Genomic DNA, 243,793 nt, shown 5'->3' on the forward strand with positions numbered 1-243,793 from the left:
GTTTTGACGTTGAAGACTTGAAGACCCCCCCAAAGAAGTTTTCTGAGATGACCAAGATTTTACAAACCACACTATGAGAAAGACTGAGACACATTATACTCCCATAAAGTTAAAAAGTGAACAGGCACAGTATATTTACAAAGATGCTGCAGAAGAAAAGAAAGAAAGTTTTATAGACTGAATGTGTGCTCCCTCTAATTCATATGTTGAGGCCCTGATCCCCAATGTGATGGTATTTGAAGATGGGGCCTTTGGGAGGTAATTAGGCTTAGAAGAGGTCATGATGGTAGAGTCCTCATGGTGGGATGAGTGCCCTTATAAGAAGAGATACCAGAGTGTGAGTGCTCTCTCTCTCTCTCTCTCTCACTCTCTCACTCTCTCTCTCCTCTCTCTCTCTCTCTCATTCTCTCTAATGTGAGGATACAGTGAAAAGATGGTTCTCTGTAAGCCATAAAGAGATCTCTCGCCAGAACCTCATCATGCCAGCACTTTGATCCCAGACTTCCAGACTCCAGAACTATGAGTAAATCAATTGTTTAAGCACTGCCCCTCAAGTCTATCAAATTTTGTTATGGCAGCTTGAGCCATCTAAAACAAAAAGGAACAGAAAAAAATGGCAGATGAATATAGACTCAAAAGAATTATGTTGCCAAGCAGCAGATCAAAACTATAACTAAACACATTGTCATAAACTTAAAAAAAGAAAAATGTAAGCTGTGGCCTCTATACAACCAGATCTCAGGGCTAGGATTAAAAAATTTAAGGAAAATGTAGGAAGACCAGAAAAAGATGATTAAAAAATCAAGAAAAAGAGGCAAGAGAGCAAGACTAATGCTAGAAAAAAAAAGTCCTTTCTAGAGTAACATTAAGAAAAATACAAGAAAACATGGGAAACCCAGAACTGAGAACAAACAAGCAAACAAAATTAAAATGGATACAAAGTTTAAAAAGTTTAATTGATGCCCCAAAGGAAAATCATTATGATAAAAGAGAAAAAAAATGTTAAGACATAGTTAAAGAAGATTTTCCCCAAATGAAAGAAAATACATCTCTAAAGATTGAAGGCATATACTTTGCCCAGGTAAACACTGAAATAGAAAGCCAACATTGAATCTAAGGGTATTGAGGACAAATTATTTATCTTTACAATAAAGGGACATTTAGGCAACCAAGAAAATATAAAATCACTATAAGAGAGGAAATCTGGCTGGCCATGTAGCATCTTATCATTCCACATGGAGTCTAGAAGATAATCAGCACAAGAAGGCAGTTGAGTACTCTACAAAATACCCCAGGCCAGAAAGCATTAAGCACAAGTTTCATAGACATTCTGCTCTTTGAGAATTAACAGAAGTTCTGCATGTGTAAGAACTCAGACAGTAAAATTCTCATTAGTTTTTTAACTTTGTTCTTGATTAAAAAAAAAAACAGGCAAAAAATGATTTTAAGAGAAATGGATTCAAGGTGAGCTTTAAATAGACTGAACAAGAGGACTTTGCCAAAGACAAATTATAGTTCTAGAACAATCTTTACGGATAAGAAGTCTCAACAATACAGAATGGCAATAATTATACCAAAGCCAAGAAAGGAACTTGGAGAGAAGAGGCTGGGGTTTATATAAATACATTGCTTTCCAATTGTTTTACAGCCTGTGGTCAAAAAAAGAGTATTTAAAACCAATAAATCAAGTAATAGAAATAAGAGTATAGATTTAAATATATGAAGGCAAACACAGGGAAAAATAATATATTCAATTAAAATTGGTGGTGAAGGGGAGGGGAGGGACAGGAGAAAGAATCAAGTATGGACAAATTTCATTATTATTCAAAATAAGGAATAAACAAATATAACAAAATAGAGGATTAGGCATACTAGATAATGTTACATTCAATAAGGCAGCCAGCAGAATGAAAAATCTCATCGCAAAAAACTTCATCACAAAAAAATATATACAAAAACAAAAGAAATCAAACAAGCTGATATACTGTCTATCTGATAGCATTTTTTTTTAATTTATTTATTTGAGAGTGAGAGAGCACAAGCCAGAGGAGGGGCAGAAGGGGAGAGAAATGCAGACTCTCCACTAAGCAGGGAGTCCCACTTGGGGGCTCCGTCCCAGGACCCTGGGATCATGACCTGACTGAAGGCAGATGCTTAACCTACTGAGCCACCCAGGCACCCCTATCTGATAGCATTTTAAATCAGCAGGAAAAAACTGGATTTAGAGTGCCAGGTCAAATAGTAGTCATACAGAATAAATTAAACTAAATCCCTACCTTGATCTCTACCTTGTAAATGACATCAATACAAGCAAGATTTATGTATTAAAAAATAGTATTAAAATACATAATAATACAAATAATGTATTTACAAATAATACATTTAATACATAATAATAGTATTATGTATTAAAAACAAAGAGCATGGGGAATTTTTTCTCATTTCAGCTCAGCATGACCTTGCAGGAAAGAAGCTGGGGGTATTAACACAATGACCTCTCCCTGTCCAGTCCCCCAAGCTCTGGCCAGTGTTGCCCATTAGCTGAAACCAGATGGTGCCAGAGGGCAGAGGAGCAGAAGGATGCAATACTTCAGTGGACGGAGAGTGGATCAAGAGAGGAAATAGACTTCAACAATGTGCCCAGAATGCACAATGAGGAAAGGGTAGTGTCTTCAACAAACAGTGTTGGTTAAACTCTATATCCACATACAAAAGGATGAAATTAAAGCCTTCTCTTACACCATACACAAAAATCAACTCCAAGCAGATTAAAGACTTAAATGGAAGAACCGAAAATGTAAAACTCCTAGAAGAAAACATAGAGGAAAAGCTTCATAATATTGGTCTTGGCAATGATTTCACGGATATGAAACTCAAAGCACAGGCAACAAAAAACAAAAATAAACAAGTGCGAGAACAGCAAACTAACATGCTTCCGTGCAGCAAACGAGCAATCAACAACAGTGTGAAAAGGCAACCTACAGGATGGGAAAAAAATGTGCAAACCATATATCTAAAAAGGGGTTAGTCTCCAAAATACATGAGAAACTCCTACAACTCAATAGAGGTTCTTAAAAATAGTTTCTCTAAATCCTATCTCAAATGGATAGAGGTTTCCAAGTGATTTTTTTTTTTTGGCATTTACCACTAGCACACTTGATCCAAATATTAAGCCCACATTGAGTCAAGTGTTCAAAAGATTTTTAATATTGACTTACCCATCCACTTTCCTCTCCCTTATTTATTCACATATTTCATATGTGGCATGACACCATAAGACACTGCAAAACTTTTTGGAAAAGGAGTAATATATAAACAAATGTGAAAAATGAATTTCATTTTGTACAGACAGTTGTCTCTACACCAAGTCAGCATGAACTCTGGAGCCTGACTACCCAGGTTCAGACCCCAGCCCTGCCAATTAGGATCTGTGATACCTTAAATCTGACATGTAACTTTCCTGGGTGTCATTTTCCTCATCCCAAAACAGAAGTAAATAAATAATAGTGTTTCCCATAAGGTCACAGTGAAAGGTAAATAAGTTACTCTGTGTAACAGAGAACTGAATCTAGCATATTCTAGTGCTATACAAATGCTACTTAGTATTAGTGATGAGCTTCTATGTCATACTCTTAAGTATATGGCTTAGGTTTAGAAATGATGCCCAAAGAGCCCCACAGTTTAGGAAAAGCAGAGGCTTGGTGTAGAATAACAAATGATCTGCAATTCAAGGTAATTTAGACATTCTGGAACACGTCCCGTTGTTTTACATGTGTGAAATTAAGGCCTGAGATCCCAAAGGATTAAATGGCTTGCACAGATCACTCTTCTAGGTGGCAGAGCACATCAGTGAGGGTCCCCAGGCACTAAGCAGCGGACTTGTCATTACAAGAAACAGGACTCTAGCTTATGGAAAGAATGCTGAGTTCCCAGACCTAATGCTTTCACTTGCCTGGGGGTCATCGGCAAGTCCCTGGACTTTTCTAGGTCTCCACCGGGGGATGGAGGGTGGGGGAGTGTCAAATCATCTTCCAAGGCCTCTTACAGTTCTCACTGTAGAACTTGTGATTCTACTCATTATGGTTCTCTTTGGGCTCATGCCTGTAACTTGAGTAAACTGGAAATATTTGCAACATGGTAGAAACAGAGCTTCAAAAGTCAGAACAGAAGATTTAACATTTCCTACATCCAGGCTTTGACCCCCCACCCCCCCTCTGTACTCCTGCCCAGTCCTTCCAATGAAGAAATCCCTCTGAAGTCATTCTGACTCTGTTGATTAAGGAATCAGTTATTCTAATCCACCAGACTTTGGTCCCCACACAACCTAGATAGTTTCAAACAGATGAAACCACGGCTCCACAATCATGGACCAGGCTCAAAAGCAGCCAGTAGAACATGTTGCCCCCACCCCCACCCCCAGCCAAGCCACTGCTGCCGAGCAAAATGAGTGGTGAACCTCAGGAAGGTGGTCCAAGGCCACAGTCCTCACTACTCTAAAGCCAAGTCATTGATTCATTCAGAAAGTATTTATAGGTCCCACTTAAATAGCAGACATTGTGGTAGGTACTTGGGGAACTTATGATACTAGATCATAAGTTCTATGCTCTACTAAGAGCATAGATAGCAATTACCCACAGAGTCACACCAAGGAAATCACAATTATGGCTAGGATTAGTGCTTGGAAGAAAATACACACATAGTGCTAGGTAAGTAGAGCACAGTCAGGACTTCCAATCACTCCTTTAAAGGTGAAGTATTATTTGTGTCACAAGGGATGGGTTTAGAACTGGAGAACCAAGGATGGGGAGTTGGCACTACCCTCAGCAGAGGGAACAGCATATGCAAAGGCCACTGGTGTGAATATATGAGGAACTAGAAGGTGACCGGCACACTGAGGCAGAGTGCAACAGGACTCTAAGTCAGCTCATCACAGGTTTATTTAAAGATGATTCTAGGTGGGCACCTGGGAGGCTCAGTCCATTAAGCATCTGCCTTTGGCTCAGGTCATGGTCCCAGGGTCCTGGGATCAAGCCCTGCATCAGGCTCCCTGCTCAGTGAAGAGCCTGTTCTCCTTCTCCCTCTGCCCCTCTTCCTGCACTTTATGCAGCACATAGAAATAGCCACAGTGGTCTTGGTTCAGTCTCTCTTACTCTGAAACGCATGAAGCAGTTACCTGAAAATGTCACCAAAGGCTACCCATGATGGCTCTTTCCAAATGCTCTTGCATTTCGTACTACAAAACTGCTTCGATGATGCCGTTTCCATCATCATTAACCTAGAATGACACAATCCTACTAACATGCATTTCCACAAATTGTGTTTTTTCCAGATGGCATATTTTCCCGTAGAAATGGCTTTGTGTATTACCTGCTGTTCATGAATATCTCAGACCATATTGTGTCTTCTGGGGAGAATTTTCACCAGGGAAACCAACATTGTGTTTATATTTGTCTTTCCAAAAATTAAAGAATTAAAGAGCAACAGAAGTGACTCTTAAGCAAATCATATATATTTATACATGGAAGACATTACGTGTTCATTAGCAAACATGAGGAACATCTTAGAAGGAACGATCACTCCCTCATCACATCAACATGAGAAAGTTGTTCTTGACATGATGATGTATCGAGATGACTACTTCCTTTCTTCTTTATTACAAACATGTTTTCTTAGGTTATGAATTTTAGTTACAAGGGGAATGCCACTAAATAAAGTCTGAGCTGTGATATCTCCCCTGGAAATAACAATCTGGTTGTGAATATCAACATCCTCTTTTAAAATTGGGAAATCAAAGATAAAGTCATGAAGAGATAATACTAAAGAACAGCAGTGCGTTCTCAGGCTTATTTGTACAAAAATGCTGATGGCAGATAGACATAATAGTTCTTGAAATTATAGGGTGTTAAAAACTGCACAATAATTATGATACAATGGCCTCCATTTTTAGTAAAGTCATGAAAATTAGTGTTATGGCATTCAAGGTTCATTGGAGTAAATGGTATGTTTGATTAAATGGGAGTACGTGGAATGACACATTTATAATCATAAAAGAGTCTGGGAAACAAAGATCCAATTGTTAAGATCCAACCACGCTCAGTACAATTTCAGTACTTTTTTTTTTTCTTTTTGTATGTTCTACTTATTTGGATAGTCACACGAGACCCTAGAGTCCTTGGTTCATAGTGGATCCTGCATTTCCACTATTGAACTTCCCAAATGAGGAATGAAACATTTTAAGGAAGAATAAGAAGGATTGTACATTAGATGCCTATAGGGTCAGTAATTTAGAGATCATCTCTACCATGTTATAGACGATACCCTTCATGCTAAGAATAAGAGGAGCATGTCGAATCTCAGTCTAGCTTTGTGGAAAGTAGGAGAAATTATTTAATCAAAGTCTCAATATTTTCATCTGAAAAAAAAAAAAAACTTCAATGTGGTATTTAAAAAGGCAAAAGATGCCCAAGACATTGGTCGATCTTTCTTCTCGATCTTCTCTCTCTGCAAAATAAAACTTTGAGGTGTACTCCAAGGTATAATTTCTTTTACCAAGAAGACAGGTGCTGGCTTGATAGGGTTGGTTTAAGAGAAAGGCAGGCTTCAGGGCCATCTCTGTGACTTATCTGGAGTGAGCATGCCCTATGCCAGGCACTGGGCCAAGTGCCTTTACTCACCTGAAAGGCTGGATAAGACACAAAGACCAGGTGTCAGTCTCTCCAGGATGGTGACATTTAGCAAATACCTCTCGGATCTTAACTTCCCTCAGTGTAAAATAAGCAGAATAATCGTCCCCTCTGCAAATGCATTTTGTGAAACATACAATTAGAAAATGACAGTAAAAATCTTAAATCCTGATACATGGTAAGCACTTAATAAATGTTCATTTCTTTTTTTATCTCATTTAAATCTCACATGATTCAGACTCAAGGTTTAGAGTCCTGGTGTGCATGGAAGGAAAGGAAGACTAAAATGAATTTTGGGTTGGACCAGGGAAATACATTCGGATGCCAGAGCAAGGATCAAAAAGAACCACCAAAATCATCCAGGGCAAGTTGAGCATTTTAGTTTCATGACAATCAGCCCCTCTGGGGACAAATCATCCCCAGGGTCACTGACAGCAGAAGGGTTGAAAGCAAGGCTCTGAAAAGTCACGAAAGCCTGGCCCATCCACAGCTCCCAGACAGAGACACTAGGTTCTCAAGACTGAGCTGGACCTGAGAATGAGGTAATCTTATCTGTTGGTAAATTGGGGGGTGGCCAACCTGGGAGTCCCAGAAGTCAGGTGTTTGGGCCATTGTAGGGACAGAGTGACCCAGGAATGTCCTTGGAGCATATAGGTAAATCACAGGCTTTGGGATTAGAGGATCCTGAGGTCAAGTCTAAACTTTGCTTCTTAAGCAATTATAGGATTCAGCCAACTTCCTTAAGCTTTTCCAAAATCAACTCTTCATCCATAATGAGGGGATAATAATTCTGACCACATACAGGTCTCTGAAGATTAAATAAGTTGATGCATTTAAAGTGTCTTGTACCTCATATATGCTCAAAAGTATTAGTTCCTATGATTTCAGTTCCTTCAAAGCTTTCTTTTCTCTTTACCACCCTTAGCCCATGTCTTTGATGGAGTCCATGAAGTAGCCAATGGACAGTGTTGAGCATGAATGAAATAACTTGTTAATCTTGCACTTAACCATCTCTCCAGAAATATATTCAGGAAGAGCCTGCAAACGTGCTTTCCTGAGTTCCTTTTCTAGAATACTCTGAACCTAAAAAAGGAAGACCAGAATATATTGCTTCAAATCCCATATCTTAATGCTTGATTAAGTATCTCCTCTCACAGCTACCAATAAAGACTATATTAGAGTGTCATTTGAATTTGCCTGAAAACGAAGAGAAACTTTTGCCATACCAAAACTATGAAGTTGAAAAGAATTGCAAGGTTCATTAGTCTTTCAGAGAAAAGGAGAAAAAAAAGTGTCCTGAGTTCTCTGATGGTAGCCCACTATGGGGAAAAAGCCAATTTATAAAAAGGCAACTTTGATCATAATAAAACAAAATCTGACCTTTAAAAAGACCTGAATAATCAGTCTGGAAAATAATTGTTAGTAATAAATTCTCCCAGCTGCAGAGCTCTTTGATTGCTGGCCAGTCAAATTCTGGTATGGGCTTATCTTGACAGAGCAACCCTGAAGCTGCTTTTTAAATGCCTGGGGAATGCTGTTCTTCCACAAGGAGGCAGGGGGATCTGATCCTTCAGTGTGGTACAGAGCACATGCTTACAAGACAAAGCTAGACACAACCACAGAACCTGGAACAGCAGATGCGGAAAAGCACCACAATCCTTGTGTTACTGGCAAATCCCAAATTCTGGCCTTCAAAGGCTTCTTCTTTTTGTGATGTGGGGATGTTGGTTGGATCATACTGGAAAACACCAATTCCCAGTGAAAAGCACAGGGGGGTCCATGGGGGAATTGTGGGCATTGGTTTAGACCAAGGTTGTTCCAGCCTGGAAAACTTGGCCTAAGAGTTGCCTAATGTTGTCACATACAGGAAGAGCCATTCCTGCCTGCTTCAAACTTCCTTATTTATTTATTTTTTTTAGTTCTCAAGCTGCCTTTCCCTCACAACCTCATTTCCCCCAGCAGACAACCGAAGCCAGCGATTACCGGACAGGATATAATAATGGCAGATGGGAAAGGGCTGAGTTCAGGGAATTTCATCTCCTTGAAATGCGTATGTATTTAAGAACCATGCTAACTTTATTTCACAAGGAAATTCAAAAATTTTAAATGAAAATATACTTCAAAGGACTGTCTGCTATGTCCTTGATAACTCAACCACAATCCTGGCTGGCCAAGAGAAACCAAACCCAGACAAAGAGGGCTACCCACGGTGGCAAGAGTAGAAAAAGTGCTGAATTTGGAGTGGAGCCATCAGCAGTGAAGCCTCCAAATCATGCACTCTAAAGTATGACTCAGTTTTACCACCTGCCTTATCCTTATGGATTGAATTGTGTCCTCCACCCAACTTCATATGTTGAAGGCTTAATCCCCAGTATTGCAGAACATGACCTTATTTGGAAATAGAATCACTGCAGGTATAATTATTTAAAAGTCCTAATCCAGTATGACTGGCATCCTTATGAAAAGGGGAAATTTGGAGACAAACATACACACACCCAGGAAAAGGCCTTCTGAATATAAAGACAGAGAGCTAGGTGATGGTGCAGAAGCCAAAGAATGCCAAAGATGGCCAGGAAATCCCCCAGAAGGCATGGAACAGATCTCTGCTCATAGTCTCAGGAGGAAGAAACTGTGACAACACCTTGATCTTGGCCTTCTAGCTTCCAAAGCTGTGAGGTCACAGTTGTTTAACCCACCCAGTTTGTCACAGCAGCCGTAAAAAAGTTATATTCTCACACGCCTGATGGAGTGGTAATAGATTCACCATTTTATTCATTAAATTGACATTTCTGAGTGTCTCAGCCACTAAGAGGGACTCTATGGGTGCAGAGAAGAACAGGCCACAGCGCCCATCCTCAATGACCTACAGCAGCACCACTCAGATGTAGCTATTGAGCACTCAACATGCCGTAGCCTATAAAATATATATCAGATGTCAGAGACTATCTGCAAGAATGTGAAATCTCTCATTCATACATTTTTTAGGTATGTATTGCAATACTAAGAGTTTAAGTATTTTGGTTTAAGTATATTATCGAAATTAATTTCTCCTCTTTCTTTTATTTTTTAAGATTTTATTTGTTTACTCATGAGAGAGGTAGAGATATAGGCAGAGGGAGAAGGAGGCTCCTCACAGGGAGCCTGATGTGGGACTCCATCCCAGGACCCCAGGATCATGACCTGAGCTAAAGGCAGATGCTCAACCAGCCAGATGCCCCTGTTCTTTCTTTTAATTTGTTTAATTTGACTGCTAAAAACATTTCAAATTACACATGTGGCCAGCAGTAGAGGTCTATGGGACAGCATTGTTCTAAAAGCTCTCAGATCAGGGCGAGGAAGACATAGAAGAAAATAATGGCCTTGTGTCAAGACCGTAGTGGTTTTTCACAAGTCTGTGGAAGCCTGGAAGAAGGAGCTTCATCCATAAAGAGGGGAGGATTTGACCCAAGAGCAAAGCACTCCAAAGCCTAAACTCCAGCCCTTTTGTGGAATTACAAAGACTACTATAGGCTATCCAACACATCCCTACGAAGGAGTGAGAAGCAAAAGTGAAAACCCCCAAAGAGCAGCATTGACTGAACACTTGTGAGATGCTGGATCTGGGCTAAGTACTTCATTTATATTCACTCATTTACATTTCATTGCAGCTCTCTAAGTTAGACACCTATTATTCTCATTTTACAGATGAGGAAACTGAGATGTTGAATTCTTTGCCTGAGATGGTAAGTTCTTTACCCAGGGCAACACACGGAAGGGTTCAAATCTGAGCCTGGAACAGCAGGTGAGGGCCAGCTTGAGAAGTTTGTTTATCACAGCAACATAGAAAGTTAAGGAAGATGGGGAGGGAGGGAAGGAAAGAGAGAGGGAGAACAGTAACTAGTGTCTCTTGCAGACAATGAAGATGCCTTGGAAAAACTGTAAGTAAAATTCTGGCATAATCAAACCAGTTTTAGAACAATAGGAGCTCTGGGCATCAAGAATGGTGGGGCTGGAGGTTCTCTGTTCAGGTAAGAAGCTATTTTCAGGGCACCTGGGTGGCTCAGTGGTTGAGTGTTTGCCTTTGGCTCCGGTCATGATCTCAGGGTCCTGGGATTCAGTCCTGCATAAAGCTCCCCACAGGGAGCCTGCTTCTCCCTCTGCCTGTGTCTCTGCCTCTCTCTATGTCTCTCATGAATAAATAAATAAAATCTTAAAAAAGAAGAAGCTATTCTCCTTCCTTGCCCAGAAATAGAAGAGTAATCCAGAGAAGTTCTGTTACTGTGGCCTTTGAGGGCTCTCAGGAACCCTTTGCAGACAAAAGATGAATGTCCCAAGTCCAGAAGTGATCTCAGGTTCACAGAGCTGGTCTGACTGAAACCAAATTGTGGGTGACACAGGGTTCCTTCCTCACTTCTTTGGAAGCCACTGTTCTTTGACCTCTGTTCTTTCTGCTGTGACACTTCCAGCCACGGGAAAGGTGTGGGTCAGTGACTGAATTGAGAGAGCAGAAGAAATAAATGAGACTTCTGCCTCAGAGATCTGTCCCAGGGAGTGAGAGAGGAGCCAAGTTGTACCTTCAGGTTCTGAGGCTCTCTGGCATCCCTGGAGTCGCCCAGAATGAATTTTTCTTCCACTTTCTGAGGTTGCCCAACGCGTGGGATGCCTCACTCTTTTCTTTCAAGAGTCACAGAGAAGAAATGTCTCTAAGAGAACAATGATTTTGATGCTTTACAACTTTTCCTACAATAGCACTTTGAATGTGATGACTTAAAGCTCACACCCGCTGTGATTCTGAGCCTAAAAGTTAGGCAACTTTAGATAAGATGGCTCCTCTCCAGAATGTGAACTCAAGAGCTATTGCTGATTTCTAGAAGGTCACTGGTGGGCCTCATGTGCCCTCCTTTTGTTTACGAAACATGTGGTATAGTGAAAAGTGTCCAGTGTTTGCTATTTCACGTATCTGAAAAGAATACATTGAGAACAAAGATATAGATATAACTCAGGACTGCTATTTTAAGATGCTATTCATTCACAAAAGAAATTTCTACCCTGATGGAAAAGTTATCTACCTTATAGGATGATTATTACACAAAGGTAAATTCCTCTTGGCTGATGGATTGCAAAAAGGTGCCTCTTCCTCTGGACTGACACCATGCTCTCCATGCCAAGGGCCAGGCTCTGCTAAAAGAACATGGGCTAGATCCAGTGCTGCCCACTTGGTCTCTCTATCACGTCCTCTTGGGCAGAGTGCAGAGACCCTCTGAACCTCATACCCCACCCATGCGGAGCTAACATGATGATCAAATTGGTAGTGGAACTCTGCAAATCCTAAATGCATTCCCGTATCTGAAAAGTAAAATGTTAAACTTTAAATACAAACCAGACCACTAACCATAATTGGTCATAACTGACTTATATGATCTTGATGAGGCACTGAGCTTCATAAGGTAATCCACAATAATTTAGTGTCTTAATAATGTAAGAAAAAAACGAGTCGCAAGGAGAAAATTATTAAAGCTTGATGATCAGAAAATAATTTCAATTATTTTAATAGAAATATTTCTATGAGAAACAGGAAGCGTTTCATTTCATTTTTGGAGGGAGTTATGCTGATAAGATCAAAGAGTTATACTAACTGAAAGTAAAGATGTATATAAATGATGAGTAGAAGAGGAATTTTTTTTACTTCCAAGGGCTCTGAGTCCTAGAATTGCATTAACCATCTGTTGCTTAGTGGAGAACCTGCTTTAATAAATAAAGAATAATGGCTTGAAACCAGCACATCAAAGCCTCAATTTCAGCTGTACCAGCTTCTACTTATGCTGAAATTACACCATGTCTAGTAAATTGTTATTGTAATATGTGGAAGCAGTTTTTCCCAAGCAGGCAAACACTTCCAATAACAATGCTATTCATCCTATTTATTTTGCTTATTAAAAATAAACATAAAACTTGAGCTTTTCAAGCCCCAAACCACCAACTCCTAATTAGTTTTACCTAAATTAATGATGTTTTACTGTACTAGTTTCTGAAAGTGCAGTACTAAATTCTAGGAAAAGCTGTTGCAATTAAAATGGAGAAAGGCAAGAAGATAATTTGGCAAAAGACTAAAATTAAAGGTCTAATTCCATCCTAGGCCCCCCATATTAAAATCTTCTTATACCATAAGAGCATCCGTGTGAAGATAATCCAATTATGGATGTAACATTTATCATTAGATTTTTTTTCTGTGCAAAATTGGGATCAGAAGCCCTAGTTCATGTCTGTGATCAATCTTGGTCTTGTTCCCAAATTTACATTAAAAAGTGACCCTGGAAAGGAGTCATTTCTTAGCTCTTTCTGACAAGTGGGTATTTCCTTAAATGTATCTCTTAGGCTTTGCCCCCAAAAGGACAAAGAATGTTCTGGAATGGCAACCAGCATCACATAATGAAAGGTCTGAAATCAAGTAGGTCCTACACAGGATCATGTTTTATTTTACAAATCTCATAGCATTTTAAATGGCCCATAATGGAATGAAACATCTTTTATTAAGAAAATAATTGTTAAATGACTCTATAGACGCAAAAGTATTGAGAATTGTTGGTAATTTATTATGAAGGGCTTAAAAATGTGTAATACTTCAGCAAATCCATTTTCAGATCACCTCAGTACTTTCTTAGAGTAGCCTCTAAGCTAAGCTATTGAAAATGTGGTAGGAACTTAAAAATGTTTTTAAATGATAGTCATAGGTTTCCTAGGCAAAAACTATTCAGATTACGGTTGAATAACCAATTTTGGGTGCTTAAGCAAAACCCAAAATAATCTTACTAGGACATTCCAAGAGAAACATTCTCCTCAAATCTCTCTGTGAATGTTGGTCTTTGCTCAAGTGTGCAAGATTATGTCTTAGATTCGTTTAAAAAAATATTATAGTTTATTTGTAAATGTCCAAAATAAGATGGTTTAGATTTTTCTTCCTTTAGTAATTTGCTTTTACCCATGCAGTTGTTTTTCTTTCTAAGCTTGGGGTTTATGCACCATACATAGTTCTCTTCTGGTAACTATTATCAGAGGGTACCTCTTCAAAAGAAGCAGCCAGAGTTCTTAAGTTGAACAACTGTGTCCCATAAAATTACTCTAAAAGCCAAATCTGGGTGTCTAAAAGGAGTTTCTTGAAGATCAATCAGAATTTGGCAATTAAGGGAACGTTCACCTTCACCACAGTCCAGTCTAGGGTGTACCTAGAAGATGAAGAGATATATCACACATTTTTGGAGTGCTTAAGAATAGTACGCTATGACGAATTAAATTGCCATCATGCCCCATCTGACTGAGAAGTAATAACAAGTAAGAGCAAATTAGGATAATCTGAAGTGTTTGACAATGTTGTCAAATTTTGCATCAATGGATCATGAACTAAAACATGATCTCAGCACATATGCTCTTCCTGCTAAAATCAGAGAAAGTCTGTTGTATAAATAATCAAAGTCGAAAAGGATGGAGGGGAAGAAGGGGAAAAAAAGTGGGAAAAGGAAAAAGAGAGAACAAAGAAAAAATGTTTTCTGAAGTACAAATTTGGAGAAAAATCAGCTGTCTTCATGCGCTTCCTATTGTTGGAAAAATAAAATCACTCTCCCCTAATACCCCTCTATGTTTTCAACAACAGAAATAAACAAAAACAAGTGTAAAACACAAATTCTGTAATCTATGACTAGAGACGAAATGTGAACAAAAGGGACAAAATCCCCATCTTAATGACACTTACACCCCAGAGGCTTAAACAAATACTTCGGTAATCATACAAATAAATACAGAATTTAAAATGCAGTGAATGAAGAGAAATTACAGGATGCTCTAGCAGAAAGGCGTGACTCAGTGTTCTAATATGTCCTGAGAAAAACAAAATACCATTCATCTTGGTTCCATAGGGATGGAAAGAGTATTTTGTCTATTGAGCACAGCCAATAAAATACTGAAGTAAAATCTCATATTATGTTATTTGTGCTCAAATAAAACTTCCTAGGCCTTTGTTTGCTTTTAAAATTTTTTCTATTGTTATTAAAAATCCTTGGAAACAAACAGCAAAGTATGTTTATTTATAGTAGTGTAGAATGCTAATTTAAAATAAGCTAGAGGAGGGGGACCTGGATGGCTCAGTCGGTTAGGCTAAGGGTCTGACTCCTGGTTTCAGCTCAGGTCATGAGCTCAGGGTGGTGAGATTGAGCCCTGTGTAGGGCCTCAGGTCAGTCTCCATGTTCATCAGGGAGTCTGTTTGAGATTCTCTCCCTCTCCCTCTGCCCCCTCTTCTGGCTCGTGCTCTCTTTCTCTAAAATAAATAAAGAAAATCTTAAAAAAAAAAAAAATTAGCTAGGAAATTTAAGGAGAATAGAAATAAAAAAAATCCCAAAGAGGTAGATCTTGCCTAAATACAACAACAGCCCTGGACCAGAAATCAAAGGGTTCCAAGTCTCCATCAAACACATCCTAGCAGTGAGTTTCTTCATCTCTAAAATAACTGCCAAATCCACCTACAGGATATTTCTGGGGGGCTTATGAGTTAACATAAGCTTTGTGACCACCAGTGTGGAATGTATAATACAGAAACGAAGAACACAAAGCATTAAAAAAAATGCAAGTTGTAACCCCCCACCCCCCGAGGGGAATTAATACTGGCTGTCCCCAAAGACTTCATTAGCTATTTGGAAGATGTCGTTGTGTATTTATCTTTAAATTGCTTACTAATCATCTCAAGCAAAAGCTCACAGCAATATTACGAGAGCCAATTACTTAGCATGTCACACTCAGTAGCCCCCCCTCAAAATACCAGCAAACGCTCTCTGAGATAAATAACCATACATGCACTTGGGATTTAATTTTTACTGTGAGAGGAAAATGGTGTTGCTTTGAAATATATGCTGGCTGGGTTTTTTCTTTTTTTTCTCTCCCACTCAGAGGCATATTCAAGGACGAGTTAGTGAAATTGAAATTGAGGAAAGGTCAATGAGGGAGAATGCCATTTGAATTTGAGGAGATGGGTGGTAATTCTTAATTGAGTGCTGCTCTTCAGTGGGCTCTCATATTTTCACTTCAGGAGGCTTTATGTTGGTTACGGAGTCCATGAAGGGCACTGCTCAAGACATGCGGGCTCCATGGCCACCTGCCTTGCTAGATTAATGGGGTCGCTCTGAGAAATCATGGCCTGCAGGAAACATTTTTAACCAGTGCTGTCAGAGGGAATCATTCTGTGTTTACCTTCCAGGATTTCAGCACAGGTTCTCTCCCAAGATGGAACACAAGATTTTATAAATGGTGATCGCTCGCAAAACGTTCTGGAAGACTCTCCTCTGAACTAAGTCCACCATACTGAATAACTATTTCAGTGGTTGGCATGATACCATCTCAGTGAAGGGGCAGTAATTAAATATAAGTTGAGCATTGGAAAATAAAACAAGATTTTTAAGCACAGTCAAGGAATGGGTTATTTATGACCAGGTATACAGGTTTTTTAGGTAGAGTTCCCTATTTACACAAGTTGGTCTATTTTGTCCTTCAGGTTTTCATTACTTAAAGAAGGAAAGACGTATAAAGTAGGAAAGTCCTCAGCTTTATTAATGCAAACATATTTTTTATTAAAGAATGAATGCATTTATGCTAAAGAATAGTTTACATGTGTTTGTAGAGCAGCAAGCAATATCTCCAAGAGGCGAGTTCTTCTCAATACGACTCCATGCTTATTCTACATGCCTTAAAACTGGACCCACACACGGGGGCACATGTACACACACACAAACACATACACGGACACGCAGATACACAGACCAAAACGCCGACACCAGTATTCTCTGGATTGGATGAGCTCTCATTTAAGGCTTCTGTAAGGTGCCCCGGTGCCCCTAACATTCCCGGGATTAGAAACAGACTTGAATCAAGGAGCAGCATGACCTGGAAAACTGGCCATCTGCTCCTGGCCTTAAATGTATGTATTTGAATCAAAACTTTCAATTTCATTCAGTGTTGACTCTGTGTTTCTCATATCTAAAGATCCATGACACTGAGAAATCTCAGGCTCTCTTTGTGAGAATATCTCAATAGAAACAGTGAACAACCGACAACTCTTGAGCCTAAGCGATCACCAATTTTAAGATGACGAGGTCAGGTTTCCCTTTAGATTAAGGTGGACACCGTTTCTCTAGACAAGCCGGGTGTATAGAACACATTCCCTATTCGAGTGCAGTGTTGAGTGATCGGGGCAAGGCTCCCTTGGTGATGCCCAATCAGATCTGAAGCTTGCCATGAAGGATTCATCAGACAGGACCATCAACTAAATAGGCTACCAGAAATCCGAATTGATCAAAGGACAGCCTACATGGAGTTTGCTCACTTACTGATCATCTATTCCCTTTTCCCAGGGTTTCTCTGGTTGTGGTGGTCGTTTTAAACTCCTACTTTTGATTGTTTATCTGCTTGGGTATTTTCTTCCCTTTTTGCGTCCTGCGGTGTATGCTGAGAATCCATCCCCTAGGGACGTTGGCTGGGTTGGAAGGGGGAAGACGGTGGATGAGGAGGGATGAGGAAAGCAGCTATTAGTAGTCGCAAGTATTCTAAGAAAATAGATGAAGTGAATACAATAAGGGGGTACTACTTGATATATTTATGTAAATAAAAGCATTATCTTTAACTGTGAATTAACTGCCGACTATCAGGTTGTTAGTTGTAAAGCTCAATAAAGGCTGTGCTGATTTGCTTACTGAGGAGAAAATCTGAGACATGCCAGGGAGAGGGGCTCTCAGGATGAGCCTGAGGTGTTTCTCTAGCTCTGCGGCCCCTGTGCCTGCACCCCCCAACCCCCCATCACGACTAGGGACCCTACAGGTGCATCTAACATTCTTGTTGGATTTCATAAGGCAAATTGGAACGGGCCATCAAACAACAGCCGCAGCGTATTTGCCTGAGAGTGGTGATAACTGGCATGGAGGTCTCCTACAGGGAGGCATTGGGAAATGAGGTGGGGGGAGAAAAAGAAGAGAGTCTAGAACTTTCCTCCCCATCTGCCCACCCACCCTCCTCACAGTCACAGCAGCAGCAGGTTTCAATGTAATGTAATTACTTTAATGATACATTTCTTTAGATTTAGAATTGCTCTTCTGAATTTAAAAAGCTTGGTGGGCCAATCGTTTGGCAGTCTTTTCTTCCCAAATTTGAATCATTGCTTATTCATCTATCATCTTGAATTCCTTGACCAATGCTGCCTTGCTGAAGTGTCCTTAGTTCCTTCAGCCATCATCGGATTCCAATTCCTGGGAAACTTCTTCCGATGAGCTGTTCCTATGGATCCGACCATCGCTCTTCATACTGTGGAAAGTCTTCTTGAAGGCCTCCATCATGGCGTGGGCCAGCTTCTTGGCCTCGAGCTTGCTCTCACACTCTACAGCGTGGCAGTCCATCTGGTAGGACAGGTCATCGTTTATCTCCCTGTAAACCCAGGCGAAGATGTTGGGGCTCACGTTGTGGTCGGCGGTGCAGTAGGCGATGCGCGCCACCTGGAAGGTATCCATGTGCACCGTGGCTTCACCTTTGTGGTCAAGGTGATGGAGCCACACTTGGAATGGTCGGATTTCCAGAAGGGCATTGGCTGGAAAGACATCTTCTCGGGCTAGCGTGTGCTTCTTCCAGAGCTCGATGACTGGCTTTTCTGTGCAGCCCGACAGAAACTGCATGCCTGTGGTGGGGACTTTACCCAGATAGGTAACCTGCAGAGGGAAGAGAGGAAGAAAAAGCCAAAGGTCAATATTAGGCTCTCCGTTCCTGTTGTTCACCCAGATGTTCTCAGACAGTCACACGTCACTCTGAGCGGGTGGAGAGACATCTTTCCAGCTCCCTTAAAAACAAATAAATAAATAAATAAAAATCTGTCATCAGAATTTCTACTTTACTTCCTTACAAGTCGGCCTCTTGGCAAAGGTGTTACAATGCCTTAAGTACAGTTGGATTTTTAAAAAATCTAATTTCTAGAGACCCACTCTCCCTCCTCCTACCCCCTTTTAAAATTTAAATTAGAGTAACAGTATGATCTTTTTACATAATTTGGCATTTCTTTAAAATCATAAAGCTGTTTTTGAAGTTTATTTTCAACCAAACACAAGCAGAATTTAATGGCAGGAAGAAGTCAGAAGGATGCCGCATCTGAGAAAGGAAATCTTTATTAAACTTGTCTCCTTATCTCTTTACAATTCTCTCAGTGTTTGATTTCACTTAAGCTACTTGCTTCTAGCAAATGCCAAGGACACAAAGACTGTTCTATATTCATTATGGCTTAAAACATGATTGTTTCCCCTGCCACCACCAGCAAGATAATTTTTTAAATAGAGCAATGTTCAGTTGTTTTTCAACCTAAACAAGTTTTGAACTGATGGGCATCTGGTTATAGAGATAATAATTGAAAGATTCACAGATGGGTTAAGACTGGAATGCTGGCTTATCAAATAGCTAGATTAGACGGGCAGTACGAAAACAAAGGCAAATAATTCCAAGTGATTCAAATAGTGACTTTTAATTTTTTTTTTAAGATTTTATTGATTTGAGAGAGGGAGAGCACACATGTGCATGAGAAGCAGCGAGAGGAAGAGGCAGAGGGAGAAGCAGACTCCCTACTAATCAGGGAGCCGCATGCAGGGCTGAATCCCAGTGGATCCCAGTGACCCAGGATCATGACCTGAGCCTAAGGCAGTTGCTTCACCCACTGAGCCACCCAGGTGCTCCTCAAGTAGTGTCTTTTAAAACACTTATTATCATCAAATCCATCCAAGGGATTTTTGTTCTTTCTCTTTCTCTTTTTTTTCATTCATCAAAATGCATGAGATGGCTACCTTTGGACCACCGGCACTCTGGAAACACATAAAACTGAAGAAATCATTTAAGAAATAACATGAAATAGCATATAATTAAGTTCAAAATTAATGACACAGATGTAAATTCTGTCAGTTTGAGGAACACAAGATCGGAAAATGGTCCATGGAAATGATGAGAAAGGAGATTTGGGTACAATGATTCCAATCAATGTCTGTGCTTAGTGGGGCTATAGAGGCCACATACAAAAAAAAAATGCAGAACATAGAAGCGGAGTACTAAGGACAATTGCATTTTTTCATGCTTTGTTTCTCTCTTAAGCAAGAGTTAATTGGACAGTCCCCTTAAAAATATAACTTCTTCATAAAGAGGCACAGGGCGGGATCCCTGGGTGGCGCAGCGGTTTAGCACCTGCTAAAGGCCTGGGGCGCGATCCTGGAGACCCAGGATCGAATCCCACATCGGGCTCCCGGTGCATGGAGCCTGCTTCTCCCTCTGCCTGTGTCTCTGCCTCTCTCTCTCTCTCTCTCTCTCTCTCTCTCTCTGTGTGACTATCATAAAAAAAAATTAAAAAATAGAAGTGTCACATAGTGACAAAAAAAAAAGAGGCACAGGGCTTGCTGCACAGGCCAGGAACAGTTGTCAGGAAGCTATTGTGCACACTGGCAAAGTGCGGGGGCGGGGGCGGGGGGATGGAGAGGTCCAAAGCCCATAGGAAGGAGATGATTGGTATTTGTTGGCAGCACAGTCTTTGAAGCAGGCAAAGTGGAGACGTATATCCTTGTTCCACAGTTCACAAGGTGGGTGATTCTGGGCAAACCACGAACCCTCTACTAGAACGTAAGGCAGACCATGAAACAGGCAGGCAAGGGACACAAGCAAAGTACCCCAAGGATTCAGAGGAGGGAGAGATGGAGCTAAGCCGATGGAAGAGAGCCACTGGATTCCAAGACATGGGGTCTCAAAAGCCAGGTAGGAGAAGCACGTGAAGGTAGTGAGAGAAGGCGGGAACCGAAGAGGAAGGGGCTGAGTGGGGAAAGCCCTACTCCCCGCAACTTGGGCAAACAGGCCACTGTGGCCTGACCAGACATTAGGCAGGGGCATGGGACAGCCTGGAAAGGAGACGAGAGGCACCTGCCACTGCATGAAAGCAGGCTGAACTTCAGAAGACGGCCCTGCATGCGGTCTAGAGAGGAGGCACATCCCTGCTCGGGAGGGAATGCCACTGCAGCTCTAGAGTCCCGCAGGTGCCTGGATGTGACCGAGGCCGTGAACCTGGAAGGCCTGCCTGATGCCAGGAAGAACAGACGGGAAGGGCTGGGCAGTGGTAGCAGAATCAGGGAGCGCAGCCAGGAGGCAAGAGGGCCCGGGTGGGAGTGGGGGTTGTGGAGATCAGGGGACAGGACAGACAGAGCCCGATGGGGACGCAGTCACAGAGCCAGGAGCGACAACACGTGGCAGGAGACTGAAGGGGGACACGACATGGACAGACAAGCAAGTGCCTGGCCTTCAGAGGAGGGCCACTGGCTGGATAGCTCCTGTCGCTCTGGGGTGGAGAAAATGTACAACCAAGAGTTCTTGATTTACATACTTGCTGCAAATGTGCTTTCTGTATGTGGCACTTTATGATACCTTTATTCTTTTCTTTAAACAGCTTTATTACTTTTTTATTGAGGTGAAATTCACATCACATCACATTTTAAAGCACGTGATTCAGTGGCATTTAGTAGTCAAAGGTCATGCAACTACCAGCTCTGTCTAGTTCCAAAATATTTTCAGCCCCCCCAAGGGTGACAGGGTACCCACGAAGTCATCACTCACCCTTGTCCCCTCCCCCCAGTCCCAGGTGAGCTCCAAATGGCTGTCTGCTCCTATGGATTTCCTATTCTGGATCTTCACAGAATATGTCACCCTTTGTCCCTGGCTTCTTTCACTGAGCATGATATTTTCCAGGTTTGGCCAAGTGGTACCATGTAGCATTCCCTTCTAGGACATCTTTACTTTGGGAAATTCAAAAGAAAATGGGGAAACTAGTTTCAGTGCTTGAAGTAAAAGTGCAATCGTTCTTACTGTCTGCTGCAACTAGAAATAACTACATTTATATTTGATAGCAAGAGCCTGCAGAGGAAGGAAATCTCAATTTGCTCTAAGCTCACACACACACACACACACACACACTCACTCACTATTTAAAAAAGTTATACAGCCAGTGTCTTCTATCATGACATAAAGGAATGAGCTTGAAGAGCTTTATTAGACATTGTAGGTAATTCACTCCCACCAATAATTTCATAGTAGTAAATATGTGTAACACAGAGGAATGTATCCTTCTCATAAATATTTATGACTTGAAAACTGAAGATTTTAAGGTAAATAAAATTTTATTTTGGAAGTGCGCTTGAGAGAAAGGTGGGGCAGAGATGAGGAGCCCAAAGAACTTAATAATAACAAGAGCTACTTTTAATATGCAGACATATATTAAAACAATTTTGGAGCTCTGAGGTGGAACACAGGATACAGATGTAACCTCTTGGTATTAAAATTATTTTGATGGTAATCGTCATTTAGTGGCCCAGTTTCACCAGGGTCACCTGGATAGCACACTGCACATCAAGCATGAGGTTCTAAGTCGCCACGTATACATAACATGGCCAAATGAAGCCACATAAAGTACTACATAATAAGTAGTACCTAATGTCTGTGTCACACTTTAGACAAAAGGCACTTGGTGTCTACTGGCTTCGTTGACAAACCTGTGGTCAGTGCATCAGGAAGGAATATGATTACTATTAGTCCATTTTCAAAGATAAGAACCCTAGGTCAGGTGGTGGCATCCAGACATAGACTCTATCCTGCAAGGTGCCGGGCTTTCAGGAACATTCTGATGATTTGTGAAGATGACTGGATGGAAAAGACACCTTAAAAAGATATCTGTTGAATTCCTGAGCCACTCTGCCACCATTAGATGAGAGCTGTTTCCCTTTGAGTTCACTTACTAGCCTCTTGTTCTTTTTCCCCATCTTTTGACTGTAAGAGAGCTTTTGGATTTCTGCGAGCACCTGAGATGCAGTGGCTCTTCCCAAAGAATGGACAGTGTTCTTTTAAGGGGTGCTTTTGTAATGACACTCTTTTCCATGCCATTAGGGGCCTAGGCATTTCTTTACAATTTTATTCTTGGTTTATAATTGCAGAAAGTAAGACTCAGAAACCTTCTAAAATTTCCAGGTAAAATGGAGCACAAATAACAAAATTCTTTATCTACATATATAAAAGTCATTTATATACATATATAATGTCTATAATATATATTTTCTGAAACTCGAGAAAATATAATCTACTTAAAATGAAATAAAAGAAAACTGTTTAATCTCAAGAACTACAGACTCCAAAAGATTTCTGTGGAAAGAGAACCATTAACGTGTTCTGCCAATACTAATCCTGAATATTCCATTCGATTCATCTTGCAAAGTATTATTCAGCCTGCAGAGGGAGGAGAGCTAAGAACAGATTAGGGGATGAGTACTCTCCACTGTGACATGGATGAGGGCCCAGAAGCACACCAAATGCTCACTGGGGCTTCCATAATTTATGTTTGCTCTTGATTAGGATCTACCATGGAGACTACAGAGGCTGCGGTGGACAGACAAGCCCTTTCTAGAAGCACAAAATTAGCAAACATGCACCTGACATGCCAGAAAATGGCGGCCTGTCTAGATAAGCAGCTCCAGTCCTACTACTCAATAGTACCAGGGTCTGCTCACCTAAGGCCTTGGTAAGGCTCTTGGCTGAGTCTCCTCTTCAATTAAATCAGCTAACCCTGTCCAAACCCTTCCAAACAGTCTCCTTAGTGAAATGCTCTCTGATTCATACAGAACATAGTCAACATAGCACATGACCTATAAGGTCTAACTGATGTCACTGGGTGAACCTTGGGAGGTCAATGAAAGCCTCTGTTTTGTCACCTTTGCAGAGTTGATGATGTCAGAAACCTAAGAGATTACATAAATACAAAGAAACAATGCTAAACTGGAAATACTTAAAGATACATGGAAAAAGAATTATGTAGATGAACTTCCCTAAAAATGGGGTGTAAAATGATGATATGATATACCAAAACAGCTTCCCCTCAGAGTGACCCATTTAAATCAGCCTTGTTACCAACCATAATGGCCCGTGTTCCGGAATCCTGATTTTGAGCACTTTCCCCTCATAAGTCAACTATTTATACCTGCCTGTGGATTTGCTAACCTTCCCGTAAGTTCTCCAGAGTCCATACTGTTGACTCTAAGTCACTAGAAAACAATAACAACAAAAACAACTATTCAGACTTTAATACCAAAATATTAATTTCTCTCTAAATTTTTATATATAATTTAATAGAAATATACCTATGGCTCTGTTTTCTCAAGGGAAAACTTAAAGTAAAAACTCAAAAAAAAAAAATCAATTGTCTCAGAATACCAAAGCTTCGTTATGCCCTGCACTCAGCACGTCCTCTATGGATGACATGAGGCCACAAGGTCCATGTGTGTCAATAAACAGAAACCTCCAAATACAGCGTGTTATCTCTGTATCCTTCTATGGCAGCGCTGTGGCAGGGATGTACTCTCTGTATAGAGAGAGATCGCTTCTTGCCACATCTTCCTTGTGTGGGAGACTTTCTTTCCCACCCCTCTGTGGGCACTTCTTCCCTAGGAGTAAAGACACAGGACTCAATGTGCAAGGCAGCTTCAGGAAGTTTTGCCTCCAACATCGCTGTACACTGATGTCAGGTTTTGGTCAAGGAGAATCTTGTTCTCCTGCCCGTCTATGAAAGAGGTGAATGTTTTCTAGATGAATAAGTCCCTTCTGAGCCTCATCCTTAAGAGCTGCAGCCTTTCAGAGCCACAGAGTAGAAGAGAAACATCGAGTCACTAAACTGGTCACTAAATGTCCAAAATGGTAGACAGATTTTTTTTAAAAGTTATCACCTCCCAGGGTGTAGGAACAAAGGGACTTGGGAGATGACAGGAAGAGTCTTCGGGGGTGGGGAGTAAGAACCAGTCAAAAATATGCAGTAAATACTAACATCTTTTCTATGGTTGCAGAAATAGGCACTGGGCAAGAAACTTATGAAGAATGAATCATTTAGAGAGAAATAAACAAGCAGAGCAAAAAAAAAAAAAATGAAAGTTTTTCCTCATGTGTCATTCAATGGCATAAACTGATGCCTCCGACACAGACGTTTGCAATGTGTGTGAATGGGCTTTGCCCAATCCCGACTGAAAAAATTATTTGAGAACATTCACAGCGTGTGAAAATACATAGAAGCCATGGAGTGGAGGGGCCTGCCAGAGCGTCTGTAGCATTACCAGTGTCAGTCAGGAGAGACTAGTGTCCTCAGAAGCTCTCCTTCCCACCCATGACTTTTCCAACAGCTCAGCCAGCTCTCCATTCATGAATCACCATTCTTTCTTCATCTGTGGCAAAACAAACCCTGGTTGCCTGACATGGATCCTTCTGGCCAAGCCAGCACCCTTCCTCCCTCCTGGTGGCCAGGCAACATTTCATTCTGGCCTTTCTGAAAACTCCTTGTTTAGGACCCTGACCCATCTCATCCTAGCCTGGACAGTGGGATGGAGTGGATGATCACAGAAGAATCCAAGTACCTGGCTTCCCGAGTATCTTGGACTCTCCAAGCTGGACAAACCCAGCTTCCCAACCACATGGGAAGGTTTACTGTGAGGTTTACTGTGAGGTTTCTACGGGATGGCATATCCAGATCAAAGCTTCTCCAGAAGCTTTTCTTGGGATATAAAAATCCTTGGTGTTCTTTCATTTTCTGTAGGAGACTTCCTGTTCTCTGCTGAACTAACATGACATGAACTCAAGAAGGAGAATATCTGACTGGGAATGTTAATAGCCTTTGGGTTACAAGGCAGATTAAAAAAAAAAAAAAAAAAGAAGAGCCAACCTTGAGCCAACAGCAGAGTCAAGCTCTTCTCTGAAATTAATTCTACTGCACTTTGTGGAAAAAGGGGACAGAACAGTGAGATTCACAATCCCAGCTTGAATTGTCTCCTTCCTTGCTGGCCACAGAGAAGCAAGCAACCACTAGATACTCTGAAGAGTGGGGATGGATCCACATGCCAAATACCTAACAATTCCCAATGCAAAGACAGACATAATGCTAATTACTGACCTTGAACTTGTATTACATGTTGTAAGCCATGAAGAAGGTATTGAAGCATAAATGATCTCACTACTCACAGTGAGATCTATGAAGTCATTATGGAAAAAAATAAAGTAATAAGCTTTGGGCTGGAAAATTGACATTTTTTTGAAAATTAAATTTCTTTCTTGCACATTCATTTAATAAGTATTTATTGAGAACCTTCTAGGAACTAGGCATATTAGTGAATAGAATCAGTACAATTCTCTGCCCTCTTGGGGATTACATTCCCAGTACACAGATGAAGGTTACAGAACTCAATAGACATGCGCAAGGCTAGCCTTAGTGAGAAGAACACACACATGCCTCTGTGAGCATTTTCAATGAATCTGGAAAACTTCTCTTGGGTTCAAAAAGGTCTTTCATGCAGCACAATGGGGACAAAAAAAAATCCCCATTTAGAGTCCATTCCTTGGATTAAGCTGTGTCCCATGAAGGCTCATTAGTCTTTATATTGACTGTGGTTAGGGTTCCTGAGATGTTGCTGTACTAGAAGATCAGGCAGGAGAGGGACTTTGGAAGAGCATCAAGGGAGAAGGGAAGGTGAGTAGGAGCTAGAAGATAGGCAGGTGGAAGACCCAGGGTAGACTCTGCCTCCCAAACAAAATGGCCTGGCAACTAGAACGCCATCGGTGACTTTATTTGCCCCCATGACTGGATAAAAGGGGTTCCTGGCCTCACTTAACATCTGTGTCTTCACTCTCAGGATGTTCTACACACAACAAACCAATTTCCCTTTATTGAATTATTGGAGTAAAATGATGAGCTGTTTTAGGCTTCCCAGCATCTATTCTACTTTTCTTTGATTTCTCCTTTCTTTATGTTGGAGATCCAAATAGCAAGTGTCCCCAGTGTTTAAACTCAAAGTATTGATAATTATATTGCAATAAATTCCTGCTGGTTCAAAGGTAAATCATCAACATTCTCAGTTTTCAGTGCTAAATGGGGCCATTCATACCTGCCTAATTCTACACCTTTGTTGCAGAGATGATGATTCTGATAATTGGTCCTAATTCATACAGCTGGTCCCTACAAGAGAAAAACGTGGGACACAGTTCTTCTACCCCAAGGACAAGGTTCTTCTCAGTACCCCAATCTTTGAAAAGGATTTCAAAGGCCTTTGAAAAGGCCCTTTCTCTCTCTCTCTTTCTTCTTTTCTTTCTCTTCTCTTCTCTTCTCTTCTCTTCTCTTCTCTTCTCTTCTCTTCTCTCTCTTCTCTTCTCTCTTCTCTTTTCTCTTTATCTTCTCTCTCTCTCTCTCTCTTTTTCTTTCTTTCATTCTTATGTCATCTACTTTCTCTCTGGCCACTTCTTCAAGTGTCTGCACTGAGACCCGGTCAGGAACATGGAAAGGTGACAGATAGATTTGTTTAACTCTGCCAGGGCTTGTTTAATATTCTAAAAGGAATTTGGAATCAGTTAAACTGTCTTTAACCTGAGACGTGTTTGCATAGCTCAGGGATTTAAATGATGATGCTAGTATCAATAATTGGAGCAAGGAGACAAAAATGCATACTTAATATTCAGATATCATATTCCTAAAGAATTTTAAAAGGGGGCTTTACAAAGCAAACAATCCTTATTTTAAAGAACAATTCCAAAGAGCAAATATTAAGCATGTGCTGTGTTGGCTCTAGCCTTGCCCTTGTGGGTGGTGTACCAACAAGCCAGACAACATGTGATGTGAATTGCTCTGGGAGCCACACGCAGGGTAATAAACAGGGCCTTACAAAGCCCTCAACAAAGACATGAGAGCCTTGAAAGGCCAGCCTGAGGAAGCCTGGGCTCAGCTCTGAGCAGACCTGGGAATCCCTTCTGGTTACCCTCCAGGCTCATCGTAAGGGTAACCAGAAGGGACTTCTGTGGGTCATCCCTAAGAAGCCCAGATCCTGCATCAAAACTAGGATGATTTTCTTCTCCAAAGTGAATCTTGGATACCACTCAGGGGCCTGCCTTTTGGCAGACCTCTTCAGGAGTAGACCCAACTGTCCTTTGGCTAGACAGGGATGAGGACCAATTGTTGCCATTTGCCTTAAAGCTGTGCTTTGAAGTCTTTGCCTTATATCTGTTTGGCCATGCATAGTTGGCTGACCCAGATGTAGAGGATGAGCCCAGTGGCCTAAGGTAAGCCTGTCTCAAACACTGCATTTTTATTATCCCCAAAGGCGATGGTGATGACCTGGAAAGGCTCACAGACCTACTCTTTTAATTTTTTTTCTTAACAGTAGCAACAATCCTGGCAGTAGAAAGCAGATATTCCAAAGTGCATATCTTCTGCTGTGCATTTAGGCATGTTCTTTGTTAGGGATATTTACTTATTTTGGTAACTTTCCTAAGGTCATAAATATTAAGAATATTTTTTCATTGTTTACTAATCATTTTCAAGTATTTTTATGTGTTATGTTGACAGAATCTATAAAAATATTAATAGAAATTTTATGTGGAGATATGTTTCCCTTTTATTATGTAAATGTACATCATGGGGCAGGGAAAGCGAATTTCCTAAAGCCCAATATCAAAAACATAATTAAGTACTATTTTTGCACTCTAATAAAGAGATGAACATTGCTTCAGCTGTTAAATACAGCTTCTGTCTCACGATTAGGTGTTTAAGTGATAGATTTGTTTCTCTTATTCATGTAACTTCATTCCAATGATATAGAGAGATTTGAGATGCTGTGCCCCATCTTGTGCTTATGAAGCAGTTCCAATGTGCAATTTGTCCTGTCAATTGGCTCTTGGATGTGTGAAGTTGGAAATATCGTCATTGTCACTGTCAAAGACAGAAGCGATTTATCTGGAAGGCACTGAAGTGTGCCCCTGAAGACAAAGTCACTTAATAAAAGTGACACCACATTGAAACCTACATCCTCTCAATGGGCCCCTTCTGGCGAGCTGGCTCAAGGATGGTCGAACCTGGCATTGTTTCACTGAGTGGCACAAGTGCAATTTATTTCATGACAAGTCTGATATCTCCCCTTCTGCTTTCTATTCAGTGGGGTATACTGGAGAGGGACAGACATTCAGCAGAGCTCTCTAGGCCCCAAAATGTTCACAATGAGAAAATTCTCTAAATGATAAATCAATACTGAGCACATTGCTTGAGAGTTATCCTGACAAATGGATTCAAGGGATAAGCACGGTGGCAGGTGAAAAATGTCACCAATTTTCGTCCTTGTAGCACTTTATCAATTCATTTTCCTTAGTGCACAATTCATTAGAAATGGACCAGAGAAGGCATTAAACATTTAGAAAGAATCATATCGAGACACTTGGTTGGAGGTCATAAAATCAACACACCAATCTATGGGCTGCAAGTCTAGAGCTCTTAATCAAAGGCCAGTGAAGGCTGGAAACAAGAGAGGTATACTGAAGCTAACTAAAGATGAAATTACTATGTATTCCAGAGAAATGACCACTTATGTTCAGACAAATACCTCTACGTGAATGTTCATGGAAGCTTTATTGGTGATAGCCCAAAAATGGAATCCATCCAGATGTCTCTCAATAGGCAAATGGTTTAGTCAAATGGTGACAGAGCTATCCCATGGAATGAACTGTTGACACCTGGAACAACCAGATGGATTTCCAGGGAATTCTGCTGGGTGAAAACAATCCCCAAAAGTGACACCCTGTATGATTCCATTTGTATAGCACTTCAGAGAAGGGAACAGATAGATTGGTGTTGCTGGAGTGAGGGGTGGAGTGTGGGTGGGAGACAGGAGGGTGCCGTTAAAGATGAGCAACATGAGGACTCACTGTTGTGAGGAACATGTTTAGAATCTTCCCTATGGGGCTGAAAATATGCCTATACTGGTGCAAAAGTTTCACAGAACTAAATACACACATGCATCATGAGTTCAAGTAAAACTTGGCAAATTAAGATGGGTGGCATAGATGATTGTGGCATTACACGACAGTTTTGCAAAGTGTTACCACTGGAGAAAAGTGGATAAAGTGTTGGGGAACTCTCTGGGTTATTTCTTAACAACTGCATGTGAATCAATGATCCCAATAGAAATATTAATTTAAAAAGTCAGCTCATCCATCTTATTAAGAGTTGTTTTTCTAATAAAGCTATCTCTTATTTATAATTATTTATCAAAATTTATAATACAATTATGCTGTTCTGATCAATGCATATGCATATTAATTGTACAGATAACTCAAAGAAGATATTTAAATTTAAAGACATATGGTCAAAGAAAATAATTTTTGAAAATGTCCATTGTTTACATATTTTCCTTGCAGATAAAATACGACAGGATGGGAAATAAATGATTAAACAACATTCTGAAATCCATTCTCTCCCTTTATGGGGGAAAGGTAGAGTGATCCTAGAAGAGAAAGAAATGCTCTGGTTTCATCTCCTTGTCAGCTTGTTAATGACAGACTTTGTGCCATTTGCTAGCAGGCAAGTCCTTATCTATAGAATGCTCTTTGCAGGGTATATCTATTTGCCAAGAATTGGTCGTAGTAAACAAACCTGAAATCTGTAGAGCTACAGCACGTGGCTTCCAGGAAAAGGACTCTTAAGCTACATAACTAAGTATAAAATGGAAATGCTTCAAGGTTTAAAAGGTTCTCCTCTGCATAACCATATACAATATTAGGTATCTCCTGTGTTCTCTGGGCTAGACCACTTATGGTACAGCAAGAAGGAACTGAAAGAGCCTCACTGATGGTCCTAGATCTCACCTTGTTTTGCTTGTGCCAACTGTTTCCTTGAAATTATTAGTAAAGTTTGGCACTGGATGAAATTTCTGATCTGAAAATCCAATTCTCTGTGTAATCTCATGGGTGGTCAATAGCCTTTCAAACAGACACTGATATTATTTTAGGATGACATATGGTGGGGTTTCAGGGGCTGCAGGAGAGGATAGAAGGACTGACTAGGAAGGGAAAGAAATACTGTAGAATTTATGATTGTTAGGAAGGAAAAGAAATGCTGTAGAATTTACGATCATTAAAGAATTACTTACTATTGTAAGTAATACTGTTGTGAACATGGGGGTATGGATATCTTTTCCAGTTAGTGTTTTTTTGTTTTGTTTTGTTTTGTTTTGGTGTTTTTCCAGGGGTGGAATTGCTGGATTATATGGTAGTTCTCTTCTTCTTCCTTCTTTCTTCTTTCTTCTTCTTCTTCTTCTTCTTTTTTTTTTATTTTTTTTATTTTAAGTAGGCTCCACACCCAGCATGGAGCCCAGTGTGGGGCTTGAACTCATGACCTTGAGATCAAGAGTCAGGCACTTAACTGACTGAGCCACCCAGGTGCCCCATGGTAGTACTATTTTTAATTTTGGGGGATCCCCCATTCTGTATTCCATACTGTGGCTTACCAATTTACAATTCCATCAACAGTGCATAAGGGTTTTCTTTTCTTCATATTCATGCCAGCACTTATTGTCTCTTATCTTCTTGATGATGGCCATTTTAATAGGCATGAGGCGGTATCTCATTGTGGTTTAATTTACATTTCCTTAATGATTAGTGATGTGGGCATCTTTCATATATTATCTCTTGGCTTTTTGTATATCTTCTTTGGGGAAATGCCTATTCAAGACCTTTGCCCATTTTTTAATTGTTGTTATTGTTTTTACTACTGAGATACATGAGTTCTTATATATTTTGGATATTAACGCCCTAGATGGTTATGCAAATGCTATGTGGTTTGACATTTTTCCCCATTTCATAGATTGCCTTTTGATGTTATTTTTATTTTATTTTTTTGCTGTGCAGAAACTTTTTAGTTTGGTAAAGTCCCACTTGCTTATTTTTTATTTCATTGCTTGCCTTTTAGGTGTCATATCCAAACATCATTGCCAAGACCCAATAGCCAGGACATGGAAACAACCTAAGTGTCCATTGGTTGATGATTGCCTAAAGAAGTTGTGATATATATTTATAATTATTCAGCCATAAAAAAACTGAGGAAGTCTTACCATTTACAACAACATGAATGGATCTGGAAGACATCATGCTAAGTGAAATAAGTCAAACAGAGAAAGACAGATACTGTATGCTCTCATTTATATGTGATATCTAAAACAAAACAAAACAAACGAAAAACTCCCAAACCCCCAAAAAACAAAAAACAAAACAAAACAACCCTCACAAACAAAAAGATCAGATTTGTGGTTACCAGAGGCAGGGGTGAGAGTGAGGGGAATGTGAAGGATGGTGGTCAGAAAGTACGAACTTCCAGTTATAATTAAGTGCTAGACATGTAACGTACAACAGGATGACTATAGCTAACATTCATTGCCCTATGGTATACAGGAGGGTTGTTAAGAGAGTAAATCCTGTAAGTTCTCATCACAAGGAGAAAATTCTCTTTTCCTTTTTCTTTTTATTGTATCTATGTGAGAAGCTGAGTGCCAGCTATACTTACTGTGGTACTCATTTCACAATATATGTAAATCAAACTATTAGGCTGAATGCCTTAAACTTATATAATGATGTACGCCAATTCTTTCTCAATAAAACTGGAAAAAAAACAATGTCTGGCATACAAGAACACTAGCATAAATTGAAAGAAAAAAAAAGAATGTATGTTCATGATATTTTTTTAAAGAGATGCTAGTTTGGTGCATAGGTTATCCTGACTACATTTAAAGAGCCATGTAGCAATTTTATTGAAAATTGCAGTATTTTAGGGGTGCCTGGGTGGCTCAGTCAGTTGAGATCTGCCTTAGGTTCAGGTCATAACCCCAGGGTCCTGGGATCCAGTCCCACATCGAGCTCCCTGCTCAGTCTGTTTGTCCCTTTCCCTCTGCCCTGCCCCCCTTTTTGTTCTCTCTCTCTCTCTCTCTAAAAAATAAAATCTTTTAAAAAATGAAAAAATAAAATTACAGTATTTTAAATATAATAGAAATTATATCCTTTGCAACTGTTTAAATGTACAATGGAAATATTCACTATATAACTTAAAAATATATAGTCAACAAGAATACCGATATTTTTGTAGAAAACTGAATGAAACCCCTAGAATATGTCTTACCTCACTGTTACTTAAAAGATCTACTCATCACTAGAGAAATGTTAATTAAAACTACACTGAGATGCCTTTCTCACTTACCAGACTGGTAAAAAATAAGTATGGCACACATTGCGTTCACAAGGCTATGGAGAAACAGACCCTCTTATGTACTGAAGACTGGGGTACCAACTGACACAAACTTTTTGGAAGGGAATTGATAATACAAAACAAAACTACACAAGATCAATGAATACCTGGCTCAGTGCTAATTTAAGTAGAAAAAGATATTTTTTATAGCATATAGTTGAGTAAACAATCTTGAAGGTTAAATTTAGTTTTTAGATACATTCAACCAAGGACCTGTTTTTGATCAGCATCACCTCTTCCTGCTTATTGGATCAATCTATTTTGGTGATAGGTGACAAATACTATTCTAATTGTCCTGGACCACATGTGTGTGTGTGTGTGTGTGTGTGTGTGTGTGTGAAATAACACCTTTGATAATCGATCTGTAAATCTGTAATCACTCAAGAGCTTTCCTTATTTACCTTCTATTTCCAAACAGAATCCAGTGCAAGATGTGAAAGTAATTTTTAATGACTTACCCCATCATGTTTTTATATTGTGAGTTAAAAGTCACCTTGGAACCTAACTTTCTAGCTATTAAACTATTCAACTCCGCTCAGGGAAATATTGTGACTGATAAAACTACTACTATTCACCTCCATAGTAGAGTTATCACATTGAAAAAAAGCCCTCAAGATTTCTCCTACTCGATTTCTTTGTGAGAAAGAAGAGTGATACCAAATATTTAGAAATAGAGGAACAAGTACTTACAGAGGCTTATGTTGTAGCTTTGAAGAGAGTCTGGTTAAAGTCATTGCTAATGAGTGTATTCTTATGAGAAGAAAAAAGAAAGAAGTTTCTCTTTCAGTGTTGGGAAAATAAGAATAAGGAACATAGCAGACTCACAGGAATCTTTTGAGATTAATGACCGTTTCAACAAGTACAATTATTTTTAGTAAGAGTGCACTTGCACTGAAGCAAAGGTTTCAAATCTTGATGGATTAAGGAAAAGCAACAAGCTCTTCTGTTATTTTTCAAGAAGTACCTGCTCGGCAGCCAGAAGAGTCTTATTTTCAGCCACAGTTGAGTAATACTAGCTAGCAGTGCAAAGTGTACGATCACTGCCCAGTAGACAGACTCCAAATTGCTTCTCTTTGGTTAGCTCAGCAGAGGCAAAGAACCATGGGGACCAACAGCCCAGGTAAGCAGAAAACTCAACAAGGAACTCGAGGAGGAGACCTGTGAATGTCACCAGAAGGAAAGTCTGTGTGGCCAGCAAGGGAAGAATAAGGAAAACATCTACTCTATATCCTTTGAATTGGGTCTGATTTTCTAGGATCCAGAAACCTCATACACGTACAGCAGAGATACAAATAGCATGATTTCCAGATCCAAGCCAGGAAAGTAGATCTTTTTTTTTAAGAAGAATTTTATTTACATTGTTTTAGGAGATGTCTCTTTATATAACATGCATAAGTTCCCCGTAAATGCACCAGATTTCCCATATGGGTCTTTGTATATTGACTTTTTTTTGAGCTCTCCCAACATTCTTCTAATGAGCTTCGATGTGTTTCCATGTTCTTACATACATACATCCTATTGGATCTGTTTTTCTGGAGAACTCTGAGTAATGTAAGTGGGATCCACCACCTCATCTCTACTATCTCCCCCTTTTCCAGCCTACACCCCATCAACTGTCTTCCTCACTATCCCCTCTCCTTTTGTTAGGTAGCCCAAATGTTCCTCAATTATAGCCACCTCTCAACCACTGTAATTGTGAGACTATACGAAATCAAAGTTGTAAAGTCTTTGAAGGGCAGTAGACTAAGAAAGCCAGACTTGATTTTTCTTCAACACTGAGTTGTCCTTGGGGAAACAGTGATGATGAGTATTTGTGTTCATCACTTCCAGAGGGGAAAGGTCATTTTAGCCTCACATAGAAAGTGAACTTGCTCAAACTGTGGGGAGTTTAGAGCAGAGAGGACCTGCCTTCAGGACACCCTGGCTTCTCACCTCTGTAGACTCCATCCACAGATGGCCTCACTTTGCCCAAGTGCTTTGGGTTTCTTGCAAGTTCCCTGCATTTTGTCTTGCATAAAAATATCTGGGAATTCACAGTAACAGCCTATGTTAGAGGCTAGATCCCCAGAATACAAGTACAGGTGCCATGTTAACAGCATATGGCACACTGCGTGAGCCCCAGAGTAAAAGAATAAAAATCAGTTAACCCTCCTTAACCTTCAACTTTTTAATGGCATGATAACATACTCATCATTGCCATTTTCCTAGTCTTAAAATTCAAGCTATTTTCATGTAAGGAGTTTATTTCCTTTTTGATGTTGGTCTATTTGTAATGGTGCATGAATGACAACAATGTAATAGTAATAGTCATAATATCAATTCATAAAACGAATGACTGGTATCCTGAGAAAATAAAGACATCAAGGAAACCTGAAATATAGCCAACCTGATGTTTAAAGTTATTTTATTATTATTATTTTTTTAAATATTTATTTTATTTATTTATGATAGTCACAGAGAGAGAGAGGCACAGAGACACAGGCAGAGGGAGAAGCAGGCTCCATGCACCGGGAGCCCAATGTGGGATTCGATCCCGGATCTCCAGGATCGTGCCCTGGGCCAAAGGCAGGCACCAAACCGCTGCGCCACCCAGGGATCCCTATTTTATTATTTTAAGAAGATTTTATTCATTTATTTGAGAAAGAGAAAGAGAGAATGAGCAGGGAGAGGGGCAGTGGGAGAGGGAGAAGCAGACTCTCTGCTGAGTAGGAAGCCCAGTGTGAGGCTCGATCCCAGGACCCTGGGATCATGACCTCAGCTGAAGGCAGACACTTAACCGACTGAGCCATCCAGGCGTCCCTCAAAGATGTCTTAAAATTAAAATTCCTCACTGATTGGCTAAAAGGAACAGGAATAGGCTGGTGGTAGTTTTAGTTTGTTTAGGGCTGTCCCACTTTGTTCAAGGCTTCTCTACCATCAGGCCTTTGTTACCTCAGTTGGCTTGAGGTCTTATTTTGTTTGGTCATTCTTTTTCACAAAACTGTGAATGTGCTCAGAAGGTAACCAGTGGGCATGTGTATTCCCAGAGATGCCATGCAAGAAACAAGCAGGTGGGGACCAGAGTTTGGAGTAGAAATGAGATGAAAAGAAAACCTTCCCTTTCGAGCTCCAGCTATGATGAGGAGTTTCCAGAATCTGGAAGGACATTTCCATTAATAGTAAGCATCTCCAGCCCAGGCCGAGATGCCTGCCCTGCTTGCCCTGCACTTTCCTTCTTGGATTGGCTCTTCTCGGCCATCTCCCATGGCCTTCTGTCAGTCACAGACTCTGTCTCAGGTTAAGGGCAGCAAATCTTTGCATTGTCACTGAACGTTCCTTGTTCCTTGAATTTGTGCAGTCACAGAATTGGCAGGTGAGCCTCCTTCTGTGACAGCAAGGCCTCTATTGCCTGCCTCAAGTGCCGATGGCCCAAATTAAACTTGACATTGCCTGTCTCTGTCCACAGTTGTTCTCCTCTGCCTGGTGACAATTCAATCCAGGGGTTAAAAGAGAAAATGGCCCTTGGAGCTTCTCACTGATTCCATCAAAGAACCCACTCACCCTACCAGTAGCCACACTGCGGCAGGGCAATATATTCCTTCCATTGAACAAATAGGTTCAGTTAAAAAGATCAACAGGCTGGGAAGGAGACCACAATTTTTCACCAGTCAAACCTTAGTCTTAATACACAGACACACACACTCCCCCAACTTCCTGAAATCCCTTCCTAGCAAAGTTTGTTGAGTGTCAATGCTAAGAGAAAGGTTAGCATCTCCAAATTAGAAATGTGTGATGTGTGTGTGTGCATGCATGTGTGCGTGTGCAAGTGAAAGAGGGAGAGAAATGAAAATGCACTTTGTGGCATGAGGAAACATGCCCCAGCTCTTCTTCTCATAGAGGTACATAGTGGGAAAATTAATAGGCCTGGTGAAATCTTATGAAAAACAAATCCTAATTTTTTCTCCTTAATTTTCTTTCAGGAAAAATATGAAATAAAAACATAATTTAGTCCAAGGTAATGAAAAACTATCTCTAACCTAATTAAACTCACCACGACACCCCCATAATCCTTCAAGAGCAAAAAACAAGTGAGGTTTTTATTCTTCTAACTAGAAGCTTAGAATTAAAGAATGACTCTAAACAGAATCACCTCCCCAAAATATTTGATCCCTTGTTAGATTTTGGTTTGAACAACAACAACAAAATTTTACCTTCATGATTCCATTTTGCTTTCAAAATGTATAGGATATTCACCAACTTAAACTTTCTGGCATACAGGCCATGTCTACTCACTATTTCCTTTACATGAGATTTAAAGCTCTCAGTAAAAAAACAAACAAACCAACACCCTTCACCTTCTACTGCCCAAATTAATGGGCAACATCTTCTATCATCTTGATTGCTGCAAAAGAACTCCCAATAAAAGAACAGTTATTTTAGAGTGTCCAGGAACACTCTCCTGTGACCCCCACAAAGCTGACAATCACCATTGGCTTCCAGAACCATGGAGAGTTTGAATCAACCTGGGAAAAGGGCTTTTGTTCCAGCTCTGGGCCACTCTTGCTCACTTGGCGCTACACAACTACATTTTTGTGCTCTGAGTGGTCCCATTTTTCTTGAGTCAATGCCTCACTCTTCTAGCAAAAGGAATTGAAATCCAGGCCAAAGGTCTGCACTGCAAGTAGACACCACATGAGCTGCCTCCACTTCCTCTCTGGTCAACATGCCCAAGGCAAACTTGTCCACCCAACTCCAGCTCTAAACTGGAAGCCCTCAGACACCAAGGGAGGGCAGGCAGAGAAGCAATTTTTGTACTAATCAAATCTGAACCCCAGTTCAGCCAGGTATGGATGACTTCTTAACCCCACAATAAGAAAAAATGCAAAACAAAGCACAATCCTCTTTATTTGAAGCCAATACAGCGCTAAGTGATGATCTGATTAGTATAAAAAGGAATAAAAACAAAATGAGATTTTTAAAAATGATAATATTCAAAAAAAAATAAAAATGATAATATTCAATTTTATGTCACTGGGAAATTAATTTTTAAAAAAATACTTAATATTTCTAATTATTTCATTTATATAAAGTAAAATTTGTATCCCAAATACAAAAATAATAATAATAGGGCCTTATATTATGCAGTGATAACTCTCTGGCACTGTTTTACATTTTTTTTTGTTTTTGTTTTTGTTTTTTTACTTTTTTAAAAAAACACTTTATTGGGATATAGATCACATATAATTCAACCACTTGAAGTGTACAAATCCATGGCTTTCAGTATGTTCCTAGAGTTGTGCAATCATTACCACATTCAATCATGTAATTCATTTGTGCAATTCATTACTACATATGCCCATTAATAGAGACCCTCCATTCCTCCCAGACCTAGGATATCATTAATCCACTTTGTGCTTCTATAAATTTGCCTGTCCTGGACATTTCATATAAATGGGATCATATAATAATTAATTTCTCTTGTGACTGATTTCACTTGGCATAATGTTTTCAAGGTCCATCCATGGTGTACCATGTGTCAGTACCTCCTTTTCGTTGGAGTGGACATGGATTTATTCCTCAGTTAATGGGATATCTAAGTTACCATCCTTTTACTTTAAAGTGGGCTACTTAGTTGGGGCTTGCTTTTTTGTCCAGTCTTACAGTTTCTGCCTTTTAATTGGTGTATTTAGATCACTTACATTTAATTGCTATTTGGTTGTTACATGAACTTACTAATTCATATGAACTTACTAATTCTCACATAGCCTTGAGAGATAAATACTGTTATCATTCTCAATTTATATAGGAAGAACTGAGGGACAGAGAGGTTAAGTCACTTGTCAAAGGTCACACAGAAGTTTGATTTCAGAGCCCAGTTCTTAAATGCCTTTCATATCACTTCTTTGAATCAAGCTGGTATCTGTATTCAGACACTCTCTTTTTGCTCAAGTGCCTTCATCCTAAGACTGGGGATGTAATGAAATCAAGATCTCCCCTTACGATATATACAGTTACTCAAAAATATTTTGCCTTTAGGGTGATCCCTAAAGTGGCAGATTACTGCCTGATACATTCTGTACATGGTAGTAGCAGTTATAATTTTATGACCCAAAGACAGGATCTTCCTGAGTGTGGATGAATGAGTTGAAGCCACATGCTATAGCATCTAGCAATTCTCTATCCAACAATCTCTCCTAATTGCGTCTTCCTACCTTGATAGAAGCACAAACTCTTCCTACTGTAGCATTCCAGTGGTTCTCTCTTTAAATCTCAGACTGAATTCGTAGGTTTTCAGGATGATTTGAAAGTTATCTAAGGGGATCCCTGGGTGGCGCAGCGGTTTGGCGCCTGCCTTTGGCCCAGGGCGCGATCCTGGAGACCCGGGATCGAATCCCACATCGGGCTCCCGGTGCATGGAGCCTGCTTCTCCCTCTGCCTGTGTCTCTGCCGCCTCTCTCTCTCTCTCTGTGACTATCATGAATAAATAAATAAAATCTTTAAAAAAAAAAAAAAAAAAAAAAAAGAAAGTTATCTAGGTAAGTTGGTGGGGACAGGTGACTTGGGGACCCTACTCTTCCGTCATCTTGCCCCGCCTCCAAACCCTCCTAATTGACATAGCTTATGGACACTCCCTTAACTTAAGAGCCCATTTTGGAGAAGCATCATCAACAAAACTCAGCCCTCTTTGTTACCAAGCTTTGTTCTACCCGCATCCTCTGGCTAATCCTCACTACAGAATTCTCTAAAGAAATATTTAATAAGGGCTGCTGCACACAGTCTGGTGGGAGGGTCCCATAATGGGGACAGTTCTCTCTGTTGCAAAGAAGAATTTAATCATTCCTGGGCTAGCACTGGTTTATTCTCTCAAAATATTTCTCTTCCATAGGAAAGAAGGAAAAGTAAATTCAAGGTGCTGGTCAGAGTAACAGGGCAGGTCCAAAGATTTGTCCTAAAAGCTTCACTCAGGGGTGCTAACCAGGGCAGGAAGGGGCAGAAGTCAAAGAGAAAATCAGAAGCAATGGCCATTGGTGTATATTAAAATGATAATGTATGCTACACTATTTTTTTTTAGAAATGCAACACTGTACTTTATGCTTTATTTCTAGAATTTTATATATGAAATAGATTAATTTCACAGATTTTCACAGATTTTATTTTATGAATTCATCACAATCTTTAAAGTAACAGTATCTGGGGTATTGTGCAAAATTTATATTGCAATATAGGATACTGTCATTTTGTTGGAGCTTGGCAATCACCACATGACCCAAGAAATTAAATGCAAACTTGATTGTACATTAGCATTTTTCCAAGAAAGGAGTCATCACATTAATCAGAAAAGTGATTAGTGATGCAAAGAAGAAAAGGCACATTGCCTACACTAAGTTCCTAGAAGTAGAACTATGGTAGTGATGAATATGAACATTTTTAAAATTTTTTGACGTATATTTTAAAAGTGACTTTCAGAAACCTTTTGCCAATTTTTATTCCCAATAGCTATGTATAAGACTCTTGTTCTATGCAGACACTTTTCAACAATAGTGATCATTATCTTTAGCAACTTTGTCAATTTAACAGATGAAAAAAGTTACCCCGTTATTTTTTTGATTGCTAGTAAGATTTTTTTCATATGTTTATTGGTGATATTCATTTCTCCCATGGTGAATGACCTATTCAATTTCTTTGCCCCTTTTTGCTTCTACAGAGGGCTGTTCTTCTTACCAGTACTTGTATCTTACTTTGTTTTAGATCTCATTCTTTTGGCCAATATGTTTAGAACAATAATAGATAATACTGGTGATAATGGCAATCCTCATTTGTAGCCTGAATTTATTTGAAATGCAGGACAATTCAAGAACACCAGAAATGTACCAATGAGCAAAAAGAAGTAGCCAAATGTATTTCAACAACTTCTCTGTTACTAGAGATTATCAGTAGCTCAGATAACTGATGACCAAAAGCTTATAAGTCAATACAAGAAGCATGTTCCAATTTCTTTCCCAAGTTTAGCAGCTCAGAATTCCTGACATTACTTTTCTAGCACTCAAAGATCATAAGAAATTTGCTGACTGTATTCATGCTGTTTAAAAATTCAATCAGAGGGGGGAAAATCTGAAAAACAGTCATCTACAAAGAACACACATAACTCTGAGAACAACTGGCTGCATTACCTAGACACATTGAACAGACTTTTCCCAAAAGCACCTAATTCTCTATCAACTTAGTTTACCATAATCTTAGGAAAAAAATCTACATACCAAGATATATCTATATACGTATTTATACATACACATCTACATCTACATGTACACATTTATGTGCAATTAACCTTACACAGTCAAAATTCTACAAATATTGATCACAGAAGAGGAAAACTGGAAGAGAATGCCAAAATAATAAATCATTTGGCTACAGAACTTTCCCAAATGACAGCCCCTATTTCCTGAGGTTATCTTCTCATGGATCTCAAAAGAAGTGCCTTCCCTGAAGCAAGAGGAGAGACTGTGAGAACCTATAGCCATACAAAAGGCACTGCAGCCATCTCAGTGAACTCCCCCATTCGGGCAAGCAAGCGGTAGTTTCACATCTCCCTCACGTATCACAATGCAGAGTGAGGGCCATGACTGATGAAAACCTTGGAGATTTCTCCAGCTCTCAAAATGTATGGCCTCTCCAGCAGAGTTCTAAAATTGCATCAATTCTAAGCTGGGAAATGAAGGGCCCAAGCAGCAAATCCAACATTCTGAGGTGAGCCAGACTCTACATCTGTAGAGGGCTTTTTTAGGATAGGTGAAAGAGGCTCATAGGTCCTTAATATTTCCTTTCTACAAAGTCCATCTTCGAAAATAAATAAATAACACATAAATAAATAAAATCCATCTTTCCAAATATTTACATAAGTTTACCCTCATTTCACAGCATGGTAACTGCCAAGTAATGGTAGATTTGGAAATGTCTCAGGAAACCATGGCCACTCCACATCACACTGTGTGGATATCGGTGTCACATACAGAACACTTGTATAGGACTCTTGCAGAGACATACTTGTCTTGCCACTCAGCTAGCCATTTGGTGTCCCATCTCAAACAAGCAGGGAAGCTGGGTATAAATCACCAATGGCTCTCTAATGAAAAAGCCATGACACCAATCCCAGGTTGGCAGTGGCCTCAGGGTTGTAACTGAAGGCCAAAAAATAAAAAATAAAAATCATATGCTTAATGTCAATCAGTGTTCTTCAGATGATTATTTTTTAAGCATCTCTTAACATTTTCTATGAAGAAAGTAACCATCTACTACCCACTGATTAGAAACCCATCAGGCCTTCAATGCATGGAACATAAGAGAAAGCTTGAACAGAAATTTGGTAGGAGGGCTAATCAACAAATTGGTCTGACTCTGGTGTCCCTGAGTATTTAATTTCCTTGTAGGGCTCTCTACACACTCCCAACTATGGCCATAAATCTTGGGCTCTACACAAACTCTACTTCCACTTAATAGCCATTTTATGGGCAAACTCTGTTCCCTTCCTTTCTCCTATTACATGGAGGGAACAAACTCAAACTGTCCATAGAGTTTCATAAAAAGGAATGGAACAAGAAACAAGAAGAAAATTTTAATCCATTTGAACAGATGAATATGCAAAAAAAAAAAAAAAAAAAAAACACACACACACAACAGCACTGAGATCCTAAAATAATCCAAATCCTTACATTAACTGAGTGGTGGATTTTATACCGAGGAGGTGGGCTAATTAGCTGATGCCCATTCTTGGACAAATTACTGAATCTTGGTTTTCTCATCCACAAGGTAAGGATTCATTCAACAAATATTTAGTGTCTCTGCTCTGTCAGATTCTGAGAACACAGCAGTGGCGGGGGGGGGAGAAAGACAAGTGAAGCTCACATATATTATGTAATACAAGTAAACAATATCTACAGTATCAATTGTTACAGGGAGGAAATTAAAGGAGGGGAGGTGAATAAATGTTCAGCTCACTGTAGAGTCCCCAGTACAACACAGCAGGGCCGGAGGTGTCGCCTTCATGATGGTTATGAACTGATGTGGCTCAGCTTGCTGGTCCAGCTTGGATTCTTCTCCTCCAGGTCCCAAATCCTTTCATCCCGCCTGCTAGGCCATTTGGTAGATAACACTTTCCTCCTGTGACATCGGACTAAATCCTTCCATTTTGGCTACAGACAAATTTGGACCAAATAGCTCTTTTCAGAAAAGCACTAGCCTGCTAGTGAGAGGTCAGGCACATGCTCTAGTTTCCAGCCCATCCGAAGGGGAGAGAAATATGAGAGCTCAGAGTCCCAAGGAGGCTGGAGTCTTTCCAGCTCAGGCTTTCCCTGCAGGTCACATCAGGAGGATGCTGGTTAATTCCCATCCCCACTTCCATGAGCAAAGAATAATTTTATCTAAAGCAGTTTAATAATATTATAATGCCCAAATATTCAGAAAGGATATTTGCCTGGGTGGCTTAGTGGTTGAGTGTCTGCCTTTGGCTCAGGTTGTGATCCCAGGAGTGATCTCAGGGTCCTGGGATCTACTCCCGCATCAAGCTCCCTGCATGGAGCCTGGCTTCTCCCTCTGCCTAGGTCTCTGCCTCCTTGTGTGTCTCTCATGAATAAATAAATAAAATCTAAAAAAAAAAAAAAAAGAAAAAAAGAAAAGAAATATATTTGCACCTGTGGGATCCAAAGGTTACAACTGCCCAAAAGAGCATACAAGCAGAAAGTCATTTTCTCAAGGTTACCGGAAAAAATCACATAGAAAGACGTGTCTGTGTGTAAGGGGGCTCACGTATGAGCACTCTTGTCAAAGAAGCCTTAGACTTCTTTATAATGCTGGCTATGGGGAGAAACTGTCCTGCTAGATTTTCTATTTTATTTTATTTATTTTATTTTATTTTATTATTTTATTTTATTTTATTTATTTTATTTTATTTTTTTAGATTTTCTCTTTTAAAGATAGTTCTCTTTTCACTAATATGTTTAGTAATAAGTTTCCATAGTAAGTTTCTGCCCTTTGCAAAGCTCATTGACCATTGCTACTTGTGACCAAGGGCTTTCTTACCTAACTACAGGGATTTGGCTCAGAGACCCTCTTTTTCAACAACTGGGGATCGATAAACTGCTTTGAAGACAGATTTATGTGTCGGGCCATTCTTTCCTCCAGAAGCCTTTACACATGAAATAAATTTCCTCGGTTATCCATTGTCTAATTTGGCCTGTGGGAAATATTCCTTTCAAACAACACACACACAAAAATTGAACTGGAAACTATCTGAAGGCTACCTGGCATCTCATTGAGAGGAGGGACAAAGCATTCAACAGTAATGCCATGTGAATATTGATGGTAGACCAAGACAAAAAAAAAAAAAAAAAAGCAGAATTTTACTTTACAGTATTTGTGAGTTTTCTTTATAAGCAGCAACTGAACTTAATAAAGGGCTCCAACATTAAAACACATTTTTGTCTCAAGCAATTTGTATTATTTAATGTGTGCCAAATGTAATTTTTGTGAAAACTATATTTCAATAAGTAAATGGTTTTAAGTGACATTTTAGTCAGCTGTGATTATGAGCAACAGAAGCCTGTGCCACAAAAGAACTAATAGAACATTAGTAAACATAAACGTAATACAACCACTTCTAGGTAGAAGACATATTTCTATCAATTAAAACATCTGTGAGGCATATAAATGTATATAAATATGCAAGACATATGGGCCATATTTTGATTCAAATTGTATTAAACTTCTTTTTCTTGACTGGACATTTCTCATAAAAGTAGGACTCTTGTCTGAGTTTTTAAACCTATTAGGGGAAACAGTTTAATTGAACACCAACAAAATAGGACTTTCGAAAACTGTAAACTCAGACACTTTAAGTACATTACACTGATTAGAGAATGAAAAACAAGCATTTGTTCATCCAAAACAAATATTTCCTGAGCATCTAAAATATGCCAGACACTGCTGCAGGCATATGGAGACAGAAATGTATAAAACAGACAAAAATCTCTTTACGAAGGAAGACAAAATCATTATCTTCTTATCTGTTGTAGTTCAAACTAGAAATGCTGGGCCCTGCCATTCTCAGGGCTACATCAGCCTGAAAGGCAGGTCTCCCACAGCAAACATGCACAACTAAAGCCTCAGGTACACCCTCTCATCGTGCACAGAGTTCAAATTCACTTCATTTTATACCAACCAAGGCTAACTTTCACCTTCCAAATTGCATGACTGCTTTTGGACATAATATAAAATGTAAATTTGTGGTTTAAAGTTACCTGGAGCAATTACTCTGAAGGGGCTTACCGATGAAATACCAAGCAACTGTCTGCTCCCAAGGAATACATTCTTTCTAAGGTTAAACTAGTAGCAGCCACCCAAGCCATCAGTCAAGACACACCCATGATCAAAGTTTTGGAATATCTTGGCGAAGGTTTTAGGACTGAGATTCAGAAAAAGTCTTGAATTTTGGAACAATTTCAAGAAATGAAAATTTTTTCCATGTCTCCCCATTCTTTCAATTCTTGTTTTAATCATACAAATGGATAGTCACCAAGGACAGGACAACTACAGGTCCCTAAGTAAAGGGCGGTTTTCTATGTTCATAGTGGGGTGCTGGGCACTTTTTTTTTTTTTAAAGAAGAGTTTGCAATCATGTTGGAATCAACAAACATGAGGTGATCCCCCGACAGTACAAAATAGCAGATAACTAAGTGATGGGTGGTTTGGTATAATCCATTTACCCAACAGGATGTCATAAAATGCAAGGTTTAAAAAGATTGAGATGAACTTGCCTTGAACAAGGGGATGAATAGGTTAAAAAGGAGAGATTGCTCATAAGGCTTGGCTGAGGAATTAATCATGTGCACATGTGCAGGGAAGAAGATCGCCTAACAAAAGAAGGGTTCCTGTTTGGAGAGAGGTAGCGTGTAATGCTGGAGATATAAGAGATTATGAAAGAACCGGATGACTTGTAAGGGTTCCGACTAGACAGCATCAATAACAGGAAGGATGATTTGGTGGGGGTGAATCAGACGACAAGAGCAGTGTTTTTTAAGTAATCCCTATTCCCAACATGGGGCTCGAATTCATGACCTTGAGATCAAGAGTCGACTCCAAAATTAAGAGTTGACCCCATGATCAGAAGTCATATACTATACTGACTGAGCTACCCAGGTGTCCAATAAAAGCAGTATTTATGGAGGTTTCATCTGGTGGGGGTAGCCAAAGTCCGTCACATTGTGACTTGTCACTCACAAAGGAAAATACACCTCAATGGGCAAATCATTCATTCATTGCCTAGACTCTAGGGAGCAGTCCTTGGAATTACTGGATTCTAACCCTATGGGGTACTGTTCAACTCTGTAAGATTTAAGTAAGTGATAGCAATGCAAAGTGATTCTTGTGCAAATTCTGTCCTGTCCAGAAGTGGTCTGAGTAACTTCTCATGCCCACCAAACCTCCTCCTCCCCCAAATGGGATAGCAATTTGCTTCCATGTGTACATGCATTTCAATATTCCTGATCTGATCAATGAGCCTATCCTTCAGATTCTCTTTTGAACTGGTTATAACATCTGCCTGCTTCCCTCATTGATTGACGAGTAAAAATAAAATCCAAACACATGTTCATTTTATGTCTACATGAAAGGCAGGATCTTGCCTTATGCAGAAATTTCCTCTGAAGGATAAAGTCATAGTGCAGGCCTAGATACCTTGACTGAGAGGTCGGTGCTGGTACAAATGAGGAGCAGGAAGAAACCAAAGTCTTTATAAAGAAAATGTTGGGCAAGACATGCCAGCTGAATGAGCCCCCTGAATAATTAGCAACTCATCATCATGGTCTTTCATGCTTATCCTTCATGATTGGTGCTCAAATTCACAAAATTTATAAATCTTCAATCAACTCTGAGAAAGGTGCCTGATTCGAGGAGAGAGGCAGAGCAGTTCAAGCAACTTAGCTTCCTGACATGTGTTCCTTTTGCAAGTCTTTCCTGCTCCTCATACAAAGCTGACCTCCTAAGAGCGATGCCAAACACCAGTCTCTACCTGTGACATCACTTCAAACCTCCCTAAGGAGGAAAAGGGTAAGAAAAACAAGTGTAATTTAACACGTTTAAAAGGCTTTCCTTGTGTACTACTAGCCACAACTTACGAGAGGGAATTTAAAAATAAGCAGAGGAGAGGGGCTCCTGGGTGGCTCAGTCAGCTGAACATCCAACTCTTGATTTTGGCTCAGGTCATGATCTCTGGGTCATGAGACTGAGCCCCATGTCCATGCTGAGCATGGAGCCTACTTAAGATTCTCTCTCTCCCTTTCCCTCTGCCCTTGCCTCTCTGCTTCCACTCTCTCTTAAAAACAAAAAACAAAAACAAAACAAAAACAGAGGAGAAAATCTCGTCAGGAAAAAGATAAAAAGGTAGAGTTGCCTCAGGTATATCCCTATTGGATTAATCTATGTCTAGATAATCAGAAATTGACAGTAACTGGGGTGCCTGGGTGGCTCTGACAATTAAACATCCAACTCTTGGTTTCAGTTCAGGTCATGATCTCAGGGTCATGAGATTGAGTACCCCCTCATTGGGCTCCATGCTCAGTGGGGAGCCAGCTTCCCCTCTCTCCTCCTTCCTCTGCTCCTTTCCTAACTTGTGCTCTCTCGCTCTCTCTCGCTCTCACTCTTTCTCTCTCTCTCTAAAGTAAATAAATATTTTTAAAAAATAAGAAAGAAATTGAGAGTAGCTATGGTTTCTCCTAATCACAAAATCAAACTAAAAGAAACCCAAATATTGGCATCTTTTAAATTATCTGTATACATAAGGGATTTCTGTCCAATACAAAAATATATCATGTGAAAAGCTGAAGACAACATTATGTTCATATCTAAACAAACTTAACAATATATCTACCAATTTTGTTCTAAAAAGCAGGATAGGGCCTGAGATCATAGCCACAGCTGCTGGATTTGAACCTTTATAGGCATGCAGCCTGTTTTCAATAATGATAAGTCATTCGTAGCACTTTAAATTTGCAAAGCATTTCCACATAGGGCATTGTACTCAACTCCAGTTGAGTACAATTCAAGGCTCCCATTTCACACACGAGCAAGTTGAGGCTGAGAGGTTGGACAGCTTGCCCAAGTGGACAGTAGTTGTTAAGAACTGGAAGTCAAATCCTAAAGAATTTTATATTCCAGTGAACTTCTAATTAGCCTGACAGGGTAGGCTACTTGTGTACCGTACACAGTCTGGTTATTTTGAGTAGAAAAGCTCATACTGTTTCTTATTCTCAAATGAAATCCCCGTGGCTGCTGTTAGAAATCCTTTGCAAAGCTCCTGGATCCTGATTAACTACAGAATGTTGTGGAGGTACAAAAGCCACAGAGAAAGGCTCCCTGTGTGAGGCTGACCGATTCATGGTCCCCACCAACGGTCAACCCCTCTGCCACATATGTCCATAGTATTACCACACAACCAGCCACTGGGTTTCAGGGTGATTTGTTACACAGCAATATGGTGACCACAGAAATCAGATACATGATCCCTTTTGTTAGGCAACTACCCTGAACTGGGAAGAAGGGGAACTCTGGATGATTACTTGGTCTCTCTTTAGGAAACTGGACTCGGATATGCTAAATGTAGCAGATTAATAAGGCCTCGGCACAATATAATATAAAGAAATCCCTTAAAAAAATAAAAACCTAACAGCCCAGAATATTAATTCTTTCACCTCATTTGCTTTTTCCCCCCTTCCCTATACAACCAACAGGCTGTCTGACAGTCAAAAGATGTTCACACACTTCTCGTTAAAATCCATTTCCAAAGTAATAAATTGCACTACCAGCATGATTAAAATAAATTCACATCAGTGTCCCTAGTGATCCGTCCTCAAATATACTCTAATATTAGAGATCCATATTTCCCGAATGTTCATGACCTGAAGTGAAGAAAAGATAGGTAGAATTTCTTGCTCCCTATGGCAGAAGAGGAGCTTTTTCTTCCTTTGTAGGAAGAAAATACGAAGTTGTCTATTTAGTCAAAGGACCGCTGGCTTCACTCACCACGGTATTTTTCCAAGATTTTTTTTCACATGGAAAGTAGTATACACACAACTTTAACATAACAGACAGAAATTACTATTTTTGCTGACCTCAAGATGTGCTGAATGCCACTGTGACAACGCAGAACAGACAAACAAAAACAAACCAGAAAAACACAAAAGTTAATAAAAACACTCATTTTTCATCTTTGGTTCTTCTTCCTGCAAAACAAGCCATTGGCTGTTTTTTTTTTTTTTTCTTTATATAAATAAAGGTAAATACTGGAAACAGAATAAAATCTGAGTAAGGAAATGCTCTACACCAAGATAGCTAAGATTATCTATGAAAAAAATCAGGATTTAGTAAGTAAAATACCTAAATATTATATTAGAAATATCACCAATGAATGAACTTGGTTAAAATGATATTGCAGATTCTGTTAGTTGGTAGAACTGGTCAGCCTTAGGAACTCTGTTTGGGCCTTTGCTTCAATTTTCCAGAGAGAGGTTGAGAATACATTTGGGAATTCACACATGGAGTAATGCTCTTCTCGTAATTATTATTACATAGAGAATGGGCACAGCCTTTTCTATCCACATTCATTAAGAGCTGGAGAGGAGTGGAAGACATTTAATGTCAGTATTTAATATGCATCAGAAATGGAACAATGAGGGGCAGCCCAGGAAGCTCCTGGTTTAGTTCCGCCTTCAGCTCAGGGTGTGATCCTGGAGACCTGGGATCAAGTCCCATGTCAGGTTCCCTGCACAGAGCCTGCTTCTCCCCCTGCCTGTGTCTCTGCCTCTCTCTGTGTCTCTCATGAATGAATAAATAAAATCTTAAAAAAAAAAAAATGGAACAATGATATTTTGCTGACCTAAATGTTTACAAAAGAATTAAAAGGCAATTAGATATGCAAAGCTTTTCTTCCTCTGAGGCAGGACACAATTAGCAAGGTCAATTACACCACGAACAGCTATGTGTCCCCTTGGTAAAGAGCAGCCACAGTAAATACAAGTCCCATGGGCTTGTAAGGGCCATTTCTCTGCACAAACACCTGAACCCTAGAAAACTATTTCCCAACCCTATTCATTACATCATCATGGGAGGAATGCACAATAGAATATTGTTAAAAGTCTCCTTAAGGAAATCAATAAAAACACATCCAGCATATTTATCCATCACCCTTAGAATGTTCTGTTTCTTTAATGGAAAATACCACTTTATGAAAAGGAGAAAAAGAGATGAATTCACAGCAGAAACTCAGTCTTTTTTAGTTTCTTTGTTTGTTTTGGTTTCTGGTGGTCGCTATTTGTGTTTGGAGCAGAGAAGGCACCTAGTTTTATCCTCAATGATAAGTCAGTGAGTCCTAGTGTGGAGAAAAGGAGTCTCTCTGGTTAAAAGAATGTTCAAATTCATGACCTGGTTATACTTGTGAAGATGCCTTTAGGACAGATGCTTCTTCTGACACATATTCTGGAACTCTCTGGGTGGTTCTCTCAAGTGCGTATTTTAGAACTAAACTCTGCCATCTTCATTCAACCTTAGTGTCACTGCACTTTTAAAAACTTGATAAGGATGTAAGTCAATAGATGTGCTTTTTTAAAAAAAGATTTTATTTATTTATTCATGAGAGACACAGAGAGAGAGAGGCAGAAATACAGGCAGAGGGAGAAGCAGGCTCCATGTAGGGAGCCCGACGTGGGACTCGATCCCGGGTCTCCAGGATCACGCCCTGGGCTGAAGGCGGCGCCAAACCCCTGAGCCACCGGGGCTGCCCAATAGATGTGCTTTTAATCACATTCATTAAATTAATTACATTGAGAGTGAATTAAAAAAAAAAAAACTAAAAGAGCTCCTAGAAGGCAGAGACTGAATCTGTTTTTTCTTACCATTGATTGTATCATGTCCTTAAGACACATTTGTCAACGACGAACAATGCTTACAGAGAAAAAAAGCTCCATTATTACTGCTTCAAAAATCTATGTAAAGCATTGTAGCTAAAAAAACAAGAAGTGTGATAATGCTTCAAAAGGAGACACGTGTGAAATTACCTGTAAGGGTAATAACACTAATGTCTTTCTTTAGTGTCAATATAATTTTTTCCAATATAAATTTGACATTATTTCAGGAATCTTTAGCTCAAAACCAACAAAACAAAGCTAGCTTAGAAACAGCATCATTCCTCTTCTTGAAGCTAAACTGTGCATTTTCTTTTTTTTTTTTTTTTTTTTTTTTTTTTTTTTTAAACTGTGCATTTTCTATAGGATAAGATACAAAGAGAGAAATGAGAAAACAAATCATAAACAAAAGAGAATTGATGAAAACTGTGTGTGTACATGTTTGGTTAGGTTGGTTAAAGCTATATTACTAGTTTTTAAAGTAAAACAAAGACACTATGACAGTATTGGTAAATTATGTCACACACAATGGCTTGAATTCACTTAACAAATACCAAAACATCTTGGCCAACATGAAATAACTATATCTCCTAGTTCTCACACATAGCCATACAAAAAACTAACATTTATTTAATACCTACTATGTTCCAGGCATCAGGTCAGATGTTGACATGTGTGATCACACTAGTAAATTTCAGGATCATTATTTAGCAGAGGAGGAAACTGAGTCTCAGAAAAATCAGTTGATGTGTCCAGCCCCACAGATTAAGGGATATTGCCAGGGCTTGACTCCAAGCATTTTCCGAATCCCATTGCAGTGTGCTTGCCAACTATGCTAAAGGACTTAAGAACCGAACAATGAATCAAATTAAATGGTCCCAGCTAACAAATTGACTACGTAAGTGCCATAATGCCTTTACTTTACATGGGGACTCTAGCAACTATAATTTGATAAACCAACTGCAAAATCTGTTGAATGACATTTTTGTCTCACCTTGTAACATTCCCCCAGAGTGAAATTCTCTCCATTCATTCAATAGACATTTACTGAGTGAGTACCATGTGCCAACCGTTTTTCAAGGGGCTAGGGAGAGAGCAGAGTCCCTGGTTTCATGGATCTTCCAGTCCAGAGGATGATACAGAGATACAAACATACCCTCACAATCAGTGTGTTAGGTGCTGTGTTGGGAGAAACACTGAGTACCATGGGGCTCAGATGAGAGCTTGAAACCCAAACGCAGGGAAACAGGGAGGCAACCCCAGGAAGAGATTTAAAGCAGAGAGGTGAGGAAATGAAAGGTGCATGGGGTCATGCTGAGGCTGGGAGAGAACTCAATGGTGCAGCCATTCATGAGTTTCAAGCAGGCAAACAGTATTCACTGATCTTTTTATTTGAGAAGGATCCCTCTGACTGCCATGGGGGTGAATGGGCTGGGGATTCGCAGCAGGCAGGCAAGGGAAGAAGCAACCACAGCAGTTTGAATAGAAGAGAGAAGTGGTGGGAATACCAGAGGAAGGGGATGAGAAGGTAGTGGGGAGGAAAATCAAGCTGATTCATGACTGACTGGATATTGGTGGCCATGGGCAGACACCAGATGAGGTATCCTCTAGGACATTTACTAGAGTTGGACAGGAGCTAGTGTCACTCACAGAAAAAAGAACAATTTGGAAAAGGAAATGATGAATTAAACTCTGGATAAGCTGACTTTGTGTATCCACCAGGCAGTCCAGAGGACAGGGGGATGCTCTGGGCTGCATGTCGATTATGCTTTTCAATGGCAGTAAGCACTGAACTTTCTTTCAACTTCCTCAAAACATGTGCATTTGTCCTGGGATTAATTCTTCAAATCTGTAAATTCTCCAATTTTTGACAAAGAAAAGTTGTGATGTCAGAGGGGGGAGAAAAGGCTTGCTTGTTTGTTGTTTTCGAAGAGCCACACTGTAACTGCCTACTACTAAAAAAGGCTTAAAATTATTTAAACTGCAGTCATTCTATGAAGAGATCTTTTGAAAAGTTATGGGACAACATGATCATGCGAAAATCTTCTACACTAACCTTTTACTTCTTGGAGTAAAAATATAATTAAAGAGAAACAAAACGTACTTTACTTGGATGCTAATTCCAAAGAGAACACATATAATAATGAAGACTTTATAAAGCCAGCATAATGGAAAATGTGCAGGAGTCGTGGAATGGTGTGGCAGTTCCATGCAGTGAACAGATGGTGGCCATGAAAACTGTGAAATGTAATGAGCCTAGAGTAGCCTTTTAAGTGATCCAGGCTCCACAGAGCATAACCAGATGCCAATCACTGGCCCCAAACTGGTAGTTTGCTTTTTACCGTAACAGCTTGCACAGATGAACAGCACATTCTCAAGGTACTTGGAAAGAAAGACCTTGGCTGAGCAATAAGTACCTGGACTTTCAAAAACTTTGCTTTCAATTCAAACTACTCATCTGAGTACCTTGAAGGGAACACTTCTTTTGACTGCTAGCAAGATTTCAGGATTCTAGAGTTCCCTTCCCCTTTGACAAAAAGTAAGTTCTAGTCTAGTCTTTAGGGGGGAAAAAAAATCCTTTCTTCAAAACACAGTCGATATAACATATATGATAAAGATTGTTGGTGACTGGTTTTCCCACTTTTGTAACCAATTAGATCTTGCAAAAAGGATTCTGGAGAAAGTAGAAATAGTTGGCTTTGTTGTGTTTTGGAAGTATCTGCTGTCAGAAGGAATACTAACGCCCTTTGTGTTACAATCTCTTCTAAAATCCCTCCCTACTTTACACCCCCATCCAAGTAAAGCACAAATACACACACATGCAATGCACACACAGACGCACACATGCACGGCAGTTTTTAAATGAAAAGAATTAAAACCATATGGAGTCTTTGCCAAGGTTTACTGAGGTCACAGTTTCCTCTTGAGAAAAGAATTGTTTTCATGATACGTCTTTTTATAAAGTTACAAATGGGTCTTTTGTGACTTTAAAAGAAGAAACAGCAAAAGTGAGAAAAATTAGAGAGCACTGTGTAAGGCATTTACCGGGCTGAAAAATTCAGCAGACTGTAGCTACCATGTCAACCACCTCATACCTTCTTCCAACACATTTCCAAGGGCTCTGCTCCAGTGGTCGCATGTATTCACCAGTGGCTGATGAAAGTCCTTTGTATGCTTGATAGTAAGCTATTAATGTAAGCACAGGCTCCAACTAAAATATTTTATGAATACACAAACAGTGTAATTTGTACTTTTTCATGTAACCTAAGGATTTACAAACAGCCTTACTAACTCCACTGTGGCTGAAGGGAAACAGGCATATAGAACTATGTTTTAAGCCACACACACAAGAAAAGGGATAAGGAAGGAAGGAAGGAAGGAAGGAAGGAAGAGAGGGAGGGAAGGAGGGAGGGAGGGAAAGAAAGAAAGAAAGAAAGAAAAGAAAGAAGAAAGAAAGAAAGAAAGAAAGAAAGAAAGAAAGAAAGAAAGAAGAAAGAGAGAGAGAGAGAGAAAGAAAGAAAGAAAGAAAGAAAGAAAGAAAGAAAGAGAATCAGTCAGTCAGAATTAGATTATCAAAATGAGCACAACAGGAGCTGGTATACAGTAGAATCCGAGATTCTACGCATTTATCCATTTTCCGAATGCCTAACCTACACCCAGGTACTATCTAGGTGTTGAAGACCCACAAATCAAAACAGTTCCAACCTTCAAAGACCTCATCAGGTCTTTGGTCTATCAGGAAGGCAGGCAAATTCCAATTCGATCTGCCAAGTATTATGTGACAGAGGGGAAGTGTCTCAGTGGGACCAGAGAGGTCAAATAAACCCACTCAGAGGGTAACACTGGGCTGAAACCTGAAAGGCACACAGGAACCACTCAGGGACTTAGAAGAGTCATGTCTTGAAAGCCATTCTTCTGTTTATATAGAAAAATAGAGATCTCAATTCCTGTCAAAATAACAGTGGCCTTAGCATCCTGGCTGGAAGGTGAGGCACTGTGGCTGCTTCATGAGGCCAAGTCCTTTCTACAAAGGGTGATGCCACTTGGGCTGAATTTGAACATGCTCAGAATGTCCCACCCCTGATTCTCTGGCCCTTTAAGAGACAGACATTCGGAAAAGAGTTTCTATTTTGGGGTTATATGACAGGCGCACTGAAGACTCCTTTTTGAATATTAAACTCTAATCCCTTCTCCATGAAGTCATCTGATGGCTCAAGTTTCATCATGGCAAGCCAGTGGGAAAATCACTGTCCTCATACTCGTGTGCTTTGCCTGACCCACCCACATTCAGCCCATGAACACCCACACCCCACCTGTCTACAAGTTGTCTTCTAACTCCATAGAAACTGATTATAACTGAATTTTTAAAGATATGCCATAATTACCTTTAAATAACTTTCCTTCTTTTCTTTCTTTAGCTTAAAGTCGTTATAGGAAGGATGGGCTTACACAAGACCTTCAAGAGCTTTACTCAGACATGTCAGGTCGCAGGTGAGGAAGGAACAAAAATCAACTTTAGACTTAGCTGTTCTTTATCTGTGAAGAACTTGATGCTACTGACTTAAGGTCTGGGCCTCATCAACTGTGAGGCCTCTCACTGTGATGGCCACCATGTCATGTGTGTTTGTAGAGCCAAGCCAAGGTTTGCTCTGGTCTTGAGAATTGGGGCAGCGCTGGGAAGGACTCCTAGGGAAGACGTGAGTGTGACCTAGGGAGGCACAGTGAGTCAGGAAACTGTCTCCACGGTGTTAGGAGCTCGATGGCTGTCGGGTGTCTTTATGATGCCTTTAATGCTTAGCGTGTGAGGTTTGTCTCCACCTCCCCTCTTTATTCATCAGAGTGGCATGTGGCAAAACCCAAAATGTTCCACAAAATTACAAAATTACCCTGTCTAGCTGTAACGAATGCAGCAACTTTGACTCAAGATGATTTCCTTTGGAAGGCAAGCTTCCTTTACAAAAATTGGTAAGTAATTAAATCAGGGTGTTGAGCTTCCTTTCTATTATGTTATTTTGTCAACCACAGGTAAACAAATTTATTTTTTCTCTTTTCTTTATGGAGAAACTGAGTAAGAGAGCTTTCTGACTTCACTGAGGTCAATAGTGTGTGTAGGTCCGACGGTGGGCTAGCCCCATGATACCTGGCACTGGAGAGGTGAGAGTAGCTCTGTTTCATGGATGACCTACTCTAATGGAAGCACTGTTGGCAGAGGGCCAGCTGTGACCATCAGGGCTTCAGAAGCACTGTCCATTTCTTCCACACAATGACCCTGCAGGTGGGAGTTAGTGTCCCCATTTTGTAGACGTAGAGAAAGAGACCTCCCTCCCCCCACCCCCCAACACACACAGGGGTTAAGGAACTTGTCCATAGAAGGGTCTGCTGTTTTCACTAAAGGCTGGGATTTCAACCAAGGACAGATCGTCTGGTTCCAAAGTCTAAGCAGCCCACACCAGCACCTCCCTCTCAGAATGCCTAGAAATTCTGCCTGGAACGCCTGCTCCTGCCTTCTGTCCTTTATCTCTTCAAGGCATAACATCTTTCTCACAATAACCATTCCCTGCTCCAGTCTTAAAATGTCTTTTAAATCCTAGTCCCTAACCAATCATAATCAAAGTGTTTTTCCTTTCTTTAATGAGAAGAGTTGAGATGAGATGAGGTGGGAAGTACGGTCAGGGAGGGAAACTACATAAATCTTCTCCCATATTCTATCTTTTTTAAAACAAAGGATTTTCAGGCAGTTTTGTTAAAAAAAAAATGCAACTGAATGCATTTCAAAGATCTTCCTGTCCAGGGTCAGTAAGCGTAGGGTCCCAAGATCTTAATTCTGGATAGAAAGGCAGATAGGCAGCAGGCATGGTTGATGTGGTGTTGATGGCAGTGAGTGAGTCACAGTTCTAGAATTTACTCTTTATGAAACTCCAGACAATGGAGAAATTAATACTGCCTTACTGTAAGGACCGGAGTTGATAAATATAAAGCAAATGGAACAGCATGGTACCTGGCAGCTATTTCTCCAAGGTACAATTTATGCATTTTAGACATAAATGCATAGACATACATTCATAGTTATTTAATAATTAACCAACATTCGATGAGAAATACCCATGTGTGAAGGTCTGTTAGTGCAGTAGGTGATGCAGAATTCAGTAAGAGTTTGGCTTTGTATTCTCAGGGCTCACCATCAAGATGGTAAATCATATATACATATAATTAGGTGTAATTCCAGCAGCCTATAATACAAATTACCATGGGAGTGCCAAGCACTAAAATATCATTACTGCTTTATCAGGCAAATGACATATTCCTTTAAGTATGTAATTTTCAAAAAAAAATTCTGCTCCATTATTCCAACTGATTTTTCTGAGAGCATTTCACCCACAGGCACAAATCAATAATTTGACATGAGAAGTCAAGAGGAAAAAAAAAACAGAAGACAGAAAGCACTCATATCTAAATATGTGCATGTTATTTCACTTCAAGAAACATTTGTCAGTTGCCTGCTAGGCACAGGACTAGTGTTTGCTTGGGAGGAAGAAGCCAGGTAAGCCTGGCCTTGCTCTCGGTGCACGAGGATTTCCTTAAGACCATAATATGTATATGGCTTCAGATATGTGCGATATCCTCTTTTTTTAATATATGAGGGCTGAAAAGAAGAAATGCAGGGGTGATTTCCTCAATGAGATGTTGTATAAAGATCGTATGCAAGGTTTATACAAAAGGGAAGGCAACATAGCAGAGAGGTACTAAACCCACACCGCCCGGATTCAAATCCTACCTTGACCACTTACTACTTATGTGACATTGAAACTGCAATTTAATCTTTCTGTGCCTCAGTTTTGTCCCTGAACATAGGATAATATGGATCAGATGGTGGTTGTGAGATTAAATGAAGTAATTAATCCACATAAAGGCTTAATGTGATACTTAGCAGAAAGTAAGGACTTTGTTGTTATCACTGTTATTTTTCTGACAATATTTAGAACATGCAAATAACAACTAAAATGCAGGTAGGAAGCACTGAAAGTAAACTCTATATCTAGTATCCTGTGGCCCCTCCACGGGAAGAGGAAGGACCTCCACCCAAAATATTGAGACTGCTGACACCTCCCCACCCCCAACATAAACCAAGAAGGTATAAGAAGGCTTTGTAGGGAGGGGAGAGCAGGCTTCAAAAAAAGGTCCAACAACAACTTGACAGAGCAAGGAAAGGAAATGGGCTTGAGGTTTTTGTAATGGTTAGGGGCTGGGACAGGGTGAGGCTCCTGAGTGTGGGCGCCCGCTGGCAGCAAAGGAGGGAGCATCTAGGCTTCCTTATCAGCTTCCCCAGATGCATGCAGATGACTCAAATGCTGTCAGCAGTCAAACATCAAAAACTGGAGTCAGACTCTTCATTACAAGTGTGTACAAACCTTCCCAAACAATTTATATATGGCTCAGGGAGAGGATTTTGGCAGGCTGGTACATGTTTCATATGTTGCAATGTTCGGCAATCTACGTCTACATTTAGACATCTATTCCACGAAGGGATGTAAACCGTGTATTCATGTTTAATTTCCTTTGGTTCTACCAAAACTAAAGAAGAGTAGGAAATTACGTTCTTTAATGTATTTCACTGTTATTTAAAAAAAAAACCAAAACAAAAACAAAAGCAAAAAATCCAACTTGGAGCAAGAGGCACCTCTGAGTTGAGTTTCATCCATGGGCTTCCAGATGGACTCTCTCTAAAGAGACCCCAGAAGAGAAGTTACAGTTTCCACCTCCAACAGTCCATTCTATCACCTTATGATCCTTGAAGTTAGATTAACATGTGAGTACATCACGCTGGGCCAAAAGTGAGGCTAGTTCTCATTGATGGTTTGTTGTGGTTGTTACCATTGCTTTTTTGTGGTTACAGTTGAATATTTTCTGAGTTCTAGATAAGCTCCTGACCCCTGGCCAAAGATTTCACATTCACTGTGTCATTTAATAACAACCCTATGAGGTAGATACTATTATTTTCCCATTTTATAGATGGGGAAAAACTGAGAACAGATGGAGCCCAGCTGCCCATTCCTTCACAGCTTCTATATATATAAACAGTGATTTTTTTGTCTTGTTTTTTTCAAACATCTTTCTGCCATACATGGAATCACAGACATACCAAATTCTATTTGATGTGATTAAACCCCCCAGGAGAAAATTATGATTCTGGCTTGGAAATAATTTAGCTAGGAAGACACTATTGAGGAAGAGCCACAGTATGAGAAAACTCTTCAGCATCTCTTAGTTTATAACCATAGACAATTTTCTGAAACTATTGCAATCTATGGGGTGAAAGTAGTTTATGATGAATAAATTATGGCCCCCTATAAGAAGTCCCTGTTTCAGAGGCACCTGGATGGCTCAGTGGTTGAGTGTCTGCCTTCAGCTCAGGTCATGATCCCGAAGTCCTTGGATCGAGTCCCTCTTTGGGCTCCCTGGGAGGAGGCTGCTTCTCCCTCTGCCCACGTCTCTGCCTCTCTGTGTGTGTTTCTAATGAATAAGTAAATAAAATCTTAATTGAGTCCCTGTTTCATTTCTAAACACCGATTTTTAGTAGATGAAAATATTTTCCACAGGTCCTGTAAAAAGTAATTGAATTTCTACAATAGCTATAATATTGACATTTTTCATTTGAAATTCTCAATCTTGGATCACTCTTTACAGTCTTCAACACCCATGGGATCATATACAAGTTGACACAAATAATGATTATGCTCTCCTGTCAGCTGAATTTGCATTTTCTAAGGCATACTACGACTGAGTGTATCGATCTAGCACAAGGCATGGCAAAAAAATCAAATACGGCAACGCACTATTTCATTATGAAATTTTTCTGTACTTTTTTTAAAAGTTCACAAACAGTAATAGGCTAAGAGAAAATAATTGGAAATGGAGTCTCTAAAAAATCTTACAAATTTAACTAGTACAATGTTAGTGTCCAGATGTCTACTAACTTTATATTAAACTATAAATGTTTGCTCAAATCTAGCAACAGACTTTCAAGTACATGGGCATTTTATCCGTGGCTTTCTTTTAAAGTTGCCACATTAAAAACGTTTATGGATTTGGCAGTTTTGTTTCTGCGATTTTCAAGCCAACATACTCCCCAGATGTGATGCTGGTTCTGCATCTACTGTGAACGCTGAGACAGGACTTTAATCGAGTGGAAAAGATCATAACTGGGTGCAAAATGATCTTTGGGGAAAATAAGGAACTTCTAAAGGGTACCAGAGTGCTTGCAGAATTGGAATCCGAGCTTCAAAGATCTCCCCATCACCCCAGTGCTGTAATATGGACAGCACTACTCAGCAAGGGACTTACACTGAATGACAGGGCCTAAAATGGGGTTATCTTCACAAATTGGGTAATTGCTGCCATCTTTAAGCTGGCATCTGACCAAATAACTATAGGCAGCTTAAAAGACAATTTATTGCAAAAACTAAGCTTTGTCCGAAAATGGAAGGATTAGGTTGTGGTTTCCTGCCTTGCCCTGCTTTGTATTGCTGGAGGCTGGAGTAAACATGTCTTCTGACAAGATCAATATTCTCCTGTCTTTAATGGAGCCAGTGCCATCCCCTTACGGTTGGCAGACAACTTGCCCTGTCCTATCTTATAAATATTCAGTAGGAAATCTAGACATCACGGAGTGCAAGAGAACTGAAATCACCTTTTAAAGGAATTAATAAACACTAGTGCAGATCCAAACAAACTTCTACTGGATTTCGGCAAAAACTGAAATTAACATAACTTGCCCCAAGTTGAATACGTTTTTATCATTTAAAGCAATTTTGGAGGAAGCCAGAACATTTGGATTCTTAAACACTTTGGCTATTAGAAATAAAGCTGAAAGAAAATAAGTTTATATCAAATAAACCTTATTTTCTCATTGTAGGGGCTGGAAAAAATGATGCAGGGAAATCACTGCATGTAAGTCCAAATAAACAGTATCATTTGCACATGATTAAGAAAGTACACATTCATACACATGGGGCTCTATTACCTCCCTGCAGCACCCAAATGAAATGTGCTGTTGTTAAGATGTCTCTGAAATAGAAATCATTAAAGCATAAATCAGTCGCTACTGACAGATAAACTAAGATTTACGGTTAGGTCTTAAAGGGATTGTAAATGGTAAATCTGATAGTAAAACCTGTTTATGGAAACAATACAAGAAGCTTCATAAATGCTACAGCCTGTTCAGTTAATGATGTTCAAGATACTTGATTTCTATCAACCACTCACTCTTCTAGGTTTCCTGGGACATGGACCATCCCTGAAAATACAGAGGAAAGTGCAGCTCAAAAGATAATTTGGAAGAAAAATAATACCAAAAGAAGGGTAGAAGGGCAGCAACAGAGTAATTTAAATTGCAGACAAGTGGAAAATGTGGAAAAAGAGGAAGGAGGGAAGATGGCGAGGATGAGAAGCAAGCAACACAAAGTGAACTCGCATGGGTTCTTTTTACAATATATTTTTAAATGCAGTATTGTTCAGTAGTAAAACTGGTGCACATTTGTACAAAGAGCTAGTGAATTTAGGAGACAATAATTGTCTGCATTAAATACAACCTCATGGGGTGCCTGGGTGGCTCGATTAGTTAAGCGTCTGATTCTTGATTTCAGCTCAGGTCATGAACTCAGGGTCCAGAAACTCTGTGTCAGTGGGGAGTCAGCTTAAGAGATCTCTCTCTCCCTCTCCCTCTTATCTGTTCTCTCTCTCTCTCTCTCTCAAATAAAATAATAATGAATTTTAAAATATTTTAAAATTAAAAAAAATAAAAATAAATACAGTCTCATGATTCTTCACAATTCTTCAATCAAGTGTGCCTAGACAGATCCCAAGGATCAGAAGGCATTTACCAATTTTTGATTGATTTTTAATTAATTTTAATTAGACTGATTAGCCCAGTCTAAAACATGTCCAGGATACGTCATGATGGACTATGTAAACATATGAGACAAAAAGCAATGAACAACTCTGTTTTCCATAAATGACCAATAGTCGGTAAGGAGACACAGACACAAAGATTTTGGAGTGATTTGAGCTTTCTGTTGAGGAAATCTAAGAAAAAAACAGGTACAAAACCTTGTTGAAGGACTGTTATTTTTTAATTTTTTATGTCCATGTATTAAAAATGCAGAGTTTGCAATTGAATAAATTACACACACTGGAAGATTTTATCTTTAGTATTCTAGTAAAATAGACTATCTAACGTGTAGTCTCCTTCCTGTTTTTCACAAAGGCCTGGCCTGTCTGTCACGCCTACCATGTGTCCATGAACACTGATGGACTGCTTTTAAGGAAAAAAAAAAAAAAGATACTCATAATTTTGAAATGAACTTTGAAGTAGAACCACAATGAAGCCCTAAAAAGTGACTTGACTCACATCTGTAATGAAGACAGCCACGTGTAATTGAGAAACGTACATACATGACTCTAGGGAAATACACTCATGAATTCCTCAAGGCAGTATTCGTGAATGCCTGCTCACACAGGCTACCATGCTGCGTGCCACCAGTCACCCAAAGAGCCTTAGACCTTACCCTTGAAGGAGGGCAAGGAGGAGGAGATTAGGATGCAGCATGGAGAGTGTGGTACTTACTCTAGGACCAGTATGGACACCGTGCTAGGAGTTGCAGAGGCAAAATAGACATGGACCCAGTGAAACAGTCCTTATTTATGTGAAATAATATTATATGTGCTAGTATGGGGTCCAAGATTTTCTAGGGAGGTAAAACTGAGGGAAAAAATCCATTTATTGGCTAATTATCAAGTTAAATGCACATTAGTATCATGTCATAATGATTTTTTCTTCTTCTCCAATTTTTTTTTTTTAATAAAGAGAAAAATATCCTTTCAGCTGAAAATAACGAGGGAAATTTGGGGAAATGCTGAGGTGAGTAAGGGTAGTTTAAATAAGGATGCTTTTATAGCATCAACTACATAAAACAAGTAATGTTAAGTTTCCAAGGCAGAACTGTTTACAGTATCAAGTGCTTGTGGGAGCAGCAGTTTAAAATATAACGGGATAAGATAAATAGAAAATCACAAAAAAGGAGTTTATGTAAAGGACCTACTTCTGTTTTTCTTTTTCCAAGTTGTTGTAAATCAGAAGTCAAAGCACATGTATAAGTCAAAGCCCAGGAGGAGCAGGAACCTAACTGAATTCCAGAGAGGATGTAGTGTTAGCTCCAGAGAAGTCTCTTTGGGACATTTCTTTTTTTTTTTTTTTTGTCATGATATAAGGTTTACTTTTCTCAAAATCATGGATTCATTATCTCTATTTTCCCTATTTAACAAGACTCTTCAAGGATGGGAGCGTGTTTTACTGTATGTGTTTCACTACATATGCGTAATGGTTCATCATCTTGCCAAGAATATATCCTCTGGGAGGCAAGATATGAGAGCTCTGTAAAGGTTTCATAAAAGGACTTCCTTTGTAGCCCTTTCTTCCTGCTGCTGTAGTACCAGTCATTTTATCCCCTCTGGCTTCCAGCTTCATTTTTATAATTTGTCCCTCAACTTCTCCGCGCAAGTCCAGGGACGCACTGAGTGCCTACGACACTTCAACGCATGGGAGAGAAAGTAGAGTACTAGAGGTTTCCTGTTCTTCCCTTAAGTTCAAGAGGGTTTTTTTTTTTTTTTTTTTTTTAGCAGCTCTGTTTGTTTCACTTAAGACATAAATAGTGCAGGGAAAGAAATAAGATAGGACAATATTTCTTCTCTGTGATATTTCAGGAATTAATAAATCAGAAGCTGAAAGAACAGAGCCCTCGACCAAGTGATTGAAATCTATCAAGTATTTATTGTTCCCCCAGTAGACTGTGGGGGAAGAAATGAGGATTTTTTAAAAAAAGATTTTATTTATTTATTCATGAGAGACACAGAGAGAGAGAGGCAGAGACACAGGCAGAGGGAGAAGCAGGCTCCATGCAGGGAGCCTGACATGGGACTCGATCCTGGGTCTCCAGGATCACATCCTGGGCTGAAGGCAGCGCTAAACTGCTGAGCTACCAGGGCTGCCCAGAAATGAAGATTTTTAAGCAGAAACTGTATCCCATATTCCAGAGCAGAGAGACGGGGCTGAAGCCACAGGAGGCAGAGAGGAAGCTGGTGGCTAAGGAGCCTTAGGCGTGGAAGCTGTGAAGTGAGAGAGTGAGAGAGCTGAGCTTAGGCAGCCGTACATCCAGAAACAAAGGAGGACAAGGCAGGACCAGTCTCCACAGGCCATGACCCTTCTTGCCTCCACCTCCTCCAGCCCATCCTCTGTGGACATGTTGCAGGGCCACCAAAGAGCAGAGATGCATACAGCAAGCTGCTTGAATGGGAGTAGCCTATCCAATAGCACATTCAACAAATTATCATCTTTCCATGGCTCATGTGAAAGAATCAAGAAAGAAAGATAAAATACTAATTCAATCACATTACTTCCCAAAAAGCCTTTTATAGCCACTCAGTGTCTGCTGGGCAAAACTCAAGGCACTGGAGGATTTTTGTAGTCTGGCTTTAGCGTACTCTTGCAGCCTTATTTTTACAACTGGCTCTCAGGTTTTACCAAGTCAAGCACATTATCTTGATGGCATCACACCCCCACACACTTCTATGCTTGCACACATCTGTGTTCTTGTCCCGGAATGGCTCTCCCATCCCTTACTCTGTCTCAATGACTCATTCTGCAAATACCCCCTCATCCTAAGACATGGTCCAAATATCGCTACCTCCAAGATACCTCCCCAGCCTTCCCCTAGCCCACCAGGTGGAATAGGGTGCTTTGACCTCTGTGCTCATACCTCGCACATACCTCACTTACAGCCCTCATCTCAGAATTATCTAAGCCGCATTCTTGTCTGGGAATCAGGATCTTCTCAAGGCCAGACGTCACATCCTGTACCCCTCTCATCTTTCAGTCAACAGCAGAGTACGGGAACATAGTGGGGACTTGACAAATATGTATTAAATAATCTCTTGAGAGGCACATTCAAGTCAGTTTAGCCAATGCTTTCTCTTTTTTTTTTTTAAGATGTTATTTATTTTTTCATGAGAGACACAGGGAGAGAGGCAGAGACACAGGCAGAGGAAGAAGCAGGCTCCTTGTAGGGAGCCCAATGTGGGACTCGATCCCTGGACCCCAGGATCACGCCCTGAGCCAAAGGCAGACACTCAACCACTGAGCCACCCAGGTGCTTTGCCAGTGCTGAGTACTTGCCACATGGCAGACCAAAACAAACCCCCAAATGATAAAACACAGTTACTGTGCTTCAGAAGCTTCGAGTGTCACAGGGAAGAGCAAACACATACAGTGCAACGTAAGATGTACACTGCGAAGATACAGAATAGATTCAGAAGTAGTACCTGAGAGAAAATACTAAGATAGAACCTGGCTGTAGTGGAGGTTTAATCTAGGAAACACTGAGAACCAAAGCTGGCCAGGAGTCTTCGAGATGATTCAGCAGCCAACGGAGAGCCACTGATGAGCTTGGGAGAGCAAGAGCATCTTGATGCAAATGGTATTTTAGGAAGGACCACTCGGCAGCGGCAGCAGCAGGATGAAATCGCTGGAGCAGGGTGGGTGGTGCAGCATGAGGTCCCCCTAAGCTTTCTGGCCCTGAATTACAAAATGAGACTTCTAGTTTACAAAGCCACTTTGGCTCCTGCCATTAAAGATGTTTACCCCATCAAGGGAAGGCCAAGAGCACACGCTGCATAGAGTTAAATGCTGGGCAGACAACAGGTGGTGGGTAGTGTATGCAGAAGAGGATGCCCGCCAGCACCGATGGGGCAGTGCAGCTAAAAGCAGAAGAGCCTGCAACTAGTTCAGGGAAAACACCATCGAATTCTCAAGGCCAGGAGAGTTCAGGAAGACCGCAGGACGTCCAGACACACTTCTGGCTCGTGCTCCTCTAGCGGCAATCTCAACAGTACTTAATCAAAAGAAGAAAACACACAATTGTTACACTAACATGAAAATGGCAGCAGGCAGCCTCAGTATTCTTTAAGGGGTCTCACAATTATATTTCCAAGTCTAGAGCTGCAGCAGAGTCAAGACCAGGGGGTCCCAAAATGTCACCACGACAAGGAGCAACTGCTGGTGTCGGCAAGTGACTCAGAGCCTCTTGTAGACTCTGAGAGCGAAGAGACTTTGGCTGAAATGGGAGCTGGGATGCTGAAAAGGAGGGATGACATGGTGCAGGGGAAAGTACAGTGTTAAACATTCAAAAGTTAATCTGGTATTAACTTCCCCTCACCTCCTGCGGTAAGCAGAATGCTAATTCTGAGACGGTCCCCTGACCTCACTCCCTGGTGCTGCTCCAGCGATTATGTTCCTTTGCAGGGCACAAGGGGGTTTTGCCATTGTCATTAAGGTCACTTACTAGTTGACCGGAAGAAAGGGAAATTTTGCTGGTGGGTTTAATCACATGAGCCCTTGACAGAGAAGGTCTTCCATGGGGGCAAAGGGGAAAGTCAGGGATATCTGCAGCATGAAGAGGATTCCAGCACGGCCACTGGTCTGAAGATGGACAAGGCTTATGAGAAGGCCTGTACGTGGCCTCTTGGGGCAGAGTGTGAACCCTGGCTGATACCAGAGAGAAACAAGGACCACAGTCCTATAACGGCAAGGGACGTTGGCCAACTTGGCCAACAACTTGAATGACTCTGAAGTGGATTCTTTTCCAAATCTTCTACACGAGAATGCAGCTCAGTCAATACTTTGAGTTCAAGTTTGGACAGCCTAAGCAGAGGGCCCAGCCACACCCACCAGAGCTTAGGGTGAGATAATTAACAGGTGGTGTTTTATTTTAGTTTTTTTAAAGATTTTATTCATTTATTCATGAGAGACACAGAGAGAGGCAGAGCCACAGGCAGAGGGAAAAGTAGATTTCTCGTGGGGAGCCTGATGTGGGACTCGATCCCAGGACTCCAGGGTCACAACCTGAGCCAAAGGCAGATGCTCAACCACTGAGCCACCCAGGTGCTCCAATGGCTGGTATTTTAAGCTGCAGAGTTTGCAGTAATGTATTAAAGCAGCAATAGAAAACAGGATGCCCTCCAAAAATTCTTGTGAAATTGATACCTATAAATTGATAGACAGGAAGGCCTTAAAACTGAATACTGAAAATGCAACTTCATAAAGCAGGTAAATGATGTGGACAATAAGAACCATGATGTAAGATAAGGAAAAGGCACTGAAGGTAGCAAATCTGGGACAGGCATGGCTGGAGGAACTGCAGCCCCATAGACACAACCTTGCCCTGCTGCTCAGAAAACTCATTCCTTCCCATGGTCCAACTTAATATCTTATTCTCTGATAACATGGGCCCCACTGAATTAATCATTCATCCATCCAATATGCATGTAAGTGGCTACTTCATACCAAGCAGTGGCGTCACCACCACACCCACACAGAGAGTTCAGTCAGGGAACACTACTCTGCTACACTATGATCCATCACTGACCGTGCTGGGGAAAGAAAAATGAGATCTGATGTTTCCAGCAAATAGTATGTTAAATTAGATAAGGGAAAGGAGTCTTGGAGTCTCTGCCCAAAGGCTGAATCAAGGTCGGCATAAGCACCAGCATGAAGGCAAATAATTTGATGTGATCAAAATTAAAATGAAAGACGAAAGGATTATTATTTAAAATATAAGGGAGGGGGCACCTGGGTGGCTCAGCAGGTTAAGCATCTGCCTTTGGCTCAGGTCATCATCCCAGGGTCCTGGCTTCGAGCCCTGCATCTGGCTCCCCATTCAGCAGGGAGTCTGCTTCTCCCTCTGTCTCTCCCCTTTCTCTCTCTCTCAAATAAATAAAATCTTTAAAAACAGAATAAAATAAAATAAAAGTGAGAGGCATGATACCAATACTTGACTCAGAACCATCTCTTTGGTGAAGCAGTCAAAATATGTGGGTGCTTTATTATCCCTTGGGGATTGTCAGAAATGATTCTGCTAGGAGAAGATCTCTGGGCCAATGAAAGTGAACCTGACCCAGGGAAGCTGCTGGGATCGAAAGGTTATCTGTCCAGAGCTAATGTGTTTATTTGGAGTGCCATCTCCGCCTGTAAAGCCAGGCAAGCAGTCTAAGGCAACTCAGGTTGCTACAACTCCCCCATCACGTGCGTGGACTCAAACGCCTGTACCACATGGGACCTGCCAGGGGCAGCCATGGTGACAAAAAGATGTGAAAGCTTGGCTGAATATTGAAAAAGTAGCCCAGGCATTCCTTGGCTGCCAGACTTTGACATTCTTCATGTTGCTTTAGCCAGGCAGTGAAGTTCAGTAACCTACCACATGCTGCCTATATAATAGGAAACATTTACTTCAGTGAATGATTATAAACAGAAGGCTCTTGAAACAGCTCACTGCCAATCAGACCCTTTAAATATTTACATTCTGCTGGCTGACACAGACCCAGTGTTTATTACTCTGGTTGCTCCATGCAGGCTCCAGACTCGATCTGCACACAACGAAGGTAGTCTGGCTTCCCTGGGCAGGCCACTGGCTATCTCAGGGGTAAGAGGGCACAAGGTCAGACCTGAATACTCGTCTTTCTGCTACTGACCACTTCCTGTGTTATTTGCTATCATTATTATTTACTCCCTCCCCACATGGCCATCATTGCAAAAGAGGTGAATATACTCGCTTGGCATATCCGTCTGGGGGCATTTTCCCTTGTTCATCATGCCAGTAAATGGGGGAAAATTTCTTTCCTTTCTAACTGGTAATGGTGTTGACAATTCTCCATTTTGCCTCCAGGTTAACCTAGGATGATTGAGCTGGCAATAATGATTTGATTCAGCTGGTAGGTTTACAGCCCTATGAATTGGGACTATCTCATCCCGGCCTGCCATGATAAATGATTTCTTTTCCTTGCTCCAAATATAATTATGTTCCTGATTAATAACAAATGTGGAGGAGACTCAGCCCCTGAAGCAAGGCTCAGGCAACCAGTCTCAACCACCAGCACATTTGTTTCATATCCGTTAAAAAAAAGAAAAAAAAAGGATTCACCGAACTCAGAGCAGAGATGGCAAGCCTTTTAAGAACAAAGAGCAAGATGGGGACCTGGTGGCAGACTCTGACATGACATTGCACGTTAGACGAAATGCAGAACATTAACTCTCGAGTTGCTTGAGACAAGCACACATTCACATTCTCTAGCGCATTAAAGCTGCATAATTCACAGCTAGCGAGCAGCTCATTTCTCTCTTCGGATATGGCCCAAGAAAAATATTGCTTTATTTTCCTTAGTAGTTCAAAGGAGGTGGCTCATGCCAGTAGGAAATCAAGTCACTTCTTTTTAAAAAGATGTTTTCTTCTTCCACTTGTTTCTGGGTTCTGAATCTCTCTTTAAACAACTTCAGACAAAGCTCCCTAACAAATAAAAGTAAATTTAAAAATGTGCCATGTGTTTTTCTGTAAATAAATAATGATAACTGCATATTTTAGTGATTATTTTCATGATACAGACAGCTTAAAAAAAAAAAAAAAAAACATGATAAGCCCATTGCACATAGCTCTCCCCCGCCCTCACCCTACACAGCTTTGTGAAAAACAAAGAGCAAGTATTGTCTCCATGCCAAAGGGGGAAACAATCATGATTTTAATGTGATTTCCTCAGTCTTTCAGGAAGTTCATGAAAAGATCTATGGATTGATTCTAGATTTCTCTGACCTCCGTGACAGCATGAGTCTTTAGAACCAGGAAAGCGACTGTATTCACTCTCGCATTCCATGCCTTGTACTTTTAAGAGGTGTTCACTAAGGTGCCTGAGATTGGATTGAACAGAGTGCTGGCTGGCCAACCAATCACAGGACTCAGATTCTGGAACATTTTAGAAGCTTAAGGGTCATTTGGCTATCATGGAAACGTGAGCCTAATGGTAGTTAGAAGAGGATACCCATGAAGAAACATTGCTTAAAGACACACATGTATTTGTAACACCTCGATAACACCCATAACCTGTGACATAAGTGGAAGAGCCAATTTCACCAGTCAAGAATGCTCTTTTGTCCTTCAGTTAGTCAATTAGATACATGGCTCGTCACACCACATAATTCATCTCAATTCCAGTGGCTCTGCATTACACAAAACCATATTAATCTTTATGATAGTGTAAATCAGGCAAACTTGAAATTAGCGAGAGCATGACGGGGCCTTCAAAAAAGACCTGATTATAGCTTCTGGAAAATCAATTTAGGGGAAAATTGTCTTTTATTTCAAAAACAGACAATTACATTCACATCAACAACATCAAAAATAAGAGCCAATATTTTATAGGCTCTATAATCCACATATTTTTTGAGCTGCTTATTTACATGTAAATTCAGAACCTATTCAAAAATACAGTGGACTAGGAAAAACCAATATGTTTTATTTTTAAAAGACAATTCGTTTTGGATGATTTCTTCTTTGCATTTTCTATAGGCTTACGTTTGTACTGTTTTTAAAGGCTTTGTAAAAGTACAACAGAGAATTTAAATGACAAAACTGCTAATGCAGCAGATACGTTGACTTCACCTCTGCAAAAAACTTAGCTGAGGCCTTACTGAGTAAGACAAAAGTGTAAGTAATAAGTAAAAATGATATACTACCTAAAGAGGCCAAGTAAAGCCTCCTGGTGTGGGTAGTGAGACAGAGATAGTGATTTATACATAACATTTGAAAGGATTCCTCCTCTAAACAGAAAATTATCATCTTTCAGGGTTGCATGCTTCATATCTGCAGAGCATCTGCATGCACATATTCTTTCCATCCCAGCACCATGACACATGCATGTATGAGTGAGCTCACACTCAGGAATGCGCCCAAACACAAGCACACGCGTGTGCACGTGTGCCCATGCACATCAAAGAGACAGCCAATGACCACCACTCAATTTCCAACCACAAACTGCTGTCAGAATGAATTCAACATTTTAGTTTTTCAAATAACCAGAAGGAATAACAGGTGAAGTCAAGAAGACAGCTGAGGTAGTTAAGGTTTCAAACTCTGATACACTCAATGTTGATCTAATTCGCTAGATGACTGCCTATCAGGTTACATTAGGCGTCTTCCCCCTGTGGGAAGAGTCAAAGATCTTGATATGATTATCACATCAGATATTTATTAGCAAAAACAAAACAAAAAAAAAACCTGTCATGATCTAGAGAATGGATGCATTTGTCAAATGAGGTGCAGAGGAACCCTGCATAATTTTAAGTCACCGTTAAGGACATGATGCTAAAGGAAAGACACCAGACATAAAAGAATATTTGCTGTGAGAGTCCATTTCTATGTAGTTTGAGACTGGTGTAACTGACCCACGCTCTTAAAAATCAAGATAGTGCCTACATTCAGGAAGGAGTGATTGATAGTGACAAGAAGAGGCACAGAAGAGCTCCTGCAAAGCTTATGAGGTTCTAGTTCGTGATCCCAGCCAGCGCTGGTTGCTTAAGTGTGTTCATTCTGTGGAAATCCATCAGGCTGGACAGTTGTAATTTCTATGCTTTCCAGTATGAATGTTATCCGTCTATAAAAATTTACTCAAAAATGCCCACCATTAAGTAACCAAGTCTGCTATCTCTAGAGTTTATCTTCTTAAAACACACACACACACACACACACACACACACACAAACCCCATCTGTATATTCTCACTGAGCAAAAACTAAAGAAAGTGAATACAAAGTGGTTTGTCCTTAACACCCTGATTCTCAATTTGTCACAACCTTAAATATTTACAACGGAGAAACATTCAAATGCCAAGTTTTCACTCCTGACTTAAAATTTTAAAGCATCATTAACAATAGTTGTGCAGCCATGGAAGACAGAGTCAGGAAAGCTAGAAAAATTGCCGTGGCCTCACAGCCAAGAAGATGATGAGGATTTGGATCTCAGATGTTTCTGACCTCCAAGCTGTCTGCTTTATAGCATTTTTCTTGACAGCCCACTGGCAGCACAGAGCGACAGTCAGTGCTCACACCAGTGTCCCGCCCTGGGCACAAATCCCAGAGAAGAAGCTGCAGAGCGGTCCCCTTTATCCATAAGGTCTATGACAATAGCCAAGTTTAAAAACTAACCCCCAAGAGCCACAGCTGAGCTCCTCTCACTAACAGCTCCTTGCAAACAAATCGGGGAGCTTCTAAACTTCATGTATTTTTTGCAGGTTACCTAGATTCTTAATGGAACAGGTGGGTGCCTCAGAGAGGAAAGGTAACTGGGGCAGGTTGGCAAGGATTTCTTTTTTTCTCTCATACATGTCTTCATTTTGAAAACATTTCTTGAGTGACTCTCATATACCATGCCCCCACAGCACTGTGATGAAGGAAGCAACACGCTAACCACCAGGTATTCTCCTAGCAATGGGGGGACAGGAAGGTAAAAAAATAAGACAATGGAGTCCTCATGATGAAATAAAGGTGTGGACAGAACACATCCTCCTCGTAGACACAGACAATAAGAAATAGTCTCTTGTTCTCAACTCCCCATTCCTAGAGAAAGGAAGTTGGTAGCACAGAAGTGAACCTAAATACATAGAATGTCAGTGCCTAAAAATACAAGGATTTTATTGTTGTTTTTCAAAATCATACCCAGCCCTTAACTCCAGGGGCATCCTATTGTCACAAACCACAAAAGGAAAAAATTAAGGGCAGTAAATATGCTGGAGCCCTGCACACCCACCCTCCTGAGTAATTAATGGCCAAAAGCCAGTTCGCTATTTCCCATGAACACTGCCTGAGATTGTTTCCTTGTCTTTGTAGGAATTCATCTTTGTCCAGGTCCTCTTCTAGAAGTTTATCTTTATAAGCTATGCCTAGCTTATAATACTAGGGGCACCAAAATACATCCTTTTGCCTTTATGCTCAAAGTATTATCGGCGATGGGGACTTTGATACTTTTCTCAGGAGATTCTTAATCTTGACTCAAAAATCTGTTTGCTAGCTCAATTCTAACTGCAAATTGGCATGAGTAAAAAGAGCTTTGATTTTCATACTATAAGATATTCAAAAGTAGGCGTGCCTGGGTGGCTCAGCGGTTGAGTGTCTGCCTTCTGCTCAGGGCATGATCCTGGGGTCCTAGGATCGAGCCCTGCATTAGGCTCCCTGTGAGGAGCCTGCTTCTCTCTCGGCCTATGTCTCTGCCTTTCTCTGTGTCTCTTTAGAATTAATAAATAAAATCTTTAATATATATATATATATATATATATATATATATATATTCAGCAATAAAACAAAGGAAGGAAGGGGAGTTAGAAGAGATTTCATGGCTGTTCATTCTTTTTTATTCCATCAGTAGTCACTGCTGACCATCAGTGACTTCTTGCTGCTTGCCTTCAGCTATAACTTGACTGATACCACCACAGCTTTACAAATTTAATAATGGCTGAAAGCACTGGCCTATTTATAAACTTTGAAAGGCCCTGGTTAAAATGCATTTTGGTATCTCCTGTTCCTCAGAGTTACATTTAGTCCTCAAGTATGCAAACCCTATGGGTTTAGTCTCTACTAAGATTTTAGTTGTATCAAACCTTGAATAGACTGGACTCCTTTAGAAAGAAAAGGTAATAATCAAGCCATTGGAATAACCTTCATCCTTAGACGCTGGCATTTCCCTCGAGTGAGCAATTCTTATTGTCATACTAATTAAGTAAAAACATAAAGGCTTTCCCAATGCTTTTCACAAGGGAACACTTCTTGCAGATTTTATTTTATGAAATCTGTAAAATGCTAGGAGGCATATTAATTAATAGCTAAACACATATGGAATACATAATTAATTATCAAATATGATACCCTTTAAAACCTGAAAATACTAAAGAGCCAATTTTCAGTAATTTGTCCTGGAAAAGAGCTTTTATTTCCAAAGAAAGGCAATAGAGATTTGGGACTGCAGGGGTGAGTTCGGTTTTGTCTGCTGGAAAATGTCAGTTATCAGTAACTAACAGGTATATTTCTCTGCGGATTATAGTAAAGCACTCTACGGTGGATCAATGGGGGCATCGAGTTGAAAAAAGAGAAATAAGTGAGAGAGAGGGAGACTGAAATTGAGATGGATTGTGGCTTGTGGTTCTCTAAGTAAAAGACCCATTTGACCAAAACAGTTCTGGGGCCCAAATACGGAACATATGTGAGCAGTTCCCACCGCTGTTTCCTGGTCAAAGGTTATTATTTAATTTATCCCAGTTAAATCTGATCTCAACTGTAATCACCGTGCAAAGCTCAAACTCAATCCAGACCTTTCAGTTCAAACCTCCCTACACTAAAGACAATGACCCCAAACAATCTTCTCACGTGCTCTTTAGTCAGAACACTTGAATGATACCCTACCAGTAATGTGTTCCTTGTTACTTTAGGCCTAATCAAGTAAGTTAATCAACTTAGAAAGGAAATAATGAGATCTGTCATGAACATTCAAGGAAGACAAACCTGGGATCTGTACAATATCAGACTAATTCATTTTCACCGACTTTGATTGAATATTTGCATGCAAATCAAGGCACTGAGTCAAGCACTGACGAGAATTAGGTCCTACCACTCGCACCCTCTCAAGGCACACAGAAGAAAGGTGGAGATTCTCATCCTGCTGCTTTGGCCAGATCCCCTTGCCAGGTCATAAGAGGCAGGTGGTCGTCAAGGGGGCAGGAGTTACAGTGCCAAGGGCTTGGAGCTTTCTGATTCCTGACTCCAGCTATGGGGGGTTCTTGAACACAATAGTACATGGGGCCTGCCGAGTCTTACTCCTCCAGCCCTTCCAGCAGTTTGTACATACCTAATCCCTGGTATTAAATCCCTGTCTGCTTGAGATACTTCGTGCTTTTTTTCTACAATTAATCCCAAATGATGCACAAGGGTCCTACTGCAGTAAACTAGGGTTCAGACGGAAGCCAGGCAAGAGACGAGAGAAGAGTTGGTGATGAGTTGTCATGATTCATTCACACATGCAGGCCTTCATTCCATGATTCATCCACACAGACACTTACTGAGTGTGTACTACGTGCCTGGCACTGTGTCACTGCTAAACAGCTTTGACCTTTTAAGGAACCAGGGTGATGAGGGTCAAAAAAGAGAATGGCGGGATCCCTGGGTGGTGCAGCGGTTTGGCGCCTGCCTTTGGCCCAGGGCGCGATCCTGGAGACCCGGGATCGAATCGCACATCGGGCTCCAAGTGCATGGAGCCTGCTTCTCCCTCTGCCTGTGTCTCTACCTCTCTCTCTCTGTGACTATCATAAATAAATAAAAATTAAAAAAACAAAAAAGAGAATGGGGAAGGAGCCTCCATAGTGCGGATAGTAAACCCTCCTGCTAAGGTTCCTCTGGTTGTGTGTGTGGTTTGAAAGCCCTGATAACCAGCTTGTGTGCCTTCATCTCTGCGTCTTCTATCATTCTTGCCGTTTCTCTTGGGTTCACTTAAAGCTCCCTTTAGGACTTTGCAAAGAGATATCGGTTTTCCACCATGAGTATCTATAAATAATTACTTCTACTACATATCTTAAAATACAAAAACAAGCATACCCCTATTTAGACACAATTAACGTGATATTATTTCCCACTAGGGATAAGATCTATTCTTTTATTCTAGAAAATGAGGGATAAATCATTCTCTGAAAACATATGCACTAAAATCCACATAAATGATTACGAGCATAAAGGGCATGCAATTCCCTTTAAAAACAGCAAGGTGTTTAGGCTGACATGAATAAGTAAAAGAGAATCCATTCAAATTAATAATCATAAAAACGCCCATGCTAAAAAAAAAAAAAGCTGATGAGTTATTGCATTTTCATTAAGTATCAACAAATTCTCCAAAACTTATCAGACAGTTAACATTAATTGGACTTGAACATGAGCCTTGATATTCACAGTAAGTGGCAATGGTAACACTTTGGCTGGAATCTATTTGGGTTTTCTATTGGAACCTGCGAGTAACAAGTGTCTGCTGCCCAGAAATGATCCTCATCCTGCTGACTTGTTCTGTCCTTCAAGAATCTGCTACTCCTGATACAAATACTGAAGATGCATAATGTCCCACTGCACATGCAGCTAAACAGTAGCTGGCCTTGGAAGCCCATGCCATCCAACCTCTTCTTAAAGCTAGTGCCAAGTGATCTCATCACCGTCAATGCCTACTGCATTCACAGATAGATCCAACGAGTTTACCAACAAATCATTTCCTCCCTGTATAACAGATGAGTTTACAATCCTCAAACCTATGTTTTAATATTTAACCTTTTATTTAGTGCCTACTTGTCTAAGGGTCTCCACTGGAAGCTGATGGTACAAGGATGGAAAGACACAGTACCATGACTTAAGAAGTGTACAGTCTAGTAAGGGAGTCAGATGGCCCAGCACAGACAGAATCTTCCTAAAACAAATGAAAAACAAGAATGAGGGAGGCTTAGGCGATTGGACAAAGTCCCCAACCCTCATGTGTTCATCCTGCACAAGAGAAACAAAGGGAAATCAGTGATGAGGTGAAACTAGTTAAAGGGAAAAGAGAGCACTAGTGGTTCCCATGACCTTCCTTGAAGCATCTCGCATGTCTTCTCTCTCTAGTTGCTGAGGAAGAGTGACACCCTCACCATGGGCCAAGCTGGGAGGCAGTGCATCATCCAATTTCTCATCAACTCAGCTATGAGGAGCCACCTGCCATGGGTAAGACCCAAACATGCTGTCAGCTACAAAACAGTTCAACCTCTGCTCTCTTCTCCCAGTGCTGACTGGGAGCTCCTGAGGTCCCATGCACCTTCAGCCCACATAGTTAGAGCTATCATGGGTCCCCCCACAGTGCTTTTTGGAGATGCCTCGAAAACCAAATCAGACAGGCTCATGCCCAAACATGTCCCTGGGTAAAGAAAAACCAAATACATTTCTCATGACACCATTTCATTTCTTAGTAACAACTCTTTGTCTATATATCTTTCTGAACCCGTTTCTCCCTTACCAAACTCTGGGTAAGAACAGCCTATAAATCCTGTTTAAATTGCCTCACCGTTGGTTCTCTCTCTTATAACCTGACTTTTGCTCCCATTTCAGTGCTCAGCTCCACTGAAATGTTTTCCGACAAGGTTAAAGCGATGCCCAAGTAACACCCTGCAGGTCCTTTCCCCATTATCACCTACCTCCTTCTCTTGATTTGTGATGAGAGAGAACTCTCCCCTGGTTCTCCTTTCTAAATACTGTTTCTTCCTCTCCTTTTCTAGTCTTTTTTCTCCCTCCCTCATGCATCAGCCCATTTGGCTGTGTAGGAAATCCATCAGAAGTTCCAATGAACTGCAACAGGAAATACTTATTTATCGTGCATCTGCTCATTGGGGCTCAGTGGATCCGTGGATCTCTGCTGAGCCTGCTCACGTATCTGTGCATTGGCTCGGGGCTGTGTTAGATCTGGGCTGGGCTTGACCTGGTCACCAAGTTGGGCAGACTTTGTCTCGTTTCTCTTCCTGCGCATGAGACCAGTGGGCTAGTTCTATCATATCCTTCCCTTGGAGATGAAAGCAGTGTTATGTGCGCAAGGGGAAACACGCACATCCTCACAGGCTGAGGAGCTGAAATGGAAAACTGTCAACCCCACCTTGTAGTGTTGGCCTACGCAAGTCACACAGAGGAGCCAGAGCAGAGGGCAGGACAGGAGACTCTTTCATGAGAGAAACTGTAAAGCTCCATGGTTAGAGGCCAGGGATATAGGAAGGGAAGAAGAATCAGAGATCAAGGCTATAAATCCAATCTACCATGTTCCTCCCCAATAATTTATATGTGTGTGTATTTATGTATATGTGTATGTACATGCCCACATACACACTCACAGATGTACATACACAGGCATATATACACACACACACACACATACACACACAGCAGTAGACCTCAACACAGGCCAATCCTGCCCTCCTCCACCAGGGGGTACTTCTGGATGTCAGGACCTGACATCACTGGTGATGGTAGGAGGTGCTACTAGAACTTAACATGTTTTGTTTTCCATTAGGAGACTATTTGGGATGCTGCTAAATAGCCTACAATCCACAGGACAGTCTTCCCCACAAAGAATGTTCTGGGCCAAAATGTCCCTTGTGCCTTGGCTGAGAAACCCTAAAATGTATATGCACACAAACTCACATACACAGAGAAAGACAGTGAGAGAGATTGTCCTCAGTCTGGCAGTGATTCTTGGCTACTGCTTCAGCCACTCGGATCACGGGACTGGGATCAGTGATCCCTAAATCCCCATCTCTCAGAACCGATCCAACTGCCAACTGTCTAATCCCCTACAATGGCTCCTCATCAGGAACACGGGCTTATTTTTTTTTTTTAAGATTTTATTTATCCATCCATGAGAGACACACAGAGAGAGGCAGAGACACAGGCAGAGGGAGAAGCAGGCTCCACGCAGGGAGCCCGATGTGGGACTCGATCCTGGGTCTCCAGGATCATGCCTCAGGCTGACGGCAGCGCTAAACCGCTGGGCCACCGGGGCTGCCCAGGAACACAGACTTTAACTGAATTTATCTCCAAACCCAAGTCTGGGGTCCTGGTTTGCCTGTTCCTATGAGTGGCACCACATTTGTCCCAGTCACCTCAGCATGACATCAGAAAAACACATGGGTTTGTGTCATTGGGTCCCAGATGCAGCTCAATGTCCATCAGTTACTAACCGTATGTCCATTAACCAGGTACGCAGTCTCCTGCAGCTTCAGCGACCTCATCTGTGACATTACCTTTAACGAGGTTGACATTAAATTACCTGATATGGGTGAGATTCAGTAAATATTAGTTCCTTCTCAGAGATGAAACCTTGGGCACATCTTTGGTCGAGTTAATTACCAAGCTGGAAAAAATCAGGAGCTATCATTCTTAAAGTCTTATCTTTACATGCCCCTACTCCCCGCCCCCCACCACCACCATTCTGGGCATTCACTACTGCTTGTAAAAACCACTTGTTTTGCTAATCATATGGGGTTATTTGTACCTGCTTCCTAAGATTGTTGTGAGTACAAAATAAAATGGTAGAAAAGCAAAGAGCCCCATTTAGAGCAAACACTGAATAAATATGAACTGCCATTATGTTTTATTTATACTATTCTTATTTTATTGGTCTTAGGGAAGAAAAGTCACCTATAAAGTTCTTTTTTGGTTTGTTTTGAGGCTCTATGCCCAATGTTGGGCTTAAACTCATGACCCCGAGATTAAGAGTCACATGCTCTACCAACTGAGCCAGCCAGATGCCCCTAAATTTACTTCTTGCTCAAACTTTTTCAAGTGATTGTAGTAAAATCACCATTTTCAACAGATCAGGTGCTGCTATGTTACACACATTATGTAACATGCATCATCTGATCAAATCCCCAGGACAATCCTATGAGAGCATCCTATAAATGAAGTCAATGAAGATTAAGTAGCAAAGCCAAAGCCACACAGTTAATGGGTCAGAGTTATGATTCCCTTCTCTTTCCTACTTCCAAGGACAGGGAAGCTATGTTTCCTGTGTCCTTCCCTAATCCCTAAACCCTACAAACATAGGGAGACCCTGGTTTCTTCTCTTAGAGACACAAAAATAGAAAATACAAAGATTAAGGCATTAAGATTTGGTATATTACCTCTACCTTAAGTTTTTGCATCCCAAGGTGAGGGGGAGAGAAAAATGTTTGATACCAAGAAGAAAAGCTTTCAATTCTTTAATGGTAGAATGTGAAGCATCACTAAGGTTTACATGTGGTAGATAGATAAGCCCCCCTCAATTTATAATATTTAGGGGAAACTGACCTTTTTTTGTATTTTGGGACAAAGGCTACATGTCTCCATTTTTTTATTCCATGAATTCAGAGTAATTTCTGATTAACAAATTACTTTTAAATTGCTTTCTCTGCATGTTCTTTCAGAAATCCAATTCCAATTCCATTATTGGGGGGGAGTGAATTAGAAAGTGAAGAGATGCTTGCATAAAATTAACATATCAATGGATTTCTTTGCATTGATAAGCAAATTTCTTTTCAGATCAGAAACTGTTCATACAAAGATGCTCATTATAGACATTAGAATCTGTCAGTACATCACATACTGCGTACCCATGCCACACCTGACATGTGGCCAACTCCAAATAGACTCATCAGGCCTTTACTGAATGAAGGCTATAGAATAAAAAATACTTCTGGATATAGGCAGACTCCTAAAAAGTTTTTGATTTATAGCCATAAAATTACCACTCACCTTATATGTGTGATTATTATAGGAATTTTTAAAAATCTATTTGGTTCTACTTTGACTTTCCAGGGTTTTTTTTTTTAAGATTTTATTTATTTATTCATGAGAGGCAGAGAGAGAGAGAGAGAGGCAGAGACACAGGCAGAGGGAGAAGCAGGCTCCATGCAGGGAGCCTAATGTGGGACTTGATCCCAGGACTCCAGGATCACACCCCGGGCCGAAGGCAGGTGCTAAACCACTGAGCCACCCAGGGATCCCAACTTTCCAGTTTTGAGGTTGAAAAGAATAAGACATCTTTGCATCAGTTCAGTGTAAGGGAAAGTAAATTGTAACAGCTTCATCTTGTATATGTGACTTTTAATACATTTATAAGCATGTCAAATGGTGTTGGAGAGAACTCATATAAGCAACATAAAAACATCTAAAAGCAACGTTTATCATTTCGTCAGTTAGCAAAACTGTCTATAACCCATGTTTGTATTAGAGTTACTCTTACAATTCTAAGACATTCATTTAGAGGCTGGATCTAGGGAAATATCATGCTTTTCTTTTACTTTAGAACAACTATGATGAATTTGAATTAGGAAAGGAAATCACAATGCCAGAATTTGCTAACATGTTCCTTTATTTTCTCATTTAATTGAGTAAGGAGCATGGCACTTTTTGGACAGTGTCAGCATTAGTCTAAATAATTTGTTTTGGAGGCAATATCCCTGCTAAATGGAGTGAAGATAATTTGTAATCTTCACTCAAAAGACTCTTTACTCAGCAATTTTCCCTTAACATATCATCAATAAAGACATCTCAGTTTCACCCACTTAAGGTCCCTGCCATGGGGTAATTTCACTAAAAGTTGACCACATGACATAAAGAAGACAGCCCTATGATAGCACATCTGACTCATGATAGCCTTATAGTGCTTAACTCCAGCTTTAGAATTCTTATCTTTCCCACCTAGCGGTTCAGCTGGAAGATAATGATGTGAGGCTGTCTAAAGAGGATCAGACGGGTAATATCAAAAGCACCAGAGTCCTAAGTGCTCAAAGCTTTCAGAAATTGAAGTCTGGGTTATATCTCCACGGGAGGAAAACACCATGCATGCGTTTGGTCAGAAAAGAAAATAATTTCAGAACCATGTCTCTTAACCCCTCACGCAGGATCCCTGTAATGTTCCTTTGGACTAATAACCTCACAATTGGATCTCAAGAAGAGGGTCTTGCTTCCAAGAAGGCATTCAGATGTGTCATGAAAAATAAACAAGTCAAGAGCGGAGAGCAAAGTAAGAACATATGAAACACACCATAAATCTCCAGCACTGGGCACTCAGCTGTGAAAATAGCTTGTTAAAATCACCCTATGTTTGATTAAAAAATAAAACATTTCTACAAAAACAGCCACGTTTGAAGTCCCACTGCTACAAGATAAAACGAAGCCTTTAAGGGACTTTTGAGATAGAAAGACATGTTGTGTCTATAAAAACAAAGTTCTTTGGGCCTTGTATATGAAATCTCACTTCACGCAAGGTATAACAAGTGCCTTCCTGAAAACCTCGACCTGGGCAAGTTTAATTTGGTGGGAGGACACCACGGAAGGAACAAATGCCCCATCTTATACTTTGCCCACTGTTCTCCGTCATAATGGGAATACTGAGCTTTGACTGCATTGAAGAAAGTCAAGACTAGACATACATCAGGTTCTAGAACATTTTCACTGAAAACCCAAACATATTAACTTGACATCATTGCTATTGTAGATGTCTCAGGTTGCCCTTGCAGTTATGAGGGAAAACAGATGTCTCTAATTCGAAGTCACTGAGTTTCTTCTTTCCCAATTACCTCCACCTAAAGCATGAGAATCTCATATTATTAGAGACCTACATCTATTCTGCCTAAAAGAATTCGTTTAGTTGACAATGTCAAATACCATTCTCTGGAAAAACAGAATGGCATCTTAAAGAGGGAAGCAGATAAGGAATGATTTCCAAGGAATCATTAGAGCTCTTTAGATAATATCAAGTCGTTCTATAGAAGCACATTCTAACCACCATTTTCCCCCATAAGTAGCATTATTATAAAATGCCTCTTTCTTTTCTTAACCTAACAAGCCTAAAGCTTTCCTCTTTATTCTTCCTGAAGAGTCAAGGCATGGGTCTTGCACTGAAACCATAATGGTCTGATACTACAGAAAAGAGAAGCAACACGACGTCCTCAGGAGAACTGCTTTCAATAAGCAAAAACACTGCGGCAAGTTACGTGGAACCTAAGATTTATCTGGATCATTCTGAAACAAGAGCCAGGAATTCTGTGAGGTCAAGCTCTTGTTCTACTGCCAGGATTTCTTGGGTTTCTTACCACAGGCATGAGCTTTGGGTCCAACAAGTCTTGCTCAGTGCACATGCATCCTTCAGGGCCCTGAAGCATAAGCCTATGTTGTATGACATCCAAAGAGGGCTCCTGGGGTGGGGGTGGGGGGCAGGACTCCTATCAGTCTCAGAGGCCAACAGTTAGCCATGGCTGTGTTCTGTGCAGAACATGAGAATTCTGGCCCTCTTCCTCATTTGTAAAACGAGAGACATAGACAAGTATTCCTTCTAAATTTGTTCACCAACCACTGCCTCCATAAAAGGCAAAAGATAAAAGGATATCATGGTTAAGTAAATTTGGAAAATGTTGTAAAGGGGGATCTTTTTTTTTTTTTTTTTTTTTTTTTTTTACAACCAGGCTTTCAGAGCCTTTTAACAAAGCTTATTTGCCCAATGTACTCGTATCTCAACCACATGAAAACATTAAGTAATTTCCACTGGTTAAAGTTATAAGTACCCACTTCATGGGGTTTTCGACGTCTCTCAGAAGAAACGTCTTCTTTTTGGTCAAAACAGACAGCAAATGCTCTTTCCAGAGGTTGGTGAAGAAATTAGGATAATTATATATCCCACACAAAATTTAATATGCAAGGATGAAGTTCCTACCTCCATTCACCGTCTGGTCCTACAGCCCACCTCCTTGATCTCAGAATTCTTCCCCTTTCTGAGATTAGGATCACTTGACCTTTCCAAAGCCCTCCCCCTCATTTGGTCTGAGACCAGGGCTCTCCAGCAATGTTCGCCACAGGTTTCCTATTCAAAGTGAGTTAGGAGTTAATAGACTATTTTCTTTGGCAGCCTGGGGCAATTTGCTCTCACCGTGTTCATGCTTTTTTTCCAGTTTTCTTTATTCCTTTTCCTGGCTGAGTCTCCACCATCATTTTTTGGCTTTCTGCTCTGCTGCATTTCTCTGATGCTAAAGCGATGCTGAGGACTTTCTTTCCCTCTGCCAGAGCAAACAGCCAGAGGACCAGGTCCTGCCCAGTCCACTATGGTCACACTGGGGAAGTTGGCCAATGCCTGGGAACTTTCAGGAACCAGAACTATCTCCCAACGATGTTTGCATCATTCAACCGTGGACATAGTTTAAAAGATCACCCTCCTTCCCACCCCACCCACTCCCCAAATCTTGCACTCTATCATCAGTAAGTTAGAAACCAGTTGAAAAATGCTTTGAATATGGGCCTACAATAGAAGAAAAAAATAATAATTTTAACTTAAAAAGAAGTCAAGGACTAGGTTGGGTGGGAGGGTAGAAACAGAGAACTGACTCCTACTTTGCTCTCTACTTTCCACATAAGAAGCAGCAGATGTGGTTTTTATTAGCCACTTTACATGGGTAGATTTGCACCCACTGGCCTTGACACAGACCATTTTGAGGCAGGAAATTTAATATCAGGAGGCAGGCATCAGTAGCTTAATTTATTGCAGGATTCCATGAATGTTGAACTGAACATGTATAAAAGAAGACACATAAGAAATTCAGAGAAGTGAAAGAGTTCACTTGGTTAGAAATTTGGAATAAGCACATTAATGTAAAATTTAAATCCCATTTTAGTATGGCATCCTGATTGCACATGACTGTCCAACTGTGAGTTAAAATTCATCCTAAGAGGGGAGCCTTGGTGGCTTGATGGGTTAACTGTCTGCCTTTGGCTCAGGTCATGATCCTGGGGTCCTGGGACTGAGCTCTGTGTCAGGCTCCCTGCTCAATGGAGTCTGCTTCTCCCTCTGCTGCTCCTCTTGCTTGTGCTCTCTCTCTCAAATAAATAAAATCTTTAAAAAAAAATTCATCCTGAGAGGAGATGACACTGGGCGGGGGGGTGGAGGGGGCCACACCATTCCACCAGAGCTTGAAATTTGGGGTTTCTTTCTAGAAGATCTATCTCTTAGTCAAGAAATCCTCTCACTGCCTAAAAAGATGAAATTGAAAGTATAAAATGATTGAGGGAAAGACTTCATTGATCTCCTTCACATTTGAAAGTGTATAATCACCCCTTCTGTTCTCCATAGAAGTTTTTCTTCCTATATTGTAAAACTAGAACATCACACCCTGATATTTATTTTAGTCTCCAAGCTCCATTTCAGCAGAATTGTAATAGTCTACAGTAAGGTCATATATGTTAACAGTTTCAGGAAATGCTTACACGTGCTAGTTTACAATTTGAAATAGGTCCTTTTAATCACATCAAACAATATTTTGAGTAAAAGGAATTAGAAGACCACAAAGGAAATGATGACTCCCTAATGGTGCAGTGCATTTTTTTAGAAGATAAAAATAAGGCTTCTTACATGCATACAATAGTGCCACTCAGGTAAAAAAAAAAAAAAAAAAAAAAAAAAAAAACTATATATATATATATATATATATATATATATATATATACACACACACACACACACACACACATACATACACATATACAGTGCCTCCTTCTTGCTTCTGGCACAGGCAACAGTTTTATAGTATTTAAAGACATACAGACACCACCAGATTTCTTCCTTTTCCACTGATGACAATAGAATTTAGAGAAATCGCTCTCTATGTATACTCATAAAGACGCAGATCAATGATCCTTTGACTCTACGAGATGGTTTAGTCCTCTAAAAGCCCTGGTGCTCAGATAAAGTGTACCCCAGGCCTGCTGTGGTGATGGATAACTACTAAAATCAGATGCAGAGTTGGGGCCCCTCTACAAGGGATGATCAGCAGCAAAAGGTTCTAAGTCCAAAACCCTTCCCTGCACTTACTGGCTCCTGGGCGAGCCAGATGCTCAGTGAAATCCAACGTTATAGAACAAGCTCTGGCAGCTATACAGACATCTGTTCCATCAAGCAGAACCACTGCACTATGCATACTTCTCAGAAAACACAGCTAATCTATTCCTACTGAATAAATCCTCAAGTGGACTGTTACCCAAGATATTGTCCATGTTCTGCATGACCCAAGCAGTTGGTAAAACCAACTAACGAGGGCTTCCTGCCCACACAGACATGGGGAGAAGATGGAGGGGGATCTCCACCCCCAGGTGAACACAGGACATTGGACACAGCCTGAAAAACACATCAATATCCAGTGTCAGGACAGGGTAGCTAGCAAATATAAATTAAGTTCCTACTTCTTTTTTTTAAGATTTTATTTATTTATTCATGACAGACACAGAGAGAGAGAGAGAGAGGCAGAGACACAGGCAGAGGGAGAAGCAGGCTCCATGCAGGGAGCCCGACATGGGATTTGATCCCGGGTCTCCAGGATCACGCCCTGGGCTCAAGGCGGTGCTAAACCACTGAGCCACCAGGGCTGCCCAAAGTTCCTACTTCTAAAAGGGCTTTTATTCTCCTCTGTAAGCAAACTTGAAAAACATCTTTGCCAGCTCAGGCGTGTACAGAAACTGAGTCACACAGGTCAGAGCCATGCCCTGGGTTGATCAACAACAATAATTTAGTAAGTACTAGCAGCTAGTACTTACAGATATTATCTTATTTAAAACTACCATGACTCTATGAGGGCAACCCTATAATCGTGGCCATTTTATAGATCAAGGAACAGAGGTACAGAAAAGCTAGAGTTTGCCCAAAGTCACAAAAATAGTAATTTATGAAGGCAAGAAATTCCAGGCCCTCTAATGTGGGAGACTGTGCTCTTCATCATCAGCTTCAAATGCCCCTCTTAGTCCCAAACTGGTGCTCTAAGACCGTGAGCAAGGGCATTGCAGAGCCTGTGGGAGGCAAGATAACCACGTCCTAAAGACGTCCAAACCTCACCCTCTGGAAACTTTACTTCCATTGGTTGACTCTTTTCTATCATGTAATGGAACGTATTCACGGGTTCTGGATTCAGAGGCCGCTAATCAATCAACCTCAAAATAGGAAAATTGCCCTGCCGTATTCATGTGGGCCTGGCGTGATCATCAGGGCCCTTGAAGGTGGAAGAAGAAGGCAGAAGAGGGAGTGTCAGAGTGACGCCCAGCAGAATACCGGGTCGGTCATCTCTGGCTCTGAAGTCAGAGGAAGGGAACACACACCGAGGGCCACCTCAAGAAGCTGGAAGAGGCAAGGGAAAGGGTTCTCCCCTGGAACCTCCAGAAGGAACACAGCCATGCTGATGCCTTGATTTTAGGTCAGCGACGGCCATTCCAGACCTCTGACCTACGGGACTGTGCTATAACAAATGTGTTACTTTAAGCCATCAAATTTGTGGCCATTTGTTAGAACAGCATTGGAAAACTAGAGCTGAGCCAAAGACTCGATAATTAGGGTCTTGAAGCAAGAAAATGATGGCAGAATGACATGGGCCTACAGGTAAGGAGGAGGGTAAGACAGAGGAGAGACGATTCCTCCCCAAACTAGTTCAAAGTTTGTTCCTGTTCCTCAGGGAAGAGAAACCAAAGATGGATGTGAGGAGCGACTCTGCATTGTTTCTGGTGCTGACTATAATTAGGCAGGGAGATGTCTGTGTTCCCTTCACGGACTGCAGGCTCAGTCATGCTCATCAAATATCTCTGCCATCTCAACAGAATCCACAGGAAAAGCACCCTCTAGGTACTGTTATATATAGCGTCTGTCCTGGGAGGCCTCCACCTGACAGAGTTAAAACTACCGCTCAGAGTGGGCAAAACCAGGTCTGGAGTGTTCTGGAAGGATTCAGGCCAACAAAACTGATTTTTCCTTGCCACGCAGGATGTAACACAGGACAGCTTCCACACTGCTTTCAATAAAGGACCGCAGAAAATGCCATCTCTCGGGGACAGGAGCCTCAGAGTTCATACAGTTTTAGTAGAGGTTTTATCCAGTCTCTCAGAACCAAGGACCGGGATGAAGAGGGGCTACCCCAGTGTTCACACTTCAGAGCTAACCGGCACGTAGAATAAATACACCCTGTTCATCAAATGTCAACAGATCGTAACCTCTTTAGGGCTAAGATTCCTCACTTTAACCATAGAATGATGGAGTGGCTCATGCTCCAGAGATAATAGATTTGTATTTTTAAAACAATGGTAGGTGTGGGAGAGACTTCGGTTGCCTACTAACATCAGGGTCCCCTCTTGGACCTATGCCCTCTGCTAAATGACAGTTGCCAGCCCCCTGCAGCAAGGTGGGGCGTGCGACTGGCACTTCCAATAGGACGAGGGCAGAGCTGAGGGAGATCGCCTGTAGGAAGAGGCACAGGGTCCATACTCTTTCTCTCTTTGTCAGCCAGATGCAGAGGATCCAGGTCCCTGGATCTGGAATGACCAGATGGCCCGAGCTGAGACCCTTGATCCTAGAGAAGAGTCCTTATTGACAGTCCAAATCAGACTTTGGTGGGCACAAGAAATAAAGGCTCTTGGGGTTATGCTACTGGGATGTCAAGGCTACCTACCAGTTATAGAAATGGGCTGTGCTAATACGCTGGATTTTACAAACCAAGAACTTCCCCAAGATCGAGGACTCAGCAAGTACCAAAACCACTGCCTGCCTTTGAGGTCATCAAAGAAGCAGGATGCTCTCCTGTATCAGACTGATATTTCTGATTAGGTTTTTAGCCTACAGAAACTCTACCTTAAGTGGTTTACTGAACTTTTGTAAACTCTTGAGCTCCCAGAGGCAGCTCTCCACTTTGTCCTGCACTTCCTCTTCTGAAGCAACACCAGCAAATGAGCTGGACTCAATGAATGATGAATGAATGAATGAATGAATGAATGAATGAATTTGCACCTCCTGCCAGCCACCTGCTTACCTGGTTCAGCCTTCTTGTAGACAAGGGTTCAACTGAACAGCCTCTGAATGGCCCTGCTCCAGCTGCTATGGGACAGCTACTAATTAGCCTGACAAAGCAACACTGTAAATGTAAATGTTTTCAAGAAATGTTTAATGTGAGCAGCATGTGCAACAATACAACTAAAAATAGCCTAAGAATTGACTTCCTAGCAGAAGATGTAAGGGGTTGTGAGGCTGTGATTAGCCAACTATATGTTTTATCTTATTTTTTAAAATGCATTAGACTCAAATTAGTCTGAATCCATACAGCAATTATTGACTGTGTCACTCATTAGGGATTAATTATACACTATCTTATGGCATCTCCCCTGTTGCTTTGAACCCATAGTAAATTGTTAATTATCACAGTGAGTCTCTGACTTACACAAACCCGATATGAGAGGCGCTCACTCGGAAATGCCCTGCCGAGATTCTCAGTTCTCATCTTGTCTCTATTGCTTCCTGGATGTGGAACCTGCGAGAAGGGACTTACTCTTTGAGTTGACCCGTCAAATGGGCATAATATTAGTGCTTTAGCTCACAGGGATGGGATCACCCACATAAAGCATTTCCCCACCTGGCTTGGGAGGTCATCCACAAATGCTGACTGTCTGTATTACAGGTGCAAGGTTTGGGCCAGATCCCCATCTCTCTGGGCCTGAACTGCTTCACCTGGGAAAACAGAGGCACGGACACAAATGCCTGACATCCCAGAACCAAGTGCAATGCTCTGACAAGGTACACAAACAGCAAACAGAATTCTGTGCCAAGCCAGTCAGGTGACCACCACACCCCATGAGATAGTTCTGTCCTGGGTGTGTTTGTAGAAGAATGTTTTTGGTTTGGGGGGGTTTGTTTGTTTGTTGGCCAGTGGACTTTGAAACATCTTCGTGTAAGAAAGCCCACAACGTTGTACTAAGGTGTTACTGCTTAATTTACCTCCGGTTGAGAATAATGGGAAATAATTTCCATAAGCCAGGGAGATGGGGGGACTTCCTTTAGCCTGGCCTCCTATCTGATCAGGCCCATTTCCCTCTAGAAGCACCAGGTGGAGAGGCAGCAGCCTGCCCTCCAGAGGGCAGATCCAATCAGCTAGAAAGGGTTTCCTTCCAGCTGCAGGCAGTTAAAAGCTGAATAACCAATTCAGCCACGCTAACCCCAATCTCTCCCCTCAGGACAGAGGAAATAGTCCATCTGAACGTGGATTAGGCCAAATCTCCTGGGATCTTTTATACAGAAAGGGAAAAAAGAGTTCCTGCGTCAATGCGAGGGAGAGATGGGCCAAGGTGTGTGGGCTCTGGGGACGTGCGCACTCACCAGCTAGGGTAATTGTTCAAGTGTCACTAGTGACTTAAACTGCCACACGTATGGCTGGTTCCCTGAGTCTCCAGTAGCCACACACGGGTACGGGGCCCAGCAGAATGCCCGGGTGAGGCAGGGAGAGACCAGACCCGAGCTACGTGCATGTGTCCATCATTTACATATTATCAATCAGTCCCCACAAAAGCCAGCCACGTACATGGCATCCAGGCACAGACAAGGAAGCGGAGCCCCGGAGAATGCTAATAAGCAGATGGGGCTTGCACTTGCTGCTAGTGAGTATTACTTCCCCAAAACACGCTCTGTCCTTTATCCATCCAGCCTGGCACAAAGCTAGTGCTCAGCAAACATCAGTTTCAGGGTGGGGGGAATGCACCTCCTTTCAAGAAAAAGACAAGAGTAGTTAGAATCAAAGACACGACTACACAGGTCCTCAGCATACCTTGAGAGGCGAGTGTCCTCTAAGGATTGCTTTCCTTCCATATTTTGACGTAATTATTGACAGCTGAAAGCTCTTCCCTCCCTGTAGCATTTTGTATTTTATAATACACTTCATTATCAGTATATTTTGTTCCTATCAGGAACACTGACAGTCGTTCCAGCCAACAGCATCATCCATTTCATGGTAAGGTGTGGTACAGTGATTTGCCTAAGGACACTGGTCTGATTCTTGGTGTGTCTCTGGGAACCAGCTGGGAGCTCTGCAAGCATGCCCAGACCGGGCTGGACCCCAGACCAAGCGAAACCAAATCACTCTAGGTGGCAGCCAGAGATCAATAAAGTAATATACCCCATTAATAATTTTGATCACATGCTGAAATGAAAATATTTGGAATATATTGGGTTCAATAAAATATATTACTAAAATTATTTGCATCTGTTTCTTTTCACTTTTTAACAAGGCTATTCAAGAATCTAAAATTGCCAATGTGGTTCCTATTATATTTCTATTAAATGGAACTGCCTTAGGGCAAGTCTGTGCTTATCATTTCACACACATCTTATTTAACCATCCCGTCCAGCCTATAAACATGGCTCCAATAGCCCCATCTGACAGATGAGATAACTGAGCACAGGGGGTGGAAGTACTTTGCCCAAAGCCACAGAGCTGGTGAGAAGCAGAGCCTGGATTTGCTCTCAGAAGGTAGAGCCCAGTCTCCTCTTAAACACCACTCTGGAAAAAAAAAAAACAAACACTCTGTACAATGCATTACCTCTTTTTCTGTGCAGCGCACTTTGTGTGGGTTGGATACATAGGGAAATACCTAAAGAAATAAATGGCTGTCTATTATTTTGTTCAAGGATCTACTACCTACACATAAATTCAGGTTCATAGGTTACAAGCAAATAATTTGAAAGCCCAAAGTAGCACATTTTCTTCGAGAATGCGGTATTTCCATAGCAGTAAGTCTGGCATAAGATATATATCCTCATCTTCAGAGGCAGACATTTAAAATCATTTTATTCTGGTTTAGCCCTCATTCTCTACCAATGAATAAACTGTATATTCCTTTCCATGGACACAATTAGAGTCTTGGAAACCTATCTATGCAGTGATATTGATTTCTGGAAAATTTGGTTTCAACTGATTCCAGACTCTGAAATGAAGCCTAAAATAAAACAGCTAAATCTTGTGGGATGGCCAGGGCCAATGAGGGCTCAATATATTAAGATACAGTGAACTATCCTAGAAAGCATGAAGCACTTTGGCCTCCATGAATCTTCCAGGAGCTGCTTGTCAACTCATTTGTTAACTAACCATCTCTTTGAAAGATAAGACGAAACTCCCTATCTAATGGCAAACAGCCAATTTCTTTACATCTTCTGGAAACTTTACAGAAATGATACAATTAAAGATTGACTTTATATCCACTATCCTGTCCCGCTGTAAAACTAGCTAACTAAGCAAGTAGGTGGCGAACAGTAAACTTATGCTATACCAGGGGATACATCATGCTGTGTGCAATGAGCTGGAAACTGAAAAGCTGTCCATATACTGAATTTTTGATCCACTGACTGATATTTCCTAACTGCCTTAGAAATACCTAACCTTCACAGTAATCGGCATTGGCTTCTTAATTCTTCTTACTGAGTAATTAATGAACTTCTGTCCAAGACTTACAGATAATAACAATCCATGTTCTTGAAAAAATGCCTTAGTATTTTCTGAAATGAGATGGAGTAGAAACAGCTAAACAGATCAGTAGACTTGATAGATGGGCAACCAGATGGGAGGACAACTAGATCGGCTTGTTCTCTTGAGCCTGTGGTCAGAAAGGGAGGCGAAAAAGGAATAAAGAGGCTGGTACAGAGCTAGAGAAATAGATAAAAAGAGAAAAAGAGAAAGAAATGAAGAAATGAAGGTTACCTCCAAGAAAACTTCCTGTAATTGAATCAATAATATCATTCAGTAAGAGACGTCATAGTCGCAAAGATAAAATGAAAAAATTTTAAGTCTTTATGCAGGCTCTGCCCCATATAAAAATCTAATACCTGTCCACTGTTGTTTCCCTAATTACCACTAAGGTTACTTGGAGGCTGAGAAAGATGGCACAGACACCTTCCTAACCCCCTCCTCCCACACAAAGTACAAAGTGTCTCCCATCTGCTCTGTACATAATACAGTGTTTGCATCAACCATGGGATGTGCTGGATTCACAGTGGAATCAGGGAACCAGAATGCACTGAATTGAGTAACACCCACCCCCAAATATGCACAAGTCCCAACCCCTATACCTGTGAATGTAATCTAACTTGGAAATAAGATCTTGGTAGATGCTATTAAGGATCCAGGAATAAGATCATCCTGGATTTAGTGTATGTCCTAAATCCAAGGACTGATGTCCTTAGACATGAGAGGAAAATCCAAAACCCAGAGCTACGTGGGGGCAGAGGAGAGCCATGGGACACGTGAGGACAGGGTGAAGGGGCCATGTGTCATGTGAGGAAGAAGACAGAGATCATGGCAATGCAGCCACAAGACAAGGATTTCCAGGAGCCACTAGAAGCTGTAAGAAGCAAAGGATTCTCTCTTGAAGCCTTCAGAGGGAGCATGGCCATATAGTCCTGGTCCTACTGACCTCTTAATCTCAATTCCGGGTTTCTGGAACTGTGAGAGAATAAGTCTACTGTTTAAAGCCCTCCAGTTTGCCAGAGTTGTTATACAGCCCTAGGGAACTAATGCACAAGGGTTTTCTGGAACCAGTGAGAAAAGTTACCTAATCTCTGGATACAAGGATATTCTACTCACTCAGTGGGAATGGGAGATAACGCATTGGGCTTTGAAGAATGCCACGAAATGACCAGCCACTCTTAGAGAAATTTCACTAAAGAGAATAGTCAAGTGTGCCTCCTTTCGCTCTAAATCTGACCATCAGGAACAAGAGCTGGAAGTAGTCAGGATGCCACACGTCTTGCTTATGGGACACGAGCTGGCCTTAACTCCGAAATGTCCTGCTTAGGACGGATAGCAACATGAGGTTCGCTCAAGTTTTTTATAATCAAGTTGTCTGCGATGCTTGTTCTCTTGAGCATTTTGAAACAGAAGGAAACAATTTTGCTTTAAAAGTCTCACCGGATAAAAATATAGACACACCATCTGAATGCTACTGCCTCTCTACTCTAGATGTGGTCTGTGGACCGGTAGCACATACATCCCCCGGAGCTTCATAGAAATGCACGATCACGGGCCTCTCTCCACATGTACTGAATCAGAATCTGCATTCCTAACTGAGAGCCCCAGGTGTTTGGCTGGTACATGAAAATCTGAGATGTTCTCCTCCAGAGTATTTACTCGACAACTTTTTCAATGGCTATGAAATCATGTCATCTTAAAACAAGAACGAATGACCCGAAACTCATGAAATGTGCACACGCACACACAACCCCTTTAAAACCCTTCTCAGCTCTTTTTGATTCTGGCAAATACCGTACACAGTCTTGAAATTAAAAAAAAGAAAGAAAGAAAGAAAGAAAGAAAGAAAGAAAGAAAGAGAGAGAGAGAGAGAGAGAGAGAGAGAGAGAGAGAGAAGAAAGAAAGAAGAAAGAAAGAAAGAAAGAAAGAAAGAAAGAAAGAAAGAAAGAAAGAAAGAAAGAAAAAATGAAAAGGAATATTTTATGTGTTTCACTGTATTTATTTAATGCAGTATTTTCTAACTGGGTTAACAGACTCCTAGGAAAGAGTTTGACCCAGAAATCCAAGGGATCAGAAGCAGAGTATTTTTAAATTTTTAAATCATAGCTGTGGCTTTGATCTGCTGTTAACTCAGTTTATTAGAAGAGCCTAATAATGCTCCCATAGCTTGGCTTTGGTGATCACCCTCTGCAGCACCATTGTGAGCAGATGGCACTGGGTGACGGGTGACACAGATGCACTGGCGAGTACACAGTGACTCTAACCTGCCCAACGAAAGGAGATGGGGACACCATCTATTTCCTCATGGGGAGGCAAGTGCCCTAATAGAGGGAGGCCTGCTATAATGGGGGGTGGTGGGAGCAGGGAACACTTCCTGACACCAGAATTTGTGTCTGGTAAACAAACATTTCCTGAAGGAAATGGTGTCCATGCAGAGTCTTGAAGAATAAGTTGAAGGAGTCTTGGAAAAGAAGGTAGAGAACGGCAGCCTAGCAGGAGGGAATGACATAAGCACAGGCACAGAGGCATGAAAAAAAACCGGGATTCTGGAAACTGGGGAGCACAAAGTAGGAGTCAGAGAGTGATGGAAATGAAGCCAGAGGGGCAAGTAGAGGCTGGCCCGTGGGGACAGCCAAGGAGCCCAGACATCATCGTCTGAGTGATGCGCACTTCGTCTTTCTGCTGCTGGTGATTGTAAATAAAAAGCCTAAAATCAAAATCTCCCTTTCCAGAGCCTCTCACAAATCAGGCTGAATAGCAGAGTAATGAAACTGTAAGAATTCTTAATATATATTAGCAACAACTGGGACACTTCCATCAATTCGATTTTATGATGTCAAAGCATAAAACACAGGAAACGTTTAGGTCACATCACATGGTTAATTCAGTGCAACAATAATAATTCAGTGTTATAAAATGTTACAAGACAAAGCTCACTTCTAGGGACTTTACAAGAATAAAAACAGACGATGGATTTCAATCTTTGAAAACATTTTCTGCAGAAAAGACTCATCAGGAAAATCATCGTGGAGTCACCTGTTTGAGAGTCTAAACCTGCTTAAAGATAAGGCGAGGGGAGCCCGGGTGGCTCAGCGGTTTAGCGGTGCCTTCAGCCCAGGGTGTGGTCCTGGAGACCCGGGATCGAGTCCTACTTCAGGATCCCTGCATGGAATGGAGCCTGCTTCTCCCTCTGCCTGTCTGTCTGTCTCTCTCTCTCTCTCTGTCTCTGTGTCTCTCATGAATAAATAAATTAAATCTTAAAAAAAAAAAAAGATAAGGCGATGGAGGTCTTTGGAGCCTGTAGGAACTCAGTTTCTTCTGGCTGTAGAAAACCCAGAGTCCTAACACAGTATCTATTTGTGTGTTCATGGCAAAGAGTCAGAAAAACAACATGGAACTTTCCAGGCAATTAGGGAAGTAGAAAAGCCTGTGTGTCAGCCACACACGAGTTGGCATGTTAATGTATGGAGGGCTGTGGCACTGAATCCCACGTGGGCCGGTCCACAGACACAAACCGCATCATTACCTCCCACCAGCTGCCTTGCAAATGCATGCCCCCCACCGCAGAAGGCATCGGGCAGGAGATGATGGATGATTTAGGACCTCTATCAATATCGCCCCCCAAAATCGCCACTGTGGGTAAGTTACTGAGGATGGGCCAGCAGAATAATCGTTAAGAACAAAAAACTGAAGAATGGTCTATTTCTGTTATAATTAGCTGACAATAATCATATTTTATATCTTTAATTAGCACACAGGCGTCCAAAGGGCCCAGATGCAATACCTGGAATCCACTACAGCATGGCACCGCTTGGTGTCCTTGGGTGGGTTAAGGGATGTGGGAAGCAAACCCGATGAATCTGTGTCTGGTGAGCAAACAGCAGGTGCACAGGCTGGCTAGCCAGGGCTGCAGTGCATCAGGGAAACGGATTCCATCACGGCGGCTACCCTATGTCATAAACCAACTTCTTTCCTTTTAATACCCAGGCTGTTTAAGGTGCTTAACCTCCTCGTGCAGGACGTATTAATGACGACTCCAATTAGTTGCCCTGTAACTAGAGGGGTTGCCCCACCTGCTTGTGCTTTCTGGAAAGATCTGTGGGAATGTCTACGTCATCCACTGGGCAGATGCCTAGATGCTTACCCTGCAAGACAACCTCAGATCTAAGTAGCTTTCATCCCGACACCTTCCTGGCCCTGGGGGTGGATCCGAACTCAGCTGGGCTGGAGATCCTGGAGTCAGAGCTGGGTGTGGGTACAAGCGCAGCCCACCCACTGCTGGGAAAGATGAGCTACTGGGAGCCAGACCCCAGGGAAGTTAGGACAAGGATGAGATCCCCATCTAACAGGAAAGGTCTGCACTGTGTGAAGGCAAGATTAAGTGAGAGAGGAGGCAGGAGAGGTTCCCTGACACAATGGAAGGCAGGCCAAGGAGCAGTTAGTTCCTAGGGTACAACAGCAGGGAAGGCAGGGTCACAGGGCAGAGCAGTTCTGCTCACTGGAAAAAGTCACTGAGACATGAAATCAATAAGGGGCAAAACCTTTTTGTTGTTGTTTTAATCAGAGATGACAACTGAGGGAGGAAAAAAAAAAACCTACATTAACTTCATGGGACAAATAAGGAAACCTAAATCTCTGAATGAAAATAACAGAGAGGCACCTGGGTGGCTCAGTGGTTGAGCATCTGCCTTCGGCTCAGGTCATGATCCTGGGGTCCTGGGATTGAGTCCCACATCAGGCTCCCTGCAAGGAGCTAATTCTCCCTCTGCCTATGTCTCTGCCTCTAACTCTCATGAATAAATAAATAAGATCTTTTTCAAAAATGATGATATAATTATTATAAACAATACATAATGACATAATACATAAATAAAACATTAAGCATAAGGTATAATATTGAGATTGATCATTTCTAAAAGGATTGAACTTTTCAAAAAAGTGTCATAACTATTATACCTTGCTTATTTTCACTGGGAATTGAGAAGAGAAGAGAAGAGAAAAAAGAAAAAAGAAAGAAAAGAAAAGAAAAGAAAAGAAAGAAAAGAAAAAAAGAAAAGAAAAGAGAAAAGAAAAGAAGAAAAGAAAAGAAAAGAAAAGAAAAGAAAAGAAAAGAAAAGAAAAGAAAAGAAAAGAAAAGAAAAGAAAAGAAAAGAAAAAAAGAAAGGCTCCTTAAATACACTCTAGCCTACCAGGCTTTAGGAATGGTCTAGTCCCTGCTGAGGTGAGAGAAGTACCATGGAAGGCAGGGAGGAGGGGTGGTCAATGCAGTGGCCTCCTGCCCCTCTCCGCATCCCCTCTGTCCTCTCCCTGCCCAGCTCCCTGGCAACTCACCTGGAGTCAAGACGGAGCCCAACACAGGAAGGAAAGGGGAGGGGGGCGGCCAGCAGATGCCACTGCAGTTTTATGGTCTCAAAAATTAAATCATAAGAGGATATAATAATAGAGGAGTACTTTCTGACCCCGATTCAGAGTTGTATATTTATTTGAAATCTGCCTTTTAAAAAAACAAAAAAGGATGGAAGAAAGATATGGGATTAAGGCAAAGGAACTCACACAGGACCACTTTTGACCTCCTCCACCCCCACTTAAGTAATGGCAAAATGAATTATTTTTCTTTTTTTTTTCTGCACAGACTGAATATTCCATGTGGACAAAACAACAGAAGCCGTATTCCAAAATGAGACAGAGGCTTAAACATTTTAATGTACTTTTTAAATCCTTTTAAGCCTTTTAATAAAGAATATATTGACTGACAAGTAAAGTAGATTTAAAACAGCCTGTCCACGGGCAGCAGTGGGCCTCAAGTCCTGATTATATGATACATTAAATGACATCAAAATAAGAATGAAAGTAACTTGAAATAACTTGGAAATGATCTTTCAAAAATTGTCTCGAAATGTCAGAGACAAAATTCTAGCAAGCTTAGCAAGGAAAGAGAAAAGCTGGCCAAAGCCTTCAAAGATGAAGATCATGTTCTAATTTGTGTGATTGAGCAAAGAGATTAGTGTCTAAAGGTCCTAAAATCTTTAGAGCTGTGCGACAGTAAATCGCACATAACTTCAACGATTGGAGGCCAGGTGAGAACTAATTTGAAAATGTTCAGAGCTCTTCATCTATGATTTCACTGCTAAGATGACTGCGTCCACACAAAGCTCTCAGCCTACATCGGTCCACGTACACTTTTGCCAAAGCGGAGCCAAACAAAATCTCACTGTAGACAGGTGGGAGAGAACCACAAAAAGGTTTGAGCCTATTAGAAATTCTCCCGGTTTCTCTGCTAACAAGAAAATGTTTCTGATGATTAGTTTTTCCATTAATGTCAGGATTCACAACTAAAACCGCTAAGCCTCCCTATCAATATAGGGAGCATCAATGCGCTTCCCCGAAATGGAAGAGATGAAGTGTTTCTAACATATTTTTCAAAAAAAAAAAAAATGAGACACTGTATCTATGAAAGTCTCATACCTGCAGGGGACCAATGGAATCCTAATATTAGCTCACAGATGTCACTGCTGTGCAAGAGACCCCCCTCCTCCCTGGAATCGGTTGATTCTATCTGGTAATATGAACCATATTTTGTTTTTTCTGTAGTCTTGGAAGACTCATCTCCTTAACAAGGATGTCTACCACACAAAAGTCCAATAGTGTATACTAATACCTGAATTCCCAACAGAACCGAAGTAAAAGGTCTTTTGAATGCGAAAGCTTCTAGCAAGTTTCAAACATGACTTAAGCTATAGAAATCTGATTTAGTGCACTTTGGCGGAAAAAAAATCTGCCACGGAGCATGGCATCCTAAAATGACAGCAACGGAGTCACTATTTATGTCAATTAAGCAGGTCAGCCTACCTCTTTATCCAAATATGAATGTGTTGGTGTAGATACCAAAGTACCTTGTGGATATAAAATTCTAGAATCTCAAAGGCAACACTCATTAGGCAACACCCATTCTTAACTCCATGGCAAAGAAAGAATAAACACTTTTTGCTCAAGGCTAGAATGGATCTTAGATGCATTCTAGTCCAGTGCCATAATTCTATACATGAGGAAGCTAGGAAAGGACCTAAAAACTGAAAGTAATTTGCCTAAGACCTTTAGTTACTGTGATGGTCAATTTTACCTGCCAACTTGGCTGGTGTTTCTTCAAATATTATTATTCAATCTATTCAAATATTATACAACCAGACAGATGCTTATTCAAATACTATTCCAGATGGTCTCTGTGAAGGTATTTTTAAGATGAGATCAACATTTAAATCAGTAGGCTTGGGGATCTCTGGGTGGCTCAGCAGTTTAGCGCCTGCCTTCGGCCCAGGGCATGATCCTGGAGTCCCGGGATCGAGTCCTACATCGGGTTCCCTTAGGGGCACCTGCTTCTCCCTCTGCCCGTGTCTCTGCCTCTCTCTCTCTCTCCCTCTTCCTGTCTCTCTCTCTCTCTCATAAATAAATAAAATCTTTAAAAATAATAAAAAAAAATCAGTAGGCTTTGAATAAACAAATTACCTTCCATATTGTGGGTGGGCTTTGAAGGTCTTAATAGGAAAGGGCTGACCTGTCCTGAGCAAGAAGGAATTTTGCTGGTAGATGGCCTTTGGCCTCAAACTGCAACATTACCTCTTCCCTGAGTCTCCAATCTACCAACCCACACTGTAGATTTTGGACTTGCCAGCATCCACAGTCATGACAGCCAATTCATTTAAATAAATTCTCTCTTCTCTAGAGAACACTAATACAGTTTTGAAATTGAAATTAGAACCCAGATCTTTTTTTCCTCACTCTTTAGGGGTGCTCCCAAGAGGTGCAGCCATCTTTTCACTGCTTGTTTTCTTGTATGTTGCCTCTGCACGGCACCTGGACTACCATATACTATCCTTTTCATCCCCACTCTCCAAACTGCTCCAACCTTGCCACAGATGATCTCCTATTATGCACAAATTACCTATCAAGCAACCGCCTAAAATTCTTCCAACACCCTTTAACTTGGTTTGCATATCCTTCATAATCTGGGCCCTCCTTACCTTAACACCCCTCTCCATTCCACTAAAGGCAACTTTGTGCTACCCATGCCAAATGACCCCTTCCTCCGGGGCCTTACTCTTTATCTTGACTACTCCATGTGACTCGGTTCACATAATTACATCCTCTGAATACTTCCCCTTTGCCATTTCGTTCCTCCTCTGACTTCCTAAAACACATATTGTAACAGAAACTTATAATTACTTGTACACATTCATCTTCCCCTACTAGACGATAAGCTCTCTCAAATCAGGACTTGTGTCTTAGTAATCTCTAGGAACTGGCACAATGGATTTTCTATAAATTTTTGTTGGATGTATAAAAACCAAGTCTCCTGACTCTTCGCCAATGGCAGACCTAATTAAACTTGAAAGGTAAAAATTTTTTATGCCTTTCTGTATTATTTTTCACCTACTGTTATTGAGACATAAAAAGAGATGGGTTTAGATTTGCAACCATCTAAATTGTTTGAAAGAAAAATAGAATATCTGGAATTTATATCCAACTGAGAACCCAGTTTCTTATTTTATGCTGCTCTTTTATGTGAAAAACTCAACCAATCAACCGAAACGAGCAGCTACATTCTTTATTCAGCTGTGTGCTACTTAAGAATTAAAGGAGGTTCCATAAACACAAGCAAAAATTTGAGCATGTTCAAAAAATTTACTGTAAACAACATATTTCAAAGTAGAATTTAAAGAGAGGAAATACATGAATCCTTCAAGTAGTATGGTTTCCTAATCTGTATTTTAAAAATCTTGCACCTAAATCTTGTTCATTAGACTCTTCCCTATTCAGAGTCAAGACTCAAATATCTATCAGGAAACCATGGGAACGTTGTTCACAATAATGACACAATGGACATGCCCTATATCCTCTTTAACTTTATTATTTTATTTTGTCAAAGTCTTCAACTTAACCATCCAGTGACAGCATTTATAGAAAGTTACTACATGGGTTTCCTTCTGGCCCCAAATCCAGAGGCAAGTCACCTGAGTGCAGTATCTCATTGCTTCATGGTTTCATTTTACCTTCCAACTGGTTTCTAAGTAAAAAAAAAAAAAACATCTTGGGATGTCTGGGTGGCTCAGCAGTCAAGTGTCTGCCTTTAGCTCAGGGTGTGATCCCAGAGTCCCAGGATCGAGTCCTGCATCGGGCTTCCTGCATGAAGCCTGCTTCTCCCTCTGCCTGTGTCTCTGCCTCTCTCTCTGTATCTCTCATGAATAAATAAATAAAATCTTAAAAAATAAATAAAAAGTAAATAAATCATCTTAATCATTAGAAATGTTCGGCAAGGGGAATTCTCTATATTTTAGTAATGAACCATTGAGGTACTAGAGAAAAATCAGTTTCTAACACTTTCTCTTTCAGGGTTTAACCCGGTGTGAGTTGGGTTATCCACTATCCTGATGGTACGACATCCTCACTGTGCCTCCATCAGCATCATGTACACCTTCCAGAGTCTTCCACGGCATCACATTCTTCTGGCTTTTCATCTACCACTCTGGTTACTTATTCTCAGTTTCCTCTATGGCTTTCTCCTCCTGATATACAAATATTGTCTTCAGCTGGCCACCCCTACCCTCTTACCAGAGATGATCTCCTATAATGTACATTTTAACAGACTGAACAGCTGTCCCTTGGGGGCATGTCCAAAGCCCTCTTTTCTCATTTGCTCTTTCTCTTTGATGACTTCATTGTCCCTCATGGTTTTATAAACCAACTGTGAGTGGACAGCTCTGCTCCATCTAATTACAGCCTACTTCTCTAACCTGAGCTTTAGGTCAAGACAGCCAAAAGTGACATCTCTGTTGTAATGGCCAAACTTAATAGATCCAAAAGATGACTCTTTATTACTGCCCCCTCAAAAAAAAATTGTTCTTCTTCTAGTCATCCATTCATTAGTAAATGGAGTCATGTCATACCACCAGTTCCCCAAACCCCAATCCAAGGAACCATCACTAAAATCTTCCTTCCCTTCCCTGGGGCCCACCTTCTTTCAAGTTTTCCTTCTCAAAAGGGCTCAGATCCATCATGCCTCCCTCCACTGCCACCTCCCTAGTCAAAACTAACAGTATTGCTCACTCGGATTACTGCAAACCTCTCTTAACAGATCTCCTTCACAGTCCTGCCATTCTCTGCCCTTCCTTTCCCGGCAGTCAGAGTGTTGATGCTCCAGTCTGCTCAGAGCTTTTTAATAATTTCCCATTGCTCTACACAGAGGTCAAAATTCACCAGTCCTCTTCCAAGACCAAGACCAAGACCAAAGATCATCTCTTTCCACTTGCTTTCTCACTTCAACCTCTGTGTCTCAGATATGCCAAGATTCTTGCTGCCCCAGGATCTTTGCTTGCACTCTTGTCTTGTCTTTGCCTGGACTCTTCCAGCCCTCCCTGCCACCGCTTGCCACGATGCTAGTCAGATTTCTAGACTAAGCTAATGGACACTTCTTCAGGAGACTTCCTGAACTTGTATGCTCAGTTCAGATGCCCTATTACAAGAGTTCATGGCACTATATTCTTTTCTTGAAGCATTTCCCCTCACTGCTATCACAGTTACTGAGCAGTTAATGAGGCACAGCCTGCCTGCCTCTCTCAATAGACTGGAAGTTCAATGAGACTACAACAGTTCTTATTTTCTTTGCCCTTGTATCTTCAGTGACTAAAACAGAGCCTGGCACTCAAAAATGCCTGATGAGTAAGTCAATAAACTGATGAATCCACTAGAAGAGAATGTGATTTGTTCAATTTCTTTTTCTACTTCCTTCTGCATTCAAACCATCCACCTCTTTTTGTCCACCCAATATAGACACAGAACAACAAAAGAGAAACAAAAGAGGTGGCTTCTCTGGAAGGTCTCCTCGCAACTCAGGACAAGTGGTAAAAACCGTATTATTTTAGGGGGCACTAGAATATTATTCTCCATTTCTCCAAGCTTCACAAAGGATGCTTTGTTTCTACTTATTCACATGCCTATGTGTCAGAAGAATGCAAAGAAGATCTTACTAGCCAGCTCTGAGATTAGGGGTAAATCATTCAATAGCTCTACACCCCAATTTTTCTCCTATGAAGAGGAAAGGCAATCCTACTGATCTCATGTTTTGAGATGCTATTATGGCAATGCTTGGTAATAGCAAAAGAAAGAAGAGAGAGAAACCACTATCCACCCCACAAAAACGAGGAAACAATCAGAAGCCACAGATGTGTTTGCTGGGCTATTCAAACAATGTTAAAATACATTTCTTTGGGGGGAAATATGAAAAGTAAAAAATAATAATAATAATTAAGTAAAATACATCCAGAAGGCAAAATTACATTAATCATATGGAGAAGGGCAGGATCTTTGCCCATGAAATGCCGCCTTTCTGAATCAGTAAAAAAATAATAATAATAAAAATAAAATAAAACAAGACCAGTGTAAATAAGACAAGAAATCTGGTACATCTCAGCAGCAAAAGAGTCTTGAACATAGGTATTTGGCTCATTTTATGAAACTACACTTACCTACTAACAAAATCCAACTGGGTACACTGTTTCTCAAGCTGTTTTCTAACTTACTACACATAATTGGTTTTCTTTACCCAAACCACCCTTTCCACCCCAGAGGGAATATCATTTGCAGAGTTTCAGCTAAAAGGTTCGACTTCGGACAGGAAGAATGGGGAACTCATGCAGTCACTTTCTAAAGAAATAAAACTACTCTAAAATGCATGCAGTGATAATGGTGACATTATTTGCATGCCGTCTTCTATAACAAAGCACTTTTACATATATGACCTCATTTAATTCTCAGTAGCCTACAAAGTAAGTATTATTTTCTCCATTTTACAATCAAAGAACTAGGGCTTAAGGAAACCAATTACTTTGTTTAAAATTAGACTGCTAGGACATGTACGGCCACAATGCCCACCAAAGTCAGTGTACTTTCTATTGTACCATTTGTCCCTACAAGAGTGACGTATTACTTTATCAGGACAATGCCTGAAGAGTTTAATGTCCTAATACAGCACCCAAAACAGTAGTGGTTAGTGTGTGAAAATATTTCAAATGCTTACTTTCATGTTTCGTATCCCTTATTTAAAGTAATCACTGGTGGAAGCCATTCTTTTTGTTTTTTATATCGCTTTATTTTATTGCCTTTTTTTTTTTAATGAAAGCCATTCTTGCCTCCAAAGAGTATGATACAACTCTTTTGGTTTAGCAAAATACCTATAGAGGCCACTTGGGAATAAAGCAAAGTGGAGAAGGGACAGCGTATAAAAGAAAAGGCAAGGGTCCTGGACTACTTTAAGTAGAAATATTGCACACCTACAAATCCCTGAAAAGAGTACCACATGGGAGATGGGGTCTCAGCTGGTTATTTTCAAACCTCCAAGGAGCAAGGCTCCCCTGCTGACGTTTGGGTAGTAACTGTAATACAGTATAACCTTCGTGGTTAATAAACGTGGAAGGGCTAAACATTCCAATGTAACTTGAGGGCTTTTCTCCATGTTCTAACTTCAAGAACCATGCACCCAGGAATGGCATCATCTGCAATAGAGTCTTTATTCTGTCACTTATTTCTGTGGTGACCAAGAGAAAGTGCCTGTGCACTCAGATCCTCAATTTCCTCATCAGGAAAAGGAACTGAATACGAAGACCCTCCCAAACTTCAACATTTTCTCTCCTTTTGTCTGTGTGATGCTAGGTGTCTAGAAGCTGGGTAATGAGTAGTTACAATAGAAAAATGGGATTACTCATTTGCTATATGCTCTGTGGGACCCTCTTCTCTCTTCTCTCAAACTATTTTGGAAGAAGAAGGAGAGGGAGGTGTATTTATTTACATATTCAGTAAATATTTATGGAGTACCTACAAGAATCCAGACACTGATCTAGGTGCTAGGGCAGAACATCAAACAAAATTCAGAGTCCTGCCTAGGGGATCCCCGGGTGGCTCAGCAGTTCAGCGCCTGCCTTTGGCCCAGGGCATGATCTTGGAGTCCCAGGATCGAGTCCCATGTCGGGCTCCTGGCATGGAGCCTGCTTCTCCCTCTGCCTGTGTCTCTGCCTCTCTCTCTCTCTCTATCATGAAAAATAAATAAATAAATAAATAAATAGTCCTGCCTAATGAGGATTACATCTTATGGTGGAGATGAACAATTAAGGAAGAGATATGACACAAAACAGGGGTGATTATGGCTGCAGAGAAAAACAGTGGAGGACACAGGGATAGAAAGTACTAAGGACCCTCTGGTTTGGGACAGGCTGATCAGGGCAGGCATCTAAGACAGGTCCCAACTGAGAAGATACCTGCATGAAGGTAGAGAATGAGCTGTACAACAGCTGGACTGTTATTTCTCATAAAATACTATTTTCATAAACATCTCTAGGAGAATCATATTTACTTACCTTAGAGTTTACAGTAAATCCTGAGATAATAGTTTCTGTAGCTGAAAAGTTAATGGAAAAACTTACATCATTTATAATTCAGTCTTCTTTTGCACAAAAGAGCAGAGAGATGGTTTCTACACAATTATTAATTAATGCAAAGAATTTACTATGTGCCTACAATATTTAAGTAAATGTCATCCAGACAATATTAGGCTGAATGGCTTTAACAGTCATAACCACATGTGGCTCTGCTCCCAGAAAGTCTAGTGGCACCGCATAGAGGGTACGATAGCACACAGCGATGACTGCATGGTTTTCCATTGGAATCCCAAGTAGAAAGTCCCTCTTCCTTCTAAAAGGATTTTGCTATTCCTTTCCCTAAGGCTACTATACCTGGGCATTCTGATTGATTACCAGAGTGTGTAGGGCCCTACAATAAACTAAGACTCAGATCAAGGGCACCGAGAATAGATAAAGCTCTAGATAGCTCCAGCATCACACAGCCGGTGTGTTCACTGGTCAAGCTGGCGGCCAGCATCTGTAGAGCAGACTGGAAGAAAGCAAGTCTACCAAAAAACCTAACGGATCGCCCTTCGGAAGTTCTCTTTGGACGCAGGAAATGAGGCATCGCAGTCTAGATGGTGCAGGATGGAATCTAGGAGAGGTGCTGAGGATGGGATCATTGGAAGAGTTAAGAGCTATTACTAATTCCTCAGTAGGTGACTTGGAACCAGAAATTGGAACCCATTGTGCAGCATTATAAATTACTAAGCCAGAAAACTTGCCAAGCAGGGTTGCATTTCAGTATTGGACCTGCATGAAACGCACCTTACTTAGAACAAGAAGGAGGAGGAGGGTGGAGGAGGAGAAGGAGGGTGGGGGACGTGGAGGGAGAGGAGGAGGAGGAAGGAGAGGGGAGGGAGAGGAGGAGGAGGAAGGAGAGGGGAGGGAGAGGAGGAGGAGGAAGGAGAAGGGAGGGGGAGGAGAAGACCTTTATTAAGATACAATTCATATAGCATACAATTCATTAATTTAAAGTATATAATTCAGTAGTTTTTAGTATATTCACAGAATTGCACAAGCACCATCACAATCTAATTTTAATCACTCCATAAAGAAAGGCTGTACCCATTCGCCATCACTGCCCATTCCCCACCCACCCTGCCCAGTCCCAGGCAAACACTAATCCACTATCTGTCTCTATAGATTTGTCCATTCAAGACATTCCATATAAATAGATTCATAGCAGACATGGTCTTCTGTAACTGGCTTCTTTCAATTAACATTATGTTTTCAAGGTTCATCCATGTTGTGGCTAGCATGTGTTATTGTGGGGTGGTTTTTTTTTTTTGTATTTTTAAAAAAATATTTTATTTATTTATATGAGAAAGAGAGAGAGAAAGAGAGAGGCAGAGACACAGGCAGAGGGAGAAGCAGGCTCCATGTAGGGAGCCCGACGTGGGACTCGATCCCGGGTCTCCAGGATCAGGCCTTGGGCTGAAGGCAGTGCTAAACTGCTGAGCCACCTGGGCTGCCCCCTTTTTTTTTTTTTTTTTTGTATTGACAAATAATTTTCCATTTTATGGATGCATGATATTTTGTTTATCCAGTCATCAGTTGGATATTAGGGCTGTTTGAACTTTTTGCTGTCATGAATAACGCTTCTCTGAATATATGTGTACAAGTTTTTGTGGGGACATATGTTTTCATTTATTTGGGGATATTTTCTCTTGGGTATACACTCCCAGGAGCAGAATTTCTGGATTATATGATTATTCTAGCTGAACTTTCTAAGGAACTGCCAGAGTGTTTTCCAAAGTCCCATTTGCCATTCCCACCAGCCATCTATGGGAGTCTCATCTTCCCCAGTCCTCACCAACACCTGTTATTATCTGTCTTTTTTATTCTAGCCATCCTAAAGGGTGCAAAGTGGTATCTCACAGTAGTTTACATTTGCATTTCCCTGGTGTTGAAAGACTTTGAGCATCTTTTCATGTACCTTTGACCAATTACCTATTTTCTTGGGAGCGATGTCTTCTTAAATCATTTGCCTCTTTTTAAAATTGGGTATTTGTCTTATTACTCAGTTGTTAAATTTCTTTATACATTCTGGATGTGAATCTTTTATCAGGTATATGATTTGCAAATATGTTCTTCAAGATAAGTGGACAAAGTAGACCAATGCCAGGTAATAAACTTCTCTTAGGGGAAGCTGCCATGGGAGGTCAGATTTCTGTCAGGCTCTGCTACATGTTAAATAAAACACAGCAAGATTTGATGATGGCATAAGAGATTCTCTCTGTATGTCGTTTGATAAATTAAAACCTCGGGCAAAGACAAAGTAAAATGAAATGTTTGCTCTCTAGTAACCATACTGAGTTAATTTTATTATTTTCTTCTTGAGCTAATGAGAAGATTCAAAATCTGGAGTTTTGGTTTTGTTGGTGGCTACCTTATATGGATATTGGCCTCATCATAATCAATCCATCTGTCCTGGCTTCCCCCAACCAGGGATGGCTCCATTTTATTGCTCTGGTCTTCCTTTCAATTTCTGCCAGGCAAATGGCATTTTATTTATTTTGAGTAAAGGAAATTTTTTAAAAAGAACCGTAACAAAAGAAGGAAAAGAAAAAAAATGATATGAGACTATCTTAATGCTATAAATAGTTACAAACAGGAAAGAACTGAGGTTATTTCCATGGCAGTAAGTTTTGATAGCATCACTTTTAATCTCTATAATTACATGTTTAAAGTATTTTTCTTGGGGTGCCTGACCGGCTCAGTCGGTGGAGCATGCAACTCTTGATCTCAGGGTCATGGGTTCAAATCACACTTTGAGTGTAGAGATTACTTAAAAGTGAAACCAAAAAAATCTTTAAAAAATAAAATTAAGTATTTTTCTCATGCTTCATATTTGCCTTTGGTCTATTCAACAGACCTTGAAAATGAGATTCAGTGAGCATGTCTCACATCTGTGGCCATAATTCTCACTGATATTTGACCTGCTGTTTAAAGAGAAAGGAAAATTAAAAGAAAAATCCAAATTTAGTCTGAGTTCTATTTATTTTTTTAGTGAGACGACAAAATTAAACACTCTCAATTCAGAGATTCCATTGAGCAAATTCTTAACTGAGCCCAGGGCAGAGGAATGGTTCCTAAAACAAAATTCCTTCCCACCACCTGTTGGCTAAAAATTCTTGCATCCAGGAGAAGATCTAACTCTTTGGTATCTTCTATTCTGAGCTACATTTCTAAAATTTCCAATAATGAGTCTTCATTTTCCCTTGGGGGCTAATTTTCTAATTGGACTTAGGGTTAAATGTCTATATCCGTGTGTGTAAGCGTATGTCTGTTGAGGTAAAGTGAAGTAAATATTACTACTATTTCTGGTATTCAGAGCAATCACACCTCCCTGTTTCTGAAGTTAGCTTTGGCTCTAAGACTTGCCCTGGCCAATTAAATTAAGCATCAGTGATGTGTGTCTCTTTTCTGGTGAAGCATTATAGAGCCCATGTGTGGTTCTCCAGGCTCTGTTCCTTGTTCCTATAACCTGTGAAATTCCATATGGAGGCACCTCCATCAGCCTGAGTCTCAGAGTAAAGATGAGATGAATCAGAGCCCCCCACCAGTGGGTATGCGATGTAAGTAAAAAATACACCTGTGCTGTTGACTCCTGACACTTAGGGAATGTTTGTTACCACAGCATAACATTCCACCCTGACTAATGAAGGGAGAAAACAAAAAAAATAGGTGCTTTCATTTTCGGTCCAATTCTTCCTCAACAGATGTGAAAATTCTCTATTAATTATTTAGGCAACTGACAACCCAAATCAAACTTGATCTGACCATGCTGCAGAAACTGCCTCTTGGAACATGAAGGAACACAAAAAACAAAAAAGCAAGAAAAAACGGCTCAGAATATAAGCTCTACTATACTGAAGTGTATAAGCAGCCCTCCCTTTTTTCCCATCCCAAGCTCTGCAAACACGCACTGGAGACTCTAATCCATGAAAATAAAATAATTTTTAATAAGGTAATTTTGCAGAAAATCACCCCATTCCTTAAATATTTAAATATGGGACATTCAGTGTTGACTATACTTAATATGTATACTCCATGCACATTTCCCCATGTGCATTTGTAGTCTATGGGAGACTGATCTTCACACATGTGATGCAGGAATGACCTAGGGGCAGACAGGGCTAGGCAGGGAAAGATAAGGGAAAGGCCCTCGGAGCCAGGCTCCTACCCATCTCAAGAAAACAGAACAAGACAGTAAAAACAGAAAAAATAAACCTGGCTCCCTAACTCCAAAATGTTAGGGAGTCTCTCCCTTTAATGACTACTAAGTCATCACAGAAACTCCCCAGACCACAAAGGAATATGTCATTAAGGTATTATCAATAGTCCCTACTCCAACTAAGATGGCCCAAGAATCTCAAGGCCATGGGCTACCTACATCCCGGATGTAGAAAATATTATGGAGGAGCTATTAACCAGAGGGAAGGGAACCCCTTGTCTGGGCTCATGATACGTCCAAAAGCGTATTGTTTGTTGTTATGATAGTTGTAAGTCCACCATGTTTGTTCTAAATATCCACCCTGATATGGACAAAAAATTGCCAAGTACACTGGTCAGTTTCCTATAAAAAATGGACCATAAAAGCCCTCAGTGGCAACCCTGTTGAGACCCCTCTCATTTTTTAGAGCTTTCTCTGTTTCTCTGCTTAATAAACTTCTATCACTTTGCTCACTCTCTGCGAGATTCATTCTTTTCTACTCAGTGAGACAAGAAGCAAGCTCTCCCATATCACAAGCAGCTGGTGTACCACTGAAGGCTTTCTCCACTTAAGTATATTGAGAATATGGAACAAGATGTGAACCTTCCATTTCTCAGCGACAAAGCCCCTGTGAGGTTATGAAATGGTTATGGACTGCACATTCTTTGGGTGCTATTAAGGGAGCAATAGAGTATAATCCACCTCTAATGTGTTTACCAGGTCAATTTTCTACATAGTTACAAAGCTTAATTTCTCCTTACAGCCATCCCACAAAGATCTTAAAATGTGACGACATCACAATGTGAAAGACTCTCAAAAGAGGCCACACCACCTGCCAGATGGAAGGGCTAATGTCTCTCCAAAAAAAAAAAAAAAAACACAGAAAAACAAAGTTTTCATAAAAAGATGTTCCTGCCCAAAGTTTCTATGAAATAATGATGATGCAGCCCCAAAGGAGGTAGGATTTTGGAGAGAGAAAAATAAAAGAGAAACACATTTGTAGCCAAAGCATTGAGTTTTTCCCATTGTGCTACATGAAAAAGATGGGTCTGGAGGCAATTTAACAAGTTTAAATTACAACTTGGATTTAGTAAGTTTTGGCTTCTGAGATGCGCAACCAACTGGGAATGGCCTGGCAAAAAAGCTTCATATTCCACATTTCTCAGCTAAATCCCAGACTCACATGCAACACTTAGCACTGAGGGAATAATATATGAATTTATGAATCTTCATGCAGGGTTTAAGAACCTGAAGTTACTAAAATGACTGCCTGAGACATAAATAAGCTTTTGCCTATCATGTAAGATACTGAAAAGGGGAGTTTAATGAACACTTGATTTTAAAACATGATTCAGAAGAGAACATGTGCAAATGTAAACACCTGCATATTCAGAAGCATCATTAATTTTGTACCTCTGTATATTTGGTGGAGGTGATTTTTTCCACGTAGTCCCAGATGGATGGCCACAGGTCATGTGCCCCCCTCATGTTTGCATTTGTCTGTTTCATTTTTTTTTATTAGTCTGAGTGGGCTAAAAACTTCTTTAATAACCAATATTTTAGTGGCTTAACAAAATAAAGGTTTATTTTTGCTTATGCAACACTCCAAGGCAAAGCTTCTTCGATGCAACTGATTAAGAACCAAGGCTTTCAGCTAGTAGCTCCACCCCCCTCTTGAAACTTGGAACCTTCTCCATCCATGTGAATGGTAGGAGGAGAAGAAAAATCAAAAATCATTTGCACATTTAATGGGTCAAGCTTAGACAAAGAATATGTCATGTCTGCCCACATTTTAGTGGTCAGAACTCAGTTATATGGGACACCTACCTGCCACGGGGACTGGGAGCTATAATATAGCCCTGGATCCAGAAGAGAAAGAGGAATGATTTGGTGATTTGTTTGCGTCCTTACTTGGTGAGACACAGCCTCTCCATTTTCTCTTTTATAAAATGGGCACAGAAACTGTACCTATTTATTATCATTTCTGCTCCACTTTTTTTCAGGGATTCAAACTGATCATACTCAGAATGAACTTGAATCCTAAGAGACTTATGAATGAGCAAGATTTCCAGTTTATTTCTGTTGGAAGCTAGAACTTACTATTCACCAACTAAGACAATCCTGTTATGTGTCTTCCAAAAGTCAAATGTTGAAATCCCCAATGTAATGGTATGTGGAGCTGAGGCTGTTGGGGAGTCATTAGATCATAAAGTTGGAGCCCTGATGAATGGGATTAGAGTCCTTATAAGGAAAGGTCAAAGAGCTAGTTTGCTCTTTCTCCCAAGTGAGGACACTGTGAGAAGACAGCCGTGTACAAGCAGGAAGAAAGCTCTTATCAGATACCAAGTTGGCCAGCACTTTGATCTTGGATTTCACAGCCTCCAGAATGATAAGAAATAAATTTCTGTTGAGGATAAGCCAGCAGTTTACGGTATTTTGTCATAGTGGTCCAATCTAACTAAGACAACCCCTTTCTGAAGTCAAGGAGTCTACAGTGTAAAATAAGCCATTAGAAGGTGACATTCCAAGCAGGAGGTACGAGAAAAGGACTTGCACCAGTCTGAGGGTGTGTCTTCTTCCAGACCAGGTGACCAGGGGTTCTCACCCTAGGCACTACTGACATTTTAGCCTACCCAGTTCTTTGCTGTAGAGCTATTCCACGAATTGGAGGATGTTTAGCAACATCATCTCTGGCTCCTTCCCACTAGATGCCATTAACACCTCCCCAGTCGTAAAGGCCAAAAACATGTCCAGACATTGCCACATGTCCCCAGGAGAACTAAATCATACCCCTCATCTTTGAGAACCACTGATCTTGATCATAAAAAATTACAACGAATTATCGCAATCCACTATGACTGCAAAACTCTTGTAGGCCATAGACAGTGCCTGTCTAACCACCTGCCTGTTTCTCTGTATCTCTCTCTGTCTCTGCAGCAGCCTGGGAAACTACTGCCATGTACCTCCTTTTGTGTAGTCTCTCCATGGGGCTCAACACCCTCTGAGGACACATACTTCCATCAGATGCACTGGTGCTGTTGATGAGGCTACACGTCCTTCCCATACATGAGAGCTGTCAGGGCAGGGGCTCTGCTTGTGTTGCCCATTCCCTAGGCATCAATGTCACACATTTTGTTAGAGGGTAAATTACTAAGCAAGTTTCCCGCAAAAGGTAAATGCATTGAAACATTACCACCGGAGTCCCTGCAACTTCACATATTCTCAACAACTAAAAGGTGCTTCAAGGAGGCCATAAAGACACTTAACATTTGTGAGCTCATCACAGGGCACTTATTCAAAGTATAATTCAGCTTAGGAAAATTCATTCCCTTTAAATTTCCTCTAAAAACTCAAAGAGAAAAATGTTTTAAAATATTGGTCCAAATAGCAGGGCTGCATTTTCTCCCATTAACTAGCACTTGTATTTCAGCAATTAGGGCAAGGCTCTCTGATGTTGATGTAACTGCACAAAGTTCCAAGTGTTTCAAATTGAAATGTGCAAAGAGACTTATTTATTACTTCTATTGCTGAAAGGAGAATACTTGATAAGGGGGAGGAAAAAAAAACGTTCAAAGCCAAAGAATCCTTTTATTTGAATATAGTGGACTTATTTCATGATGACAATACTTGGAAAACCCAAGCTATTTAGTGAATTGTACAACAACACTACATTCAGAACTGTGAGATTCTCTTCATTTCAATTTATTTCTAAACTGAAAACTAAACTAATAATAATAATAATAATAATAATAATAATAATTACCACCATGCTTTGAGTATCTACTATTTCCCAGGTCACTTACGTTCATTATCTCTAATGCTCACAAATACCCTAAAAACAGATATTTGTATCATATTTTTAAAAGATTAAAAAAATTGAGACTTAGAGAAATGCAAACTTGGTAAGTACAGAGATGGGACTTGAACCCAAATCTGCCGGACTCCAAAGCCCACCATATTTGGGTTATTTCCACCAAGTCACGACGGCTCCAAAGGAACTTAATTTATTGAAAATTCCATATTGGCAATATCAGGCACTTCTACGTACCAAAAATCTATAAAGGTCAGTATGGCAGGAGGTATTTTAATTTTCATTTCATTGCCTGGCAGTTCTCCTCAACTGGATAATGTATTTGGGTTCTGCTTAAGTATATAAAATCAAACCCAGCTATTTAGAAAGTATTTATCCATTCCTGTGTTGGAATAGTAGCTTATGCAAACAGTGCTATGAAGAAGCATATTTCTAACAACAACCTGATTTGTCTTTATCTCCCAAGTGAGTCATGGCCTCTGCCCCAAGAGTCTGAGCAGAAGGAACAGAAGAAAAGGCCATGCTTCTCTTTCTCATTTCACCCTACGTGGTGACTGCATGAGCTTTAATAGGGGAGGTGGCTCCTGTGAAGAGCAGCACCCAGGGCTGGCTGTGGTGTTCACACTAATTATAATGAAAATCTGTCCTCTGCCCAATGGGCTCAAGTAACCATGGCAACCTACCAGCTACATCGCTCACACAAATTACAGCAAAGAAGCTAGGAAGGGCTCCACCCGGAAACTGAAGCCATCACACAAAGGAGGGAGTATTTCTCAAGGACACCATGCTCTTAAGTAGCCATTGGCAACCTCGCATCTGTCCTGCTTTATCACCAAAATAAACGTCAGCTCACTTTTACCAACTAGTGTTAAAAGTTGTTAAACATAATACCCTTGACTTTTCATTAAAACTGAACTGTGAATCGAAATGTGTCATGAAAGGCAGGAGAGGAGTCCTGTCGGTGGTCTTACAGCCCTCAGCCCACCTGGAATCCTGCAGATGCACATGTGCCCTCATGGTTCCATGATGGGCAAAACGTCCGTCCTTCCACTGAGGGTGAGAGTCCCAGCAGTTGCCCCCTGGGGGATGGGGAGCATGGACCCACCTGGGAAGGGGGGAAAGTGACCCTGCCCTGTGTGAGGCTGACAGTAAGACAAGGAAACTGCCCTTTGGAAAGTTCCTGTTTTCTTTCTTGAAAGAAAAAAAACACAAAAGTCCTTAAAAATACCATCTTTAAGGAATATCCTATGAGCAGAAGTAGAAAGTCATTGGTTAGTTGGAAATGTGACTTTAATAGTAATTGTGGAATGAATTTGAGCAAGATAATTAGGGAGCTAAAGGGTTTCTTAGGGGACTTCATGGGTCTATCTGGAATTGGTGACTCTGAATGTGGAGGGACATTGAACTTCCCTAGTCCTTTCTGTCCACCTCTTCCCACAAGGCTGTGTTCCTGGGGGGCTTAATTCAGTTTGTCTCACTGGCATCTAGCTCAGCTTTTGGCATGAAGTAAGTGCTCATAAATGTTAGCGGAACTCAACTGGAAACAGCAACAACTGTAATGTCTGATATACTGGTTTCCTGGAGCTGCCGTAACCAAGTACCTAAGTGGCTTACACAACAGAAGTTCATTGTCCCACAGTTCAGGAGGCCAGAAGTCTGAGGTCAAGGTGTCTGCAGGGCCATGCTAGGGAAGGATCTGTCCCAGGTCTTTGTCCTAGCTTTCGGAATTTCCTTGGCTTGAGGCAGCATAACTTCCCCATAGTCCCAAGGCATTGTCACCCTGTCACGTCTATGCCCAATTGTCCTCTGTTAATGGGGACACCAGCTGTATTTAATTAAAGGCTCTTCCTACTTCAAAATAACCTCATCTTAAACTAATTACACTTACAACAACCCTGTATCCAAATAAGGTCTTATACAAGTACTGAGAGATAGGACTTCGACACTAATTTTGGTGAGGATACAATTCAATCCATAACACGTGAGCATAAGTAAATGTTAAGTAAATACTAGACTGTTCTACACACACACACACACACACACACACAAATCGTGAAGAGTAAAGAAACCCCATTCACACACACAAATTACCATGATAGCCATGCTTTAGGAGTGATTTATTTCCCACAAAAATAATAGCTCAAGCAAAATGTCCATTCTACCAAAAGGTACCACAAGATACTCATGTCAGACATGAATTTCACTAATTAATCCTATTTAGCAATTAAAAGCCAGCATGTCAAGAGTCAACAGAGTTCTGAATAAATCACACAGGTCAACTGAGCAAAATTCAGTTCTCAAAGAGGCTTGAAGTTTTCTGAAAGAGGCAACAAGACTTGGAAAAAGGAAGTCCTCTTTGGGTTCTGGCTCTGCTGTGTTCATGTGAGAAGCCGTCACCATTCCAGAGAAATGAAGTAAACAGTAAACGTCACAAAAGTGCTTTCAAACCCACAAGTCAGTATAAATAAATAAACACAAGAAATCCAGCTCTTACCATCATCAGCATTCTAAGTTTTCCTGGACTTGAAAATTGTCACAAATCCTCGTGTTTATTATTGGCATATATTGCTAAAATTTTGAACCCAATGGTAGAAGCTGTTAGTTTGCGATATGTACCATTTTGAATTTTGTATGAATGCAATTTTAGATTCAGGTTACAAATTAATCCAAGCTCACTATGTAATTAAATGTTTGATTAGGAGCAAGAATTAACGTATTACACAGAGGCATATAATTTTATGAGACAAACGATTTAATCCCAATAAAGAGATCCACCATGGTAATTATCTGACCCATCCAATTTAACATGTAATTCAAAATGGTTTTTCAAGTTATCTAAAAATGTAGTTATTCAACAGACAAATCAAAATGCATGCATTGCACCGTGGAGTTATTTAAGAAATACTTAGGCAAAAGATGAGGGCATTTTATTTTATTTTATTTTATTATTTTTTTAAACAGTATCACTTCTGTTTATTGACCATCTCCTATGTCCTACACACTTTAGATAAAATTATATATATGTATGTGTATATAATAGTATATATCACAACATAGTATTTATCACAATATAATATATATAATATACATAAGATACACAGGATGTCATTATATATAATATATATTTATAATATTTTTTATTTTTTATTGGTGTTCAATTTACCAACATATAGCATAACACCCAGTGCTCATCCCATCAAGTGCCCCCTCAGTACCCATCACCCAGTCACCCCCACCCCCCACCCACCTCCCTACCACCCCATGTTCATTTCCCAGACTTAGGAGTCTCTCATGTTCTGTCTCCCTTTCTGATATTTCCCACTCATTTTTTCCCTTTCCCCTTTATTCCCTTTCACTATTTTTTATATTCGATGAGGGCATTTTAAACGGGCATTTAAAAACACCCAGAAAGGGGCACCTGAATGGCTCAGTTGGTTGAGCATCCAGCTCAGCTCAGGTCTTGATCTCAGGGTGGTGAGTTTAAGCCCTGTGTTGCACTCTACACTGGGTGTGGAGCCTACTTTAAAAAAAAAAAAAAAGGAAAGGAAGGGAAGGGAAGGGAAGGGAAGGAAGGGAAGGAAGGGAAGGAAGGGAAGGGAAGGGAAGGGAAGGGAAGGGAAGGAAAGGAAAAGGAAAGAAAAGAAAAGAAAGAGAAAGAAAAAGAAAGAAAAAAATTATACAGAGAGAAAAGTTCAGGTATGGAATTCTGAGGAAAGGATAAAATATTGACAGTTTCGTCATGATAAACACTAGGTGCTTTAATTTCTTTAACTTGGTGACATTTGGAAGTGGTGTATTGAATGCATTTTTAATCTTTCTGGTTATCTTGGTAAAATGGGACTGGCTGGCAGCGCTCAAACTGGAGATGGATTTGTTTTAACTGCCAGATACAATCTCTGTTAATCAATCCTGAGGTCTTCAAGTACAATTTAGTTTGCTACTTCAGGAGCTGGATGGCATGCAATTGTTCACAGCTGTTTCTAATTACACCTTGATCCAATAATAACTAAATATTGTTTAACATTGTGGCAGTAACTACTTAAGAAAATGTGTGAGATCAATAATGGGAAGTAACACTTTCAGGCATAAACCTGCATGAATTAGAACCTGGGGAAAACCCAAACACAATTCAGTAGGTGGCACTCTTCCCTCAGCCAGAATTCTCTTCATCACACGAATGGAGTACTCTCGGTTTGGCAATTACTTCTATCCATTTATCCATGGAATTTTGTGTCCTAAATCAGTATCAACACATTAGCCTCCAACATATCGCTTGGTTTCTTCTCTTTGGGATACACGGCCCAGATTAAGAAACAAAACAAGCCAAAAAAAAAAAAAAAAACAATCTGCTGATTACAGGGGTAAGAGTAGAAAAACCGCTTGATTTTATCCAAAGTCCTTAGATAATTAAGTCAGTGCATTGCTATTTGAAAGTAAATTAATTCTTTTTACCCATTAAAAACAACCCAAGCGATTTGACCTCTTCCATGGATATTCTCCAATAAGCTGATTTTAAATATTTAATCTAGCCAATGAGCAGGTTTCTCATCTTCCCCCTATTGACTTGGAGGCTGGATAATGTGTTGGTGAAGGAATGGGTTGGGGGGAGGGCATCCTGTTAGCAGCATCCCCGGCCTCTACCCACTAGATGCCAGTAGCACATCCCAGTTGTGACAGTCAAAAATGTCTCCAGACATTGTCAAATGTTCCTGGGGCCAAAATCATCTCATTTGAGATACATCAGTCAGTCCTTTACATTGAAGACAGATCTCTGGCTTCATGGCCAAGGATTGAGCTATTCTACTAGCACACTTTCAAAAACAATGTTTATGAAAATGTTTATTATCCTTTTTATCCAATTCCAAAGGTTGATGCAGGTGCATTGTTGGAAATTTTGAAGCTATAATGAGCACAAACAGGAAAACTAAAAGCCACTGGGAATCATCCCATACTATGATACATAAAATTTTGAGTGCATCCCCTTATTTTTCTCTGCATCAAATTGCACACAGAGGATGTGTAATATTATTTGATTCATTAAAATCTGAGGACTCTATTACAATACAATTTTGTAAAAAAGGTCTTTTATCTCTAAAGATATACTCTGTGATTAAATATTCAATTAAGCATGATTTTTTTTTGTGGCTACAGAGTATTCTTTCCAAGAGATATATCATTTTTTAAAAAACCAAGTTCTCATATTTGGGCTTTTTCTATGATCCCAAAGGTTAATATCAATTACTTTGACTATGTTCGCTTGGGATAAATCCCCACACATCGAAATTTTGAGTCCTAACCTATTTTAGTTTTGCCTTTGCACAGAGAGAACAAAAGAGAGAAGGATGAAACAAAGAAGGAAAAAGTGCAAGAGAGAGGACTACAGGATGGAAGGAAGGGAGAAAGGAGGTAGCAAAGGAGAAGGGATGAGATGGAGGTGAGGCAGTGCACGAGAGGGAAGCACAGACGGAAGGACGGGAGGTCTAAGGAAAGGAAGCAGTTGCAGTTGAAGCTGATTTAGAAATGAACTTGGCTGGCATCCCTCCCACTTTTACTACCTCTCAGTCTTCAGCTGGTTGGTGTGGTTCATTGTCCTACAAAAATGATACCACCCTTGCCCTCCATGTGGAGAGCATACACTTTGAATGATTTTTCCTCATTCAATCTTTCCCACAACTGGCAGACATTGGTTAAATGACTACATGAAATAAAAGTGAGAAACTTACAAATATTACACTAAGCATAAGAAGCCAGACACGAAAGGTCACATGTTATAGGATTCCATTTAAATGAGATATCCATAAAAAAACAAATTCACTGAGACAGTAAGTAGATTAGTGGTTGCCAGGGGCCCAGGGGGTGGGTAGGAAATGGAGAGTGACTGCTTAATTGGCATGAGATTTCCTTTTGGAGTAATGAAAATGTTCTAGAAGCAGAGCACGGTGATGGTCGCAGGATATCATGAATGTGCTCAATGCCACTGGATGATACACTTTAAAATGGTTAAAACAGTCACTTTTATGATGTCTTTTTAAAGTCATGGATGAAACAAATTATAAAGGAATCTCTTTATAAAAAGCATTTGAGTTGAACGTAAGGGATTTAAAAAAAAATAAATAGAAATAAAAGTTAGAAAAGGAACAGCTATCCTGCTGAGCATCACCACCCATGACTGTCTCATCTGGTCTTTATGACAACCTTGACAAATGAGTATTATTCCCGTTTTACAGATGATGTAAAAAGAGACCAGAAGGTTAAGTTGCAAAAACTAAAAATAAAGAATAAAAAAAAAAAAAAAAAAAGGTTAAGTTGCTCAAGGGTAGGCAAGTACTGAAAGGCAGAATTAGAATTTGCTTCTGAATCCAAAACTTGTGCTCAAGGAATAAAACCAGGCCAACTAGGTGGATACAATCCTTCACTGTGGCTTTACAGGCACATTAGCCTCATGAGTTAACTAAACACAGATCATCCACACAGGCATTTAGAAAGAACTGAAGTCCCCACACCAGCTGCCTGATTGAGATTTTCCAGCTCAGAGGAGGCCCTATTGCTCAGCAGGAAAGGAAAAGGGATAAAAACACAGCACACAACTCTAAATCCTTCACAGCAACCATCTCATGAGCATAGTTAAAGCCTTAATCTCCTGCTTTTGCCATAGGAGACATAGTCAACCAAATTAACTAGCTAGGTCATTGGGGCTGGGAGCGAACTTCATGAGAAAAGGTAGAAAGTTTTAGGCATATATGACTGACTTCAGAAATCACCTTTTTCTCTTTTGTTCCCCCAGCTTTATGGATATAATGGACATGTAACATTGTGTAAGGTTAAGGTATACGGCGTGGTGATTTAATACATGTATAAACTGCACAATGTTTACCACAATTAGCTTAGTCAACACATCCTTCACCTCCCATAATCACCATTTGTGTTGTTTACGGTGAGAACATTCAAGTTCAACTATCATAACAACCTTCCAGAATACAATACAGAATTAACTATAGTCACCATGCTGTACAGCAGGTCCCTGAAACTTACCTTATAACTAAACTTTTGTACCCTCTGGTGAACGCCTCCCCATTTCTTCCATCCCCCGCACCCCAAGACCCAGGGAACAATCTGCTTTCTGTTTCCATGAGTTCGTTTTTGTTTTGAGATTCCACATATAAATGGGATCATATAGTATTTGTCTTTTTCTGCCTAACTTACTTTTACAATGCCCTCAAGGTCCGTCCGTGTCGTCACAATTTCCTTCCTCTTATGGCCAAATAATATTCCACTGAATATATATATATATATATATATATATATATATATATATATATATATATCACATTTTCCTTATCCACTCATCTGTCAATGGATGCGCTTAGGTTGTTTCTATGTCTTAGCTACTGTGAATAATGCTGCAACGAACATGGGGGTGCACATGTCACTTCACAAAAGTAAAGAAATAAAGTTTCAGGGATCCCTGGGTGGCTCAGTGGTTTGGCGCCTGCCTTCGGCCCAGGGTGTGATCCTGGAGACCTGGGATCGAGTCCCACATCGGGCTCCCTGCATGGAGCCTGATTCTCCCTCTGCCTGTGTCTCTGCCTCTCTTTCTCTCTGTGTCTCTCATGAATAAATAAATAAAATCTTAAAAAATAAAAAAAAAAGAAAGAAAGAAAGTTTCTCATGATGTTCAGAGCCAGAGGGCAAACAAACAGGAATGGCTGGTAACGTTAAAGCATGCCAAGTCCAGAAGGAAGCTCAGAGTGGCAAAGAAGTCCTGAAGCTGAGGACAGGCATGTTTTAAAGAGGAAGAAGTGGGCACCTGGGTGGCTCAGTGGTTGAGCATCTTTGGCACAGGTTATGATCCTGGGATCCTGGGATGGAGTCTCTCCCTCTGCCTATGTATCTGCCTCTCTGTGTGTCTCTCATGAATAATAAATAAAATAAATAAAATCTTTAACAAAAATAAAGAGGAAGAATAATCAATGTGAAATGTAAAATTCAGATGATTAGACCATGAACAACAAGTCCAATATGTGCTTGTTGATTTAATTAATAAAATGAGGTCTGAAAAAGCAGTCAGCAGACGTGGTAAGCAGCTTTGCAGATGGCCCCCAGAAAACCTCACCTCCTAGTCTTCAGGCCCTTGTATAATCTTCTCCCCCTGATTGTGTGCTGGACCCTGGGCCTGTCGTCTAAGATGCTGCTTCCAAGGTTAAGTTAAAAATGATTCCGTCTTATCCTATCTCGCTCTCTCACTTGCTTGTCATGATGGAGGTAAGCTGATCTATGAAGAGGCTCTTGTGGCAAAGAATCGAGATCTTTGGCAGCCACCCAGGGAGGAACTGCAACTCTCAGCCGAACCACCTGCAAAGAACTGAATCCTGCCCACTGCCACCTGAGTGAGTTTGCATGTGGAACCTCTCTCAGTTGAGCTTTTGGATGAGGCTGTGGCCCCAATCAACAGCCCGATGGCAACCATAGGAGGACCCTGATGCAGAGACAGCTAAGCTGCACTCAGACTACGAAAACACCAAAACTCTAAGGTAATGAATGTCTGTTGCCTTAAGCCACTAATTGTGGGGTATTTTTTACACAGCAATAGATAACTAGTATAGAAGAGTTTTCTGATATTTCACTGGTTAATAAAGAGAATCTTTTCAGAAATTTAGTATTCGTCTCTCTCTTAGACCTTGCCATTTATTAAATGCCTCCAAACAAATTTCCTATATGAAAATAGCTTCGTCTGTCTCTTTTTTGTGAATAAAAGCTAATGGGTTATTTACCTTCCATTAAAAAATCAATAAAGGATTGGCACTTTCTCCTGAACTTCAGGAGGATAAATTGACTAAAGAAACTATGAGCAATTTTGATCCCCTGAGAAAATTTGGACAAATACTCCGTCAAAACCCAGGCCTACCTTAACCCAAAACTAACCCCTGCAGTAATGGAGAACAGCAGTGAGGGAGAACATGGAGTAGCAGGCTCATACATCCTATTCCAGAACTTATCACGTATCTTTATGTTTCTCCTGTAGAAATGAGCCATGCTAAAGTCTATGCAGCAGAAAAAAATCAACTCCCTAAGGCAAGGTATTTCCAACTACTAAGCTTTACTTTCCTCATAACAGTGGGGGGAAAGTGCAAAAGGAAGATGAAGCATTTTTTTTTCCTTTTAGGAGCTTTAATAAATTAAGTTCATGATCTTTTTTTTTCTTTAATCACAAACTTTCGCGTATGTCACCAATTTCAAGTAAAATAAACTACACAAGGCAATGCCCTTTTCTGATTCCTCATAAGCAGCTGCTCTATTTAATGCATTTCCAGAAGTCCCAGAAACAAAAGAGCAGAGAGACTCCAAAGATTTCTGTCAAATACGGTGTGCATATACTCGTATGGGTAAGTAGATTGTGACATATGTGTTTTAATGAAAAGAAGTGGGGGCCCTGAGTGCAGGAAATAAAGCATCATCATTTATTCTTTTATCATTCTTTCCAATAAAATACATTTAAGCTAATTTCTAACAATGAAGATGGCATTTATCTCTTACCAAAGGACTAAATTAAATCAAGGACAGTGAATTCAGTCTGAGGTTTCCAATTAGATGTTAATGGTTTAAACACAATAGTTCCTGAATGAAGAAGGCAGAGGACTGAACAAAGGCTTGAACTCAATATGCTGTAAGTTCAATAAATCTTCAACTGCTGAAAGGCAAAAATAAACACAGTAACAATGAAGACAAGCAGACACTTCTCCGTAGGAATGAATGGAATAGGTGGACTTAATGTCAAATTCATCTGCTTCAATTATGCAGGTAATGGAAGCTCCATAAAGCAGCACTGAGTTACAACTTCTATAAAGGAAACACTTTGCTAAGCTAACTTATAAATATAGATGCATCCAGACATCACAAGCTGCCCTGGATGAGCTCCTCCTTTTTCCATTTGAGAGACTGGAATAAAGCAAGGGAGAGACTTTGCTGGGACACAAGTAAATGCATTGCTATTCACAATGTAAAGCAGACAAAGCTCTTCCTTTGTGCAGATGTCCAGGGGGCCAAATGCAAACAAAGGGGCGCAGCTCTCCCTTACATGATACTCGGCAGAAAGCGCAGGACCTCAGCTAGAATTGAGAAACCATGTGCCTGGAGCAAGGCAAACAAGTTCTCAGGACCCCAGAGCATAAGAGACAGCAAAAGGTCTGTTGCCTCTATTGTCAACTGGAAGCTGAAAGCAGCCTCTGCCCTTTTCCTGGACCCTCAGGAGGAGGGAGGAAATAGTGACATTCACATCAGCAAGTGTGCAAAGAGTAGCACAAAAGGTACACAAGCTCTCTTCTAAAAGACCATCGTGCTTATAAGTCATTTTTAGGTTTATTCAGGTATAATTGACAAAAAAAAAAATGGTATCTACTTAAGATGTAACATTCGATACCTTGGTGTCCGTATGCATTATAAAATGCTCACCTGCAGTGATGCTAATTCACAGAGGCATCACCTCCCGTGGGTTAACTTTTGTGTGTGTGTGGTGTGAACACTAAAATCTACCCTCTAAGCAAATTTCAAGTATACGATATTAACAACAGTCACTGTGCCATACATGAGATCCCCAGGACTTGCTCGCTCGCATAACTGAAACTTTGCACCCTTTGACCAACATCTCCCCATTTTGCACCCCCCCCCCCCCCACGAGCCCACCACCATTCTGCTCTCTCTTTCAGGGAGTTTGGCTATTTTAGATCCCACAGGTAAGTGAGCTCAGGCACTACTGGTCTTTTTGTGACTGGCTTGTTCCACTCAGCATAATGTTCTCCAGGTCGATCCGTGTTGTGAGGAGTCTCCCAGGATTTCTCATGCAGTCTTTCTCCTCTGTCTGCCCATCACCCGAACTCAGCTGAAGTCCCCACTCTTCAAAAACGGTTCTCAGAGCCTCCTACAGAGACCCCCTGCACATCCTCTCAGCACACGCTAAAATGCCCATTTGATGCATTAGGCTCCCCTTGGGGAGCCTGCTTCTCCCTCTGCCTGTGTCTCTGCCTCTCTCTGTGTGTCTCTCATGAATAAATAAATAAAATCCTTTAATGGGAGGAAAGAGTAACATTGAGAGAAAAGAGAAGGAGAAGGACCAGAAAAAGAAGGGGGAAGGGAAAATATAGCTTCCCTACACCAAACCCTGCCTTGGAATACATGCCTTCTTAATATTGCTTCAACATCCTTGTCAGGGCACTTAGCCTATCTTTAGTCACATGTGAAACAAAGAAGAAGAGGGAGCACCTGGGTGCCTCAGTCAGTTGAGCACGTGACTCTTAACTTTGGCTCAGGTCATGATCTCAGTCAGAGTCATGAGTTCAAGCCCCGTCTCAGGCCCTGTGCTCCACAGGGAGGCTGCTTGAGATTCTCTCTCTCTCTCCCTCTGCCCCTTCCCCCACACTTTCTCTCTCAAATAAATCTAGAAAGAAAGAAAAGAAAAGAAAAGAAAAGAAAAGAAAAGAAAAGAAAAGAAAAGAAAAGAAAAGAAAAGAAAAGAAAAAGAAAAGAGAATTCTGGAAGACAGAATTCCAAATGCCACCTTCTTCATGGCATTGGCATAATCATCAGTTAACAAGTCAAATTCTGAAGCCTGAAGACAAAAAAAAATACAGAGTAATGAGCTAGGTAAAGATCTATCTGTCCTGCAAATATAGTGAAATAAATTTTGCTCCTTTCATAGGATCTGGAACTTTCCACATTTTAAATAGTGCTGATTTTAGTATTTTTCTCCTCCAGGAACCTGTGCTATGACTTATTGAACAAGATATATATAAAAGAATAGAAAAAGAAGAACTCATAAGTCTAAATATCCTCAACATTGGGAAAATCTTTTCTAGTTGCTACAAAGAAATATTGATCTATAAAAGTGGAGTTCTCCCCAGCTAATGAACCATCTCAGCTATAATAGCCGGCTGCTGGTTGTCAATAAATCTCAAGAGTTTGGCCAAAGCTGGATGACCTGCACTTCATTTTGATGTCTTTAACATCTACACAAGTGATTATGAATTCTTTTCTTATCTCTGCCATGATGCAGGAAGGAGTACTGTCACCAAAGGATTGATCTACGCATGAAGAAAGCTAAATGGAATTCTGCTTTTCCATCTATTTGTTAACAACCTTACCCAGTCTGACTGGTCTAGGCTTTCATACCTACCAATGGGGTCCAAGAGAGGAATCTGCTCTGAATCTAAATATGTGACACCAGCCCAGAACTTTCTCTGCCCAGAATAATGGTAGACATCAATGAATGATCTTGACACTCTTCAACAAAGCCAGGAAGTAGCCTCAATGTCTGCAGCACAATAGACAAGGTCCTTTGTTTCCAAAGTAAGCTATCTACACCCCAGGAGGTATCCAATAGAATTCCCTAGGTTGGGGATGCAATATATTAGATTTCCACTTACAGTTATTTTTATCTTCAATAATATGAAATAAATTCAGCATTAATATACAGACCAACACCAGCATTAGCCAGTTCACATGTCAGATATGGAGCTAGAAGTCTCCTACAGGTGAGAATTCTTTGGTGAAAAGGAGGGGCACCTGGATTGCTCAGTTGGTTAAGAATCCTTTGGCTCAGATCACGATTCCAAGGCCCTGGGATGTAGCCCCACATCAGGCTCTCTCTTCATTGAAGAGTCTGCTTCTCCTTCTCCCTCTACCTCTCTCTCTCACACACACATGTTCTCTGTCTCTCTACCTCAAATAAATAAATAAAATCTTTCAAAAAGGGGGAAAAAAAGAAAGGAAGTTTGATGTGGGCACCTTATTCATGTGATCACTCGGGTCATTACAGCTCACATTTGCCCATCTCAGGATTTATGGGTCATATTATCTGGTTTTAACAAAACCTGGCTGAGATTCCTGCAAATAAATGGCAGATTTTAGATAATAAAAAGGATGTATGCATAAGAAGACAACAAGAGAATGACAGAGCTGATACACTCCCCCTTACTCTTGGCATGTCATCTTTTCCATTTCTTTCTGGGGTGAAACTGATGATCTCACTGGGTCTAACAAGATCAGCTGAAAATCTTGACATCATCAAAGCCATCTGAAATTTGGTTTTACACCCACTATTACTAAAGAAGAGCCTTGCCTAAATTAATGGCAATCATTGCACTTAAGATAGGCATACAATATCAAGTATTTCAGATTCAGCTCATTCTTCTAAGATCTCCATTCTGTATCTTTTAAAAATATACATAATGTGTGAGTAACAAGTACATAGATTTAACCTACAAATTCATAAACTTATAATGAATTATTAGTGAATGTTTATTTTGGTTAAAAGGACACATAATTTTAAGAGGAAAAAAAAGCACAAAGTCCCTAGAATGGACTTTAGTGACCACGAGTGAATAAACTAATTTTTCCTTTGTCATAATGGTCTCTAAATTCCCTTCCTTTGACTCTTTTTCTGAGTGACTCCAGCATACATATGGCAGAATGAGTTATCTTCCTCCCTGCGCTTTCTGGAGTCATGACTCTCACTAAGGAGAAAGGAAATCAAGATTTTGTTGGCAGAAGAACTATGAATGAAGCAGGGTCTTGCTATAGAAAAGAGTCCATTTTATCATAAGAATAAGGTTTGTTTTATGGGATGATTTATGTGCAGAGCCCTGAAGCTCTAGTGCTCCCTGCCCCCAAGCCAAATGCTCCTGAGGGGCCTGGACTCTTGGCGGACGGGGTTGCAAGGAAGGAACAAGGAATAAAAGGGTTTTCAGAAACTCCTGGAATGAGAATAAGGAGGAGAGGACCAGGAGAGAGGATTTTATACACAAGCAGGATGGGCTCCAAATAAGCTGGTTAAGTAAGTGAGCAGAAAAGCAAACACAGGGATGCCTGGGTAGCTCAGTGGTTTGGCGCCTGTCTTTTCCCAGGGCATGATCCTGGAGTCCCTGCATCAAGTCCCACATCAGGTTCCCTGCATGGAACCTGCTTCTCCCTCTGCCTATGTCTCTGCCTCTTTCTCTTTCTGTGTCTCTCATGAAAAAATAAATAACATCTTTTTAAAAAGAGAGAGAGAAAAGGAAAAGCAAACACATGTTTTGTACCATCCCATGAAGAGACCATCAGTAAAAATGTCTTTATGATAACGGACAATGTCTTTCCTGCCCTAACAAATATTACAGGATAGCCAGATGGTGACATGTGAGAATTCCAGCACTGCTCATAAGCGGGGAAAAAAAAAAAAAAAAAAACAAGTTTTAAAGAGAATGCATTAATCAGTCAACATGGGGGAAAACCTAATTCCAGTAGGATCTTCAGCTCACAAAGTAGCTTTCCCGTTTCCCAGGATGACGAACTTCATTTATCCCTATTACTTCCCGAGCAAATTATTTTCTAATTCCTGGATTTGGTTTATGAAGATGCCTGGTGACTCATAAACACCAATCTGACTAATGTCTCAGTTAGAGATCTCAGGATGCACAGAAGCCCTGACATCATTTCTCTTTCCAAGAAATGAAGGTATAATATTTTCAGTGAAAACAAAGAAATGAACAGCCAGCACACCAAGGATCATATCTGCACCTGTTGTCACAGTGGGTTTTATCATTTACTTGCTAGGTAGTCGGGAGTTGAAATACTCAGAGATATGATAAGAAATATCTGTACAAATTTATGAGCTTGGTTTATGACCTTTTTATGATCTGGGTTATTTATGATCGCTTTCTCCTACATTTATATCTCCTTCACTACCATGTTGTTGATCAACCTTCCCATTCAAACCATGGGGAGCTATATTTGAATAACAATGGTATTTTATTTATACAACACTACGCTTGTGAAAAGCTCAAAGTACTTTATAAATATTTCTTTAAACTTGAACGCAAGGTAAGGATTGCTGTTTCCATCTTAGATAAAGATTTAAACAAGAAGTTCAAACAGCTAAGATTGTCAATTTAGAGAGGGCTGAACAACAGAGAGGATAACCAGGGCAAGGTGACCTTGGGCATCCATGTCTTCTCCAAACCCCACTAAACTGATCATAATGGACATTATTAAATCATAAGCACAAAAGGACAAAATGAACAAAAGAGGAGATGGTAACTTATTAGAGCTTCCAACATAGATTTGGAAACTTTAGGAAACCCAGTGAATCTACACAGCCATGTCTTTCAAAGCAAGTTTTATAAAACTGCTACTTTTAGTTAATCTATCATGTATCATGTTTCTTATTTCTCAAATGATTCCACAACAGGGAGGAGAAGTAGAATTTTACTTAAGGATCCCCCAAATACCAAGAAATAAGAGTCTCCAAATTGAAAAGACACACAACCTCCCCCAACTGTATGAACGGGAAGGGGGGTGGAATTCACACCAAGGCACACAGCCATGAAATTTCAGAGCACAAAGAACATAAAGAAAATCCCAAAATCTTTCCAGAGAGTAGAGGGGGAAGAAAGTCACATCACTATCTGGATCAAATGGGATCAGATCCCTCAATAGTACAAGGGATAATAGAAGTCAATGGACACAGCCTTCACAGTTCAAAGTAGAAATTATTTCCAATCTTCATTTCTATACCCAAACTTTCAAAAAGGTGAGGTAGAATGAAGAGATGTTCAGACATGCAAGGCACATGGTGTTTACTTCTTGAACGTGTGCTCCAGCAAAACAAAGGAGGAAATCATCAGAGGAGTATCCACCCCAAGGGAGAGAAGTCCTAGAGTCACAGCAGGGAGGACGGCCTAGAGGCCAGTACTCTAGCCAAGTGCAGGAGGACATGAAAAAGAATACCCTACCTCCATCACTGAGTAGTTGGGTTACGTATGGATGGGTATATGCCAAAGCAGAAAGCACATTTGAGGAAAATTAAGTATATATAAAATGATGTCAAATCTGAAAATAATAGACAATTCAAAAAATATTGATCAAGAAAGGAAATAAAATCATGGTACCTTGACTCTTTAGTTATCACATAGATATTACCTAAAATTTCAGAAGTAACTATGTTAGGAAGATGGAAGAAGACAAGTGGGTAGAGTTAGAATAGATCTAAATCTTTATCTACCAAACTAGCCAAAAAATATTACCCCAAATGGTAAAAGTATAGTATTTGAAATATGAAGGTAAGCATAAGAAGAAAAAGCTAAAATAATTACAGCTGGAGAAGAACTGGGGTATGAGAAGGAAGAAGGAGACAGATAAACACTTTATGTTTTGTTTTTCATTACTATTTGATGGGTTGTTTTGGTAAATCTCTGCAGGTATCACTTTGATACCATTTTAAAACTTAAGGCAGAAAAAAATCACCTGCAAAGAAAGTCCAGGTTTATATGAGATTATATTCAGTCTATATCTTCTGATGCTTCCTTATTTAAAGCATATTTTTCATTTAACAAACAATAAATTAAACCAGCCCTTCTAGTAGCAGAGGCACTGGTGCTGTAACATGGGAGTTCCTCTAGGGTAAAAAGTAAGTAGAACACTGAAAAGAAATGACATGACCAAAATAAGTAGAAATACATACATACACTTGAAAACGTCTTTTAAACATTAACTTCTTACATTTAAGCACCCTATTTGCATAAACCAGATTTTAGCTTGAAGTTATCTTAACCTTGTAACCATCTCGAGCAATTTGTACAGTCTCTGCTGGAAACCATAAAGTGTATTATTAATGAGTTTTTACCAACTTAATTGGTTTTCTGCATGGTGTTTCTGTAGGTTGCCTCACAGATGAAGTCTACCACAGAGGAGCTATATTTTATCCAGAGAATTAATCCAGGAAAATTTGTAAAATAATTAACATATTTCCCAAATAAATGAACCCTAAATTCAGATAATGATTAAACTAAATTTCCAGAATTAAACCAACAAATTGTTTCAAAGACAAACGATCTAAACAGGAAGTCATGAGGGGAAAATAACTTCTTAATGAGATACTTCTCTCAGACACACACATTATACTCCTAATATTTTCCATATCATTTTCAAAATTATCCTTAAAGCTCTACTGAGAATGGGAGTGGGGGTGGAGCAAAACATTATTCCCTTTCCCTGGGGTAGAACTGTGGATTTTTTTTTTTTACAAACATATACATCCAATATGTAAACTACCAATAGGCAGGACTTAAATCCGTGAATTCCATTCAAAATTTTATGATATCTCTTCCTTTTCAGAAATTTGGATAAAGTAAGTAAAACGAAAAAAGAAAATGTGGCACAAAATAGGAGCAAGATACTTCCATAGATCAATGCTCCTCATTTTTTCTACATGTTAAAGTAGTTTTCTGAATTCCAATGAAAGCATTTTCTTAGGCTTAAGAAATAACATAACCTAAACAACTGCTTAACTGGGAGCATTGTATTTCTTTTTGCTTAGAAAGTTTTGCATTTCTAGAATTCCTCATTTCTAAAGAAACTATCTATAGCGGGCTGAGTAAGACCACCCAAAAGTATTAGGTCCTCTTCTGGAACCTGACATGTTACCTTTTAAGGAAAAAGGGTCCGTGCTGATTCGGTTAAGAATCTGGAGCTAGGGAGATTATCCTGGTTTATCAAGTGGGCACTAAATCCAACCATAAGTGTCTTACGAAAGGCAAAGGGAGGTTTGAAACATAGAAAAGAGGAGGAGGTAGTGTGGCTATATTGGCCGAAACCGGAGTGAAATGGCCATAAGCCAAGGAATGTCTGCAGCACCATAAACCCCAAGAGGCAAGGAGCCGACTTTCTTCTTCAGCTTCCAGAGGAAGCTCCTTGACACCTTGGCTTCTGCCCAGGGATACCCGTTTGGGACTTCTGGTCCCAAAATCTGTGAGAGAATAAATTTCTTTTTTAACCATTGACGTTGCCATTAAGCAGCCCTCAGGAAACCAGCACATACATCATCCCTGCAAATGCATCTGAGTAGGTTGACAATTATTATGCTGAACACACCAGACAAGCCTGACACCGGACAAGTCACAAGTTAGACGGGAAAATGTCACTTTCCCTGAAGCTACAGAAATTCCGATTTGGGCAAAGAAACAAATGTCTAAGTCAGGGTGACTTAGAAGATGCTGTTTCCAAAATGTTCCATTTTGAATAGAAATTCTGCCACATAGCTGTCCAAGCAAGCCTTCATCCAAAGAAACTTTCTTCTTTTAAATCTATATTTCAAAACTAAAGTGTAATATCTGTTCATTGTTGAAAACTTAGCCAATGCAAAAAAAAAAAAAGAAAAAAATAAGAAAATCACAAATTTTACCCATAATCCTGCTATCCAGGGATCACTTCTGTTCATATTTCAGTGTTTTTACAAAAATAAAATCCTATTCACATTTTGCAGCCAGATTTTTATTTCATTTCATATATTGTGAACATTTTCCACACCGGTATAATTTCTACAACAGAATGTGTCATGACTGCATGTTTTCCATGGTGTTGTGGAACAAAAATATTATAATCTCTCTTTCACGTGCTTTAGATTATCTTCCCAGTTTTCACTAATGAATCTTTGCTGATCTCCCGAGAGTTTTTATTTTATTTTTTTTTAATTTTTATTTATTTATGATAGTCACACAGAGAGAGAGAGAGGCAGAGACACAGGCAGAGGGAGAAGCAGGCTCCATGCAGGGAGCCCGACGTGGGACTCGATCCCGGTCTCCAGGATCGCGCCTTGGGCCAAAGGCAGGTGCCAAACCACTGCGCCACCCAGGGATCCCTTCCCGAGAGTTTTTAAAGATAAGAAGTAGGCAGTGACATTTGGAGATACAGGACAACACAGTCTTTGACATTAGTCCAAAGGTGAGCTTTAATGTCACACCTGGTTCCCTAGAGTAAAATGCCCATTTCTCAGCCACAGCCTTCATGGTGTGGAACACCAGGAAATAAATAGTTTGAAGGTGTCAAACATCCCCAGAGAATACCTCAATGGGGCAAATAACTCTACTGCCTGCATCATAGGGAAGAGTGACCCCATAAAGAAGCCTACTCAAGAAGCATTCAGGCAGACACTCTAAACACTCCTATCAGCTGAAATGAAAATGATGCCTCATATGAAAAGATTTAAGTCATCAAATAACAAAAATGACCTTGTGAAGGGTGAAAAGCTTCGCTGAAGCCACCACAGTTGTCTGTGGGAAGACCAAAGTACAGAATTCAAAGTCCTAAGACTCACAGCCAAAAAACTGACCATCACCAACAAAATATCCTGCCGTGCTGGGCACCACAGCTGTAGCATAGGCAGTGTGTATGTCAAATATATACATGAAGACCAATCTAGAACCGTATACAGATGCTTCAGTCATCTGCAGAGTTATATCCATTTCCTCCCCTTGATACTTCCAAGTCTGGAAGAGGATGGCCAGGAGAGTGGGCCCAGGGTGTAGGATGAAATAGGAGTGAGACAGACAGTTTTGGTGCTTGGTGGGGAGGACGTTCCTCTGGTTCTCATAGTGTTCTTCCCCACTGATTCTTCTCTTTCTGGCCCTCAGGTATTAGAGGTGGGTACATGTTTACACGTGTAAGTGTATAAGCGGGTACACCTGTCTTGCTTCTTTCTCTTCTATGGCCCTGATCTCCTTGAAGGACCCGACCTCTATGGAACTCCACCTTCATATAACAGGGTGCCCTTTGGCTGTGGCCCCCTGATGGTCTCACAGATACTTTAAATTTCACAATTGTGTTTGAACTCATGACTTCTGAAATCCTGCTTCTCTTTCTCTACCTTGAATAATGTGTTGCCCAATTAGAAACCTGGAATGAAAGCCTGAAAGGGGAGCTGGAGATTTCTCCAATGAATGAGAACATTCCCCGCCATCTGCCACCCACCTGGAAGACAAAAGCCCCTCAGTGTCAAACCACATGCTAGCTGATGGGCATTGCAAGGACCCTGGAGAGTGGCGATTCTCAAACTGAGGCTCATCTCATCTGAAGACCATCCCCCATATATATTCAAGGGGATGGGCTGGGTCGTAACATGGAAGGAAAGGCACCCCTTGCTCTGCCACCTGAGGGTGGCACTTGCTTCTACTCCCTATCGCTCTTCCCACAGAATGTATTTCTCAGGCCTCGGGTCATTAAGCCTTTCTTTTTTTGTAGTGGACACTTGTGTTGCCTCTCTAGCATCTTCTTCCCCCACTCCATCCTTTTGGAATTTGCGGATTCCAAAGCAAATAAATTTCAAGGACTTAAGTCAATTCCAGTTAGATTTTCTGTTATTTCAACCCAAAGTACCCAAAACCATTGTTTATCTTTGTGTCCCTATTAACATCTGGAAAATCCTAAGAATGTGCAATATATTCTTATAGATGAAGAAAGAAATGAAAGAAGAAAATTAGGATGGGGGAACGGGAGGAGAGAGGAAGGTGGGCCAAAAAAGGTCAGAAAATCTACAAACTGACAAAGAGTAAAAACTGCAGAAAGTTAAAAGCTTGTCTCTTAAACAACAGGTAGTAGCTCACACCAACTTCTACCTTTCGACATTTAGGAAGACACACTCAAGGAAATGTGCTTTGGTTTGTTTACAGGAAAGTCTGAGAAAGAATAAAGAGAAAGTGGATTAGAATCAGATGCCATTTACTCTGAATCTAGAGGTTTACATTTTGGTTTAAACCAAGAGGTTTAAAGAGCCAATAAAGACTACAGGCTCGAATCTTACTTCATATGTTACTATTCTTTATTTGTATTGTGTCTTGATGTTCAAATCAGAAACGTATTTTGCAAGGAAAAAGTCCACACAATTGGCAGAATTAGACTCACGCCATGCCCAAAATGACCTATGCCAAGAAAAGGCTCCAAAATGCATTCGGTCTGGATGACGACACAGTATAATCAATGTTTCTGCCTTCAGTGAATGGGTAAAATCAGGGGCCTTTGGCTAAAATGAAAAAAAAAGAGAGAGAGAGAGAGAGAAAACAGGTCTACATGTCTAATTAAATACAAAACTGAATAAGCACAAAAATCTGTGTGAAATAGATACATGTGATGCCAGTTTTAAATATATTTAAATTCAAATCAAGAGCTCATCTTAAGTAGGGTTGCTGGAATCTACTTGTAAGACTGGTCATCTTACATGTGCGCAAAATGGCAGGATCTGAGGACTGCCTGCAAAGCCCTCAGCTCAGGATCCTCTCTGTCCCATGCAACTGCAAATCGACCACATCCTTCCTGAGAGCTAGTGACCATGCAGTCACTCCTGAATGCATGAGCCTCAGAAAGAATAATAGTAAAATTGTAATGCTGTATGAATCACAAGTTCCTTCTTGGGAATTAGACTGTTCGATGGCTTCTGCCCTCACTAAAGGGAACAGAACAGTGAGGGTCTTCGATGGGACTTCACGTGATGCTAAGCCAAGTGCCTCACTCAGAGGGAGGAGAGATTTGGGAGCTAGAGCATTCTATGAGAGAGTCGGCCAGGTGAGGCCCTGGTGGAGCCTGTGATGACGTGTGAGGGGACAGAGGCAGCTGGATGCCCACCAAGCTGCAGAATGAAGACAAGGGCACTATCACCACGAACGATGACAGAACCAGAGATGGACGCTGGAGAGTGTAAAGAAATACCATATGCTCAATTAGCCCTATTCACCACCCCAACTCCCAAATCCTGTCTGGTGGCCAAGAGGAACTTCCCTCCTGGAGACAATCACAGGACCCTGGCTCCACCCAGCCAGAGTGAGCAGGTGCAGAGGAAAAATCGCCAGGTAAACCAGAACAAAGGCAGGCAGACTCAGATCCAAAAAGGAGACCTGTGTCAGTAACTGCCAACCTGCCTGCCTTTCCTTCTTGCTTCTTTCCCCATCTGTCCTCCCCAGGTATGCTTCCTCCATGTCACTCTCCTTCTTCAACTTATCGTTGTCCTTAAACTCAAACTACTGCCATTCACAAACTTCATAAAGATTTTAAATAAAGATAAATGTTTTAAGATGTGCTAGACCCCCAGTTATGTGTCAGCATCTTTGTTTCAGCATTGCTACTATTTTGCTTTAAAGCTATAAATGCTGGAGGATCCCTGGGTGGCTCAGCAATTGAACACCTGCCTTCAGCCCAGGATATGACCCTGGAGTCCCGGGATCAAGTCCCACATCGGGATCCCTGCATGAAGCCTGCTTCTCCCTCTGCCTGTGTCTCTGTCTCTGTCTCTCTGTGTCTCTCATGAATAAATAAATATTTTAAAAGTAAATAAATAAAAATAAAACTATAAATGCTGGGGGCACCTGGGTGGCTCAGTCGGTTAAGTATCCGTCATTGGCTCAGGTCACGATCCCAGTGTCCTGGGGCTGAGTCCCAAGTCAGGCTCCCTGCTCAGCGGGAAGTCTGCTTCTCCCTCTGCTTCTCCTTCTTTCTCCGTTGCTCCCCCCTGCTTGTGATCTCTCACTCTCTCTCCATCAAATTAAAAAAAAAAAAACACAATTATAAATGCTGTAAAGCTAGGGACTATCTCTGTGGAATAGGTTTTATATGGTGTTCACATGAGCATACAGGAACTCAATGGACATTTCATGTTTTATTTCCTACGTATGTTTTACAAGGAATGTGATTTTTCATTATAGACTCTCTCTTTCTTCTAGAAAACCAAATAAGAGAGCCTGAGAACTATATTCAAGGTAAAATTATATGATACTTTCAGTACATTTTCCCCATGCTTTCTGGGTTTTGTGAGCGAAGACAAAATTCTAATCCAATTAAACTAGGAAAATTTGAGTCTCAGAACTTTAGGTAAGAGGATGCCTGAAATGCAGTGCCCTTGGTTCTGGCCTATCAGAGATGCAGAAACTGAAGACTGCAGAAATAAAATGACTTGCTAAAACCACATGACACAACCAGTTTTAAGAGCTATCATAGGACACACATAGGAGCCACTTAGAGGTCATTGAGGGAGATGGAATCTAGTGGGAAGAAGCAGAGGCTATGGAGACCCTGATGAAATTCGAAATACAGGCTTTGCCAGATGCTTGCTGGATACTCTGGTACAGGAAAGAACTTCTCTAGGCCTCAAGTAACTCATCTGTGAAATGGCACCACAGATGGCACTTGAACCATGGGGTTGTTGTGAGGACCAAATGGTTCTACATCGCGAGAAGTGCGCAGGAGAATGCTTAATGTGTTACTATCTTAATTACTATCATTATTTCTATATGATTAGTATTTTATTACTAATTATTTATCATCATCATTATCACCATTTCATCAAGGCTTTGCGAACTCTGGCAAGTACGCCCGGAAGTGAGTCAATCCAACCAAGAACAGTGCCCCAGGGAGGATACAGTGGCATCCACAGGTGCTGTCAGGAGGGCACACATCTGATGCACCAGTTACCCAGCCCAGTTCTTTCTTGGATGTCAGCCTCCTGGTCAGCTGGAGCAAACCCATTCTAACCCTACAATGGCCAGCGAGCTCAATCCTCCATGTCCCACCCCATGTCCCATCTCCCCGGGTGTGAATCCACTTCCATCACTTAGGTCACTCACGTGGATCTTTCCACACCCCACACTTGAGCATTGGTCCTCAAGCTCCAGGCAGTGCCCCGGCCCCACAGTCATGAAAACTGCATGGTCGATTTTTAAGTGCAGGTTCTTTTCTGCCTGCTAAGCTGAGCACCTGCATCAAAATCTCTGAAAGAAGGTCCAGAAACCTGCCCTTCAGGGCTTTCTCTCTGTCTCTCACACACACACACACACACACACACACACACACACACAGTTTGAGCAGCACTGGAGATTTACTGGTTCAGGTACTCCTCTATACCTTCCACTTGGCTACAAACCACATGACCCACGACGTCTACTTTGATGCCTTCCTCCACAATTCCATGCACTGTAGGTTTTCAGTGACTATTTATTAAATAAATGTTTGCTAACAAGTCAGAGCCGCCTCGGATTCTGTGGTGCCAGGCAGGAGAAGCCAGGTATGACCAACCATTGCTGCTGCTGCTGCTCCTATTGCTGCAAAATCAGAACACAGCATCAGATGCTCTGAAAACCTCCAAGGAGAGTAGGGGCAGGCGCGTCCTAATGGTATGCAGTGGGGTTTGCAGTTAAATAACTCCACTCCAGGGAGGAAAAAAAAAAAAAAAAGTGGCAGCAGTAGAGGAAAACACACAAAGACCCAGCTGCCCACAACATGAATAGCCTGGCAGGGCAATCCCATCAGGACCCACGGAGAATACAGATCAGAGGGAAATGCAAAATCTGAGATGAGCCAGGGCCTCGATGGTGCTAACCATAATCCATTTTCAACTCCCTTTTCCTTTGCTTCCTCCTGCCTCTCTCCCTCCCAAAGCCACAGTTATGCAAGCACAACTTGAGAGCTGTTTAGGCAAAAAGAACTAGCACTGTGTGCAGATGGAGGGTCCTGTCCGCTGGCCCCGCAGCTGGGCCTGGCTACATTGTGCTCATTATTCCTGGCAGGAGGGAGCCCGAGAGAGAGCTCCTCCTTCTGCAGCTGGCATTTTGTGAGCGAAGTTACTCCGTAAGAATCAGAGAGGAAACACTGCATTTTGTTCCTGTGGATGATGGAGTTGGTGGGGGGCGGGGTGGGGGGAGGGTGGGGAGGATGGGGAGGTCAGGACATTCTGAACAGAAATTTCAAGGCTCAAACATATAACTTTTTGGTTGTTTTTCTATGGGAGGAATGTGACCTCTGAACACAAACCTGGTATTATCACTGAGAATTAAAGAATGGAAGTCTCCCAGGGTGTTCAAATGTTAACTGATAAAGTGCATAATCGTGTACAATCTGAACAATGATACTTTGGGGGGTTTTCTTCCTTCAAACGGAATCGTAAAGCTAGAGTTGGCCCAGATCCCTGAGTGTAGGTCATGATGATGTACACCTGGAATCCCATCTTCAGGATTTCCAGGGAAAGCGAGTTCATAAACTTTATAGCCTCGTGGAATGTGTTTTTGACCCTGAATGCCAAAGTTCTACTCTGTGTCCAGGTGAAATCACGGATGATCTCCCTTTGTCTCTCGCTGGCCCCACGGACTGATGCGAGGGCCACCTCACTCTCCTCTGTGTGCTCTTCTGAATTCCTTCTATTTTTTTTTCCCCAACATCTTTTTAGAAGCAAAACAAATGAGCACAGCCTAAGGCAATACACTGAAAAATACTCCATGAATCTCGAACCCTCTGCTCCTTTTCAGGAAAATGATAGTTTTTAATCTCCTAGCAAATATTTCTCTCTAGCAAATCTGTTTCTCTGTCTCTCTCTGAGACACACACACACACACACACACACACACACACACACACTTCATATCCCGACTGATTGCTAGGTCTTTTATTCTGTAACTGCATTTTTCTCCTCCCATTTAAGCATACTCTGCAGACTTTATCAAACAAAACTCTCCTCCTTTTACTTGTCCCTACTGACTTCATCTTGCTTTTGAGGGACCATGTTCCCCAATAAGAACAAAATTCAAAATGACTCTAGGAAATCTCTAAAGTCTATAGAACACAATGTGATCTCGTATCACTTTCAAATGTAATGAGTATTTTCCCAATTCCTTTGTATCATCCGTTCACCAAAAAAGCATTGCCTACACTGGGACCTCATGCCACTTCTTTGGATCCACTATCTCCAGCTGAACCAGAGTCTCTGGCAACTGCTCTTTGGAAGCTGAAAGTTCACCTTAGCATAGTTACCACATAAAATCACCCCCTTTTTTTTTAATGTTGTCCTATGACTCACTTGCCTAAATCTGATGGTCCCCTGTAGTAATTAGAACAAAGTCTAAACTCCCTGCCTCCATGATGACAAGGCTCATTCTCTACCCAGACCCCTGCCTGACCACACCATAGGACACAACTTTCTTGACTTCCCAGTTCTCCTGCCCCTTCTTCTCTATTACAAAGATAGTAGACCATCTCTGCCTCTGAGAATTAGCACTCCCTGTCCCTTTGGCCTGAAAGATTCTTCCCCAAGTTCTCCCAGACTGGCTTTCTCAACAGCCAATGCTTGTTTACTTTCTCCTCCCTCCTCCCCAACTAGAAGTTAGACCCTACAAAGATGTTGGGGGCTGTTGCTCCCACTGTCCCCGGTGCTGGGCAGACAGTGAGCACCCAGTGGGTATTTGTGGGATGAGTGAACATGTATGGAGTGTTGTGTACACAACCCTCACTCAAGATTTCTGTAGGCTCCAATCTGACCATAGCTATGCAAGAACTGGGGAGGTGATGGAAAATTCTGGCAAGAGAGATCAATGGGCCTTGACTCCCTTAAGCCAGAAAAGCGATAAGGAAAGGAGTGTGTCCACAAGGTTATAATAGAAACCTGCAAACATACATTTTGTTTTATTTTTTATCTTCACTACTCAATTTTCTGCCCCTTAATTTAATCTTTTATTCCTCAAAACAAATTGTTGATGACAAAGTATGCATAAACATATTTTCTTTGTTACCTCTGAACGGGTCGCTATATTCATCAACTTAAGTAAAAAAGAATATCATGTGAGAAAGAACCCAAAAAAGCTTACCAAAATTATACATTTCATTTCTAGGGTTTTTTTTTAATGTCAGCATTACAGTTTACACAAGTGAAAAAAAAATGGTTTTTAATGGATTCTGAGGCATGAATATTAGTATAAATTCTGAGAGCTGAAAAAGAAAAATTCTGAGAGCTGAAGCCAAACAAAAATGCAAAATAACCCCCAAAGGAGAAGTACACTGTTGAGAAACTTGTTTTTTATTTCCTTAAGATGTGTTTTATTCAGGGTGCAAACACAAAGGGAGGAAGTATCGCTAAGGACAGAACTTTTCTTATAAAGCCCCAAATCCACAGGGCTACAGCAAATATAGGGAGAATACGATTTTATTCATACACCAAAACTCATGTCTTTAATGTATATCTGGAAACAATGAAGAGTGGTAGATCACTAAAAAGACAGCAGGGTATGGATTCACCCAACCATCACTTAATGGTCCTTATTAGTCATTTTACATTTTCATTCCTTTAAAAAGTAACCACTGGGAAACAAGTGTCCTAAGGTGACACCTCCTTTTGTTTGTCCCACCAAGAGGGCCCCAGCGGGCCACGTGCCACGTACCTTGCAGCCACTGTGAGTCCTGGTCTTCATCAGGGGTGTAGTGGTGCACAGCTCGATGGCCTCGGGCTCATGGAAGATGACTGCTGGGAGGGGTTCCTTTTTCAGTGTTAGGACATTCAATTTAGACTTCAGCATGGTCTGAAAGTGCTGAAAAGCAAGATAGATCAATCAATCAACCAACCAACCAACCATAGTTAACTTTTTTTGGCACTGAACGTGGCACAATGGTAGAACAAACCCAGTAACAAAATCTTTGCTTTATTATTTCTCTTTCACTAGGGGAAGTCAAGAGATACTTAGTGAAATGTAGGGAAAAATACTGTCAGGATACCGCTAATTTAACACTGTGGGAAATGGCCAACCCCCACACAGAGACCACGGAAACATGGGCCAGCAGTAGAATCACCCAGGATCATGCTCTGAGAAGTTCTTTCAAAATGATACATAAAGATAGAACCCTAGAGATTTAACCCCATGCCCATTTCAGCTAAATAAGTGAAGATGTTCAGAAGAAAATGTTATCAGAGCTACCTGGGGGCACTGTCTAGAAAGAACAGGGGAGGACAAGACCCAGTAAAAACACGAGACTCCTGCTCTCTGCCTTCCCCAGTTGTGCCATACACTGGCTATAGGACCTTAGGAAATTCACAGCTTCTCAACAGGCCATTTCATCTCCTGGTCCAGGTAAATATCTATTCCATACGCAGCTCCTGTTGGTACTGGTTTTAAAATATGCCCAGAATCCAAGTGCATTTAATCACTACTATGTATACCCCCAGACCAGGGCAGGCCCCATCTTTGTTTGGTCTGCAATAGCAATGGTCTGACCACTTCCAACCTCGCCCCAACGCAGGTATTACCACAGTACAGCCAGGGGGCAGCCTTCTAAAATTGAATCATGGCATGTCACCCCTTTGCTAAGACTCCCCCAAGCCTTTCCTTCTTTTCATAGAAAAATTCCAAGTCCTTTTCCTGGCCTTGGAGTCCATGCACATTTCAGGGACTTCTGCTTCTCTAACCTCATCTCCCACCCCTCTGCTCACTTGGATCCTGCCACAGTGGCTTCTTTATTCTTCTGAGAATAAGGCAAAGGCTCATGTGCCTTGGAACCTCTGAACATGTTACTCCTGCCCTCGTATCTGCATGCCTGGTTTCCTTATCTTCTTGAAGGCCTTGATCAAATGTCACCTTATGAGACCGTCCTTCTTTATCATCATTATCTACAATAATATGTGTGTGTGCACATATACACAGATGGCTTCATGGGCGTGCAACCTGTGCCATCACAACAGGGTCCCATGCTCAGGAGAGCTCCATGCTGGCTTTTACTGCCTTGAGTCAATGTCACAATCTTGAAATCCTTCATAACTTCATCTTTGAGTCTGCGTTTCGTAAGCTAAGTCCAAGGAGACAGTAGAGTACACGCATGAGTAGAGGAGATACACACAGTATGGGCGTCCCCTGATGTCTAGGAATTCAACGAGATGCAAAGTGAGTACAAGGTAAGCATGTTAAGCCTATGGCTCAGTAAGCAGTGCACTGGCAGCCCCGAGAGGCCAGGCTTTAGAAGCAGAACTTGCTTCAAATGTAGAAAGAGGTCAGATGCATTCTAACAAACATGAGTGATCAAAGAACCCTAGCATATCCCTTTTATTTGTCTGACTTTCCTGTAGTAGGCAAGTGTTCACACTGAAAACGACAACAGAGAAGGAATGGGACAGGCAGGGCCACCATAGCTGCTGCTGCTGCTGCTGCTCCTCCTCCTCCTCCTCCTCCTCCTCCTCCTCCTCCTGTCAGGCGTCCTCACTAATCAGCAAACCAAAGGTAAAGTGTCAGGAGAATGTGAATGTATTAAAGATGAAAGAAAAACAGGCGGTCAGTTTTGTAGCATGTTTCCACTGTTCTGATAAGCACAAAATGCAGATGCACCCGTGAACTAGGAAATACAAATCGTGTGATTTCAATGATCCCACTCCTATATTTGTATTTCAAGTGGGCACTGCACAACATAATGATGAATGGCAGATTCCTGTCAATAATCTCAGTTTTGAATTTTCTTTACTTAGAACACATGAGATAGCAAAAGCAACCAACCAGCCAAACAGGGAAGGAAAGAGACAGGCAAGGCAGCCAAAAAAACACCATGACTATCGCAGAAAGAGATCCATGAAAGAAAGGAAAAAGTTTAATGTTTCAGTACCTGTAGTGGCACTTTTTTCTACTTTTTGAGTAGAGGATACTACATTTCCACGTTGCCCTGGGCCTCGCCAATTATGTAGCCAGCTCCACACACATATACACTCATCACTGTCTATTCCCTTCCTCTGCTTTATTATTCTCATCACTACTTATCACCACTCCAAAATTATGTATTTTGTTTATCTTATTTTCTGTCATCTTCTATTAGGATATAAATGCCGTAAGAGCAGAAACTGTCTTATTCAATGAAGAATCCCAAGGGCTGGGAGGCCTAGGTGGCTCAGTGGTTGAGCCTTTGGCTCAGGGTGTGATCCCGGGGTCCATGATCAACTCCTGCATTGGGCTCCCCACAGGGAGCCTGCTTCTCCCTCTGCCTGTGTCTCTGCCAATCTCTCTCTCTCTCTCTCTCTCTCCCCTCTCATGAATGAATAAATAAAATCTTAAAAACAACACAAAACAAAATCCCAAGGCCCTAAAACAGTTTCACAGGTCCACATAGAATCTACTAGAACTCCCAACTGGCCACGCTGATGGTCACTTTTATGTGCCAACTTGCGTAGACTACTGCACTGTTAGTCAAACACTAACCCAGGCGTTGCTGTGAAGATAGTTGGGAGGAGGTATGGTTAAAGTCCATATCATTTGAATTGCAGACACAGCCTAGATAATCTGAGTAGACTTGATTCAATCAATTGGAAGACTTTAACAGATAAGGTGAGGCGAGGCTTCCCCAAGGAGGAAGATGTTCTAGCTGTGGACAGCAGCTTCAGTCCCTGCCGAGAGTCCCCGCCTGCCCTCCCTGACAGCCTGCCCCAGCCATCTCAGACTTGCCTGGCCAGCCTCCACAACAACTGCATAAGCCCATTCCTTGAATAAATCTTGATGTGTATCTCCTACTAGTTTCATCTCTTTGATTTAACCCTAATACTGCCACCTTCTAGGATGCAAAGTTGCTGGGCCTGGTATTTCTTCAAATGGAAGAGACATGTCTTTATATTTCCCAGTGAGTGTGGATTTGCATTTTTAAAAGCCATAAGGGTGAGTTTTCATACTATTCTGGAAGCTTCTTTGTTCTTAATCAATTCTAGTCCAACATGTGGGGGTACAAAAGTGTCTGAGAGGAGCACCACAGACCTAAGAGTGAGAGGCAAAGCTGTTTGCCACTGTGGGACTGCAACTGAGCCCACACGATGAAGAGGGTCCAGGGGAGGGTGGCTCAGAAGAGGAGGCAGTGAGCAGGTGGGGAGGCTGTCCCCCATCTGCCACTTTGCTGAAGCTCTATGAGAAGTACATGAAACCCCGGCTCGATTCAGCCTGACTTGTGCCACACAATAAGTTCCTAAAGATGGCACCAGAAGTGACTCTACTCTCAAGAGGCCTGGACCACCACCCTGCTGCCCAGAAGCTCTGGAATTGTCTTCCCTGTCCCCACTGTGGGACCAAATATCACGGCTACCGGTTCAGTCGCTGAGCACAGAGAGAGCCTGGAAGCTGCAGGTTGGCACACACATTTTTAAAACCCAAAACTTGGGACAGGAAGATAATGGACTTCAAATGCCAACTTCAAGAGGTACTGTGTAATCGGAGCTACCAGACTCTCCAGAGCCTTGGCATCTCCCACCAGGCCGGCGTGTGCCACACATCAGCTCAGTGGCTCACGGTGCACACCTTCCCTGAACACCTGCACCCAGCCAGACACGGTGGCAGGCACAGCTGGAACAGAAATCCAGTGTCAGCCTCTGCCTGAAAGGCTTTCTCAGAGTAGCTGGAGACTGGTAAACCAGATGACAACCGCAAATCTGGGTAAGTTCAGCGGAGAGTTGAAGAGAGAGGCCAAGGCAGTATCTAAACGTGAAATTGAGAAATCATTCCATTTTTTACAGAAGTGTGTGTTTTTTTAATGGCTTTGTCCTTTTTGCCCACAATGAAAGGATGAGGGTAAGCAGGGAAATACGCTATGAGTTATCTGATGAGTCACTGCGTCTACAGTATTACATCTTTTTTATAGAAAATTAACATATTTATGTAACTCGGAGTCGCTCTCGTAAATCTTCCAAGTGGTAGAGGTGTGATCGTGTTAGCTGTTTGTGATAAGAACACTCCTGTGCCCCCTCTGAGGACATTTCCCCACTGCTATCTAGCTGCTTTGTGGGGCGGGGATGTCCCTGTCCCCTAGCCCTCAGAAAGAATAAGGATAAAGAGTACTGCATGTCCCTGGCCAAAGGCATTGGCTGAATGGACTCTTCTAGAAGACTGATATACAAGGTTGCCAGGCCAGGGTTGATGTGAGCACAGAGCTGCTGCTGCCCTGTGCACCTGCCAAGGTCAGTCTGAGAATGAGGCCACACAGAGATGGAGGGCCAAGATATGGAGGGTCACAGACTTGACATTGCTGAGCCCTGCCTGGATCCAGCCGCATCCGACTCAGATCCATCCATGGACTTACAGAGAATATGAACCAATATATTCCCTGTTATGCTTCGGTGAGCTTGGGTTAGGTGTCTGATCCCTGCAACGAAAAGAGTCTCGCCAACACAAATTACTTTTCGATGAACAGAAAAATTGTCTGAGACCATAAAGTGGAGCCACTAACAAAACTTTAAAAGGACTTCATAAATGTTAAACTGCAGAAGCAAATGGCAACATTATAGTAAAAAAAATTAAAAAAAAAAAAAGAAAGAAAAAAGACAGCGATCTTGCACTTTGTTTCCTGAACAGGCTGAGCCTTAATGATAAATCGCCAATAATAATCTAAAGGAGGTATTACAATCCTCAGGTTATTCACATCTACAATAAAGGCCTCTGAGCTACTGAGAAAATGAGACAAATTCCAAGTCTCAAGAGATAGCCAAAGAGCACATTCACAATGACACCAATTCAGGTGGCAAGCTCTCTTGCTGGGTAGCAAAGACAGAGATGGGACAACCAGCTCTATCAGAATTGTGTGGCCTTGTACTTCTTGTCTTCCCGGCTTTCCCATCTGTCAAGCGTAAAGTGCTACGTTAGGCCATGTCAAAAATGGTATTGCGTGTTCTTTGCGTGGGGAGAAAAGTGTGACAAAGACAATGCAACTTAACATAATCCAGGAGCATTTTGAAAAGGCAACAAAAGAGGAATCGAATAGAGGAGTTTGGAAAGGCGACTGCTCCCAAATGAAAGATGCACAGAGTTCCATAAAGCAAATGTGTTATTCATTCTTAAAGGAGGGAAGTGAATAGTGTTGTAGAAAATTAGGGCACTGCCCCGGACAAATTAAACAAAGCTCAGCTTTCTGCATTTGGTGCTTTATGTGCAATCCTAAAATAGAACCTCTAAATCAAGCCCCATTATGCGGATGGGGTAATCGCCATGCCCTGTATAATTTTACAGTTGGCGCTTCCTACTCCTATTCAGACATTAATCTCTGACAGTTTAGCAGGCAAGGATTTACATATTTTACCAATTCAAATCGGGTGTATCTCACCTTTGTATTGACTCTGTATCCAAAATATAAAGCATCTTTTGAAGACAAATCCTGCTTCCTCTTTTTCTAAGATAGTTGGAACACTATCCTCACTCAAATTAAAGAAAAGGCATTAAGGTTTTAATCCCTGGTTCATCCTTGCATTGTGAAGACAAGCTAAAATGGTCAGTTTTAACTTGCAAATTACTGATTCAGTAATGCCCCTAATCAAGTTTCAGAAATATTGCAAATGTTCTCCTTAAGAGAACCACAAGGAACAAGTGGGTGAACCAAATAAATGGAAAACTTCAGTACCCCAAACAAATGTTAATTTGTACCAGCGTGCAAAAATCAGTAGCGCTTTTACAGTCTGTTCATAACCACACTGAAGTTTATTACTTGGGGGTACGTAAGAATTAATTAAACTTAGTTGTGGTTTCCTTACATTTTATAGCACTTATTTTTAAAAAAGGTAGATTCAAGCCCCAAACATGAGAAAAGAAACCACTGCAATACGCCACTGTGACTCTCAAGACGATCTCACTTATCATTTTTAATGTAAATTCTCAGATTTCTGTTTTTTTATATATTTATTCCAGCATTTTCTTCACAAAACAAAATAACATAAAAGCAAGAAAAATATTTTCCTGTTACATAAACAGCAAATGAATTGTTATATGATTCAGAGTAACTACATGAATGAATGAAAGAAAATTTGACTTAAATTCAATTTTCACTTAACTACGTTTTAATGCAAAAGACTTTTTCATTTTTGTCCTTTTTAAAGTAAAACAGGGTTGGAAAATCTCCCCCCAAGTCCACCAAGCATACACAAAATCTCACTCTTTTCACTTCGAGGATTAATTTTTATAATGCAGTTTATGTTGATGTGGTATTTCCAGAAAAGAAAGACCTACAGCAGTCTGGCATTTCCCTTCTTGCTGCAAAGTGTCCTAGTAACTGCCTTATTGAAAAAAGTTCCAACTTAATTTTAAAGGCCTACCTCCAGACACTCCTAAATTTAAAAGGCTGTCTATATCTGTTAAAGTGATAGCTATTATTACATCAACTGAAAATACTCATGTTCACACACCCATATTTATTCATGCAGTTTTAATTATGGAAGCATTTCTTTTGAACATCACAGATTCTCTCAAGAGATTATGTGGGAGAGGCACAAAAATAGCTCAATGCCCACAGAGCATGCAGAAAGCCCCCAAGGCTCCTAAAGAGCTCACTGGGGAGTAGGAAGATTTCAGCGCACATACACATGAATACAAAGGTCCGAAAAGGTGCATTAAAAGTATGGTATTGTAAGCATCTGGCAGTACATGTGACATGGTTTAATATCATCTGAAGGCAGTTAAGTTAAAGGTCTATGCTACAAACTGTAAAGCAATGACTAAAACCAACAAACCAAAAACTTACGTGCACTAATAGAAAAAAAATAGGATCGTAAAAAAGAAGGCAGAAAGAGAGGGAAAAGGTAACAACTATAAAAACCCAGATGAGACAAAGAGAAAATAAATCATGAAGTGATAGGTTTAAAATCTATAAAATTGATACCCCCTAATAAAAAAGAAGGCACATTTGGTGAGATTTGATGAAGGAAGCCCAATTCTATGTTGCCTATAAGAAATTCACTTAAAACATAAAGAAGCAAACACTACTGATAGGCCACAAAGGAAAAATAGACATAAACTACAAATACGGTTGGAGATTTCAATCCTGTGCTCTCCAAAATTGATAGAATACATAAACAAACTTTGAAGACCACCACCAACCAGCCTGACAAAATTGACATTTATAGACCACTGCATCCAAAAACAACAGAATTTAAGAGTAGAGAATACAGACTTCACCAAAACAGACCAAATTCTGGGCCATAAAAAAAAATGATTAAAAAAAAAATAAAATAAAAAGCACCTCAGTAAATTTAGGATTCAAATCCTACAAAGAAAAATCAACAGGAAAATCTCTGTAAAATATTCAAATACACGGAAGCTAACACAGTTCCAAATAACCCCTGTATCAAAGAATAAATCAAAAGACAAGGCGGAAAGTACTTTGAACTGAATGGAAATGAAAACGTAACACAACAAAATTTCTGAGATGCCACTAAAACGTATGTAAGGGGAATTCTATAGCACAAAATGCCAATATTAGAAAAGAAGAACTCTCTTCAATAAACTCAGCTTCAACCAAAAAAAAAAAAAAAAAAAAAAGGAAAACTATACAGAGTAAATGAAACCCAAAGTGAATAGAAGAAACCAAATAATAAAGATCAGAGGAGAAAGTCAATAAAGTATAACACAAGAAATCAATAATCAATTCGATGGCCTATCTGCAAGCTCACTCACTTTTCCTTTGTGTCTGCTGAGCCTACGGATGAGCTCATCAAAGATCCTCTTCATCTCTGTTACCTCTGTTGTTGTTTTCCTTCTTATTCTTGTTTTCCTTAGCACTTTCGTGTGATTCTTTCTTTGCTGAAATTCCCCATATGTTCAGGCCTGTTCTCTACTTTGTTCACAGGAGCCTTTAAATATTTATCAGTTATTTTAAATGCCATATCGGAGTCATCTCTGAGCCTGTTCTGTTAATGGCTTGATCTCCTCACTATGGATTGGTTTCCTCCTGACTTTCTGTGCCTCTCCTATTTTCCTACTGGATTCTGGATGGTGTGCAGTCGAGTCCAAGGGAAATAGCACTTAAACCTGAAACCGACCACATCCCTTCTGCTCGGGCAACGGTATGGTGCACCAAGTCAATCTTGTCTGCAATTGGTCTGGCTTGGGTTTTGTTGCTACACCACAGATTCTGGCTCCTCTAGAACTGCTTTGTCTTTAGTGTGGGGTCTGCTTAGCTGGGAGGTGTGTCTCCATGTTCCTGCTCCTTCTTGCAGACCTCTCTGTACACCACCTGGGACTCAGAGTGTCTCCCTCCCCATTCATCCCCGGCCCCCATAGGGATGCAATTGCTTGATACTAGGTGCCTTCAAACTGGGAGTGTGTTGGGGTGGGGGAGCAAGGAAGGGTTCTTCCCTCTTTGTTCCACCTCAGCCTTGGGCAGGTCCTATGTCCTATGGTCTTAGAAGTCAGGCCTTGGAAGTGATTTTGCCTTTGTCCTCACTGTTCAGAGACTATGACTTGTGTTCCTTAGAAGAAAAGACTCCAGGTGCATGGCGTTGCCCATGGCAGCCATACTCAGCCTTAGACCAGCAAAGGAGGCTTGTTCTGGCCTCCAACCTCACTGTCAATAGTTCTCCTGAGTCCCAGTGGTGCTCTATTTAGAAAGGCTGATGAGTTATTGCAAATTCCCTGTGGGTAAAGAGTAACCAGGGGCTCTTCACGCCAGTACTATCCAACAATTGGCCTCTAAGATTAGTTAAGAATGTCAGCTGAATTTGTCTTACCCTCTTGCCTTGCCTTCCACCATTCTCCACTACAAGTGAGCCATAACTCATGTGGTCTTTTTTTTTTTTTTTTGGAGGCCTTGTTTTGTATGTATTTTGGACCAGTTGGATATACTATGACCTTGGTTCTTTGATGGGGTTCAAGGGTCTGATTTTGTAAATTAGCTGGCTTTTTTGTTGTTGTTAATAGGCTAGAAGGTGATGCTCTTCTTGCTGTCTTCATTGTAGGCAGAAGCCAGAATCAGATTTATATTTTCAATCAACCAAAACTAAGTGCCCTAAAGAATGCTTTGTATTTGGAAAAATACATATAAAATGTTATGAAATACATATCAGCATTATCCATAATTCCCAAAGGTCCTTTCCCCCCCAAACCCTGTTTCTTTCCCACTCAGATATTTATTTATGTGACCATGGATGCAGACTACAATGAATTACAATCCAGAAATGCAGAATATTAATAGGAACAACCTTCCAGATGACCTAGATCAACTCCCTCATTTCACAGATGAAGCAACTGAATCCCAGAAAAGTGAAGTAACTTATCCAATGTCCTCCCAAGCTCCAGGCGCTAAGACATCCAGGCCCAGAAGCCCAGAAGACCAGCCCTATAATGACCGTTTCAGTCCTCAACTAGCATGCCAATCTGGATCATTTATGCACTGTCTAGAGCTAAGGCTGCTGCTGTATCATCTTTTAAAACTGCATAATAGACTTCATTTGTAATCAACAATATAAGGCATGGAATGAAATGAAAGGTTTTAGAATCAGAAAGTCCTAGGTTCAGTCATGAGTCTAAATAAATGACTCATCATACAAGAGGTCCAGTAATTGATAAACGTGTGTGTGTGCACACGCGCGCGCGTGTGTGTATGTGTGTGTGGTGGGGGTTTCACACCTCTCATCAAGTGCCAAAGGCACTTGACAAGGATTATCCCATTTACCTTCCAATAACATTCTGAATAAAGCAGGGCAGATTCACTCTAAGACACTCTGATGTCAAGGCCCGGATTTTCTAAGATATCCTACAATACTTCCCCCTTCCATTAAATACCTAGAGGAGGAACTGGAACATGTACACACAAACACACACACACAAACACACACGCACACATTATCTTTATTCTTTTCTCTCCCTATTTTCTGCCATTTAAATTTAGACAACCACTTTAAAATATCGGGAAGCATAGGGGCGCCTGCGTGGCTCAGCCAGTTAATTGTCTGACTCTTGATTTTGGCTCAGGTCATAATCTCAGGGTAGTGGGATCAAGCCTCCTATCAGGCTCTGACCATGGAGTCTGCTTAAGATTCTCTCTCCCCCTCAGCCTCTTCCCCACCTACTCACACTCTCCCTCTTTCTAAAAAATTAAATTAAATTAAAAAATCTGGAAGCACATACATAAAAGCATTAACAGTACTGCTTCTTATTGTGGAATTGCATGTAATTTTTTTCTCTTCTTTCCTTTTGCTCATTTATATTTTCATCATGCAAAAAGCCAAATCTGATTAATTTTCTGTAAATTTTAATGTAAGTTATTTGCAGTTAAATAGTAGCTGAGGCACAGATGAGGGGGATGCCTAGCCATGTCCTTCCTGGATGCGCTCAGGTGCATGAGTGAAAGACAAGGCCACGTTTAAAAGCCAGACCAGGGCAGCCCCAGTGGCTCAGCAGTTTAGCACCGCCTTCAGCCCAGGGCCTGATCCTGGAGACCCGGGGTTGAGTCCCACTTCGGGCTCCCTGCATGGAGCGTGCTTCTCCCTCTGCCTGTGTCTCTACCTCTCTGTCTCTCTGTTTTTCATGAATAAATAAATAAAATCTTTAAAAAATAAATAAATAAAAATTAAAAAATAAAAACCAGACCAAAGCCAACTGCACAGCAAGAAACACCCCAAGTGCCTGTCTTCCTTCAAAGCAATAAATGAGGGCAGAGAGTATAGAACAAAAACAAAACAGTGTAAACACACTTTTAAAAGACTGAAGTCAGACAAAACAAGGTAAGATTTGGAAATCAAACCAAATGTTATGAGTGTAAGATTCCAAAGAGTGTTTCTCATATTTCCCCAAGGGACTTCATTTGGCCCCTGAGCAGAACCCCAGGGACACCTTTATGTTCCACTTCGAAATACTTGCTTTATGGTATCAGTGAACCCTGTGCTCATGAGGACACAGCAGACACATATTATGAACACACATATATTTACATCCACGCTCATTTGGTTTTATTTTCACTAGACAAAATTCCCCTGCAGGACTCTATTTTGGTGGATACACGACTGAACATTATCTTGGCAGGTTGGAAAGAAACTAAAAATAATTCTGTCCCCAGGCTTCAAGTGGTCAGGAAGGTACCGTGCCAGGGACTGGGGAAGCCAGAGTTTGCTTTCATCAGGACTCAGTGGAGGGTACTATGGTATCCCAGAGAGGACAGGGGATTCATTTGCTATACGTGGTACCTTTAGAAGAGTTTAAAAAAAAAAGAGAAAGAGAGTTAAAAGTTGTCCATATCAAGGAAGACACCTCTTATATTCTGTTGGCATTCCTCTTAATTATGATCACATCTAGAAAGGCTTTCCCAAAACTCCCCACCTCCCAGCCCAGGTAAAATGAACCTTTTTGCCTAAACTGGACCATGGAAAATAATCAGGATTTTCATGCCACCTTAACACCTGAATGCACTGCTTACCTACAGTCTCTTTGGATCCTTTGTCCCTACCTAAGTGCTTGACATGGAGCAGCTACTAAATACATGTGTAATGCATAAACCATTAATTAAATGAAGTAAAACAATATTTTTGGAATAAAAAAAAAAAAACACAATGTCTTCAAACTAAACACATGCCTGAGTCACACTTCTCTCAGCTCATTCCGTTTCATTCCTTGATTCCATACCACTTCCTGCTACCATCGGCCAGACTGCTCCTCTCTGAAAATCACCTTGGCAATGAGCTCTGGTCCAGGTCCACAACCAGACAAACATCCAACCTCCCTAGCAGGAAGCTGGCAACTCTCAGCCACTAGAACCATGACTAATGGCCCCACTTGGGTCCCCTGAAATCATGCAAATCCATTAAGCTTCCTCGGAGATGAAGGGATCTGTGCCTGCAGCCCCATAGGAAGCCACATGTAAAAGAGACAGGCCACCACACTACAACAGCAGAAAAGGCTCATTCCCACCCAACCCTGGTGTAGATGGCAAACCATTTCAATGAGGAAAATGACCCCTTCTAGAGTTACAGCCAAAAGGTCCAAACATCTGAAGAAGAGCCTCTCTTCTGTCCTCCAAATGGTTTAGGACTGGAATGCCCTTCCTAAACCAAGGGACCCCATAGGCAAATGTCAACTATTCATCAGTGTAGCATACATGGGAAAGCAAGCAAAAAGTAGGAAAAAGAAAGAGAGGAAGGAACAAGAAGATTTGGAAAAGTCTTTATCCAAAAAATAGAAAAGAAAAAGAAAAGAAAGAGTACTACCTTCCCGGTGCTGTCATAACAAAGTACCAAAACCTGGTGGCTTGAAACCACAGAACTTTATTGTCTAATAGTTCTAGAGCCTTGAAGTCCAAAATCAAGGTGTCAGCAGGGCCACACTGTCTTTCACAGCTCTAGGGTAAAAATCCTTCCTTGCCTTCTCTACCTGCTAGTCCTGCTGCCAATCCATGGCCTTCCCTGGCATTCCTTGGCTTGTAGATGCATCACTTACAGATGCACATGGCTACCTTGTCTCTGTGTCCCACAGTAATGACCTCATTTTCACTCAGTTACCACTGCAAAGACCCTATTTCTAAGCAAGGTCACATTCTGAGGGCCTGAGGGTTTAGGACTTTTTTTTTTTGGGGGGGGGGGGGAGGAGGGGGTAGGGGTCACACAATTCAGCCCATAACAGAAAGGAAAGGTATACCCCACATTGATTCTCCAAGATCACAGGCTCATCCAAGCATGGCCATTTCGCTGGCCAGTCAATATTATTTGTTTTCATTGCACTTGAACCCAACATGTTAAATTCCTCCGGACAAGACACCCAAGTATGTGGGCAGGACCTGGCCTGGGCCTGTCCGAGCACAGTGGACCTGAATCTGACCCTTGGCTATTAAGTCACAAAAATGCCAATGGTTCAAGAAGGAGCCCAGGCTACCACCAGGAACAGACCTGACTCATAGTCTCTTCATTTTCTAAGAGTTCTTGAAGGCAAATCGCACCCGACACTTGTCAGCTTCCATTACCAGCTTGTGTCTTAGCTGTTCTGCCCTCCTTCGAATCGGAATACAATAAAGAAGACATCTCTTAAATCCTAGTGCTGGCTTACTCAGCCATGTACTCATTAATCCTCTTATTAAGTCAGGGACTCTACTGAGTACATAGGATTGAATAAGACAGGCATGTTTCCTGTCTTCATGGGGCTGACCTTCAACCAGGGAAACTGATGAGAAAGTCAGAGTTCCCCATTTCAAACAAAAACCATTCATCACCTTTCCTCTGACTAGTTCAGTCCTCAGGAGCTAAAGAAGCCTCCAGCTCATACCACTGGTACTCTGCCTTTGGCCCACAGACTGTCCCACTTCTGACTTCTCCAGCAATGTCCACTTCTCTCTGCTTGGGGCTTTTTCCAAAGCCCCATAAGCAAAGTGGCAGCGGATGAACATCCCTGGGGGTCCTCAATCCATGAATGGTGGAGAGTGAGAGTATAAATACCCCAGTTCCAGAGTACCTGGGTGGCTCAGTGGTTGAGCATCTTGGGGTCTTGGGATCAAATCCCACATCAGGCTCCGCAGGGAGCCTGCTTCTCCCTCTGCCTCTCTCTCTGTCTCTCATGAATAGATAAATAAAAGCTTAAAAAAAAAAAAAAAAACCTAGGTCTTCAGTCCTACAAGTTGTCTAACTCTGAACTGTAATGGTATTTTTTGTTTGGGTTTAGTTTTGGGTTTGGGTTTTTACATTTCTGAGAATCTCCCCACAGGATTGAGCATTGGTCACACATGGTAGCTGGCTTGATGGCATTCTCTTCCTGGGCATCCTCTCCTCCCCTGTACCACTTCCCTGCTCCCCACCTTGTGTCTCCTTCACTTTCCAAAAGGCTACTTGACACTTAAATCCTCACAGAAGCTCACAGTCAGGTGAGCTTGACCTCACAGTCAGGTAAGAGAGAAAAAAGCATCAACCAGCTTAAATACACTGATGATATAAATGAAATGTCTATAAGTGTAGAAAAAGGGAACTTTGCTGGGAACAAACTGGGAACTGGGATAGGCTTTATGAAAGAGAAGATAACGCACCTGGGCTAGAGGTAAAGCAGTGTTTCTCAAAGTTTTTTACATTATCTCTCCCCCCGAAGGAGGCTTTTTAGATCTTTTTTCTCCTAATTGCCTCCCTTACCCCCATGAAACTTTAATACCTCAGATGAATTGCGTATCTGTTTATGTTCTGTGGTATAGATATTCCCATCGCAATAGCTAAGAGCCTCTCCACTTCAAGAACCAATTTTTACCACTTCTGAAAATACATGAAACGAGGTCCAGGAGGAGGTGGGTGGGGGGGTGGGGTAGACAGTACAGGTAAGTACCTCAAGTACCTTGAGAGATGTCAAAAGATCTGAAAGTGAACCGCTTACGGAGGCAAAGCTAAGTGGTCTAATTGGTCTGTGGTAGGTTAGAGATGGCTGTAAATTCTTCGACATTCTTCACCTCAAGAGGAGGGGTCTATGTCCCCTCCAGTCAACAGTTAGGAGACCGGCAGCTTCCAGCTGCTGTTCTTGCAACACTGAATCTTGGAATCCAGCTGCTATGCTGTGAGGAAGCTTGAACAGCCCCAAGGAGAGGTGCATGTGGAGAACAGGACAACCCTCTCCAGCTCCTAGGTGACACCCAGCACCCACTTGCCAGCCATATAAATAACCCATCTTGAAGTGGCTTCTTTAGCCTTGGCTGAGCTGCCTGGGCTGAACCCCCCTGCCCCTGTCCCCCCGCAGAGTCCTGTCCAAATTGCAGATTTGTGAGCAAAATAGATGACTGTTAACTGTTTTACACAGCTAATGTGCGAGGTGATTTGTTACACAGCAATAAATAACCAGAACATCATGCTTATAGACACTATTTAAAGCTACCAAATCTCACAGCAAAGTCATTACAAATTCAACCACACAGTCTTAGCCAGGTTTTCCTCACTGCTCACTGTGTTGCATAATAAGAAACACGAGCAAACACTGGGTAAACAAAGGGGTCTTGAGTGAGTGATTCATTAAGAGGGTCCCGGGCCATACTTTCCTTGTCAAATATAATTTTTGATTATTTTAAGCTGTTCTTGTTTATCAGACAATTAGCCTGTCAATAAAAACTACCCGAAGTCTCTGTGAACAACATTATTGTATTTCCCAGAAGCAAGAAGCCACTTAATAAATACTTGCAAACACTAAAGAAAAAACAAAAAAAGTCAGCCCTAAAAGAGTAGTTTAGGACAGAATCAAGTGGAAAGTATTTTCAAATGCACATGGAAGGCAAACTGTTCCCACTCCCATCCTGCAGGACAACATAATGAAAGACGAGGGAGTGATTCTACTATACCCCACCCTCACACCACACCCATCCCTCTCGGAGGACAACTGGTCTTAAACAAATTTCCTCTTGATTTAAAACAAGTAAGACCCTTTCTTATCACTGCCTCCACTCACCACCCTCAGCCAATTATTGACCTAAACATAAGGCACTCAATATGATTCAGAGTTACTTGAAAAGATATTTTTACAGCACTAACATGAATAATCGTGCTATTACAACCGCATGATCCACATGACACGCATTTCATTCATTTTGTCTCTCAGGAAACAGATCCAGATGGACTTTGTTGGATCTGCAGCCAAAAGGTAGGTTTGGGAGAGTTAGGTGCAGTTTCTCCCGTAAAGTCTTCTACTGATGCCAAACTGGACTTTTGTTGGGGTGCGGTGGGTGGCGGGAGTTCTGCCATTGAAGAAGATGAATTTCACTATCCCCATGCCTGCCGCCTCCCATTATCTGCCTCAAGTACAACACAGGCTCCCTCTGCTTATTCCAAAAAGTGACATCTTTCAAAGCTACAAATTCAAAACAGGTGCATATTTCGCGTGTAAATTTAGAACAACTTTATATTTCCTTAGTTGCATTCAACATGCTCATAAAATCTGAATTTTTTGCAGTTCCAGCCAAAGTTCCCATAACCCTTTTTTTTCTTAAAGACAATTAGCAAATTAAATTACAAACAAGAAGGATAAAGAAACTTGACTCTCCATCAGCAAGTGGGCTTGGTAAACAGCCTCACGTCCACGTCCAAGTGTACATTAATTGATTCCATTTGGCTCAGAGCTTCCCTGCCTTGCCTCAACTCACAGTCACACAGCCAGCAGACTTTGCCCGGGGGGCATATGATTTTTAGTTCCTGGATTCAGCACGCATTCCCAACACAGCTTGCGCTATATACTGTTTCTATTAGGTAACTAGGCCCCGGAATTCAAAAGCCTGTATGCCAGTAAGTTTCGAAACTCTAGTTGACATTGATATTGCTAATGATGCTTAATAACACCAGGTCTTTTCCTAGAACATACAGTGTACAGATTAGCCGTGCCTGACTTCAAGGGTGCTTGATGGATGTCTTCATCTTCTCTGCCATCTACTGCCATTAATGTTTTTTCAACCCTATCATGTATAAGAGAAGGTCATGAACTTGGGAGTTCACTTAACCTCCCCAAAAGCTGGAGTTTGTTCCTCTACAGATGGGGACAGTTATAGTACCTACACTTCTTTTTTAATTTTTTTTATTTTTTCTTTTAAGATTTTTTTTTAATTTATTCATGAGAGACACAGAAAGAGAGAGGCAGAGACACAGGCAGAGAGAGAAACAGGAGCCTGATATGGGACTTGATCCCAGGACTCCAGGATCAAGCCCTGAGCCAAAGGCAGACGCTCAACCGCTGAGCCACCCAGAAGTCCCAGTACCTACACTTCTTAGGGCCTATTGAGGATTAACTGGGTCAAACACGCAGGGCGGCCAGCACAGGTCCTGACACAGGGCTAGAGCTTCTGACGTCAGCCCTTATTGTAATGCAAATCACTGCTCCACCACTAATGACATTCAACCCTAGGATTGTTCTTTTCTTCCTTTGGTTTCTTTTTTTTTTTTTTTTTTGTAATAATAAATTTGTTTTTTATTGGTGTTCAATTTGCCAACATACAGAATAACACTCAGTGCTCAGTGCTCATCCCGTCAAGTGTCCCCCCTCAGTGCCCATCACCCATTCACCCCCACCTCCCGCCTTCCTCCCCTTCCACGACCCCTAGTTCGTTTCCCAGAGTTAGGAGTCTTTATGTATGTTCTGTCTCCCTTTCTGATATTTCCTACCCATTTCTTCTCCCTTCCCCTCTATTCCCTTTCACTATTATTTATATTCCCCAAATGAATGAGAACATATAATGTTTGTCCTTTGATTTCTGTTTTGTTTTTATTTTTTTGCTTTTCTCATTCTCAGTCCTTCCTTACTACACTGATTTCAACATGTATTCTTTTCATCTCTCCGCAACACCAATGACCTATTTCCACTAGTGACCTATTCATGGATGGGTGAATTCTGAACGTTGTGGTTTTCGACTTCTGATAGGGAAAGGATTCATGTGAAGAGATATTAAAATTCCCAAGTCAAAATGCCCAAAATTGGACTCCTAGTCTTCTCCAGGGCTCCTCTCCAGGAACTGTCTCCTCTCTCCAGCTGCCCATGTCAGCCCCAGCATCAGTGCAGAGAGGTCAAAGTCAGAGACCAGGACTGTGTTTCTACTTTTCCCTCTTAAACTGCATATCCACTGAACCATAATATGCAGCCAATTCTCTTTATTAAATCCCTCCACTACTAAGCTTTTATATTATCAGAAGTTAAAGGAAAGAAGTATAACTTCTACTTAGATGGGATGATCATCAATCTATGTTGTGATCCACAACCCACCCCCCCAAACCCTTGGGATTCTCCATTCTCAGGACAGTCACCACAGCAGAACCACAATATCACAGAGGGAAAGTCAGTCCATGGCTGAGCATGATGGGCCAACTCCTGAGTCTGGCAGTCATTAGTCCTTGGTACCCCAAACCCATGAGCTGATGATCTCAAGGTATCTTGGTTCAATAGTGGTTATTAAAGGTTTTGGTTTATTCTCTTCAGTTTTTTTTAAAGAAAAAAATAGGGGTAAGGACTCTCATTGCTATTGTTCTATATTCTCATCCTTAATGTTTATTGTATAACCACCTTTATCTCAGCTACTCAAGCCCTCCTTGAAATCATGCCATGGTTCATGACCTCTAATTGGCCAGGGTAAAAACATTCTGTTCATTTATTGTGTGTATTGATTAATTATATTCAATTAAATGTATTTTATTATTTACAAAGGCACTTTGACTTGCCCAAACTGAAATTAATTTGTACCAGCTCCATTTCAAATATATAGAGCTATACTATGTTCTTGAGACTATGAGCATCTAAAAATTCAGAGGAGGGAAGGATCTCATAGGCACTGAGGGCATCAAAATAAGATGTTAAAGAGAAGTAGGCCGCGCATGTGCACTGGGCGAGAGTTGGAGACAGGAGTGGCTGAGACAGCAGGACAGATCCACAGACCATGTAAAGAGTCACACCATCTCCTAGTGGGGCTGCACTTGACTCTACAGAGACTAAGGCCCCAACCCAAAGCTGACCCACTCTGTAAAGGTCAGAGAGGAAAACTCTGTCCAAAGAAATTGCATGTAATTCCTTCAAATACTGGCTCATTCACACACTTCCCTCTGGTTTGCATGTGTTTGGAAGGAGAGGATGAAAACTCACCAGCCTTGGTCCCAACCTTGAGCAACTCTAGAGGCCTCTGAGCTCAACACTGCCTCTCCCTAGCCTAAGGCGGGTGCCCCACCCTATCCACTCAGGGAAGGTTAGCAAATCCTGGGATTCCCACAAACCAAGGGGAAAGGGAAGAGAACTGGCCAGAGAATGGCTGATCCATGAAGCAAGCCTGCAGACAGGGGCCCTCACGGTTCCTATCAGACCCCACTGGCCCTTAGAAATGGACCTAACTCACTTCCATCTCTTCTAAGACATTAGCACAAATCTGTGCTCCTCAAGCTATTGCTCTTATGCCCCATAAGGAAAATGCTTCTCATTCAGAGCTAGAAACCCAATTTGTTAAAATGGGGTGATGGACAGGAAACACCAAAGACAGAGAAGCTGGGAGAGACAAACGATTCAAAAAGGAAGTGTTAAGTAAAAAAACCCTTAAATTTTTATACCATTCATACCCTAGGTGACAGCATCCCTTTAAAATAAAAAAAATAAAAAAAAATTTAAAAATTTAAAAAAGAGCCATTCTCATTACTAACCTATTAGAAACTGTATTTTCCCCTTAATGCAACATTATTATAAAACTCAATCATGCAAGATTCCCAGATTAAAAAAAAAATAAAAAAACAACTCTCCTAAAAGCAAAGGTCACTAGATACAAAGTAAATGCCAGATTTTATCTGGCTGCATGAGAACACAGTCTGCTGAGCTGATTTAAGCAAAGGCAGCTGTGTGTAGGTCATTTGTTTGTCCTGGACTTAGCCCTGGATAGAGCTGCACAAAGCGACGAAAGAGGCTAGACCTTCCTTGACCAAAAAGACCTTCCTTTGCTCAGAACCAACCACACCTGTCTGTACTCACCTTATCCTTCTTCTTCTCAACAGAGCCCCTCACAAGACAGTCCTACCCCCGCCACATCCAACAAATGCCCAAATCTGCACCAAACACAAAAGCCAGGTCCAAAGGACTGGATAAATCTCCTGGAGTTCTAACCAATGCTAATAATTTCATCCATATGGAACTTTGTAGACACGTTCCAAATCTGAAGTCTCCCTTGTTTTTTAAATCTCTGCTTTATCAACATTTGTGAAAAGTTCAAATGACCTAATTTCATAGATAAAATTATGCTAGAGCATACATAAAATTGTGATTGACATTTAGAATAATACACCTTAGGTGATGCATTGAAGAGAGATGCCTCTTGACTCATCCAAGATTAAATTAAATTCAATAAAATCTCAAGTGTTTATCAGAAATGAGTAATCCATCCAATGTACAACATTTGTATGCATAGAAAAGACATGAGATAAATAATTATTGCTTAATTACTAGCACTGATGTTATGCTTGCCGGGTGACAGAATGAAGTTCTAAGGGGGGGAAAAGTCTCCAAAATGTCAATGGAAGCAAAAAGATTTCAGCTTTTAGCACCGGTTCTCGAAGCATGGCTTCTAGACTTGCAGCATCCACTGTCACTTGGGAATTCATGGGAAGCGCAGGTTCCCAAGCTCTTCCACCCCTAGATCTGTTCAGTCAGAAACTATGGGGATGGGAGTACATCATCTGTCTTCTCACAGGCCCTTTATTAGATGCTTCACACCAATATTTGAGTCATGAGAGCCACAAAAGCGAAGCCTGATACACAAGGAAGCCTCTGATCAGGGCCCTGAAGATCCCGTGAGATAACAGGATGTTAACAGACAAGGCCAAGGACAAGAAGAAGTAAAATCCAGTGGAAAGAAGCACACCTTGTATTTGGGAACCAGCAGATGTCTAGTTTAGTCAAAATACATGGTGTAAAAAGGTGAACACAGAAGATAATGCTAGAAGAAAACAGACATGGGTCAAGTCAGAAAAAATAAAAAACAAAACACAACACTGTATTCTACAGGCCAGGAGAAGTCCATGAGAATTTAGCAGAAGAATCTGACAAGATCAAACTGTCAGTAAATAGTTGGGAATTTTTGGGAATCAGACTCACTACCACATTATAAAGAATAAAAGGTGACAGTGAAGCCAGGAAGTCATACTGATATTTTATTCCCCATATGGTCTTACAAGGAAAGCATCTCCACTGATAACTGAAGGACTCCAGTTCATAATTCTAATACCCTTAGCAACTTATTTTTACATTTAAAATAAAGTCACGAACCAGTGGACGGCAATCAAACAGCTCAGAAATGAAATTCTGCTTTATTGCTCTTTGTAAACGTTACCAGAGATGTCTCTCACTCCAATGATGAAGACAAGAAATAGAGCAAGCATCACTGGTGTGAACAGATTACTTTTTTTGCTATGAAAATTAATAACCGTCTGAATTTGCCTAGGGCAAGGAGATTGAATGCCATAGTCAGAAGTAACACAAGAGGCTCCCTACAACCATAGTGGAGTGGTTTTAGGAAATTTATTTAAAATTGTCAGTTCTCAGAGGCCACTGTCCACAGCTCCATCTTAAACACCCAACAATCTCTTATATTCTCAGCTCACTCCTATGAAAACCTGAGACTCTCAACATCTTCAACCAGATGGGAACCTTAACCCATTCACCCACCACCTGTTTCCCATGACCCACCCCTCTCCTATCTTCCACCTTCCTTACCCAGCTCAATATCCAAGGTCAATCCTCCTAACAACTTCCTTTCATTCACCTATAATATCCACTTCATCAAACCCCCTTGGATAACCAGCCCTGGCAAAAACAACCTTCCACTCAAGTCAAGTCTACACGCAGAGATGCATATGGGCTGGAAAAACCCGTAAGACCAAGCTGGCTAGTCTCATAATCAGTTCTTGATCATAAATGCAAGGAGGTGCATCAGGCTAGTCAGCATTTTCTCTGCACTTTGCTCATTATCTACCTCAAGCAATCTCACATGACTATTTTATACCTTCTCTTCCCCATTTTCATTCTCAGGTGTGGGTCTTCCTCCCTGTGATGGGTTGAATTGTGTCCTCCCCCCACCCCACCCCCTAAAAAAATATGTTTGAGATCCTCACCTCTGGAGCCTGTGGTTATGACCTTAGTTGGAAATAGGGTGTTTGCAGATGTAATTAGGTGAAAGTGAGGTTACAATGGACTAGGGTGGGCCCTACCCCAATGACTGGTATCCTTCTAAGAAGAGGGAAATTCAGACACAGACACACATGGGAGTATGACATGCGACAACAGAGCCAGTGCTTGAAGTGATACGTCTGGAAGCCAAGAGATGCCAAGGGTTGCCAGCAACTACCAGAGCTAGGGAAGGAAGAGGAACGGCACAGATTCTCCCTCAGAGTGACCATGAAGAACAAAACCTGCCGACACCTGGGTTTCAGGCTTCTGGCCTCCAAAACTGTGAGGACACAAATGATTTCAGCCACCTGTCGTGATTAATTTTATGTGTTAACTCAACTGGGCTGTGAGGTGCCCAGATATTTGGTCAAACACTATTCTGCGTGTTTCCATGAGGGTGTTTCCTGATGTGGTCAACACTGAAATCAGCAGACTGAGGAAAGCACATCGTTCTCTCCAATGTGTGTCCTATCAGTTGAAGACTTTTATAGAACAAAAAAACTGACCCTCGTTCAGGTAAGAGAATTCCTCCTGTCTGACTGTCTCAAGTTAGGACACTGATCTTTTCTTGTCTTTGGACCCAAACCAAAATATCAGCTCTTCTGGGTCTGGAGACTGCCTGCTTTCAGACTAGAACTTAGAGCATCGGCTTTCCTGGTTGTCAGACCTTCAGACTCTTCAGACTGGAACTACGCCATCAGCTCCAACCGCATATCTTGGGACTTCTTGGCCTCCCTTAATTCGTGAGCCAATTCCTTATAATAAATAAATATACACTTACCACCTCGTTTGTGGCACCTTGTTACAGCAGCCCTAGGAAACTAAGACACTTCAGTTTCTGAGGAAGTTGGTGACCCGCAAAAGAGAACCCCTCTAAGCTTATCCCTCAGGATTGTCCTGAGAGACCCTACCTCACCTCATGTTTCTCAAGATACCCGTCCTGTGCCCCTAGGTGTCACTGGTGGATCCACTTGCACATAGGATCCCATCCTCTCCTGACCACTAAGGGACATCATTCCAGCAAATCTCCACCCTCCTGGCTTTTTATGTTCCCCTCTCTATAGGCTCGTATACATAAACATGTGAGAGTATGAGACATGCTATAATTTTCTTTGGTTAAAACAAAATCCTCTCTTGAGCCCACCCTCAATAGCCACCTTCCCATCTCTGTCATTTCTTCCAACACAACAGTTTCCTAAATTTATCTGCCTTCTTGCCCAGTTCCACTCCGTTGCTCTCATCAGGCATTTGCCCCATCAGGCCACTGAAGTGGCTCAAAAAATATGTGCTGAATAGCAAACCAGCACTGTTCCTATTCCTCCTTAGACCTATTGGCTTTGAAAACCATAGTCACCTCATCGGGCATGACACACGCCACAAATTACGTGTCACCAAACCCACACGCTCGCAGCCACACAAGCATGTGACTGAGGAAGTCATTCATTCTCTCCAGCTTTCTTCATCTTGAAAACAGATGTTAGGCATTGACCCTGAGCCCTTCCGCCTTCAAATTTCTGTGGTTACTAACATTGACAAGTGTCCCCACACAGGAGGAAGACAGCCACGTGACTTGGGGTGAGCCTACTGCTCTCCTGTAAGAGGAAGGGGAGGTGATGGGAAGGGAAGAATCAGAGAGGAAAGAGAGAAGAAGAGGAAATGAATGAAGGAGGGGAAGGAAGCCAGGGCCACTCAGAACACTGTTCTGCTAAAGAAATGTTGATTTTTACTTCGTTATCCCACCATAAGACATGATTATATGAAATCACTCCTCCTTCAATCTCCCTGGTCTTTCATAACCCTGCTTTTAAATATTTATGTAAAGTCTACTTTTCTTCCATATGAGGTATCCCTCAATGACAACTACTGGTCACTCTCCGGAACACAAAAGATCCTACTGAGGTATACATGAAAAGCACAAGTCCCCCCATACCTATTAATCCACATCTCCTTTCCATTATACACAGCAGCCATGTGCAGTTCTGTAGGCTGCACATGCACAAGGCCACCTCAGCCAATGGCAGGTGGAGGTGGAGAGCCAGCCCCCCCAGCTTGGCTCACCAGCACAGGCATGCCCATGGAGCTGCACTCGGCCCTCCTCTACAGCAGTACCACCTGCAGACTACCTGGAGCCGCACACAATGAGGACACATATTCACTGGACCTTGCAGGTAACAGGTAAATACTGAGCTGCTGCTCTGTGCCAGGCACGGTGCGTGAGACTAGCCACACAGAGAAACAGAAGAAACTTCAAATTGTTACAGTTCACTGTCAATGAACTGCATGGGATGGGGTGCAGTTGGGAACAGAAACAGCAGGGGCATAATTAATGAGGCTGAGCTGGACAAGTGTTTCCCAAAACATAAGAGAGACCCTTGGGGTACTGGATGGAGATGATTTTAGTACACAGATGCAGCATCACCGTAGTATTCAATGACCTTGTGAGAAAGTCATGCCCACTTCGATTCTCTTTCAAAGTATATCAAGGAGACAGTCTCGTTTGGTGCCAGTTTCCTAAACACCTTTATTACATATAAATCTTCCTTTTTAGCCCAAAGAATGTTGGCTCCAAGCTCAGAGCCTTCAGAAAATGGTAATATCTAGTGAATAAATTTTTCCTACACTGTTTCGATCATTTCCTTCTATTTATGGCAGTGAGATGGGTTTCCCATGCAAGGCAACGACATAAATATTCCTTTTTAAATAAATGTATTACCTAATAAGGTGTGTCGATTTAATGACACTGGGGAGCAAACACTTCAGTTGGCATCTGGGTATGTGAAAATGGTGTCGTACCATGGATACAGCACACAGTATCCAAGTGTGGTTGGTTGTATTGTGTGAACAGAGAGCTGGGCCACAGTGCTACAGAGGGGCAGGTCCACGTCTGGGGGCCATCCCAGCATCGGGTTCACTGCCACATGCTGAACAGATGTCCCTGAGTACTGTTAAAACGAATTAAGGAAACAGAGAGGCCCACTCATTGACCAATCACAGGGGAGATGGGCAGGTAGAGACGAAATCTGTAGATTGTGTGGAGAGGGAACTCGGGGGCTTTTTTGCCTGTTAATGGGCAGGAGAAAGAGAAAGTGAGAACCTGTTTCATCCACCCATCTGCAGCTGAGAGTTGACTGTTGATGATACCGCACTGAACAGTTTGCCTCTAAGCACTCTCATTAATTTTCTAGGCACATTGGCTCTTCCCAGTTTGTTGTTGGTTTGGTTTGGTTTTTGTTCTATCTCATTCAAGGATTAATTGTGACTGGGTTCTTTCAAAGCCTCTTACTTCCCAAGGTGGTCCACTGGAGCATGCACTCTGAATGGGGACTGTATGGCCCCTCTGGGGGCAAACATGGGTTTTGGAGGCTGAAAAAAGCCTTACTCTTTTTATATATGAAGCACAGACATAACTTCAGTACATGGATGAATAGAGTATCATATAGTAAAATTCACTGGGGGAGGGTGTTATTAGGGAAAAATATCTTGAAAGGCTCTTAGTGAAGCACTAATGAAAAAAACATGTGAGCCCCGAAAGTCTTTTTGGGGGGTTATCCTGGAGTGACTGGTTGTTTAGCAGCTTCCCTGGTCACTATGCAATAGATAACATTCCCCAGTTGACTCCAAACATTGCCAAATACCACCTGGGAGGAGGGCAAAACTGTTGCCATTAGCAGTGATGGGGTTAGATAAAATTGTTCAGAGGTATCAAGCAAAGGTGGCCAGCAGCTTAGCCACGTGGCCCAGTGGTCTGAGAAGAGGGTGCTTCCAAAGATGCAAACATAACTCAACCATGAGAACTGCAAGAGGATTTATATAACCAGGTTCCTCTCCCAGAGAACTATTGCACTTTGGCACAGTGCAGAGCCCAGCTCCATCTATAAAGGAAGTCCCACTAAAGCACATGAAATGACACATCCGCCAGTGCCTCAAAGAGATCTGCACCACGAGTAAATGTGAGATCAACGGCTAATTCGTGCCCTGCAACTAAGACCTAAAAGGCTTAGGCGTATTTTTCAATCCACTCAGCAAGTTCATTCATGAGCTTATATTTAGACACTCTTAATACTTCACCCAAAATTAATAAGTTCAGAGCACCAGGGAACACCATACAATATGTGAATCAGCGCTCTTAAATTGGATTAGGATTTTTAAAAGAATTGGTAAGTCAAATGTAAGTAAAATAAATCTCATCAACCAAAAAGCAGGCTTGTGAGAGATAGTGAGGCATATCATCAGAAATAGGGATTCAGAAGGATTCAAAATCCAGTTCTACCTTCTACAAGTTGCATAGCTTAGAAAACTCAATCGGTCTCAAAAATTTAAGTATTAAAAGCGCTTTAAAATTTTAACCTGGAAAAACATATGTGCTATGCTAATAGTGTAGGTGCTAGCACGTTATAGAATGTCTCACTAATTGGAGGCATCCAAGGAAAAGAAAAAAAATATTAGAATAAAATAGGGGATATTAAAAAAAATACAAAAATGTAGGGGCAATTTATTTTTTACCAATAATTAAAATGAAGAAATAGTTCTTTCTATGCACAACACAGTTCGCTACTGGCCTTGGAGTACCTCTTCTACTCTCTCTGCGAAGATCCCATCTCTATGGACTATGTGCCAGCTGCTTTAGTCTGTTTCTGCCTGGAAGGTATGTCTCACACATATGAGGGTGAGTTTCAAAGACCAAAAGAAGGACCTTTTGACATTTCTGGCTCTTTCTCATGTCCCAACATATCAATAGCAACAGAATCAAGTGACCTAAACACAATGCAGTCTCTTTACATCATTGATTTTGTACTACTTTATAACCATGAAATTTATTTTGATTCACCAAAAAAGAAATTATTCTTGAACTATCATTAATAAGAAACTCTGATTCACAAGTCATAATGTGAAGACACTAAGAAACAGCATATGGAAGACTAGAGGTTAAAAGATGTATTTCAGGGATCCCTGGGTGGCTCAGCAGTTTAGCGCCTGCCTTCGGCCCAAGGCGTGATCCTGGAGTCCCGGGATCAAGTCCCATATCGGGCTCCCCGCATGGAGCCTGCTTCTCCCTCTGCCTGTGTCTCTGCCTCTCTGTGTGTGTGTGTCTCTCATGAATGAATAAATAAAATCTTTAAAAAAAATAATAAAATTCAAAAAAATAAAAGATGTATTTCAAAGAACATACATAGGCAGCTTCCTGATTTATCTAAGGCGGTTTCCCTATCTGTAAACCTATATTAATCATAATAACATCATAATGTACAGGGATAGTGTAGGGATTAATGCTCAATACTCTTTGTTGAGTACCTGGCACAAATGCATCAATAAGTGTCACTGACTTATATTGAGGTTTCTTATTCTTATTATTGTTGTTACTATTATTACTATTACTATTATTGTTGTTGTTGTCAATTTTCTTTTGTATCTGAAAAAATAAAGTTTAGGGGGATTGGGTAATTTGCTCACAGCCCCACAGATCACTGGGAAATAAAACAGGAACTTAGATCCACATTTCCCAGTTCCTAATTCCATGCTGCTACTTCAATTTGCTATTTATTCATCGTACGAAAACTGCATTGAAGAGATCAGTGTATATATTCTATTCTGGTTACCTCTTACTGCATAACAAATTACTCGAAAATGTAGTGGCTTAAAACAATATCCTTTTCTACTAAATCTCATGACTTCATTGGTGGAAATTTGATCAGGATTCAACCGGGTGATTCTTTTGTTCTGCCGATACCGGCTGGGATGGCTCACTGCTATTCAGCTGGTGGACAGGCCGGTCCAAGTGGCTTCGCTCATATGCCAGGTGTCTTGGCAGGGATGGCTGGAAAGGCTGGGTTCAAGTTGGCTAGAACCCTTGCACATGGCTTCCCCAGGATGGACTTGGAGTAGTCAGCCTCTCTTATCTGGTGGCTTAGTGCTCCCAGAGAGCATGTTCTGAATAGCCTGGGCAGGAGCTGTTGGTGTAACACTCCTCCTGACCCAGTATCAGGAGTCTCAGAAAGGTACTTCGGCCATATCCTATTGGTCAAGTCACAAAGCCAAGCCAGATTCAAGCGGAGGGGAATTAGACTCCATCTACCAAGGGGAGAAGTAGCAACAAATGTGCAGTCACTGCTAGTTTACCACACAGACCACAAGTGAACACAAATGATACTATGGCTGCTCTTGTGGGTCAGGTCTCTGGAGAATAACAGAAAAGGGCTGTGTTTTGTTATTTGTCATGTTGTGGGTGAATGCATGTGCGTGTGTGAATGAAGAATTTAATTACCATGTAATAAATAGTATGCACTTAATAAAATTATATTGTAGCCTTATTGGAAAATGACCTTTCAGAGTGGCTTTTCCAGAAATAAAAACAAGTAGAATTAATGTCAAGTACAATTTGCTCCCAGCCAAATTAAACACTGTTTTCACAAAATGAAAAAGAAGCCATATGTTATTTTCAAAATGGCTTCCCAAGAGGGCAAGCAATATTGTGAAGAAGTATTGAAGTTGCGGAATGGAAAGACACTGTCAAAGAGGACTTATTACCTCCATGCATAACAAGAATAATCTCCAGTCCCTTGCCACTGAGCTATGGTCCAGAAAACCTAATGAAAATTCTAGGAGGGAATTAAATTTAATTTGTTGTTCTGGGCTTAGAGCAGACCCACAGCTATTCCAAGGGAATACTGCACCTTCTGAGCTTTCAAAAAATAATTTCAAAATGGCTATTTAATCTCGAGGTCAGAAGAGGAAAAAAAATGACACATACACACAAAAACTAAATAATTGGTTTAAAGCACTGAAAGATGTAAGATTTATTACTACCTCAATCTTTATAAATTTAGGCATTTCTCTTACAAAAAGAAGTAACAACACAGAGCCTTTGAAAAATATCCTAGAACAAGAGAAGAAAATGTCATCCTAAAAACTTAAAATAAGAAGCAAGTTTTCATATAATGTTGATGTAGGAATTTGAAGAAACTTTTAGAAAGCCAGTTTTAAGTTCAACAGAATACCTCTAAGAAACAGAAAAATTAAAAACTAAGGAGAATGTGAACTGAAATAACAGCAGAATTACACTAAATACAAAGATATTTCCAATTCAGATTCAGGATTACAGGGCTTACATTTAATTCTTGGAATGTTTACTTACTAAAATTTTGGTTCTTTGGTCACATTAACATAATTATTAATTCACTTTATTTTATAATGTATATAGAATATATATATAATAGGATATGTATATCCTACTATATATTTGTCAGTGTATGTGAACACACAGGATAATATAAAGGAGTAACAGAAGGAAAAATATTGTACAGTATTAGAATAAAACAATGATCAGGTATACGTGTATTATGAATATATACATATACATATATACCTTGTATATGTTATACATGTATATATTATACATACCTGCAGAGAAATATTCACACTCAGCTCAGAATAAAAATGCCAATTTCATTACTATAAAAAGATTAGTAAAGCAAATTATTACTAAAAGCATTTTTAAGATATCTTTGTAGACTTTTTTCTTTGTTTTTAGGTTAAATCTCACTAGTAAATGATGATCAGATGGATTCTTTTCTATGAGGTTAAATTGCCAACTTGATATAGAGTTGCTTTCATTGTTTAAATATTGCTTAATCAGTTTTTGGAGATTAAACATTTTATTTTGCTTTAATTTTATCCATAGTTATGTAAATTATTTGCAAAATTTTGCTATATTTATAAAATTTTAGTTTCTATCCCCAGCCCTTCTACTCTGTCCCTCCTTCCTCCATACTAACCCCATTTTTTTAGTTTAGTTTATCATGCTACATACTACTATATATACATACTACATACACACACACACATTCATATTTCTCCATTCCTTCCTTAAACAATATACACAACCTTCCCCACTTTGCTTTTTTTTTTTAACTTATCAATCTGTCCTAGAGATAATTCTTCATTTCTTTTTTTTTTTTTTTTTTTGTTCATGAGAGACAGAAAGAGAGAGAGAGGCAGAGACACAGGCAGAGGGAGAAGCAAGCTCCATGCAGGGAGCCTAATGCGGGACCCAATCTCGGGACTCCAGGATCATGCCCTGGGCGGAATGCAGGCGCTAAATTGCTGAGCCACCCAGGGATCCCCTAATTCTTCATTTCTTTTCATAACTGCATATTACTCAGAGCATGGGTGTCCCATAGTTTACTAAATTGATCCCTTTCTTATGGATTTTGAGGTATTCTCAGGCTTTTGCTAACTCAGTGTTATAATAAATAGCCCTGGGATTATGTCTTTTTGCATTTTCATCCAGAGTATACCAAGTTTTGATCCACAGTACACCAAGAATCGATCCAAGAGGCCACTTAAATGGAATGGAAGTATTTAATATATATTTCACTCACACTTCCTTCTTTTCTTATAAATGCACTGAAAGATGGGAACTGAAAAAAGTATCAAAATTAAAAATCCAAGGGTAGAAATAAGAGGATTGATCACTACAACAATTAAACATACAGGTGAATCTAAAAAATTATTAACATATAAATATAATGCACTGAGGATAAAACTATTTCTTGAAAATGAAGATGTGTAATACAAAAATAAGCCACTAATAATAGCCTGGGTATAAAACCCTTAGGTTATATTTTCAAAGACTAAAAAGTAGAGGAGAAAAAAAATAAAAGTTTGCTGAATTCCACTTTGTACTTAAAGGGAGTAAAAACACAACTACACTGTTAACTTTGATAATAAAATAAATACAAGCCAGGCTTTTCAAAATCATTTTTCAAAGATAACTAAAGAATCTGTATCTTCCAAGATGAAAAAAAAAAAAAAAAAAAAACTATCTATCCTTTCCAAACCACTGAAGAAAACAAAATTAAAATGTGCAGTATAGGGATCCCTGGGTGGCACAGCAGTTTGGCGCCTGCCTTTGGCCCAGGGCGCAATCCTGGAGACCCGGGATCGAATCCCACATTGGGCTCCCGGTGCATGGAGACTGCTTCTCCCTCTGCCTATGTCTCTGCCTCTCTCTCTCTCTCTATTGCTCTCTCTCTGACTATCATAAATAAAAAAAATTTTTTTAAATCTCTATATATTTAAAAAAATAAAATAAAAATAAAATGTGCAGTATAAAGAAGCATGGAAAAAACAAAGCTCAAAATAAGAAGATCAAAATGGTTACCAATACATCAGTTGTAACAATAAATGTAAATGGCTTAAATTATCTTGTTAAACTTTCTCAGATTGATTTATATACAATTCAAATGACACTGTTTATAAAACTATCTTCAGAGACAATGCAGGGCAGACTTTGTCAGAAGACCTGGCTTAAAACCCCAGCTTCATCATTCTTAATTTTTTAATCTTGTGCAAGTTATGTTTATACTTTGGGTCTCACATCCTTTAACCATATAGTGGAATACCTACCTCTCAAAGGTTTTGTATAGATTATAAAAAAGTGTATATTATGTGCTTTGCCTAAAGCTGATAGAATCTTTTACTTAATATTTACTATTAGAACATTATAGTAAGTAACAATGACATACTACTATGCAATTGAGTTAAAAACAAAATGATGGCAAATAGACAAAAAGTAAGATAACATCAATTATTGGATAAAAGACAAAAACATTTACCATTGTGTACTGACAAAAAGCACAATTTTCAATTAAACTGCAATGATTGTGTATCTTTATGTGTCAAATAATACACGATCAAAAGATATAATGCAAAATATATTCAAATTTCAAAAGAAAAATGACAGATACTATGAGACACAAAGAAACCACTTTCAGAAATCAAAGGAGGAAAAAAAGTACACAAAGAATGTGGAATATATAAATAATAATGTTGATTTAATTAATATAAATGAAAATTGGTAGCCCTCAGTGATACATGGAAAGCTATAAAGTATATATATAAAATATATATAAATATATATATAAAATATATATAAATATATATAAAAATACATATAAACATACATATATATAAAATATATACATATATATAAAACTATAAGGAAAGAAAAAGCTTCCTGAACATTATTTTTGTTATTGTTTTAACACACTGGAAATTATACCCACTATCCAGTGAAAGGTCATTAATATTAATATACTAATTTGACTCTAACAAACTCAAAAAGAAAAGATACATTGCAAGAATGTGGTATCGCTTGAGAATAGTAACTAGGGTTATGCTTACCTATCTTATGTAACTGTATACTATAAGTCATATATTTCTTTTTTTATGGCACAGATTTACCACCATACATGTCAAATACAAAATAAGTAAAATTATAGAAACAATGCACAGTTAATATTAAACATATTGTGTTGAACGATAAATAATTACAATACAGTACCTTAACAAGATTAAAATTTCTTACTATAATAGAGGACAGCTAAAATAATTCATCTTGCTTTTATTTCTGAGATTCATGAACTAGGGGAATAAGGGCACCAATGCTGACCTATACTGTACATTTTCTTTGTAATTCTTCAAATAATGGAACTTTACCATTTATTAAAGCATTGCTTTTCCTTTTATCACTGCTTTATAAGCATTTCAAATGCATTTCATTTTTTTTATTAAAAACCAAAAGGACAACTCTGAAAAACTCAATCCATTCAAAATCTAGTGCTCTGAATCAAAATCCAAGGTTTTAAAGTGGTGATACCCCTGAACAACTGAAATGAAATTTTTCTGAGTTCTTGATGCAAATCCAACCAATTACAAATAAAATTTCAGGTTTAAAGTAACAGGAAGCTATAAATACTGGCATACTGAGAAAGCATCGTTAACAAATATATCTTGGAAACTATATGCACAAATCCTCTCCAAATTTATTAGCCTTCCCATTGTACTAGGAAGATACAAAATAAAACACAGGAAATTTTTGCATGAAGTTTTCATAATTTATTAGGGACTTATATATGCATCATAAATAGCTTTCAAACATTCAGAAGGTGTAAAACAATAATATGTTCTCAACATCTGTCCTCAGTAGCAGTTGATGTGGTAATAAACAATTTCAAGGTCTAGTAGTAATAAACTATTTCAAGGTCTAGTATAGGAATAGCCAGCAGAGGAGCTCTTTCTCAGACCACTTCTCTGTCCACACTCTCTCCTGGGTAATGTCATCCTGTTTTATGGTTTTTAATCCCAGCTATATTGCAGTAACTCTCAAACATGCAGGCCTAGATAAGACTTCTCGCCTGTGATCTGGATTAGTACAATTGACTTCTCGACTTCTCAGTATCTTTAATTTGAATCTGAACCAGTATGTCAATATTAACATGGCCAAAACAGAATACACAGATCATTCTCCAAAAGTATGCCATCTCCTCCCTGGAATCCTTCCAATCTCAGTAAACGGTACCATCATTCATGTATTTGCTTAAACCAAAATCCTAGGAAACACTCTTGATCTCTCTTTCTCTGAGAGTTCATTCCTTATCTATTGATAATTCTATTGGATCTATATTCAAAATAGATCCCATACCCAACTACTGCTCACAACTTCCCTTTTAGAGCAATATCTCTCCTCTAGATTTAGTGCAACAGCCTCATAACTGGCCTCCCTGCCCCTACCTTTGTTTGCTACAATCCATCCTTCCAAACAACAGACAGACAAGGCTCTTTCTGAAAGAACAAATCATAGGTCAACTCTCCATCAGCTCCCATCACTCATGGCATAAAATCCCAAATACCGTACCATGGCTGACAGTCTAACTCCTGACTACTTTTCTAACCTCTTCCTCTTCTGTCCTGTTCCCTAACAATGTCCTAGACACTGTGACCAAGCTTTTTCCCCAACCTAAAATGCAGGTGCCATCCCTTTTGCATGCAAAGTATCTTCCCTAAATATTCATGAGACCACTGTCTTTTCATTATTCAGGTTTCAAAGAGCACCTTCTCAGAGAGCCCTTGCTTCTCCTCCTGAGCTTATCAAGTATCACATTACTTCATTTTACCTTCTAGACAGTGCTAGCACTACCTGATGTTAGGTTACATTATATTATTATACTATATCATATTACATTTTCATTACTGATGGCATATTTATTGTATGTCTTCCAACACAGAAATATCAACCCTAGAGAGCAAGAATTCTCTTGTTCTCCATCATGATCACCTTGGTGCCATCGTTCTGGTATCTAGAACAGTAGGTACCTGGCTCATAGCAGACTTCTAGTAAACACGCATTTTTTTGGTTGATTATAATAAAATAACATTTTTCAGATAATCAGGACACAGATAATAAAGTAAAAAGTAAGGTTAACTACAGTACACTTCCTTAAGCAGGCAGGTTTGGGATTTATGAAATCTGTAAAGTAACTCTATGACTGAATTTTTTAAAATCTGCTTAATGTTCCAAGGAATATATCTCTTTAAAATAAATGTGAAATTTCTAATTAAAAATAAATATAAAAAATAAGAATATTTTTCCATCAAAGTCAATCATTGATATTTCAACACTTCAATATTCTGCAAGTCAGAACTTGCCTATGTCATGAAACAAATATCAAATAAATTTAACTTTGAAATCAAATAATAAAATGTTCCTACATATGCTACACACACACATAATTTTAATGAAATTTTGATGTTATGAACAATTTTAGAGGTCAACTTACAACTCAGTCTTGTTTTTCCTTGTTCTAGCAGGAGGCACAGATTCCACCACTAGGGAGTTGTTGGAGAAGGGAATTTGAGTTCATTTGTGCAGCTATTTAGCTAAGGGGTCACTCTGTTGTTTTATTCTCCCAACTTATCATGGATCTAGCAGGTAGGGAAGCCATGGCCATCTGCGAAGTGATTATATTCCTTCCCAGATAAGCATATCTGCCTGCACTTCCCTTACTTACAGGACCAAAAAATCAAGGGAATATATACAAAAAGCTATTTAGGAGACATTTATCCCAAAGTCTTTTTTTTCCTTTATACCAAACAGATACTGAGAAAATAATTGACTTAATTAGCATCAATATGGACTGCATACCATATAGACACTATAAGGAACCCTCTCTTTCCAAGGCCTGATATCTGCTGAGTTTACTGTGGAGAAGCTGGTCCAAATCTCTGTATATTGTATATCTCACCAGAGCATTATTGTGAGTGATTGTATGTACCTCCCCCACTATACCAGAAGCTCCTCCTGGGTTATAAAAAGGTTTTTTTTAACCCAGTGTTACCAGTAATTAAGCACACTGCTAACCACATGGTAAGCACTCAAGGCTTGTTGAGTGAATACAAACAATTCAGAACCAGACCCTCTGACAAGGCTGAGCATTCAAGAAGAATAGAAGACCTCTAGTTCTCTTGCCCCCAAACCTCTCACGTTTATCAGTTGCCATTGCTTCTGCCTCTGCCACCAGCATGAGCTCCAATGCCCACTCTGCTATGTGTCTGTCTCCATATTCTTGTATTTCAACCATGTTGCTTTTTACCATAACTAAATTTATCTCCACCATCAGAATGACATGATGTTCACCAAAACATCTAACAATCCCTTAAATTTCTCCCTAGTCATTAAAAATGGAAATAGAGAACTAATCACATCATCATGGAACTATGTCACATGACATATATTAACCCAAATGAGCAGGCCAAAAGCAGAGTGCATTGCTGATTTCCTGTTTGTAAATAAATGTGTGTGCTGGAATGCCTGAGTGGCTTAGTGGCTAAGCATCTGCCTTCAGCTCAGGGTATGATCCTGGTGTCTGGGGATCCAGTCCCGCATCAGGCTCCCTGCAGGGATCCTGCTTCTCCCTCTGCCTATGTCTCTGCCTCTCTCTCTGTCTTTCATGAATAAATAAATATATAAAATCTTTTAAAACTTATAAATGTGTGTACCTATATTATATATATAAAATATAAATAATAAATAATATACATGTAATATAAACTATATATTATATATTCATATATATAAAAGAAATTGTAGAATATACACCAAAGCATTAAGTACAGTCTTAATGAGTTTTGCTTTTTCATGCCTTTCTATACCATGAAATCTCTTCCTATGAAAATACCACTGTTTTCAAAACAAAACAAAAAACAAAAATGAAGACTATTTTAATTATTTAGACAAAATGTTATCTTGAACCTAGTAGAGCTATCAGGTTCAAAGAGAGGAATAAATGGATCTGGTTTTGAATTCTACTCCAAATATTAGCTGATACTGCACAGAGGGACACTGAACAAATGTCTGTTAAATAAAGACAGTAACCATTCTCCTATGTTGAATGGTCCCTGAGATGTTGGTAGATCCCAGCCTGATCTATGTCTCTGTCTCTGCATTCTCATTTCTAAAAGATCTCTGGTCTACAAGAGACAATGAGATAAGACATTACAAAATTATAATAAACTGTGTGAGAACACCTTTAAATCATTTTCTTTTTCTTTCAATGTTTTTATTGTGATACGATGCATATAATATAAAATTTACCATCTTAACATTTTTTAAAGATTTTATCTATTTATTTGAGAGAGAAAGGGAGCACATTAGCAGAGGCAGAGGGAGAGGGAGAAGCAGACTCCCCGCTGAGCAGGGAGCCAGATGTGGGGCTCAATCCCAGGAATCTGGGACTCAGAATTCTGATCTGAGTTGAAGGCACACACTTATCCGACTGAGCCCCCCAGGTGTCCTTAATCATTTTTAACTGCACAGTTCAGTACTATTAAGGACATTTGCCCTCCATCACCAGAACTCTTTCCACCTTCAAACTGAACCTCTGTTCCCCTTAAACAATAACTCATTTTTCCCTCCCCACAGCCTCTGACAACCAGCATTCTATTTTCTGTCTTTATGATTTTGACTATTCTAAGTAGCTTAAATAAGTGGGATCATACAGTATTTGTCTTTTCATGACTGACTGACTTCACTTAGCGTAATGTTCTCAAGGTCAATCCTTAATGCAGCATGTGTCAGAATTTCCTTCCTTTTTAAGGCTGAATTACATTCCATATGAAGATGCCATATTTTGTGCATCCAGCCAGCCAACAATGGGTGTGAGTTGCTTCCACTTTTGGCTACTATGAATGATGCTGTGATAAAAATGGGCACACGAACATTTCTTCAAGACCCTGTTTTCAATTATTTTGGGTATATATCCAGAAATGGAATTGCTGGATAACATGGCAATTCTATTTTTAACTTTTTGAGGCACTGCCACACTGTTTTCCACAGTAGTCGTATGCTTTTACATTTTCACTAATGGACACAAGGGTTCCTATTTCTCCACATCTTCTCCAACACTTGTTATTTTCTGAGTTTTCTTTTGATAGCAGCCAACCTAATGGGTGTGATGTAACAGATACCTCCTTGTAGTTTTGATTTGCATTTTCTTAATGATACAACACATTCAACACATTTTTTTTCTCGATGGCATTTTTTTTCTAACTCTGAAAATGAAAAAACTTCCCTGACTTAACCAGCCAAAGGCACATTACTGCAGCTTCCAGTGTTTTTAGGCCTGCGCTTCCTCCCTGCCACCTACTATTATGTGAAGAGACATGGAAGTGAAACTAGCACTTAAATTATTTGTCTCTTCACTCACAGAGAAGACCCTGACAATTCCAGGGAACAATTGTCAAATATTTCTTACAGAGAAAAAGCACACCTAATCCCTAAAGAAAAACTACATATTAACTTGACTGTCTAGAAGCATAGAAAACATGTCTGAAGACTATGAGATTCTTTATCACTACCCTGAAGAAAGTCCTCATTACCAAGAAGTTTTAGAGAACTGACAAGTCTACAGATCCAAGGTAGGCATCATTATTCACTTCTTTCTTTGAACCTCAAAGCTGAATTGTTCTTGGAATTCGAGTCAATTACTTTGATAACATGATAATTTCATCTATACTAGCACCGTGCCTGCTCTGAGTTATTAATGCCTTCTTACCATTCTATTTCTATGAAAATTAATGGCAGATGAGGGGTTTGGCATAAACTCAAACCTTCCAGGGATATTGGCCTGGGATAGCTAATTGCCTGAAAGGGTTTCAGGTTGCCTGTTCTACTCTAAGAACATAAAATGTCTGCACATTCCATCACATCTGGCTCAGGTAAGGTGTAAGTAATGTGCTTCTGCGTTTATAACAAACTTAATCTTTCTGTAAATGTCACCTGGTCATCAATTAGTATTACTATTTAAGTGCTATTGAGAAATGACCTAAAACAATGTTCCAAAAGTAGTACATTTTTAGTTTGAAAGTAAAAACGGTTTATTCTAATAGTATTCCAATTACAATATGACTTCATCACACTGCCTGTAAATTCAATCCATTTACCTCCTGAGCTCAAAAAGTAACAGATGTATGGTTACAATTAATGTCCTCCACTCCAACCACAAGAACAAGGGCTCATAAACTCTTTGGGGATTTCAGATCCCTTTGAACTTTTAAGTAAAACCGTGGATTCTGTCCCTAGAAAAATAAACAGAATCCAAATTTAGAAAAAATTCCAGAGGTTTGTGGTTATTCCTCTATAAAGCCCATGTACAGAACTCATTCTACATCAAATCATTTGGTGGGCTGGTTAAAATGGAAGACTCCTGAGTAGGAGAAAGGTATCTCCATTTTTGACAAAAGCCCCTGGTGATTCTGATGAATATCAGGATTTGAAAGCCAGTGTCCTGGAGGATGATAGTCCCTGAGGTCACTGGAACCAGGTAAAAAATTCCTGATACAAAAGGTAGGGTTACAGGGTAATGGGATGGGTTTTTAGCTCTCTGCAGAATCAATCTTATCATAATGACATTTATGGAGGAGATGAGGAAGGAAATCCTAAAGCCAAGATACAGGAATATAAGAAAAATAAGTAATGTAACTATGTATACATTCTATACCATAGTATGTTACTAACAGTATATAGCATGCATAAAGTATACCACTGTACTTTATATAGACTATACTACTATAATTTAGCATTTCTAGTAGAGTATTATTATCTTGAAATATTTAATGCTAACGTTCAGTGGACACAAATGTGAGCAACAGAGTATGAAGGAGCTGTGTACACAAGTGAATCATGATCACAATCTCTGCATGAATGGACATATCAGATTCTCAAGTCACCCTGCCCAGCCCTCATTCATCTCATTCCTGAGCATGGAGAATATTGCCTTGTTCACGGTTGATGCTCAACACATATCCTCAGGATTTCATTTTAATCTGTCCCTGCTAACAACTCTATTCCTAATCCAACCATCTGCTTAATGACAACAGGCCTTACTGAAGTCCATTACAGATTTAAAATGGAAGAGCCAAGCTTGCCCGTGTTCAATGCCTTTAAGATGGTGAAATTTAGAATGGTCAGAAGAAGTCACATCTACATATGTTGCTTATTGCCAGAGCTGCCAGTTAAGAGTGGTGTATAAATTCCACAGAGTAGGACTCAAGCAACATGAGAACACCTTGGGAGTACGTAGGAAGTTCAGTTTCCTAACTTCAGAGTCCTGTTTACCACATGATGATAAAAAGAGAATATATGTCCTGCTACTTCAGTATGATTAGACTTGGATTGAGTTAATAATTTAATATATGGACAAATGATCCTTTGGAAGATCATGAACCCCTTGAAGAATCAATCAAACCCAAGGAGCAACGGAGCTATACAAGATTTTCACATTGTGCCATGGAGTTCTCTGATCCCTAGAAGGCCATCTCTGCCCACCATATTTTTTTTTTCAATAGCATTCAGCAAGTCTGTCCACTTACCTGGAACATCATGATGAGAATACAGAAAGGGGAGAGGAACATGAAGGGGGAGGTCACACAGGCTTTGATCCTGTGATATTGCACAATAGAAAGAACATGTGATCTAGAAACAAATGGCTCTGACCGGAGGCTTAACTCCATGACTTTATAGCCACAGAAAAACCAGGACTACTATAAGGACCAAGTGAATTAATCACTATGGGTCCTTTCTGGCTAGTAAATACAGATGTCACTTTTATTAAGTAACTATTATGCATTTTTTCAGATTATATAGGACCCTAGATGTTAATATCCTTTAGATCATATTTGTGGTATGAAACTTCTCAGATTATAATTAAAACTTTATATAAAGTTACTTTGATATTTAAGTTATTAATACCCTTTGAATATAAGTCAAGAAAAACTTGACTATACTAATTCTATCCCAAAGCAAAGAAAAAAATTAATCTTTTTTACATAGAGTAACTTTTTTAACTTTAAATTTCTTAAGAGAAAGCCAAAATCATCATTTATAAAAAGGTAAATGTTTAAAAAGTAGCTAGAATACACACATCATTAAATTACATCATAAACATTTACATGGCAAGCTACACACTTATGCACACCACACACACATATTATATAGGCAAACATATACATACACATATATTTTACAACCATCTATGTGTGCGTATATGAATCGTTATATAATTTTGAATTATTTATCATTTCTTGGACTCTACCTAGCAATAACTGACTTTTATCTACCAATTAAAATCTACTGTAAATCCCTATCTTCCAAACATTAACTTGCCCTTCAAGAAAGTTTGATTATATGTTACCATAATCTGGTGGGGGGAGTTGGGTCAGGAATAGATTTTGCTCAATGAGAGATTTAATTACTATTTTCTCACAATCTTTTACAAAACCAAATTAGACTCAATCCTAAAAAATATTTTCCCTCTAATTGTATAAAGAAAATTTAGAGTTACAAGATGTGCAATGGCAAGCACAGGATCTAGTGAGGTAAATGCCACCATTTCAAATTCCAAAGTCAATTCACAGTAGCGATTTAAGAGATGCAAAAGGCCTGGCAAGAGTATTTATTTCCTCCAAGAATCCTCTGCAAGCAAACTGTCCATTCAGCAATTCTGCAGGCTACTGTTTCACCATGCGACAGTCCCACTTATTCATAAACAAATCATTAACATTCTTGACATAAATCCATAGTGGACCATTAATCCCAGCTATGATAATGTTTTAGTACATTTGCTCTGCCCATCGTGAATGGGAGTGTTGTTTCCCAGAACCCATCCCTGACAAATAAGAGACAAATTATGCCCCGTGAGAAAACTTGGAGAATGAACGGCTTACACACCAATTACTGTCTCATTATCAGGCTGATGCCGAAATAGATCCTGTGTGCTTTGGATGAAATTTAGATTTTTCTTCCTCAGGCCGAAAAATACAAGTATATATAAAACCAAGGTGGTTTTGCCACTCAGATTCATGTGCAAGCCACACTCCGGGAATATGTCTCATGAAATCAAATTAAAAATTATTGCTTAAGGAAATAATTATTGCTAGTAAGTTATTGCTTGTGTAAGTACAGAAAATACCAAAGATCCCAACAACCATAATGACTAATGATTAATAAGGCTTTTTTTTTTTAAGTATTTCTATGTTCATCATATTCTGGCTAAGAGTTATCAGGAAAGGGATATGAGTAACAGAAAGACAATAATCAGGGTATAAAAAACTACTTAAGTTTAGTTGACTCTATGACCTGACTCTTAAATTCAGTTTATAAATTCTCTCAGCAGAACTTCAACAATAAACATCTTCATGACCAGAAAGCACTGGATACACATTCATACATCAGAAGGGCTCTGCTATGTGTTTTTATGATCCAAGGTAAATGGATCCAATTCTAGCTCTTTAACCCTGACATCATAAGTTAAACAAACATGCTAACTCTACAAAAGTGACAAATCATACACTGTATTTTTTAGGTATACCTAGCTCTACCTACAAACCATCTGCTGGGCTAAACCCCAAGCTCGTATTCTGTCAAGCATCACTTCACACATAAGCATTGGCAGGGATAAGACCATGAGCCTATTTATTTCTCCGGAAGATATCTGGCTTCCAACATCTGTTGGATAGTGCGGTGCTTCTCAAACTCTGTTGTATAGTTACCACCTGGGGATTTTGTTGAAATGCAGATTCTGGATCAACAGATGGGTGGTGGCACCTAATAGTATACATTTCTATCAAGTTCCCAGGTGACTCTGATACTCCTTGGCACATCCTTTGAGAAGCAAGGTGGGTGATGACCATGTTTTGATTATGGCTTGGAAATCAATAGTTGGTTTTCTTCAGGCATGAAATGGAATCTCTATTTAATTTCGCTTTCCCTATTATTAACATAATTATTAATTTAAATCAATAGATGTAAAATTTTAAGCCATGTTTCACATGAATCTTAATGTAGAGTAGGATTTAAAGTACAGAAGTCTAGAATATATTCTCGCATGGGATTGGCATGGGGTGTCCCTACCAATGACTTGGATTTGAATCTTATTCTACTCTTCCATTAAACAAAGCCCCATGGGGCCATTAATGTGGTTAGCAACTTCTCTTGGCAGAGCTGTTTCATACAATAGATGATAGAATCCATATTATTAAATACCTCCCTAGTGGTCCTGATCTGCAGTAAGGACTGGAAATCACTGCCTTGATCTTTAGAGCCAAAGACACCTAGAGTGTGGTAGTGATGATCAACCACCTGGCACCTAGGCTCTTGCAACAGGGTTTAGGATGCAGCAAACTCTTCCCAGATACAAGATTGTGTTGTCATTGCTATCCTCATATATAGGCTCGAGGATGAACTCACAGTGACTCTCCCTTAGCTGTGGGCACCATGTCCTCCTAATAAGTCCATTTCATAACTCTCTGGTCATATCTGGATCAACAGCAATTGCAAGCTCTGGGCCCTGATGTTTTTCTCTTTTAATCACCACCACAACTGGGTCATGATGGAGGCAGCTTCAGTGATTCTTAAGATCAGTGCTCTGTAAGATCGGTGAGCAAGCCCCTGCCCAGTGACCTCCAGACTGCGGCTTCCCCTAACACTTCTCTACAAAGGAGATTGGAACACTAACCAATAATTCGGTGCACCTCCAGGGCAGGCCTCCCAAATCCCCATGAACAGGCTGGTTGATCAGAAGGAAAGTACTTTTACTCAGCTCACCGCTGTCTTGTCTCTTCCAGCCACCCATCTGAGTATATAATCGGTCCTCACAACAACTGTCACAAACAAAAATATCCATTCCTACACTCTGATTTTAGAGGATAAAGATCCCACTTCCAATTACAAATCTTAGACAGAATAGAACAAGGCTTATAGAATATATTCATGCTAAATGCAGCTTGGTGTTTGTGCAGAGATCTAGAATTTTGTTTCAAAAGCACAGAATGCATTCTCTTCACTCTCCTTCATTTCCCTCCCTCCTTCCTTCTCCTTCCTTCTCTCTTTTTGCCTGCCTTCTTTCCTTCCTTCCAATAGCATTTGCAATTCTGTGAGCTCACGGAAACCTTTCCTAACCAACCAAAGTATTATTTCTTAGATCTAAGTTACACATGAGTGTTTCCTCTGGTATAATGAGAGAGAGAAAAAGAAAGGAAGGGAGGGGTGGAAGTGACAGAGGGGAGAGATATTAGGGTTGTGAGTCAGTGTTCTAGTTTCCAATCCTGGAGTCATGCAGGAGTTAGAGAAGCAGGCTTGGTATAAAATGGTGAGTGGAAACTAAGGCTTCGCCTTCTTGGTGATGACAAAGAGTGGCCAGAACCATGACAAATAAAAGAGCCTCTAGCCTCTGTACAAGCAGAGCCTCAACATAACTCTAGACAAGAGCAACAAGAATATGAGATAAACATCACCAAGAAGTCAAATTTTCCAACAGAAGCCCAAAAGCCAAATATTTATATGAAATCTCCTGATCTTTTAGTGTGTGTTTGCTATAATTTTAAAATTCTACAAGCACTGTGCGAGCCAAAGGAAATATACCCTCACCTCAGTGGCCAACCACTTGCAAACTTTCACCTAGATGATCTCGGTGGCAAGGAGGCTAGTTGGTCACCAGAATCTATTTGCCCTCCTTGGGCACTCAGCTGGACCACACTTCTCTATATTCCCTGGCATGAGGTTTGAACTGATAACGGAGTTCTAGACAACAGAATCAGATCAGAAAAAATACGTGTCTCTAACAAGGAAAGACTGGAAATAAGCAACTGCTCTCCCTCATGCTCTCTCTCCACCTCTACAAACAGCAGTGAGTTCATAGGAGCAGTGAAACCACAGCAAGGAAGAAGCCTGGGTCCCTGAAACACCACATGGAAGAGAGCCACCAATTGTCCAGGAACACAGTGTTGGATGGTAATTTGGAAAAACACATGGATAGTGTTTTACACATTTTATATTTTAGGGCCTATTAGTTTTTGTGACCTAGCTTGACTCATTTAATATAGTCTCTAGGATCTTTTACCCTTTAGCTTTGAAAAATACTGAACTTTCACCATCCTTGAGATGTCCTTACTTCAAATATGAGTGGAATGCTTTCATTTTTCTCTCCTAGGCATGTTTATCTTTAATTCTGATTACACTAGTTCCTCCATGCCTATTCAGACACATTTAGCTAATTTATTAATCCATTGCTTAAGGGCAGTGATTTTTTTTTTCCAGAGCACTCAAGAAAGGTATTTAGGATCAGATTCAGAACCAGGATTATCATTTTCTATTAAGGAAATGTCGCCATGGAGGAAAATGTATAAACATTTTGAAAAATCCTCTCACATAATCATTTTTTTAAACTACAAAATATCTCTCAAGAATAAGCTGATTCCTTTTTATGCTTGCTTATTGCCTTTTCTCTCTACCTAAGATAAGCTCCCAGGAAGTTTCATATCAGAAAATGAAAAAAAAAAAAAAAGGATTTTTAAAAAATGGTTAACATATGGAAAGACATCGAGAAGATCGGCATTCTAGATTGGATTCCTTCCACAAAAGGGAATTTTGCCACAAAAACCAGGAGTGGGAGAGTTCGAAGATTTCAAGGCACTTTTCCCAACACCTTTTGCTACATAAGTAAAGATAAAAATTCAAACAGCATAGCTTGCTGTCTTACAATGTTATTTCTTTATGTGCAGATAGTTTGCTGGAAATTTAGGAAAAGGAGCTGAGCACCATGTGCCAATATGGCACTAGAAGCCAGCAGTGAACCACGGCAGATCAGAAAATAAGATCCATCCCTCCAGACGGGCTCTTGTGCCCGCCAGCAGCAACAGTCCCCTCCAGGCAGGGTATCTAAAAGCTTGCTGAAAACAGTTACAGAGGGCTAATAACTTTTTCCATTTACTTTCAGCCAATAGGATTTAATTAAGTATACTTTAATTAAAATTTAATCATGCCTTTTTGTGTGGCCACAGACAGCCTCTGCTGAAAATTTCATTAACTAGTATTTTCTAAAACCCTTTTCCAAATAAAGCTGCCTTACAATGAAAAAAATATATATTTATTATGATGATATTATTATTCTTTTCTCAAAAATGGAAGGAGATGGGGGGTGTGGAGTGAAACAATTATATAAAAGACATTATACAACAAAATGCAGGAGGCTGGTTTGCAGGGGGGGCAGGGTAGTTCTCCATAAATCAGAGGATTGAGCAAAACAGCATTTGTTAGATTCAAAATTACAATAAGTCTTCATTCAAGTACTGAGAAATGAGGTGTCCTGCGTAACCTAACGTCTATATTCCCAGGTCCTTTACTTATTCATTCAAAACATTTATAGGCAGGTATTGTACTGAGAACAGAGGTCTAAATATCAAGCTGATGACTCCAAGTGCCAAATCTGTAGTGGGCTAGGATGAACAAAAAATCTTTATTTGCATACTGGGGATGTTCTTAAACAGAGTATATGAGTAAAATATAGCTGTTTATCAATCACGTTTACTATTGATTGATGTGAACATAAATTATATCATGGGGCTTAAATGGAGAAATGCTCTCATGGGCCACTGAGAAATGGGTGATTCTCCATGGAAATGTGGATTTCCCTATGCCAAACAGTGGCACATTCTATCTTCGAAATGCATTTGTGAGCTCTATCATCACATCCACAGAACATAATGCTTGGGCACTGCGGTAGCTGTTTGCATGCCAAGGGTTTTTCTTACCTGCTTCTGGACAGACTCTGGCTGTGTTCTGGATGGATGAGGTTGTCACAGAAGTAACTTTTCAAGAAAGAACGTGTCATAATGCAACATCATCTGTCCCATCCAGTAGCAACACACAGTAAAACGGTTGGTAATATTGCCAAATTTCGGTTCATCGGAATTTTAAGAAAACTGTGTCTTAGCTTGAAATTAAATACAATTCTGAAAATAATATTCTCTAATGAATAAGAAATTTAGGGAGTCTTAAGGCCACTCTTCAGAAAATCAGTTTTAATTGTCCAGTTTCTCAAATATAAAGTGTCAGACTGGCTTAATGTGGAATAACCCCGGACAACCACAAAGCACACACACTAAGCTTGTGTTCTAAACTTAGGCCTTTATTATGGCCTCTTTTCCTTAGAATTTGCATTGTCTGTGAAAAAATTAATAAATAGAAACAAAGAAGAACTAACTGACTAAGGGCTCTGTTTGTATGCTTGTTATTCCTATGACAGTGTGTAAAATAGATTTGCAGATTTGTCCCGGTTGCCTTTAAGTCACGTGTCCAAAAGTTTCTTCTAGAGAAATTTATAATTCCCTTTCAAAGGATAACTTTTTGAAGTTCATCCAGAGGTTAAGCAGTTAGTCATCACAGAGAGATGTTCTATAGCTGTCACCTGTTATGTGATTTCTTTATTTTCCCCTCTTCTGTCAAAAGAAACACAAGCCCAGGTTCCATTATGGCAGAGGAAACTTCTACGAGAATGTCACTAAGAATTGAAGACACATCCTCAGCAGCTCTCAGCAGTTCTTGGTGTTCTACCTAGAGCTGGAAAGGGGGCTAAGTTTGGAGAAGAATCTTCCCAGTGTGCTATTTTAAATCTATTTCCATGCAAAGATATCCTTGCAGAAGCACTAGCAGGAATCGGCCACAAAGATACACCAGAAGGTTTCTTTGGCAAGGGTTGGACTTCATGGTCATTGCTGCCGTCTGAAGGTTTATAAAGCACAGCTGGGGACTTATGTATTCAGGCACAAACTACAAGAGGCATTTGATAGGCTTTTGCCATTTACTTTTCACAGAAACCCTGCCAGACAGCTAAAATTACCCCCATTTTACATATGAAAAAACTGAGGCTTGATTATTTATTCCAAAACACAGCTGGGCAAGGGGGAGAGACAGGATCAGAAGGCAGGATGGCTAAACCCAGATTCCCTTCTCCTCAGCTGACCCACTCTTAAGTACACACTCTTACCTCACCCGTGACCCCGATCTCTTCCAAACTCACTCTCAAACCTAATCCCCTTTTTAGCCAACAAGACATATTAATGAGGCCAGGGGAAGGTATTAGCATATACTCTGGACCACGAAATAAAACAAAATTAAGCAGGAGTAGACGGAGAAAGAAAAAGATACACGAGTTAAGGGGTAGGTCAGACCCAGGCTCCATCCAATCCAGTCTCTGGGAATAACAAACTTTGGACAAGTAGATTAACCCCTCCAAACCTCTATTCTTCATAGGTAAAATGCCCAACTTCCAGGATGTCTATGAGAATAAAGTAAGATAACTAAAACAGTTCCATCTGCAACACCTGACTCAATCACAGCCCAAGTTCAACTCCTTAGGTTCTGCAGTCACTGAGTGTCATTTCTCTCAAGGGATACCCTGTCCGCACCATCAACTGTCTCAAGAGCTGGCTTCTTTCAACTAGGAAAATTAAACTCAGAGGATGTGAGCCAGACACAAAGGCAAAACTTAGAATCCAGAAAGGCAGAAAAAGTGTGGATTCCAGAAAGAACAATTTCCATACCTTAAGCTCTAGGGCCCTCTTGCAAGAATAACGAATTGCTCACAATTTTCCTCCAATCACCTTCTCAATCAACATGTTGACTGACACAATCCATTTTGTGGATGCCCCCCACCAATTCTACAAGTCATATGTCCATATGTATCTCAAGGGTAGACATTATGCCTTCCTTCTATTCTCAAATACTTGACACTACTAGGTACAGAATGTGTACGATTTTTGTCAGTGGAAAAACAAACAAATATGTATCATGTAATACTATCTTCATTAAGCTAGCCAAGGACCCTTGATCAAAACACAAGCCAGAATTAAATTCACTATCAAACACTATAAACAACCATATACAATCTTAGGCCATGTTGGACTTAATATAGAGTATGTCAGAAATAGAGGTAGTAAATCATTAGATTCTGAACCAGAAGAAGGGTTCCATTTTATCTTGACTGTCTTAAATTAAAAGTAAGAAAACTGAAACACTGAGGTGAGGTGGGCATGCCTAGAAACATAAAATGAAAGAATGATACCCGACGTGATTCAGATTCAGATTAAGTTCTGGACTCCCTTCTCAGTGTTTTGTAAGTAGTATGAGTTTTCATCCCCACAACCCAGTGTGGTTGGTATTATAAAAAGCCCCACTTTACAAATACAGAATAAAAGTGGAAAGAGGCTAAAAAAGTCTGCCCAAAGGCCTATATCTAGTAAGTAATACACCCAAGCCATCTGACCAGGGAGACCACACTTTCTTGACTATTGCTCTTGACTGAGAACCTGCAGCATGGATTCCCCCACCAGGTAATAACCTTGTTGTTCTTAAATCCTGGGCAATCCTCCTGTCAAGAGTCTAGAGAGATGTCTGGGCAAGTCATTCAAAATGTAATTACTTCTTAAGAAGTATATCTGAAGGCAATTGAAGCTGTGTTCAATTAAAAACAAATCTACAGGGGATGCCCGGGTGGCTCAGTGGTTTGGCGCCTGCCTTCAGCCCAGGGCGTGATCCTGGAGACCCGGGATCGAGTCCCACGTTGGGCTCCCTGCATGGAGCCTGCTTCTTTCTCTCTGCCCCTCTCTCTGCCTGTGTCTCTGCCTCTCTCTCTCTGTTTCTCTCATGAATAATTAAAATCTTAAAAAAAAATACAAATCTACAAGTATTTAGGATAAAAATAATTCTAGAATAAGATGTGGGGAGGATGAAGGCATTATTAGAGAATACAAAATAATGAGAGGGCCTTTTTATTAAGTAGTTTTCTTATCACTAAAGATCCACATGTTTGGTGTAATAAAGGAAACTAAATTAACACAGAAGGGCACCGAGGTGAAATATAGAAGACCTCTCCTTGTTCTCTGAATTTCAGTGTCAAATCCCAGAGTCAATCACTATCAGTAGGTTTTTGTTGTTGTTTGGTTTGGGGTTTTTTGTTTTTCTTTTGCAACTCTTTCCAGAAATTTTTAATGCAGCCATGAACATAAAGAGATCTTCTTTCTCTTATTTTTTTAAATATATTTTTTATTTATTTATGATAGTCATACAGAGAGAGAGAGAGAGGCAGAGACACAGGCAGAGGGAGAAGCAGGCTCCATGCACCGGGAGCCCGACGTGGGATTCGATCCCGGGTCTCCAGGATCGCGCCCTGGGCCAAAGGCAGGCGCCAAACCGCTGCGCCACCCAGGGATCCCTTTCTCTTATTTTTTAATACAAATTTGATCATATCAAATTACTATTTTACAGCTTTTTTCTTACAATATACTGAACATTTTCCCCTAACAGCAGCACACAGGTATCTTATGTCCCCCTCCTGTCCTCCTCCCCTCCTCCCCTTTTCCCTTTCTCCTCTGTCCCTCTCTCTTTAAGCTCTGCAGTGTTGCATTAAATCCTGGCACCAAAATTTCACAAGTGATATATGGATATTTAGGTTGTTTCTAGCAGTTCAGATATATTGTTATTGATACAAACAATATAGAAAAGTACAATTATTGGGGCAACTGAGAAATACATTTACAGATAGGTAACTCCCTTGTCAAAAGAGTATACCTTATTTTCCTTGGCACATGTTCTCCAAATCCACCCAAAAAAGAGATCAGAGCAATTTAAACTTCTACAAAAACAATACAGTATGAAAGTGTCTATGATGCCTGGCTCGCACAGCACTGGGCTTCATTTCATTTTGTAGGCACTACCTACCTGACAGCTGGAGGATGCAAGTCGCCTACTACTGCTACATCTTCCAGCTCTTTCACTGAATAAGGCTGAAAATCTTTTTGTTTGTTTACTAGAAATGTATACTTTCTTTCTGTTAGTCTACATATTTAAGTTTTTGCCCATTTTTCTACTGGATTGTTTGTCATTTTCACATTGACTTGTGAAAGTACTTTGAATATTCACAAAATAGACCCTTTGTTGGTCAAATGTTTGCACCACATCTTTCCCCAAAACAAACTGTGCACAGCTAACTTCAAATCAGGGATATGGTTTACCCTAAGTCCAAACATGTGCCTACATACAACAGGAGAAATTTCATTGTTAAATCAGAAAAAATTAAAAAGTTGAACTTATATTCACAGTCTCCGATTAATGTACCTGTGGTCTCCAACCTATTAAAATGGAATCAGTCACATAGTCAACCACTCATACTGCTTTGTCATTCATTACAGTCTCTAAGTAGTGAAAATATACTTTAAAATACAGTTCATGTGTGGGACACCTGCGTCACCTCTGCCAAACATGGCTTGGAAATCACTGAACACCAGCAAGAAGCCAACAGATGGTCACTTTCCCTATAGGAGAGAATGTACCCACGTCTTTTTTCAGTTTTGACATGTGGCTTTGAGAAGAGCTATTTTCAAAAGGCAAAGTCTTTAAAACCTGGCCTTGTGATCTCAATCAAAAAATGCTGGGCAGTAGCAGAAAAAACAGAGTTTTCAAAAATGGAGAGCAGCAAATATGATGCTGGCCCTATGGTTCCCCTTGCACAGGGGCCTTGTTGGTAAGCAGTTGTGTAGGAGAAGACGATGCTCAAGTTCATCTGAAGATTTCTCCTCTAAGTTCAGAGGATGATAGATACCAGTCTGCTTCTCAGCCTCAGCACCCAGCATCCTTGGGCTTCATGGGTTCTTGTGTGGCTTTTACCTCCCAAAATGATGGGGTCAGAAAGCAACATGAGGACTCAAGAAAGAAGAATATGCCACCACCAGGAGGGCCAGCATCTAAATAATCACACTACCTAGAGAAAAGGTCAGTAAACTCATGAGGATGCTAAGAACTGAATAATCAGTAGATTAAGGCCTTAGATCTGGATCCTTCAAAAAATATGGTCATCCTCAAGCTGTCAGACTCTTAGAAAGTAAATAACTGTAACACTTGCTGCTGTTGATGCCTTAAACAGTTTTTACAAAGTATGTATTACGTATTATTCCACTATGGAGGGAAAATAAACCAGAAACAGGACCCAGAAATAAAATCCAAACCATAACATGCCACTTTTCAGAATGAGGAAAACCTACACACAGAAAGAAGTAACAGACCCAAGCCATAAATGATATTATTATTGTCACTATCTCTGGTTTGCAAAGTCCTTTCCTGAAAAGGTACCTATAAGTTGTCATATTTTTTTCAAAGATTTTACTTATTTATTCATGAGAGACACAGAGAGAGAGAGGCAGAGACATAGGCAGAGGGAGAAGCAGGCTCCATCTATGCAGGGAGCCTGACGTGAGACTCAATCCCAGGACTCCAGAATCACGCCCTGAGCCAAAGGCAGATGCTCAACTGCTGAGCCACCCAGGCATCCCCTATAAGCTGTCATTTTTTTAAAGATTTTTTTTCAATAAATAACTCCTTTTTTTTTACTTAGAATTTTTACTGAGTTATAATTTAGAGTGTGAAATGTACAGCTCTAACTTTTGTTGTATAGATCCAACTTTTAAATAAATCAAAGCACTCCACAACCACAGTTCAGAGGTCCACATTCCAGTGTCCTGGGGCAGACTAGCCACAAGTGTCCTTCACTTCCTGCAGCCTCTCTGATGGAGCAGCCTCCTGAGGACAGAGCCCCTTTCTATCCAGGATCTACAGGAAAACCTGTCAGAGCTCTGGGATAACTCCAGAAAACTCCATTCCAGTTAATAAAGCAAAGCGTGGAGCACTCCATCAAAATGAATGTCTGTGCTAGGTAAGCTCCAAATTTAATTTATTTTATGCTGATGAGGTTTATGGGTCTTTGAAAATACGAAGCTCAGCTGTTTAGGATTTGCTTTGTTTGTTTTGCCTTAATTAATGATAGTGCCTTTCTGGAGAGAAAACAACCCTGAGAAGTAATACAGTCAGAAATGATCTATTCAAAGCCTCTTCTTTGGCCCTGGCTCTGAAGTGAACAAGATTCCTTAATCTTACTCCAAGTCGGAGAATGGGGGTGTGGGGGGTGGCAGGGAACGAGTGGCTCCACCTGGAAACAGAGAGACTTCAAGGAAAAGATAACTCCACCCAAGTGCCAGGACAGTGGGAGAAGGCCAATATATGGTTGGCAATTGTAGAGAGGGAGCAGAATTGCTCATTTCAAATAATACTGAGATACCCAGTTCACGACTACCAAGAGTTATTTCCCAAGCTCCTCACAGTTAAGTTGCATTAATTTAGACTTAACTCATTCAGATTTTGCAATAATTCCCTGTCATCACCCATCTCCTTATCCTAGCATTCCCAAGTACCTCCTTTTTTTTTTTTTTAAAGACTTTATTTACTCATGAGAGACAGAGAGAGAGGCAGAGACACAGGCAGAGGGAGAAGTAGGTTCCCTATAGGGACCCCAATGCAGGACTGGATCCAAGGACCCTGGGATTCCAGCCTAAGCCAAAGGTAGATGCCCAACCACTGAGCCACCCAGGCACCCCATTCCCAGGTACTTCTAAACACAGTCCCAGATGCTTTTTTACAAGCTTTGTTTTTCAATTCCACTCATGTACCCCCCACCTCGTCACCTCAAAATACCAGGAATTCCTTCACTCCCACAAGCCTCTGTGTTGTTTCTTCTACCTAGAGGGTCCTCAAGATTGAGCCCAAATATCACTCCCGCTGGGCATACTCCCCAAACCCCATTGCAGACTACTGGTGTGTGTGCACCCCAAAACCCTTGTACATACCCTCTATAATAGCCCTTTATTTTCAGGACCTGAATATTATTCTCCACTAAAGTATGAATTCCTTTTCAGTGGCCAAAAGGGGACCAGAGGCAGTGCCTGACATATATAGCAGGTGCTCGAAAAACAAATACTAATAAAAACATCACAGCACAGACTGGCATGGATTATCTCATGAAATTATTATACTTGAAATGAACTTCCCCACAATTTTGCTTCCTGAGCAAAAAGGGTTTAAAAAAGATGACAACAAAAGAAATATAAAAAAGAAAAATCAATGACAATCTTCTGCTGTTTCATTTCGTCTTATTCCCATTCATCCCATGTCAAGTCGTACAAGCTGCAATCACAGGGTAACTCTTGCTGCACATGCTTTGGGAATTAATAATGGAAGCAAGAAGATTCCGAGGCAGGGAGAGAACAGGGCAGGAAAGGGGCCAGGTCAGGGTCAGCAAAAACATGGAGGGCCAAAACGTTGACCAGAGGCAGGATGGGACAGACAAGTCTCAGACGATGGGGGAGCAGACAGACTGGACATCCAGGATTTGGAACAGAGTAGGTGGGCCTAGTATGGAAGTGGGTTCCATATACAGAAGCCAGGTGTGGAGCCCTGGGAATCAGGGGAGAACAGAGGAGTGGACAGATGGCTAAGGTCCATAATGTACACAGACCAGATTCAGAAGTGGTGAAGAAGGAGCAAATGGAAAGATGAGTAGCAGGGATGCCGACCAATAAGCCCAAATTTTGCCCAATATGTTGATTGGCTCAACAGAACCTCTCCATGGATCTTCATAGAGTCGGATTACTGTATCTTGGTCCACACCCTTTCTTTGTAGTCTAGGTTCCCAAAGTCTTCCTCAACTGAATTCTCATTGTCAAAAGTCAGGGTGTGTTAAACTGAAGCCTTGTAAAGTCGGTTTCTCCTATCACCACACAAGGACATAATTATTAATCTCAGTCCAATCCAAACTTTGAACAGCACTAGAGAAAATGCATTATTCAGGAATTGGACGGGACCACAGAGATCATCTATCTACTTTGAGGGCTTTTTTTTTTTTTTTTTTTGTAGATAAAGAAATAGAGGGAGGGACTTGCCTATGCTCATGTGGCTAATAAGCATCAGGCCACAACTAGGAATACCTAACAAAAATGTGGGTCAGAGGGACGTCTGGGTGGCTCAGTGGTTGAGCGCCTGCCTTTGGCTCAGGGCATTGATTCTGGGGTCCAGGATTGAGTCCCACACCGGGCTCCCCACAGGGAGCCTGCTTCTCTATCTGTGTCTCTGCCTCTCTCTCTGCATCTCTCGTGAATAAATAAATAAAATCTGTTTTAAAAAATGTGGGTCAGACCCTGCACAAATCATTCCATGTATGTGATCAACTTTAAACCCCGTAACATTTTGAAAACTCTTTAGCAGGAAAAATGAGGCCCCAAAACATCGGGCAACCTGTATACGACTTGCAAGTGGCAAGTAGCCAAGTGAAAGAGCCCCAGACAGAGGGGCATCTTTGCTCCACATATACTGTATTAAATTCTAACAAAAGGATTGTACAACCAAGAAGGAAAATGAGTCGCAGAGAGCCAGAAGTTGGACCCAAGCCGACAGGACTTGGATGCCAGAACCCCAGTGGCCCACACTCTCCAGTGAACCAACAGGCAGTGAGGCTGGGGAACCCAACCGGGGGGTCTACAACTCCAACCCCCAGCAAGTGGCAGCAGTCAGGCCCAGCCTGGCAAACAAGATTCCGTGAGTACAGCTGGCTCCATTAGATGAACTGAGTCTTCCCTAGGACCAAGGGTCTATTAGCACTCTGTGTCTTTAAATGCAGTGCTTTCATACATCAAACAGCACACCCCTTCCCTGTTAATGCAAATTAATGAGGTGTCGTTATAGGCTTTTTAGTCACCTTGGTGTAAAATTAAAACTAAATAAATAAAACAGTAATTGGAAAACTCAAATAAGGAAGCCATTTCGTTTAAAACTGTCAATGTTTATACCAGTGCTTTACTTCCTATGGCTTTACTGTGCCACTCTGACTTGGTTATTTTTTTAACTAAAAAAATTAAAAAGAAAAACAACTTATTTTTCCCCAAATTTCACCAGATTGCTTCAACCCAAAACTATTTTCAAAAATATTCCCAAACTCTCCATCCCACTAAATTGGCAGCTCGGCATAGGCTGGTTCCCTTGTGTTGCTACTTAACGGCATTAGGTATATACATCTGGTAACCTCACACAGATTTATCCTCACTTAAAAAAAAAAAAAAAAAGATATTTTGGCTTATGCATTTTTGAGTAGAGTGACCAACTTGTCCTGGTTGGCCCAGGACCTTCCTGACTAGGGCACTGAGCAGCCTGCATCCTGAGACTGCCCCAAGTCCCAGGCGAACTCGGACTGTTGGGTGCTCTATCTTTGAGCTTCTTAAAAGTCTTGAGCCACTGAGAGTCATCCTCTCCCTTGAGCTCCCTTGAGCTTCTCACCCCAGAGTCATTTGGGTTCTGTGCGCCCCCTCTTCACTCCATGCGCCACTAGACCAATACTGTCCAAGATCCAGTGACCCAACCAAAGGCCTATTATGGGGTTTCCCATCTTCTGGACCTACAGCCCTGTTCAGCTCTCTGGTCCATTCCTTCGTTCTTAAGCCTTTTTCTTTATTTCTTTTCCACATCTGCCTACAACTGCATCATCAATTCCTCTTCATAACCATCTCTAACCTTGGGCTTTCCCAGGGTTCTGCCTTCTGCTGACCCCTTTCCTCCCGAGACAAATGTCCCCTGGGCATCCCTCCATCCTTCCAACTTCAGCTACATACATAAGCCAACATACCCAATTTCCACCATCAGCCATCACCTCCCCTCCCTCCCAAGGACAAGACTATATTCCAGCTGTCTATGGAAGGCAGTATGGGATGCCCAAATCAACCATACTCCCAACACATTCAAAATGGAGCCCTCTCTGCAGATCCCTCTAATGGTGTGTCCAGGCTCAGAAAGCAACATCCCTTCCTCTCCTCTCGCTCCCACACTCCTACACTGGAGCTCTTGGCCTGTTCCAGTGATTCCACCTCCCATGTTTCTCTGGGGTTGCTCCCTCCACGGCACCTCCCCACACACCCAGCTAGGCTCCATAGAATTATCTTAACTACCTCAGGGCCTGAACTGCCCTAAGCCACCTCCCTCTTGTTCTGAAGCCCTTGGTGCTGTCAGAGCTCCCCAAACATACATTTGGCTTTGACACTTGCAATGGCTTTCCAATGCCTCTAAGGGACAGAGTTCAAACTCTTCAAGGCGATATCTAAAACTCTTCCCGAGTTGGCTTCAATGTACCTAGTCAGTCTGATATTGGGACACTTCTCTTCACACACCCAGAACTCCATGAGCCAGTGCCACAAACACCCACGGATTCACCATCTGAGATGAGCCACCAGCCTCCCTATCATGTCGTGTCCATGATTTTTATTCTTCTGTATTTACTTTCAGTGCTAATTCACAGGCAGACTTTTCTGAGTTAAAGGCACGGTATAGATATAATTTTCACTCCTTCAACTATCATTAGTATCCTTCTACTATCATATAGCTTCCATAATTAATCTGATAGTTATACACATAATTTACTGAATCATTTCCCTGTTGTGGGACCTTTAGGTGGCTTCCAACTTTTTACTATTATAAACATTACTGTGATGAATATTTTCTTACACATGGCTTTCATTGTCTTTTTAATAATTGCCTCAGGATAAATTCCCAAGAGTGAGATCGCTGGGTCAAAGGGTGTGGAAATTTTATGATTCGTTATAATTGTTGCCAAATTGCTTTTCCAAAGAGGCTCTACAAATTCCACTGCCACCACACCAATGGCCTCGTAATTTTCCTAGCTTTGGTCTTAAAAAACAAACAAGAAAACCATTATTCATTGGAAACATGTAAAATACCATCTCATTATTATTTTAATTTGCATTTCTTTTATTATTAATAAGCTTAATTTTTCAAATTTGTTTACGAAGCATATTCTAATGTTTATGCATAGTCCTTGTCCATTTATCTACATGGTGTTTCTTATGCATCAGTTAAAATACTACTATAAAATTTAACCCTTTGTCATATTTCATGCAAATATGGTCCTGGTTTGTTTAACTGTTTGCTCTTAGCTACATTATTGTTCATTTTAGGGAAACCTAACAGGTTTTCCAGAAAAGAAACTGCTAGTTTCTTACATTGTGGTATCCTAGCAGTCAGGATGAAAATGATCCTAAGACCTCTGATGGTTAATTGGACCGAATGTGGAGTCAGAATAATGATGCCCCCAACTAAGATGCACCATCATCTGCCATGTGCCAGGCCACAGCAGGTTTCTGGGCCTTAGTTTTCTCATCTGTGAAATAGGGATTAACATTTTTAAAGCCCCTACACTGTATCTGCCATCCAGTAAAGCATAACCCCCAACAACATTAGCCACACATAGATCACACTACCTCCTGCTCATCTCTCCATAAGTTATGCATTCACATCAAATTCTGGAGCCTAGCTGGAATTAATTTGGGTATTTGGTGTACGGTATGAATTTTAAACTAATTTTTTTTTTTAGAAATTGATAGACATATATTTAAATATTATTTTCCTTCCTCTTGTTTTTGATTCACATGTGATTTATCCATTTATTTTATGATGGACCATCACTGTGGGCTTTTCAATATGAACAAAATAAAATAGTGACCCACAAGGCAAAATAGAGACTAATGTTTAAGTAGAATATGTATACGAGATGTTTGTTTTGTTATTTTCTGGCTTCATTTAATTAAACTGTCCTGTTGCCAGCATTTTCTAATTAACAATATAGTATATTTGCCTCACTAATGGATTCAGAAATTTTTTTAAAAGCCTATATCCAAGTGCCAGCTCTGAGATACTGTTTTGTGGCACGTCATTTGGCCTTAAACCTTTGCTATTTTTCATTAGTAAAATGAGAATAATAATACCTGACCTTTTTAACTCCCAAGAATATTATCAGGGTCAAGTGTAATGATGTCTGGAAATATAAGGCAGGGACATTCTTCCCATTATTATGATTATGATGGTGACCATAAGGTTTGGTTTCCATATTTTTTCAATTTCTTTTACACCTCCATAACCCCTCTCATAGCATAGAATTTAAGAGCCAGGAGGCCAGAGTCTGACAATAGTTCGTGCTCATGAGTTGGTCACTGACCAAGTGTTAGATTCGGGGAAATTTGCATAAGCTCCCTGAGCTCAGTTTTCTTCTGAGTGAAATGGAGACCATCGTGATGACAGAGATAGGTAATGTGTGTGCAAGTACTTTGCAGCCCATATGCACATAGCAGCATGGGACAAATTACATAACGTGTTGGTTATTTTCATTGACCCTCAGCCCAAAGACACCTCTATATTTAAAGGGAGGGGTATAAAACCATTTATTATGCTAATGGACATCAAAAGAAAGCTTGGGTGGCCATCTAAATATCAGACAAATTAGATTTTAAACCAAAGACAGTGATAAGAGATGAGGAAGGACACTATATCATAATTAAGGGGTCTACCCAGCAAGGTCTAACAATTATAAATATTTATGCCCCTATCATGGTCACAGCCAATTATATAAACCAGTTGATAACAAAATTAAAGAAACACATAGATAATAACACAGCAATAGCAGAGGACTTTAACACCTCACTCGCCGCAACAGACTGATCATCTCAGCAGAGATCAACAAGGAAACAAGTACTTTGAATGACACACTGGACCAGAGGGACTGCACAGACATATTCAGAGCATGCCATCCTAAAGCAACAGAATACACATTCTTCTCGAGTGCACCTGAAACATTCTCCAGAATAGATCACATAGTAGAACACAATTCAGGTCTCATTGACCCTCAAGAGCTATCCTCTACCCTCTGTGGATTGTGTTCTTCACTTGCCCACAGGCTTCTGAGATATGTCAGGCAAAGGATAGGAAGGGAACAAGAAGCCACTGGAGTATTACCTACTTTCTCACTCTTCTTCCAGGACCAGGATTCTTCACAGTGGATCCTCTCCTCCACCTATGGACATGGCTCACTCGGCAACCTCTCTTCTGAAGCAGGGGTTCCACTGGGCCCTGTTCAGGACTAAAGGCCTCCCACTGATGCTGGTTTCTGGTACTTCATTATCTCCTGTGCATCCCCTTAGCTCTAACCTATTCACACTTCAATAGTTTGTTCTTCAAGTGATCTCAGTGAATCATTTGAGCATGCCACCTGTTTTCAGCCAGGATGCAAACTCTTCATGGCACTTCAAGAAGGACTGTAGGTCTGACATTTGGGTGGCAGTGTCCATATCCCACCTAGGTCTGTGGCCCAGTCAAAAGGTAAGCACTTCTCATACATCCCAACATCCTAGGATTAGTTTAACAGTTGCTTTTAAGAATCTCACATCCAAGAATTTCATTACTAGTGTTCTCAATTTCAGAGAAAACAAAGGACGCATTGTTATTGAACCTCAAAGTGACATGAACATTCTAATTTGGAGGATAAACAGACTTGCTGCTGTCACATCTCCTGACAAAACTAAGCACTGATGACACTTCCCCAATCCAAGTGACCCAATCCAAGTGACCCCACCCAAGATTCAAGACCCCAAGAGCCAGTGATGGTTCCCATTAGTACATTTGGGGTCTGCACTCTTCCAGCTTGGACAAGCTCATCCCATCAGAGCTCTAGCCAAAGAGCACTGCCAGATTGTTCACCAACACCCACATGGACAAGGAAATCAGAACAGGGAGGACTCCTAACACTGAAAATTCCCTGGTCTTCTCTGATATTTCTTTCTCATGAAATGTGCCAGGAATAAAATTAAATCCAAAATAAACTCTCACATTTCAGAAGTTGGGACCATTTCAGGCTGGGAGGGGACGCATTTACAGTTCATACACTAGCAGACAACAGGAGCTAAAGTGTTAGAATGACCCTCTGTAAGGATCATTTTGTTCCACAGTTACTGCAATAGTGTTGATATAGACAAAAACAGGGTGTTTTGAATTTTTTTTTTAATTTGCAGTGGTATCCTAATGATAAAAGAACAATCTCCAGAACAAAAATTTTCTTACAAAGAATCTGTGCTTGCACATAGAAACTGGTCTTTGGGCTGACTTTATGAAGCAAAAACAAACACATAAATACCAAGTAAAGACCTACACATGAGGAAATAACCATTTTTATAAAATCACACTTACCATAAAAGAACTTGACCTTTTAAATGTCAACACTGCTTCTCAAAATCACTTAAATAGGTTTAATGCTCAAATTCGCGTTGTCCAGCATGGCAGGCACTAGCCTAGTACCTAGGACTATTTACAATTAAATTATTTAAAATTAAACACATCTTGGGCACCTGGGGGACTCAGTTAAGCGTCTGACTCTTGCTATCAGTTCAGGTCATGATCTCAGGGTTGTGAGATTGAGCCCTGTGTCAGGCTCTGTGCTCCTCAGGGAGTCTGCTTGAGTTTCTCTCGCTCTCTCTCTCCCTCTGCCCCTCCCCTGCTTGCTTGCTTGCTTGTGCACACTTGCTCCCTCTCCCTCTCTCTAAAATAATAAATTTCTTAAACAATTTTTTAAATATTAAAAATAAAAAACAAGCTTAAATACATTTAATCAAATCAGTTCCTCAGTCACAATCACCATATATCAAGGGCTCCACACCCATGTGTGGGCAGTAACTACAGTACTGGACAACACACATGACTGAACATTTTCATCACCACAGAAAGTTGTATGGGACAACATCGGGTCAAACTAGTTCATCCAATGTACTATGCACATCCACATTTCCACCGATGGCAGCTCGGTAGCAGCAATTACAATTTATTGATGTTGCAGACCCTACTGGTGGCACTGATTATGCATTCTCCTTCACCTCAGCTCTCCTCTTCAGAGGCCAGAAGTGGTGGGTAGCCTCAGCAGGACTGTCACACAATGCCAGGCCATGAGATCTAGATAAAACTCTGCTGGGGAACCCTGGGGAAACTTTTTCTTTTCCTCATATAGGTAGTGCACCTTTTTGCCTTCTTCCTCTTTGACCATAACTATCACGACTTGGGGTTGTAGCAGCCCATCTTGCCACCAAAACGCAAACACATGAGGATGAAAGTCAACACACTAAGTTCAATAGGACTAGGAAAACAGAAAGAACTTGCATTTTTGATGATATTATCTGAAGAGCTAATCAACCCAATACCAGCCATCAATTCCTCATGTCTACACTTGTCACATGAGCTGCTGTATCCCTCCTGCTGAAGCCACTATTAGAAGCATTTCCATTAGAAGCAGTCATATTCCTATTACCACCCTTACCTATAATGTTGGGGGTCTGTGAGTCAAGTATTCCAAGATCTAAGATCATCCAAATCACTGGAATCATTAAGTCCAGAACGATCCAATTGTTAATAGTAATTTATATTTTATTTATGTTTACTTACATTCCCTAGCTCACATATATTTAAGCAGATAAAATAAACACAAAAAGATTTAATTAAATTTTATACTATTTAATACATGCACGTATATAGCAAACATAAAAACATTTTTTAAAGTATGCTGATAGGGGTACCTGGGTGGCTCAGTCAGTTAAGCGCCTCACTCTTGATTTGGCCTAAGTCATGATCTCAGGGTCCTGAGATGGAGCCCTACATAGGGCTCTGAGCTCAGCGGGGAATCTGCTCAACATTCTTTCTGTCCCTATACCTTTCCCCCACGTTACGCACACTCTCTCTCTAAATAAATAAAAACTTTTAAAAAAAATATGATAAATCATAAGTCTAATGGCACTACACTGAGTACTTTTAACAAATGTCTTTGAGTATGACTATACGGACACATTTTCTGCTTTAAAAATGTTCTTTAACGAGCACATACTCCTTTTGTGCATTTATATACGCAATTCATAAACATCCAGGAAACACATGTGGATGGAGATTTTCACATTCCTTCATATTTGAACAAAAAGGTATCCATTAAAACTATTTTGGTAGTCATTTTCCTAAAATGATCTTAGAGATTACTGGTTAAGAGCCCTTTATACACAGGAATACAATTTGTTGATGCCTGAAATCTTACCACGAGAAATATAGGTTTATGCAAAACAGGAACTTGGAGCCTATTAAAAATAGAATTCTTGAAGAGAAACCATATCCCTTGTTGGTCCTTTACACTATTTGGTGTGAGAAATACACCTTATCTCAGAGAAACACCAGCACACTCGAGGCTAATGGCTTGGAGTCTCATCAAAAGTGGAATAGTGGAGAAATGGTCAGCTGATTTCCCTTTTCTAACCCAGCCTCAATGTCATCTGGGATAGCCTCGGTCATCACTAATTCTCTGTGTTTAGTACAGGCTGTGACGCACAGCAGAAGCTGAAGAATGATTTGCGAATGAATGAATGAATGAATGATCAGCAATGAAACCCATCCTGTGCCTACTCTGGAACACATTCTTTCTCCAATGGTACCATCTCACCTTAGAAGGCTGCCAACAAGCTAACCTGGAGGTCAAGCTAGACTTGAGGGCCTTCTAGATTTCACTCTGCACAGCGTTTTCGGTAGCCATGCATCACATTTATTTCTACCGCAACTTGCGAGGTGATTGCATGTCCCTGCACTGTCCCATTCAAAGGGAATGTTTAAAAGCGATATTCAGTCAGTTTGTGGTGATAAATCAGTTGTTATATGTTTTTCTTCACATTAAAATGTTTACCAGACAGTGAAATCAAATGGAGGAGAGGCACAGATTTTCAGGTGGGCATCTCTTATTTACTACCTGACTTCTTCTGTATGGTCCCCTTTTTTGGGTGGAGCTTTAGCTCATCTTCAAAATTTCAAAAATAAACCTTTTTTGCTTCACGTTGCCTGTATCGTGACAGACTGAACCTACAAAGAGCACATCTGAACTTGGCTTAAAGCCAGATGTCTTATTCAATAATCTCACCCAGGTGATCTATAAAGTTTTATTCAGTCCTTCTATTTACACATATGGTACATATTAAGACTTTTATAAAAGACACAAGGCATGCTGGGAGAAGGACCTAAGAAGACTTTATGAAGTGAAACAACGGTCTCAATGCACCAAATTATTTGCTATATTTTTAACATTTGAATTCATTGTGCATATACTTCTCTGAGTCATTGCAATGTTTAACCTTGGCCTGGAAAGGGGTGCCAATCTAAAAGAGAGCAATCATGTCTAACACAAGTCAAGGAGTTTTACATCTATCTGCAGGAAAGAAAGGTGTTTGGAATTGTAATTTGATACCAAAAGCTATCAGGAAGAAAAAAAGGAGGGTGGGATGAAAGAAGTGAAGGAAGGAAGGTAGACTAAAATAATAAGCTTTGATCAGTGAAGCAGAGACCAGTAGGATTTTAAAGTACTGAAATTTTTTAGTAAGCCCTACATTTTGCAATATGAACCCTTCCTGGCCCTTAACACATCTTCAGATTACACACCACTCAAATCCAAAGCTTGTTTATCTCTTTTACAATTGCAAGTTTCTCTGTGAATAACTTCTATAAGCCCCTTTGGTAGAAAGCCCCCTTCAGTTATTTGGTTTGTCAGCCATACGATTTCAACATTTGTTTCACAAGCTTGGACCCTAATTGGATTTAAATCAATAAGAGGAATTTATTGCTGCCCTTGAGGCTTTGTAGTATCTGCTTGTGAAGCCTTATGTGAGTTCCTGGGCTTGAAAGAAGTTCATTTTTTCACTTTTTATATCGAATTGCAGTCTACTTTTCAAAATACAGCGCACCATAATTTCCAAAGGGATACATTTTATGCACACAAACACATATACTTGAGAAACCTAAATAAATACATATATGTATACCTTCCTGTGCATACATACATGTGTATAATATACAATCATTTCTCTTGATTTGTTTCCCTGTGTTTGGATTAACACTTAGCAGTGTTTATTAAACTAAAAATCTCATCAATACCTCCTCATCAGACAATCATGGAAATCACTAAGTTCCTCTTATGTTTTTTTTTCTTTATAAATTTATTTTTTATTGGTGTTCAATTTGCCAACATATAGAATAACACCCAGTGCTCATCCCATCAAGTGCCCCCCCTCAGTGCCCGTCACCCAATCACCCCCACCCCCCGCCCACCTCCTCTTCCACCACCCCTGGTTCGTTTCCCAGAGTTAGGAGTCTCTCATGTTCTGTCTCCCTTTCTGATATTTCCCACTCATTTTTCTCCTTTCCCCTTTATTCCCTTTCACTATTTTTTATATTCCCCAAATGAATGAGACCATACTCTCACCACTGCTATTCAAAATAGTACTAGAAGTCCTAGCCTCAGCAATCAGACAACAAAAAGAAATAAAAGGCATTCAAATTGGCAAAGAAGAAGTCAAACTCTCCCTCTTCGCCGATGACATGATACTCTATATAGAAAACCCAAAAGACTCCACCCCAAGATTGCTAGAACTCATGCAGCAATTCGGCAGTGTGGCAGGATACAAGATCAATACTTCTTATGTTGTTAAGGAGGGCTGCCCAGCAATGGGGGACTACAGTCACATGAAGCCCTGAGTTTTCACCCCAAATGGTGTGCCAGCAGACGTCCAACTACCAACGGTCAGGAATAACATACGACGCCCACGTGTGTGGCTAAACAGTGGGTTAGAGGACCAAGAGAGAGTCAGTGGAGGAGTCTCAGTGGACTCTCTGTCCATTGTCAGCCAATGAGGCCAAACCAGAGTCCCCAGCTTGAGTGAAGCACACACACCCTTAATCTAACAAACTTAGACTCATCCTTTTGATCTATGGAAACTCTCCTCCAAGCCGCAAATTTGGCCTTCTATGTAATATACACACTTGGATGCCCCCTTCCTCCTGGCGATATAACATCACATGAATATGTCACCTCAGCCTTCCAGATAAAATGGTCTACCAATTACTGAATACCCACCATGGCCCAGGAATTTAATCTGTACGCTCTCTAACCCTGCCAGGCAGGTATTGCCAGCTCTGGTTCATAGATGAAGACAATGGTGCTGAGGCACTCTGAGAAGGCTGCCCAAGGTCACTCTGTTGATCAAGAGAGCCAGAAACAAACTCAAATGTATGTGGCTCCAAAGAAGCATGCTTGCAGCTGTACTAGAGTTTCCAAATCTGTGTCAGTTCTCCCCTATACATGTGGTTTTATAGTGTATGGTTGCCCCCGATGCATATCAACATTCCAGATGTAGGATGCCATCTTACATACCCCACTTCCCATGACTCCTCTGGAGCCTCCTCACCAATGGACACAGACAGAAGTCAAAGGTGGTGCCTCCTAATCTCTCCTACCCATTCAAACCTCACCCATCTACCCTTCACCAAAATATATAAATGTGCATATATGTAATTCATATGTGTGTATGTATCTACTCACACTCTTAAGTAAGAAACTGCTAGAAAAGGTACATGAAGTATGAAACGTAGACTAAAGCAGCAGAAAAGCACTCTGAATTCAGATTGAGGATATGTTTTTTAAATCTGCTTTTCGATATCATAATATGGTCCCTAAAACAAATGTGTGCTCCATTTACCAATACAGCTGAGCTATAAGCGTTCAGATGGGCAATGCCAAGAATCTCATATGAACAGGAAGAGCAAAAAGAGAAGACAGCGGATTTCTTCACAAACCACAATAACTCAGTTACATCTTTAAAATAAGATCTTTCTTACAAAACAAAAATCCCAAATGGTCAAAACTACCTATCGGGTTTTTCATTATATAATGTAAATTATTTTAATCACATTACTTGCTCAAAGCTGGAATGAGAGATTTTAGATGTACAGGTAGAGCAAGAGGGTAATAATCATAGCTTTTGTAACATGGGAATGTTCAGAGGGTAGCAGGCCAGCTGGCAGGCTACTACAGGGGGTGTTGAACCACTTACTAATTCTTGATGTAGATGAGCAGGATAGGGGCGGGGGTGACAGAGATGGGAACCAAGATGAGAAAAAAAAGTTACAGATATGCAAGGTCTGAGGCACCTGGGTGGCTCAGTCGGTTAAGTGAATAACTCTTGGTTTCACCTCCAGTCATGGTCTCAGGGTCATGAGATGGAGCTGTGTGTTACACTCTGCACTCAGCAGGGAGTCTACTTGTCCCTTTCTCTCTTCCTCTGTCCCTCCCTGGCTCCCACACTCTCTTTCTCTTTCTAAAATCAATAAATAAATCTTAAAAAAAAAGAAAAGAAAAGAAAAAGAAAAGAAAAGGAAAGGAAAGGAAAGGAAAGGAAAGGAAAGAAAAGAAAAGAAAAGAAAAGAAAAGAAAAGAAAAGAAAAGAAAAGAAAAGAAAGAGAAAGGAGTACCTAGGTGGCTCTGTGGTCGAGCATCTGCCTTCAGGTCAGGGCATGATCCCAGGATCCTGGGATCGAGCCCTGCATCAGGCTCCCTATGGGGAACCTGCTTCTCCCTCTACCTATGTCTCTGCCTCTGTGTCTCTCATAAATAAATAAATAAAATCTTAAAAAAAAAAAAAAAGAAATGGAAGACGTAAAAGTTGGTGACCAAAAGTACCCAGTATGCTAGATTTTTGATGATTACTACACAATGGGGAAACCTCTCCCACCAAGCATATGCCTCATTTATTTTTACAGATCACTTTTAGTTAGTCATCTAGCAAACATTCATTGAGTATTAACTATGACACCCTGTATTGGGAAATCCAGAAAGACGTCTTTACTCTCAAGGAGCATATAACACCGAGGGCTAAGTCTTATGTTACGTTACAATGCAGGGGGGAGTTAATACTGCTTATCGGCTGACTTTAAGATAGATAAATTGTCCTGGATTATCCAGATGGGCTCAACGTCATTGCAAGGGTATTCAGTGAAGGAAAGAGGAAGAGTCAGCGTCAGTGATGCAGTGGGAGAAAGAAGAAAGACCTGACCAGCTTTGAAGGTAGAAAGGAGCCATGAACCCTGGATTTCAGGAAATCTCTAGAATTGGAAAACACAAGGAAACATTCTCCCCTTGAGCTTGGGAAGGAGGTCAAGGTCAACCCTATGAACATCTTAATTTAAGTCCAGAGAGACCCACTTGAGACTTCTGATCTCCAGAACAGTAAGATATAACTCTGTGTTGTTTCAAGTCACTAAATGTGAGCTACTTTATTACAGCAGAAGGAAACTAACATATAACACATTCAAGTTTTGGGTATTAGGCTGTGGCCATTTGGGGAGGAGGGCGGCATTCAGCCTTCTACACGTATGCACTCACCTCTTACTGAAGAGCAAACTAGCAGGACCAAGCAAGCAAACAAGCCTAGAAATTTCTGATGGCCATGTTATTGTCAAACAAGGACCTATTTTGAAAAGCCATTATCATTACAACAGATTGGTTATTTCAAGTACCTGGCACAGTGTCTGACACCTAACAAGCCTTAATAAATATTAACTTATTTTTATGTAAGAGATCACAAGCTCAGTTTTCTGCATCCTGGTCACCCATGCTTTATTTTAAGGACTGAAATGCCAGTTATGATACTGTTATTTCATGCTCTGACCAACAGCTTCCTTCCTCCTCCTCCTGAGACCCCAGGCTTTTAACTTCCCTCCCCCTAAGCATCTTCAGCTCTGACCGGTGCAGTCTCCACTCCCAACCCTTCATCATCAAGAGGCTGATGCCAGTAGCAAGAGGAGCCCCCAGAAGCAGTGAGTCTCTCTGCTGAAGAAAAGCAAAAGTAAGACTGAATTTAGGAGGAGAGATCAATCACAACTGCCACTACCCTACTGGAAGCAGCAGGCAGGGCAGAGGAGCTGCCCAAAGGTTGTGGTTCTGAAAGTTACACTCAGGACAGCAAAACTGCAGGAAGTCCTGAGGTCCTCGGACTGGTCCATCAGAAGTCCACAGCTTCCAGGGAGACATGGCAGGAGAGAAGGATGCAAGAGCCAACAGGAGCCAGATGGGTATTTTCTAATGTGTTTATATTTTTCCCATTTGAAATTTAACATTGATTTTTGCTGATTTTTCCTGACTCTTAAACACTTCCCTTTTTTTATTGTGAGTATTCATTCCATGAAATAGACACTGGAACACTGGCATTGTGGTTTTCCTCCACTGTTGCAATCACTGACCGGTGTTGTCACTGTACCTAAGTGGACGAGGTCATGATAGTGACATTATGATCCTATGAGGGACTTCAAATGGATGGGCCAAAGGAAGGAGAGATTAAAATCATTCAGGGAAAGGGGCTAAGAGCCACTGCAGTTTGAGGTGAGGAAGCCCAAGCCAGAAGGGTCTCCATGAAAAGAGAGTCAATGTGAGGGCTTCCAGGCATCCGGAGGGCAAGAGAACAAGTGTCTCGTGCTTGGTTGCACATAAGAAGGAGTCTGTCACAAAGTTTGTTCTTCAATGGAGTGGAAAACCAAAGCTTATATTTTGGAGAAAAAGACCTTGGAACAAGACTCCTTGAGAGCTGATGATAGCCTATCATCCCACAGGTGACCTGAACAAGGCTATAAACAATTTACTCTATGAACAAATTAACAATGTGTGTCAGCTTTAAAAATTAAAACAAAAACAAAAACAAAAACAAAACAAAAAAAAACATGTACCTAGAGTTCAGCCACTGAAGGGGTCAATTCAGGTATAAACTTGTAAGAATGAGGCCATGTTTTAAGCACAGGGGTCTCCCTAACATAAACTTACCCCAGAGAAAAGCAAGTAACAAAAGGATGAAGAGGGAGAAGCAGGAGGCATCTCATGAAGGTAGGTCCAGAAACATCTAGGGGATTCAGAGGGACAGGGAGATGCCATTTGCAATAGAGTGGTCAGCTGGAGCTTCAGGGAGATGGTTCTCTCCCAAGCTCTGTGTCCAAGAGCCCCACTGCTGCTTCTCCCCTTCGAGGAACAGCCTCCTGTACCTGAGAAGGTCACCTTTTACTGTCAGCAGTGGAACTTCAGGAGGGATCTTCCTGGAAAAGTAAAGAAGGAAGGAGAAGCCCAGTGCAGCTCATCAGATCAAAAGTATAAACCTTGATTATCAGTGAGAAGTGGAGGCTTACAGTCAGGTCACGTTCACATCCTGGGAGCAGCATTCTCCATGAATAGATAAGTCAGCATTTGGGGTAAAGGAGCATCTTGAGCAAAGATGGGGAAGAAGGAAAGCACATGTTCCTCTTCCAGTAGAAGGAATGGGCCAATAGGCTGAAATGTATGAAGAACAATTAGGGAGGACAGAGAAATAGGCAGCTCTGAGCAAATTAATCCACCATTTGTTATTATATATATAAAGTTTTATTGAAACCCAACCACGTCCATTTGTTTATGTACGGTCTATAGCTTGTTTTCACACTACCTCGGGAAAAAGTTACAGCAGAGTAACTCTACATCCTACAACACCTAAAATACTGCCCTGCCCTTTGCAAACACACAAATTGCTGACCCCTGATACAGATCACAATGTACAGGTTTTTGAAATACTGTAAAATCTCACCCAATACTAAAATGTTAATATGAACAGAAGAACTTGGTGGGAGGTGGGAACTAAGGAATCTTCTTTACATCCAGAGAACAATAATCGAAACCAATTCCAAATGTTTACTCATTCTGTGAGTACATTAAAGGATTTAAGAGAAAATATTCAGTCACCAACATTTGTCAGTTTTGCAGGATGAGTAGTCAACCCATAAAAGGAGCCCTACAGTTCTGAATGACTTGGGTGAAAAGAAAATAACAGTAAATACACGTTATAGGCATAGCTCCTCTTACCATTTTTATTCATTTAAGAGTTTCCTCTAAAAATACTGCCATACCAAACTGCCCCAACAAACATTATTCTCTAAATAGTACACAATTTTGATTGGATATATAGAAATAATTTGCAAGGACCCACTTTGTGCAATAGAGAAAAAAAAAAAAAGAACAGTCTTTGAATCCCAGGCAAGGGCACAGCTGTTTCCACCTGTGTGTGGTTTAAGAGTAAAAGAGAAAATGTACCTAAATGCAGTGGGAGAGAAAGGAGAAACTTTTATCATCCTAAGTATTTTGCTTAAAAACTGAAGGCTACCCTAACATAAATAAGAATTTGAAGTATAAGTGACATTTCTTAAGTATCTATACACTTGTATGTCCTTCACCCCACCCTTACCGCTCCCCCCACAAAGGCTTTTCTGAATCCTTAGGAATGTCTGATAAACTCTCAATTACTGAAGCAAACCATGGAAAGGAGGTCTATGAAATTATTAACATTGGAGTTAATTTATACTGACATTGGAATTAATTTATTCTGACTTACACATAATAAAATTAATCATTCCAATTTTAATTAATGCCCTTCTTTTAGACTCCTCTACTAAATAGAAGCTACACGGTGGAGGGGTGGAGCTAGCGTCAAATTAATTAGTAACTTTGAAGGTTCATTTAAGTTCTTGCTTTCATGTTAAAAAACGATGATATTAAATTTCAATTTGGAGAGCCCTTTTCTCTCCATTTAATATGGTTTTACTTCTTTAAAACATTCTATTTCCTTGTTGGTCAAGAAAACAAAACTATCTTGGAGGTAAAATAAATCCCTCAATTACCAGGAATGGAATTTGAAAGGCTGCCTCTAATCATCCAATAAAGTTTTTTTTTTTTTTTAAGGGAGAACATGACTCAGTAGGATAAGGACTTCATTCAAGCATTAATTGCTTTCAAAATCATCCAGCTTGATACTGTATTAACTGTTTAAAATGCCAAACCACATCATTGCTCAGTTGATCTTGGAAAGCTTCAAAAACCACAAAGCAGAACCCAAAGATAAAAGGTCAGTGAATTGGTTACTTCCAGAATGAGATCAACTTTTGAAAGAAAACAGGCTATAAAGAATGTGTGTGCCACAACCACTGGACTTGATCAAAGTAGCTCTGGATATTAATTTGGGAGAGCGGGGCAAATCACAACTAAGTAAGTAAGACATGAGCTTATCTGTAATGACATGAACTTTGGCTCCACTTCTTGCATTTACAAATAGGTCTCCAGCCTCCCCAGGAGATACAGGCTGGGACAGGAAGAGAGAGGCACTGCCCAAAGTCTCAGATAGCATTACCAAGTGGGTCATGACATTGTTGTGCTAGTCTGACCAGCATCATAATCCTGGCTGTCCTACTGAATACCTCAGCCTTGGCCAACTTCTTCCTTAAACCTGTTTCTTCGCTGTAAAACAGCAATCACATCAGTACTGACCTCAGGAATATGGTAATTATTAGTGGAGATAAGGCAGGCAAAGGGTTTGGCCCATGGAAAATGCACTATAAATATTAGTTTCTATTATTTCTTTATTATTACTAATTATTGTTATTGGTATTATTGAAAGTATTTCATCTGGCTTGAAAGGAACTCATCCAACAGCCCACACTACCGGCACCAAGAACTCTTGGGTTCTGCTTTTTACTTTTGTTGTTGAATAACCAGCAGGACAGAAAAACTATTCAAAAATGTTTCCTTAATGTAGATCAGTGGTTCCCAAATTTCAGCAAGACTCAGTATCGCTGGGAGAGCTTGTGAAAACATGGATTGCTGGGCCCTGCTTCTGGGGTGTCAGATTCAGGACATCCATGGGAGGACCCAATACTTTGCATTTCTACCAAGTTTCCAAGTGATTGGTGCTGAAGGTCTGGGGATCACCAGTTAGAGAATTTCTGCTCTAGAAGTTTCTTCTATAGTTAGGCATCTTTGACTTAGAGGGAAAAGAGACTGAGACCGACAAATTTCTGGAGGAAACAAGACAGAGAAAGGGAGACGAATCTGCATCATCTCCTTAACTGCCACAAGCAAGAAGACAAGCACAATCAGTCATCTGTCAACCAGTGCTAACGCAGTGGGAGAGCCTTAGTGTGGTCCATGGGGAGGGTTCAAAGTCAGCCATGGAAAGGAAATATGTTAGACTCCTAGAACCAGACTGAGAAATAAGAGAGGAGGACAAGCAACAAATTCAAAACAAACCTTGTGAATCATGATCACTTAAGCTCCCTTTGCAAATATATTCAAAGAGAAGGTCATGTTGCTCAGTAGCAATGAAACCTAAGCCACTTGATCCTTCAATGAATTATTTTAAGAAGTTGAAACTTCATTTGAGCTAGATGGCTCACATCATTTATAATGTAGTTCTGACTACCTTTATACAAATTGCATTTACTGTAGCATTAATTTACAAAATTTCATGATTAAACTGCACATAAGAGCACAGGTAAGTACTCATAAGACAGAGATACAAAGGGTAGTAATTTCACTGCAATCCAACTCAACCTATATTCCTGGTACTATTATGCTCCTAAAATATGCACTGAGAACTCTAGGTGGGAGCCCTATTTTCATCTAGACTTAAAAGGGTCTAAAGAGGCAACATTGGACAATTTAGCCCTGCTGGACAGTATTTCACCTGGCAACCACCCAAAGCCATTCAACCTAAAAATGTGTTATTAGAAGGAAGAAAATTCAAGGTAGGTAAGACTTCACATTTTCATTGTTACAGATATAGATACACTGCCAATAATTTCCCCAAATCACTATATCCCAAAGATATCCTGAACATAAAAATGAACAATAAGTAATGTCATTTTCCATTCCTGAAGTTTCATATTTCCAGAAGCATCTTACAAATAAAGCTAATCCCCTAAGACATCCTGTGAAGAAATGATTTATGGTATTAAAGAAGAAAGCTTGGAAATTGATGAATGTGGTATCTTTCTCAGAGAACTTCTCGATTTACTAAAGTAAAATCAATTAAAATCTGTAAAGTACAGATCTGTTTCACTTGGTTCAGCTCAGAGGTAAGCAAATTACTCGTAAGCAGAAAATCCTGTTTTCATATTCATGGTATATCTCCCCCAGATATAAAGTTTTGGGTTGACAGAGTATTCTTTTCTTTTCACTACTTGCCATAGTGTCTTTCTCTCCATTATTTCTGATGAAAAGTCAGTGATCATTCAGAGCACAGTTCCCTTTATGTAACGAATTGCTTTTCTCTAGTCATTTTCACGATAATTCTCATGATTTTAATTATCAGTACTTTGACTATGATTTGCCTAAGTGTACTTTACTCTGGGTTTCTCCTACCTAGGATTTGCTAAGTTTCTTGGAACTGTAAATTGATATTTTTCAAGGGGACCTGGGTGGTTCAGTCAATTAAGCATTTGACTCTTGATTTCAACTCAGGTCATGAGCTCAGGGTCATGGGATCCAGCCCAGTGTTGGGCTCTGCACTGGACATGGAGCCTGCTTAAGAGTCTGTCTCTCCCTTTCCCTCTGACCCTCTGTCCCCCCACCCCCACCCCCACTCTCCCTCTCCAAAAAAAAAAAAATTTTTTTTTAATATTTTTCACTAAATTTGGGAAATTTTTAAACATGATTTGTTGAATTTTTTTCTGCCCCAGTCTCTTTCTTCTCTTCTTGGGACTGCAATTACACGCGTATCCTGTACTGCTTGATGTGTATCACAAGTTGCTGAGGTTCTGTTAAGCTTTTTCAGTCTTTTCCTTTTTTCTTCCATGTTCTTCAAATGGATTGATACCTACTGATCTGTTTTCAAGTTCACTGACCTTTTCCTCTTCCTTCTTCAATCCATGATTAAGTCCATAGAGCAAAATTTTCTATTGTAGATATTTTATTGTTCCATTCTAGAGATTCCACTTGGTTCTTTTGTATGGTCTCCATTTCCTTATGGAGATTCTCTACTGTTCACTCCTTATAACAAAAATTTTCATTCTTTAAACATATTTATAGTAGCTTCTTTAAAGTCTTTTCCTACTATTCCAACATCTATGTCTTCTTGGGGTCTATTTTTATTGACTCCTTCTTCTCTTGGCTATGTATTACATTTTCCTGCCAGATTTTTTCTTTTACACTGAACATGTTAGATGATACAGTTTAGGAATCTGGATTCTTCTGTCATTCTATGGTTAACAGGAATGTTGATTTCTTGCTTTAAAAAGCTGGTGAGCTATGGACTAATCACCTTGAACATGTGGAAGTTTGGTTTTTATTCTTTGGTAGGAGGGAGTCTAGTTCAGATTTGCCCTCAGTTGAAGGAAAAAAATTATTTTACCCAGAAATAAAGACTATGAAATGCTATTTACCTAACCACAGAAAATCTGAGTTTTGCACAAATAAAATAAAAGGAAAATCATTGCCGACGTGAGCATAGGTTTTCAAGATGTTCTTCCAATATAATTCCAAAAAATACTCAAACTATATTTATTCTGAGGCATCGGTGAGCTTTTAAGTAATACAAAATTTGCAGATGGGCAGAAAAGTTTTAATAACTGGCCTAAATGTCCAAATAAGAACCAAAATACCTTATGATGTATCTGCTGCAGTTAAAATGGAATCTTTTTTCAATAATTTTTCCATAAGAGTTATCATTTTTCAAGAATCAAATACAAGAATATGCTTCTATATAATGCAGACCTGATTTGATTCCATCTTTATCACTTTTGGCAAACTTGTCCTCTATAAGCATCTGTTTCCTTCCCCGTAAAATATCTGCAACAACAAGTACCTCTCAAGCACAAGAGCAGATACGGAGTTATTGTTCAGTAAATAGTTATTTTTAAAGGCAGAGATCTTTGCCTTTAGATCAGGAGGTAGAAAAAAAACTTAATCCAACAACTAAAATATAGTTTTCCTGTTCTGCCTAATTAGAGGCCAGCTAAAATCAAAACTCACACCACTTGCTGTGACTCACGTACTCCACATAACAACTAGAACTGCATGCCCACAAGCTAAAATAGTTACAGGTCTGAAAGGACAATTCGTGATTCTGCCCCCACCATATCCCACTGCCACCTGAAATATGCCCCTTCAGTTACAGATCCCAGCAGCCTCCATATGTAGCATGATGTTCCATTCAGCTGCCTGGACCGGAAACCTCAATATCATCCTTCGCATTCTCTCTCCTCCCTACCTTACTGTCAATCCATTCTGCTGCATACCTGTCACTCATACCTCTGCTACCCCCTGACCCCCAGCAGTCACTATTTTGCATGATACCTTCATCCCCTTTTTCCTGCACCATTTCTAACAGCCTCCTCATTTCCCTGCTTTTAATTCATCTTCCATGTCACCACCAGAATAATATTCCTAAAACCAATACATTTTCACCTTTGCCTCCCATAAACTGCCAGGGGGTTCCCACTGCCTAAAAGATGGAGTCCATGCTCAGAAAGTGCCCATATGAGACCCTTCCTTCCCAATCATGCCTCGCTACAGATTGGCTTCTACATTCCTTCACCCCAGTCCCCCCCTTACTTTCCAGCCTCACGTGGTGTGCTCAGTCTTGTCTGGACAAGCCCAAGTTCCCAGCTCTGCCCATGCTCTTACTTAACCTCTCTACCTAACCAATGCCTATTTATCCTCAAATAGCTTACATCTCCTCCTCCGTGAAGGGTTTCCATCTAGGACAGGGTTCACAATTGCCCCTCTCTGTTGGATTACAGTACCATAATTACATGTTCATATGTCTATTGTGATCTCAAGACTGTGAGCTCCCAGAAGACAAAGACAATGCCCAGCATAGTATCTGGCTCACAGGAGGTATTCAATAAACATTTACTGAATTTATAAATGAATATCATCTTTACATTTCTGTGGCTAACATTCTACAGATATGCAGTATTTGCATATTAAAGCCCAGAAACAAAAAACAAGAATGGAGCAAAATATTGGCCTCAGTGCAAATCTCAGCCCCAAGGACAACAATCAAACAAGGAGACTCAGTATGAATCATAATTACAGTCACCTTTATCTGCATTCCTCTAATACCAAGAGAACTGAAAATCTTTTCGTTTTACAAGATGAAGGTCACATCTGTACTGGTCATAGCCCAATTTAGCAACTCTCAACTCTTCCTAGATCTTACATTTTAGTTATAATGCTTTCTTTTCAGATCATATAAAATTTTTAAGAACTTCATTTGGTTTTGTCGAGCAAAGATTAATACTGGATACTTTAATCACAAAACTCACATTTGGCATTGGGTCTTGGCAGAAAGCCCCACGTGTATTTTCTCTGAGACTAAATTACTCATTTCTAATATAAACATAAGAATAAAGCAAAAACTAGCATTGTGTAAACAAAATATGTTACCTTCTAGTTTTCAACAGAAAATTAGTGCAACCTTATTTAACCACCAGATTAGTGAGACGTGGGATCCCAGTTTAAGGCAGCGAAATCAGGGATTCTTGTCAAACATTCACCACAATCCAAATTTCCAAACTTTTTTCCCCAAACTTTTAAGCATCATTTTTTTTTCAAATACAGAACCCAGGATCCCTGATTCTTATTGTCATCCAAACAATTGCAACCAGCTGTGAAAACTAGCACCGGAATCAAGTCTATCTGCAGGGCATCCCCTCAAAGCTACCAAATATGACTGTTTTCACCAACAAATATTTGTGACCCTCTTTCCTGAAATCCTGACTCACAGACCACTTCTTAAAAAAAAAAAAAAAAAAAAAAAAGATTCAACCCTACAAAATCCTTTAATTTTTCCTCATTTTAACTCATCAAAATTATGTAACTTCTCCTAAAATGACCAATTATCTTCTCTCCCATTGATCTGTATTTAGTTGCCCAAATAATGCTTTATTACAAATACAAAATATTTTTTTCAATCCCTGTAATCTTAACACTTTTTCTATTCAGCAAAAGCAATTCTCTACTCTTTTCAAAGTGAAACTACATCATCTTCCTTCTCAACTTCCTCTTAAGAACCTCATTTCCCAGATTTTGTTCTCTAAATTCCCATCAGAGGCTTCCTACAAAATCCTCCCCAATCTGTGTTTTGTTTCTGGCAATGTTAGGTATGAATCTGCCATGGCACTAGACACTTTGGTGCTTACGGAGGCAGGGAAACCATCCTGGAGAACCTCAAAACTCCATTACCAGAAGCTTCAGATACTATAAACAGAATGTTACTTGTTTTTCAATTGTCTAAGATCAAAATCCCACATATAGATCTGTCGTGTAACAAATTCCATCTCTGCCAGTAGACATGTTTTTCTTTACACTTAAAAGAGCTGTCCAAACTAATTATGGCATTTGCATCTCTTCCTTGACAACACTCTCAAAAACCCACCTGCAGTCTGAAACTCTTCTGCATGACTAAGTCTCTAGCACTGCTTTTCCTCTGAATTCAGCTTGGAACACACGACTTCATAAAGCTTCTCCTTTGGATACATGCCCCTCTATCCCAAGCAGGGCCAAGATGAAAATGATGCTTCTTGCAACACCCCAAGCTTCCTAGTAAACGCCACAGGTGTCCACAGACGCTCATGGACAAGGGAGAAAGGCAATTTTGCTTTGCCTAATTACTCTCAAAACTTTTCACTAACAGTAGTAATCCTTAAAGTATGGAAATGTTACTCATTCTAACCAGAGTCTATTTTTGCAGATCATACAAATATTCTGACAAATTCTTAACGATTACTTAGATCATGAAACTGCAGGGCTCCCTACCAGGAAAATCAGCATTGCAGCTCATAGGGGGAAGGCAATACCACTTTTAATTAGCTCACTGCTAAATAATACTTGAGTCTATTTCCCAGTTTACAAAACACCTTTTCATCTATGTAGAACTCTAGTACCAGACTCATTCTGCTGAATGAGAAAACTGAGGCTCAGAAGTTAATGTGACTTGCCCAAGGTCGCAGTGAGACTGCGTAATGGGGGCTGAAACCTACATGAAACTCACATGAAAACATACTGATTCCCAGTCTCACCCCATCCCCATCACACCAGGCTCACTGGGGCCCAGGGAATATTTCATGCAACCATCTACATTTTGGTTCCAGTTTGTCTGGTTGCTGGGTTTCCTTTGTTGTTTGGTTTGGCAGACCCAACTGACAGGGACTTCATCAGGTGACTCCAGACAAATAAGTTATTTGTTCTCTGTTCTGTAGGAATGCGATCAAATTTGCATATGATAGCCATCACTGATTCCTGCCCGAGGCTATTTGGAGTTTAAAGAGCTGTGGACCTCACCCATAGCAATTCCAAATATAATCTTCAAGCATCTCTCAGACTGACATTAGCCAGAGCACCAGTAGTCAGTAGAGCCCACTGGAAGGAATGACCCTTGTACTGCAGAGCCTCCAGGTCATGAAATAGGAGGAGCATGGGCACTACGTAAACCAATACAATCTTCATTCACATAACACCTAAAAAAGAAGTCCTTTAAAGGAAATAACTGAACATCATACAAATTCCATTTTCAAGTTCCTGAGTTCCACAGCCCAGAAACAGACACACACATAATTGGGGAGTTAAAGCTCTGCTGCTTACATACCAGTCTAACAATAAACAAGCTGTAAGTCAGCGCCTCTATTTATGTTGTGCTGTGGGCACCCACACCCATTTATTATCTGTGGGGCTGGATGCACCACAAACCTTCGTGGCAATAAATAGTTCCAAAGGAAGACCCGGCCGCCGGACAAGTAAAAACATGAGTGGATTCCAAGAAGTACAAAGCTGTGCTAAACAAAACTCACCAGGCAGGAGGAGCACTTTTAAAACCTGCTCCGAACCCTTCCACTGAAGCAAAATGTTTTTGGCAACTGGAAACAGTTAAAATTTCCTATTTTCTGATTATCGCAAGTGCTTACCTTTGCACATCCGGTCCCCAGCTGGGTCTGTCAGAACAAGAAATCTCCTAAAGGAAAGCCAGTTCTCACAATCTTCTCAGGCCAATTTAGCAATTTGCAAAACGGAGAAGGTTTGTTATGACAGGGGAGAAAGGAGGGTGCCCTCAGCATGTGACGTCCCCCAAGCCCCAGATTCTAACCCACCAACTCAAGGACAGAAAGAAAATCCCAATCAAAATAAGAAAACTCCTATCCTGGGAAAACAGAAAGAAAAAGAAAAAGAGAAGGCCAGAGAATTGCCACGGTCGATGTGTATATGTGACAAACTGAATACAAAGCTGCACAGAGGAACAAAAATTCAAGAGTGATGATTTTTAGAGAGTACGGTGTATCGTGTAGGTTGGGCTTCAGCTGCAAATGAAAGAAATGGCAAAATAGCAGTAGTTTAAAGAAGACAGATGTTTATTACTCTCTCATATAAATGAATTCTGGGGTAAGCAGCTGACGGCTAGTGTGGCAGCTCCCAGGCATCAAGGTCCCAACTGCCTATCCTCTGTACCCCATCCAGAGCACAGAGCTCCCCCAAGATGGTCTACGAGGGCCCCTCAACCTTCAAGCATTGCATTCACATTCCCACCAGAAAAGAGCAAGAAAGGGCCTGAGAAGCAGGTACCCTCCCTGTAAGACTGCTGCTGACATCCCACTGGCTACCATTAACCTGTTATATGGCCGTAACTAGCTGCAAGGGAACCTCAAAAATCATCAAATAGGTACTCACAACTGGCATTTGCAATTGCGCCAAGATCCATATTCTACAGCTCAAGAGATCATAAGGCCCTGCAATCCATGTGTCCATCAAACAAATATTTGTGAACTGCCTACTCTTGCCAGGCCCTGGGCTTTGCACTAGGGGCATGGTGAGGGACGAAACAGAACAGCCCCTGTCCTCATGCTTCAGACAGTTCAGTTACCACCAGCCCCAAACCATTAGAAATGGCATTTGCAAACATGTCTATGTAATGTGTTTTTTGTTTAGCATTTTATTCTGAAATAATTTTAGATTTCCCAAAACATTGCAAGAATAGCTATACCCTTTACCAGATCTACCAACCAGCAACACTTAACAACCACATTTCCTTTACAGTATATTCTCGCTCTCATTCATTCGCTTTCTCCCACTTTCCCATCTCCTTTCCCCTTCCTCCCCACTCCTGTCTCTCTTTCTCCCCTCCTCCTCCCCTCTCTTTCCGGCTCACTCCCCTTCTTCCTCCCTCCTTCCCTCACATGCATTTGAGAAGATACAGACTACAGATGTCACCCCCCACTTCACACTTAAAACGTTCTGTTATATATTTCTCAAGAACAAGAACACTCTCTTGCATAACTGTCATAAAAGTATGTCACCAACCATGTCAATGAAGTCCTTTATAGCAATTATTTTCCTGGCCCAGAATCCAATTCAAGATCATGTACTGCACTTAGTTGTCCTGTCTGGAACAGTGTCTTGGCCTTTCTTTGTCTTTCTTGGCATTTATATTTTCTAAGAGCACGTCCCAGTTATTTTGTAGAGTACATGCTCCCGAAACAGGAATACTATGCAAGTGGTACCTCCCAGTGCACCGTATCAGGAGACACCCAGTAACGGTTTGCCCAATTCGGGTGATGCTAACTTTGAGTCTTTGTTTAAGGTGATGCCCACGTGATTTCTTCACTGAAAAGTTACAATTTTCTCTCTTTTCCATTGATAATTTGTGGAGACATACTATGTATGAGATTATGTGAAAACCCTGTTCCAAATCAAACAACCATCCACCTATTTTAGTATTCACTAATGATGCTTGCCAGGACCAATCATTACGATGGTTGCAAAATGGTGGTCTTCTAGCTCCATCATTCTCACCTTCTTTATTAGTTGACATCATATAATAAGGAAGAGCTTTCCTGCCTCACCTATTTATTTGTTTCCATCAGTTTCTATCAGTATAGCCTCAGAGATAATTATTTTATTCAATGGGCTACAATACACAACAGCTATTATTTATTGTGAGGGTCAGTGTGTGCCATATTTGGTCAATGGAAACCAAGCTGGCTTCCAGGTTTCCTGAAGATGCTCAACTGGAGAGTATTTCATCTTATATAAGGAAAATCAACCAAAACATTTCTCCCATCTAAAACTCAACCATTACCAAGAAACAGATGTAACCCTAAGCAAAACAAATTCTGCATTTTATATTTTAATTATTATTTTTATGAATAGCTTGAGTGTTGACATCTCTCACATTACTGAAACTAAATATAACAGGTAATATCCCTACAGTAAACAGGCAATAACTTAGCTACAAGATAAATATATGATATTTTGACTTAAATGTCAAGGAGATACAGGATATATTCTAGAGAATTTAATATAGACTCATAGAGTTGCGTGCTTCCCTATTAAAAGTTGGCTCTAAAGATAAATATAAGCATCTCTCTCTGTGTGTGTGTCCCTCCCTCCTTTCTCCCCTTAATGCAAAAGTCAAACCCCACTCTTAGCACCTCACTGACTTATAATGACACGTATGCCATACTACCTCCCTTCTTTCCTTCCAAAGAACTTAAGGTAGAGCAAATAAATTATAAAATATCATTAGTTCACTGAAGCACTACAGAAATAAATATATTTACTGGGCTTGCATTATGCTCCAGCTTTACCTCCCAAGTATTATGCCAGGTGCAATGGATAAACAGGGAGGAAAAAAGACCCAGTTCCCAGCCCCTAGGGCTCAGAGGCTTCTAGGACATGGAAGTCTACAAGCAACTCTAATAAAAACAAAAACTAGAATGAGCTAAATAAACAGGATGAGTGCCACAAACTGTGGACACTTAGAAGAAGGGGAGGATTCACTGCACTTGGAGAGTCAGAAAGGCAGAAGAACGGCAGTTTCTTCTGCTGCAGGAGGAGTATGATCTCCTCGGCAGAGCATACAAGTGATGAAAGATATTTCAAACTAAGGAAACATTAGCGAAAGCATCAAACATAAAAACACACAAAATGTGGGAAATGGTCCAAGATGCATTAAAAGATGTAGAGACATGAAGATGGCACATGAGTTTGAACCCAAGCATCAAAGCAACTCCTTAGCATCTGAGAAGGACAGATCTTTTACAAACACTGGCTACAGAAGGGAGGAAAGGAAACCTGCCTAATCACCAACATCTTCACTCATTTGGCCTCGTTCCATACAATCTTCTCACATCCGATGTGTAAAAAAAAAAAAAAAAAAAAAAAAAAAAAAAAAAAAAGTGCAGAGATAGGAGACGAAAGAACAAGCAGTATCAACTAAATAACATTTTCCCCCAAGAAGAAATTAGCCAAATAACATCTGTCCAAACAAACATAAAAATTCTAAATTTCTGCATACTTAGAGGAAACTTTTATTTTAATCACAAAGAGAGTCTCCCATTTTCAGTGATCCTGGCAATTTTCAACACATGCCCTTGCTCAACATGCTTTTATCGAAAGATGGACCGGAAAACCATCTGAGACCATGTGGGACCAGCATCAACTAACGGTTCATAACCGAGGACTGTGTGTCAATTTTAACATGACAGCACCAGACCACGGGGGAACCCCATGGGGTTCAATGGCAAATAAACTCACGTAATCTCAGGGTGTCAGAGTGCCCATGTCTGCCATTATTTTCAAGTTGGTACCTGTGGCAAGATGATGTGATGTTGCCATCTTTCCCTTTGACCTTAATAACAGAACTCTGACTCAGTTTGAGGCAAAAACTTGCCCAATTAAAATATCTGCTCTCCCAGCCAATATACAGCCACACACAGTCCTCATTTCCTGAGACATTAGCATCCCCCAGGGTAGGACGTAAAGGGAAGCTTTCGTGTTCCCACTCAAAGGGGACATATTACAAAGGCTCTCTCCTCTTTTGCCCTCCACAATCTTAGGATGGAAGTTTCCTCCATGACAACAGCAATCTGTGTTATATTTAACCGACTAAACCCTTCTCAAGCACAAGAACCACTTCTTTAGACCCATCTCCTCAGTCAGTTTGGCTCCTCACCCAACAATAAAAGATCCCTAGCATTTGTTGAAATAAATAAACAAGAGGGATGATGCATTGTGGACTTAAGAGGTGACGCATCCTGACAAATCCAAAGCCAGTGTCTCTTCAATGCCAACATCCCTCTTAAGTCCACAGTGCTGCTGACCACATAGAGCACTTTGATATTCAGTACTTGAAAATATGCATAAAGTCCAAAAGTCACCATGAATCAGTAATGATTTTAAATAAATATGTCTTTCAATAAAGCACACGAGATTTGAAAAGTAGTTGATACATTTGCAAAGTATATGTTTTTGGTCTATAGAAAATGCACATGGAGTTCACAGATGTCTTTTTTTCAAGATTTTATTTATTCATTTATTTTATTTATTTTGTTTATTTTATTTGAGAAAGAAAGAGAGCACAAGCCTGGGAGAGAAACAGAAGGAGAGGGAGAGGGCGAGGGAGAGGGAGAGGGAGAAGCAGACTCCTCGTTGAGCAGGGAGCCTGACATGCAGCTCGATCCCACAACCCTGGGATCATGACCCAAGCCAAAGGCAGACACTTAACCAACTGAGCCACCCAGGTGCCCCAGGGTTCACAGATGTCTTTAAAAAAAACAACAACAACTCCATGACCCTCTCGAGTTCCAAGATCCACGGGTCAAAATGTATTAATCCCTAACAAGAGCATTTTATTTGAATCTACCGCATTGTCAGTAGACTACCCAAAACCCCAAGATGTGAGTTGTAATAGAGCCATGACTTTGCCTTCTGCTCTGGCCAACTTTAATCTAGTTTTAAATTTCTGAAGCAGGCTTCTGCTCCTATTTATAATGTGAAGTTTAAAAAAACATGTTAACACTTATGAAATTGTTATGCTACATAAAAATTCCCCTGAGTCTGGGATGCCCATAAGAAATGCAAGAGATGAAAAATAATTTGCTCTATCACGCATTTTCTTATTTACCAGCAGGCATTAATAGCTTTGAATCAAAGTTAAATTTCCTATTTAAAGGGGCCAATGATTGAAATAAGAAAGATAAATAGCATCGGTTTCTTAACATAATGAAAGCAGGCATCTGCTAAGTTCCAAGAAGGACTTTTTAAAGTGCATTTTACAAGCAATCAACAGTCTATCAATTCTTCCAGGCCTTGGATCGAAATGAATCCATTTTTCCTCTCCATCTACAACCCAATAAACGAGTTTTGATGGCCATCTAAGGCAGAGATCACATGCTCTTAACCATAAGCCAAAACAAAAAGTGAGAATTTTTTTTAAAGCCCCCCAAAAACCAATGGCTTTGAAGCAACAGTCAAACTTACCCAGTTGAGCTGTGATCCAGCCGACCAAGAGCCTTTAGCTGCTGAAAAGGAAGACAGGAGAAAGGAGAGGTGGCCATCGCCCCCTGGGAGAGCTATAAAAAAAAATATCTGAAAGCTACAGCAGTCAGCAAGACAGCTCAGAGAAATTCAGGAGTGGAGAGAGCTTCACTCCCATTCATTGTGAGGAGAGCAAGAGGAGAAAAGAAAAGGGAATCCACACAAAAGGGAGCAAACACAGATCCGGCCCCAAATCCCAAATCACCCAGCAAGTCTACCTTTTGAGTAGAGAGATCCCTGCAAATTGGGTTTTACTTCCAGAAGACTCCCTCCAAGTTTTTGCTGAATGCTTGCCCTGCCCCAAGGTACCCTGCCAGCACACGTCCCCTCCTGTTCAGAGCACACACATATCTCACGGGCCAGCCTCTGTCCAACCAGGGCATTAAATTACATTATGAAGAAAAACGTCAGTTCTCTGGGCCAAGGAGTAAAGAGATCAGCATTGAGCCTGTGCTATTTACCACCAGCACAACAGAGGGAAGGAAACACCAATTAGTGCGCTTTTTAGACACTGCGCTCTTCCTTCTCTGGACCACCTTACTCCCCGAAAACCACCAAGCTGTATCATTCAGTGTGTCAACATCCCAAAACACATACTGGCTGTCCTCTGAATGTGAATATTTAAGTATAACTTCAATTTTCCCAAGAGGATTCCCACAGGGGGAATGCTAATTTGAATTTTCTTTGGTTGTACAACGCTCTCCCAAATTTGCACTTTTGCAAAGCCATTCATTTTCTACAAAGCATCAAGCTCCTAGAGAAAAGACAAGGGGGTGGGGTGTGGGAGGGGGCAGAGGGGTGGCGGAGGGGGGGTAGGAAGGGTGCCCCAGCTAATGCCCTAGCTAACTGATGCCAGATGAACTTTCCTGGATTCAGAGAGCTTTGTTTTGAAGATTTCCGCCTTGTATTAAATCAAAGTGGCAAAGCAGGTCTTGAAGACTAGTGAACTACATTCTCCACCCCGAAGGTCAGGGCTGCCAAAGTCGGACGTATTTAACTTTCTGGGCTAAAAGAGCCCACACTGTCCTAGAGTGAACTTACGGAGCCATTCACATTTTTAACCAACAACTACAACAAATGTTTCTCGAGAACCGAGACTCAGCCTGAGACTCCATCTCTTTGGCTATTTTGGCCCAAATGACTGTTTGCATCCCTGACACTATTTCTGCCCCAGATGCAGAGACAAGAGGGCTTCATTTTATAGTGTGTACCCACACTACTTTATTTGTTTTGGACGTCGTAAAAGCATCATTACTTAAAATGATGGGCCGCTTTTTCAGTACAGAGATTTGGCAGAAAGGTGAGAGTGACATCCAAGTTATAAAAACCTTAAGATTTATAGCAGATGCCAATAGCAGGGCTACACCCTTATAAACAACAAGGACAAAAATCATTCTCCAGCGATGGGCCAGGACTATGGGATGATGAGGATTCTTTCTGTTCAATGGCACTTACAAGGCTATGTGCGTGAAGAATTCCAGGGAGAGAAATATCTGCATCCTTTCTTCACCCCCCAGTTGAGCAAGCAGACTTTTGACAAGGAAAGGTTATCCATAGGGGCACCTGGGTGGCTCAGTGGTTGAGCCTCTGCCTTTGGCTTGGGTCGTGATCCCGGGGTCCTGGGATTGAGTCCCACATCTGCCTCTGCCTCTGCCTATGTCTCTCTCTTTCTGTGTGTGTCTCTCATGAATAAATAAATAAAATCTTTAAAAAAAAAAAAAAGGAAAGGGTACCCACAAGAAAGGATAGGTGCGTGTCCATGAGACCTTCTGGTTGGCATCTCAGAGACCCCTTCAGCATGGCTGTCTCAATTTTCTCCACACGCCAAGCTCTGCTCCATAAGAACATTTTGTGACACAGAATTTGAAAGGCCAAACAGGAAGGAAAATCCTTCCTGTATATCAGAGTTTGTGGTTGCAAGCAGTAGACACCAACTCCAACTCACTTCAGAAGAAAGAAAATTGATTATCAGAGTGATACCAGATTGAAAGGAGGACAGGAGGACCAAGCTCCAAAAGGACGGGGATCAAGAAGCTCCTGGGGTCTGTGCAGCAGGACTATGGAACTTGGTGGTCGGAATAACCAGTTTTGGTGGCTTTCAGCCTTTTTGCCATCGTGCTCCAGATCCCAGTTTTGGGAGAGGGTGTCTGATTAACTTAGATACCAGTCCCTCTCCCAAAAGTAAATGGAGCCCACCCCCCCCCACCCCAACAGGAGAGACAGAATAATTCCCAAAAATGAGATCAGGATGCTGTTACCAAAGATGGGAAATGAAGCAGGGCAGAAAAACCCTACAGATGTCCACTTCAGCCACCACATAAACAGTCTTAGCATTCCTGCTGAATTGTTTATTTTTTTCAACTTCTAAAGCCCACTCTGTCAAAAAGTACTATCAGTATTATCACCCAAGGGTCTGTGCCACAATGTCCCATATAAAGAACCACACGGTAAGTTCTAGGGTCTTCAACTTAGGAAAACACTTAGGGTTCCACATGAGTTGATGGAGATTCTTCTATTAGATAATGAGAGCTAAGTAATTCATTATGTTTCTCTTCTTACTTAGGCTGCCAGGAAGCTCAGAGCTGGAAGTTTCAGGCTCAGTTACAGTAGCTCTCCTAGGTTTTCAGGTACAACTAAATCCTTCATTACATGACTAGTATTTGAGGGGTTTTATTTCAGTCTTGTTTTAATGTGTCAGTGATATTTCTATCTTTTACTGAAAAGTACTTCAAAAGCACTTGGATTTCTTTCTTAACTAACCAAACACCAATCTTTTCGGAATTACATAAGGATCTAACGTGTAAGTGTATTTTCTGAGCTTTTAGATTGGCCAAGAGCTTTATGTTCTGGAGCCAGCATGATCTCTTTCTCTTTCTGCTATGACAGAGTTAATGTTGTGCAGCAGAAACTATTTCACAAGAATTTCTGGTTTTAAAAGATGCTGATGGGGGGCAACTGGGCAGCTCATTGGGTTAGGCGTCTGACTCGATTTCAGCTCATATCATGATCTCAAGAGTCCTGAGATCAAGCCCCACTTTGGGCTCTGTGCTGAGCATGGAGCCTGCTAAAGATTCTCTCTCCCCCTCTGCCCTTCTCCTGCTCACACTCTCTTGCTCTCACTCTCTCAATAAATAAATAAATAAATAAATAAATAAATAAATAAATAAATAAAATAAAAGGTGCTGTAGGAAAACAGATTAAATTAGGTTAGAGAGGAGATAGATGAATAATAACCCAACTCTGAGTCTGATTTATCATGTGCAACAATTTTCAGAATAGTTATCAATATAGTCATAAACTTTAATTAGAAGGGGGTCTAACGGAGGAATAATAGGGAACTGTGTTAAACTAGATGGTTTAACTCAGAGGAACCAGGAGATACACAATGTTTGTGCGTTCATGGACCATATCGATGGGTAAGAGTGAGAGGTCTAATTCATTGGTTTATAGTTTAAGCCACCTCCTGGTTAACTCTGTGTCCTTTTCATGCTAAAAATAATCAAAATCTCATACTTCTGCAGGAATGGGCAGCACTAAGGAGACCAGCAGCATATCTGAGAAGATAAGTGAAGTAGCAGATCTGCTCCCAAGAGGATCAGAAAACATTTACAGTGTGCTTTTGAATGGCTTGGGATTGGTTTTTCGGGGTTGATTTTTTTTGGGAGTTGTGTGTGTGTGTTTGGAAACAGGGATCCTCAAATATGAAGGTGTTGCCACTATTAAAAATGTCTTTAAGTTTGGGTTTCCTGAAATAACATTTGAGCATTTCTCCATAGGCTGATAACCTGCGAGGAAAACATTGAATGCCATTAAACTAAAAAAACTACTCTCCAACCTCTCCATTTCTCCCCTTTTGGAAGCAATCTGTTCCAACGTTTGGCAGTAAAAATGCCCCCAAATGAGCCAATATTGTAACAATGAGAAAGTTCCACTTGCCTGGCATGGGATATGCGGGGGATGTGGATACAGTGAAAAGTCAGAGAAGCCTCCCACCTCTGCCTGGAAGCCCTCTCCTGTGCTCAGGATCAGCAAATGGCATGCCCAAGGCCACTTGTGGTTCCAACAGGCTTCTGTGTGCACTGGAGAGAAGGGGCAACAGCTAGTTGCTCCAATCATATAAACTCTGACACACAGATCCCAAAAAAGAGGGGGAGAAGAACTGGCCTCCAGGCAGAAGGTGGGCTCTTGGAGTTGTGCCTGCAGAGCAAAAAATGATGCTAAGCAAATAAACACAGTCACACAACATTTTATCACCTTGACCTTTGAAAGAAGACCAAGAACCTTGTCCTGATTCCAAGGACTACATGAATTTTGGATTTATTCTTCCCACCAGCCAAAGGAGCTGAACTAGACCAGGGTCCTCAACCCCAACACCCCAGGCCCATCAGCTTATGTGACTTAGTGACACCCACTCTGTAAGGCTGGGACAAGCTTCCCCTCCACATGGAACAGCGCTGGCCAATGGTCACCATGTCAGAACCCACTGGGGTTTTTGAACCTCCCATTCTCTAAGAGAATCAGAAAATCCAGATTTCCTTATAAATTCCTCTAATTTTTCAATCCTGGAAACTAATTTGTCAAGTTTTTATAGATACTGAAGGTGCCAAAGGAAATATTTTTGTAAGCTAGAGCCAAGCCTCAGGCCCACAGTTTGTCAACTTAAAGAAGTTCAAGTTGTGGATTGAAGCGCTCTGGATTGCGGAATGCTTCTTCACAAAGAGCTGGCTTCTCTTCTCCCACGTAGAAATTCATGGGGCACTGGCATCTGAAAGGCCACAAGAAGTCCTGCAGTAAACCAGACTCACTTTGTTTCACCCACTGCTTCCCCAAAACTATTTAAAGACTGAATCCTGTGTGGCAAGACTCACATGAGTAGCTCACCAAATTCATGGTCCATGGAACACACTTTGAGAAACACCAAAATTCTCTTATCCATCTAGCCCTAAGATGCTATGCTGCTATTCCTAGCTCACCCTTGGAACTAAAATAGGGGAAGAAATTAGTATTTACTGACTCCCAATAATTGCCGGTTACCATGATATGCTCTCTGTATTCCACACCTCAATGAATAGTTAAGAGCTAAATGTTACTACCCCCATTTTAAAGTTGAAAAAATACAAATCAGAGGTCCTGAAGTAATTTCTAATAAGTGAGGCAGCAAGATTTACATCCAGAGGTGCCTGATAAAAACCCCATGATCTTTCCCCTGTTCAGCAGCCTATCTGGGCCACAGGTAGCCAGACTCATAGCCTAAAGAAATACTGTCTATTTCCCCCAAGACGCCTGCCCTTTGGCTTTCGATCTCCTTTGTATTCCCCCCTCAATGCTTCCTAGTTTTTCATCTGAAAAACTTTAGTTTTCCAAAAGAGCCAGATAATCCACCAAAGCATTCAGCACCACTGAGCAGGTGTGAACATCGGATGCCCCTGCTCCAAAGAATAATGTTTCAATGGGCCAACAGCTGCATTGAACATGTGACTGGCAGCTACCTTTTGGGGAGCACACATTCGTGCCAGGGATGGTGCTAAGTGTCTGCGTGACTTCCTCTACCCTCCCACTTCTTCCTCTTTCTTGTCTGCACATTCTTTACCCCCTCCTCTGAAATCTCTCCTCTGCCTGGCTTTCTTGCCCATCTGCTGTCCCTCACCTCCATGTAGTTCATTTCTTTCCCTCACTCCCAAAGTGACAGAGTTAGGAACAGAAGTCTAGCATTTTTACTTGCCATTCTTAGGGGTGACCACACAGCCTGGTTTGCCAGGGGACTCTGGTTTACGCCCGCTATACCAGTTAATTATTAATAGTGTCCCCACCACCTCAACAGGACCTCAGATTGGACAGTATGCAACATGGTCTCCTTACATATTTACTGAATAAATTCTTATACTCCTTGCTCTTTGCTTTACAAGGGATTGAGTCAAGTGTCTTCAATTTTCCTCCTAGAGGAGAAAAAAAAATGTTTTTAAACTAGATTAATATTATTTTTATAAATGCTTCTCAAAACCATTCTACTAAGGTTCAACGGCCATTGGTAAAGTCACTAGGGGCTAGGTAAAGTTTTGAGTTGCCAAACTCACAAGAAAAAGGATTATTTCATAAGAAATCCAGACCCTACCTCGGCTAGACACATCACATTCACAAACTGGAATCAAGACCTACTCATGGTTTTGTAGATGTAGTCTCTGTTTCCTATTGCAGGAGAAAGAAAACGAAGAAGGTGGTCCAACCAGTCATGGGGCCATGACCCTGGAAATTCACCCATCCGACAGCACAAGCTCCTAAGTCTACTGGCCACGGGGGTCAGAGTCAGGTGCTGGGGCAAAGGGCAGCAAAGGCCTCAGAGGACCAAGCCATCTGGGTAGGCTGTAAAGAAGTGAGAAACAAAGCACCAGAAGCAAGAACACAACAGCATGACAGAAAGAACAAGGCACCAACTGGAACCATCCACCCTTTTGGCAGGATTTCCTCTTTTGCTCAACTACTTGCTTCACTTAGGATCCTGAGGCAAACTGACACTGATGAAACCTGTCATTTCAAGGACTAAATAAAGGAATGTTTTAACAGGAGTGACTGGAACTCTAGGGAAAAAACCAGAGCTTGTTATTTACACGCTAGGTTAGAATTTTAATTTCCAGTTAAAAGAACACGAAAGCTACAGAGAATCCACTGAAGTGAGGGCAAAAACCATGTATTTTTGAGTTCCCCCAAAACCTAGCACTGTGCCTGCCATACAATGACTACTTCACATAGCCTTTTTAAAACAGCTTTATATAGACCCAGATGACGTGTAATACACTGCGTGATTTCCAGTTTGGCATGTATAGACGCCCGTGAAACCATCACTGTAATGAAGATGTTGAACACATCCATCACCCTCCAACATCTACACAGGCCATTTTCAAATTCTTTCCTCACACACATCCAATCCTCAGATCCACTGATCTGCCTTCCATCACGTCCCCACCAGCAGTAGGAGCTCCAATTCATCCACTCCCTTGCCAGCGTACGGGGTGGTTGAAGTCTCTTTTAATTTTAGCTATTCTATAGTTACGTGGTGATACCTCACTGTAGTTTTAATTTGCATTTTCTTGATAATTAATGATGTTCAACAGCTTCATGTGTTTGTTTCCTGTCCATATAACTTCTTTGTTCAATTGTTTGTTTTTTTTAATTGGGTTGTTTATCTTATTATTGAGTTTTGAGAGTCCTTTCAGTATCGCAGATAGAAGTCCTGTCTTACAGATATATGATTTGCAAGCATTTTCTCCCAGTCTGTGTCTTATCTATTCATTGTCTTCTTAAAATCGCTTAAAGAGCAGAAGGTTTTCAGGGCACATGGGTTGCTCCAGTGGTTGAGCATCTGCCTTTGGCTTGGGTGGTGATCCTGGGGTCCTGGGATCGAGTTCTGTATCCAGCTCCCTGCAGGGAGCCTGCTTCTCCCTCTGCCTACATCTCTGCCCCTCTCTGTCTATGTCCCTCATGAATAAATAAATGAAATTAATTTAAAAAAAGAACAGAAGATTTTCATTTTGATGAAGTCCAATTTAATCAAATCTTTCTTTTATTGATCATGTTTTTGTTATTGCTCTAAGAAATCTTGGCCCAATCCAACGAAACTTTGGGGTATAAGGGGCCTGTTCATTATCTTGATGTTTAGAATGCTTATACTGATGTATAAAAAGTTACAAAGACTTTCTACTGTCTTTTTCTGGAAATGCCATAGGTTTAAGGTTTTATTTAGTCCTGTGATGAATTTTGAGTGAGTTTTCGTATGCCAGAAGTATGAGGTAAGGATTAAAGTTTGGAGTTGGTTGTTCTGCACAGGGATATCCAATTATGCCAGCATCATTTGTTGAAAAGACTATCCTGTCTCCAGCAAACTATGTTCTTTGCACCTTTGCCAGAAGCGCCCAGACTTCAGATCAAAAAGAAGACTTCTCACAAAAGGCCTTCATTAACAGCTGCTAAAATATAAAACATGCATACTCATAGATATAGCAAATCTCATGCTTCCTGTCCTGTCTAAAGAAATACGAGCACAAGTACATAAGGATATACCCAGAGAGTTATAACAGTATTATTAACAGGCAGGAGGGCAACAAAAGAACGTGGATATGCCCCGGATCCAACCTGATAGAGGAAGAACTGAATAAATTGTGGCCCAACTCTACTACAAATCCCATGCAGATCCTAAAAGGAATGAGCTGGAGCTATATTAAAGTAGTTTCCCCCTTATCGATGTGGAATATGTTCCAAGACGCCCAGAGGATATCTGAAACCCTGCATATGCTATGTTTTTTCCCTATACATACATACCTATGATAAATTTTAATTTAGCTAGGTACAGTAAGAAATTAACAAAAATAACTGATAATAAAACAATTATAACAACATATTGTCACAGAAGTGATTGTGGTCTCTGTCCCCCAAAATATCTTATATAACTGTACTCATATTTCTTCTGATAATAAAGTGAATGATGTAGGTGTTGCCATGTGACCTTTAGCAACTACTGACCTTCTAATGATCTGTCAGAAGAAGGATCATGTGTTTCTGGACTGTAGTTGACTGCCAGTAACTGAAAGCACGGAACACAGAACCATGGAGAAGGGGGAGCCAACTGTACTGACCAGAGGAGATCCCTAGGAAGCACTTTGTAAAGTGAAAAAGAAAAAGCAGAGTAATACATATATAGTGTATTATTGAAACACATGAGAAAGATCTAAATATGCATTCATATATTTGTACATGTTTGCACAGACCTGGAAGAAAGTTGTGGGAAAATCACTACCAGACAGATCCTATGAGTTTCCTTCATGGGGAGAATTGGGAAATCTAGAGAAAGCTTATTAGCATCTTAACACACTTCCCAGCTGTGTGATTTGTTACCTTGTCACCCTAAGCAGATATTATTTTGTCATTTTTTAAAAAGATTTTATTTATTTATTCATGAGAGACAAAGAGAGAGATTGAGAGAGAGAGAGAGGCAGAGATACAGGCAGAAGGAGAAGCAGGCTCCATCAGGAAGCCCGACGTGGGACTCAATCCCGGGTCTCCAGAATCACGCCCTGGGCTGAAGGCAGCACTAAACAGCTGAGCCACCCGAGCTGCCCTTATTTTGTCATTTTATTTATTTTTTTTATCAAATCAAGTATAAAATAGTAGCCATGACAAGAAGCAGATATGCCACTTCATTTCACATCTGCACTGCCATTGAGGGGGAAAAAAATCCCATTGCTCTTTTTTCTTTTCTTTTCTTTTCTTTTTTTTTTTGTTTTTTTTTTTGTTTTTTTGTTTTGTTTTGTTTTGTTTTGTTTTGTTTTGGCGATTGGTTCAAGCAGGGAGAAATGTGCTGGTGCCCAGAGGATACCCAAAAGAAAATTCTAAAGTAAGTATTATAGGCTGAAGTGTCTCTCCAAAAATTCCTATGCTGAAACCCCAATACCTCAGAATGTGACCTGACTCAGAACGAGGCTCATCACAGACCTAAGTAGTCCCCAGAGGAGGGTAGGCCCCTGATCCAACATGGGGGGCATCCTTCTAAGGAGACACACACAGGGAGACCACCATGTGCCAAGGGCCAGCTAAGATTTCCAAAAGACCACCAGACACTAGGAGCGAGGCACAGCACAGATTCTCCCTCATGGCCTCAGAGGAAACCCCAACTGCCGACACCTTGATTTCAGACTTCCAGCCTCCACATCTGTGAGACAAGAAGTTTCTCGTCCTTAGGACACCCGGCCTGTGGTACTTTGTTATGGCAACGCTCGGAAGCTAGTGCACGAGGCCACCAAGAATGTCAGCCCAACACAAACTAGCCACCCCTCTGCCCCATGGCCCCACAGACCCCGGCTCAGCCCCCAGGGAGCATCCACAGGCCCGTCAGAAAGGAAAGGGCAGTGGCCACTCCCACACCCCACACCATGGGTGGCTTGGACCCCAGGATGTCGCACACACCTGGGGAAAAGGCAGCCAGTTCCTGATGGAAAGGCCTCAAAGCATGTGCTGGGAAGAAGGGGCCAGGCCTTCTGGGTATTCATCCTCAGACCCACAATTACAAAGAAGCTGTGAGGAAAGGACTTGTCATGAAGGGATCAGAACGGCCTATCCTCACAGAAGGATGGCAATTAAGGAGCCTCTTTCTCTTGGTGTCTCTGCCCCCCCTTCCCTGCCCACCCCCGAGCACAGGATTCTCTTCTTCCTGAGGAAGAGAATGAAAGGTAAAATAGCATTTTAAAACCCAGAGGCTCTCGGCTCTCCACTCTGAGATGTGCAGACCCCGGGCCGCCCTGCCCTCACCCAGGCTCCTTGCCCTCGGGGGCAGGGGGAGGCAACAAGTGTCTGCTGCACTTGGGAGAGAGGAAAGCAAGTGTGATGACTCCTCGTGACACTGACTTTTTCGTCTTAAAAGTGAGTTGGGTACTAGAAAGCGATTCTTCATTAAAATAATTTATACTGTTACCAAGTGAAAAACGAAAACAAAGCAAAATATCCAGCCAGATGCAAATCATCAACCAGACAATCATCTGGGGCTGCCCGGAGGGGACTCGAAAGTCAACCCACATGGGTCTCCGACCCGTCGGGCAGAGGCAAGCACCGGAGGCCTGCTCCCCAGAGACTCTGCAGGGACTCTGGCAATTTTGAGGATAAAACCCTAGCCCACCCTTGGTCTCCACCTGCCTGGAAAAGTGTCACTGAGATCCGCCTTAAAGCAAACTGTCTTTCACATCCCATAATTTTAATGATCAAAGTTAACTATCTCTTGAAGCACATTTACTATTTGTTCTAGGGGCGCTCCCTTTAGCAACGCAAGACCCGTTCGCCGCCATCCCTAGGCTCTTGACCAGAAGCAGATGAGGGAGGAAGAAGCAGTGATTTAGTTGTTTTATAATGTCTGTTTTCATTTTCTCTGAATCCGCCGTAAATAAATTCACACACTCAGTAGTAAAAGAGTGTGCTACAGAGACACATTCATTTTGTCCCAGTTTATGAAAGTCAGGCATACCCAGGCTTCTGGAAATACACAGAACTCGGTCAAAGGCAATGTGGTTTTATTAGTGTATTAGTTTACCATGGCTGCTGTAACAAGTTGACACAGATGGGGCAACAATAGAAATGTATTCTCAAAAAAAAAAAAAAAAGAAAAAAAGAAATGTACTCTCTCATAGTTCTGGAGGCTGGAAGCCCCAAATCAAGATGGCAGCAGGGCAATGCTCCCTGTAAAGACTCTAAGGAAGGACATTCCCCTGATTCTTCTAGTTTCTGGTGGTTGCCAACCACCCCTGGCATTCCTGCGCTTGTGGAAGCATAACTCCATTCTCTGCCTCTGTCTTCACAAGGCTTTCTCCTTCTTATGCCTTCCTCTGTGCCTTCAAATCTCTCCTTATCCTAAGGACACCAGTCACTGGATTTAGGGCTCCCCTAATCCGAGTGACTCAACTCAATTACATCTGCACAGACCCTATTTTCACACGAGGCAGCATTGATAATAGCAGGGCTAGGTCTTCAGCATATATGTGGGGGCCGGGGGAAGGCCCACCACAATGAGTAAGACATGGGGACCAGGGTTCGAGTCTGAGGCTGCGCCCATCAGGAAGGCCAAAGGTGCAAGGAATAAAAGGCTCAACTAGTGTTTAAGCTTCAACAAACAGAAGGAAGTGGTGTTTTTCTCGCTACCAGAACCTCCCTTATCAAAGCGAGACCTCAGTGGCAACGAGTGAGGGAAGAGGAGGCAGACACAGGAGAGAAGACCTCAGCAAGACGAGGAACCCAAGTGGCACCAGCATTAGGTGAGAGGGCTCCCCGAGACTTTGGAAGCACGGAAATAGGCCAAGGACACAGGGCCAGTCTGTGCCTGACTCCTGACGAGGTCCTTGTCCAGATCCTGGCCTGAGGGTTGGACCTGGGGAGTACTCTGATGCTCTATCACTGGCTGGCAGCTAAATTGGGATCAAAACCTCTTTTTAAGTTAACATAAAATGATAGTAACTGACTCCACTAGCCTCCAAGGAGGTCTTTGGACAACAACCTCAACTATTTCTTCCTGCTGGACTTAAACAAAGCCTCCGTTTAGGTTTGTGCCCCGGGGGTTGGGGGGGGCGGTGTGAGTGAAGCACACTGCAGTGTTACTGGGTGTTTTTGGACTAGTTTTATTTGCTGACCACTAACGACTCCCTGAATTGCTGCTATTCGCTATTTGTGGAGTCGAATAGCCCCATGGAAGGAAGCCTGATTCCCCAGCTGCCTTGGGGCTGTCTGGGGCTGACTCTTCCAGGACCCAATTTACAGGATTAATCTGCATAGTGGGGTGGGGGGAGTCAGTGCTACTGGGATGTGGGGGAGGAGGGAGCCAATCTGGAACATCAAACAAAATGCAAAAAGTTGCCTAACACCCCAAGATAACCCAGTACATTCAACATGAAACAGCCCAGTTAGGCAATGGGTAACCAGGGGGCAGAGTTTTTTGGTTTTTTTCCAAGGCTGGCATTTTGCAAGTCACTTGGTGGAGATTTTGCTGACAAATGCACAGAAAGACCCAATGATGTAAGACAGCATGCTGCTTTTCAAAGACCTCACAGTAATGATATCTCCAAGTTTCCTCTGCAAACGATAAAGCCCAAGGCTTTGTACTTACTCATCTAAGACGCACAAAAAGACTGGCAAAATCTAGGATCCCTTCAGTGAGAACCCTGTGCGTCCCTAAGAGTAGCTACCACTTATTTCCAAGCAGTTGCTCCTGAACTCCCCAATCTCCTTCCCCCTGCCCCCACTTTTGGTGTAAATGTGGAAGGACCAGATCAGGCTTGATTACCATCTTTCAAGGTCTCTAGTTTGGATAAATGCCATGTGCTCCAGTTGAAGAGACTCAAACGGCAACTGGGGATTTCAGCTAAAGTACGATATACCAGCTTACGTTCCCCCACTACCACCATCACCCAGAGGTGTGAGCCACCCAAAGAGGGTAGCCCATGTCGGCACAGGCAGCCAGACTGCATCAACCAGAAATATGAAAGCAGCCCCTCTGAGCCACCAGACCCCCGCCCCTACAATTCTCTTTATTAATAACAATGGCCCCAGCAGGTGTAGAGCATCTTCTTACCCTTCTGCACTACAGAGAAGTGGCTAAGAAGTGAGTTCAGAAGCCAGACCAGCCAGATTCCAGCTCTGCTCATTTCTAGCTGTCCAACCCTGACCAAATCTTTTAACCTCTTTGGCTTTCAGGGGTTTTTCACTATGAAATGGGGATAAAGCGGCTAGGGAAGGCAAATGAACTAGATAATTCAAGTAAAACTCCTTAGCACAGCGCCCCATACACAGTGTGTGCTCCATAAAAACGGGCTGCTACCACTACCTTCCTTACTCTGTGTTCCTTTTGTCAATTTGGTCAGCCTGGAAAAGGGTCTTGCTTGCCAAAGGTTTCTCTCTGCCCAGCGTTCCTGGTCTAATGGTCTCCAGCTGCTGTTCTAGAGGGTTCCTCCATCAATCCTCAGGGGAAAAGTGGAAGGGGCTGGATAACAGAGAAATAATAAGTCTAGAACAATCCCCAGTGCAAGGGCAGGTGAAATCTATCAGCTCAGGCAAGGCAGAGAAAGGACAATATAACCCTGGGGGACCAAGTACTCTTGGCTCCTATAATCTCCAAAGTTGTAACTCCAATAAAACAGAAGTTTTATTTCCTTGAACCTTTTTGCCAGCCCAGACGTTCACCAGAAACCAAAGGAGGCAGGATCTGGTTTTCTCCCTACCCTTCCTCATTTCACCCCGTTTTGAAGGTGCTGATGCTTGGCCACTGAACAGAATAAGAGTAAAAAGGAAAGCGATGCAGGCAAGAGAAGGATCCAAGCTGAGAAGCCAAAAGCCAAGCTTTGCGGATCGAAGTTCGGCATTTTCTGGATCTGCCACAGGAAAAATTTAAATCTCAGGGAAGACAGGCAAATGATTAACTTGGAACCTTGTGGAACGCCTCATGAGGGGCACCTGGGTGGCTCAGTCGGTTAAGCATCTGACTCTTGGTTTGGACTCAAGTCATGATCTCAGGGGTCGTGAGATCGAGCCTCATATCAGGCTCCGTGCTTGGCACAGAGTCTGCTTGGGATTCTCTCTGCCTCTTCTGCTCATTGTCTCTCTCTCCCTCTCTACCCCCCCTAAAATAAATAAATAAATCTTAAAAAAAAAAAAAAAGCCTCATGAGAAAACAGTTCCCCATCGACTCCACAATTAGAACTTGCTAAAACTTGCTTCTCTCACAGCTTCCCACTATCCCATTCCACTCCACCCTTGTAACAGCTCCACCTCAGGCCCGGATCCGTTGGCCTCCTTTGTCTCAAACTGAGTCTCCATTCATCTTTCTCTTGTTCTCCTCCTTTCCTGGCCTGCAGAAAAATGTATCTGGTGGCTCACTGGACATGTGCTCTGGGGAAACACACATTTCTATGGCTAACGTGTCCTCACTCTTGCACAGAGGAGTCCGTCATTTCTAACGGATCCTCCCCGCCCAAGAATGAAGACAATTAGGAAACCCGTGCAAATCTTAAGGTATCAAGGCCAGAAATAATCTTAGCTCTGTTTTTTTAAAGACCAATACATAGCCCTTTATCTATTAAAAAGTCCCCTGTACTTCTCTGAGAAGAGCCTGTTTCAAATCTGCTCCTTTAAAAATTTATAACTCTCCCGAGTCCCTCCAAGGGGAAAAAAAAAAAAAAAAAAAGGTCTGCTGTGCAGTACAGGAGGTGAAAAGGGAAGAACTCATATGTATTCATTTTCAAAAGTTGGGGTGGTAATTTAAACCCTCACATCCCTTTTGATCCTATTATATTTTTAATGGCAGAAGCTCGCAGCCAGGGCTCGAGTGGGACGCAACAGAAGTTTTAACATTCAGGGGAGCAGATGAACTTGCCGCGGGTTGTGTGAATGAGGAACGATCCAGCTCAGCCCGGCTCGGGGCAACAGGTCGCAGTGCCCGTGCTGGATTTGGGTCAATCAGCTACACCTCAAATCGGGAAGCATAAGCATCGCTGCGTCTGGCAAGGAAGTGAGTTTTGATAGTGATAATTAAACCTGCTCAAAGATGTCATGTCCTGAGCAAAACGGCTAGCTGCCAGCCCCAAATTAGCTACAGAGTGACCGTCTGGCCTACGCAAGTTTCGGCCACGCTCCCAGGGCCCCAGACCCTTTGCATGGGCATCATCTAGCAGGAACTCATAAAATCAATTAAGAAAAGACGGCCTTCCTTTCTTCCCTCGCCTCTTTTGTTTCTAGGTATTTGTACAAGAAATTGGCTCCTGAGTCCTCAGTCCTATTAAGAAAGCTCTGGGAATGCTTCCTTGAAGGATTTTCCGCACTCCAGCTCATCTAAATTGAAGTCTTGCATTAAAAATTAATGAAGAAAAAAAAAATTAATGAGGTTGTATGAGAAGGTGAGGAATGTGTGTAAGAAGGGTGGGGCTTTGACTTCATTCACCAGTGGGACTCATCATTCATTTCCCCACTGAACACAATTCCCATCAGCATCTCCAACGGCCACGGAATTGGGGCAAGATAAAGCATCCCATTCACTGAGGAATCGGAAACCCACGTTCCTATATGGTGGTGCCTTGAGGGCAACACGGGGAAGAAAAAAAATCCCAGACAGCAAACAGAGACCGTGACAAACAAAACCACAAGGAATGTAAATAAAATATTATTACACGCAGCTCACTCACCACCTCACCCTCAGCAACTCCCTCCCAAGGACGCAAAGAAGCAAAAACATGCAAATTGTGTGTTTTGGAAAAAAAAGAAAAAAGAGTGGAGCTGCTATGTGGAAAGAAGCCCGACTATGAAGATTTTTTTTCCCCCTCCATTTGGTCCGCTTCTATAATGGCAAGGCAGGAGCCGGACCTTTCAAAGGGAACCCGGCTTGTTTACCCATTTTCATTTGGGGAGCGTGAAGTTGAGCCTCCTGTTGGCAAGAACCTTCCAGCAGCGATCTGATCTTAGCCAGTGATAAGACATGTTTACCTGAGCTTTCAAAAGCCTAAACCGGGGGCTCTTTCAACATGACACTTCAAAATGCAGGAAATGCACTGCAAGCGCAAACTGTAATAAACCAGGCTCGTGCCAAACGCACATGTGTACGTTTCACAGAAGAGCCAGGAGGACGTTTCTAGTAAAGGAACGATTGCCATGCGGAGCGCGAGCCAGAGCTCTCGCCTGCCAAGGGTCACGTGCTCCGGAGCACACAGGAGTCCTTAAATGAAACAGAAATAACTGCGAGAGACAAAATCCACAAACTTTGCAGAGGCACACAGCCCCGGGCCAGAAAAGCCACCTCAAGGAACTCTGGCCTCATCTCTCCAAGGACTTCTGAGAGCTAGGCTACTCACTTGGATGGGGACCCCCCCCCCCCGCTCCAGTCACTCCTTCCTTTAGAATAGAAGCCGTGCCCTGAACCCATCGGGGAATTCAAATGCCCAACTGGTAACTGGGGTCACTGCCAAAAAATATTCACATCGCCTCTGGTCCATCATTCAGAGGCTCGATGTGACGGTCTCTTAATAAGACGAGGAGGTTAGAGGTTGGTCACCCACCACACTGTCCCCAAGGTTAAAGGTCTCTTTTCTCGGGGAGTCTGTCTGAGATCCTGGGGGACTGGCCTGGTGTCTCAGGTTCTGTTCATGTGAACCCACTCCCCACAAATCCACAGGCCCAGGGAGGCTTAGAAGCGGGGCGTGGGGCATCTGTTTCTGCTAAGTGCAATGCCCTCTGCAGGTTAATCCCCAGTATGAGAGCTCCCAGGCAAAGGGTAGCCTCTCCTAGGATCTAAGGAGCAGTCTGCATTCTGCATTTGGGGCTCTGAGTGTTCATTGAGAAACCTCCGGAGCCAGCCAGGGCTCCTGGCCTCCACTGTACTAAGTCTTCAGACCCACTAGGCCTCCAATGGTGCTATATTTTACCACTTAAACACTTCTTCAAAGTTTACTACGAAACAATGTGGCTGCGAGCCTGCCAAAAGTTGAACTGCAGGATTCAGTGGATTTTATCTGGCAGAGAAGCTGCCCTCTCCCTGGAGAATATATCTGTCAGCAAAAGGCAGTCATCAAACCTTTGCAGTCTGGGCGGTTCCAGGGTGCCAAGTGTCACTGGAAGAGCTCCTTTCCGTAAACATCCCTCTTTCTCATTTTGTCCCCCTTCCCAACGCCCCGGCTTCGGAATCCAAATTAAATCCAAATCCAAATTTAAAGGCAGCCTGTCATCTCAGCAGACGGCACTGAAAAACTTTGGATGGGATGACCCAGAGCGCCAGTATTCCTCCTGGCCCACAACTTCACTTCTGGCGTTGGAGATCATCTGGGCGAGTTGAAGTTCAGGGGAGAATGGAAAGGAGAGCTCCAAGAAATAGGAAGAAAATTAAAATAAAATAAAATAAAATAAAATAAAATAAAATAAAATAAATAAAATAAAATAAAATAAAATAAAATAAAATAAAATGACAGATAAAATAAAATAAGATAAAATAAATAAAATAAAATAAGATAGATAAGATAATAAAATAAAAAATAAGATAAATAAAATAAATAAATAAAATAAGGTAAGATAGATAAGATAATAAAATAAAAAAATAAAATAAAATAAAATAAAAATAAAATAAAATATGCATCCCATGGCCACCCCAATGCAAGTTTGATATTTCCAAATTATACTCTTACAAATTACCTGCTCTTTCCTGGAGACCAAAAAGAAAAAGGAAAAATCCGGATGCAAGAAAAGAAAACAAGCAACCCAGGCCAGTAAACTGAGACAGGGGAACGTGATCTAGAACCGCTGCTCAGCAAGTGCAGCCTGACATCTACGCACTCGCACACCGACACCCCCAGGCCCAAAGTTGGAAGGCCCGGGGCGCGGCGTGTCCGGGGGTCGCCCGCCCCCCGCCGGCTGCGGGGCCGCGGTCAGCAGCGCCCTCTCCCCCCGCGGCTCCCGCCAGCGCCCCGGGTCACAGCCCCGCCGAGGGGCAGCGCGCCCCCTGGGCTCCCGGCCGGAGCGCCGCCGCCTCCTCCAGGCTGGCCCCCGGCGCTGCGGCGGCCCCTTACCTGCAGGCGCTCGGTGGCCGGCTGCCACATCTTCCAGCCCCGGGCTTTGGGCAGAGCAGACGCCGGCGACACTCGCTCTGGATGGCTCCGGGGGACGGGGCGAGGGGCTGCGGCGCCGCTTCACATCTGGGGCGGGCGTGCGCCGGGGGTGCGGGTGCGGGTGCGGGTGCGTCCCGGGGCCGCGGCCGCCGCGGGGAGGGCGCGGGGGGCCGCGAGCAGAGGAGGCGGCGCCGCGCTCGGCTGCCGGCAACTTGTGGGCACGGCCAGCGCCGCTGTCCTGGCGCAGCTGCGAGAGGAGGACTGCGCAGCTCCGCCCGGGCCCGCGAGCGCACGGCGGCGGCGGCCGCTCCCCCGCCCGCCCCCTCCCCTCCCCTCCCCTCCCCTCCCCTCCCCTCCCCTCCCCGCCCCCGCCCGGACCTGCGCGCTCTGAGCATGCCCGGGAGCCCGCACCCCGCACCCCGCACCCGCACCCGCACCCGCACCCCCGCGCCGCGGGGCCCGAGAGCGGACGGGCTGGCGGGGGCGGCCAGGGCAGGGCCTGGGGCGCGCGCGCGCGGGGGCGAGGGGGGCTCCGGGTCAGCGGGCATCCCTGAAGCCGCGCCACCGACTTTCCATTCATTCATTCATTCATTCATTCATTCATTCCCGGGCCCCCCGGTTAACTGAGCAGCTAGTACGTTCTCGCTGCTACATCCAAGTCTGGAGAAGGCTCCCCTTCCCCGGGGCTCTCTCGCGCTGGCCAGGGTCAGGTGGCGACAGGTGTTAGGGGAGCACATAAGCAGGGGCTGGTGAGGGAGAAAGGGAAACAAACGGGAGAGCTTCCGTAGATGGGGAGCCTGGCAATGTCTGGAGCAAGACCCAGAAAGGGACCCGCGAGGTGAGGGATGGTGCTGGTGCGCTGGGCTCAGGATGAGGTGCGGGTACCTGGGTGAGGAGGGTAGTGCAAGTGCAAGCTCCCTGTTCTTGGTTCTTCCTGAGACCTGCCAGGTGCTGCAGGAGCTCGCAGATCCCACGGGGAATGGGGGTGGGGGTGGGGGGCACTGTGGGAGCCCAGGCCTGGAGGCTCACAAGCTAGCTTCCCACCTGGAAATAACTACTTTCCTAAACAGGCCTGCCTCTTGCCATCCTCTTGACAGCTAGGCAAGATTAGCATGAAAATATTCCCATCAGGGGCACCCCGGGTGGCTCAGTGGTTGAGCGGCTGCCTTTGGCTCAGTGCATGATCCCAGAGTTCTGGGATCGAGGCCCACATCTGGCTTCCTGCATGGAGCCTGCTTCTCCCTCTGCCTGTGTCTCTGCCTCTTTCTCTCTCTCTGTGTCTCTCATGAATAAACAAAATCTTTAAAAAATAAAATATTCCCATCATACGGATGAAATAAATGAGGCTTGCAGAGTTTAGGTCGCTGTCCAGGTGACACAGCCAGTGAGTGGCCCAGAGTAAGCACCCTCAGATGACTTTGAGGCCAGAGCTCTTGACTTGCGCCTCTAACTCCTCTGACCTCCAGGAATGCCTGGGCAAAAGAGCAACTCTCTGGGCCTGGGGGTTTGGGGAACTTGGCAGGGTAGGGAAGGTAAGCTGAGCGCTGGAGGGCTGATAAAGAGTGTGGGCCGAGAGCGTGCTGGGAAATGCTGGGGGCAGAAAGAACAGAGAGCGAGGAAGAAGAGCATGCAGCATGTAGGGGCCCAAAGGTCCTCAGAGGCAGCATCCAGGGAGTGGGGGGGGGGGGTGACTGGCAGAGGGAGGGTTCTGACAACATAGGGCACTGGGGCACGTGCACAGCCCAAGTCCTGAGCCATCTGTGCACTATCAAACTTAACACCCCGTGTCCAGAAGGATCTGTGCTTATTTCATGCATAGGTAGCATGATTTCCAGATTTCAGAGTGCTCCGGAATCCAGCCCTCGGCTTATCGGATCCCCCTAGCCCATCTCCCAAGGCCTGGGGAACGCAAGATTCACAG

At 41.0% G+C, this 243,793-nt stretch overlaps 1 protein-coding gene across 5 annotated transcripts; it reads right to left on the minus strand.

Moving 5' to 3' along the window:
- Positions 1–16,227: 16,227 nt before the first annotated feature.
- PID1 (phosphotyrosine interaction domain containing 1) lies at positions 16,228–242,023 on the minus strand. 5 transcript variants are annotated; one of them, XM_025463326.3, is made up of 4 exons: positions 232,283–232,351; positions 208,789–208,930; positions 139,962–140,108; positions 16,228–18,394 (listed from the first exon to the last, which is right to left on the minus strand). In XM_025463326.3, the coding sequence occupies exons 2-4, from the start codon at positions 208,819–208,821 to the stop codon at positions 17,918–17,920; spliced, it is 657 nt and encodes a 218-aa protein (XP_025319111.1). In that variant the 5' UTR covers positions 208,822–208,930; positions 232,283–232,351; the 3' UTR covers positions 16,228–17,917. The 5 variants fall into 5 exon arrangements, with proteins under 5 accessions (XP_025319111.1, XP_025319112.1, XP_025319113.1 ...); XM_025463327.3 differs by lacking the exons at positions 208,789–208,930; positions 232,283–232,351 and adding an exon at positions 241,834–242,023; XM_025463328.3 differs by lacking the exon at positions 208,789–208,930 and having other exon boundaries at positions 232,283–232,400.
- Between the last annotated feature and the right edge of the window lie 1,770 nt (positions 242,024–243,793).

Source organism: Canis lupus, chromosome 25 (genome assembly GCF_003254725.2).
Source record: "Canis lupus dingo isolate Sandy chromosome 25, ASM325472v2, whole genome shotgun sequence".
In the NCBI taxonomy this organism is placed as follows: domain Eukaryota; kingdom Metazoa; phylum Chordata; class Mammalia; order Carnivora; family Canidae; genus Canis; species Canis lupus.

What these genes read in the sequence shown, in the direction of transcription:
- PID1 (XM_025463326.3), bottom strand. Translation starts at nt 208,821, where the DNA reads ATGCTGCTCCCAGGATGTGAACGTGACCTGACT. An exon ending in GATGTGAACGTGACCTGACT is followed by an intron (nt 140,109 to 208,788) that starts GTAAGCCTCCAC and finishes CTTGCTTTTCAG; the next exon opens with CACTTTCAGACCATGCTGAA. An exon ending in GGACTCACAGTGGCTGCAAG is followed by an intron (nt 18,395 to 139,961) that starts GTACGTGGCACG and finishes TTCCCTCTGCAG; the next exon opens with GTTACCTATCTGGGTAAAGT.